The sequence below is a fragment of the Platichthys flesus genome, chromosome 16 (assembly GCF_949316205.1).
Source record: "Platichthys flesus chromosome 16, fPlaFle2.1, whole genome shotgun sequence".
NCBI lineage: Eukaryota > Metazoa > Chordata > Actinopteri > Pleuronectiformes > Pleuronectidae > Platichthys > Platichthys flesus.
The window spans coordinates 15,565,033-15,823,535 of record NC_084960.1 but is presented as its reverse complement, the minus strand read 5'-3'; the positions used below and the strand labels follow the sequence as shown (position 1 = coordinate 15,823,535).

The window sequence follows — 258,503 nt, the reverse complement described above, 5'->3', positions numbered from 1 at the left end:
TTTGGGGAACTGCTGAGAGAACTTCACGATCACAGTTGATTTTTTTTATTATGGTTAATGTAGGACCCGGTGTTTGTTTTTAGTATAGAGTTTGAGCCATACTCCACCTGCTGGCCCCTTTGCATTCATTTGAACCTAAGGAAATCAGATCGGCTGATTCAGTCATTTATTTTATCAAGAGCATTCCTGATTTTACTTGAATTCAAATCTTCTTTAAAATGCCTAACTTGATGAAGTTCAATCTTGAATTAGTGGAGAGTTCATTTAATCTCCCGTAAGTGGACTTATATTGATTTCCTGGAGATTTATTCTTACCTTAATTGTAGAGTTAATCCTTTACTAACCGAAACCCTTACCCTCATCTTAACCTTATCATTTCTTCAGCCAAAAATTCATTAAAGTACATTACTTTATAACAATGTGAATGTTCAAACAAATTTCGGTCCCCAGAACATGAGTACTACCTGGACCACACACACACACACACACAGTAAATAAACAGATACACTAGATGCAGTTTTTAAAAATATAGACTTCAGTTTATTGCACAATCGTTGCTGGAGGAGTGTGAGAGCCTGTCTGTTACACAGGACACTAATGACGGACAGACGGGTGAACTGTAGGAAAGGGATAAACTGTGCGTCTGTGTTCGTGCACATTAATTTGCAAGCACAGATACTGAGTTACGAGGCGCTGAGGGGACGCAGTCAGCATCCCGTCAGTGCAACGGGAGAAATGAACCGGACAACATACAGATTTCATGCTTGAATGGGCCTGTACACACGTGTACACACATGGTCTGGAAATGTAAATGAAGAACGCTGCAGGATGACTGCAAACCAGCAGTGACAGTTTAACCTCCTGCCACTTGGGTTCATTTGGCTGCAGTATGGCTACAGTAATGCCTGCATCAGTGCACAGGAAGCTCCACTAGGTGGAGCCTCACTGACTCCTTTTGTCATTTCAAAAATGCCATGACAGCAGATATGAAGAAACGATAACAGACAGACCCTCCAGAAAGCTCCCTTCATCCTAAAGGAAAGGGCTCGTCTCATTAGCTGTACATATAGACCAGTGTCATGATTAGGATCCACAGAATAACAGTAATCATAATAATCAGTAGATAACAATACAGGTAATCCATTATAAACAGGTCGCTAACAGGCTATCCGGCACCTGTGTTATATTAAAAAGTCAGAATTTAGTTTTATTACATCATGTCATTTTTTTTCATTTAACATACAGACAAAAGGACAAAGACCAATTTTTCTGGCCAGGCTCCACTACTGTAACATGGTTTTCAGAGATTTCCTCCGTTTCACCTTCTGTCCAACCTGTTACCAGCTGCTCATTATGTGAACAGTCTGGAAAAAGAAGGCAGATGGAGGTAGACTGAAGTCTCGCAGCCATATTTCAGGCAGCGGAGGTCCGGCCTGTGATGTTACAGCTACCGTTGTGGCACCCTGAGAAGTGGGAGACCCAGGATGTTGGAGCGACACCCTCCATGAGAGCGGATCAGAGAGCTGCTCTGAACAGACGCAGATTGACTTCACTGTTACGTATCCTTCGGCTGATAATGCATAGATAGACCAGTGGCAGTCACGAGGTATTCACAAGCCCGCCAAGATTCCCCCCGCGATGGTCGTAATGTCTCACCCACGTGTCTGAAAGAGCGCTCGCGTTTAAATGATCAAAAGCATTCTTAGTTAGGGTCACAAAAGGTCAAACCAGTCTCCATCAGCGGTTCTTTCTGTAGTCTTCTCACTTGTCTTTCCTTAACGTATTGTGTATGTATCAAAAAGGAATAAAGGTATAGTTTCTGCCCTGTATGTATATATAATCTACATACGCATATTTACATTATTTATATGGACTTTAAATAGGATTGAGAATAGTTTACTTTGATTCAAAGCCCTTTTGAGAACGATCAACAGTGCAGTTTATTTGATCGTGATCTAATGCCGCCGATCCGCTCAGTTCAATCACCTTCCTTTAGTTACACCCCCCACCCCCCCCTCAATAACCACAAAGTCATTCCATTAAGCGAATGAACAGCCTGTGGATGGCTGCAATGAACAAACCACTAGGGGACACTATGATACATCACTTTCTGCTTCACAGCAGCTTTCATGCAGTTTTTGTCAGTTTCATTCAGTGGCCAGAAATACATTGATTTCAGATTTTACATTGTAGCACGGTCATGGGCAGGAGTTAATCAGTGTGACAGAGTGAGACTTAGGAGACGCACAGTTTCTGACTCTTAATCAAGGCGAGGGCAGGGGCGGGGGTGCAGTCTGAGGGCTAATGTACGTGATGAAGACTGAGGGAAATCCTTCCTCCTCTATGAGTCATTGTTACCACAGGAAGCAGAGGACGTGCTACACCTCAGTTGATGCTAATTTGGCAAGAGTGGGTGTGACGGGATTGGCAACAAGTCAGTGGGCGGCTGCGACTGTTGGCATGGGAGACAAGTGCAATGTCATTAAAAGGGGTCTGACACTAGAAAAGAAATCAGGCTTCAGCCACTAGTCTTCAGCATGTATATAAAGATGGACGACGTACACATCTTGATCTCCCCCTGGTGGCTGGCTTAAGATGGTTTCAATTATTGAAAATGGTTCTGATCACACAGATGCATGTTGAGCTGTTCTTGATTCTGATCAGTTAGGTTTAAGTTACTTATCCGATGCAGTAAATACACATCAGGGTTGGTTAGGGTTAGAGTGTGTATCAGCTGGACCTTGATACCACACCACCCCATGGCCAGTACAGCACAAACCCTGGCTCCATATGATGTAAAAATCACAAGAGGGAGGCACCTGTGTGTAGGATATTTAGATCAACTTGTGTACACTGGAAGGAGGCTGAGACGCGTCGTCCATCTAAGGAACTGAGCAACAGTTACACAAGAGTAGTGCCTGAAATAAAATAATAATAATTAAGACAAAGCAATCATGAACTCTTCCACAGTAACATACACATGATAAGAGGGTGTAGGGGTTCATTCCTGGTCAGTCAGGTCGGCTTAATGAAATACTCCACCACTTTAAAAACAATCAGTAGCATCTGAACCTCGGTTCGGGTTTAAAAAAAGTGCAACAACACAAATCCAGTTGCAGAGCAAAAGCAGTGCATTCAAACAAAGAAAGTAGAAAGCGGAAAAAATAATCAACCCCTGTAAACATTCAATATCTAGAGTCTGTGTTAAAGTAAACATCCAAATACAGTAGAGCTGTGTTCAGTCAAGCCTTAATGCATATTAAAAATGCCAGATGCCTAGAGACAGGTCTATTCCTAAAGTATTACTGTGGCCCAGGAGTTCAAAATCCATAGTGTGAGGAGCTAATCCTCAGGATTTGCACAAAAGATATTCTCTGACCTCTACTCTGATCTGTCAGTCTGTGATCCTGCACAGCAACAGCACTTTTCAAACAGCTGTCAGACACACGCTGTATCAGTGAACAATCACGACTCAATAGACAACACAAATAAATAGCACATATTCCTTAACTCCAGTATTGTGCATATTGTGTCAATAGGTTGACTTTTGCTGGAGTTTTACAATTTACAAACATTTCATATTTACTTTTAATGCATTAAAGTTGCTGTAAAAGTTGCCAATCGTTATGAGGAAACCCCTCAACTTTCAGTGCACGCTGCTGCCATGTGTACATTAACATTTAATGTACACACAGTAACATTTTCAGTGTTAAACATTAAGAGTGTCATCTTTGGATACTATTCTGACATAATATATTGTAACTTTAAATTTTTTACATAAAATGGGTTTTCTACAAACACATGAGAATATAAGTCTTTTAAATAAAAAACGAAATAGTGGTGAAGAATCTTCCTCACAATCCAAGGCTTTCATAGATAAACAACAATTAATAAATAGGACATGGAGTACCATGAACAGGACGTTTGGCAAACGCTAATGCGCCTGAACAACACCGTTTGTAAACGTGTATAATTAATGTCCTGATGATAAATGCCTGAATTTGATTGGCACTTCAAATTCGGGTGCAAACGTACCAGATAGCACTGACCGATCGATTCTTATGTGAGGCCCAGGACATCGGCAGGAAGTACACTCAATGCCAAAAGGCCGTCCCTCTCAGGAATGAACCCCCTCACCTCATCGTCATCTCATCGTGTGACAGAGAGGACAAATCAAAACGAATGAGGCAGCGGCAGACAACAAGGGAGCACATACATAAACAGTCAAATTCAGTCAGATGGACAAAGTGATAAGTCTATGAGTGCTTTGTGCAGCATCTCCATTTTGTGTAGTGTGTGTATAAAAACATAGGCATGGGGGAGTATCCGTTGTGTGGGTTAAAGTATGCATGTACTGCATAGGTAGCAACAGGGACAGCTGAGAGGACTCAAATGCGTGATACCATTTAGCCACAGACTGTCAATCAATCACATCAACGTACGCTCAAGTAAATCTTGTACTATTAAGTAAAGGCAGACTTGTTACCTTTGACCAGGGCCTTTACTTAAGACTATGTAGTGTTCAATACTCATTTAATACATACTGTTTGAAATGTTTGTGTGTGAGGTTGTCTGCGCTTGTGCGCCCATGTTTGTGGCAAGTGACAGACAAAATGCTTGTGCGTGTTGCTTGCCATATTTCTGCCTGCATTCGCACACAATACTGAGATGGACGAAGATATGAACATTCTGAGTTTGAGCGCATGAGATGAACACGTGCACAGGCTAGGGATGCACGAAATAAATCGGACCGATAATTGGAATTTGGTCCGATAAACAGAGTCGTCATATACCTGTGCCTGTCTGTGATGTGTTCAAGTTGGAACTGAAAATTGTGTTGTTGGTGTGAGTTTTTCACAATTTCTGAGAGCGACTGTATGATGGCAGTTTGCAACAAATGTGCAAAGGTTTCGAGAGGTGGAAACATTTAAATGCTATTTATCTCATAAGTCACCTTAAAGTCAGTCATCACGACGACGATGTAAGGCGAGAATACGGGGTGCTTACAAACTCTTAAACTTAAAGCTGCTGGCGGCTCAGTATTTTATCTGAATTACTATTTTAATACATTGACATGTCTTATTTGAGATGTCAAAATATTGAATTTAAATTCCTTTGAAGGAGAAATGTTTAGGTTTTCTGATGTACTTCACTTAAAAAACTAAACAACCACTCAGAACTGGGTGAGAACAGTTTTTGTTGTGTTAACACTGGAATATTAATTCAGCCATATATTCTTACTATATTTTGCAATATTACCCTCAGGTGTGCATTAACTACAGACTATGAACTTCTTTTTAAGAAACATGAAATTATTATCAGTATCGGCCATGTGAAGCATATAATTATCGCTTATCTATATCGTGCATCCCTAGCACAGGCGACACATCGTCTCACCTCGCAGCATCAGTTCCCCCAGATCCCCTCCCGCTTCCCTTACCCCCCCAAGCCCTCCCCCCCTGAGGTCCTATAATCTTAAATCCTGGCGTTCCTTGCTCGGGGGCGGGGGCCGCGGGTAGGGTCAGTCTGAGGGACAGTTGTAAGTGTTGATCCACAGCAGGTCATCCAGCACGCCCCAGTGCAGGGAAAGGATGGAGCCCACCACCAGAACATGCATGATCTGGTGGCTGTTGCACCAGTAGTCAAAGAGGCCCGGGCTGAAGCGCTCCGGGATGCGGGTGATGTTGATGATCCCGCCCAGGACAGCCAGGACGTCCATCATGAGGAAGTGGCGTAACGATGTGGGGCTACCGCCACCCAGGCCCACCCAGCGGAGCAGGAAGAAGGAGAAGCGAAACAGTGCCTGCCAGGCAAAAGAGCGCAGCCGGCAAACGCTGCTCCGAGCCGTCACGGCGCAGTAGATGGCGTGGCTGGAAAGCAGGATGTAGACTACCAGGGTAACGGTGCGGATGAACGGGTAGCACAGCAGTGTGCTGTAGACAATGGGCAGAGCCCCTGAGACAAGAAAACACACACATGAAAGTCATCACACACACAGCGAGGACTTAACTCAACAGCAACACAAATGCCTGATGCACAAAAGAGGTCAAACTGTCTGGATCTGGACACACTGCAGCTTTCAGATCTTTTGATGTGCAGCCATGTCCTAAATGGTCTTTTCATGGGAAAGCTCCTTCCCAGTCTCCTGAAAAACTTCACTACATCCACAGGCAGGGTGCTTTAACACTGGCAGAGAGCTTTTGATTTGCTAAAATGTATCAAATGGATTCATCTTCTTGATTTATTCAGCAGTCTTTTCATGACTAACTACTTTGTACTGATCATTTAAGACATTCTTATAAAATTTGCCAAGTATCTTCTCAAGCCAACTTCTCATGTAGGAGTTAATAATTTAATGATTTACTTCAGATTTACATATTTTGGGGGAATAGCAAATGATTTGAAAGCCAACTAATAAGAGAGAAGTAGTACACTTACTGAATCTGTGCTGCCCTCTAGTGGGTTTATGCTTCACAACCATGCCAACGCAAAAGATTCATGTAAATTTCCCGGCAGTGACGGTTACATTATATGAAACGAACATATCTCAAAATAAATGAGGCTTAATAGAGTCTCTTTGGCTGAAAGTATAATTGATGCGACTCCAGCCCACAATTTTTCATAACTGTTGCATCTGTTTTACATTAATGTTGCCTTGAAGGAAAAGTTAGCATTTAAGTTAAATTATCATACTGAAATACCAGAGATATAATCTCACGTCACAATATTAATAATTACTGTATTATTTGTATAGTGTGGAGAGTTAGCTAATCGATAAAGCTTGTACATAGTAGACATTCGTAAATGCAAAATAATCCCCTTGTCTTGGTAATACAGGCAGCAAGGAGAGATCAATAATCATTTCAGAACTTGGATCATTGCTTGCATTGGCCATATGACTTAACAAAGCAGTAAGCAGTCAGATGTGTTATGACAAATCAATTTTGGTACACTTCCAAGCATATAAGCAATACTGCCGTTGTAAATCACTCCCAATCAATAAAGAAATATTGCCTTCATAAAGTTAACAGACGGAACAGCAGCCGACTATGACCGGAGATGACAAACGGTAAAGAAATCTGCTGAGCTTCCGAGGAGGAAACTCACCGAGCGTGTTGATCATGCCGATTCCACACACATCGAGTTTGAGGAGGGTGTGGTAGACGGGCTCCCCTCCCTCGTGGTTCATGAAAAGGTGGTAGAGCACAGAACCCAGCTGGGGTGACAGGCAGGCCAGGAAGTGCACCACGCCCAACCATGTGACGCTGATCTGAGACCAGGGGATGTTGAGAGGCAGCAGCACCAGAAAGCAAAGCAACGGAATGCCTGAGGGACAGAATGGTGAAGACACAGCACAGGTTATTACCAAAGCCTTCATATAAAAATGGACGCAGGCTCTGCATCCACAAGGTGAGGCCAATGAAAAGAGATCAGTTTCTTTAGAAGTCTACAAGGATGTAAGATTGGGCATTTTCACATATTTCCCTGAAAATAATTTCTGGATCTTGATGAGAAAATCAGGCATTTCAAGAGGACTGTGATCTATGAGTGTTTTATTTGGTGCAGCTTAATTTAATTTAAGGAAACTGTAGGCACTCGGCCGAGGTATTCCAGTTAAACTTTACATCCGGTGTAACTACAGATGAAGCTCATGGTTTGCACCTCAAAACACCTGAAACTAAATATATTAAAGGGATCATAAGGCCTGCACTTAAAGGTTCAGTGTTTAGAATTTAGTTACATCTAGTGGCCGAGTTACATGTTGCAGCTGTACCTCACCCTCCCCTTCCAAACACAAAGGAGAACATGTGGCGACCTTCAGTTGTCTTTAAAAACTCAAAAGGTGTTTAGTTTGTCCAGTCTGGGCTACTGTAAAAAACATGGCGGCCTCCGTAGAGAGGGCTCGCTCCCAATGTTAATATAAAGTATTTAAATATAAAAGTCCTCTCTAGGGTAAAGAAAACCACAATTCGTAGAATTTAGATTAAACACACTAGTGAAAACACCATATCACATTTTTGCCAATAGTCCCCTTTCACCTGAATCTTACACACTGGACCTTTAACATATGTAGTTTATTTTTTTGCAATGTATCCTGTGTGTTATTACACACTTCTTACAATAAAAACTGTACAACAACTTCTGAAGGATTGATCTTGTTGGAGGTTTCTTCTTGGGGGCATTGACAAGAAACCACAGCCTGAGGGTAACGTGCATGCTGGTATGAAGACCATCGGCTTGAGCCCGATTAAATAAGAAGGAAACTATGACACAAGCAAATTAAGGTGTCATGTTTATTTTGATAGATGATCTGTGTCTCTCCGAACCTGTGGACATTGTATTTTTAAAAACTGCAGAAGCATGAGAAGGTGTGAAGAGGCTTCGTGCTGAGTGTGTGCAGACACCAGCAAGAATAATGCACAGGAGTGCAGAGAAATGCGACATGATTGGTCCAAACGTATCAGTGTAACCCTGAAAGAAAGACAAGGTTCACACTAAGCTCATGTTCCGATGCAGCAAAGGGCCCATACTGCTGATGGCGACAAAGCTCCAATTTGAGCTTCTCTATTCTGCAAGAGGGGTGTGTGTGTGTGTGTGTGTGTGTGTGTGTGTGTGTGTGTGTGTGTGTGTGTGTGTGTGTGTGTGTGTGTGTGAGTGTATGTGTGTGTGTGTGTGTATGTGTGTGTGTGTGTGTGTGGGGGGGGGTGGATGGGGGGGTTGTCACTGCTACACGAGCAGAATCCAGACCTTGAAATTTGATCCACATACAGTTGTTAGTTACGATCATTTTTCACTCTGCCACACACATATCCCCGCTGCCTTCCACCTATTTCCGCCCACTCTGCCCTTCCCAATGTCGAGGCGTTTGTCCTCGCCAGTTGGTACAGGCGACGGCATCTACTGTAACACATCTATTTTAAGTGTGTTATCTGCGCTCCTCCCCCCACTCGTCCTGAGCCGACCGGCTGGAGAGGACCTCCTCCAGAGGCCCACAGCATGGACGTGTTGAAGCAGCTGAGGGCTGCCGTTCTCAGGTGCAAAACAGAACAGCTCATTAATCTTAGCTGAATTGTTCTTACACAATGAAAACTAATGTATTTCAGAATTTGTTGAAAATTTGACAAAAGCTTGGTGGATTAAACATCACTGTAATAGGAAATGATGTTAATGGTGCATTTTACGTCACTGGAGTGAGGATAGAGACTTACAGCGCTAGTTCCCCGATGATCACTGCCATGCTTTATTCTGTGAAGAACAATGAAACAAGGACCTTCACCTCCAGGAAGTGGCCAGACTCTTAGTAATCAGCGAGCACTACAGGGTGTGTCTGGGTGGAGGTATAAGAGGGCAAAAGGAAACAGGCCTGGCTACTGTGTGCCACACTCTTGGAAGTCTAATCATGTCAAGTCCGAAGGGCGGCGTGCAGATCGCTAACAAACTGACACGTCAGTTTCACCTCTGACTGCTCAGACTGACACATTACTGCAATTAAATTAGGATTGCTCCAACCTATTAAAAGAATGGCAGGTTGTGTAACTGTTACATTTTGGACCAGATTAAAAAAAGCACACAAACCAAATGAGTCAGTTGTTGGTTGAGAAACAAAAGCTGTTAATTTTCTAAAATGAACACTTTTGCACACATAATATAAAATCTATAATGGCGTTAATCTAAAAAGTGCTTCTACGTTTCCTTAATCACCAGAAATGACTTTCTAAGAAAAGTGTGAGAGACTGACTTTGACCTTTTATTTTATAAAAAGCAAAAAAATCCTGTACAGTTTATATATATATACATAAATAATAAGCAATGAAATATATAAATACTACAGATGTGTCAATGTGGAAGTTACATTTTAATTATTTATTATTTCTACGGCTGAGGAGGCTGGAGAAATTTTTTACTATATGACTGAGCTGAGATGATTATTAAACTGATCAGTTAAATTTTGTTTTACATAATTTAAAGCAAAACATGAAGGGGAATAAAAGGTCAAATATTCACACAGTTTTTCATGTGAGATGACTTCCTTTGGGTTTTGGAAAACCAAATGACTGATTAATCTAAAAAACTATTTGCACATTGAGTGATCGTGAAAATAATTACAGCCTTATCATGTATATCCTGTTCAGTCTTTAAAAGTGCGGAGTATTTTATCATTTTACCACACGTTTATTTTGTTTGTAAACTCATAATCAGACAGGTCTCTTAAATAGTGTCAAGTTGTCAAAGATTGTCAGTGAAAGTTTTAAGTTCAGTAATAGGTAAAATGTTTTTCTTTGCGTTGATGTGCAGTAAAATTACATGGAAATATAATAAATGTATACAGGTATTGATGTGAAGAATATGTTCATTATCGATTGATGTCTTAGTTGCTTGATGATAAATAACATGTCTCTGAATGTCAATATTTGTCCAAACTGAAATAAAAGAAGCGAAGAAGAAAATAAAAAAGCAGCACCATTAAAATTAATATTCCATGATCTAAATAGTTTTGGATGCATTTTGCGGTAACTGATTAATTGATTAATCATCTAATATTGCAGCTCTGGTCAAGTACAGTACAGCACAGGAGTATACACCTTTCACTAAAATCCAAAGCCCACATGCAAAACATGTTATCACTCTCAGATTCCCTGGAGGACCTGTAACACTTGGATATATGAAGGTAATTTGAGTTTTCTGATGCTTTTGACTGTTCAATAATCCAAAACAATCCCCATACTTTCTCTGCTGACCGACGTATAACACGCATATGTGGTCAACCCGCAAGGATGAAACTCATGTGGACACTTTGCAGGATGTGCAGGCTTTCAGTGCAGAGTCCTGGCATCCTTCCTCCTGCAGCCAGAGGAAGGATGGCTGCAGGAGGAGAGGAAGAGAGGAGGAGAGGAGGGCTTCACACTCAAAGTCATCCCGAAAATCTCACCTGCTGACTAAGCATCCCCAGCGCACTGGCTGATCTTTCCTCTGTTGCATCTGTTCTCTTACTCACCGTGAGTGTAGATGTTTCCCAGCTCGTTGTGCAGGTAGAACAGGCTCCGGATGCAGTCCTGCACGGAGGAGATAGGCCGGTACCCCGTCAGGACGTATCTGTTGAACTGAAGATGCGGAGGTGAACTCGCCCAGTCTAGCAGCCTGGGTCCGTTCAAAAAAGCCATAGCAAACAGGGCGGTTAAAATGACGCCGCCGAACAAGTAGAAAACGGACTGTATACCTATGTACACGTTGAGCAGGACTATTGCCACGAAAACCTTGTGGGATACCATTGGTGTTGCTGTGTGTTGGGTCTCTTTAAAATGTGCTGTTATCCGCCTAGCTTGGCGCTAGCGGGCTCCCGTCAAGTCTCTCGGCTACCCGGCGGCGGTGTGTCCGCGCCGCCGCTGTTTGCTCTGAACCGCCGGTACCTGTGCGAGTGTCATCCGCGGGGCTGGAGACAGACACGGGCAGCCACGTACATGGTGCAGCCTCGGCACGCTCATCACATTTGGCATTAAAAAAAACTAAAAGTCAGCGTGGCACCTTCAGGAGATACAGGAGGTTCTTCGTCATGTTAAAGCCGCTTCCTCGACGGTTAGCATTCTGCAGCGGCAACAGCAGCAGCAGCGGCGGCAGGGCAGGCTCGAACGCGTTCCGGGCAGGGATGCTGTGTGAGCCGCTGGTCCATCCGCCTCCAGAGGATGCTAGCTTGGTCCTAGCGGTCACACTTGCCGTGGAGCACTAGCAGGTCACACCGGAGTTACTTTAATGAATGCTCGCGTGAGCCCGGGTCCGCTCAGTGGGATGGTGACTAGCTTTCATACAGCTATTTAAAAAAAAAAAAACCTGATGAGCTCCGTGATTGTGCCGCGGCGATTTGGGGAATGACCGCGGGGCTATCGAGCCAGAAAGCCGGCTACCGACGTCCTGTGAGAGGGGCCGAACGGGCGGATGTTTGAGCCGACTGACCCTGAGCACACGCGGTTAAATCCGTACAGATTGAATTCAGTTCCTCTAACAGCAGTTTGATGAGATTAGGTGCCGCCATTATTCCAGTGTGTCTGTGTCCCTCGCAGAGCGGAGTGCTCCCGGCGGCCTCAGCTCTCCCGCACCGCTCCACACCACAAGTTCTCTGCATCCATTAAGTACACACTTCCGGTCAGCACTTCAAAATAAAGCCCGAAACAGTGAACCTGAACTACTTGGAGGTTAGATTCTGGTTCCCATAACCCATTCTCTTGTTTTTACACATATTAGTTAAAGCCTCAACCACTTTTCAAAAGCCCTTTCAGACACTCAAGGTCTTTAGTTAATCATGACGCACGCCAATGTTTCACGTGAAAAATATGAATTGCAACTGCTCGACAAAAGTTACTTTTCTGGGTCATGTCATCACAGTAGAGGGCAAATCCCTCTCAATCAAACATATTGAAACTCGACCGACACAGAAGAACAAAGACTTGACTAAGACTATGCACCTCCGAGTTCCCTATGAGCAAAGAGAAACACACAGATAATGTAGATATCAGGTCCTCACCCCTGTGGGTGAGGCCATCCATGTTGGTTTTCTATCTGAGACAAATCCCTACTGCTTTTCATGATTCATGTTACAAGTGTGATTTTTAGTAATCAGACTGAATTCTTATAATTCAAATAATTGTGTTTCTGACATTCTAAATGAGATACAGGAATGTTACCCATTTTTGTGACTAATTATATATAATACTTTGCAATGAATTCAAATATTTAAGTCCCAGTTTAAGTATATGTTTGAGCATAGCTATTGTTTAATCAATTTTAGTGCTCCTATTTTATGTGATATTAAACTTTTCTTATCCCAAGGGAGTGAAGGTCTAAAATGCTCAGGTAGTAAATGTCCCTATAATTTTGTAATTATACAATATAATTGTTTGGAATTTAACAATTCAATTAGAGAAGCAGTTTACTGAGCTGGTAACCTATATCCTGTGTCATATTTTTATATTTCTAAATCAAATTCAAATATGAGTAATGTTCATTGCTCTTTGGAAAGGTGAACTAGTATGATTATGTTATAATATTCGTTTTATATCAGTGTCCTAAAATGGTTATGACAGTATATCACCCAACAAAATTTGCAATCAAGACAGGTCAACCATAATATTGTTTATAGTGCACTAAGTTAGAGGTGTCCTTGCACTGTTACACATATCCAATCAAAATTGGTGAGAAATGTAATCTTGTTTATCTGAATTGATTAATAATAAACAGTTTTTTTTGTTCACTGAGAACAAATTTGCAGTGACTGAGAAACAATTTCCACACAGTAATGCCTTGTAATTCAAATTTGTATTTATTTGATTCATTTATCTTTAGAATTGGAAAATAAAGACAAACCTAAGAATTTAAGTTGAGATTTTCACCCTTAGATATAATATGCAACTTTTATGCCCCTTCAACATTACACAAAATCTGAATCAGTGCTAGCAACAGTAATTCTTTTATTTTAAACTGTTAGTCAGACTAAATCATTTTAAAATAGGACATTTGACCTTTGTGATGCATTGTACCTCTTCAGCTGACCTGAAATGTTTATTTTGGGTGGAACATTTGATTTTCACCATGTTCATGATGTCCCTGATTGAATCTTTGTGAATATCTGGGTCTGATGTTTATTATGATGTTTTGTATATACATAAACAATTTTTGCATCATACCACACTATATGTTATCTCTGCTTATGCATACCATTTCTGCTTTTGTAGCTGCTAAGATGACATCAGGGCCACCAATCTGAAACTGTGCTTGTCTTCCCCCACCTCAAAGAAACCTTCATCCTGTGTCTGGGTTTTATCTACTGGGATTTTATTATTTACTCAGTTCACACAGATAGTCCACATACATACACTCACACATAGGTCAACTCTTCACACACACTCATCTCTTCACCGCATTTGAAAAAAAAACGCAACTGTTTCTTTGTCCTTACCTCTACAGAATGCTCTTCGCATGCTGTCTGACCTTCCTTGCAAGGAATAAAGTATACTTAAAAGACTATGATTCTCAGATCTCTTTATTTCAAAAGTCTCACCAGGTCAAATTTCCATCACAATATCAGTTTAAGTTTCAGGAAACTAAAAGTATTCACCGAGGAGGTTTATCAGGTTTCACACAACATAACTTACAGGTCCAGTTTGTAAGATTTAGGTGAAAGGGGATATATTGACAGAATTTTAATCAAAAATAATCATAGGGATGTTTTCACGAGTGTGTTTCATAGAAATTATCCAAATTGTTGTTTTATTTACCCTTGAATGGCCCTTTATATTGAAATAATTTCAATATAAAGGGCCACCATGTTTCTTGTAGTTGCCCGGACTAAACAAACTAAACACCCTTTGAGTTTTTATGAAAACATAAGGTTACCAGAGATTCTGTTTCATGTTTGGAAGGGGAGGATGAGGCTAGGGGTAAGAAGCTGCTACATGACACTTCACCACTTTATGTCACTAAACTCTTCACACTACAACTCACAAAGCTTAGAGAATTAGTCACCATTAACAGCTGACGCCCTCTATTCTCCACGTCCTGCCTTTTGTATTACTATGCACATAACCAGTACTACCTCATTGGAAAAATGTACCTGGCATCATCCAACCCATTCTTTCAAAGCACATAAAAAACATTTTCTTTTAGCGAGTACATTTTATTTTGTAGATGCACCCTCTCCACTTCTGGTCTTATTGTGGTTGACTGACCATTGACCGACTTGGTTGTGTAAATGCCAACACTGATTTAGAATTTATCATCTGAAAATTATGATTATTGAATGTTATTTGTTTTAGTTTTCGCTAAGGAAAAATATTTTAATTGCAGCAACAACATTTCTCCTTTCCTACTGTAGTAATATCATAGATTAAAAAAATAGGTCAGTCCTAATGTTTTATCCACTGGTCCAAAACTCTTACACCAAAGAAAGAAAATAGTATTTATAATTCTGATTTATGATAAGATTTTTATGATAAGCTAGGCATTGATGTTCGAGGGAATAGTTTGTGGATGTTAATGAAAATAAATCACATTGAGGAGACGGATTGGATTTAAATGGTGGTTTCATGGGGGTTGTAGGATTTTTTCGCCCAGTACACAGTAACACATTTTGCCACGGATTAAGATGGCAGGCCGGATGTCTAACGGCCATTGTTGTTTCCTCAACTTAAATTGATTTGTGTAAAGTGTTTCATGTCCGTATTTTGGCCTCACAATATATTGGCGACCTTTCCTGGGTGTACCCCACCTCTCCCCCTGGATGGATGGATGGATGGCCCAGGAAAATAGAATTGTACACCTTAGCAAAAGCAGCGTAACGGCTTAATAAACAACAGGACAGAGTCAAAAGACATCAGAGTCCTATTAAAGGGCTTTTAACACGATTGTGGACCAAAATCACATTTTGAAGATAGGTGGGAAGTGTGTTGCGTTTATAAAAAAAGTGTGACTCATGCAGTGAGCCACTTGTCGGCCATCTCCTGTCCCTCCCTCAGTGCAAGCATCAGTCCTGTGTAAATCTGATTTAGTCATAGTCATATTTCATTGTTCTGTGGAAATTGATCCCCAGTGTGTCACACTCTCCAGTTCTCACCGTCCTCGGCCACAGCCCACCACCACTTCAGAGAAATGATAGGTTTGTGGTCTTTGGTTCGTTAGTGACTGGAAAGCCAGCCTTTACTTTCATGTTGTCACGATCAGTTTGAGTTTGTCAGCTCCTCCCACTCAACAATGCTTCTGCTCAACATTGAGGAAGCTGTCCAACCACTGCTCCCCCCTCTGTTCTCTTGTAGACCACCGTCACCTCGCTCCCCTCACACCCCCCCCCCCATTGCTTTTTCTAAACCTACAAAGTCAAAGCTCTGATATTTTTGCACGCAGTCAGTTTATTCCGCATTAACATGCAAGACGGAGGTGAGTCTGTGCTGAACTGTTTATGTTAAGATATTCTTGGATTTTTGACTTGGTTTTGCTGGGGCCTGTTTAATATCATGTTAAGTTATTAAGTCCATTACTGTGTAGATAAATGTTATAAATAGAGATGTAAGAGGAACATTTTTCTGAATATGGCTGTCCACATATAGACGCATCAACTTATTATAGTGAGTAGATTGAACTTTATTCAACTTAGTACATTTTTCTATACAGAGCTCATAAAGCAACATTGTATCTTCTGTAAAGTCACAGTTTTTTTCAAATAAGTTTTCTTTAGGTGATGTTTGTGATTGTCATTGGTTTCGGTTCTTGGGAACACGGAGGCGATTTGGCTCAAACCGGAGTTTGGTTTCTGAGAAAATAGGACATTTTAGGATCTTTCATTTGGTGAATATCCAAATAAATATCTGGATGTGGTAAATCTAAATGTGGTAATAGGTGGGCTGTTTGGCTGTAAATGCACCTAATGTGATATTTTTCTTACTATAAATAATTCAAAATTTTAACCTTGAACCAGCGATGCTTTACTTGATGGTTTAATTTGTTATATGCATTTCCATCCTCATGAGTCTTTTGCAAATCTCCATAGGAAGCCATATTTCATCAAACCAGACCCAAGTGACACCAATTTGGTCCTAGAATGTGACCTTGAGTATCGCCACAAGTTAAGGAATCAAAGCGAAATACGGAGCTCCAATTTGAAACCGAAACTGATTTGTTGTGCAGATAAGACTCTAACCAAGACACAGACCTGAATATGAAAAACCTGATTGAGATGGTTCAACAGGGGTCTTTCTTTGTGTTGTTTGCATGCTCTCCCTAAGTCTGTGTAGGTTTCCTCAGGCAGTCTCCCATAGTCAGAAGACATACAGACTTGGGGTTAGATTAATTGGAGACTCTAAATTGTCCATACGTTTTTCATGTCCGTATTTTGGCCCTGGCGACCTTTCCTGGATGTACCCCACCTCTCCCCCTGGATGGATGGATGACCCAGGAGAATAGAATTGTACACCTTAGCAAAAGCAGCGTAACGGCTTAATAAACAACACGACAGAGTCAAAAGATGTCAGAGTTCTATTGCAGGGCTTTTAACACAATTGTGGATCAAAATCACAGTTTTAAGATAGGTGGGAAGTGTGTGGCTTTTAAAAAAAAGTGTGACTCATGCAGTGAGCCACTTTTCGGTATGTTAAACTGCTTTAGTGTTTTCAGGGTAACGCCATCTACCATCACAGCAACATGTTTCTGTTGAACATCCTCATCTGTGCCAGCTGCATTCTGTCCTTCCCTCAACGCACGCATCAGTCATGCACCGATGGGAAACCCAGGCAGTGCGAAGAGGCTGAGTTCATGCCGGGTACCACTTTGGCCGGGGAAGGCTTCGACATCACCAAACTGCAGCGCATGGGGGCCTTTGTGATCGACATGAATCAGTGGAAACGCAAAGACAAAACATGCACGCTGTGTAGCAACCCCTACCTGGAGAACAAACAGCAAAAGCTCCCCCTGTCTGTGGTGGACTGGAGGGCAACACACTCCTGCAGCAGTAAAGTGGCCAGTCAACTCCACGACTCCAGTGAGTCTCTGGTCAGTTCTAGCTCTGCTTCTATTGAAAACAACTGGAAGACCGACCTAGATGTTGATACTGGCAAAAGAGGTGGGTCACTGATGTTGGCCGGTGCCCATTCTAAACTGGCTGAGTATTCCAACGAAAAGACCAAGGACGACAAGTTCAGCTTCGCAAGTCAAGGCATATCCTGTGACTATTACAGGTAAGAAGACAAGAAATCGGCTTGAGCTTTTGTCCACACACTCCTTAAATAAATAAAACACTCTTATTCTCTGTTTTCATTCTTGTCTGTGTTTCCCTCTTGTCTGGTTTCTCACTGGGAACAGCTACAGAGTCAGCGGCCATCCCAAACTGCACAGAGAGTTTAAAATAGCATTGAAACAGCTTCCCAAAGTCTACAGCCCTGAATCCAAGCGACGATTTTACAGCCTGATTGACAACTTCGGCACACATTACATCACTAAGGTGAAGGAGACCCCAACAAGCTATTTTATACAAAAACTACACTTTAATAACACATTTATCATGTAATTCCAGGTAAAGTTGGGGGGAAGTGTTAAATCTGTGACCAGCATCAGGCAGTGCCAGGTCAGCTTGCAGGGCCTCAGCACAGAAGAGGTGGAGACGTGCCTGGAGGTCGAGGCTTCTGTCAACATTGCTGTGGCTGCGGCTAAAGCTCAAAGTAAATTCTGCAATAAGGACGCTAACAAGATGGAGAGTAAATCATCCTTCTCCAGCCTCTTCAGTGACAGGTAGGGACATTATGTATTCAATTAATTTTTTTTTTTTTTCATTTGCATCTTTCAACTCATATTTTCCATTCATCTGTTGAAACTACACTTCCCTTTGCAGGTTCACAGAAATAAAGGGAGGCCATACCACAGAGCCGGATCTTCTCTATTCTGCTGACAATGATCCATCCGCCTATAAGGAATGGCTAACCACACTGCCACAGAATCCAGACATCGTCTCATATTCCCTGAAGTCGCTTCACGAGTTGCTGCCTGTTAACGCACCCATCCGGAAGAACCTGCGCTCAGCCATCAGCCATTACATCCTGGAGAAAGGCCTGTTTAGGAACTGCAGTGAAAGCTGTCAGGCCGGGATCAAGAGCGACTCGAGAGATCCATGTGTCTGCCAGTGCCACAACGATCCTGCTGTAAACCGAGACTGCTGCCCAGTCCGTAAGGGCATGGCACAGGTAACCGTCACTGTACAGCGGGCCACTGGTCTTTGGGGTGACCACACAACTTCCACAGATGGTTACGTGAAGGTGTCCTTCGACGGGAGGTTCCTGCAGCAGTCTCCTGTCATTTGGAACAACAACGACCCCCACTGGGCCATGGTGATCTCCCTGGGCTCTCAGGATTTGTCCTCACTCCCTAAGGTGAGATTTGAAGTGTGGGACCGGGACAGTCAGTGGGACGATGACCTGTTGGGAGCATGTGAGAAAGTTCTGTCTGCTGGTGTCAAGGAGGAGGTGTGCAAACTGCAGCACGGCTGGCTGTACTACAAATGGGAGGTGAAATGTGCCCCGAGCCTTGGTGGAACTACATGCACTGAGTATAAGGCTTCACCAATGAGTCCAAGCCTGAAGAAGCTGTATGTGTCCCGTCATGCCCACCCCCTTCCAAAGGCCCTGCTGTTAGAGATGGGTGTGTTTGTGGACAAATCGAGCTCCCAGGGGAACCAGAGTCTTCCAGCTGAGAGTCACATGTTTGACGTGGTGTAATCTGAGGCCAACACAGCGGCTGCAATTCAATTGTGAAAAACGTTCCTAATATTATGTCCAATTTGGTTCAGTATATTCTATATTTAAGCCTTTGACTAGCAGTTTCCATGCAAGCATTGTAAATGAAGCATTATAGATAATTGAAATTGAATGTTTTAAATGTATAAAACAATAAATACAAAAATAAAAGCTGTGGGAGACAAGATCTTTTTATTCCTTATGAATATATGTATTTGTAATACATTGTGCCCATTTCATCAAAGACAAACTGGTCTGATACATATTTTGTGTAATGAATCTTTAGCACAAACATTTATTAGATGAGCTGGACTGTTTTATGCATTAATCACACTGTCACTTTGTTTATCTTGACATGATCATTATTTATCCACAATAAAGCCATTTTCTCTGATCTGCTTGTGGTATTTCATGTCTCATCTTCTTACTTTAAGTTTCAATTTGAACGCTGGTGTTTCGTTTATCTCAGACAGCGCTGCCCAACATGAGAAAGGAAGTGGTAAAGCTTCCTGTGTGCAAATGAGGCTTCGCTGATGCGACTAAAGAGGAACAAAGTGTTCAGGTAAACAGGTCAAGTGTTGTGACTCAGAAGCTTCAAATCAGCATCCCTGGACATATAATTTATTGGAATAAAACATTCATCTTAACCATTATCTCAAAACATTGCCACAAATTTAATGTTTATGTTCACCACCATATTTTTCATCATTGAAAGAATGAGACTGGTGGGGCACTGAAGGCTCTGGACCAGGGAGACAAACAGACGCTGGTAACAAATGTCCCCTTACAGAGAAAAGACGAGAAGAATAAAACAAGGACATAACTGACAACAGGACAGGACAAAATGGACCGAAACACACACACAAAAGGCTTTTAGAACAGATTACAGTGAACACATCAGGGAAATTATCCACTTGAAGAGGTTTCGGGTCATTTGAATTAGCCTGGATGAAAAGGGGAGACAAGGAGGGCAGATACATAATTAGGAAAAGATTGGATGGTGATGAACACAAAACCATAAAAAGCACACAATGTCCTTCTTTAACAAATAGGTGAGTTTCATATTCTATCTAAAATTCTCACCTTTGTATCCATTTCCAAGGGCACCGTTAACTCCACCATATTTGCCAGCCTGCTCTCCTGTAAGCAGATCAAATCTATGTTACAAATGTGCCAAAGAAACGAGGCTTGACAGTTTGACTTACACCCAATTTCCTCCTTTTCTATTATTGGACGACTCATCCAACTCAGTGTGCATGTTCCATACCCTTGAGTGCAAAATAATCCATAATGCATGCAGCTTTAGTTTTCATGTGCAAGCAATTCATATTAAATGTTCACAGTATGTAACAAGGACAATTGTGAGTTCCATTTCCCAAAATAGCTGTGCTTCATTTGTTTTACTCAGGAAAACTGTGCATGTGCGTAAGAAATCACACACGTATTCAGATACACCCACACAATAACCAGACAGGATAAATGGATATGAAAATGTGGTTGATGACTAATATAAAGACAAGGTCGGGGGGGTTTCTTGCTCACCCATCGCATCTTGAGTCGCTCCCAGCTGTGCACCATAACCTGATCAAACACATGCAAGAAATACCAAGTGTTAAGACCAGGACAAACACACTAAATATTTTGTTATGCTTAGGGACTGATTTGACTGATTTTAGGAAATGCTTATTTTGGTCATGCTTATTTTGTGTGTGTGTGTGTGTGTGTGTATTATGATGTTGAGGGGATCTAAGGTCAAGGTTAAGATAAGGGATAGAGTTTGGCAAGTAGTACAAGATTATGATGGGATTAAGGGCCTTTCACCTCCACCTTGTTTGCTTCAAACCCTATTTTCAGTTTAGTTTGAACCAAAGTAGGTGTGAAAGGTTCCGAGAACTATTATCTCGAACAACGGACCGTCCCTGGATCCAACAAGACATTCAGATGTGTGAAAATCTTTTTTGGATAGTTTGGACGAGAAAGTTGAGACAGCATTAAACAATAAAAGACGACTTTTTGTAATTGTCAATACACAATCATCACACACATGCCAATCTACAAACCAATCGATGTGAAGAATAGGGAGACACAGCCCATGGAGGTGATGACAACAGAACATATATCATACAGAATTCACAAAGGCATAAATTTACGTGACTGTTTTTCTTTGGGGCAAAAGAGTGCATGAAAACTCACCTGTCTGCTGAGCTCTGTATCCTGCAGAAGCTCCTGAAACAAAACCCATATGAAAATACTTTAACTTCCGAGTGATTACTTGACTTTAACAGACAGAAATACTGGACAGACAGGTGATAGGATACCGTTTCACCTAAATTTGACCTCTGTCCCGTTATTCCTCAAATTCTTCTTGTTCATAGAGAATCTCGTATCTCTACCAGAACACATGACTACTTATAAAATCTGTGTTAAATGACTCCGGTGGCTTTTTGTTTTAAGTTCATAACTCAATATTTTCTCTGTGTCTGTTTACACTCGTCTGCTGAGAGCTTTCACTTCTTTGTGCAACATGAAAACTAAGGCAACATACCGCACTACTTTTTCCATTACACCGTTATTCACACGTAATTGCTCACACATAAAGTCTTTCTCACCATATTTGTTAGAGGTTTTAGCACCTTCAGCGCTGAGGCTGAGCGCCTGAGCGCCGTACGGATAGCCCCCTTCACCTAAGAGAAAAAAAGGTCTGTTAAAACATTGAGCTCATGGTTAACTAACAGGATGGGGGGTGAGGTGTGAAAAAAGTGGAGGGTTGTGACTTTTTTATAACTGTTGCAGCTGCTGGTTTTATTTTTCTTATCTCTCACAACATCATGAGGCCTTTGACACTGTGACTGGCCGTGCAACTAAAATGACTGGACTTTATTTCACCAATCATATCTCATGTAACTTAACACTCTATCAAATACTGATGGTGGTTAGTTGGTCTTTTGATTTCCTGCCAGCCAATCCAAAAGTAGCATTTTCATTAAATGTGGTGGAGCTTCTCATAATGTGCGTCAGTGTGATTATACTTAACGTAAGGTGTAACACAAATGTACTCCCCTACCTTCCAGTCCAGTTGGAATCACTGGAGCGCTCCCATAAGGAACCTGAGCGGCTCCTGCTCCTGCGGAAAAGTAAAATCACCTGGTCAAATTGACTCTTTCACCCTGACATGTGCTCGGAGGATCAACCAAGCCCGGCTGCCTGACTCATGCATGGAAACAGCTTCCAACTAATAGTGTGACACACGGATAAAGTCATGTCAGAACTGCCCACCATATTTGCCACTAGTTGATTCTAACCCTGCACCAAGAGCTCCTGAAAGACGGCAAGAGAGAGGGGGAAGTCGTAAAGTAATAAGCAGTGCATTAAGTGAGATCACTTGAAAACTACTGACTGGATTTCCACGAAACTTGGTGAAAGGATGTGGTATGGGTCAGGAGAGATTTTTTTTTCTTCTTCTGCCTAACATTGTGAGATCAGACGTTTTCTCACAGTTTCATTGACAATTTATGGGTCTTGATGAAATGTTTATGGGACTGATATTCAGGAGGGTGTGACATTCTGGATTGAGTACATTTTAATTTGGTTTCATAATGGTAATTCTCTCTGTTCCATAGTTGTTATTTGATTCTGTAAAAACATGGTGAAATGTTGTAGTAGACAGCCAAAGCTGTGATAGGTCAAGCATGAATATCAAGGACCTTGATACCTAAACTCCAAATGAAATCAGATGAACAACATGACAACCATGTCCAAGATATTTTGGCTTAATTTGGTAAAAGTGTGTTGTTGACAGATCAGGGTAGTTTGGATTGCCAGGATTTCCACGTGTTGGTTTATGTGCGTTCATATGATGCTGCCCCATTCTTAAATCTCTTACCATATCCTCCCTGGGCCTGCCCGGCGTAGCCTCCCGTGCTGAGGGCTGAAAGAACAAACATGTAGGTCACACTCTGCTGCTTCATTAACCGGATCACAGCAGAACTGCGTGAATAAGCATCTAGAGGAGCAGGAAGTTAGAAACTATGGTGGTCAGCTTTTGAAAATAAGAGACAACAGCTGCACCCAGTGGAGGAACCACCAAACTGGACATGTTAAGCACAGCAGGGGTCGCTCCCCTCGTGGCCTCTTATTTTAAGCCGGTTAAGCATCTACGGGTTAATGCCATCCCCTGTTATGGGTGTGAGCTGGTTATAACTGGTTATAACCATTACCTTTATTCTTCCCTGCTTTGTTCTCAGCCCCATCAGCTAAGTGTGCTGGGTAACCGAGCCCTGAAACATAGTTCTAATTACATTAATAACACTATAACAATGTCTGTGAGCCTTTGACTCTTTAAGTACACTCAGATCCTCCTCTCCTCCACATTTTTTTCCCCCGATGCTACTCACCAGCTCCGTAACCGTCGCTGTAACCATTCCCGTAACCTGCTGAGACGAAGGACAGTGAGTCAAGTATATATTGACAATGACAGCCGAAATTTTAGGCTTATATTTTCACTTCACATTGAAGAGACAGGGATTTCTAAATCACGCCCACTACCTGCAGCCAAAGCCTTTGCAGCGTCTCCACCTACAAAGAGAACAGAACAAAAACAACCATTGAACACCAAGGATCAGCGTGTCTCAACAGAAAATCATTGCTCCTGTCGTGAGGGCCTCGATGCAGAATTAAGAATGATCTTTGGCCGCCCACATTTCAAGGTTAATGTTTCGGTTCGCTGATTTAAACTGTGTTGCACAGGATTTGAATTTGTGTAACTGACGAGTTGCCACTTACCGTAGCCATTTCCAACAGCACCCAGCAGCCCGGTGGCACCGTCACCATAGCCTGTGATTAAACACATTTAGAATGAGAATAATGTAAGGGACAGACATTTATTACACTTCTTTGACAAAAAGCATCATTATTTATCCAAAGGCAAATATGAAACACGGCTATTTCCTTGTACTGACTTGCATGCAAAAAGGAGATTTACAGGAAAAAGTTTGGGAGTACTTCTCTTTTGTCAGCAAGTTATTCACAAGAAAGTGAAGGACAATAGTGAAGCAGCTTGTTGTGTGACATTTACAGCAAGGAGAAGAAAACATGTGAAGGACCAAAAAGTGATCGAATTAAAGTAAAGTAATGGTGCATTCAGACAACACATGAAGCAAACTTTTTGTGCAACAAGATTACATACAGAGTCAATCGCTTCATTGCACACACACATACGCAAATGTGAGGCAAATAGCTTGGGTCAAAGTTGACCTAAGTTGAACTCTACGCAAAGCCACGCTGCGATTTGCCTCACACCAGGAAGGAAAATTTGTAAACGTCTCCTGGCTTGCACAGATCGGAAGAGAACGGGAGGTGAAGGATCACCACTGAAACATTTGCTTATGTGTGACTGGGCCCTGATCCTGCAGCCAAATTCATACAAGTACACAACATGAGAGTTGGCTTCACATTTGAGGTGAACATGGAATAAGAGCTTATTTTTGTATGTGTGATACATGATCTATGTGCGTTGTTCTTTGTTTTCAGACAAGCATATTTGAACAGCATAGGGTCAGTGAAAGGAGGCGCTCAAAAGAATAGTTTGGGATTCAGGGCTATAAATGTGTTTGCTTTCATGCCAGGAGTTGAATAAAGAAATTGAAAACATTAGCCTAGGTTGGTGTCGACTAAGAAAGCAAATAAAGATGTTTCTAAAAATGTTTAACGATTCCTTTAAGGATTCAAGAGCTGCAGCAAAGACGGAAGAAGAACAGGCTGAAGAAGGGAAGGATGCAAATCGACAGATGGAAGAATTTTCCTCCGCCTCCCTGGTAGACTTGCCTGGAACACCTTGAGGATACCCGCCCTGTCCGAGTGCAGCGGCAGCGGCAGCTAAGATGTGTTTCACAGACAGTTGAGAGTTAGGACACGGTGCAAATGGAAAAAATGAGCACACAAATCCCTCAGTCACAACAAAGGAAAGGAGGATGAAAATGGAAAATGTGCGTGTTTATCACCATGTTTGCCAGCCGCACCACCCAGGTATGCTCCCTGCCCCAAACCTGCGGACAGTGCGTTGGAAATCTTTACCACAGGTGGTGTAAATATACAACAACATCTCAGTCTGCTAAAAAAAAGACTGGTAACTTTTCTTGACGTGTCAGTGCCCAACGCTACCTGCTCCGTAGCCTCCAGCACCCAAGCTTGCTCCCAGGTAGTTTCCCGCTCCACCCGTATAACCTGTGGAGAAAGTTCACACAAGTCACCTGTCAGTTAACGAGGCCCAGAGGGATATGATGTCCAACAGTTTAAAGAAACACTAGTTTATTACTATATTTATGCTGAAACACAGTAATTATGGTCTAAAACAGAGCTCTGCTAGTCACTCCCAGATAACAGCTTAGGGTTTTGTTATGTATATTGATAACTTCTATATATTTGAGGTTATACACTTTCTTCATTCCTTTATCCTGTGGTTTGATTATTTTGCCTTATTCTCATTAAAGTTGCTCTATGAATACATTTTGATTATCATCACAATTATACAATGTTGATCATCACGCAGTGAGGCTTTGGTTGAGAGTCACTTGATATGATATGCAGAGGTTGCCTTAAATGAGACTTAGACATGTGACAGCAGGACAAAGAGACACACTGTACATTTCAATGCTTCTGCAGCCTCTTCACTGGGCACTGACTCAAGTGGACTAAATATTAAAATGCATCAGATATTGTGGACCTTCAAAATAAGATATCATGACAACCTGAAACACACTCCCTGAATCTGAGGCGAACCAGACAATGAGATGCAGAAGTATTGTTGGATGTGTTCACTCTTCTTCTGCAATTTCTGCATTAGATCCAGCAAACCCAAACCAAATGTATGCCAACGATAGTAAAACCAACCATCTGGGAATTTGTAATAACAGACCACTCTTGTGATGAATAAGATCTTGTATCATACAGGATCTTTAGCAGACAGGTATGAAAATATTAGCAATTAGTTGAATTTTTCCAACAGAAATCACAAAATCAGCTCATATCTTCCAGCAGCTGATTTTGTATGATAAGAAACCACATTCATTCTGTCACCAAGCAGCATTCACATTTGACTACAGAAAGAGATAATGCAGCGTGAACACTGACACTCAACAATTCAATCAATGAAGTGGGTATGCCAAGGGTCTGTTGGAGACTTAAACCTCTCAATCATTAATGCTGAATGACTACTATGAGTCTCTGTCCATGTAAAAGCGAAATTGCGCCAGGGACTCCCTTCCAGGCACCAAGCAGTACACATCCAGGCAACAGTTTGACAATTTATAGGACGTCCACTTGCTAGGAAAACAGAAGGAGACACGCAAACACACCTGAAGGTACAAATACCACACCAATGTCAAAGGGTTTCACTTTCATGTGACTCATATCCACATAAATATCCAGATAAAGTTCATATTGCCTCATTTACACTTAACTCATTTTAAACAACCATTAGATGGATAGGATGCGTTTGCCTTGGATAATGACTGAACTAAGGTTAAGAGCCAGAGTGTTTGTTATAGATCATGTGAAAGCTTCCTGGTTGCATTTACACTTTGTTATTTCCACAACCTGGTCGCGATCTGGTCTGCCCAATTTGAGCTATTTACTGGTTATAACTTAATAAAAACAAGGCCAGCACGTCAGAAGGGTAATCTGAAAATAGATTTGTCTAGACGGCTGAAAAAGATGACTGTACTAAATTAATCTAAAGGGGGGAAAAATCCGGGAATGCTAGTTCATAGCTTCACCTTCCTTAATGATGAACAGAACCGCTTTGGTTTTCTACAGCAACAGTTCCACAGATTCTAAGCCCTTTTATGTCTTGAGCCAAAGATGTCTGACACCATCTGCCCATCCACTGTAGCAGATCAATAGTTTCCAGTTCACTGACCCTTTGGATGAGAGAGTATATTACCTGTGAGATCTTGAGGCAGTGGATAGCCTTTCTCTCTCTCTGCTTGTTGATCTGCATGTCCGAGATGTTTGTTGCCTTTACCAAAGTGAAGCTGGGGCAAAAAACCTTGAGTCCTTTCTGATCCCAACATCTCACGGAGATTGATATCTGATACCTCGGAGAGATCACGAGTGGATCCACAGTTTGTGGGTCGCTGATTTTGTTGAATCAATAAATCGTAGTCTCTGGCACTCTGTGCCTGAGAGGAGATGGGGTTTCTGGTGTTGTCTTGATTCAGAGGCAGCTGCTGTCTTACTCCTCCAGCTGCCAGTGTGTCTCCATGGCCTGTGGTGATCTTTCTTTTCAAGACTGTAGGCTCATGACTGTCTCTTCCTTGTGCTTGTGAAGCAGCAAGACCAAGATTTTTACTCGGTTTATCAAAAGGGTTCGTAGATCCAAGATTTGATGACTTTACTAACGGTTCGAGGCTGTGGACTCCAGCCAGTAACTCAGGTGCAGTAGGACCAAGAATACCGTCCCCTCCAATTGGTGTTTCAGGAACAAAACCTTTGTCTCCTTTCCCCTTCAAGAGAACAAGTACTCTGCCCTTTTCCCTCTTCAGATCTTGAAGAGCTTGGCCCAGACTGGCCAGCTCTGGTCCCCCCAAATCTGCTGCAGACACACCTGGCAGAGAAATATCATGCATTCGTGACTTCTTCGTGGCTCAGAGAGAACAGTGTTTGTTTGAGGGTCAACAGCACACTGTAGTGGCCAGTGGCAGAAATGTGTTTTGATTCAAAGTCTACTTTGAACTCAATTCAATGCAATTTAACACATCATCCATTGAGGAATCATCACTCAAATTGAGTTGAGACTGAATCGAAAAAAAACAGAGTCCATTATGGCTGAAATGAGTCCAGATAAAGAAGGACAAAATCGTCAGCATAATGTGGAACTGAGACGGAAAGAAGACAAGACGCAACTGAAGCCTCGGAAGTACAAATATTGTTCTTCTCATTGCATCGGTGCAAGGGCTTCAACACATACAACATGACATCACAACAAAGGGTTGCCACCTCAAACAGTTAAAATGCCATAAAAAACACCACTAGACAAAAACACCGCCGGACACACAACATCAGTGTGCAACAGAAACAAAGCTTTTATAAACACTGATGGGACATAAAAGCAGAAAACTGCAGTGGAACACAGCAAATGTTTTAACAGGCCAAAACATTTGACGATAGACTGAAATAATTCTAGTTTTCACAACAAAGGTTCACTCGGTTTTTGAAACTATGGAGATATTGAATTCAAATTATAATCAGTGACTGTGAACCAGAACCAGAACAGGAATCAGATATTCCATACACTCCAATAAAAGGTCTTTGAATGGATCAAAATGCATCTTTCACAATGATCACAGGATCATCTTAGTCTTACATCAGGTTATAAGTGTGCTTCATAGACTCTATATAAAGATGGATGACATGGCCCCTCCCCAAAAGTGAAGCCAAATAATTTCGATCACCCCCTGGTGGCTGGCTGCAGTATAGGACAACAACCCTACCATCTTTATATATAGTCTATTGTGTGCATGTATTCGATAGAGCCGGTTTTCCAGTTGCCCCATTCGGTTTGTGTAAACCACAGCTCTAAGTGCACCGCAATCATTCAGGCTGATAGACTCAGACTGGACCTGTGGCAGTAGGAGCTGCAGAACTCATGCAACATGCAACACGTTCTGTATGAAACACTCACATCAGCATATGAATCTTCAATGTCACAGACAGGTTACAGATAAGTGGACACAGATTAAAGAAACAAAAACACCACAGGTGGCTGTGGTAGAGGCTTTACCGGGTATTTGTTCCTCAGCCCTCGATCCAGTGGGATAACCAAGTCCAATTCCTAATGACAGCAGACAAGGGGACTGTCACTGATTTCACTGACAAACTCAGGACGACACTGTGATCACATTCACTGACAGTCTCTAGACTTAGAAAGGTTTAAAAAGCTGAGCATTTCTGTAACAGTGATAAAATAAGAGGCATCCATCTCATTGGAACAAGACAAGGCTTTATAATAAATAAGCATTTTTTTATATAGCTTTTACACAAATGATAAATTATTTCATTTTAAAAGTCTGCTTTGTGAAACATGATTAACATATTTATCCATGAAACAGCATTAGTGTTAGTTAGTGTGGGTGATAGGACACAAGAGAGTGTCATCCATAATGCATTCAAACTGAATGAGTGCTAATCAGTCTGCAGCAATCTCTACTTCCTCTATTTGCAAGTGGCTGTAACTGCAAGCTTTCAACAATTCTTTTAAAAAAAACTTGTTTGAAAAATTTTCTAAAGTTGCATTTTGGATGTATTTCCTAAGCCTATCATGTTTTTTTCAGAATATCTGGTTTCATTTGATAACTTTCAGTGTATTTTCTATCTGACGCACAAAGGATGTGACATTGATTATATTATATGCAAACATTCTAGTAATATTAAGGTTAGATATATCTCCCAAAAACAACTCTTGATTTAAATACATAATATAAATGTAACCTTAATACTAAATAAATTATAATTGACAATTCGAATAAAAACAATAAGCATAAATGTTGCACTGCTGCATTCAATATAATATCGCACGTGGCATTTTATAGAACTTCTCTCAGCATCACAGCTCCAGTGTCTCTGCACAAATCTGAACTGAACTGAAGAATTCATGTTTAATTCAGGATTCATCACATACCTGGTCGGGCTCCAGGATAGCCCATGCCAGCCATAGCCCCATATCCTGGCAAGAAAAACAAAGAGCCGAGTTCAGAGGACGTGGAGCGAATCTTTAAATCAGACAAACACACTTGATCACCCAGAAGCCCTGGATGTTTCCCTGTTTTACGAGGACACATCTTTTATGCAGTCTGCCCCAGACGTCGTGTTCAGTGCCACTCAGCTGAGATTTATCAAACAAACAAGCAGAGCGAATACAGAGGGTGTAATTCTCTGTGTAGACCCTTATCTGGGAAAACGCTGCACAGAAATCACAAAACAAACTGTGGGATCACTCACCTGGCGGAGTGCCGACGCCAGCACCATAACCTGCAAAGTCAGAAACACAAAGAGTTCATTTCTATTTACAAAGATTTCTACGACTGACGACCTACTTAACTTTTTTTGCTATATTCTGCTTTTTCCTCTAAAACATTAAAGATCACACAGTGACCTTACTTTTTGACAATTTCATGCTTTAGTGTTTAAAAGTAAATCACTGCAGTAAATCCTTTTGCTTTTAATGAAATAATACAATTTGTGGTTTTATTTCACCTTTTAAGATTTACTTCTTCAGCTAGGACCTCATTGCTTTAAAGAAGAAGATAAGGACGATGACAGATTTAAGGGCATTTGGGCAGTCATATTTTTTTTATAAAGCCTACAGTGAGTGTTTAGTGTTTATTAACTTTTAGTATCTATAAAACTTCCATCTATCCATCTGTCTATTTTCTTCAGAAGGGTGTGCCAGCCACCCCTCTCCCCCGGTATGCTATCCAGCCGCTTCTAGGAATCCCGAGCAGTTCCCTGGCCAGTTGGGATATCTAATCCCCCCCACTGACTTCTGGTTCTACCCCTGGGTGTCCTCCAAGTTGCGTGTGCCTAGAAAACCTCTAATGGAGGGTGTCCAAAAAAGCCTCCCTTAGAAGTAACCTGAACGAGTGCAACAAGCACAACAACTCAGGTGTCGTCTTTTAAACATTATTCTTACCTCGTTTGCCTCCCTGGCCCAAGCCCAGTCCCAGTCCGTTAAGTCCAGTCCCCATTCCCATTCCTGTGCCCAGGCTGGCACCTGCAATCACAAGAAACATACACAATAAACCACATGGAACTCATACACAACAGAAGTCTAAATCATTTATAATAAAGTGATAGTAGGGTGCTTTATAATCTGAGGTACCATAGGCTCCCTGGGCTCCATATCCACCTTGCCTCAGGCCTGCTCTTCCTCCTAATCCAAGAGATCTGTAACCCCCTGGGAAAATCACGACAAAGAAAACGATGCTGTTGAACAGCAGAATCTGGCAACATGTATCATCATTACGAATTAGGACAAGATGAATCTCTGCAGCAGAACAGGATGGAGGAGCCCCAGCGAGGAGTTTTTCACTTTGCAAAACACCTCAAATACAAAAGGACAAAATGACTTCATATGCTTCTGTTTCTGTTTTGCTTCTCAGCGCCATTGGTCACACGGGTTAACTGATGAAACTTACCGAGACCGAGCTGAGCCCCAGGATAACGGCCAACTAATGTTTGAAGAAAAGAGAAAATACAAAAATGACTGATTTGATGTAAAAGGAATGTGCGGGGATGCAGAGTGCAAAAAGTTTGACGTACTTCCAGCCTTCATCGCTTTGTTGCCATAACGATTCCCCATAGCTCCAAGGGCTCCTGAAACTGAAGCTCCAAATATTCAATATATTATTAAAATATGAAATGATCACATGACCGACTCGTGTGATGTATGTAAATAAAACAATAAGCTTCAAAGTATTGAAAATAATTAATAATTCAACTTAACATTATGAGATTTTATTCCATAATTAATGTTCATAATAACATTATATTTATCTTTTTAACTTTTTCATCAGAACACTTAAGGTCCAGTTATATGTCAATATATAAGAAAATAAAAAGTGGCATGACAGTATTGTTGGAAGTCAAAAGAGGTAATTACAATTGTTTTATGGTATTATGTTTTAATGACACATCTATGTATTTCTTCAGATCAATAATCATAATAAATAATAAAAACAATGCATGTTGAGAATACAACTGACCTGCTGGTCTAAGTGCAACACCAACACCTGAATAAAAAACAAAACACAGACATGGGTAATGCACACATGAGCTGCTTTCACGTGGAAATGAAAATGATTATTCTCTTATTTGAATTTACAGAACTTATACATTTTTCAGTTAAAATTTGAGTTAATTAATTAAGTCAAAGACCTTTGACTTGAGTTTAATTAGCAGCTAAACTCATGAAATACACTGTGATTAAGGGTAAAAAAAAAAATTAAGTTGTCATAGCATGAACATGCTTGAAGAAGTAAAATAAAAAAACAAGCATGTGACGTACCTCTGGCTGGCAGCACTCTGCCAAAGGATACACTCTGAGGTCTAACTCCTGAAAAAATAAAAATACATTAACATTGTACCATCAAAGTTGGTTGAAATATTCTCTTTAAATTCATTGACACAGCCAAACCTTTTTTATAGCTGACTGATACATTTATTTAGAAAGCAAAAAATGGAAAATACTGACTCATTGTGTAAAAGCAATGCGCATGTGTGCACAAAACTGTAAATAGAGAAAAAATACTGAAGACTGAAATGGAAACTCTTCTTAGTACTTTGATTTGTGCAGTTAGATTACAATGATATATGCCAGGCAGACAGACAGACAGACAGACAGACAGACAGACAGACAGGCAGGCAGGCAGACAGGCAGGCAGGCAGGCAGGCAGGCAGGCAGGCAGGCAGGCAGGCAGACAGACAGACAGACAGACAGACAGACAGACAGACAGGCAGGCAGGCAGGCAGGCAGAGATCCTTTGAGGGAAAATAAAAAATTTGAACGACTGTGTGGAGCCTTTGAGTTCTTCTTACGATTGGTCGTCACATTTATTTTCCCACCTCTGAATCATAAAGATCTAATGAAAGGGTGGCCAATGAATTAGAGGAGATGAAGCGTGGGGACTTGGCGCAGGAATCATTGATGTCACAGAGTCCAGCACTTTTCTCTGCCTCCATCTCACACAAGTGATATTTAACAAGGGAGTGAGAGGGAGTCATTGAAGACACTGACCCAACAGAACTGTGACTGTATGAAATCATATTTCCATTATATGTTACAAACAACATATTAGAATGAATAGAGACATTACTTTTTACACTTTTGCATCAATATTGTACTTTTAGTCAAATAGTTTAGTATGTATAATTTGTTTTAATTAAACGTCCAAATTGCACGTTTTATTATTATTTATTTAAGAAAAAATCGCACTGACTGAAACGCATGTACCTACCACTGAGAACATATAATTAACTTTCTGAAGGATTAGGGCAGAAAAATTATACCAACCATTTTGACCTTACCAAGATAATAAATTAATGACTTAACATATAATTACAGTCTGGCTGCAAAAATATGTTCTTGGCTAATTATACATTTGTACATTGCCATAACTTTATATAGTCTGTAAAAAAATATGGTAAGAAACTGATAAGCCAGGCAATGTAGATTTGGGTTTGCGACTGTAATTATGTGTTTATTCATTTCCTTATATATTCTGCTACGGTCAAAATTATTTGAATTTTTTTCAGCAACTTTTCCACATGCAAACTCCATCAAAAACGTTATTAGATGCCAGTAGAAGATATTTTTCAACAATAGCAAAGAAAGGCAAATATATTGTATTATAACACCATATTCTAGACAAAAACTGAAGAGAATAGATCATAAAATCGTGATTTTCTTCAGGATATGACTGTGGAAGAGTGTTGAAATACCATTTTTACTTACCGCCTTGCAGAGTTTGCTGAGCCAACCAGAGAACCAGCGACGTTTGGAGCAGAGCTCGAAACAGCATGATGGAGGAGAGCGGAGATAAAAAACTTAGCAGCTAAGAGAGCAGAGGAACCAGGTGACACACCGAGAGACGACCTGAAGGATGGGTATTTAACACAGGACAGCCCCTAATGCCTTTTATATGATTTTCTCTCTGATACACTCCCACTGACACACACACACACAAACATCGGCCTGATTGTGCCAATTCTGGTCCGTTTACATTAGCTGAGAAACCACACACGCACTTACATACGCACTTACACACACGCACTTACACTTTTACACACACACACACACACACAGATACAAACACACACACACACACACACACGCACACACACGCACACACACACACACACACACACACACACACACACACACACACACACAGGAACTGAAATTTATTATTTTCTCCGGCACCTGAAAATTCACACCCTCTGTTAGTTTGGCATATAGCACTTGGAGAACTGGAGATATCAGATGGATTTCAGGTCAATGAATATGTATCAGTCTTTCCATGACTGATTTACTGGATATAGATGGAATTCTTTCTTTCATCATTCATTCATCAAGATTCCTCGAGTTGACTATTAAAGCAAAAAAAACTAAAACAATTCAAAGCAAGCCCTTAATGTAACTTTCTCATTTTTCTGCCACTTGTTACCCGAAAGGAACTCAATGATCCATTCAACAATTCATTTGTCAACTGGCTTCATAATGTATTTGTGTGGTGAAATGCAGTGTTGCGTGCTCCGGGAGACTAATCAGACAGTAGAGTACATCCCTCTGCCATGGCCCAACAAGTCCATTGAATTCAAGGCTGGGGTATGTCGGGGATTGAACCACCAACCTCCCTCTTTACCTCCTTAGCCACAGCCGCACAAGTACCGTAGCTCTCTGTGGGGCCCTATGATTTAGCAGAACTGTTCATAGACCAGTCGATGATGACCCATATTAGGATATTTCCATAGCACCTCAGCCGAGGAGCTCCAAACACACACAACAGTGTTTTCTCCTAATTATACAGCTCTTAGGATGGAAACGCACCATGAACAGTGGTACTTTTTTAAAGCCAGAAGACCGTCTCTACACACACGTAGACATAAAAAAGCCTCACAAACACTCTCATAAAGCAAATACACAGCAAAATTAAATAAGGATTTTTTTTTTAATGACGAATGGGTTGAACTCAAACAAACTCGCCTGCGACGACACCTGTTTAACAACAGACATGTTTTGTTGGGTTTTTGGGTGAATACTAAGCCTCTCGAAAACAGGTAGGGGAAATAATTAGTAAGAATGTGTTTATGTAGCGCAAATATCCAGTTGAGGAAAACATGCTCCTGAAATTGCAGAGTAAATATTAGATCATTATGGTGTTTATAAGTATGTTGAGGGACATCAGAGTAAGGCCTCAATTTAAACACCATTATTTTCTAGCAACGCTCATTGTAATCTCACTTTAAACATGGTGGGTGTAAACCCTCACAGGGCTCTTCGGGGAAATCAGAGTGTGTCACTACAGTCTGCTGAGAGTGTGTACGAGACCCAGCGGCCCATGGTGGCATCAACACTGAGCTGCGGGACCTTCATATCATATAGTGTGGGAGGTCCGTTGTTCAACAGCTCTTTCTCGGTGTAATGTTTAAGTTTACTTCTTAAACTCGAGAACTTAATGCAAGAATCACATACGACGGTTGTTTTCACGCCACCTGGGGAGAACTGAAGTCACATGTGCAGACCACCGCATCGTCTTCCCTGGTGGTACCGAGCACAAGACAATAACATCACCCTGAACATCTGACTCATGACTCCCTCACCCATGATTCACCTCTAAACATTTATCCGTCCGCATGTTTGAGATGTCTTTCTAAAAGAAAACAGATCCATAAGGAGATGGTCGATTTTTCAAGACGAGATGTCAAAGCTTTGAGAAGGAGAGCAGATGGTTGTAAGACAGAGGTGCAGACAGCGTTGGCTCATTAACTGGAAAACAGATGAACATCTGGATGACAGTTTTCACTGTGGGCCCAAATGTATAGGGATTACAATCTGTGTGTCCTGTCCTCATGTGTCCTTTAAGGTTGAAAGAGGAGGAAAGCTGTCCTGTACTGGCACAGGCTGGTTACTGCTAGAGGGTTTAAGATAGAGCCAGGATTATGTTAACATATGCTGAGTTATCCTGTTGGTAAACATACAGATGTGACTACATATGGCTTATGGTATATAATGACTCGATTACCAGCTAAAACAGCACTCAATGAGCCCCCTATGAAACCACATTTCATACTTACCTGTCCCCTGAACACCAAGTTCCATGAATTAAACTCAGAGAAACCAGCTAAATATAAAAAATGGCCCTATCTCGCAATGTTAAAGTAAAGCTAAGATCCTCCTCCTGACCTGGATCCGCACCAAAATGTAATAGACTCTTTCCTGACCTGTTCCCCATCGTTCTACCAAGTTTGGTGAAAATGTGCTCAGTATTGCTAACCAACAAACAGACACGGATGAAAACAAAAGCTCCTTGGCAGAGGTAATAATTACAGTTTGTGCCACAATGTCAGCTTTGATGATTAACATCACGACTGCCCAGACCCTCTTATAAGTGTGTCTCAAATACAATCACTGGCAAATTGACCCAAGCTATTTGCACATGGATATATTTGCAATTTAGGCTCCAAGGACAAACAATTACATAGGCGTACCTTTAATCAGGCAATTTAGATGCAATTATGAGGGAGACTATGAGGTAAAGTGGGGGCGCTGATTGGATGGGTTAGCTCCTATAAAGCTATATAGCGAATAAAAGTGATCATTTTCTTTTCTGGTATATATTGGGGTTAACTATTTTATCGTCAACCAATACTATATTGAGCCAAGCTTTATATTTATAGAATATTACCTTAGAGTAATGGTGCCACATGAATATTTTTTCTTTTCTTTTAGTGACTATTTCCTACACTTGCTCCTCAGTGAGGTGAGTTTTCATCTGTTCTTACTTTAAATTACCCAGTTAGATGTCATATACAGCTGAATACAGCTCACCGGTTGCTGTTGAAATAGACTCCAATGTTCCATTTTCCTAAAATAAACCAAAATGTTCCCCAGAGAGTTTGAAACCACAAATAGGAAAATAAACACGGACTGGGCAGTGTGCACAGGAACACAGTCTCTAATAAAGTACCTGCATCTTAACTTCCTTAATTACATTAGTGATTAACCTCTGTGAAGCACAGGTGTAAATATAAATATAAATGGTTTCCACGCTTTGCATCATGTGATTCCCATCAGGAGGTTGGTCCCTGGTCATTTGTTTTGTTTGTTTTTGCAGCATCAGTGTTTATGCAGGTTTAATGCTGTTGTAAGAGACTGTGGGCCACCTCCTGGTTAATGTTTAGCCTTCAGGTCCATGTAGCATTTCCAAAACGCTATAGAGCGATCATGCAGGAAAAAGCATTGTGCAGGTGTTAGGTGTTAGTGCAACCGCTGGAGTCTAACATTGTATGTGTGTGTGTGAGTGTGTGTGAGTGTGTTTGTTGTGTTGTGTTTTGATGAAAAGACCATGGACGTCTTTGTAGATGTGTAGATCTGTGTTATTTTTTGGAAGAGGCGAATATTACAATTATTTGGTCAATCATTTTTATAAGTTGGCTCATGTTACACAAATGAAATGACAGAAATATCTACATATTGAGAGGTGAAAGTGGGACACATCATTATAAGGTGGGGTCTAAAGCGTTCCACATATTGATTATTGAGGCCAAAACATGTCACATATAACAATTTCCACTAATCTTGTTTAATTATGCCACTACATTCAAAGGAGGTTTTCCTCTGTGTTTGTTTGCTTTATGATAGTTAGCACAATTACACAAAAACCAATCGACAGATTACCATGAAACTCTGTAAAAAGATGAGGTAAAGGTCAGAGCATAGCAGATCAGAGGGCCGATCCCGAAATATTAGTTTAGTTATACATTGTGAGATGGGGCGTATTTCAAACTTTTTCATTGATTTCTCCAATTATAGTTCATGAAACTTAATGTTGAGGGGACAAATATTGTTAAGTGTGGGCAATTTGGAGCAGATCTAGTAGAAATCTGTATTTAGTAATAATAATAATTTTGGAGCCAAAAATAATTTTGGTTTTAAAGAAACCATGAAAGCGACTCATTCAGGAAGTCAGTTGGCTTTTACCCATTTTCAAAGTAATTTCAAAATAGTAAGTTAAAACTGTCCTTTTGTCAAAAGAAGCCGATGAGTGTCATGCAGGTGGAAGATGTTACAAGAGGAAACCGGCCTTAGGATCATTCAAACTCATGAATGATTCTAAAATAACTTCTGATTTAAATTATTTTAATAAATTAATCTATTATTTTGGTTCCAGTTAAACATTGTGTTGTGAAAAAAAAAACATGACTCTGCTCTCTGAAGGCAAAGTAAAAAAATACACACACGTCGACTGTAATCCCAGCAATTTCAAAGCGCCAAAAGAACGGTTGCCATGACGCCGCCGTCCAAAACCAGTAGAAATTCAACAAAGCGCTAAGATGTGAGCTCTTCTGATGTGAACGCAGGAATATGGTGAGGTGCCCAGAGAAGTGTGAGCTGCACAGTCTTACTGGGGAGAGACGGGACAGACTGTTGCGACTGGCACAGGCTGCTTTCACCCCCGTCCAACATCACACACACTTACTGCATTGCACACAGTCAACAGTTGTCTCTCTCATGGCGTCAGTTGTATACAGACAGGGTATTGTGGGTGTTAAGGGTTGCTGCAGAGAGAAACCTCACATGAACCCAGTTTTAAAGTCTTACTTTTATCAATTAATGCATTTAAATAACTTTTTTTCTGGTAGAAAAATTATGCATATAAGTAGAAATAGTCAGGAAAGCAAACCATCATACTTCTGAAAAAAATAAACCTGTTTTTATGTTGTGATTGCTTTTTATTTGCACACCCCTACGTGTGTCTGCACTCTGCTGTGTTGAGTCTACCCAGTTTCCTCCGGCTGCTGTGTGCGTGTAAACTCACCCACTGATGGAAGTGCTGCTCATCATCCGGCTCAGGTGGAAAACCTGTTGAATCCGTTCGTTCTGCACGAGGCCGCCCGCCATCCTGGCAACAAAAGAGCTGCTGATCTCAACACTGGAGAGAAAGTCAGCTCAGGACGAAGGTGTGAACACTGGAGGGGTCATGAAAAGCAGAGGAAAGCTGTACATCATCAATTTACATTTCACAGTTATAAGGAGACTAGTAGAGTTAAAAAGAAATGGCGCCGGGTAGCACTGTGGCCTGACAGCAAGAAGGCTGGGTTCAAGCATACACTGATACGAATGCGGACATCTTGCACATTCGGAGCCAGAGACTGTGCAGCCTGTGGAGTTCGCATGTTTTGTGCTCTTGGGTATACTTCAACGACGGCAACCCTCAAAGGATAAGTGACATGAATAAAACAGGAATCTCAGTTTGTTCCCTTCTAGCTCACATCATAGTGTTCCCATTTTCAAAATAACCAGATTCACTATCCTATATTGCAGCACAAACATAAATTATTACACGTGAGAAAATCTGCTGAAATGGTCTGAGGGCCTGAGGTTTCAGCCTCAGCAGCTCCAGCAGCACACCTGCTGCACATGCACATTGGACCTCTGTCTGTCTGCCAGTGCACGTCTGTGCACAGAGCCATCAAAGAGAGATGGTGTTTCACATCTGCCCACAATAACACAAGTGCTAGACATCCAGACTGGCAGCTTGCATGACTGGCTGACACAACTTCTGGCCCTGGCTCCTGTTTGCATTGCAGCCTGAATCAGTACAGACAGAACGATAGACAGACGGACGGACTGACGGACAGACACAGACAGAGGCAATTCTAAAAGTGTGAAGATCACACAAACACAAAAGAGGCCCCCATTCATCTCACTTATTTCTATAATAATGGTATGAAATCAACCAAAATCTCAATGCATTATACAAATAAACATTAAAGTTAAAAAGGGTCACTGATCCCAATGTTACTGCACCTTCTTATGTATTTGCAGTAACATCATTGAGAGCTGTCCGATTACAGCCCTTTTTGGAATACCTAGTGAGGGTTTGAACATTACTACGCCCCAAGCTCAGTCTATAGCCTTCGCCTCTCTTTTAGCTCGGAAGCTTATTCTCCCCAATTGGAAGTCTGAAAAGCCCCCCCTTCTTCGTAATCTGGATCAGAGACGTACTACCCTTTATGCCGCTGGAGAAGCTCAGATATAAAAGAAAGTTACATCAAACATTTAGACACTTGGTCCCCTTTCATATAATTCACTCTCACTCTGTCATTCTGAGAATTATAGTAAACTTGTTCCCTCTCAAGTATCTGCCCCGTCCAGTTTATATGTCAGAACTGGGAATGGGTGATGCTTTTATAACTCAGGATGTTTAGACTGGAATAAGTTTGTTGCCCGTGTGATATTGTTATATGAGCCTGTGTTTTGTTTACTTTCATTAGTGAAGGTGTGCATTTGTTCCCACCTAATTATGTATTTTTACATGTGGGTGTATTTATATTTTTTATGCATGTACCTACTGTGTTTGTCTGATTATTGAGTAGTTCCAGCTGTAACAGTGAATCCAGCCCCTTTGACGTATCATGGCCTTGACTCCTCCAACTCTCAGGATCACTGGGAAGGCAATGCTTACCAGGGCTGGTCTTGGTTGTTCCTGGGGGTACTCCTCGGGAAGCCAGAGAGGCAGTGTTTATCACGGCTGGCTCTGGTTTTCTTCCCACACTGCCAAAGATTCCCAGTTAAGGACTTTTTGACCTTTAACTTTTAGCTTCACTGCGTTAAGCCCTTTCTCCGAAACCGACAGAAGGATGAACCCAATGCTCCAACCCCTACTGACCCTTGAGCAGTGAGTGAGTACGACCCAGCTTTTCTATCCAACTCGACAAACTGAACCTAACCAGTTAACCCTACACCTAAACTTAACCAGTTGACCCTACGCCTAATCCTAACCAGTTGATCCTTAACCAAACCGTGAATCCTTTTCTAAATTATCTTAGAATTAGATTACAATAAAACTTAGTGGAACACACCCTGGGGTCTGATCAACCCTGGCGGGGCTGTCTAGGGTGTCTAGTGACAATGGCCGAAACACCCAATGATTCTGGGCTCCACCACTGATGATGTGTTCCATAAAATTAGGAAATTAAAAAAGTGTCTATAGATATAATAGTCCAACCAACTGCGTCAAAATTAAACAACCAATAAATTCAAACAACGGAATGAAAAGCGAAAAATCCTTCAACATCAACACAGGTAACAAAAACGGAAGCTCGTACAGTGAAATATTACAAATGTCTGCCAAACTTAAACCCGCTTTTTAAAACAAAAAACGTACTCAGGCAAAGGGGATAGATGAAGAATTGAGAGTAACGATTGACATGCGTGAGCCAGTGCATTGCCTTTGGCTCCCTAGTCCAAACTGTCCAGTCGTCGGAGGAAGCACGGGCAGTCATCGAGATAACTCTTTAAAACCTAACACCAAGAGTAGGACATTTTTTGGCATTTTGCCTCAATGAAAAGTACCTAGAAGTGTCCGGCTCATTCTGATTGGTCGGGACATTTCTAGGCCTTTTGTTACTATGATAAGTTCCTAGAAGTGTACCAAGTATCGCATTTCCATAACCACTAGTGTGGAAAATTTCTAGGCCTTTTGCTTTCATGTAAAGTGCCTTAAAATGTCCCACATATTGTACTTTCCTAACACAGAGAGTGGGTAATTTCTATTCATTTTGCCTCAATGATAAGTGCCTAGAAGTGTCTGGCTCATTCTGATTGGTTGGGACATTTCTAGGCTTTTTGCCTCAATTATAAGTGCCTAGAAGTGTCCTGCTCATTCTGATTGGTCGGGACATTTCTAGGCATTTCTCTACTATGATAAGTACCTAAAAGTGTCCGGCTCATTCTGATTGGTTGGGACATTTCTAGGCCTTTTGTTACTATGATAAGTTCCTAGAAGTGTCCCAAGTATTGCACTTCGGTAACCACTACTGTGGGACATTTTGCTTTAATGTAAAGAACCTCCAAGTGTCTCACGTATTGTACTTCCCTAACACCAAGAGTTGGACATTTGTAGGCATTTGGCCTCAATGATAAGTGCCTAGAAGTGTCTGGCTCGTTCTGATTGGTCGGGACATTTCTAGACATTTTGCTACTATAAGTGCCTAGAAGTGTCCCAAGTATTGCACTTCCGTAACCACTACTGTGGGACATTTTGCTTTAATGTAAAGAACCTCAAAGTGCACCCCTGGAATTTGGGGTTCATCTACTGAAACTCTGGTTTATTATTGTTGATTTTAATATCACAGAAACTATTACATGAATTGACCAGCTCCGTGTCCTTGTTAACCAACACCCTTGATCTATACTCCACGCTACGCCTTCACGGCACGTGGAGGGAACATGTGCAGGGGGACGTCCATATTTTATAGTTATATTTAACTTAGTTTTATTGTGTTTGTATGTGTTATTTTGTTGTTTGTTCAAAAGTGTTTTAACCCTTGACTTGTTTTAATAATATTTTTTCAATGATAAATGCCTAGAAGTGTCCGGCTCATTCTGAATGGTTGGGACATTTCTAGGCATTTTGCCTCAATGATAAGTACCTAAAAGTGTCCGGCTCATTCTGATTGGTTGGGACATTTCTAGGCATTTATCTACTCTGATAAGTGCCTAGAAATGTCCGGCTCATTCTGATTGGCTGGGACATTTCTAGGCATTTTGCTACTATGATAAGTGCCTAGAAGTGTCCGGCTCATTCTGATTGGTCGGGACATTTCTAGACATTTCTCTACTATGATAAGTGCCTAGAAGTGTCTGGCTCATTCTGATTGGTCGGGACATTTCTAGGCATTTTGCCTCAATGATAAGTGCCTAGAAGTGTCCCAAGTATTGCACTTCCTTAACCACTACTTTGGGACATTTTGCTTTAATGTAAAGAACCTCCAAGTGTCTAACGTATTGTACTTCCCTAACACCAAGAGTGGGACATTTGTAGGCATTTGGCCTCAATGATAACTGACTAGAAGTGTCCGGCTCATTCTGATTGGCTGGGACATTTCTAGGCATTTTGCTACTATGATAAGTACCTAAAAGTGTCTGGCTCATTCTGAATGGTTGGGACATTTCTAGTATTTTATCTACTCTGATAAGTGCCTAGAAGTGTCCGGCTCATTCTGATTGGCTGGGACATTTCTAGGCATTTTGCCTCAATGATAAGTGCCTAAAAGTGTCCGGCGCATTCTGATTGGTCGGGACATTTCTAGGCATTTTGCCTCAATGATAAGTGCCTAGAAGTGTCTGGATCATTCGGATTGGTTTGTACATTTCTAGGCATTTTTGCTTATTTATTTTAAATTTATTACCGTTGTATTTGCCTTCTTCTGGGTGTCGGGGGTTGTATTTCTGCTGAAAAGGGTTACTTCAGCAGTGAAAATGATATACTTCCAAGGAGCAGGTAGCCCTCAATCTGCAGAAGGGAGTCCTGATCTAAATTACCTCAAAGCGGCATTGAGACTGTTTACTCACAGCAACACTGCCCCATCTGGTGGGCAGCTTATATTCAAATAAAACTGCTTGTTTCCCTGTTGTCACAGTTTTTACTATTTTTCCAGTTATGAAAGGTGGTAACTCTGATTACCAAACACCTTTTTTTACTTCAGTAAATGTACAAATAATTTGAGCACCACATTTAGTTTTTAATTGAGTATAAGCATTTACTGTTAAACTAAAGTATTAGTTTTAAAAGTAAAAGCATTTCCTGAGTGTAACCTATTCCCAATCTATGATGCCGTTGCTGCAGGAGGCTGGGTCTAATGTAACCTGCTTGGTCTGATTGGAACCATCTCGTTATTGATTACTTTGAAATATATTCAAACAACTATACAGATATTTTCTGATACATGTAGTAAAAGTAAAAATAATCTAAAAATAATTCTACTTATGTACACACACATGAGAAATTTACTTAAGTACAGTAATTAAGTAAATGTGACTCATTACATCCCACCACTGTCACCAACTAAGAAGCATGAAACTGATCGTACTTTAATCATAAATAAGGGACTGTCACCTTTTTAAATCTATCAAATATAATGCATGTTGTTTTAGAGACTGACTGATGTGATTTTTTAAGGGCTGATACTGATAGTGACAGTAGGGAGTAAAAATTGCATACAGATATATCAGCCAATATATATATATATATTTTAATTGGCAATAATTCCTAAAATGTTGTTATCAAACCCTTATATTTGAGGCTTAATAGTTTACAGTTTAAAGCTCAACTTTATTATGAGTGACTATAAACTATTTACAACCAAATATATAATATATACTGTAAGATAAACATAATGGTCTTTATTTATATTGTGCTATTATAGTCTCGATGACCACTCAAAGCGCATTAATGTACAGTTTTCCCCCATTCATACAGTGTATCTATGCACAGCATTTATCTTGCCAAAGGACACTTTGGCAAGCAGATGGGGAAGACTGGGATTGAACCGTTAGAGGGAGCCCGCTCTACCCCCTCAGCCACAGCTAAACAGAAAACATAAATGTCAGTGAAAGGCTCATATTTCACAATCTTATCAGCCAGTGTACTGTTTTGACCCTTAGGGACACCATATATCAGTTTGATGTTTGACTAATAAATTCAAAAATGCAAGACAAAAAACAACATCATTGCATCTGTGCCCCACAACTGAGCCAAGTGCCGCTGCTGCTCCATAACTGAAACCAAAAGTGACTTCAGACTCACTGACCGTGCCAGACAGACCTGTAAGGCGATCTGTTCATGAACGTGGGACATTAACAGGGTTTTATCAGCCCTCTGTCTTTTCTTTATTCTCTGTAAAAGCATGCTCCACGTCCTCCACAGCACCAGCACACCTCTTCCTCCTCTTCGTCACACATCAGCCTGCCTGTTGCACTTGCCCAAATATAAACTGTGTCTTGGCGCAGGGACAGATTGAAATGGGGAGGAGTTTGACACAGTGAGTTCAGCTCAGGACAGACTGAAGGACAAACAAGCGTGAAAGGTGGATTGGACGGGCAAACAGGAGGAGATTAAAAAACTGGGATTATTACCTGCTTTGAGTAAAGTAAGACTTTATTGTGTTTGAGTTTGAGAAGAGTTATAACAACTCTTGATACACAGCAACACCAGTATGCCTCACCCTAACCCTTAGATAGAGATATTGTTCAACTCGTGCATGCAACTTCCTTATACGTGACATTTCAGCTGTTGTTTTGGGCTCAGAGTAAAAGCTCATAATGGCTCCGGTTATATTAAAAACACATAAGCATGAACTTAGTTTTCTTATACATTAAAGTGTATTTTCACTATCCTGGTTTGATATTTTACACACATCTACACCTCAAAGAGCATATGTTTAATGTGTCCTCTACAGATGTCTGTGTCTCCAGTCGCCATGGTGGCTCGTCGCACGCTGGCTGCAGCGTCACATTCAAGCCATGAGGGAAAAGGTCAGTGTGTCTTCACCGACTTGCTCGATCAAATGCAACCAAAATGGGAGAAAGCCTCCAGATCCAGAGCTGCTAGTTGCAGCAGCTGCACCGAGTCTTGTTTACTGTAGTCGTTGCCTTAAGTGACATGTCTGCAGAGTTGGCAGCCAGCCTGCACAATCCTGCACTTTGGCACCAACCTGTTTTATTACCGATATAGATTTTATGAGGACACAGCCACTTTAAAAAAAAAATTGTATTGTTCCAGTAGATATTGTCAGGCTGTGTTCTGTGCTTCAGCCTTGTTCTTTCACTTTTCTTTTTTTTTAACAGCAAAGACCTGGAAGATCATGAGCTTCGTGCTGGCCATACCTGGTGTTGCCGTGTGCTGGCTCAACGCCTACATGAAGGGCCAGGCTCACTCACATGAGCAGGCCGAATTTGTGCCGTATACCCACTTGCGTATCCGCACCAAGGTGAGTCTCGGCCTTCCATCGCACTCTCACATTTTCAGCATGATTTACTCCCGGTAACAAGGAAATGATCTCTCCCCTTTAGAAATTTCCCTGGGGCGATGGAAACCACTCTCTGTTCCACAACCCTCACACTAATGCCCTGCCTGACGGCTTCGAGAGCACCCATCACTGAGGAGCAGCCACGTCCTGCTGCACGCTTAAACTCCAGCCTGCAGTGCACTCGGCTTAATTCTCCAGATCAGGGGTCCAAGCAGTGCTGCCGTCAAGCAGTACACCCATACAGGAATAAAAGTACTTTGTGCTATGTCATAATGAGTCCATTTTCATTATTTTAATTGAGAGTATTACTCAAATTAATTAACACTTAAGTGGTTTTAAATTAGTTTCTGGGATGATAGTAGTTTGACATCTCATTATTCAGGCAATGTTCAACTATTTCAGCCGTTATATTTGACTGCTGTTTCATTGTGCCCTTTTTGAATCTATCACTAGAGATTGGATAAATTCAAACATTTTCACATGAAGCATTTATGGGCTTTAAAGCAACAGGTTGCTTTAAGTATAACAAATTCCCATGAAAATACAAAAACCAACAAACAAATAGTCCTACAAAGGGAGCATTGACAACTAGTCGTTTAAGTAGTTGTCAATTAGTCCCACAAAGTAATCGATTGGTCCATTTATCAAGAGAGATAACTTCCAACCCTTGTCAATGTGTGAGAGGGTGACATGACGTTCAGAGAAGTCTCTAATTATCGTCTTTCGAGTCCACTCTGTTGGGGCTGACAGCGTTAGCAGTAAGCTGTGTAGCTTTAGATGGTGAAGCACAGCACTGGTATTGTTGTTGAACTTTAGGGCAGCCTTACACATATTTCATTTGCTCTGGTAAAGTATGTCCACAGTGTTGATTTTAGTCGAGGATCTGAATCTCAAACCATACTTTTTTCGAGCTCTGGTTCTGGTCTGCTGTTTTTAGTGCCAGGACTACTGTTAAGAGTCACAAATGAGAACTGACATGTCCCAAAAGAAAATAGCGCTGCATATCTGCTGTAGTTGATTTATTACTGCACAGTGCTTAACCCACAGATGAAAGATGAGTCTACAACCATGAAGTGTCAACTAGTCTTTGAAACCTCTACCTGCTAACATTTCCTTCTGTTACACGGTTGTGCTGATAGGCATGATCATCTCTTACGCTAAATTTAAAGTTTATCTTTAGTTTATTTAGAGTCAATCCCAAAGTCCAATGTTTGCAAATGACTTACATTGTTTTGTGTTCAAATGCATTATTTGGACATTATATTATACATATTTTCCTCCTCCAAGGAGATAGTTACCTCTGTTTATTAGTCAGCAAAATTTAGCAAAAACTACTGGCCAGATCGCCATGAAACCTATTGGAAGAACATGGGATGACATTTTAATAGGTTATCCCAATATCTCCCAGAAAAGAAAATGTATTGCACCCCAGTACTTACAAGAAACCATTTTACCTCAGTCTTCTTCATGAATGCTTCTAAATTAACTGACTCATAGATATATATTGAATATTTAAAACATTTAGAAACAAAATAGACCTTTTCTTTGAAAACATTTGATCTTATCTGGCCTGTAGCACATGTGTTTTAATGGCTCAGGCCACATGTAAATATATTCATTTGCAAATTACATGGGTCAATTTGCACATATATATCTGCACGTGAGGCATGAAATGGACATTATTAATATTAAGGATCGAAGCTGACATTGTGGCACACACACACACAATTATTACCTACACCAAAAGGTTATGTCTTTGTCTGCGTTGGACTGTGCAAAAAATATTGGACAGATTACCACAACACTTTTTGGAAGGACACAGTATGGGTCAGCAAAGAAAACATTAAATTGTATGGTTTTGAGGTCCAGATCAGGAGGTGCATCCAGGAATTACATCTCACTTTATTTAACATAGCAAGAATTGAGTATTTCTTCAACATTGTCGATTTTAAGAATAATTCATCTGGATCTGGATAAAGTTAAATGTGGTTGGTTTCTTAAGGGGACTGTTGGGCCTTTGTGGATGTATGCCAAGTTAAAACCAACAACTCTCATGACCGACTGACGTCACTGAAGACATGTCTTCAGCTTACTGCCGCCATTCAGCACCCACACACTCAAACAATAAGAAACTGAGAGCAAAGGGATGTTCCACCAATATATTCAGAGGCATACATTTCTATGCAGCAGGTTTAAACCTATACACTGTATATCTGCTTTTTCCATATAATCTCTATGTACAAAATAAACAACTGGCTCCTTATCAACCCTGATAATTCCAGTACTTCCAGCTAAATGACATTTATCAGATGCATTGTAGTCATGTGCTTTGACTTTTTCCAAAACAAAAAAATTAAATTAAAAATAATCACAATACAAATGTCATTAGAAGTTAATCTGTCAACGGAAAATTATAACAAAATGGTGTCATGCTGGCACAGGCTATACTTTATACCATTTATACAGTAAAAATATGAAAATAAATCAAGAGTCAGTTCTTTTAGTAGCATGTTCATCAGATTATGACCTGCACGTCCTATGATGTTATTTCTTAAATTTGATATAATGATAACTTAAAAATAAGTTTATTTCAAGCCCCATTATATCTGTGGCCTAAGAACTTCCTGCTCAACTCAGAGCCGCTGTGGCCAAACTTAGTAAATCCTGTTTCAGAGTCTCTGCACAGCCCCTCTCTCTGGCGAGTCTGCGAAGGCAATCAGCAGCGAAGGAGGAGGTGGAGAAGGGTCGAGGACAGTCCTGACCACCCAGCAACAGAGACAAACAGGCCCGACCCAGCGCTGGGTAACTGTAGCGCTGGGAAAACCAGTACACCTGCAGGAGGAGAGAAGCCAGAGCCCCGCCTCCTGAATCAGCGTCTGACTCCTGAGCTGCTGATTTCAGAAGCTGGGCCGACCTTTCATTTGGGTTCTTTGGTTTTAACCTTGACTCTGCTGATTTAAATGATTTGTCCATAATTGTCCCACAGCTTGATTTGGAACCTGAACTCACACTTTTGACTGTCTTGGAACTTGAACCGTGTCCTCTTTTAACTGCTCCAACAAATGAGGCTTTTTTATTGTGCGTTTGCTGTGGGGAACTGTTCGCTTTCATTGCCTGTCCTGGTAAATCTTCGGTTTGCATCTCAAACCCGGAGAGTTCTAGCTCAGACGTTTGATGAGCCAGTTTCTCCTCGGCGGACTCATGGCATTCTTGATCCATTTTAACTGCTGCTCTTTCAGGATTGTCTTCTGTAGGAGGAGCCGGATCAGCTCTGGTTGAAGCAGCCTTGGTGGAGCAGGACAGAAGACACGACTCACAGAGATCCTCCAAATCTCTCTGCAGCTCCGTCACCAAAAATCGACAAGCTCCAATCATCATCTCACCTAAAGGTGTTTCCTGGAAGTCTTCTGCTGACTGGCCTCTGCTCCTCAGTCCCTCAAGGACCAGTGAGTCAAAAATCTGACACTGTCTGCCGCTCTCTCCTTCATCACCTTCCCTGGTTGATTCTCTGTCCTTGGTGAGACGACATCCATGTAGGTAATGCAGCACTGGTAGTAGCATGCCCGTGCTGACGTCTTTGATGCGGATGGGATCTCCTCCATTACCCTGAGCTTCTCCAAATCCACCTCTCAACAGAGCCCTAAAGTACTCAGAGCCCACCCTTTCTTTCCCCTCCACCCCAGCCACAGCCTCCCTATTGGCTGGGACCTGAGTCCCATCGTCCAGTAGCAAGAGCAGGTCAAAATTTGAGAGACTGTAAGGACATTTGTCAGTTAGCCGAGGCTTTTTTGAGGGAGGTGGTAAAACTCTGCCCGTTTTACTGACCGAGTGTGTTGCGGCTGGATTTAGATGTTTTTTGTCCATTTCAGTTTTCATGTTACTAGTCAGTGCAGACAGGCATTCACTCAGGAGAGAAAAGTACAGTGATTGAACCTGAGAGGTCTGACCTGCATGGGGTGAATTAAACAAGTCAGATAGCAACTTTCCAAATTCAGCAGGGTTGCCTTCATCCAAATCCTCTTCATCATCACATCCAAGTGGCTGCAGAGCCAAGAGCAGCCCACCACTGTCCAAAAGAAGTTTCTTCAACAGGGACTTGTTGCTGTTGAAGAGAAAGACAGTCCATTAAGTTCAGGTACAAACCTTTCTGTGGTTTTCTACGGTTGGCAAGTGTCATCAAACTAAAGCAGTCACTAGTTAATGTCTTTGCAAAAATGTTTTCTCAGGATATGAACTTAATTTAAAATAATATATATAAAATATGGATAAAAAAAAGGAATGTAAATATTTCAGATTTAAAAATCTTATGATTACAAACCACTCATCCTCTCCTCACCTGCTGATAAATGGCAGAGACAGTGCACAGTTCATCTTGTCCGAATCGGAGCCTGACATCATCACATGTGCAAGAACCCCAGAGCCAAAGCCAGACTCACACTGCACACGCAGATTGGTGAGAAGTGCAACACCTACACAGACATTTAGAAAACTGTTAGAAACTGCTCATGTATAAACTGAAAATGTCCAGCTGCTCGCTTACAAGCAACATAAACCTCACTGTTAGCCTACAGTTAGCTACAAGCTTACATATTGAATAAAATGCCTGAAGTCTAAAGCTCAACGTTCGAAAGCGTTGCTGTATTTCACACAAAAGGATTACTAATCCCAACCCTACCATTCACCTGTTTATTCAAACAGTTAGTTGTTATTGTCATGAAGGCTACGCCACTTATGTTGAGTCGCCGCCATCACTCCTGCAGAATGCTGCTCGCCTGCTTAGTCAGAGTTTAATGATATTCAACATATTGTGCATCCAAATTGCACCTAAATCGACACTGCACTTCCTTGGGTCCTTAAAGATACAAATGCCAAGTCAAGATTTGAATTTGGGATAAAAGTGAGCTCTCACTCAAGCACAGCAGGAACCCTGAGTTGTGATATTATGGTTATTGCATTGGAATAGGAACCTTTTCTACAAAGCTGTCCCAACTTTTAACAAATTGAATCATTCACTCAACCCTTGTTAAGATATTCATCTTACCTAGTTGTTTAACTTTGTTTTTTACGCGGCTCGTCTGCCTCTCTTCCCCTTCGAGCCCTCCCTCTCTCTGACAGAGATGGTGGTAAATCAATCCCACTGATCCTGTTCGGACCAACGCCTGCAGACAGTTCGGGTTGCAGCTCAGTCTGCAAAGCATACGGAAGCACCTGCTGCTGGGGTCCTGGTGCTGGGTGAGGTAGTAGAGCAGGCCAGACATGATGCCTGAGCTGACTAGAGCGAGACTTGGATCCGTGGCGTGGGAGAAGCACGACAGCAGCAGCAGGATGGGCGACTCAGTGGTCCAGGGTTCAGGGTGGTAAGGGTGGTGGTACGCCATGGGGCGGGGAGCCGAGGGAGGGGTGTCAGAAGTGACCTTAGTCGCAGAAGCTGACGATTGAGCCCGCTGCCTCCTTCTGTGAGGGGATGAGAACTTGGATGGGGCGGAGGTTTGAGGGGATGAGGAAGGTGGGATCGGAACATTGCCCCATTCCCCATCAGCACCAGAGGAATCCAACAGGTCACCCTCAGAGGAGATCAGTCCCTCAGACACCAACCAGGATCTGGGGAGAAAGCAACGGGGAGCACAATAAAGATGTGGAAGAATAACAGAGAAAAGTAAAGATAGTACAATCATTCACAGGAAAAATACAAAAAGAAAGCAGCGTGTTTTGTTTCCATACGTGAGGCTTTGAAAGCTTGAGGAACCGGCCTCCTCCTTCTTGCAGCTCTCAGGAGCAGGAAAGTCGAAAGAGTCAAAGCCTGCTGTGGGCAGGAGCTCAGTGGGAGACATGTTTGACGTTGTGCTCACATCCATTTTCTCAGCACATTGTTCCTCTCCTCTGGTGAGCTGTACTAGTCTTGCTATAAGCAGAGGGACCAGCCCTAACTCTTGCAACTGCTCCATGGCAGATTCATCGAAAACAAAGTCTACACAAGCCAGAATGATGAGCCAGGAAAGAGGATGATTCTGATGGGCGGACAAAAAGCTAGTCAACACCTCCAGTCCACCGCTCTCCTTAACCTTGGCCCGGTTGACCGCCTCCTTGCAGCACAAGCACAGAGCCTTGAGGAAGACTCCTGACTTCAGCGGGTCCTTTTTGACTTCTTCTGTGAACTTCTGAATGACGCCCAGTGACCCCACCAGAGGACGCAGGCAGCCTTGGGAGCACATGTTGGCCAAAGTTTTCAGGGCCAACTCCTCAAAAGGTTTCCCAGCCTCCCCTAATGCCATGACGCCAAGTTGAGCGATGACCCCAGAGCGGGACACCTCCCTGGCACATTCAATGCCACAGCCCCGGGTCAGCTCGTGTAGGGTCTTTAGTGCCACCCGCCTCAGCCCCTCGGGATATTCTGGAGCGATGAGAGGAGCCAGAGCCGATAAGGTCCCTTGGGTGAGCAAAGACAGGCGGTTCGAGGGAGAATCCGAGAGGTAGCCAAGGGCCCGAGCAGCCGACTGAGCACACTCCAGTTTAGGACAGGGTTCTTTCGGTGGAGCAGCAGTCGGGGAGGACGGGGCAGAGGAAAGAGACACACAGAGGAGGAGAAGAGGAATACCACCTGTAGGGAAAAATTATGTTTTATTATATGACTATGGTCATTTCAGTAAACATTTCCAATGTCAAAAAAGGGTGACATCAGGGACTCCTGAGACTTAAATCTTATCACGAGATAATAACATATTTGGATGGAGTGTACATATGTTATTTACATCCACTGAACATTTATGGTCAGTGCCTGTGAGAAATGAAGATGGACACATTTCCAAATGTCTTGTCAACCATCTGCCCAAAAGCCCAAATAATTCTAAGTTTATTTCGATTATCAAAATGGTAATAGTCATTTTAATCAACTCGATTACATTACTTCATACAGGATTATTCTTTCACGCTAACAGGTATGTACAATAACAGTATTGTAGCACTGACTTCTAATCTACTGCTACAGCGAAAACACAATTATCACTCAAGTAGCATTCATGGTAGCTGCATCGTTTGATAAATGCTCAACTGTCGGCTGAAACCGGTGCAAGGAGACACACTGACAATTTAACCCTTACCAGATGAGTGGATGAGTGCACAGCTTTGTGGATCCATGGCCAAGTTCCCCAAAGATCGGGCTGCTCGGTTCTGGATGGTCTCCTGGGTCACATTTCTCTTCAGGATCCCCACTGACAGAATCAAGGAATATTTATTTAACTTTCAGAAAACTACCATCGCTTTATGTCTGAAACACTAAAGCCTGACCAATTTATTGATTGGCCGATATAAAAAGGGTGACGTGAGCCTTTCACAGACAAGGCATTTATGTTTACATTTTACCATAACAATGATGTTTATTTAAAGTTCTGGATATTTGACTGCATTTAGTTTTCTTTTTAAATCATGGTTCTATATAATCAAGTTTACAGTTAAAATGTCAAATATTAAGCTGCAATTACATTTCTTTGTCAAAAAGGTTTGATAAATATATTTTAGGAACAGGACTCAAGAGACATGAGAATGTGTAAAAGCACTCACCAACGGTATTTATTCCATCAAGTTTACGCACCTAAAATAGAAGAGAAACATTTTAATAAGATTTAATTTGAATTACTGCTTTGGTCAAAACAGCTTTAAAGAGTAAATATTTGTTTAGCTCCACCTCTATACGTGTCTTCAGATCGGTGCAGCAGTTTGCCAGGATGCTCAGGGCCAGGTCCAGAGTTTTCCTGGAGCACTCTGGCTCTTTGAGGAGGTCCAACAGGGGAGGGAGACCCCCTTGAGTCCGGAATCTGGAGATGCCAGCGTCACCCTTGATGTGCTGCATGCGGATGGCGACCAGGGCTCTCCACTGAGACGTTCTGTACCTCTTGTCCGGTTCCTTGCCACCACCTGAGTCTGTCTTGCCACTCCCGGGATGGTCAGCCCCCGGGCGAGGTTTGAAGAGGTGAGCCAAGCACCAGGACAGGGAGGACTCTGGGGACGATGATGATGATGATGATGATGATGCATGACCTTCTCTGGAGGCTGCTCGAGACTGTTTGCCTCCACCTTGCACCGATGCTGCAGCCATGGTCCCTCTGAAAGTCAAGAAACAGCTTCATTTAGTTTCTTCAAAGGAGTAAAACACTTTGAGGTGTCAGTGAGGGCCTCCAGTCAAACATTTACAGATAACATGTTTATAAAATAACCCTCAGAAATACGTAGCAAATTAGCCAAGTGTTGAAATATGTTCGTTTTACTGCGAGTTCATTCTTATTTGTAAAAAAAAAAAAAAAAAAAAAAAGTTTAAGACAAATACACAATCAGCTGTGGTCAGAAAACTACAGATACCAGCATGAAGAAGTAAAGTTGTACCACCTGACGCCGCGGCTGCTGTCGGGAGATGGAGTTCCAGCCGCTTCGGTCCACTCCCTACAAAACAGGCCTACATGGTGAGGAGGCCGAACGAGCGTTATTCTGCGTGCTGGCCGTGTATTGTCTCAATGTACCATCTTTTTGCACAACACCTGACGACCCTGAACTCTACTGCGTCAATGATTTGTCACCACTGGCCGCACAATCTTTGTGATACAGAATGCAATCGCCCGCGTTAGCCGCTAACGCCATCTTTAGCCAAACAACTAAACAGGGGCGGTTGAGAGAGTGAGCAGGGAGCGAGGAGGTGGGGCGGAAAGCGAGGTCGTGGGACTTGTAGTTCGACGCGTCGCTGCTCGTCAGGGACCAGGGACGAGTTTCCACTCGTGAGAAAACTACATTCCCAGCGGAAGCGAGCATTGGTGGTTTACGTGGAGTAACTCTGAGCGTTTAGGGATTGTAGTTGAATTGGTCGACCCCGATACAGAGACGACTTCGCGCTTCAGTAAAAACAGACTACACGGACCATGATGCAAAGCGACGTTGTTATTCTCATCGTTTTACTCAATGCGAGGAATTGCAGCGGTGCCTCCGAGGGGTTGTTAAACTCCACGATAGAAAAATAAACAACTTTAACGGTGATGGTTTTCGCTTTAACGACATGGAGGTGATCGAGACCATCGTGATACAGAGCGCTGGCCAGGAGGGCAAGGAGGCGGTGGAGTCTAGCGTGGACGGAGATAAAACTAAAGCAGGTTCGTGTTCGCAGCTTGAAGTTAAACAGTGATCGCCTGAAGCGAGGAGGGCCCGATGAGTGCGCTGTCTGTGCTCAGTGTGGAGTCATCAACCATGATTCACACCAAGCAGGTCACATAAATCAGAGTTAGACATCCTCCGGTGACATGCAGCTGTCATAAGTATTTGTTTTATCATCACATCACGACTTAGCGTTTCTTACTGTCTTGGACGCTGCAATGCTAACGTGAGGTAAACATTTGGGGAGTCTATGTTTAGATATATTTTGTAAAGTTGACACCACCAAAAGTGGATCAGCGATCGCTCATGAGTGGGAATCTGGAACGCTGCACTCATTTTCATATCTATGCTGAAACTAAACCCCTGAACCAACACGTTGTGTGTTTTCCAGAGACGTCCCCCATCCTCTCCTGTCCCTCCATGTCCCCATACATGGCTGCTTCAGTCTCACACACACACTGCTGAGACAGAAATGCCTGGTAAAAGAGAGATCTGTTACTGTGTGAAGTAGAGGACTTCTCCACTGATGCCTGTGTTTCGTATTGCTCGAGACCACAGGGCTTCTCAGACATGGTTAACGTTCAAATGGCTCAGAACAACTGTGGTCTTAGAAGACATGAAGCCCTCTACTTCACACATTTCTGTTGAACAGTGTTATCTTGGCCCCGCCTCCAAACACTACATTCTAATGTCATGTTTTGAATTTGCTGGGAGAGACACTTCACCCAAAACTTACGAGTAAAGTTACACTTAACAAAGTGTGTAAATGTTTAGTACAGGTTCATAATTATATACCTATCATGACGTGATTCACCTTTGTTTTCCTGTGCAGAATTTATTTGGACAATGCAGGCCACATGGCACCTCATCAACACCCGACTGGAAATGGATCAGGATTTTGACCAGCCAGTGTGTAAGAAAAAGAAACTCTGGGAGATGGTGGCGGAAAAGGTGAATGCCAAACTGAGGGAGTCGGAGGTCACGGACGTCACCGTGAAGGCGTACGAGTGTGATCTCAAATGGAGAAACATGCTGGCCACCTACAGGAAGAACGCGGAGCGAGCCAAGAGGCTCGGGGAGGCCAGGGTCCACTGGGAGTTCTTCAAGGCCATGCATGAGGTACTGGGCAAGAGAAGGGAGGAGGTGGAAGCCCAGCGCAGGGCAAATCTCAGCGGGTCCAAGGTAGGAAGGGTCATAGCCAGCAAGAAGTTTATCCCTATCCTCCCCACACCTGCTGCAACAGCAACAGCAACAGCCACACCCTGCCCTGCCCGGCCTCCACAGGACGTCCTGCAGCTGTACATGGAGCTGCAGGAGAGGAAGATGAACATGTGGGCCCAGCAGAAAGCCTTGGAGGAGAGGAAGATAGAGGCCATCAACAACCTGGCCCAGGCCATCTCCAACCTGGCTCAGCAGAACAGCACACAGCTGTCGAAGGACGGACATTTGGTCTGAAGAAACGAGACGTGGATCCGAATTTCTTACCAAAAACTTTTGTGAAACTGTTCAGAGAAAACTTTGTATTATACGTTTTTAGAAATTGTACCATGTTTGCACATTTGTTCTGTTACAGTTTATACAGTAGTTTGGCTAGTGTTCCTTTTTGTATAGCTGAACATGATTCAAAGAAAACTGTTTGGGATGGGAGGTTGGCTGATCATAGAGATATCTGTTAGTGAGGAGGATAACTTTGAATAGCATCCCCTGTGCGACTGGGAGCCTGTGAAATCTATGATGGACAGAGGGGATCTGGTCAGAGGAGCAGGTGAGGAACTGAATATTAGAACAAAGGCCCATGTTCATTACAGAAGTTTGTATCAGTCCTAAACTCTGCTTGGACAGATCAGATTACATTTGTATTTTCTCTTTGTAAAATGAGGTGAAACTCATGTGAAGGTGAAACTCCATCCCTCTGTACCACTTATCCTTTTAAGGGTTGCTGGTGGCTGGAGCTAATTCCAGCTGACATTGGGCAAGAGGCGGGGTTCATCCTGGACAGGTTGCCAGCGTATCACAGGGTTAACAAACATATACAAACAACCATTCATACTCACATTCAGACAGATTACTAGTCTCCAAATCAACCTCTACTCTGCGTGTCTTTGTCTGTGAGGGGGAAATCAGACACGGGGAGAACATGCTCACACCACACAACAGACCATGGTCACGCCAAGATTCAAACAAAGAAGCCCCTGTTTCCTGGAAAAATGTATTTCTGTCTGTGTAGTCAGACCCAGACAAAGATTTTTGTTAAAATAAAACTTTATTTTACAGGAGAGTGAACCCTTGTTTTCTTAAGCTGCTTTCAGACATGCACTGAAGAACTCCACAGTTTCTTGATTTTCTCTGGAGTGAAATGTGTGAACTCAAATGTAAAAAAGAAACAGGCGTTAAAGCGGTCACATATATACGTAGAAGAAGTATATTGTCGTGATAAGAGATGATGCCATGTCGAGGTGCTGTAAACAAAATCACATGATCTACGCAGCAGGGATAATACGTCCCTTCCTTCACCCGGCTGACCACCTCTCGCCTGAGTATTGTTGATGGTTTGTTGCTGTTGTGAACGGATCTCTGCAGAAAACCTCCCTCTGTGTTGTGCATGTGTGAAAGGCAAACCCTGTATCCAATTCTCCGGATTTTACCCAGAGGACATGTCTGAAAATGACCTTACAGATGTCATCAAGGTTCAAAGCTTTTCAACAACAAATCTGAAATGGCATCACGTCTGCGTACGCCCTCATCATCCACGTCCCCCTCCCCCTCTTGGGTTATGGTTTCCTCTCTCTCCACTTCTCCTTGAACCACCCATCCCATGTCCAAAAACGCATTGTGCAACACACAGGCGGTCAGAACAACAGCTCTGGCTCGATTGTAGCTCCCAATATCCAAATACCTTAGCCTCTGAAATCTGGCTCTCAGATTGGCAACTGCCTGATCCAGAATGTGAAAGTGCTCCTCCAGTGTTTTGTTGAAGAGCTCCTCTCTCGCACCTTGACTTGTGACATATGGAGTTAATATGTGAGCGGTGAGTGGGTAGCCAGCTCTGGCTACAAGGCAGGAGCCCGGAGGCATCAGTTCAGGATGCTGTTTCAGTTTGTCTCTGAGAGCACTGCCTCTGTCAACGTCTGATCCCTTGCTGATTCTGCAATGGAGGAACCGACCTCTGCGGTCACACAAAAGCTCAAGGTTTAACCAGGAGTCTGGATGGGCCTCCTCCTTCATCCGCTTCACCTCAGGCACTGTGCTCTCCACATCATGTTTCCCTATAGGCAGGCGGATAGGGATGCGAGTGTGTCCCAACACTCCCAGGACCTGAGGAACACTTTGCTCTCCGTCTTCTTGCCCCTTCCCTTGACTGGAAATTGGGAAAAGGGTGTCCACCGCCTCCTCGCCTGGAGAATAGAGAGAAGAATACCACAACCATGTCATTTTCTGCTATCAAGTACAACATTGTACAGATCATCCCCCCCCCCCCCCCCCTGCTGTCATTAACCCACCAACTGGCCATCTGATTTGCATCTCCTTCAGCGTGTTGACACGCTCACAGAAGGAAAAGAAGATCTTGTGGATGTTTCCCTTCTCCACGAGGAAGCGGCGGGACACTGAGCCGTAGCTCACGCGCTCCGAGAGCAGGGTGAGGGACAGAAGGATAGTGTGGGACAGAGAGACGCGAGCCCGACCCACCAAACGAGCCTGTGATTTGGAGCTGTGGAGCAGGTCTTTGATGTACTAATGAAAAAGAAAAATATCCTGTTACAGTAGCCAACATCGGCAGATATACAGCCAATAATGTGCACTGTACACACTGTTATAACCTGGAAATCTTTTTTTTTTGGGGGGGGGGGGGGGTAGGTAGTGTATGTGCAAACAAGTGGAGCCAAGCTCTCTTTGACAGATTGTTGTTTAAAGTGTCCTAAATATGATGGAGGACATCATGATCACCTTCACTGCTGCACTGTCCACAGACTCCAGTCGTCCCTGGGGCTCTGCTGGTGTCTCCTCCACCTGGGGACCGCATGCTGTCGCCGCTGGCTGTAAGACCTGGGGCCCCACATGTGGTTGAGTCTGCATTAAGTGGACGTACACAGCCGGGGGAGGCTGAGCTCTGAGCTCGGACAACAACTCAGCCTCCAGGATCTCCTCCACCGCCAGGTCCAGCCGCTGCTCCAGCTCGGCCGCAGAGAGAGGCTGCCACTCCCGCCCCACCATGTCCAGCACGGCTCTCCCCGCCGATAAGACACACTCACTGGCGTCCATTAGTACCGAGCAATCCTTTAAACCACTTCCCCCGAGTCTGCATAAGGACACGGGGCATCTGCTTTGTCGTTTGTCGCAAAAACACGAGGTGTGTACAGTTGTTGTTGTTAGCACATAGCTAAGTTAGCTAACGAGCTAACGTATGCTGCGTTTGTGTGCCGTCTGAGTTCAAGGAAAGTTGATGTGCGGTGCATTTAGGAACCGTGGGCATTTATAATTCAACGTTTGTAAAACGGAATCGTCCGAAAACGTTATGTCTTATACACATTGTCACTTTAGATATATTATATACACGTATATTCAAGTGTTTTTAACGGCAACATTTCATTTAATAATCAATAAGTCAACCAACAAAATATTATTATTTATCACACTTTTTGGATGATCAGTTTGCTTTGGAGCCGTTTTTAGTTTTCCTTTTCGACTTCTCTTTTAATCCTTTACAGTGTGTCTTTAAAGTCTTAAAATTCCTTGAGAAGCCCCATACAAATCAAATGTATTAATTATTATAGGTGGACAAAAACATACATTTGATATCTGGGATATTGTACTAGGCATTTATGTTTTTTATTTACCAAACTATTAATTAAGAAACAACCAAATGAGTCATTTACGGTGCCATCTTTGTGCATAGTCTATTAGTGGTTCCCCAAATATAAATTGATAGAAATTTGGTAGAACTTGTCTTCAATCTAAATATTTGCACACTGCAAAGCATACTATGATTGGCAAGGTGTCTATTTATTTTAAACATATCGAACTAGCTTAAACGTGTGCACTAAATGTATTACATATAGCAGTAACTTTATTTCAGCAGTTACACACAACATATATTTACCATGGACTTCACAATCAAAAAAAACACCACAGTGCACAATGGTGAAAAACTGTTGTTTTAATGTTAAATCAGTTACAAGTGCAACTCTGATCATGTCCCACTGTTTAACAGCCTCAATTTGCAAATGCTGATCTTTTTGATATTTCATTCAACATCCCAGAGTCAGTGTTTTTTTTGTTTTTTTAATTGTAGTTTTCCAGATGACTCGCATGACCATTTTTTATACACTTGATTTTTGTTTGTTGTGCATAATAGTCCATTTTGTTTTCTCACTTACTGTTGTGTAGTTTGGGATTAATGGTGTATGACACAACACAAGTTGCAGCATAAACAAAAAATAAAAGGGCAGTGATTCTGGTGAAAAAAGAGGGTGACGTGTACAGCCCACTACTTACAGACACAGTTCCATAACTCATCACACAACTTTCTGTTGGACTGAAAATATTTCATGTTTACTGTAATCAATTAGGCCCAATGATTGAAGCCAACAAAATCTAATCTACTCAATTTCATGGGCTACAATCAACACTGGTTAGGAAAGTTGGTTAGATCCAACCTTTGTCAATTATAGAAATTAATCAATAATCAATATTTTTGCTGTTATGTCTGTGGCACACTTCCTTTAAAACACCAGGTTCATACAAGCATTACATATGTCGTAGATACTCATGACTGAGCCCATTATGTCTCTATGAGCAGTCGCAGGATGAAAACTACAATTACTGATAGATAAAGTACGAAGAAATCCAGATCCCCTGCTGACAAGTGAATCCAGTTAATATCCGAATCATATTGTTCAACAGGTCTTGAAATACAGATAGTAACTTAGAAATTCACAAACCCTAGCTGTTGTCTCAACACATATCCAGGCCAAAGACCAAAAACATGTCAAATTCTAGTCATAGTTTAATAAAGAAACACAAAAACATAAAAGGCTAAAAATGTCAAACCTTATCAACTCCCACGTTTAAGCCAGCAAATAAAAAACAAGTAAGGCAGCATCAACCTTACCCCAAATAAAGACTAGAATTCATTAAATACGAGGTACGATTCTTAATGTTCAGCCTTGACCAATTCTGTGGATGACTGACAGTGTCATGACAAGTCCCTCAGGTATCTCTGAAGGGCCTTGTGTGAAAGTATCAATTTAGCATGCGCTCCGATTTCAGGAAACAAATGAACCACTTTGAAGCACCAACCCCCACATTTACAACAAGGGGAATCAGTGATTGTATTTGTTTGTGCCCAGCTGAAGACAGGTGAGGTCAAATTCACCCTGCTGAGGCATTGCTTCCCCAAAATTCAGCCCCTTACTCCCCCTGTGCATCCGCCCTCTGACCCCCTGTGCGTCCCTCTGCTTTACCACCCCTCCCTTCACTGTACAGCCTGCTCATTGGCTGTGCTGCCAGAGTCCTGGGGCTTCATGACGTCAGGGAGCTCAGGGGGAGTGGAGAAGGACTCGATCCTCAGCTGCTCGAATGAATCATCTGGGAGAACGACAGAGAGGGGTGACGTGACAGCAGTGAGGAGGGAGAGAAGAGACACCAGGTGGAAACCAAATCAGATCGCAGCAGAAAATTGAAGCTCGAAACACCGTGGCATGAAATAAACAATGATTAATTGGTGCAATGGCTACAACACTGACTGAAAATGGTCTAACATAGGGATTGGTTAAAGGGTGAACTACTTACCACCCAGACGGAAAGCTAACCCCACTGTGGCTGGGGCCTGAGGTCGGGCCGTTTGATTTGTGAAGCCACAATTTCCAAGAGTTTGACCATCGTTAAGCAGCACGTCATCCTGGTGAAGAAAATAAACAAAGTAAAGCAGAGCCGGTTGTTCATTAACTACCTTTAACCTTCAGAAATGATGCTGGTAATTGCAACATCAAGATGTATATCATGATATAATCTAATACATTTTCTCTAATTTCATAGGAAACGTTTTAAGCAATAAGATTATTAAACAGGCATGTTCTCACGTATTTAATCCTGAGAATTTAACAGAAAATGAATACACTAAATCACAATGAAGAAAGATAGATATATTCCGATAATGACGTGAGGCATTAGATACTGCCAAAAAAGGCTGATTCGGGCCTTGGTGAGTATGTACATACTGACCTTATGCCACACCTTTTAAGTATATTGGTTTTATAAAGATAAAACCAATATACTTAAAAAATTACTTCTTCTGCGCCACTCCAAAACCGCAGTTGCTATGTACTGCTACTGACGAGTACCGTATTTAGAGCAGCTTGTAGAAAAAGTGATTTTGGTTATGTAAGCTAAAATGTCAACAATTTGACAATAATGGAAAGTCCCACTAGTAAAACAGAAACTGCAAGACTTCACCCTCATGCTATTTATAAGAAGTGATTGTTGTGTAATCCTAAATTCACTTATTTGTTTTGTCGTTCAGTTATGACTGTCAAACCAGGTAATAAAATCAGTTCTATGGCATCTTTGCTCTGTATGTAATTGCTTTTCAAAGGTTTTACCCTGAGCCTGGTCATAAAACAATGATATAAATCATAATTTCTGTATAGGTTAAGCAGCATACAGCTGTTAAAATACATTATTCAGGTACTGGTTGGGGATGGGATGGCCGAAACACAAAGTACAGGTTTTAGTATCAGTGTCAGGGAGGGAAGAATATACCGGAAATTCTCTAATGAGAAACAGCAGGTTAAAATACAATATTACCAAACAGCAGTCAAGCTCCTTGATTCATAACACTGCACACATATGTCTGACATAACCAGAGGTACTAAAGACAACTAACAAAAGAGGTAGAGTTCTGTAAAAAACAGTCTTAAACCTTATAAAACCTTCAATCTCAAACCAAAAATTATTAATTCAACTGTCAGCATAGCTTGAAAAACAACTGAAACAATCAACCAAGTATCATTCACTGTTATTGTTAAAGACTGCTGATTTTACATTAAATCACTACGACAAATCAGATTAATACTTGAAACAACTTGAATAACTGGAGATGTAATTTTTTTTATAAACAACCTTCCCTCTCAACTGAACAGATGTTTCGGGTACATTTATTTCACCTTATAAAGCCTCTGATCTTCAGGGGGCCTCTTTAAAATCCCTTCCACAATGCGCTTCAGTTCATAGACTGTGGTAGACTCTTTGGCATCAGTGAAGATGGTCGCCTTGTGACGTCGGATCATGAGAAACACATCCTGAGGTGAGATCAGGAGACAGATGAAAAGAGTGGAATTCAGAGTCAGTATACACCCAAGCACATTCACATAAGCAAAACAAAACTTTCTCAAAGATGATGACGACTGTGGAATAACTTATTTATGACCCGTTCAGACGTGGTATTAACATCCGCCCTGACTGATCTGATCACAATTGATCTACTACTCAGATGACTTCCTCTGACCCGCAACCATTTGACAACGATTCAAAGCTATTTTTACCCTTCCCTTTGTCCATACGTTGATATCGCCATGTAATCATGTATACTTTTTCTTTTTATGTTTAAAATCTTACACATACACCCGCTCAGACCTGATATTTATAGTCACTCTTAAGACCTGTGATCCTACCCTCAGGACAATTATATATATATATCACTGAGTTTGTAAATTTGAGTTTTCAGAGACTAAGGAAGATAACCACTATCTACTATTCATCCCAGCACAACGTCTGCCTTCATCGGATATAAGGTTTATTAACAAATAATGGTGAAAATCATGGGAGTGGTGTCAGACTTGATGTGTGGTGGTGCTGATCTCGAGGAAAGCTGCTCAGTACACTCGCCACTGAGCCAGCAAACCAGAGAGGGATCCCAAGAACCCAGATCGTTAATCCGTTTGATGGAACCCAAGATAACGTTTGTAAACTAGTAAAACTAGATAGTTGATAACTTGGAGGTCCGTGTATCAGCCAGGTGTGACAGAGTGACGCTGCGTGGCAGATGGTGAATCTGACACTGACAGCAGCTTTAGTGAGTTGGTAAAGATACAGTTCAGCTCTGCTCCATAACGTTACTACTATCTCTACACCCCTGGCGTTTAAAGACCACCGGTGCTGCTGCAGCTGCTAGCTGACGCCATGGCGAGGTAGCCTAGCTGCAGCGATTAGCCTACTGCTAGCTACTGTCGCTTCCTCAATAAACAGGACATGATAACTTTAGTTAGTTTAAAAACACCCCCGAAAGTTTAACCACCACATCTAACTCCAAAACACTACCTTATATTATAACGTAGCATTTGTTTCGTAGATAATACCGCTAGCCGAGCTACAGCAGCTAATGACAACTTTAGTTAGCTCCCTAGCGGCTAGTTAGCCATTTAAAAAAAACTAAAAAGTTTGATGCTTGAGCTGTCATTCTTCAAAATGACTTTATCTCGACCCTCTCCGGTATACGTACGAAAGACCCGAGCATTGTCCTGTCGCGTTCTGTTTGCGTGAACTGACGTGTTTACATTATCCAGTGCAGGTCTGCTAGCCTCCGTTAGCAGAGGTTAGCTAAACAAAGGCAGCAGCTCTTGGACGGTGGCTTTTAGTGACAGGGATCGTTCGGTCACTGGCGGCCCAGGTTTGAAGCCACAGCGAAGGACATGACGGCGGATTAAAGTCGGTCTGACGAGTCAACAGGCCGCTACATTAGGAGATGTTTCTGTTTTCCTTACTCACCATTTCTTGCGGCTGGCTGCACACAGGGAAAAAAACGCCTCCACTGCAGCGACAACAGCTCACAGCGGCATCGGGCTTCAGACACAGACAGCTGCGGGTCCAGCACCAGCCGGCAGGGGGCGAGGGAGGGCCTCGTCCAGGAGTCAATAATGCATGAGGTTTTCTGTGGTGTGGTTAAAAAATAAGAAAAACCTGTTGCAGTCTGCTGTCGCAGAATGAGTATTCACATGGTTTTAGTTTATATTTGACTTTTTTTTTTTAGCTTATGGAACAGTTCTAATTAGAATATTAAAACAGTCCCCTTATGGAATTGGGGATATTGATAACCTTTTTAGATGATCACATTTGATGACTAGAAAATGTAAGCTTTTTACTAAGGATGGCTTTAATAATTAAAAACCAAGGTCCATATGAAACCTTCTCTGTATTTGAAGTACATCTAGTTGACTTTTATAAATTATGAGGTTTTGACCCACAACTCAAAATAAGAAAGTAATTGTTGAAGTGCTGCGGTTTCTCATGAGCTTGATTCGTCCCTCAGTCGTACAGGAGGAGGAAATACTTCCTCCTCCCTAGGGAAACAAACAAGTGTTTTTGTGTGAGAGGACTTTTCTTCTCCTCTCAGCCTGACAGCAGCTGTCACCACAGAGAGTGGGACAGCTGAGCTAACATCAGCGCGACAGACACACACGTATCAGGCGAGGTGTCACAGGACACCTAAACATTCAATTTCAAATAATTATTAATGTGCTTAAATTGAAGTTGTCGATTTACCGAGTTAAGCTCTCGTTGAGATGCCGTAGATTTACTGCAGTACTTCTATCTCATGGACACCACATGCAGGTGCAGATCATACCAACGCATTCAGACTTTAAGGAAACGAAAAATGTACCTTCTGACAGAACAGTTCATCTTGAATTTACACATGAATTTTATTGTCTCACTCCTTTTGTTCAGAAAGGAAAGTTTATTGATATGTTTTTTTCTATTTTATAGACAAAAACTTCAAAAACTAATTCCTGCACAACTGCTTGAAATTTGACATTTCTAATCTCTGGACTGACTCTGCCTTAAAATGACCATTCATGAAAACAGGAGGCCAGCTCACAAGACACATCCTAATGTAAAAATAAATGCTGTAACTATCAGCCTCCAATATCTCAAGCTCATACTTACTGTCCATCACTTTTATCCACTTTGAGTCATAATAGAAATCCATGGTCGCCTGTTCTTGGTAACAAACTGCCTGCTGTTCTAATTCTACTAGATTTTGTACATTTACAGTTTATGGTTGTACAATAAAATCCATGCATCCATCACATATACTGGTTATTCTTGGAGTGATCATGGGGGAGCTGGAGTCGATCCAAGCTGACGTTAGGTGAGAGCCGGGGTGCACCCTGGAAAGGTCACCAGCGATCACAGGGCAACATACAGAGACAAACAACCATTCACTCTCACGTTAACACCTTGTTTTTAGGTCTCTAATCTACCTAACCTCCATCTGTATGTCTTTGGACTGTGGGAGGAAGCCAGAGTACCCAAAGACACAGAGAAAACATGGTGACTCTACAAAGAAAGGCCCCAGCCAAGACCTGACCAAAAAAAAAACACATCCAAATCTGAAAATGGCTTTCTTTTTTGGACTTAACGCTGCTTAAACCCGGACATATATTGGACTTAACAGGTTGAGAATATAGGCATTTGCAGCTTCATATCCAGGATATGTCCTTGTCAGCAATGTCCGTGTCCAGGTTTTAAAAAACAGGATTCCAGAGTTCCTAAATTGGAGCCATGAAGTGAAGTACAATGAAGCTGCAGCGCGAAGATCCTCGACATAGTCAGATTACTTCCTTGGCCCACAAAATATTCCTCCTCCATGTTTGTCATACGTCCGATTGGGTCTCCACTCTCATTGACCTGCAAAATAATAATAGTTTTCAAGACCTGTTTGTATTTCTCAAACTTCCCAGAGATTATCTTCAAATTTCCCCTTCTGGAAAACACCTCTTTAAAAAAAGACATTACCCAACCTCCTCCACCCGAGGGAAGTAAGTATTATGTTGAAATATGGTTTGTTCTTGTTCTTGTTTGTTTTTAATCTATTCAACTCACCCATCTATCTCACCACGAAAGCACTCTCTCGGATCTTGGAATAAGCAAACTGTGGAACAGCGAGGCAAGAAGACAAAATTCATTTAGCAGTTTCTATAAGATGACATCTCCTCAAAACTGAAAACATTAAAAACCAAAACTTACATCCAGTCCTCTCGGGGATCGGACAGGCTGCAGTCCTCTACAGCAGAGCATAGAAAAGGGCCTCTGCTTGGTCAGTGGATGCTCTTTGAAACACAGACTGAAAACCTTGGCGGGCAGGTAGACATCCCAGTCGGCTGCATGCTCTTCTATCAGATCACTGATCATCCTGTGGGGAGGCAGCGACAAGAAAAATTAAAGCGTTGACTTGAAAACATAATGAGAGACACACTCCGAGAGAGTTCTCAAAAACATCAAAAGCAATCGAAATAAAAACTGAGCAGAATACACTTCACAGAGGAGCGACAGTATCAGTAATGTAACTCTGTAACTCCGGGCCCATTTCTTGATCCTTCTTTGCTGTAATTTAATTTTCCTGTGTCTAACTGAATATTTAGTCAATTTAAACTGGGAGATTCATCAATGCAAAATTAATTTAGCCACAGGATGAGAAATATTGCCCTGAGTTTTCACATTTGTAACTGTGACATGTAATTTCCTTAAAAGTACAATATGTAACTTTGGCCACTAGGGGTCTCTCAATGCAAACAATAATAAAATACACAGTTTAGTGATTCATCAAATCAAGTTCTCTGTACTTTATTTAAGTTTTATTCACATTTTGCCGCAAACTGCAGTAAATAATCATTTGACCAATACAAAGAGTGGAACAGCTGACTGGCTGATTGACGAGCACCGTGTTTTTCCTTTGACCAAAATGAAACATCCAGTTACCTCGATAACTTGGGAATTTCTCTGGGTTTGAACATAGTGGAGCATTGAACTCACACCATACTATTCTGTTTACACTGTATATATTATGTCTGTTCTATTTTCATGTTTATATTCCATATTAACTTATTTATTACAGATGTCTATTTTTTGAACGTCCTCTTTGATGATTCAACACAGCACATTTCCAAATTGTGGGAGTAATAAATGATTATTATATCTTATCTTGTTGGAATTAATGTAGTACAATAGTTACCAAAAATAAATAGCATAGGTCTTGTTTTTTGGGGGCATTTTAATAAATCATTCCTATACGTTACATCTTTAAGTTAAATGAGATAATAAAATAAGTAATACAAATTGTTCACTCAACAGTTATTATAAAGTCTTGTTCATGCAATTTGTTCTGATTGAAAATCTAAAGTGCAGTCACATAAGTTTCAGTGAGGTTGTTCTTATTTATATTTTCAATGGAGTCTATCTAACTTGTTTAATGATAAATGCCCTAAAGAAACAAAACACTTATTGTAAGAGGGAAGTTTCAAATGGTTATCAATTTTTATGATGTTACGCAGGGGTGTACTGAATATTATAGTACATTATAAAACAGACCTGTTAATCAGCTGCTGTGTGATCAGATCTGCGGTGCCTGTCTGCTGATGATAGACGACAAGAGCGACGCTGACGTTCAGCTGATCTTTCAGTTCTCTGTTGATCTGGCAGGAGGACACATTCACACACACACACACACACATCTACGTCAGACACTGGCAGTTCAGGACACAATATAGTCACAGGATTTTACTTAAGACTCCCCCACCTCTCCTCTACAGTTAATTTTCTGCAATTATGATTGGTCTGTGAGGCCAGTTCAGGAACAAGCACACAGCACACTCTCTTGCCAATGTCGAAAAGATAGGCACACAGATAGATTCGGTAAGGAGAATGACAGAGTCAATAAAGTGGTGGCACTCCCGATGTTCATTTATTAGGTTCCTCATTTTGACAATTTCTGATTAAGTGACAACATTCAAAGTCGTTGGAAATCACCTGAAGATTTCTTTGTTTGTTTGGTCTCCAAACATATGCTTCTGCTTTCTTTTCCTCGTTGCCACACTTCCTATTAGCTTTGTGACAAAACAAGCAGAAACACCCCGGAGCTTACATGACTATTTGTCTTTTCAAATAGCTTACGGTCTTTATCTCATGTTTTCATTTAGCCATACAACCCCTGTTGTTGTCGGCGCAGAGAAATGGAACCCCGTCATTTATTTCCACCAAGAAAAATTGAAAATGATTTAGTCGGCATTCAACAATGGTAGAGATTGGAAAGATTGTTGATTTTACAACATCGGAGCGACATCTTCAGCCATATTGTGCGACAGCAGACTTGGTCTTGTGAGGATGATAGACCACTAAAAGATGAAATTATGATTCCAAAACCATCACTAACAGAGTCTGGCTGACATGAGACATATATGATAAATTGATTTTCAGGCACTTCAATGATGACAAATATATTTATATATATATTTGGTAGTCTCCAGGAAATATTTTGATGTTGATGTGAAATATTTTTCTCCTCTTCTGATATGTGTGGTTCAGTCAGTCTTACACTCACTTTGTGGACTATGTCATGAGGAAGCCTGGAGAGGATTCTGAGTGGGAATCCAAAGTGGTTGACGATGTCCACGATGTGCTTTGCGACATGCGGAGGGAGGCACGACTGCATTGGCACAGCTTCCACCCACTTGGAGTAGTAATCCGTCACAGTCACGATGTATTTGTGTCCGTTCAGTGTTTGGGGCAGGGGTCCTCTGACATCAAGGCCAAGCCACTGCCACGGCTCTTTCACCTGGAATCAAACATCATGATGTCATACCACGTCAAGCCCTATGAGACAAATTAAGATTCTTGAATACTGGCTGTAAAAACAACATTTGGTGATTGATTGATAGCATCATACAAATGAGAACCCCGGCTGATTATATTTAACTAAGCTGAGCTGGAATACTTTCATTTAGGCAATAGACATACAGTACCTCGATCACATTTTCAGGATCTTTACATTCTGCCTGGGGAAAAAAATACAGAAAACCATTTGATTAAAATACATTGTAGGAAGTAGTCATTTGAAAGTTTTAAGTAAATTACTTACACTGAAATTATCATCTGGAGCCCATTGGATATCCTGTTGGTGATGAATGGACAATATAGATACAAAATATTGCATTTGTAAACATCTGACAACAGAAAGTTCATTGATTTGTCCAAAGTCAATTAGCAAATAATACACTTATCTGAATTATACTAAATTTCATATCTGCACTCATAGGTCTTACCCGTGGGACGCAGTAATCTCCATGGAAGAAATGGGGAAATGACTCAATCTTCATCAGCCCTTCATCTACTATAATCCTCCACTTGTCAGATTTGATTGAGTCTTTGTCTCTAACCATAGAAACAGAAATGTTCAACACATTAAAGAGGAAACAATTATTGCAGAACTGCCTGTAAAATTGAATAATTGTCTTATTAGTTATTTTGATGTTATAAAACCTGGCTAAACTTAATTTCTGGATATTTTTGTTAATTTGGCCCAAAAAGACAAGACAAAAGACAAGACAAAAGAGTAGAACATATTTTACCTAATCCTCTAAAAGTAAATATGTATTATTGTGTTCTGTGTAAACATATCATTTCATTTTATAAAGTGTAAGGCAGAAGATTCACTGGCTTTAAGAACCAGCACCATTTTTTATTGTACTGTGGTTCCAGCTCTAGTATGTTCATTTTCCACGTTATATTTGTATTAGCTTCAGTACATTTACCTTCCATAGTGTGTTTGCTTGTATCTTATCTGGCAACCTGAGGTACCCAACTGCTATTGGCTCAAACAGGCTAAAACAAAAAAGATTTAAGCAATAAAAAGGAAATCGACTTACTACCTGCAGCATTGCTGTCGCAGCAGCCAGTATTTCAACTTAACATGTTACCTTGATTTCTGATGGTGTGTCATGGTCATATTAGGATCATTTACAACAAATTGCTCGATAGAGAACCTTTAAGTATTGCTTTGTCTAATCTGTTGTGGTTTAAATAGAACATTTGACATAATGCACATAAAGAAAGTGAAACAGTGGAGGGGTAAAGCAAAGCGTCTGTGTTGATAAATAACATACCCCACAGGCTCTTCCTCTGCTGGTCTGCTCTCTGTGTTCTCGATATTTCTCTTTGTTGTGGCAGGGGTGGTCGCTTGAGACTGACCAGGATCCGATTGTGAGGCCAATGTCTGGGTTCAAAAGACAAGGAAACAACACCGTGAATGTTCGGGAGTCGCCATTAATAAAGCAAGTGAAGAATGGCTCAAATAAAGACAGCACTTTTCTTGCTGTCATTGAAACAAGATTTTAGTACGATCCATTTGAGCAAAAGCTGCTTTATTTTGAGAAGAAATTAACCAACATGCTTAAAACAAAACAAAAAATCTAAAATCTCACCTTGTTTCTCTTACTTCTGGGTTTGATGGAAGCCTACACCAGGGAGAAAGTTGAATATTATTTGTACTTATTACACACAGATGAAGATGTATTGGTGTTTAGAACTTTACAGTTAGAAAAGAGATGACCTCTGAGAAGTTTAGTCCTGAAACTATTTTTCCCACACAAAGGATCAGTTGATTTGTATTTCTAACTGGTTCCACTGACACAGAGTAGGTTAATACAAACCTTCCTTGTCTGTGTCTTGTCAGGGGATGAAAATATAGTGGGAACTGCAACGTCTTTGAGTTTCACACTTTTGCCTGTTCTGTCGATGTACTGCTCCTCAAAATGATTGATGCACAGCACAGAGAAGCGGGAGGGAGTCCAGTCCTTCCACTTCATGTTGACGAGCCATTTTTTCAGTTTCCGGGGATTGTAAATAGGAAACCTGTTGTAACACACAACTCATTGAAACAAAGCTGCAGCCATTTCCTTAACAAGATCACCTGATGTTTTCACCTCAGTCGCTTTCTGTGTTGGTTTGTTTCCAGATATGTTTGTTTTCTTTTCACTTTCTTTGACATTGAAATAGTTTTTCATAATTTTCACTGTGTTTTCCTAAGGAGCAATTGATGGATCTTAATAAAAAACCTGACATATTTAAGTCACTGATATCCAGGAGCGTGTGAAATGTTGTGCAACTTGATTGAACACACAGTGAGGCCGGGTGTGTTTAATGTCAAACAAATAGCAGATTCAATGTCAACAGGTGTTAAACCACAGTTTAAAGTGTTGTTGATTTGTGGACCTGAGTTAGCTGTTCACTCTGGAATATAAACACATCTTATGTTTGTACAGTGACGAATGAGCTTTATTAGGGCCCGAGCACCGAATGGTGAGAGGCCCTATTGAATCTGTAAGGATTTTTATTATTAGGGCCCGAGCACCGAATGGTGAGAGGCCCTATTGAATCTGTAAGGATTTTTATTATTAGGGCCCGAGCACCGAATGGTGAGAGGCCCTATTGAATCTGTAAGGATTTTTATTAGGGCCCGAGCACCGAATGGTGAGAGGCCCTATTGAATCTGTAAGGATTTTTATTATTAGGGCCCGAGCACCGAATGGTGAGAGGCCCTATTGAATCTGTAAGGATTTTTATTATTATTATTATTATTATTATTATTATTATTATTATTATTATTATTATTATTTCCCTTTGGGGGGCTTTTTCAGGGTCTAGACATGCTCAAAAAGTTATGAAACTTTGCAGGAAATTCAAGGTCTGCGGATATTTTAGTATTCTGGAGTAATTGGAATTGGGCGTGGCAAAATGGCTCTACAGCGCCCCCTGGAACCAGCCCCTAGGTTTCCACATAACGGATTTTCATCAAAATCTGGATATAGGTGTATCGTGACCAGTCATGAAAAAAAGTCTCATGGAGCATTATGAAAAACGCAACAGGAAGTCCGCCATTTTGCTTTTAGTGGCCATTTTGGCAATATCCCACATTTTTACTTTTACTTACTTGTCCCAGGGCTTTCATCAGATCAACTTCAAATTCAGATGAGTGTCATCACAACAAGATGGAGATAAAAAATGATTGAGGGATTTTTTTTTTATCACACCGTGTGACCGTGGCATGGCGTTAAAAATTGGTTACACGCCATCAAAACACGGGCATCTGTATCTCGGACATACATGTTCCAATCAAGTCCAAACTAGACATGTAAGACAATAGTCCCCGCCTGATGACATCTATGCATAAATTATGACTTAAAACCGCAGCGCCCCCTGGTGGCAACAGGAAATGTCTTGTTTTTGGCTTGTCTTACACTTGGATGAATTTCTCCTCATCCACTGACCTCAACCATGTCAAACTGTATCAAATGGGTCCCAAGACATTGACAATGAAGACATAAGATTACCGTGACTTTTCGTCAAACGCCATATGAATGGCGTGGCATTAAAGTTCATCAACTCGCCGTGAAACACGAAATTGCTGTAACTTCAGTGTTCATGATTCTATCTCTCTCAAACTACATGTGTGTAACAACAGCCCCCCCCTGAAGATATTCATATGGTTTTAAGAAATGGGCGTGGCAAAAAAACTGACCAGCGCCCCCTATAGGGCAACCCCGGCACTACGATGGCCGACATTTATACAAATCTATCGGGACATGTGTCGTTTTATAACAAACAAAAAAATATCTTGGATAGGTATGCTTGACCAAACAGGGAGGCCGCCATTTTGGATTAAGTGGCCATTTTTTTTCCATATTCCACATTTTTACTTGATGCACTTGTCCCAGGGCTTTCATCAGATTAACTTCAAATTAAGATCAGTGCCATCACAACAAGATGGAGATAAAAAGTGATTAAGAGATTGACCTTTCGTCACACTGTGTGACCGTGGCGTGGCGTCTTGAGTTTGATTAAACGCCATCAAAACACGAGGTTCTGTATCTCGGACATACATTGTCCAATCGAGTCCAAACTAGACATGTAAGACAAGGGTGCCATCCTGATGACATCTACACAGAAATTATGACTTGAAATTACAGCGCCCCCTGGTGGCTACACGAAGTGACATGTTTTATACTTTGATGAACTGCTCCTGGCTGATTTACAATATACAGCTCAAATCAGATCAGTCAAGTCATTAGATCATGGTCAGAATTGTGACGTTTCCTCAAACCGTGTAAACATTGATGTGCGGCGAAGGATTTTCCTTCGCCAAAGGACACGATGTTATCATAACTCCACTGTGCATTGTCCTATCACTACAAAACTTCTGTCACATGGTCAGAGTCCAAGCCTGAACAGCTCTATGTGTCAATATTTCCTCAGTGTCATAGCGCCACCTAATGATTCGCCAGGAAACAGGAAGTACTTTGTTAATCCACTCTGCATTATCCAACCGGCTCCAAACTACTGACCTATGATCACAATCCTGAATAGAACAGCTCCATATATGAATATTAGTTCAGGATCATAGCGCCACCTATTGATCAGTGTGAAAATTAAGTTGCGGAAACATTGTCCAATTGACACAAAATTTCTCACGCTACATCAGACTGCCTACTTGAACAGATCTATATGTCTGTGCGTAATAATAGTGATGGCGCCACCTACTGGCAAACCTACTGCCGCAGAGCGCAAAACGCATGCAACGTGGAGAAGTGCATGCTCGATCGATGATGTGTGCTTGGTCATCGATCGCTCTCTCCACCGACCGCAACAGGCTTCAACGTGCGGGTGCTCGGGCCCGCAAGTGCTACAACGTAGCCCTAGTTAGGGCCCGAGCACCGAATGGTGAGAGGCCCTATTGAATCTGTAAGGATTTTTATTATTATTATTATTATTATTATTATTATTAGGGCCCGAGCACCGAATGGTGAGAGGCCCTATTGAATCTGTAAGGATTTTTATTATTATTATTATTAGGGCCCGAGCACCGAATGGTGAGAGGCCCTATTGAATCTGTAAGGATTTTTATTAGGGCCCGAGCACCGAATGGTGAGAGGCCCTATTGAATCTGTAAGGATTTTTATTATTATTATTATTATTATTATTATTATTATTATTTCCCTTTGGGGGGCTTTTTCAGGGTCTAGACATGCTCAAAAAGTTATGAAACTTTGCAGGAAATTCAAGGTCTGCGGATATTTTAGTATTCTGGAGTAATTGGAATTGGGCGTGGCAAAATGGCTCTACAGCGCCCCCTGGAACCAGCCCCTAGGTTTCCACATAACGGATTTTCATCAAAATCTGGATATAGGTGTATCGTGACCAGTCATGAAAAAAAGTCTCATGGAGCATTATGAAAAACGCAACAGGAAGTCCGCCATTTTGCTTTTAGTGGCCATTTTGGCAATATCCCACATTTTTACTTTTACGTACTTGTCCCAGGGCTTTCATCAGATCAACTTGAAATTCAGATGAGTGTCATCACAACAAGATGGAGATAAAAAATGATTGAGGGATTTTTTTTTTATCACACCGTGTGACCGTGGCATGGCGTTAAAAATTGGTTACACGCCATCAAAACACGGGCATCTGTATCTCGGACATACATGTTCCAATCAAGTCCAAACTAGACATGTAAGACAATAGTCCCCGCCTGATGACATCTATGCATAAATGATGACTTAAAACGACAGCGCCCCCTGGTGGCAACAGGAAATGTCTTGTTTTTTGCTTGTCTTACACTTGGATGAATTTCTCCTCATCCACTGACCTCAACCATGTCAAACTGTATCAAATGGGTCCCAAGACATTGACAATGAAGACATAAGATTACCGTGACTTTTCGTCAAACGCCATGTGAATGGCGTGGCATTAAAGTTCATCAACTCGCCGTGAAACACGAAATTGCTGTAACTTCAGTGTTCATGATTCTATCTCTCTCAAACTACATGTGTGTAACAACAGCCCCCCCCTGAAGATATTCATATGGTTTAAGAAATGGGCGTGGCAAAAAAACTGACCAGCGCCCCCTATAGGGCAACCCCGGCACTACGATGGCCGACATTTATGCAAATCTATCGGGACATGTGTCGTTTCATAACAAACAAAAAAATATCTTGGATAGGTATGCTTGAGCAAACAGGGAGGCCGCCATTTTGGATTAAGTGGCCATTTTTTTTCCATATTCCACATTTTTACTTGATGCACTTGTCCCAGGGCTTTCATCAGATTAACTTCAAATTAAGATCAGTGCCATCACAACAAGATGGAGATAAAAAGTGATTAAGAGATTGACCTTTCGTCACACCGTGTGACCGTGGTGTGGCTTCTTGAGTTTGATTAAACGCCATCAAAACACGAGGTTCTGTATCTCGGACATACATTGTCCAATCGAGTCCAAACTAGACATGTAAGACAAGGGTGCCATCCTGATGACATCTACACAGAAATTATGACTTGAAATTACAGCGCCCCCTGGTGGCTACAGGAAGTGACATGTTTTATACTTTGATGAACTGCTCCTGGCTGATTTACAATATACAGCTCAAATCAGATCAGTCAAGTCATTAGATCATGGTCAGAATTGTGACGTTTCCTCAAACCGTGTAAACATTGATGTGCGGCGAAGGATTTTCCTTCGCCAAAGGACACGATGTTATCATAACTCCACTGTGCATTGTCCTATCACTACAAAACTTCTGTCACATGGTCAGAGTCCAAGCCTGAACAGCTCTATGTGTCAATATTTCCTCAGTGTTATAGCGCCACCTACTGATTCGCCAGGAAACAGGAAGTACTTTGTTAATCCACTCTGCATTATCCAACCGGCTCCAAACTACTGACCTATGATCACAATCCTGAATAGAACAGCTCCATATATGAATATTAGTTCAGGATCATAGCGCCACCTATTGATCAGTGTGAAAATTAAGTTGCGGAAACATTGTCCAATTGACACAAAATTTCTCACGCTACATCAGAGCGCCTACTTGAACAGATCTATATGTCTGTGCGTAATAAAAGTGATGGCGCCACCTACTGGCAAACCTACTGCCGCAGAGCGCAAAACGCATGCAACGTGGAGAAGTGCATGCTCGATCGATGATGTGCGCTTGGTCATCGATCGCTCTCTCCACCGACCGCAACAGGCTTCAACGTGCGGGTGCTCGGGCCCGCAAGTGCTACAACGTAGCCCTAGTTATTATTATTAGGGCCCGAGCACCGAAATCGGTGGGAGGCCCTATTGAAATTGAAATGATTATTATTATTATTATTATTATTTTTCTTAGCTTAAATGAATTGGCTTTTTGAGGGCTTTAATGTGCTCAAAAAGTTGTAGGAGTTTGCAGTAAATTCGAAGGCGGCGTAAAATTACGTATTCTGGAGTATTTTGAAAAGGGCGTGGCAAAATGGCTCAAGAGCGCCACCTACGGAAAAGCCCCTCATTTAGCATTCACCGATCCTCAAAAAAAACAAAGATTATTGTGTATCATGACTAGATGCACAAAAAAGTCCATCAGTGCATTATGAATAACGCAACAGGAAGCCCGCCAGTTTGACTTTAGTGGCCATTTTGGTCATATTCCATATTTTTTCTTTGATGTACTTGTCGTACAGCTTTCATCAGATCAACTTCAAATTTAGACGATCGTCATCACAACAAATTGGAGATCTAAAGTTATTGAAGGATTACGTTTTAGCAAAACCGTCTGACCGTGGTGTGGCGTTAAAGTTTGATTAAACGCCATCAAAACACGGGCTTCTATATCTCAGACTTATTTTGTCCTATCGAGTCCAAACTACACACATAAGACAAGAGTAGAGATATGAAGACATCTATACAGAAATCGTGACTTAAAGTGACAGCGCCCCCTGGTGACAGCAGGAAAAGTCTTGTTTTTGTCACGTTTTATGTTTTTATATACTAGTCGTACAGCTTTTATCAAATCAACTTAATATTTAGACGACTGTCATCACAACAAAATGAAGATCTAAAGTTATTGAAAGATCGACTTTTCGTCAAACCGTGTGATTGTGGCGTGGCGCTAAAGTTTGATGAGACTTCGGTGAAACGCACTAAAACACGAGCTTCTGTATCTTGGACATATTTTGTCTAATCAAGTCCAAACTAGACACATAAGACAATAGTTGCGATATGAAGACATCTATACAGAAATCGTGACTTAAAATGACAGAGCCCCCTGGTGGCAGCAGGAAATGTATAGCTGACACTCTGATGTATTCCTGCTCATCCAATATGCAAAACCATGTCAAACTTTGTTTAATGGGTCTCAAGACATTGATAATGTAGCCATAAGATTATTGTGACTTTTTATCATGCGGTTTATTAATGGCATGGCTTGAAAGTTCATCAGCTCGTCGGAGAGAGTCCCATTGAATCCCATGTTAAAATGCCCAATTTTAGAGTAGAATTAAACCTGTTTACAGCATTATTCAAACTTTGGTTTTAGTCTCAATCGCTATGTTCTTCCTTCATTAAAACTCTGAGGGGGTGAACTTTTTCGTAACTACCTCTATATCGCTATAATAAGCGATATAGTGGTTTGAAATTTACGTGACGTCACAGTGAGCTGCGCCCTCCCTTCTCCTTACTTTTTCCTGTGTCATTGAACACAACTCGAGACTTTCGAAACCTCCCACTCAGTATCGGATGAATAACACAGTTTGATGTTTTGCTTGTTCTGCTGACGGACACGTTAAAGACGTCTGCGCTCCCGTTTCTGTGGTAAGTCAAGCTCAGTATTTTATTTAGATGTGTAGAAGTGATTCGCAGGGTGTTTTAGTACCATGCATTCGAGCTAACGTCCGTTAGCATGGAGGCTAAATACGAACTCCGATCTGGGGCATTAACTCCTGTTTAATGCGAACGGCACTATTACCGACACACACCGATATGAACCGACATGAGTAGGTCCGCCCAGCAGTGGCATGCGTTAGTTTATGAGGTTAAATCTGAGACAGGAGACTGTGTGTGTCCGGTGAATTAGCTCCATCAGGATATCTATTGCTATAAAATGGTTTCACTCGCCAAGGCATTTGACTTGACAATGTTACACAGTTAGTTATTCTACTGAAACAGACTTACAGTGATCAATTGAAACGTGCGTATTTAAAGTCACATCTGTATTTTAAGAGCAGATGTTTAAAGGGGAATTCAACTTCCAAAGCTCTTTATTCAGAGTATTGTTATGATGTCTTACAGAGAAAGCTAAACGTTCTGCTGCCTGCACTGTTTACATTGTAATCTCAGGCAGATTTCACTGAATTGTTCTGTTAAATATAAATAAATTATAGCCTTGTATCTTTATTAGAACAGACAGTGTAATAGAGAATTTGATGCTGATGTACACTAACTATTTCCTAAGCTGAAATGATTATGATCTGTTTAACTTTGAAGTAATACACTTCCTTTTTTACCATTTAAAGTGTGTTAAGGACTTAACCTGGCACATGTATGACTTTACACATTTGTATATTTATGTTGAAATTTTCTCTAGCATGTCCAGCATGAGGCAACTGGAATTCAACCACATTGAACACCGACTTCAGGTACAGACCTCTTTTCATTAATTACAAACAACCATGGCAAAGTACTGCACATAATACATTGTGTATTAAATAATATATGCAATACTTTGAATGTGAAATAACTCCATACTGTACATTCATTGTCATGGTAGTGCACGTTTTAATCCAAAAGCATATTCAAATACACAGTTGAATATCCACAGAAAATAAGATTACACACTTTGTTCATATGTAACTCTTCCTCTACAATAATGACGATCACTTTCATGTTTCCTATCATTTTATTAGGGACAGACGAGCCTGAAGGACACAGCTGTGATGACCATGTTCTGTCTCTTATGGCAAAGCAGAAATATAAAACACTGGGTTCTTATCTAAAGTGTATCAAATCAGATCTCCACCATGTTGCTGCTGAGGACATCAGGTGCTGCAGTTCTTCATCTATGAAGAGAAAAAACGCACTGTTAAAGAATGTTTTGTGTTGTGTATAAAGCACAACAGATTTCTGATAGAACTGTTGTACTGTGGTCTTGGTTTATATCCTCATGGTGAAATGTACATATTTTAAGTCCCTTCTGATAAAAGTGCTGAAAGAAATACAACATTGTACAAATACATAAAATGTCTTTCTACCTCATCAGTACTATTCAAGGTGATAATCTCCCACAGACCTATTGATAACAGTCCAAATCAAGTCTTTCCACTTCTCTCAGTGTGAAAACATAATTCTATAATTAATTTGAGAACTGTTTACAACACTGATGTGTGGAGATTAAAATCATACCTAAACTGTCTAATTCACTGTAAAACTCCATGACATTCGCAGGCCATCTGTAGTTAAGGGAGCAACGCATGGAATGATGTGTAGATTACTAGTTTGATGATGCATGAGGAGAGGCGGTGGTCGAGTGGCAGAAACTTGGACTATGGGCAGAGAAGGTCTCTGGTTCGTCTTTGGTTCGACTCCATGGAGAGACAACAAAAGTCGAACCTGGATTGATCTGTCCAAAAATCCAAGAGTCTCCCTACCCTCTCTAGTGCCCATGAGCAAGGCACCTCACTCCCCCAACATCTGCTCCCCCGAGCGCCGTACATGGTCGCTCACTGCTCTGTGTGTCCTGCACCAGATGGGTAAAAAGCAGCGATTAAATTTCCCTACCTGCATGAGTGTGCCTTTGCATGTCTGTGCATACACACACCGATATGAACCGACATGAGTAGGTCCGCCCAGCAGTGGCATGCGTTAGTTTATGAGGTTAAATCTGAGACAGGAGACTGTGTGTGTCCGGTGAATTAGCTCCATCAGGATATCTATTGCTATAAAATGGTTTCACTCGCCAAGGCATTTGACTTGACAATGTTACACAGTTAGTTATTCTACTGAAACAGACTTACAGTGATCAATTGAAACGTGCGTATTTAAAGTCACATCTGTATTTTAAGAGCAGATGTTTAAAGGGGAATTCAACTTCCAAAGCTCTTTATTCAGAGTATTGTTATGATGTCTTACAGAGAAAGCTAAACGTTCTGCTGCCTGCACTGTTTACATTGTAATCTCAGGCAGATTTCACTGAATTGTTCTGTTAAATATAAATAAATTATAGCCTTGTATCTTTATTAGAACAGACAGTGTAATAGAGAATTTGATGCTGATGTACACTAACTATTTCCTAAGCTGAAATGATTATGATCTGTTTAACTTTGAAGTAATACACTTCCTTTTTTACCATTTAAAGTGTGTTAAGGACTTAACCTGGCACATGTATGACTTTACACATTTGTATATTTATGTTGAAATTTTCTCTAGCATGTCCAGCATGAGGCAACTGGAATTCAACCACATTGAACACCGACTTCAGGTACAGACCTCTTTTCATTAATTACAAACAACCATGGCAAAGTACTGCACATAATACATTGTGTATTAAATAATATATGCAATACTTTGAATGTGAAATAACTCCATACTGTACATTCATTGTCATGGTAGTGCACGTTTTAATCCAAAAGCATATTCAAATACACAGTTGAATATCCACAGAAAATAAGATTACACACTTTGTTCATATGTAACTCTTCCTCTACAATAATGACGATCACTTTCATGTTTCCTATCATTTTATTAGGGACAGACGAGCCTGAAGGACACAGCTGTGATGACCATGTTCTGTCTCTTATGGCAAAGCAGAAATATAAAACACTGGGTTCTTATCTAAAGTGTATCAAATCAGATCTCCACCATGTTGCTGCTGAGGACATCAGGTGCTGCAGTTCTTCATCTATGAAGAGAAAAAACGCACTGTTAAAGAATGTTTTGTGTTGTGTATAAAGCACAACAGATTTCTGATAGAACTGTTGTACTGTGGTCTTGGTTTATATCCTCATGGTGAAATGTACATATTTTAAGTCCCTTCTGATAAAAGTGCTGAAAGAAATACAACATTGTACAAATACATAAAATGTCTTTCTACCTCATCAGTACTATTCAAGGTGATAATCTCCCACAGACCTATTGATAACAGTCCAAATCAAGTCTTTCCACTTCTCTCAGTGTGAAAACATAATTCTATAATTAATTTGAGAACTGTTTACAACACTGATGTGTGGAGATTAAAATCATACCTAAACTGTCTAATTCACTGTAAAACTCCATGACATTCGCAGGCCATCTGTAGTTAAGGGAGCAACGCATGGAATGATGTGTAGATTACTAGTTTGATGATGCATGAGGAGAGGCGGTGGTCGAGTGGCAGAAACTTGGACTATGGGCAGAGAAGGTCTCTGGTTCGTCTTTGGTTCGACTCCATGGAGAGACAACAAAAGTCGAACCTGGATTGATCTGTCCAAAAATCCAAGAGTCTCCCTACCCTCTCTAGTGCCCATGAGCAAGGCACCTCACTCCCCCAACATCTGCTCCCCCGAGCGCCGTACATGGTCGCTCACTGCTCTGTGTGTCCTGCACCAGATGGGTAAAAAGCAGCGATTAAATTTCCCTACCTGCATGAGTGTGCCTTTGCATGTCTGTGCATGTGTTTGGGATGAATAAATGGATTTTAATCTTAATCTTTTAATCTTAATCAGTTGTCTTCCAGTTGACCAGCATGAAGCTGCAGATCTCCACCATGTTGCTGCTGGGGACATCAGGAGCTGCATTAATGAGGAGCAGAAGCGTACTGTTATGAATGTTTTGTGTTGTTTATGAAGCACTACTTATTTCAGCTAGAACCGATGTACTAGGGTCTGGGTTTGTATCCTAATGGTTAAATGCACATACTTTAAATCGCTTTTGATAAAACGTGACAAAGAAATACAACATTGTACACATAGATAAAATGTCTTTCTACCTCATCTGTAATATTCAAGGTGATGATCTCCCACAGAGCTGTTGATAACAGTCCACATCAAGTCTCTCCACTTCCCTCAGTGTGAAAACATAATTATATAATTAATTGGAGAAGTGTTTACAACACTGATGTGTGGACATTATAATGTTATCACTACTGTCTAATTCACTCTACAACTCCATGACAGACTAAATAAACAATGTGAAAATAGTAATGGCGGATATACCATCCTGTATCAGAATATTGGTGAAACAGTTACTATCACATGAAATGTAAACGTGTAGCGTATTGATAGTAACTCATTAAAAAAAATAATGTCAAAACCAAAACAAGACTGTCGAGTTATCTTGCTTCAATCTGTTCATTAGACGTGATAAATAAACGGTAACTTTTATAACAATTACATATTACAAAAAACTTGAGGCATGTAAGCATATGATGATAGATAAAGCAATAGGTTATGTTGGATAGTTTCAAGGTTACTTACCTCTAGTTCAGCACCAGCGGCTGGCCAGAAGAAGTGGAGCGATCTTCCTTGCCGCACAGGGCAAACGCAGGCAATGTGGAGACGAGCGCTTGGTCATCGAACGTTCTCTCTTCCCCGACCGCAACAGACTTGAAATTGCCTGTGCTCGGGCCCGTTAGTGCTACAACGTAGCCCTAGTTATTATTATTTCCCTTTGGGGGGCTTTTTCAGGGTCTAGACATGCTCAAAAAGTTATGAAACTTTGCAGGAAATTCAAGGTCTGCGGATATTTTAGTATTCTGGAGTAATTGGAATTGGGCGTGGCAAAATGGCTCTACAGCGCCCCCTGGAACCAGCCCCTAGGTTTCCACATAACGGATTTTCATCAAAATCTGGATATAGGTGTATCGTGACCAGTCATGAAAAAAAGTCTCATGGAGCATTATGAAAAACGCAACAGGAAGTCCGCCATTTTGCTTTTAGTGGCCATTTTGGCAATATCCCACATTTTTACTTTTACGTACTTGTCCCAGGGCTTTCATCAGATCAACTTCAAATTCAGATGAGTGTCATCACAACAAGATGGAGATAAAAAATGATTGAGGGATTTTTTTTTTATCACACCGTGTGACCGTGGCATGGCGTTAAAAATTGGTTACACGCCATCAAAACACGGGCATCTGTATCTCGGACATACATGTTCCAATCAAGTCCAAACTAGACATGTAAGACAATAGTCCCCGCCTGATGATATCTATGCATAAATGATGACTTAAAACCGCAGCGCCCCCTGGTGGCAACAGGAAATGTCTTGTTTTTTGCTTGTCTTACACTTGGATGAATTTCTCCTCATCCACTGACCTCAACCATGTCAAACTGTATCAAATGGGTCCCAAGACATTGACAATGAAGACATAAGATTACCGTGACTTTTCGTCAAACGCCATATGAATGGCGTGGCATTAAAGTTCATCAACTCGCCGTGAAACACGAAATTGCTGTAACTTCAGTGTTCATGATTCTATCTCTCTCAAACTACATGTGTGTAACAACAGCCCCCCCCTGAAGATATTCATATGGTTTTAAGAAATGGGCGTGGCAAAAAAACTGACCAGCGCCCCCTATAGGGCAACCCCGGCACTACGATGGCCGACATTTATGCAAATCTATCGGGACATGTGTCGTTTCATAACAAACAAAAAAATATCTTGGATAGGTATGCTTGACCAAACAGGGAGGCCGCCATTTTGGATTAAGTGGCCATTTTTTTTCCATATTCCACATTTTTACTTGATGCACTTGTCCCAGGGCTTTCATCAGATTAACTTCAAATTAAGATCAGTGCCATCACAACAAGATGGAGATAAAAAGTGATTAAGAGATTGACCTTTCGTCACACCGTGTGACCGTGGCGTGGCGTCTTGAGTTTGATTAAACGCCATCAAAACACGAGGTTCTGTATCTCGGACATACATTGTCCAATCGAGTCCAAACTAGACATGTAAGACAAGGGTGCCATCCTGATGACATCTACACAGAAATTATGACTTGAAATTACAGCGCCCCCTGGTGGCTACAGGAAGTGACAATTTGTATACTTTGATGAACTGCTCCTGGCTGATTTACAATATACAGCTCAAATCAGATCAGTCAAGTCATTAGATCATGGTCAGAATTGTGACGTTTCCTCAAACCGTGTAAACATTGATGTGCGGCGAAGGATTTTCCTTCGCCAAAGGACACGATGTTATCATAACTCCACTGTGCATTGTCCTATCACTACAAAACTTCTGTCACATGGTCAGAGTCCAAGCCTGAACAGCTCTATGTGTCAATATTTCCTCAGTGTCATAGCGCCACCTACTGATTCGCCAGGAAACAGGAAGTACTTTGTTAATCCACTCTGCATTATCCAACCGGCTCCAAACTACTGACCTATGATCACAATCCTGAATAGAACAGCTCCATATATGAATATTAGTTCAGGATCATAGCGCCACCTATTGATCAGTGTGAAAATTAAGTTGCGGAAACATTGTCCAATTGACACAAAATTTCTCACGCTACATCAGAGCGCCTACTTGAACAGATCTATATGTCTGTGCGTAATAATAGTGATGGCGCCACCTACTGGCAAACCTACTGCCGCAGAGCGCAAAACGCATGCAACGTGGAGAAGTGCATGCTCGAGCGATGATGTGCGCTTGGTCATCGATCGCTCTCTCCACCGACCGCAACAGGCTTCAACGTGCGGGTGCTCGGGCCCGCAAGTGCTACAACGTAGCCCTAGTTAGGGCCCGAGCACCGAATGGTGAGAGGCCCTATTGAATCTGTAAGGATTTTTATTATTATTATTATTATTATTATTATTTCCCTTTGGGGGGCTTTTTCAGGGTCTAGACATGCTCAAAAAGTTATGAAACTTTGCAGGAAATTCAAGGTCTGCGGATATTTTAGTATTCTGGAGTAATTGGAATTGGGCGTGGCAAAATGGCTCTACAGCGCCCCCTGGAACCAGCCCCTAGGTTTCCACATAACGGATTTTCATCAAAATCTGGATATAGGTGTATCGTGACCAGTCATGAAAAAAAGTCTCATGGAGCATTATGAAAAACGCAACAGGAAGTCCGCCATTTTGCTTTTAGTGGCCATTTTGGCAATATCCCACATTTTTACTTTTACGTACTTGTCCCAGGGCTTTCATCAGATCAACTTCAAATTCAGATGAGTGTCATCACAACAAGATGGAGATAAAAAATGATTGAGGGATTTTTTTTTTATCACACCGTGTGACCGTGGCATGGCGTTACAAATTGGTTACACGCCATCAAAACACGGGCATCTGTATCTCGGACATACATGTTCCAATCAAGTCCAAACTAGACATGGAAGACAATAGTCCCCGCCTGATGACATCTATGCATAAATGATGACTTAAAACCGCAGCGCCCCCTGGTGGCAACAGGAAATGTCTTGTTTTTTGCTTGTCTTACACTTGGATGAATTTCTCCTCATCCACTGACCTCAACCATGTCAAACTGTATCAAATGGGTCCCAAGACATTGACAATGAAGACATAAGATTACCGTGACTTTTCGTCAAACGCCATATGAATGGCGTGGCATTAAAGTTCATCAACTCGCCGTGAAACACGAAATTGCTGTAACTTCAGTGTTCATGATTCTATCTCTCTCAAACTACATGTGTGTAACAACAGCCCCCCCCTGAAGATATTCATATGGTTTTAAGAAATGGGCGTGGCAAAAAAACTGACCAGCGCCCCCTATAGGGCAACCCCGGCACTACGATGGCCGACATTTATACAAATCTATCGGGACATGTGTCGTTTCATAACAAACAAAAAAATATCTTGGATAGGTATGCTTGACCAAACAGGGAGGCCGCCATTTTGGATTAAGTGGCCATTTTTTTTCCATATTCCACATTTTTACTTGATGCACTTGTCCCAGGGCTTTCATCAGATTAACTTCAAATTAAGATCAGTGCCATCACAACAAGATGGAGATAAAAAGTGATTAAGAGATTGACCTTTCGTCACACTTTTTGACCGTGGCGTGGCGTCTTGAGTTTGATTAAACGCCATCAAAACACGAGGTTCTGTATCTCGGACATACATTGTCCTATCGAGTCCAAACTAGACATGTAAGACAAGGGTGCCATCCTGATGACATCTACACAGAAATTATGACTTGAAATTACAGCGCCCCCTGGTGGCTACAGGAAGTGACATGTTTTATACTTTGATGAACTGCTCCTGGCTGATTTACAATATACAGCTCAAATCAGATCAGTCAAGTCATTAGATCATGGTCAGAATTGTGACGTTTCCTCAAACTGTGTAAACATTGATGTGCGGCGAAGGATTTTCCTTCGCCAAAGGACACGATGTTATCATAACTCCACTGTGCATTGTCCTATCACTACAAAACTTCTGTCACATGGTCAGAGTCCAAGCCTGAACAGCTCTATGTGTCAATATTTCCTCAGTGTCATAGCGCCACCTACTGATTCGCCAGGAAACAGGAAGTACTTTGTTAATCCACTCTGCATTATCCAACCGGCTCCAAACTACTGACCTATGATCACAATACTGATCTGAACAGCTCCACATATGATTATTAGTTCAGGGTCATAGCGCCACCTACTGATCAGTGTGAAAATTAAGTTGTGTTAACATTGTCCAATTGACACAAAATTGCTCACGCTACATCAGAGCGCCTACATGAACAGATCTATATGTCTGTGCGTAATAATAGTGATGGCGCCACCTACTGGCAAACCTACTGCCGCAGAGCGCAAAACGCATGCAACGTGGAGAAGTGCACGCTCGATCGATGATGTGCGCTTGGTCATCGATCGCTCTCTCCACCAACCGCAACAGGCTTCAACGTGCGGGTGCTCGGGCCCGCAAGTGCTACAACGTAGCCCTAGTTATTATTATTTCCCTTTGGGGGGCTTTTTCAGGGTCTAGACATGCTCAAAAAGTTATGAAACTTTGCAGGAAATTCAAGGTCTGCGGATATTTTAGTATTCTGGAGTAATTGGAATTGGGCGTGGCAAAATGGCTCTACAGCGCCCCCTGGAACCAGCCCCTAGGTTTCCACATAACGGATTTTCATCAAAATCTGGATATAGGTGTATCGTGACCAGTCATGAAAAAAAGTCTCATGGAGCATTATGAAAAACGCAACAGGAAGTCCGCCATTTTGCTTTTAGTGGCCATTTTGGCAATATCCCACATTTTTACTTTTACGTACTTGTCCCAGGGCTTTCATCAGATCAACTTCAAATTCAGATGAGTGTCATCACAACAAGATGGAGATAAAAAATGATTGAGGGATTTTTTTTTTATCACACCGTGTGACCGTGGCATGGCGTTAAAAATTGGTTACACGCCATCAAAACACGGGCATCTGTATCTCGGACATACATGTTCCAATCAGGTCCAAACTAGACATGTAAGACAATAGTCCCCGCCTGATGACATCTATGCATAAATGAGGACTTAAAACCGCAGCGCCCCCTGGTGGCAACAGGAAATGTCTTGTTTTTTGCTTGTCTTACACTTGGATGAATTTCTCCTCATCCACTGACCTCAACCATGTCAAACTGTATCAAATGGGTCCCAAGACATTGACAATGAAGACATAAGATTACCGTGACTTTTCGTCAAACGCCATATAAATGGCGTGGCATTAAAGTTCATCAACTCGCCGTGAAACACGAAATTGCTGTAACTTCAGTGTTCATGATTCTATCTCTCTCAAACTACATGTGTGTAACAACAGCCCCCCCCTGAAGATATTCATATGGTTTTAAGAAATGGGCGTGGCAAAAAAACTGACCAGCGCCCCCTATAGGGCAACCCCGGCACTACGATGGCCGACATTTATACAAATCTATCGGGACATGTGTCGTTTCATAACAAACAAAAAAATATCTTGGATAGGTATGCTTGACCAAACAGGGAGGCCGCCATTTTGGATTAAGTGGCCATTTTTTTCCATATTCCACATTTTTACTTGATGCACTTGTCCCAGGGCTTTCATCAGATTAACTTCAAATTAAGATCAGTGCCATCACAACAAGATGGAGATAAAAAGTGATTAAGAGATTGACCTTTCGTCACACCGTGTGACCGTGGCGTGGCGTCTTGAGTTTGATTAAACGCCATCAAAACACGAGGTTCTGTATCTCGGACATACATTGTCCAATCGAGTCCAAACTAGACATGTAAGACAAGGGTGCCATCCTGATGACATCTACACAGAAATTATGACTTGAAATTACAGCGCCCCCTGGTGGCTACAGGAAGTGACATGTTTTATACTTTGATGAACTTCTCCTGGCTGATTTACAATATACAGCTCAAATCAGATCAGTCAAGTCTTTAGATCATGGTCAGAATTGTGACGTTTCCTCAAACCGTGTAAACATTGATGTGCGGCGAAGGATTTTCCTTCGCCAAAGGACACGATGTTATCATAACTCCACTGTGCATTGTCCTATCACTACAAAACTTCTGTCACATGGTCAGAGTCCAAGCCTGAACAGCTCTATGTGTCAATATTTCCTCAGTGTCATAGCGCCACCTACTGATTCACCAGGAAACAGGAACTTTGTTAATCCACTCTGCATTATCCAACCGGCTCCAAACTACTGACCTATGATCACAATCCTGAATAGAACAGCTCCATATATGAATATTAGTTCAGGATCATAGCGCCACCTATTGATCAGTGTGAAAATTAAGTTGCGGAAACATTGTCCAATTGACACAAAATTGCTCACGCTACATCAGAGCGCCTACATGAACAGATATATATGTCTGTGCGTAATAATAGTGGTGGCGACCACCTACTGGCAAACCTACTGCCGCAGAGCGCAAAACGCATGCAACGTGGAGAAGTGCATGCTCGATCGATGATGTGCGCTTGGTCATCGATCGCTCTCTCTACCGACCGCAACAGGATTCAACGTGCGGGTGCTCGGGCCCGCAAGTGCTACAACGTAGCCCTAGTTATTATTATTATTATTATTAGGGCCCGAGCACCGAATGGTGAGAGGCCCTATTGAATCTGTAAGGATTTTTATTATTATTATTATTATTAGGGCCCGAGCACCGAATGGTGAGAGGCCCTATTGAATCTGTAAGGATTTTTATTATTATTATTATTATTATTATTATTATTATTATTATTTCCCTTTGGGGGGCTTTTTCAGGGTCTAGACATGCTCAAAAAGTTATGAAACTTTGCAGGAAATTCAAGGTCTGCGGATATTTTAGTATTCTGGAGTAATTGGAATTGGGCGTGGCAAAATGGCTCTACAGCGCCCCCTGGAACCAGCCCCTAGGTTTCCACATAACGGATTTTCATCAAAATCTGGATATAGGTGTATCGTGACCAGTCATGAAAAAAAGTCTCATGGAGCATTATGAAAAACGCAACAGGAAGTCCGCCATTTTGCTTTTAGTGGCCATTTTGGCAATATCCCACATTTTTACTTTTACGTACTTGTCCCAGGGCTTTCATCAGATCAACATCAAATTCAGATGAGTATCATCACAACAAGATGGAGATAAAAAATGATTGAGGGATTTTTTTTTTATCACACCGTGTGACCGTGGCATGGCGTTAAAAATTGGTTACACGCCATCAAAACACGGGCATCTGTATCTCGGACATACATGTTCCAATCAAGTCCAAACTAGACATGTCAGACAATAGTCCCCGCCTGATGACATCTATGCATAAATGATGACTTAAAACCGCAGCGCCCCCTGGTGGCAACAGGAAATGTCTTGTTTTTTGCTTGTCTTACACTTGGATGAATTTCTCCTCATCCACTGACCTCAACCATGTCAAACTGTATCAAATGGGTCCCAAGACATTGACAATGAAGACATAAGATTAGCGTGACTTTTCGTCAAACGCCATATGAATGGCGTGGCATTAAAGTTCATCAACTCGCCGTGAAACACGAAATTGCTGTAACTTCAGTGTTCATGATTCTATCTCTCTCAAACTACATGTGTGTAACAACAGCCCCCCCCCTGAAGATATTCATATGGTTTTAAGAAATGGGCGTGGCAAAAAAACTGACCAGCGCCCCCTATAGGGCAACCCCGGCACTACGATGGCCGACATTTATACAAATCTATCGGGACATGTGTCGTTTCATAACAAACAAAAAAATATCTTGGATAGGTATGATTGACCAAACAGGGAGGCCGCCATTTTGGATTAAGTGGCCATTTTTTTCCCATATTCCACATTTTTACTTGATGCACTTGTCCCAGGGCTTTCATCAGATTAACTTCAAATTAAGATCAGTGCCATCACAACAAGATGGAGATAAAAAGTGATTAAGAGATTGACCTTTCGTCACACCGTGTGACCGTGGCGTGGCGTCTTGAGTTTGATTAAACGCCATCAAAACACGAGGTTCTGTATCTCGGACATACATTGTCCAATCGAGTCCAAACTAGACATGTAAGACAAGGGTGCCATCCTGATGACATCTACACAGAAATTATGACTTGAAATTACAGCGCCCCCTGGTGGCTACAGGAAGTGACATGTTTTATACTTTGATGAACTGCTCCTGGCTGATTTACAATATACAGCTCAAATCAGATCAGTCAAGTCATTAGATCATGGTCAGAATTGTGACGTTTCCTCAAACCGTGTAAACATTGATGTGCGGCGAAGGATTTTCCTTCGCCAAAGGACACGATGTTATCATAACTCCACTGTGCATTGTCCTATCACTACAAAACTTCTGTCACATGGTCAGAGTCCAAGCCTGAACAGCTCTATGTGTCAATATTTCCTCAGTGTCATAGCGCCACCTACTGATTCGCCAGGAAACAGGAAGTACTTTGTTAATCCACTCTGCATTATCCAACCGCCTCCAAACTACTGACCTATGATCACAATACTGATCTGAACAGCTCCACATATGAATATTAGTTCAGGGTCATAGCGCCACCTACTGATCAGTGTGAAAATTAAGTTGTGTTAACATTGTCCAATTGACACAAAATTGCTCACGCTACATCAGAGCGCCTACATGAACAGATCTATATGTCTGTGCGTAATAATAGTGATGGCGCCACCTACTGGCAAACCTACTGCCGCAGAGCGCAAAACGCATGCAACGTGGAGAAGTGCATGCTCGATCGATGATGTGCGCTTGGTCATCGATCGCTCTCTCCACCGACCGCAACAGGCTTCAACGTGCGGGTGCTCGGGCCCGCAAGTGCTACAACGTAGCCCTAGTTATTATTATTATTATTATTATTATTTCCCTTTGGGGGGCTTTTTCAGGGTCTAGACATGCTCAAAAAGTTATGAAACTTTGCAGGAAATTCAAGGTCTGCGGATATTTTAGTATTCTGGAGTAATTGGAATTGGGCGTGGCAAAATGGCTCTACAGCGCCCCCTGGAACCAGCCCCTAGGTTTCCACATAACGGATTTTCATCAAAATCTGGATATAGGTGTATCGTGACCAGTCATGAAAAAAAGTCTCATGGAGCATTATGAAAAACGCAACAGGAAGTCCGCCATTTTGCTTTTAGTGGCCATTTTGGCAATATCCCACATTTTTACTTTTACGTACTTGTCCCAGGGCTTTCATCAGATCAACTTCAAATTCAGATGAGTGTCATCACAACAAGATGGAGATAAAAAATGATTGAGGGATTTTTTTTTTATCACACCGTGTGACCGTGGCATGGCGTTAAAAATTGGTTACACGCCATCAAAACACGGGCATCTGTATCTCGGACATACATGTTCCAATCAAGTCCAAACTAGACATGTAAGACAATAGTCCCCGCCTGATGACATCTATGCATAAATGATGACTTAAAACCGCAGCGCCCCCTGGTGGCAACAGGAAATGTCTTGTTTTTTGCTTGTCTTACACTTGGATGAATTTCTCCTCATCCACTGACCTCAACCATGTCAAACTGTATCAAATGGGTCCCAAGACATTGACAATGAAGACATAAGATTACCGTGACTTTTCGTCAAACGCCATATGAATGGCGTGGCATTAAAGTTCATCAACTCGCCGTGAAACACGAAATTGCTGTAACTTCAGTGTTAATGATTCTATCTCTCTCAAACTACATGTGTGTAACAACAGCCCCCCCCTGAAGATATTCATATGGTTTTAAGAAATGGGCGTGGCAAAAAAACTGACCAGCGCCCCCTATAGGGCAACCCCGGCACTACGATGGCCGACATTTATACAAATCTATCGGGACATGTGTCGTTTCATAACAAACAAAAAAATATCTTGGATAGGTATGCTTGACCAAACAGGGAGGCCGCCATTTTGGATTAAGTGGCCATTTTTTTTCCATATTCCACATTTTTACTTGATGCACTTGTCCCAGGGCTTTCATCAGATTAACTTCAAATTAAGATCAGTGCCATCACAACAAGATGGAGATAAAAAGTGATTAAGAGATTGACCTTTCGTCACACCGTGTGACCGTGGCGTGGCGTCTTGAGTTTGATTAAACGCCATCAAAACACGAGGTTCTGTATCTCGGACATACATTGTCCAATCGAGTCCAAACTAGACATGTAAGACAAGGGTGCCATCGTGATGACATCTACACAGAAATTATGACTTGAAATTACAGCGCCCCCTGGTGGCTACAGGAAGTGACATGTTTTATACTTTGATGAACTGCTCCTGGCTGATTTACAATATACAGCTCAAATCAGATCAGTCAAGTCATTAGATCATGGTCAGAATTGTGACGTTTCCTCAAACCGTGTAAACATTGATGTGCGGCGAAGGATTTTCCTTCGCCAAAGGACACGATGTTATCATAACTCCACTGTGCATTGTCCTATCACTACAAAACTTCTGTCACATGGTCAGAGTCCAAGCCTGAACAGCTCTATGTGTCAATATTTCCTCAGTGTCATAGCGCCACCTACTGATTCGCCAGGAAACAGGAAGTACTTTGTTAATCCACTCTGCATTATCCAACCGGCTCCAAACTACTGACCTATGATCACAATCCTGAATAGAACAGCTCCATATATGAATATTAGTTCAGGATCATAGCGCCACCTATTGATCAGTGTGAAAATTAAGTTGCGGAAACATTGTCCAATTGACACAAAATTGCTCACGCTACATCAGAGCGCCTACATGAACAGATATATATGTCTGTGCGTAATAATAGTGATGGCGCCACCTACTGGCAAACCTACTGCCGCAGAGCGCAAAACGCATGCAACGTGGAGAAGTACATGCTCGATCGATGATGTGCGCTTGGTCATCGATCGCTCTCTCCACCGACCGCAACAGGCTTCAACGTGCGGGTGCTCGGGCCCGCAAGTGCTACAACGTAGCCCTAGTTATTATTAGGGCCCGAGCACCGAATGGTGAGAGGCCCTATTGAATCTGTAAGGATTTTTATTATTATTAGGGCCCGAGCACCGAAATCGGTGAGAGGACCTATTGAAATTGAAAAGATTATTATTATTATTATTTTTCTTCGCTCAGTGAATTGGCTTTTTGAGGGCTTTAACGTGCTCAAAAAGTTTCTAAAGTGTACAGTAAATTACAAATGTGTGCAAGTTTACGTATTCTGGAGTATTTTGAAAAGGGCGTGGCAAAATGGCTCAAGAGCGCCACCTACGGAAAAGCCCCTCATTTAGCATTCACCGATCCTCAAAAAAAACAAAGATTATTGTGTATCATGACTAGATGCACAAAAAAGTCCATCAGTGCATTATGAATAACGCAACAGGAAGCCCGCCAGTTTGACTTTAGTGGCCATTTTGGTCATATTCCATATTTTTTCTTTGATGTACTTGTCGTACAGCTTTCATCAGATCAACTTCAAATTTAGACGATCGTCATCACAACAAATTGGAGATCTAAAGTTATTGAAGGATTACGTTTTAGCAAAACCGTCTGACCGTGGTGTGGCGTTAAAGTTTGATGAAACGCCATCAAAACACAAGCTTCCATATTTCAGACATATTTTGTCCAATTGAGTCCAAACTAGACACATTCGACAAGAGTCGCCACCAGAAGACATGGGTGCAGAAATTGTGACTTACAATCACAGCGCCCCCTGGTGGTAACGCGAAATGTCTTATTTTGGTACGTGTTATGTTTTTATGTACTACTCAGACAGCTTTCATCAGATCAACTTAAAAATTAGATGAGACTCTACAAAACAAGATGAAGATCTAAAGTTATCAGAATTTAAACTTTTCATCATACCGTGTGACCGTGGTGAGGTCTCAAAGTTCGACTAAACGCCAATATAAGCGAGCTTCTGTAACTTAGACATATTTTGTCCAATCGACTCCAAACTACACATATAAGACAAGAGTCGCGACCGGAAGACATCTACCTAGAAATCATGACTTAAAAGGAAAGCGCCCCCTGGTGGCATCAGGAAATGTCTTGTTTTGGTCATCTTACTCTTTGATGTATTTCCCTCCAGCCACTTTACTAAACCATGTCAAACTGTGTCAAATTGGTCTCAAGATATTGATAATGTAGGCATAACATTATTGTGACTTTTCATCATGCAGATTGTTAATGGCGTGGCATCAAAGTTCATCAGCTCATCATGACCTATGAAACCCATTTTAACAGAGTTACCCTGAACGCAGCATGAGACCGCTTTCGGTTTGTTACGTCTCACACTTGGATGTATTTCTCCTCATTCACTTTGCTAAACCATGTCAAACTGTGTCACATGGGTCTCAATATATTGATAATGTAGGCATAACATTGCTGTGAGTTTTCATCATGCGGATTATTCATAGCTTTGCAGCAGACTTCTTCAACTCGCCATGACAAACGAAGCTGCATTTAACACAGCTGCAAGTGAACGCCTCATGAGACGTTACGTCGTCACAAGCTGCGGAGCTGTGTATCACGAAGAACCGGAGAACGGTTGGCGAGTCTGGATGAGAGGACGGCGGCGGAGTCACTGTGGACGTTGTTCGCTCAGCAGGTTAGAGTGTGGGACTCAAAGCTTTTTTCCCCCGTCCGTCGTGTCTTTTCCTGTGTGAACTCTGCCGCTCTCAACAGCAGCACTGGCTATGAGCTAGCTCCTGCTACCTCCAACGAAGCATCTCTCAACTGCTACGTAAGTTAAACGGACACTTCTGACTGACTGTGATGATAAGCAAAAGAGACACTGTGGATGTGTGATGTGTTGTACTGCATTTGTTTGATCTGTTTACTAATACTAGCTCTAATAAATACTGTATAAATTATATTTTGCTCCTGAATTGAACTGTGTTAAAGGGGTTCACATGGAAAATATATGTTCAATTATGTAAAGGGTGATTTTTGTTACTATTATACTAATGGAGATTTAGCACTTGCTACACATTGTAAGAGCAGCTGTTCAAAGGAGCACTACGTCTTTTAAGGCTCTTTATTCAGAGTCACGGTGTTGATGTCCTGTCACGTGTTACAGTGAAAAATAACCGTGTCTCCCACCTTCAGTATTTAAATCGTTAATCTCAGACAGACTTCACTGAATTCTTTTGTTAAATATGAGTAAGTCATAGCCTTGTAACTTTACTAGAACAGACAGTGTCATACAGAGTTGTGGGTTTATATGCACTACCTATTTCCTAATCTGAAATGATTATGCTCTGATTAACTTTGAACTAATATTTTATTTTTACCATTTAAAAGTCTGTTAATTACTTAACCTGGCCCATGTATGACTTTACATATCTGTGTATTGGTTTCATGTTCCTCTAGAAGGTCCAACTTGACACACAACTTGAATCCAACCAGACTGAACACTGACTCCAGGTACAGACCTGATTTCATTACTTAAAAACAATCAAAGTATTGCACATAATACATAATGTATTAAATTATAATGCAATACTTTTAATGTGAAATAGCTCCATTAAAAACATTCATTGTCATGGTAGTGCACGTTTTAATCCAAAAGCATATTCAAATACACAGTTGAATATCCACAGAAAATAAGATTACACACTTTGTTCATATGTAACTCTTCCTCTACAATAATGACGATCACTTTCATGTTTCCTATCATTTTATTAGGGACAGAGGAGCCTGAAGGACACAGCTGTGATGACCATGTTCTGTCTCTTATGGCAAAGCAGAAATATAAAACACTGGGTTCTTATCTAAAGTGTATCAAATCAGATCTCCACCATGTTGCTGCTGAGGACATCAGGTGCTGCAGTTCTTCATCTATGAAGAGAAAAAACGCACTGTTAAAGAATGTTTTGTGTTGTGTATAAAGCACAACAGATTTCAGATAGAACTGTTGTACTGTGGTCTTGGTTTATATCCTCATGGTGAAATGTACATATTTTAAGTCCCTTCTGATAAAAGTGCTGAAAGAAATACAACATTGTACAAATACATAAAATGTCTTTCTACCTCATCAGTACTATTCAAGGTGATAATCTCCCACAGACCTATTGATAACAGTCCAAATCAAGTATTTCCACTTCTCTCAGTGTGAAAACATAATTCTATAATTAATTTGAGAACTGTTTACAACACTGATGTGTGGAGATTAAAATCATACCTAAACTGTCTAATTCACTGTAAAACTCCATGACATTCGCAGGCCATCTGTAGTTAAGGGAGCAACGCATGGAGTGATGTGTAGATTACTAGTTTGATGATGCATGAGGAGAGGCGGTGGTCGAGTGGCAGAAACTTGGACTATGGGCAGAGAAGGTCTCTGGTTCGTCTTTGGTTCGACTCCATGGAGAGACAACAAAAGTCGAACCTGGATTGATCTGTCCAAAAATCCAAGAGTCTCCCTACCCTCTCTAGTGCCCATGAGCAAGGCACCTCACTCCCCCAACATCTGCTCCCCCGAGCGCCGTACATGGTCGCTCACTGCTCTGTGTGTCCTGCACCAGATGGGTAAAAAGCAGCGATTAAATTTCCCTACCTGCATGAGTGTGCCTTTGCATGTCTGTGCATGTGTTTGGGATGAATAAATGGATTTTAATCTTAATCTTTTAATCTTAATCAGTTGTCTTCCAGTTGACCAGCATGAAGCTGCAGATCTCCACCATGTTGCTGCTGGGGACATCAGGAGCTGCATTAATGAGGAGCAGAAGCGTACTGTTATGAATGTTTTGTGTTGTTTATGAAGCACTACTTATTTCAGCTAGAACCGATGTACTAGGGTCTGGGTTTGTATCCTAATGGTTAAATGCACATACTTTAAATCGATTTTGATAAAACGTGACAAAGAAATACAACATTGTACACATAGATAAAATGTCTTTCTACCTCATCTGTAATATTCAAGGTGATGATCTCCCACAGAGCTGTTGATAACAGTCCACATCAAGTCTCTCCACTTCCCTCAGTGTGAAAACATAATTATATAATTAATTGGAGAAGTGTTTACAACACTGATGTGTGGACATTATAATGTTATCACTACTGTCTAATTCACTCTACAACTCCATGACAGACTAAATAAACAATGTGAAAATAGTAATGGCGGATATACCATCCTGTATCAGAATATTGGTGAAACAGTTACTATCACATGAAACGTACACGTGTAGCGTATTGATAGTAACTCATTAAAAAAAATAATGTCACAACCAAAACAAGACTGTCGAGTTATCTTGCTTCAATCTGTTCATTAGAAGTGATAAATAAACGGTAACTTTTATAACAATTACATATTACAAAAAACTTGAGGCATGTAAGCATATGATGATAGATAAAGCAATAGGTTATGTTGGATAGTTTCAAGGTTACTTACCTCTAGTTCAGCACCAGCGGCTGGCCAGAAGAAGTGGAGCGATCTTCCTTGCCGCACAGGGCAAACGCAGGCAATGTGGAGACGAGCGCTTGGTCATCGAACGTTCTCTCTTCCCCGACCGCAACAGACTTGAAATTGCCTGTGCTCGGGCCCGTTAGTGCTACAACGTAGCCCTAGTTATTAGGGCCCGAGCACCGAAATCGGTGAGAGGACCTATTGAAATTGAAAAGATTATTATTATTATTATTTTTCTTCGCTCAGTGAATTGGCTTTTTGAGGGCTTTAACGTGCTCAAAAAGTTTCTAAAGTGTACAGTAAATTACAAATGTGCGCAAGTTTACGTTTTCTGAAGTATTTTGAAAAGGGCGTGGCAAAATGGCTCAAGAGCGCCACCTACGGAAAAGCCCCTCATTTAGCATTCACCGATCCTCAAAAAAAACATAGACTATTGTGTCTCATGACAAGATGCACAAAAAAGTCCATCAGTGCATTATGAATAACGCAGCAGGAAGCCCGCCAGTTTGACTTTAGTGGCCATTTCGGTCATATTCCATATTTTTTCTTTGATGTACTTGTCGTACAGCTTTCATCAGATCAACTTCAAATTTAGACGATCGTCATCACAACAAATTGGAGATCTAAAGTTATTGAAGGATTACGTTTTAGCAAAACCGTCTGACCGTGGTGTGGCGTTAAAGTTTGATGAAACGCCATCAAAACACAAGCTTCCATATTTCAGACATATTTTGTCCAATTGAGTCCAAACTAGACACATACGACAAGAATCGCGACCAGAAGACATCGGTGCAGAAATTGTGACTTACAATCACAGCGCCCCCTGGGGGCAACAGGAAATGTCTTGTTTTTAAGACGTGTTATGTTTTTATGTACTACTCGGAGAGCTTTCATCAGATCAACTTAAAAATTAGATGAGACTCTACAAAACAAGATGAAGATCTAAAGTTATCAATATTTAAACTTTTCATCACACCGTGTGACCGTGGTGAGGTCTCAAAGTTCGACTAAACGCCAATATAAGCAAGCTTCTGTAACTTAGACATATTTTGTCCAATCGACTCCAAACTACACATATAAGACAAGAGTCGCGACCGGAAGACATCTACCTAGAAATCATGACTTAAAAGGAAAGCGCCCCCTGGTGGCATCAGGAAATGTCTTGTTTTTGTACATCGTGCGCTTTGATTTATTTGTCGGAGAGCTTTCATCACATCAATTTAAAATTTAGACGGGTGGCATCACAACAAGATGGAGATCTAAAGTTATCAAAGAAACAACTTTTCGACACACCGTCTGACTGTGGCGGGGCGTCAAATCAGCTCACCATGACACACGAAACCGCTTAAAGGGGACATATTCGCTTTAAAGGGGACATATTATTTCCATTTCAACACAGTTGATATGGTTCCTTGGGGTCTTAATGAAATGTCTGTAAAATATTTTGGTAAAAATACCCCAAGGATAATTTAAAACAGCACCTTTTTACTCTGTCTAAAACAGACCTCCTCAGATCAACCTGCCCCCATCTTACCCCACCCCCTTTCACCCCTCTCATCCCTCCCCCTTCTCACCCCTCCCCCCTCTCATGGAGGTGTAGGACATGTGCTTGAATGTGTTCTCACTACAGAATGCATTCAACATCTATAGGGCAGATTATGGGCCTCGTGAAAATTTACGTAATCTGGGGTATTTGGAAATGGGTGTGGCAAAATGGCTCAACAGCGCCACCAACGGTGCTTTCCCTCATTTACGGAGAAACACCTCATTTAGCATTCACTGATCCGCACGAAATTGAAGACAGTTGTGTATCATCACCAGATGCACAAAAAACGCGCGCGGAGCAATATGAAAAACGCAACAGGAAGCACGCCATTTTCGATTTCGTGGCCATTTTGGTCATATTCCATAATCTTTTACTTTGATATACTTCTCGTACAGCTTTCATCACATCAACTGAAAATTTAGACGAGCGTCATCACAACAAGATGGAGATCTAAAGTTATCAAAGAAACAACTTTTCGTCACACTGTCTGACTGTGGCGTGGCGTCACATCAGCTCGCCATGACACACGAAAAACGCTTTAACTTCCGTGTTCATGGGTCCATCTCCCTCAAACTACATGTGTGTATCATCAGCCCCCCTCCCTTGAAGATATTCAGATGGTTTTAAAGAATGGGCGTGGCAAAATGGCTCAACAGCGCAACCAACGGAGCTTCCCCTCATTTATGGAGAAACACCTCATTTAGAATTCACTGATCCTCACGAAATTGAAGACAGTTGTGTATCATCACCAGATGCACAAAAAACGCGCTCGGAGCAATTTGAAAAACGCAACAGGAACCCCGCCATTTTCTATTTGGACCATATTCCATGTTTTTTATTTTCAAGTACTTCTTGGAGAGCTTTCATCAGATCAACTGAAAATTTAGACGAGTGTCATCACAACAAGATGGAGATCTAAAGTTATTGAAAGATCAATTTTTCGCCACACCGTGTGACCGTGGCGAGGCGTCAAAATGTGACTAAACGCCATCAAAACACAAGCTTCTGTATCTTGGACATATTTGGTCCAATCGAGTTCAAACTACACATGTAAGACAAGAAGCGCGACCTGATGACATCAACAAAGACACCATGACTTAAAATCATAGCGCCACCTGCTGGCTACAGGAAGTGAAGCGTTTATATCGCAGCAGTGTGCAAATGCATGCAACGCTGAGACGAGCGCTTGGTCATCGAACGTTCTCTCTTCCCCGACCGCAACAGACTTGAAATTGCCTGTGCTCGGGCCCGTTAGTGCTACAACGTAGCCCTAGTTATTATTATTTCCCTTTGGGGGGCTTTTTCAGGGTCTAGACATGCTCAAAAAGTTATGAAACTTTGCAGGAAATTCAAGGTCTGCGGATATTTTAGTATTCTGGAGTAATTGGAATTGGGCGTGGCAAAATGGCTCTACAGCGCCCCCTGGAACCAGCCCCTAGGTTTCCACATAACGGATTTTCATCCAAATCTGGATATAGCTGTATCGTGACCAGTCATGAAAAAAAGTCTCATGGAGCATTATGAAAAACGCAACAGGAAGTCCGCCATTTTGCTTTTAGTGGCCATTTTGGCAATATCCCACATTTTTACTTTTACGTACTTGTCCCAGGGCTTTCATCAGATCAACTTCAAATTCAGATGAGTGTCATCACAACAAGATGGAGATAAAAAATGATTGAGGGATTTTTTTTTTATCACACCGTGTGACCGTGGCATGGCGTTAAAAATTGGTTACACGCCATCAAAACATGGGCATCTGTATCTCGGACATACATGTTCCAATCAAGTCCAAACTAGACATGTAAGACAATAGTCCCCGCCTGATGACATCTATGCATAAATGATGACTTAAAACCGCAGCGCCCCCTGGTGGCAACAGGAAATGTCTTGTTTTTTGCTTGTCTTACACTTGGATGAATTTCTCCTCATCCACTGACCTCAACCATGTCAAACTGTATCAAATGGGTCCCAAGACATTGACAATGAAGACATAAGATTACCGTGACTTTTCGTCAAACGCCATATGAATGGCGTGGCATTAAAGTTCATCAACTCGCCGTGAAACACGAAATTGCTGTAACTTCAGTGTTCATGATTCTATCTCTCTCAAACTACATGTGTGTAACAACAGCCCCCCCCTGAAGATATTCATATGGTTTTAAGAAATGGGCGTGGCAAAAAAACTGACCAGCGCCCCCTATAGGGCAACCCCGGCACTACGATGGCCGACATTTATACAAATCTATCGGGACATGTGTCGTTTCATAACAAACAAAAAAATATCTTGGATAGGTATGCTTGACCAAACAGGGAGGCCGCCATTTTGGATTAAGTGGCCATTTTTTTTCCATATTCCACATTTTTACTTGATGCACTTGTCCCAGGGCTTTCATCAGATTAACTTCAAATTAAGATCAGTGCCATCACAACAAGATGGAGATAAAAAGTGATTAAGAGATTGACCTTTCGTCACACCGTGTGACCGTGGCGTGGCGTCTTGAGTTTGATTAAACGCCATCAAAACACGAGGTTCTGTATCTCGGACATACATTGTCCAATCGAGTCCAAACTAGACATGTAAGACAAGGGTGCCATCCTGATGACATCTACACAGAAATTATGACTTGAAATTACAGCGCCCCCTGGTGGCAACATGAAGTGACATGTTTTATACTTTGATGAACTGCTCCTGGCTGCTTTAAGATATACAGCTCAAATGAACTCAGTCAAGTCATTGAATCAAGGTCAGAATTGTGACATTTCCTCAAACCGTGTAAACATTGATGTTTGGCGAAGGATCATCCTTCGCCAAAGGACACGATGTTATCATAACTCCACTGTGCATTGTCCTATCACTACAAAACTTCTGTCACATGGTCAGAGTCCAAGCCTGAACAGCTCTATGTGTCAATATTTCCTCAGTGTCATAGCGCCACCTACTGATTCACCAGGAAACAGGAAGTACTTTGTTAATCCACTCTGCATTATCCAACCGGCTCCAAACTACTGACCTATGATCACAATACTGATCTGAACAGCTCCACATATAAATATTAGTTCAGGGTCATAGCGCCACCTACTGATCAGTGTGAAAATTAACTTGTGTTAACATTGTCCAATTGACACAAAATTGCTCACGCTACATCAGAGCGCCTACATGAACAGATATATATGTCTGTGCGTAATAATAGTGATGGCGCCACCTACTGGCAAACCTACTGCCGCAGAGCGCAAAACGCATGCAACGTGGAGAAGTGCATGCTCGATCGATGATGTGCGCTTGGTCATTGATCGCTCTCTCCACCGACCGCAACAGGCTTCAACGTGCGGGTGCTCGGGCCCGCAAGTGCTACAACGTAGCCCTAGTTATTAGGGCCCGAGCACCGAATGGTGAGAGGCCCTATTGAATCTGTAAGGATTTTTATTATTATTAGGGCCCGAGCACCGAATGGTGAGAGGCCCTATTGAATCTGTAAGGATTTTTATTATTATTATTATTATTATTATTATTTCCCTTTGGGGGGCTTTTTCAGGGTCTAGACATGCTCAAAAAGTTATGAAACTTTGCAGGAAATTCAAGGTCTGCGGATATTTTAGTATTCTGGAGTAATTGGAATTGGGCGTGGCAAAATGGCTCTACAGCGCCCCCTGGAACCAGCCCCTAGGTTTCCACATAACGGATTTTCATCAAAATCTGGATATAGGTGTATCGTGACCAGTCATGAAAAAAAGTCTCATGGAGCATTATGAAAAACGCAACAGGAAGTCCGCCATTTTGCTTTTAGTGGCCATTTTGGCAATATCCCACATTTTTACTTTTACGTACTTGTCCCAGGGCTTTCATCAGATCAACTTCAAATTCAGATGAGTGTCATCACAACAAGATGGAGATAAAAAATGATTGAGGGATTTTTTTTTTATCACACCGTGTGACCGTGGCATGGCGTTAAAAATTGGTTACACGCCATCAAAACACGGGCATCTGTATCTCGGACATACATGTTCCAATCAAGTCCAAACTAGACATGTAAGACAATAGTCCCCGCCTGATGACATCTATGCATAAATGATGACTTAAAACCGCAGCGCCCCCTGGTGGCAACAGGAAATGTCTTGTTTTTTGCTTGTCTTACACTTGGATGAATTTCTCCTCATCCACTGACCTCAACCATGTCAAACTGTATCAAATGGGTCCCAAGACATTGACAATGAAGACATAAGATTACCGTGACTTTTCGTCAAACGCCATATGAATGGCGTGGCATTAAAGTTCATCAACTCGCCGTGAAACACGAAATTGCTGTAACTTCAGTGTTCATGATTCTATCTCTCTCAAACTACATGTGTGTAACAACAGCCCCCCCCTGAAGATATTCATATGGTTTTAAGAAATGGGCGTGGCAAAAAAACTGACCAGCGCCCCCTATAGGGCAACCCCGGCACTACGATGGCCGACATTTATACAAATCTATCGGGACATGTGTCGTTTCATAACAAACAAAAAAATATCTTGGATAGGTATGCTTGACCAAACAGGGAGGCCGCCATTTTGGATTAAGTGGCCATTTTTTTTCCATATTCCACATTTTTACTTGATGCACTTGTCCCAGGGCTTTCATCAGATTAACTTCAAATTAAGATCAGTGCCATCACAACAAGATGGAGATAAAAAGTGATTAAGAGATTGACCTTTCGTCACACCGTGTGACCGTGGCGTGGCGTCTTGAGTTTGATTAAACGCCATCAAAACACGAGGTTCTGTATCTCGGACATACATTGTCCAATCGAGTCCAAACTAGACATTTAAGACAAGGGTGCCATCCTGATGACATATACACAGAAATTATGACTTGAAATTACAGCGCCCCCTGGTGGCTACAGGAAGTGACATGTTTTATACTTTGATGAACTGCTCCTGGCTGATTTACAATATACAGCTCAAATCAGATCAGTCAAGTCATTAGATCATGGTCAGAATTGTGACGTTTCCTCAAACCGTGTAAACATTGATGTGCGGCGAAGGATTTTCCTTCGCCAAAGGACACGATGTTATCATAACTCCACTGTGCATTGTCCTATCACTACAAAACTTCTGTCACATGGTCAGAGTCCAAGCCTGAACAGCTCTATGTGTCAATATTTCCTCAGTGTCATAGCGCCACCTACTGATTCGCCAGGAAACAGGAAGTACTTTGTTAATCCACTCTGCATTATCCAACCGGCTCCAAACTACTGACCTATGATCACAATCCTGGATAGAACAGCTCCATATATGAATATTAGTTCAGGGTCATAGCGCCACCTACTGATCAGTGTGAAAATTAAGTTGTGTTAACATTGTCCAATTGACACAAAATTGCTCACGCTACATCAGAGCGCCTACATGAACAGATATATATGTCTGTGCTTAATAATAGTGATGGCGCCACCTACTGGCAAACCTACTGCCGCAGAGCGCAAAACGCATGCAACGTGGAGAAGTGCATGCTCGATCAATGATGTGCGCTTGGTCATCGATCGCTCTCTCCACCGACCGCAACAGGCTTCAACGTGCGGGTGCTCGGGCCCGCAAGTGCTACAACGTAGCCCTAGTTATTATTAGGGCCCGAGCACCGAATGGTGAGAGGCCCTATTGAATCTGTAAGGATTTTTATTATTATTAGGGCCCGAGCACCGAATGGTGAGAGGCCCTATTGAATCTGTAAGGATTTTTATTATTATTATTATTATTATTAGGGCCCGAGCACCGAATGGTGAGAGGCCCTATTGAATCTGTAAGGATTTTTATTATTATTATTATTATTATTATTATTATTATTTCCCTTTGGGGGGCTTTTTCAGGGTCTAGACATGCTCAAAAAGTTATGAAACTTTGCAGGAAATTCAAGGTCTGCGGATATTTTAGTATTCTGGAGTAATTGGAATTGGGCGTGGCAAAATGGCTCTACAGCGCCCCCTGGAACCAGCCCCTAGGTTTCCACATAACGGATTTTCATCAAAATCTGGATATAGGTGTATCGTGACCAGTCATGAAAAAAAGTCTCATGGAGCATTATGAAAAACGCAACAGGATGTCCGCCATTTTGCTTTTAGTGGCCATTTTGGCAATATCCCACATTTTTACTTTTACGTACTTGTCCCAGGGCTTTCATCAGATCAACTTCAAATTCAGATGAGTGTCATCACAACAAGATGGAGATAAAAAATGATTGAGAGATTTTTTTTTTATCACACCGTGTGACCGTGGCATGGCGTTAAAAATTGGTTACACGCCATCAAAACACGGGCATCTGTATCTCGGACATACATGTTCCAATCAAGTCCAAACTAGACATGTAAGACAATAGTCCCCGCCTGATGACATCTATGCATAAATGATGACTTAAAACCGCAGCGCCCCCTGGTGGCAACAGGAAATGTCTTGTTTTTTGCTTGTCTTACACTTGGATGAATTTCTCCTCATCCACTGACCTCAACCATGTCAAACTGTATCAAATGGGTCCCAAGACATTGACAATGAAGACATAAGATTACCGTGACTTTTCGTCAAACGCCATATGAATGGCGTGGCATTAAAGTTCATCAACTCGCCGTGAAACACAAAATTGCTGTAACTTCAGTGTTCATGATTCTATCTCTCTCAAACTACATGTGTGTAACAACAGCCCCCCCCTGAAGATATTCATATGGTTTTAAGAAATGGGCGTGGCAAAAAAACTGACCAGCGCCCCCTATAGGGCAACCCCGGCACTACGATGGCCGACATTTATACAAATCTATCGGGACATGTGTCGTTTCATAACAAACAAAAAAATATCTTGGATAGGTATGCTTGACCAAACAGGGAGGCCGCCATTTTGGATTAAGTGGCCATTTTTTTCCCATATTCCACATTTTTACTTGATGCACTTGTCCCAGGGCTTTCATCAGATTAACTTCAAATTAAGATCAGTGCCATCACAACAAGATGGAGATAAAAAGTGATTAAGAGATTGACCTTTCGTCACACCGTGTGACCGTGGCGTGGCGTCTTGAGTTTGATTAAACGCCATCAAAACACGAGGTTCTGTATCTCGGACATACATTGTCCAATCGAGTCCAAACTAGACATGTAAGACAAGGGTGCCATCCTGATGACATCTACACAGAAATTATGACTTGAAATTACAGCGCCCCCTGGTGGCTACAGGAAGTGACATGTTTTATACTTTGATGAACTGCTCCTGGCTGATTTACAATATACAGCTCAAATCAGATCAGTCAAGTCATTAGATCATGGTCAGAATTGTGACGTTTCCTCAAACCGTGTAAACATTGATGTGCGGCGAAGGATTTTCCTTTGCCAAAGGACACGATGTTATCATAACTCCACTGTGCATTGTCCTATCACTACAGAACTTCTGTCACATGGCCAGAGTCCAAGCCTGAACAGCTCTATGTGTCAATATTTCCTCAGTGTCATAGCGCCACCTACTGATTCGCCAGGAAACAGGAAGTACTTTGTTAATCCACTCTGCATTATCCAACCGGCTCCAAACTACTGACCTATGATCACAATACTGATCTGAACAGCTCCACATATAAATATTAGTTCAGGGTCATAGCGCCACCTACTGATCAGTGTGAAAATTAAGTTGTGTTAACATTGTCCAATTGACACAAAATTGCTCACGCTACATCAGAGCGCCTACATAAACAGATATATATGTCTGTGCGTAATAATAGTGATGGCGCCCCCTACTGGCAAACCTACTGCTGCAGAGTGCACAACGCATGCAACGTTTAGAAGTGCATGCTCGATCGATGATGTGCGCTTGGTCATCGATCGCTCTCTCCACCGACCGCAACAGGCTTCAACGTGCGGGTGCTCGGGCCCGCAAGTGCTACAACGTAGCCCTAGTTATTATTATTTCCCTTTGGGGGGCTTTTTCAGGGTCTAGACATGCTCAAAAAGTTATGAAACTTTGCAGGAAATTCAAGGTCTGCGGATATTTTAGTATTCTGGAGTAATTGGAATTGGGCGTGGCAAAATGGCTCTACAGCGCCCCCTGGAACCAGCCCCTAGGTTTCCACATAACGGATTTTCATCACAATCTGGATATAGGTGTATTGTGACCAGTCATGAAAAAAAGTCTCATGGAGCATTATGAAAAACGCAACAGGAAGTCCGCCATTTTGCTTTTAGTGGCCATTTTGGCAATATCCCACATTTTTACTTTTACGTACTTGTCCCAGGGCTTTCATCAGATCAACTTCAAATTCAGATGAGTGTCATCAGAACAAGATGGAGATAAAAAATGATTGAGGGATTTTTTTTTTATCACACCGTGTGACCGTGGCATGGCGTTAAAAATTGGTTACACGCCATCAAAACACGGGCATCTGTATCTCGGACATACATGTTCCAATCAAGTCCAAACTAGACATGTAAGACAATAGTCCCCGCCTGATGACATCTATGCATAAATGATGACTTAAAACCGCAGCGCCCCCTGGTGGCAACAGGAAATGTCTTGTTTTTTGCTTGTCTTACACTTGGATGAATTTCTCCTCATCCACTGACCTCAACCATGTCAAACTGTATCAAATGGGTCCCAAGACATTGACAATGAAGACATAAGATTACCGTGACTTTTCGTCAAACGCCATATGAATGGCGTGGCATTAAAGTTCATCAACTCGCCGTGAAACACGAAATTGCTGTAACTTCAGTGTTCATGATTCTATCTCTCTCAAACTACATGTGTGTAACAACAGCCCCCCCCCGAAGATATTCATATGGTTTTAAGAAATGGGCGTGGCAAAAAAACTGACCAGCGCCCCCTATAGGGCAACCCCGGCACTACGATGGCCGACATTTATACAAATCTATCGGGACATGTGTCGTTTCATAACAAACAAAAAAATATCTTGGATAGGTATGCTTGACCAAACAGGGAGGCCGCCATTTTGGATTAAGTGGCCATTTTTTTTCCATATTCCACATTTTTACTTGATGCACTTGTCCCAGGGCTTTCATCAGATTAACTTCAAATTAAGATCAGTGCCATCACAACAAGATGGAGATAAAAAGTGATTAAGAGATTGACCTTTCGTCACACCGTGTGACCGTGGCGTGGCGTCTTGAGTTTGATTAAACGCCATCAAAACACGACGTTCTGTATCTCGGACATACATTGTCCAATCGAGTCCAAACTAGACATGTAAGACAAGGGTGCCATCCTGATGACATCTACACAGAAATTTTGACTTGAAATTACAGCGCCCCCTGGTGGCTACAGGAAGTGACATGTTTTATACTTTGATGAACTGCTCCTGGCTGATTTACAATATACAGCTCAAATCAGATCAGTCAAGTCATTAGATCATGGTCAGAATTGTGACGTTTCCTCAAACCGTGTAAACATTGATGTGCGGCGAAGGATTTTCCTTCGCCAAAGGACACGATGTTATCATAACTCCACTGTGCATTGTCCTATCACTACAAAACTTCTGTCACATGGTCAGAGTCCAAGCCTGAACAGCTCTATGTGTCAATATTTCCTCAGTATCATAGCGCCACCTACTGATTCGCCAGGAAACAGGAAGTACTTTGTTAATCCACTCTGCATTATCCAACCGGCTCCAAACTACTGACCTATGATCACAATCCTGAATAGAACAGCTCCATATATGAATATTAGTTCAGGATCATAGCGCCACCTATTGATCAGTGTGAAAATTAAGTTGCGGAAACATTGTCCAATTGACACAAAATTTCTCACGCTACATCAGAGCGCCTACATGAACAGATATATATGTCTGTGCGTAATAATAGTGATGGCGCCACCTACTGGCAAACCTACTGCCGCAGAGCGCAAAATGCATGCAACGTGGAGAAGTGCATGCTCGATCGATGATGTGCGCTTGGTCATCGATCGCTCTCTCCACCGACCGCAACAGGCTTCAACGTGCGGGTGCTCGGGCCCGCAAGTGCTACAACGTAGCCCTAGTTATTAGGGCCCGAGCACCGAAATCGGTGAGAGGACCTATTGAAATTGAAAAGATTATTATTAGGGCCCGAGCACCGAAATCGGTGAGAGGACCTATTGAAATTGAAAAGATTATTATTATTATTATTTTTCTTCGCTCAGTGAATTGGCTTTTTGAGGGCTTTAACATGCTCAAAAAGTTTCTAAAGTGTACAGTAAATTACAAATGTGCGCAAGTTTACGTTTTCTGAAGTATTTTGAAAAGGGCGTGGCAAAATGGCTCAAGAGCGCCACCTACGGAAAAGCCCCTCATTTAGCATTCACCGATCCTCAAAAAAAACATAGACTATTGTGTCTCATGACAAGATGCACAAAAAAGTCCATCAGTGCATTATGAATAACGCAGCAGGAAGCCCGCCAGTTTGACTTTAGTGGCCATTTCGGTCATATTCCATATTTTTTCTTTGATGTACTTGTCGTACAGCTTTCATCAGATCAACTTCAAATTTAGACGATCGTCATCACAACAAATTGGAGATCTAAAGTTATTGAAGGATTACGTTTTAGCAAAACCGTCTGACCGTGGTGTGGCGTTAGAGTTTGATGAAACGCCATCAAAACACAAGCTTCCATATTTCAGACATATTTTGTCCAATTGAGTCCAAACTAGACACATACGACAAGAATCGCGACCAGAAGACATCGGTGCAGAAATTGTGACTTACAATCACAGCGCCCCCTGGGGGCAACAGGAAATGTCTTGTTTTTAAGACGTGTTATGTTTTTATGTACTACTCGAAGAGCTTTCATCAGATCAACTTAAAAATTAGATGAGACTCTACAAAACAAGATGAAGATCTAAAGTTATCAATATTTAAACTTTTCATCACACCGTGTGACCGTGGTGAGGTCTCAAAGTTCGACTAAACGCCAATATAAGCAAGCTTCTGTAACTTAGACATATTTTGTCCAATCGGCTCCAAACTACACATATAAGACAAGAGTCGCGACCGGAAGACATCTACCTAGAAATCATGACTTAAAAGGAAAGCGCCCCCTGGTGGCATCAGGAAATGTCTTGTTTTGGTCATCTTACTCTTTGATGTATTTCCCTCCAGCCACTTTACTAAACCATGTCAAACTGTGTCAAATTGGTCTCAAGATATTGATAATGTAGGCATAACATTATTGTGACTTTTCATCATGCAGATTGTTAATGGCGTGGCATCAAAGTTCATCAGCTCATCATGACCTATGAAACCCATTTTAACAGAGTTACCCTGAACGCAGCATGAGACCGCTTTCGGTTTGTTACGTCTCACACTTGGATGTATTTCTCCTCATTCACTTTGCTAAACCATGTCAAACTGTGTCACATGGGTCTCAATATATTGATAATGTAGGCATAACATTGCTGTGAGTTTTCATCATGCGGATTATTCATAGCTTTGCAGCAGACTTCTTCAACTCGCCATGACAAACGAAGCTGCATTTAACACAGCTGCAAGTGAACGCCTCATGAGTTACGTCGTCACAAGCTGCGGAGCTGTGTATCACGAAGAACCGGAGAACGGTTGGCGAGTCTGGATGAGAGGACGGCGGCGGAGTCACTGTGGACGTTGTTCGCTCAGCAGGTTAGAGTGTGGGACTCAAAGCTTTTTTCCCCCGTCCGTCGTGTCTTTTCCTGTGTGAACTCTGCCGCTCTCAACAGCAGCACTGGCTATGAGCTAGCTCCTGCTACCTCCAACGAAGCATCTCTCAACTGCTACGTAAGTTAAACGGACACTTCTGACTGACTGTGATGATAAGCAAAAGAGACACTGTGGATGTGTGATGTGTTGTACTGCATTTGTTTGATCTGTTTACTAATACTAGCTCTAATAAATACTGTATAAATTATATTTTGCTCCTGAATTGAACTGTGTTAAAGGGGTTCACATGGAAAATATATGTTCAATTATGTAAAGGGTGATTTTTGTTACTATTATACTAATGGAGATTTAGCACTTGCTACACATTGTAAGAGCAGCTGTTCAAAGGAGCACTACGTCTTTTAAGGCTCTTTATTCAGAGTAACGGTGTTGATGTCCTGTCACGTGTTACAGTGAAAAATAACCGTGTCTCCCACCTTCAGTATTTAAATCGTTAATCTCAGACAGACTTCACTGAATTCTTTTGTTAAATATGAGTAAGTCATAGCCTTGTAACTTTACTAGAACAGACAGTGTCATACAGAGTTGTGGGTTTATATGCACTACCTATTTCCTAATCTGAAATGATTATGCTCTGATTAACTTTGAACTAATATTTTATTTTTACCATTTAAAAGTCTGTTAATTACTTAACCTGGCCCATGTATGACTTTACATATCTGTGTATTGGTTTCATGTTCCTCTAGAAGGTCCAACTTGACACACAACTTGAATCCAACCAGACTGAACACTGACTCCAGGTACAGACCTGATTTCATTACTTAAAAACAATCAAAGTATTGCACATAATACATAATGTATTAAATTATAATGCAATACTTTTAATGTGAAATAGCTCCATTAAAAACATTCATTGTCATGGTAGTGCACGTTTTAATCCAAAAGCATATTCAAATACACAGTTGAATATCCACAGAAAATAAGATTACACACTTTGTTCATATGTAACTCTTCCTCTACAATAATGACGATCACTTTCATGTTTCCTATCATTTTATTAGGGACAGACGAGCCTGAAGGACACAGCTGTGATGACCATGTTCTGTCTCTTATGGCAAAGCAGAAATATAAAACACTGGGTTCTTATCTAAAGTGTATCAAATCAGATCTCCACCATGTTGCTGCTGAGGACATCAGGTGCTGCAGTTCTTCATCTATGAAGAGAAAAAACGCACTGTTAAAGAATGTTTTGTGTTGTGTATAAAGCACAACAGATTTCAGATAGAACTGTTGTACTGTGGTCTTGGTTTATATCCTCATGGTGAAATGTACATATTTTAAGTCCCTTCTGATAAAAGTGCTGAAAGAAATACAACATTGTACAAATACATAAAATGTCTTTCTACCTCATCAGTACTATTCAAGGTGATAATCTCCCACAGACCTATTGATAACAGTCCAAATCAAGTCTTTCCACTTCTCTCAGTGTGAAAACATAATTCTATAATTAATTTGAGAACTGTTTACAACACTGATGTGTGGAGATTAAAATCATACCTAAACTGTCTAATTCACTGTAAAACTCCATGACATTCGCAGGCCATCTGTAGTTAAGGGAGCAACGCATGGAGTGATGTGTAGATTACTAGTTTGATGATGCATGAGGAGAGGCGGTGGTCGAGTGGCAGAAACTTGGACTATGGGCAGAGAAGGTCTCTGGTTCGTCTTTGGTTCGACTCCATGGAGAGACAACAAAAGTCGAACCTGGATTGATCTGTCCAAAAATCCAAGAGTCTCCCTACCCTCTCTAGTGCCCATGAGCAAGGCACCTCACTCCCCCAACATCTGCTCCCCCGAGCGCCGTACATGGTCGCTCACTGCTCTGTGTGTCCTGCACCAGATGGGTAAAAAGCAGCGATTAAATTTCCCTACCTGCATGAGTGTGCCTTTGCATGTCTGTGCATGTGTTTGGGATGAATAAATGGATTTTAATCTTAATCTTTTAATCTTAATCAGTTGTCTTCCAGTTGACCAGCATGAAGCTGCAGATCTCCACCATGTTGCTGCTGGGGACATCAGGAGCTGCATTAATGAGGAGCAGAAGCGTACTGTTATGAATGTTTTGTGTTGTTTATGAAGCACTACTTATTTCAGCTAGAACCGATGTACTAGGGTCTGGGTTTGTATCCTAATGGTTAAATGCACATACTTTAAATCGCTTTTGATAAAACGTGACAAAGAAATACAACATTGTACACATAGATAAAATGTCTTTCTACCTCATCTGTAATATTCAAGGTGATGATCTCCCACAGAGCTGTTGATAACAGTCCACATCAAGTCTCTCCACTTCCCTCAGTGTGAAAACATAATTATATAATTAATTGGAGAAGTGTTTACAACACTGATGTGTGGACATTATAATGTTATCACTACTGTCTAATTCACTCTACAACTCCATGACAGACTAAATAAACGATGTGAAAATAGTAATGGCGGATATACCATCCTGTATCAGAATATTGGTGAAACAGTTACTATCACATGAAACGTACACGTGTAGCGTATTGATAGTAACTCATTAAAAAAAATAATGTCACAACCAAAACAAGACTGTCGAGTTATCTTGCTTCAATCTGTTCATTAGACGTGATAAATAAACGGTAACTTTTATAACAATTACATATTACAAAAAACTTGAGGCATGTAAGCATATGATGATAGATAAAGCAATAGGTTATGTTGGATAGTTTCAAGGTTACTTACCTCTAGTTCAGCACCAGCGGCTGGCCAGAAGAAGTGGAGCGATCTTCCTTGCCGCACAGGGCAAACGCAGGCAATGTGGAGACGAGCGCTTGGTCATCGAACGTTCTCTCTTCCCCGACCGCAACAGACTTGAAATTGCCTGTGCTCGGGCCCGTTAGTGCTACAACGTAGCCCTAGTTATTATTATTTTTCTTCGCTCAGTGAATTGGCTTTTTGAGGGCTTTAACGTGCTCAAAAAGTTTCTAAAGTGTACTGTAAATTACAAATGTGCGCAAGTTTACGTTTTCTGAAGTATTTCGAAAAGGGCGTGGAAAAATGGCTCAAGAGCGCCACCTACGGAAAAGCCCCTCATTTAGCATTCACCGATCCTCAAAAAAAACATAGACTATTGTGTATCATGAGTAGATGCACAAAAAAGTCCATCAGTGCATTATGAATAACGCAACAGGAAGCCCGCCAGTTTGACTTTAGTGGCCATTTTGGTCATATTCCATATTTTTTCTTTGATGTACTTGTCGTACAGCTTTCATCAGATCAACTTCAAATTTAGACGATCGTCATCACAACAAAGTGGAGATCTAAAGTTATTGAAGGATTACGTTTTAGCAAAACCGTCTGACCGTGGTGTGGCGTTAAAGTTTGATGAAACGCCATCAAAACACAAGCTTCCATATTTCAGACATATTTTGTCCAATTGAGTCCAAACTAGACACATACGACAAGAATCGCGACCAGAAGACATCGGTGCAGAAATTGTGACTTACAATCACAGCGCCCCCTGGGGGCAACAGGAAATGTCTTGTTTTTAAGACGTGTTATGTTTTTATGTACTACTCGGAGAGCTTTCATCAGATCAACTTAAAAATTAGATGAGACTCTACAAAACAAGATGAAGATCTAAAGTTATCAATATTTAAACTTTTCATCACACCGTGTGACCGTGGTGAGGTCTCAAAGTTCGACTAAACGCCAATATAAGCAAGCTTCTGTAACTTAGACATATTTTGTCCAATCGACTCCAAACTACACATATAAGACAAGAGTCGCGACCGGAAGACATCTACCTAGAAATCATGACTTAAAAGGAAAGCGCCCCCTGGTGGCATCAGGAAATGTCTTGTTTTTGTACATCGTGCGCTTTGATTTATTTGTCGGAGAGCTTTCATCACATCAATTTAAAATTTAGACGGGTGGCATCACAACAAGATGGAGATCTAAAATTATCAAAGAAACAACTTTTCGACACACCGTCTGACTGTGGCGGGGCGTCAAATCAGCTCACCATGACACACGAAACCGCTTAAAGGGGACATATTCGCTTTAAAGGGGACATATTATTTCCATTTCAACACAGTTGATATGGTTCCTTGGGGTCTTAATGAAATGTCTGTAAAATATTTTGGTAAAAATACCCCAAGGATAATTTAAAACAGCACCTTTTTACTCTGTCTAAAACAGACCTCCTCAGATCAACCCGCCCCCATCTTACCCCACCCCCTTTCACCCCTCTCATCCCTCCCCCTTCTCACCCCTCCCCCCTCTCATGGAGGTGTAGGACATGTGCTTGAATGTGTTCTCACTACAGAATGCATTCAACATCTATAGGGCAGATTATGGGCCTCGTGAAAATTTACGTAATCTGGGGTATTTGGAAATGGGTGTGGCAAAATGGCTCAACAGCGCCACCAACGGTGCTTTCCCTCATTTACGGAGAAACACCTCATTTAGCATTCACTGATCCGCACGAAATTGAAGACAGTTGTGTATCATCACCAGATGCACAAAAAACGCGCTCGGAGCAATATGAAAAACGCAACAGGAAGCACGCCATTTTCGATTTCGTGGCCATTTTGGTCATATTCCATAATCTTTTACTTTGATATACTTCTCGTACAGCTTTCATCACATCAACTGAAAATTTAGACGAGCGTCATCACAACAAGATGGAGATCTAAAGTTATCAAAGAAACAACTTTTCGTCACACTGTCTGACTGTGGCGGGGCGTCACATCAGCTCGCCATGACACACAAAAACGCTTTAACTTCCGTGTTCATGGGTCCATCTCCCTCAAACTACATGTGTGTATCATCAGCCCCCCTCCCTTGAAGATATTCAGATGGTTTTAAAGAATGGGCGTGGCAAAATGGCTCAACAGCGCAACCAACGGAGCTTCCCCTCATTTATGGAGAAACACCTCATTTAGAATTCACTGATCCTCACGAAATTGAAGACAGTTGTGTATCATCACCAGATGCACAAAAAACGCGCCGGAGCAATTTGAAAAACGCAACAGGAACCCCGCCATTTTCTATTTGGACCATATTCCATGTTTTTTATTTTCAAGTACTTCTTGGAGAGCTTTCATCAGATCAACTGAAAATTTAGACGAGTGTCATCACAACAAGATGGAGATCTAAAGTTATTGAAAGATCAATTTTTCGCCACACCGTGTGACCGTGGCGAGGCGTCAAAATGTGACTAAACGCCATCAAAACACAAGCTTCTGTATCTTGGACATATTTGGTCCAATCGAGTTCAAACTACACATGTAAGACAAGAAGCGCGACCTGATGACATCAACAAAGACACCATGACTTAAAATCATAGCGCCACCTGCTGGCTACAGGAAGTGAAGCGTTTATATCGCAGCAGTGCGCAAATGCATGCAACGCTGAGACGAGCGCTTGGTCATCGAACGTTCTCTCTTCCCCGACCGCAACAGACTTGAAATTGCCTGTGCTCGGGCCCGTTAGTGCTACAACGTAGCCCTAGTTAGGGCCCGAGCACCGAAATCGGTGAGAGGACCTATTGAAATTGAAAAGATTATTATTATTATTATTTTTCTTCGCTCAGTGAATTGGCTTTTTGAGGGCTTTAACGTGCTCAAAAAGTTTCTAAAGTGTACAGTAAATTACAAATGTGTGCAAGTTTACGTATTCTGGAGTATTTTGAAAAGGGCGTGGCAAAATGGCTCAAGAGCGCCACCTACGGAAAAGCCCCTCATTTAGCATTCACCGATCCTCAAAAAAAACAAAGATTATTGTGTATCATGACTAGATGCACAAAAAAGTCCATCAGTGCATTATGAATAACGCAACAGGAAGCCCGCCAGTTTGACTTTAGTGGCCATTTTGGTCATATTCCATATTTTTTCTTTGATGTACTTGTCGTACAGCTTTCATCAGATCAACTTCAAATTTAGACGATCGTCATCACAACAAATTGGAGATCTAAAGTTATTGAAGGATTACGTTTTAGCAAAACCGTCTGACCGTGGTGTGGCGTTAAAGTTTGATGAAACGCCATCAAAACACAAGCTTCCATATTTCAGACATATTTTGTCCAATTGAGTCCAAACTAGACACATTCGACAAGAGTCGCCACCAGAAGACATGGGTGCAGAAATTGTGACTTACAATCACAGCGCCCCCTGGTGGTAACGCGAAATGTCTTATTTTGGTACGTGTTATGTTTTTATGTACTACTCAGACAGCTTTCATCAGATCAACTTAAAAATTAGATGAGACTCTACAAAACAAGATGAAGATCTAAAGTTATCAGAATTTAAACTTTTCATCATACCGTGTGACCGTGGTGAGGTCTCAAAGTTCGACTAAACGCCAATATAAGCGAGCTTCTGTAACTTAGACATATTTTGTCCAATCGACTCCAAACTACACATATAAGACAAGAGTCGCGACCGGAAGACATCTACCTAGAAATCATGACTTAAAAGGAAAGCGCCCCCTGGTGGCATCAGGAAATGTCTTGTTTTGGTCATCTTACTCTTTGATGTATTTCCCTCCAGCCACTTTACTAAACCATGTCAAACTGTGTCAAATTGGTCTCAAGATATTGATAATGTAGGCATAACATTATTGTGACTTTTCATCATGCAGATTGTTAATGGCGTGGCATCAAAGTTCATCAGCTCATCATGACCTATGAAACCCATTTTAACAGAGTTACCCTGAACGCAGCATGAGACCGCTTTCGGTTTGTTACGTCTCACACTTGGATGTATTTCTCCTCATTCACTTTGCTAAACCATGTCAAACTGTGTCACATGGGTCTCAATATATTGATAATGTAGGCATAACATTGCTGTGAGTTTTCATCATGCGGATTATTCATAGCTTTGCAGCAGACTTCTTCAACTCGCCATGACAAACGAAGCTGCATTTAACACAGCTGCAAGTGAACGCCTCATGAGTTACGTCGTCACAAGCTGCGGAGCTGTGTATCACGAAGAACCGGAGAACGGTTGGCGAGTCTGGATGAGAGGACGGCGGCGGAGTCACTGTGGACGTTGTTCGCTCAGCAGGTTAGAGTGTGGGACTCAAAGCTTTTTTCCCCCGTCCGTCGTGTCTTTTCCTGTGTGAACTCTGCCGCTCTCAACAGCAGCACTGGCTATGAGCTAGCTCCTGCTACCTCCAACGAAGCATCTCTCAACTGCTACGTAAGTTAAACGGACACTTCTGACTGACTGTGATGATAAGCAAAAGAGACACTGTGGATGTGTGATGTGTTGTACTGCATTTGTTTGATCTGTTTACTAATACTAGCTCTAATAAATACTGTATAAATTATATTTTGCTCCTGAATTGAACTGTGTTAAAGGGGTTCACATGGAAAATATATGTTCAATTATGTAAAGGGTGATTTTTGTTACTATTATACTAATGGAGATTTAGCACTTGCTACACATTGTAAGAGCAGCTGTTCAAAGGAGCACTACGTCTTTTAAGGCTCTTTATTCAGAGTCACGGTGTTGATGTCCTGTCACGTGTTACAGTGAAAAATAACCGTGTCTCCCACCTTCAGTATTTAAATCGTTAATCTCAGACAGACTTCACTGAATTCTTTTGTTAAATATGAGTAAGTCATAGCCTTGTAACTTTACTAGAACAGACAGTGTCATACAGAGTTGTGGGTTTATATGCACTACCTATTTCCTAATCTGAAATGATTATGCTCTGATTAACTTTGAACTAATATTTTATTTTTACCATTTAAAAGTCTGTTAATTACTTAACCTGGCCCATGTATGACTTTACATATCTGTGTATTGGTTTCATGTTCCTCTAGAAGGTCCAACTTGACACACAACTTGAATCCAACCAGACTGAACACTGACTCCAGGTACAGACCTGATTTCATTACTTAAAAACAATCAAAGTATTGCACATAATACATAATGTATTAAATTATAATGCAATACTTTTAATGTGAAATAGCTCCATTAAAAACATTCATTGTCATGGTAGTGCACGTTTTAATCCAAAAGCATATTCAAATACACAGTTGAATATCCACAGAAAATAAGATTACACACTTTGTTCATATGTAACTCTTCCTCTACAATAATGACGATCACTTTCATGTTTCCTATCATTTTATTAGGGACAGACGAGCCTGAAGGACACAGCTGTGATGACCATGTTCTGTCTCTTATGGCAAAGAAGAAATATAAAACACTGGGTTCTTATCTAAAGTGTATCAAATCAGATCTCCACCATGATGCTGCTGAGGACATCAGGTGCTGCAGTTCTTCATCTATGAAGAGAAAAAACGCACTGTTAAAGAATGTTTTGTGTTGTGTATAAAGCACAACAGATTTCAGATAGAACTGTTGTACTGTGGTCTTGGTTTATATCCTCATGGTGAAATGTACATATTTTAAGTCCCTTCTGATAAAAGTGCTGAAAGAAATACAACATTGTACAAATACATAAAATGTCTTTCTACCTCATCAGTACTATTCAAGGTGATAATCTCCCACAGACCTATTGATAACAGTCCAAATCAAGTATTTCCACTTCTCTCAGTGTGAAAACATAATTCTATAATTAATTTGAGAACTGTTTACAACACTGATGTGTGGAGATTAAAATCATACCTAAACTGTCTAATTCACTGTAAAACTCCATGACATTCGCAGGCCATCTGTAGTTAAGGGAGCAACGCATGGAGTGATGTGTAGATTACTAGTTTGATGATGCATGAGGAGAGGCGGTGGTCGAGTGGCAGAAACTTGGACTATGGGCAGAGAAGGTCTCTGGTTCGTCTTTGGTTCGACTCCATGGAGAGACAACAAAAGTCGAACCTGGATTGATCTGTCCAAAAATCCAAGAGTCTCCCTACCCTCTCTAGTGCCCATGAGCAAGGCACCTCACTCCCCCAACATCTGCTCCCCCGAGCGCCGTACATGGTCGCTCACTGCTCTGTGTGTCCTGCACCAGATGGGTAAAAAGCAGCGATTAAATTTCCCTACCTGCATGAGTGTGCCTTTGCATGTCTGTGCATGTGTTTGGGATGAATAAATGGATTTTAATCTTAATCTTTTAATCTTAATCAGTTGTCTTCCAGTTGACCAGCATGAAGCTGCAGATCTCCACCATGTTGCTGCTGGGGACATCAGGAGCTGCATTAATGAGGAGCAGAAGCGTACTGTTATGAATGTTTTGTGTTGTTTATGAAGCACTACTTATTTCAGCTAGAACCGATGTACTAGGGTCTGGGTTTGTATCCTAATGGTTAAATGCACATACTTTAAATCGCTTTTGATAAAACGTGACAAAGAAATACAACATTGTACACATAGATAAAATGTCTTTCTACCTCATCTGTAATATTCAAGGTGATGATCTCCCACAGAGCTGTTGATAACAGTCCACATCAAGTCTCTCCACTTCCCTCAGTGTGAAAACATAATTATATAATTAATTGGAGAAGTGTTTACAACACTGATGTGTGGACATTATAATGTTATCACTACTGTCTAATTCACTCTACAACTCCATGACAGACTAAATAAACAATGTGAAAATAGTAATGGCGGATATACCATCCTGTATCAGAATATTGGTGAAACAGTTACTATCACATGAAACGTACACGTGTAGCGTATTGATAGTAACTCATTAAAAAAAATAATGTCACAACCAAAACAAGACTGTCGAGTTATCTTGCTTCAATCTGTTCATTAGACGTGATAAATAAACGGTAACTTTTATAACAATTACATATTACAAAAAACTTGAGGCATGTAAGCATATGATGATAGATAAAGCAATAGGTTATGTTGGATAGTTTCAAGGTTACTTACCTCTAGTTCAGCACCAGCGGCTGGCCAGAAGAAGTGGAGCGATCTTCCTTGCCGCACAGGGCAAACGCAGGCAATGTGGAGACGAGCGCTTGGTCATCGAACGTTCTCTCTTCCCCGACCGCAACAGACTTGAAATTGCCTGTGCTCGGGCCCGTTAGTGCTACAACGTAGCCCTAGTTATTATTATTTCCCTTTGGGGGGCTTTTTCAGGGTCTAGACATGCTCAAAAAGTTATGAAACTTTGCAGGAAATTCAAGGTCTGCGGATATTTTAGTATTCTGGAGAAATTGGAATTGGGCGTGGCAAAATGGCTCTACAGCGCCCCCTGGAACCAGCCCCTAGGTTTCCACATAACGGATTTTCATCAAAATCTGGATATAGGTGTATCGTGACCAGTCATGAAAAAAAGTCTCATGGAGCATTATGAAAAACGCAACAGGAAGTCCGCCATTTTGCTTTTAGTGGCCATTTTGGCAATATCCCACATTTTTACTTTTACGTACTTGTCCCAGGGCTTTCATCAGATCAACTTCAAATTCAGATGAGTGTCATCACAAAAAGATGGAGATAAAAAGTGATTGAGGGATTTTTTTTTTATCACACCGTGTGACCGTGGCATGGCGTTAAAAATTGGTTACACGCCATCAAAACACGGGCATCTGTATCTCGGACATACATGTTCCAATCAAGTCCAAACTAGACATGTAAGACAAAACTCCCCGCCTGATGACATCTATGCATAAATGATGACTTAAAACCGCAGCGCCCCCTGGTGGCAACAGGAAATGTCTTGTTTTTTGCTTGTCTTACACTTGGATGAATTTCTCCTCATCCACTGACCTCAACCATGTCAAACTGTATCAAATGGGTCCCAAGACATTGACAATGAAGACATAAGATTACCGTGACTTTTCGTCAAACGCCATATGAATGGCGTGGCATTAAAGTTCATCAACTCGCCGTGAAACACGAAATTGCTGTAACTTCAGTGTTCATGATTCTATCTCTCTCAAACTACATGTGTGTAACAACAGCCCCCCCCTGAAGATATTCATATGGTTTTAAGAAATGGGCGTGGCAAAAAAACTGACCAGCGCCCCCTATAGGGCAACCCCGGCACTACGATGGCCGACATTTATACAAATCTATCGGGACATGTGTCGTTTCATAACAAACAAAAAAATATCTTGGATAGGTATGCTTGACCAAACAGGGAGGCCGCCATTTTGGATTAAGTGGCCATTTTTTTTCCATATTCCACATTTTTACTTGATGCACTTGTCCCAGGGCTTTCATCAGATTAACTTCAAATTAAGATCAGTGCCATCACAACAAGATGGAGATAAAAAGTGATTAAGAGAATGACCTTTCGTCACACCGTGTGACCGTGGCGTGGCGTCTTGAGTTTGATTAAACGCCATCAAAACACGAGGTTCTGTATCTCGGACATACATTGTCCAATCGAGTCCAAACTAGACATGTAAGACAAGGGTGCCATCCTGATGACATCTACACAGAAATTATGACTTGAAATTACAGCGCCCCCTGGTGGCTACAGGAAGTGAGATGTTTTATACTTTGATGAACTGCTCCTGGCTGATTTACAATATACAGCTCAAATCAGATCAGTCAAGTCATTAGATCATGGTCAGAATTGTGACGTTTCCTCAAACCGTGTAAACATTGATGTGCGGCGAAGGATTTTCCTTCGCCAAAGGACACGATGTTATCATAACTCCACTGTGCATTGTCCTATCACTACAAAACTTCTGTCACATGGTCAGAGTCCAAGCCTGAACAGCTCTATGTGTCAATATTTCCTCAGTGTCATAGCGCCACCTACTGATTCGCCAGGAAACAGGAAGTACTTTGTTAATCCACTCTGCATTATCCAACCGGCTCCAAACTACTGACCTATGATCACAATCCTGGATAGAACAGCTCCATATATGAATATTAGTTCAGGGTCATAGCGCCACCTACTGATCAGTGTGAAAATTAAGTTGTGTTAACATTGTCCAATTGACACAAAATTGCTCACGCTACATCAGAGCGCCTACATGAACAGATATATATGTCTGTGCTTAATAATAGTGATGGCGCCACCTACTGGCAAACCTACTGCCGCAGAGCGCAAAACGCATGCAACGTGGAGAAGTGCATGCTCGATCAATGATGTGCGCTTGGTCATCGATCGCTCTCTCCACCGACCGCAACAGGCTTCAACGTGCGGGTGCTCGGGCCCGCAAGTGCTACAACGTAGCCCTAGTTATTAGGGCCCGAGCACCGAATGGTGAGAGGCCCTATTGAATCTGTAAGGATTTTTATTATTAGGGCCCGAGCACCGAATGGTGAGAGGCCCTATTGAATCTGTAAGGATTTTTATTAGGGCCCGAGCACCGAATGGTGAGAGGCCCTATTGAATCTGTAAGGATTTTTATTATTATTAGGGCCCGAGCACCGAATGGTGAGAGGCCCTATTGAATCTGTAAGGATTTTTATTATTATTATTATTATTATTATTATTATTATTATTATTTCCCTTTGGGGGGCTTTTTCAGGGTCTAGACATGCTCAAAAAGTTATGAAACTTTGCAGGAAATTCAAGGTCTGCGGATATTTTAGTATTCTGGAGTAATTGGAATTGGGCGTGGCAAAATGGCTCTACAGCGCCCCCTGGAACCAGCCCCTAGGTTTCCACATAACGGATTTTCATCAAAATCTGGATATAGGTGTATCGTGACCAGTCATGAAAAAAAGTCTCATGGAGCATTATGAAAAACGCAACAGGAAGTCCGCCATTTTGCTTTTAGTGGCCATTTTGGCAATATCCCACATTTTTACTTTTACGTACTTGTCCCAGGGCTTTCATCAGATCAACTTCAAATTCAGATGAGTGTCATCACAACAAGATGGAGATAAAAAATGATTGAGGGATTTTTTTTTTATCACACCGTGTGACCGTGGCATGGCGTTAAAAATTGGTTACACGCCATCAAAACACGGGCATCTGTATCTCGGACATACATGTTCCAATCAAGTCCAAACTAGACATGTAAGACAATAGTCCCCGCCTGATGACATCTATGCATAAATGATGACTTAAAACCGCAGCGCCCCCTGGTGGCAACAGGAAATGTCTTGTTTTTTGCTTGTCTTACACTTGGATGAATTTCTCCTCATCCACTGACCTCAACCATGTCAAACTGTATCAAATGGGTCCCAAGACATTGACAATGAAGACATAAGATTACCGTGACTTTTCGTCAAACGCCATATGAATGGCGTGGCATTAAAGTTCATCAACTCGCCGTGAAACACGAAATTGCTGTAACTTCAGTGTTCATGATTCTATCTCTCTCAAACTACATGTGTGTGACAACAGCCCCCCCCTGAAGATATTCATATGGTTTTAAGAAATGGGCGTGGCAAAAAAACTGACCAGCGCCCCCTATAGGGCAACCCCGGCACTACGATGGCCGACATTTATACAAATCTATCGGGACATGTGTCGTTTCATAACAAACAAAAAAATATCTTGGATAGGTATGCTTGACCAAACAGGGAGGCCGCCATTTTGGATTAAGTGGCCATTTTTTTTCCATATTCCACATTTTTACTTGATGCACTTGTCCCAGGGCTTTCATCAGATTAACTTCAAATTAAGATCAGTGCCATCACAACAAGATGGAGATAAAAAGTGATTAAGAGATTGACCTTTCGTCACACCGTGTGACCGTGGCGTGGCGTCTTGAGTTTGATTAAACGCCATCAAAACACGAGGTTCTGTATCTCGGACATACATTGTCCAATCGAGTCCAAACTAGACATGTAAGACAAGGGTGCCATCCTGATGACATCTACACAGAAATTATGACTTGAAATTACAGCGCCCCCTGGTGGCTACAGGAAGTGACATGTTTTATACTTTGATGAACTGCTCCTGGCTGATTTACAATATACAGCTCAAATCAGATCAGTCAAGTCATTAGATCATGGTCAGAATTGTGACGTTTCCTCAAACCGTGTAAACATTGATGTGCGGCGAAGGATTTTCCTTCGCCAAAGGACACGATGTTATCATAACTCCACTGTGCATTGTCCTATCACTACAAAACTTCTGTCACATGGTCAGAGTACAAGCCTGAACAGCTCTATGTGTCAATATTTCCTCAGTGTCATAGCGCCACCTACTGATTCGCCAGGAAGCAGGAAGTACTTTGTTAATCCACTCTGCATTATCCAACCGGCTCCAAACTACTGACCTATGATCACAATCCTGAATAGAACAGCTCCATATATGAATATTAGTTCAGGATCATAGCGCCACCTATTGATCAGTGTGAAAATTAAGTTGCGGAAACATTGTCCAATTGACACAAAATTTCTCACGCTACATCAGAGCGCCTACTTGAACAGATCTATATGTCTGTGCGTTATAATAGTGATGGCGCCACCTACTGGCAAACCTACTGCCGCAGAGCGCAAAACGCATGCAACGTGGAGAAGTGCATGCTCGATCGATGATGTGCGCTTGGTCATCGATCGCTCTCTCCACCGACCGCAACAGGCTTCAACGTGCGGGTGCTCGGGCCCGCAAGTGCTACAACGTAGCCCTAGTTATTATTATTTCCCTTTGGGGGGCTTTTTCAGGGTCTAGACATGCTCAAAAAGTTATGAAACTTTGCAGGAAATTCAAGGTCTGCGGATATTTTAGTATTCTGGAGTAATTGGAATTGGGCGTGGCAAAATGGCTCTACAGCGCCCCCTGGAACCAGCCCCTAGGTTTCCACATAACGGATTTTCATCAAAATCTGGATATAGGTGTATCGTGACCAGTCATGAAAAAAAGTCTCATGGAGCATTATGAAAAACGCAACAGGAAGTCCGCCATTTTGCTTTTAGTGGCCATTTTGGCAATATCCCACATTTTTACTTTTACGTACTTGTCCCAGGGCTTTCATCAGATCAACTTCAAATTCAGATGAGTGTCATCACAACAAGATGGAGATAAAAAATGATTGAGGGATTTTTTTTTTATCACACCGTGTGACCGTGGCATGGCGTTAAAAATTGGTTACACGCCATCAAAACACGGGCATCTGTATCTCGGACATACATGTTCCAATCAAGTCCAAACTAGACATGTAAGACAATAGTCCCCGCCTGATGACATCTATGCATAAATGATGACTTAAAACCGCAGCGCCCCCTGGTGGCAACAGGAAATGTCTTGTTTTTTGCTTGTCTTACACTTGGATGAATTTCTCCTCATCCACTGACCTCAACCATGTCAAACTGTATCAAATGGGTCCCAAGACATTGACAATGAAGACATAAGATTACCGTGACTTTTCGTCAAACGCCATATGAATGGCGTGGCATTAAAGTTCATCAACTCGCCGTGAAACACGAAATTGCTGTAACTTCAGTGTTAATGATTCTATCTCTCTCAAACTACATGTGTGTAACAACAGCCCCCCCCTGAAGATATTCATATGGTTTTAAGAAATGGGCGTGGCAAAAAAACTGACCAGCGCCCCCTATAGGGCAACCCCGGCACTACGATGGCCGACATTTATACAAATCTATCGGGACATGTGTCGTTTCATAACAAACAAAAAAATATCTTGGATAGGTATGCTTGACCAAACAGGGAGGCCGCCATTTTGGATTAAGTGGCCATTTTTTTTCCATATTCCACATTTTTACTTGATGCACTTGTCCCAGGGCTTTCATCAGATTAACTTCAAATTAAGATCAGTGCCATCACAACAAGATGGAGATAAAAAGTGATTAAGAGATTGACCTTTCGTCACACCGTGTGACCGTGGCGTGGCGTCTTGAGTTTGATTAAACGCCATCAAAACACGAGGTTCTGTATCTCGGACATACATTGTCCAATCGAGTCCAAACTAGACATGTAAGACAAGGGTGCCATCGTGATGACATCTACACAGAAATTATGACTTGAAATTACAGCGCCCCCTGGTGGCTACAGGAAGTGACATGTTTTATACTTTGATGAACTGCTCCTGGCTGATTTACAATATACAGCTCAAATCAGATCAGTCAAGTCATTAGATCATGGTCAGAATTGTGACGTTTCCTCAAACCGTGTAAACATTGATGTGCGGCGAAGGATTTTCCTTCGCCAAAGGACACGATGTTATCATAACTCCACTGTGCATTGTCCTATCACTACAAAACTTCTGTCACATGGTCAGAGTCCAAGCCTGAACAGCTCTATGTGTCAATATTTCCTCAGTGTCATAGCGCCACCTACTGATTCGCCAGGAAACAGGAAGTACTTTGTTAATCCACTCTGCATTATCCAACCGGCTCCAAACTACTGACCTATGATCACAATCCTGAATAGAACAGCTCCATATATGAATATTAGTTCAGGATCATAGCGCCACCTATTGATCAGTGTGAAAATTAAGTTGCGGAAACATTGTCCAATTGACACAAAATTGCTCACGCTACATCAGAGCGCCTACATGAACAGATATATATGTCTGTGCGTAATAATAGTGATGGCGCCACCTACTGGCAAACCTACTGCCGCAGAGCGCAAAACGCATGCAACGTGGAGAAGTACATGCTCGATCGATGATGTGCGCTTGGTCATCGATCGCTCTCTCCACCGACCGCAACAGGCTTCAACGTGCGGGTGCTCGGGCCCGCAAGTGCTACAACGTAGCCCTAGTTATTATTAGGGCCCGAGCACCGAATGGTGAGAGGCCCTATTGAATCTGTAAGGATTTTTATTATTAGGGCCCGAGCACCGAATGGTGAGAGGCCCTATTGAATCTGTAAGGATTTTTATTAGGGCCCGAGCACCGAATGGTGAGAGGCCCTATTGAATCTGTAAGGATTTTTATTATTATTATTATTATTATTATTATTATTATTATTATTTCCCTTTGGGGGGCTTTTTCAGGGTCTAGACATGCTCAAAAAGTTATGAAACTTTGCAGGAAATTCAAGGTCTGCGGATATTTTAGTATTCTGGAGTAATTGGAATTGGGCGTGGCAAAATGGCTCTACAGCGCCCCCTGGAACCAGCCCCTAGGTTTCCACATAACGGATTTTCATCAAAATCTGGATATAGGTGTATCGTGACCAGTCATGAAAAAAAGTCTCATGGAGCATTATGAAAAACGCAACAGGAAGTCCGCCATTTTGCTTTTAGTGGCCATTTTGGCAATATCCCACATTTTTACTTTTACGTACTTGTCCCAGGGCTTTCATCAGATCAACTTCAAATTCAGATGAGTGTCATCAGAACAAGATGGAGATAAAAAATGATTGAGGGATTTTTTTTTTATCATACCGTGTGACCGTGGCATGGCGTTAAAAATTGGTTACACGCCATCAAAACACGGGCATCTGTATCTCGGACATACATGTCCGAGAGCCTGATTTGCTTGTGGCTTTTCACATCTCTGTGTGAAGTTGAGGAATCCTGGGAGACTGAGTTCCCTGTGCTCTGTTTTTTTCCAGAACAATGGAACATGTGGTTTCAGGCTTTTGACTACAAATATAGGCCGAAGAGAAGGCCTTTGGTTTTACAAAGACACTGTCCCAACAGCGCCATCTACTGATCAAGTCTGTCTCTCTATCTAAAACCAGCCAGTCTCTCTCTCTGTCTCTCTCTCTCTGTGTCTCTCTCTCTCTCTCTAACTGGAAGTTTCTCTCTCTCTCTCTCAAATTGACACATATTATTTAATTTAATATTCCTCACTCCTTCACCCTGTAAACTGCTGCTATCCCTTCATTTAAATTTAAATTGTTGTTACATGTTATATGCTACTAGGTTACTATTGTTACGGTTTGGTGGAGGAGATGGACCCAGGATGCAGAGGTTATAACAAAAACGGGATTTAATATACAAAAAAACTAACATTAACACTCACAGGTAAACTCTGGTGACAAGGCGCACAGAAAACAAGGAAGCAGGAGAAGCTGGTCGAGACAGCATGAACAAACAAACCTAAAGAAGACTACGTGTAGAACGAGTAGCACAACAACGAGTAGAAGATAACGAGTACGAACCGACAGGGGACGAAGGGAAACACAGAGGCTTAAATACAGAGGAAAGGAAGGGGCAATTACGCACAGGTGAAACACATGAGGACTGAGAAGACAATCACCGAAAGGAAGTGACACACCCGGGAAGCTGGAAACACACAAGGAAGGAGAGACTACAAAATAAAACAGGAAACAGAACACACAAGGAGAAACAGGAGTGCACACATGAAAACAGAGATCTAACAGTTAGCAGAAAACACTACAACTATGATATATGTTATATTTTACTATGTTATATGATATATGTTATATGATATATGTTATATGTTATTTTTTACTATTTTATATGTTATATGTTACTATGTTATATGTTATATGTTATATGTTATTTTTTTTATCTTGTAATGCCAATCTACTGCATAGATGTTGCCTGCAAGGAAGAATTTGATTTGATTCTGCTCCAGTTCGACCTCGTCTGGACAAAAATAAAAACATGATCTATAGAAACTGTGAAGCAGTTTCAGAGATGAAATGAACAGGACACTTGGTTTCCAACAAACAGCTTCTCAGGTTTATTCAACAGATTGGTAACATCTTGCTGCTCAGATGTTCACATGATCCCACATCAAGACGACCACGATCCTTACTCATCGTCGTCGTCGCTATCGCTATCACGGTAGAAGTTGCCATCGAGGTCGAAGGTGCCATCGTAGGGATGGTGTTCGTTTTGTTGTCGTCGTATTTCTTTCCATCCCCTCTCGATCTCGATTTCATTTAGCGTGTCGGTGGCGGCGGCGGCGAATTCGATGGCTTTGCCGGCGGTGGCGGTGGCGGCGGCAGCGGCAGCTTCGGCGGCGGTGTTGGCTTCAGCAGCGGTGGTGGCGGCGGCGGCGGTGGCTTCTGCGGCGGCGTTGGCTTCGGCGGAGACAGCGGCGGCGTCAGCGGCGGCGAAGGCGGTGTCTTCAGCGGCGGTGGCGGCGGCGGCGGCAGCTACGGCGAGGGCGTTGGCTTCAGCGGCGGTGGTGGCGGCGGCGGCAGTGGCTGCGGCGGCGTCATGGGTGGCTTCGGTGGCGGCGATGGCTCTCTCCATGTTGATGTCAGTGATTCTGCAGAGAGTACTGGTATTATTATAATTATTATGATATTATTTATCACAACATGTACTGGTCCGTCACTTTCACCGAACCCAGTGATGACAGTGTTCAGTATCCCCCCCACACAACATAATATCAAATGACAACTTCTTCTTTCAAACTAAAATCATTTGTTCTTCTGACTCTCAAACTCTGTTTCCTTCAACCAGCAGGTGTCACCAGATCATCAGGAAGTTTCCATGAGGCCTTTTTAGGTTTAGGGCTGAAAACAGGAAGTGCTCATGTAAAACATTATGTTAATAAAGATGGTCCACGTGGCCATCTTGTGATCAACAGGGTCAAACAGGGACTCCATCAGTTTTTATATCATTCAAACCAAGCTGATCAGAAACATGAGCAGTGGAACTGGCCGATGATACTGAGGCAGACAGACTTTAAATGCTTCTGATGTTTCCACAGTGATGAACTAAAGATCACTTCTTCTTCTTCTGTGCATATAAAAGTTTTCCAGCCCTGACTTAATTAAAAAGTTGTTTCCAATGATTTAACAGAGCTCAGACTTTTGCAGGTTTAAGCCTGAACACATGAATCTGTTTCTTCCACTGAAGGTTTCAGAACAAACTTTCCATCAGACGAACACGGATGAAGATCTTCATCTTTTACCACTGGCTGTAAAACAAATGGCCCCTCTGGGATAATACAGATATCCTTCCTTCCTTCCCAAGATATTTACAGTAAACCAGATTTGTAGGAGAAACAAAGTGAGTGTTCACGTACCTGAGTGTTCGACAGTGAAAAGTGGGTGAGTCCTGATGAAAACTTTTAGGGAGCAGCTCTTATTTATTCACTTCGAGTTTGTGACGCAGCAGGTTGTCGGCTCCGACTGGTTCACAACAAAAGGAAGGTGTGGTGACCATCCAGGCGAGTTGAACGTGTTTTGTTACATATTTTAAATGGATGTCTCCTGCGTCATTAAATTAAATTAATCTAAAGTAGAGGAGAGGGATCCAGGAGGAGGAGCAACGAGGAGAGGGAAAGGCAAAGGCTGCAAATGAGGAGAGAGTCTGCAGCAGCACAGAGGAGGAGGACACCCCCATGTGGCCATTAGAGAGTAAAGGCCTCTGTATGCTTCTCCGAGTCCGTCGCGGAAGGACGGACGGACGGATCGGACGGACCCTTTTTGATTTATAGTTCTACGAGCCTTTTTGTTCCGAAAACAATTCACCGCCAGAACAGTAGATGGCGTAACGGAAGTCGAGCTTAGAGAAGCCCACCTCATGAGGTATATAGAAGAAGTCCACGCTGGTTTATTTACGTCCCCCCGGCTCCTCACACACAGTGAACGATGACAACAGAAAAAGGATGTTGATGACGCGACAGTTTTGCTGAATAAAGTGACACCCAGCGGGTCAAAATGCTTTTGTTATCGTGTCTTAGCGCAGCGGTTCCCCGGTCTTGTTTCCAAACTGCGTTGCTAATTCAACAGCCTCAACAGCTTGAAGCTACACGGAGGCAGCTGTCTCCCCCCCCCAGCTCCCACACACAGTCAGCACGGACACCCGATACTAGCTACTACCAAGTGTTTGCTTCTAACCTGACGGTGTTTGAGAAACAGTGTCATGAGCCGTGGGATTAAAGTCAGCGGGTTTTTGCGCTGTTCCAACCGCAGTTAGCATGGTGGCTAGCCCGCTAGCCCCGTTATCAAAGTTCGTTATAACCGTATGTGACCGTACACACATGCTGTAAGTGCTCTAACCAGCCACCGTCAGCCGGAAAACGCCGCTGGCTTAACACACTTGTCACATTAATCATAGAGTCGTAGTTGTGATTTAGGTTTATTGTGATGTAGGGAATGGAACAGGAAGTTTGAGGTCCGGAAATAATGATGTCCCGAAATGCTGGCGTTAGCTGACCAATCACAGCCAAGTGCTATCCGTGGGCTGTCCGCCATTTCGACGTGTAGTTAGTGTCACAGTCTGCTGGTATTTTTCCACTCACCTGTCTCTGCTCCACTCGGCCAGTCAGCCACACCTCCTCATCAGGCCAACTCTCCACACCTGTGACAGCCCTGGCTGCATTTAAGCCTGCTCCTGTCTCTGCTTCAGTGCCAGATTTTCTTGTGTGATGCCTGACTTTCAGCGTGTTTTCCCTGGACTGATCACCTGTTGTCGATCCCCGACCTGCCTGCCTCGTCTCTGCCCTGGATATTACCTCAGCTTTCTGTCTTCGACCACGAGTTTCACCTGTTCCCTCCGGGTTACGCTCCTGCTCGGCTCTGTGGCTACGCAGCTCACCACTGGACCTGTCTGCCAGCTAGGTAACCCATCAGCTGTTGACTTTACCTTCAGTCAGCGACACCAGGCTCGCTCCTGCTCAGATCCCGCAGATGATCACTGTGAGCAAAGACTTTTCACCCTGCCACTGTTTGAACTGTTAAAGACTGCAGTGAACAATAAAGGTCATTACCGACTGGTATTTCGTCTGCCTGTGCTGCTTTTGGGTCCTCACCATATCCGTGACAGTTAGAAAAATGAGAGCTGCACGAAAAGCTCTGCGAGGAGCCGCGGAGAGGCACGCAGAGGGCGTTCCACATTGGAGAGGGCGGTCTTATCTGTCCATGTTCGTCATAACGGAGAAGCATACATTGGCCTTTAGGTTTACAAAGCGAGGGGCGGGGCCGGACCCAGCGTCTCCACGGCCCCGGGCCCCGGACGACAGAGTTTAACCTGAAACCACATCTGTCCACAGCAGAGCTTCAGTCCCTGGTCATTCTGCTGAGCTCCAGTAAACCCAGTGAAGTATTTCATCATTGTTACTGATTTATGGAGAAGAGACTAAATGAGTTGGTCCTTCTTCTCACTCCAGATTCCAACGTTTCCAGAGCTGATGTGTTTTCAAACGAGGATGTAGCTTCAGTTCTGAATGTAATAATAATATCACTACTACTAACACCAGTACCCCATCAATAACCATAACAATCCCTTTTGAGAGTTAATAACTAAATTCAGCTTTAAACTGAATCTAAACTTTCAGTGTGAGTTTGTTCTCAGATTGAACTCTGGACACAAATGTTCTGGAGTTTGTCTTTTCACAAAAGAAGAAGTCGGTTCTCTGATCAGAGCGACAGTGAAAAGAGAACCGCTCATTTTATAGAAGGGCTCACAGGCTAAAGCGAAAAAGTGAATGGAGATCATCTGCCCTATACACCAAACTCCTGGTCAAATTTAATTTAGCTGATGGTTTTATCCAAAGCGACTTATGGTAAGAATTCAATATTTTAGCTGTTGTGTGGGACTGACTGTACTATTGCAATAAAGGCAGGAGGGGGGGCCTTGAGCAGGTTGGGCCAGATATAAGGCCTATAAAAAAATGATTTATAAATAACCCTTGCTGCATAGTGTTAACAATGAATCTTATAATGGCTCTGAATTCTAACTTTTGGTATTAAACCATTATTCCCTTAAATTCATTCACATCATATATATTTCATGCAGCTGTCTGATAAGTTCTGGAGGTCGGACAGAGGGACTTTGTTGACATTGTTTTGTTTTGTTGTTTTGGTTTCGAGGATCCTAATGTTTACATCAACAGGACATTGTTTGGATATAGCAGGAACATCATATTCCTTTCTCCAATGGCCCACATGGCATCAGCTGTGTCAAGGCCTTTCATGAAGAGAACATTTTGATTAGCAACTATCAGAGTAGAAGTGGCTTCTTGTCACTTCCTGGATTCCTTGACAAGAGGCGGGGGACTACAGCTATGGACCAATAAGGGAGACCCAAATTGATTTGCGGTGACTCCCCTTCAATCTTTCATAACCAATCATATTAAATCTACTCTTATAATTATATCAAACCCCTTTTGTTCGGGGCCATTATTAACTACCTATTGCTAACTGATTTAGCCTAGGCTGTGATAATTGTCCATGGCTATGTTGTTCATTGCGTCTCTATAAACACTTGAATTGGATCAGACCGGCTCTTCTCATATTTAGGATAAACCAACACGCTTCACACTTACAATAGGTGCATTCAACCCCGATGGTACAATTTCTTATAAAAATGAAGCAAAACCACAAAGTGCTATAAGTAAGTGCCATTTAAGTGCTACTAAATTGTTAGTTTAAAATTATTAATATATATATTTTTTTATATTGAAAAGTTCGGCGGGCCGGATGAAAAAGCCCGCGGGCCGTACTTTGCCCATGTCTGGTTTAGAGGCTTGGTAACATGGTGCCAAGAGAACAACCTGTCCTTCAACGTCTTCAAGACCAAGGAGATGATCATCGGCTGTGACCATCGACGGCAGCAGTGTGAGAATTCATCAAGGACCACAGTCACCCAGGGTGTGGTCCTTGATGAATTCTCACACTGCTGCTGTCTGGCAGACGTTTCCGGAGCATCCGAGCACGGACCACCAGAGTCACAAACAGCTTGTCCCCCAGGCCGTAAGGCTTCTGAACCAGCAACACTGACCCTCTGAACAGTCCCCATCACCATATACATTCTGCTCCCCCACTCATACAATTACACTCATTAATTACTTACTACACATATATGCATATTATTTAATTTAATATTTCTCACTCCTTCACCCTGTAAACTGCTGCTATCCCTTCATTTAAATTTAAATTGTTGTACTATGTTAAATGTTAAATGTTACTAGGTTATATGTTATATGTTATATGTTACATGTTATATGTTACTATGTTATATGTTACTATGTTATATGTTACATGTTATACGTTACTATGTTATATGTTATATGTTATTTTTTTTATCTTGTAATGCCCTATTAGTGCGTAGATGTTGCCTGCCGGGTCATAAGAATTTCACTGCTCTGATGACCCTAAGTTATTTCTTGCATGTGACAATAAACTTTGATCTGATTTGATTTGATTAGGGCCCGAGCACCGAATGGTGAGAGGCCCTATTGAATCTGTAAGGATTTTTATTATTATTATTATTATTATTAGGGCCCGAGCACCGAATGGTGAGAGGCCCTATTGAATCTGTAAGGATTTTTATTATTAGGGCCCGAGCACCGAATGGTGAGAGGCCCTATTGAATCTGTAAGGATTTTTATTATTATTATTATTAGGGCCCGAGCACCGAATGGTGAGAGGCCCTATTGAATCTGTAAGGATTTTTATTATTATTAGGGCCCGAGCACCGAATGGTGAGAGGCCCTATTGAATCTGTAAGGATTTTTATTATTAGGGCCCGAGCACCGAATGGTGAGAGGCCCTATTGAATCTGTAAGGATTTTTATTAGGGCCCGAGCACCGAATGGTGAGAGGCCCTATTGAATCTGTAAGGATTTTTATTATTATTATTATTATTATTATTATTATTATTATTTCCCTTTGGGGGACTTTTTCAGGGTCTAGACATGCTCAAAAAGTTATGAAACTTTGCAGGAAATTCAAGGTCTGCGGATATTTTAGTATTCTGGAGTAATTGGAATTGGGCGTGGCAAAATGGCTCTACAGCGCCCCCTGGAACCAGCCCCTAGGTTTCCACATAACGGATTTTCATCAAAATCTGGATATAGGTGTATCGTGACCAGTCATGATAAAAAGTCTCATGGAGCATTATGAAAAACGCAACAGGAAGTCCGCCATTTTGCTTTTAGTGGCCATTTTGGCAATATCCCACATTTTTACTTTTACGTACTTGTCCCAGGGCTTTCATCAGATCAACTTCAAATTCAGATGAGTGTCATCACAACAAGATGGAGATAAAAAATGATTGAGGGATTTTTTTTTTATCACACCGTGTGACCGTGGCATGGCGTTAAAAATTGGTTACACGCCATCAAAACACAGGCATCTGTATCTCGGACATACATGTTCTAATCAAGTCCAAACTAGACATGTAAGACAATAGTCCCCGCCTGATGACATCTATGCATAAATGATGACTTAAAACCGCAGCGCCCCCTGGTGGCAACAGGAAATGTCTTGTTTTTTGCTTGTCTTACACTTGGATGAATTTCTCCTCATCCACTGACCTCAACCATGTCAAACTGTATCAAATGGGTCCCAAGACATTGACAATGAAGACATAAGATTACCGTGACTTTTCGTCAAACGCCATATGAATGGCGTGGCATTAAAGTTCATCAACTCGCCGTGAAACACGAAATTGCTGTAACTTCAGTGTTCATGATTCTATCTCTCTCAAACTACATGTGTGTAACAACAGCCCCCCCCTGAAGATATTCATATGGTTTTAAGAAATGGGCGTGGCAAAAAAACTGACCGGCGCCCCCTATAGGGCAACCCCGGCACTACGATGGCCGACATTTATACAAATCTATCGGGACATGTGTCGTTTCATAACAAACAAAAAAATATCTTGGATAGGTATGCTTGACCAAACAGGGAGGCCGCCATTTTGGATTAAGTGGCCATTTTTTTTCCATATTCCACATTTTTACTTGATGCACTTGTCCCAGGGCTTTCATCAGATTAACTTCAAATTAAGATCAGTGCCATCACAACAAGATGGAGATAAAAAGTGATTAAGAGATTGACCTTTCGTCACACCGTGTGACCGTGGCGTGGCGTCTTGAGTGTGATTAAACGCCATCAAAACACGAGGTTCTGTATCTCGGACATACATTGTCCAATCGAGTCCAAACTAGACATGTAAGACAAGGGTGCCATCCTGATGACATCTACACAGAAATTATGACTTGAAATTACAGCGCCCCCTGGTGGCTACAGGAAGTGACATGTTTTATACTTTGATGAACTGCTCCTGGCTGATTTACAATATACAGCTCAAATCAGATCAGTCAAGTCATTAGATCATGGTCAGAATTGTGACGTTTCCTCAAACCGTGTAAACATTGATGTGCGGCGAAGGATTTTCCTTCGCCAAAGGACACGATGTTATCATAACTCCACTGTGCATTGTCCTATCACTACAAAACTTCTGTCACATGGTCAGAGTCCAAGCCTGAACAGCTCTATGTGTCAATATTTCCTCAGTGTCATAGCGCCACCTACTGATTCGCCAGGAAACAGGAAGTACTTTGTTAATCCACTCTGCATTATCCAACCGGCTCCAAACTACTGACCTATGATCACAATCCTGAATAGAACAGCTCCATATATGAATATTAGTTCAGGATCATAGCGCCACCTATTGATCAGTGTGAAAATTAAGTTGCGGAAACATTGTCCAATTGACACAAAATTTCTCACGCTACATCAGAGCGCCTACTTGAACAGATCTATATGTCTGTGCGTAATAATAGTGATGGCGCCACCTACTGGCAAACCTACTGCCGCAGAGCGCAAAACGCATGCAACGTGGAGAAGTGCATGCTCGATCGATGATGTGCGCTTGGTCATCGATCGCTCTCTCCACCGACCGCAACAGGCTTCAACGTGCGGGTGCTCGGGCCCGCAAGTGCTACAACGTAGCCCTAGTTATTATTATTATTATTAGGGCCCGAGCACCGAATGGTGAGAGGCCCTATTGAATCTGTAAGGATTTTTATTATTATTATTATTATTATTATTTCCCTTTGGGGGGCTTTTTCAGGGTCTAGACATGCTCAAAAAGTTATGAAACTTTGCAGGAAATTCAAGGTCTGCGGATATTTTAGTATTCTGGAGTAATTGGAATTGGGCGTGGCAAAATGGCTCTACAGCGCCCCCTGGAACCAGCCCCTAGGTTTCCACATAACGGATTTTCATCAAAATCTGGATATAGGTGTATCGTGACCAGTCATGAAAAAAAGTCTCATGGAGCATTATGAAAAACGCAACAGGAAGTCCGCCATTTTGCTTTTAGTGGCCATTTTGGCAATATCCCACATTTTTACTTTTACGTACTTGTCCCAGGGCTTTCATCAGATCAACTTCAAATTCAGATGAGTGTCATCACAACAAGATGGAGATAAAAAATGATTGAGGGATTTTTTTTTTATCACACCGTGTGACCGTGGCATGGCGTTAAAAATTGGTTACACGCCATCAAAACACGGGCATCTGTATCTCGGACATACATGTTCCAATCAAGTCCAAACTAGACATGTAAGACAATAGTCCCCGCCTGATGACATCTATGCATAAATGATGACTTAAAACCGCAGCGCCCCCTGGTGGCAACAGGAAATGTCTTGTTTTTTGCTTGTCTTACACTTGGATGAATTTCTCCTCATCCACTGACCTCAACCATGTCAAACTGTATCAAATGGGTCCCAAGACATTGACAATGAAGACATAAGATTACCGTGACTTTTCGTCAAACGCCATATGAATGGCGTGGCATTAAAGTTCATCAACTCGCCGTGAAACACGAAATTGCTGTAACTTCAGTGTTCATGATTCTATCTCTCTCAAACTACATGTGTGTAACAACAGCCCCCCCCTGAAGATATTCATATGGTTTCAAGAAATGGGCGTGGCAAAAAAACTGACCAGCGCCCCCTATAGGGCAACCCCGGCACTACGATGGCCGACATTTATACAAATCTATCGGGACATGTGTCGTTTCATAACAAACAAAAAAATATCTTGGATAGGTATGCTTGACCAAACAGGGAGGCCGCCATTTTGGATTAAGTGGCCATTTTTTTCCCATATTCCACATTTTTACTTGATGCACTTGTCCCAGGGCTTTCATCAGATTAACTTCAAATTAAGATCAGTGCCATCACAACAAGATGGAGATAAAAAGTGATTAAGAGATTGACCTTTCGTCACACCGTGTGACCGTGGCGTGGCGTCTTGAGTTTGATTAAACGCCATCAAAACACGAGGTTCTGTATCTCGGACATACATTGTCCAATCGAGTCCAAACTAGACATGTTAGACAAGGGTGCCATCCTGATGACATCTACACAGAAATTATGACTTGAAATTACAGCGCCCCCTGGTGGCTACAGGAAGTGACATGTTTTATACTTTGATGAACTGCTCCTGGCTGATTTACAATATACAGCTCAAATCAGATCAGTCAAGTCATTAGATCATGGTCAGCATTGTGACGTTTCCTCAAACCGTGTAAACATTGATGTGCGGCGAAGGATTTTCCTTCGCCAAAGGACACGATGTTATCATAACTCCACTGTGCATTGTCCTATCACTACAAAACTTCTGTCACATGGTCAGAGTCCAAGCCTGAACAGCTCTATGTGTCAATATTTCCTCAGTGTCATAGCGCCACCTACTGATTCGCCAGGAAACAGGAAGTACTTTGTTAATCCACTCTGCATTATCCAACCGGCTCCAAACTACTGACCTATGATCACAATCCTGAATAGAACAGCTCCATATATGAATATTAGTTCAGGATCATAGCGCCACCTATTGATCAGTGTGAAAACTAAGTTGCGGAAACATTGTCCAATTGACACAAAATTTCTCACGCTACATCAGAGCGCCTACTTGAACAGATCTATATGTCTGTGCGTAATAATAGTGATGGCGCCACCTACTGGCAAACCTACTGCCGCAGAGCGCAAAACGCATGCAACGTGGAGAAGTGCATGCTCGATCGATGATGTGCGCTTGGTCATCGATCGCTCTCTCCACCGACCGCAACAGGCTTCAACGTGCGGGTGCTCGGGCCCGCAAGTGCTACAACGTAGCCCTAGTTATTATTATTATTATTATTATTTCCCTTTGGGGGGCTTTTTCAGGGTCTAGACATGCTCAAAAAGTTATGAAACTTTGCAGGAAATTCAAGGTCTGCGGATATTTTAGTATTCTGGAGTAATTGGAATTGGGCGTGGCAAAATGGCTCTACAGCGCCCCCTGGAACCAGCCCCTAGGTTTCCACATAACGGATTTTCATCAAAATCTGGATATAGGTGTATCGTGACCAGTCATGAAAAAAAGTCTCATGGAGCATTATGAAAAACGCAACAGGAAGTCCGCCATTTTGCTTTTAGTGGCCATTTTGGCAATATCCCACATTTTTACTTTTACGTACTTGTCCCAGGGCTTTCATCAGATCAACTTCAAATTCAGATGAGTGTCATCACAACAAGATGGAGATAAAAAATGATTGAGGGATTTTTTTTTTATCACACCGTGTGACCGTGGCATGGCGTTAAAAATTGGTTACACGCCATCAAAACACGGGCATCTGTATCTCGGACATACATGTTCCAATCAAGTCCAAACTAGACATGTAAGACAAAAGTCCCCGCCTGATGACATATATGCATAAATGATGACTTAAAACCGCAGCGCCCCCTGGTGGCAACAGGAAATGTCTTGTTTTTTGCTTGTCTTACACTTGGATGAATTTCTCCTCATCCACTGACCTCAACCATGTCAAACTGTATCAAATGGGTCCCAAGACATTGACAATGAAGACATAAGATTACCGTGACTTTTCGTCAAACGCCATATGAATGGCGTGGCATTAAAGTTCATCAACTCGCCGTGAAACACGAAATTGCTGTAACTTCAGTGTTCATGATTCTATCTCTCTCAAACTACATGTGTGTAACAACAGCCCCCCCCTGAAGATATTCATATGGTTTTAAGAAATGGGCGTGGCAAAAAAACTGACCAGCGCCCCCTATAGGGCAACCCCGGCACTACGATGGCCGACATTTTTACAAATCTATCGGGACATGTGTCGTTTCATAACAAACAAAAAAATATCTTGGATAGGTATGCTTGACCAAACAGGGAGGCCGCCATTTTGGATTAAGTGGCCATTTTTTTTCCATATTCCACATTTTTACTTGATGCACTTGTCCCAGGGCTTTCATCAGATTAACTTCAAATTCAGATCAGTGCCATCACAACAAGATGGAGATAAAAAGTGATTAAGAGATTGACCTTTCGTCACACCGTGTGACCGTGGCGTGGCGTCTTGAGTTTGATTAAACGCCATCAAAACACGAGGTTCTGTATCTCGGACATACATTGTCCAATCGAGTCCAAACTAGACATGTAAGACAAGGGTGCCATCCTGATGACATCTACACAGAAATTATGACTTGAAATTACAGCGCCCCCTGGTGGCTACAGGAAGTGACATGTTTTATACTTTGATGAACTGCTCCTGGCTGATTTACAATGTACAGCTCAAATCAGATCAGTCAAGTCATTAGATCATGGTCAGAATTGTGACGTTTTCTCAAACCGTGTAAACATTGATGTGCGGCGAAGGATTTTCCTTCGCCAAAGGACACGATGTTATCATAACTCCACTGTGCATTGTCCTATCACTACAAAACTTCTGTCACATGGTCAGAGTCCAAGCCTGAACAGCTCTATGTGTCAATATTTCCTCAGTGTCATAGCGCCACCTACTGATTCGCCAGGAAACAGGAAGTACTTTGTTAATCCACTCTGCATTATCCAACCGGCTCCAAACTACTGACCTATGATCACAATCCTGAATAGAACAGCTCCATATATGAATATTAGTTCAGGATCATAGCGCCACCTATTGATCAGTGTGAAAATTAAGTTGTGTTAACATTGTCCAATTGACACAAAATTTCTCACGCTACATCAGAGCGCCTACTTGAACAGATCTATATGTCTGTGCGTAATAATAGTGATGGCGCCACCTACTGGCAAACCTACTGCCGCAGAGCGCAAAACGCATGCAACGTGGAGAAGTGCATGCTCGATCGATGATGTGCGCTTGGTCATCGATCGCTCTCTCCACCGACCGCAACAGGCTTCAACGTGCGGGTGCTCGGGCCCGCAAGTGCTACAACGTAGCCCTAGTTATTATTATTAGGGCCCGAGCACCGAATGGTGAGAGGCCCTATTGAATCTGTAAGGATTTTTATTATTATTATTATTATTATTATTATTATTATTATTATTTCCCTTTGGGGGGCTTTTTCAGGGTCTAGACATGCTCAAAAAGTTATGAAACTTTGCAGGAAATTCAAGGTCTGCGGATATTTTAGTATTCTGGAGTAATTGGAATTGGGCGTGGCAAAATGGCTCTACAGCGCCCCCTGGAACCAGCCCCTAGGTTTCCACATAACGGATTTTCATCAAAATCTGGATATAGGTGTATCGTGACCAGTCATGAAAAAAAGTCTCATGGAGCATTATGAAAAACGCAACAGGAAGTCAGCCATTTTGCTTTTAGTGGCCATTTTGGCAATATCCCACATTTTTACTTTCACGTACTTGTCCCAGGGCTTTCATCAGATCAACTTCAAATTCAGATGAGTGTCATCACAACAAGATGGAGATAAAAAATGATTGAGGGATTTTTTTTTTATCACACCGTGTGACCGTGGCATGGCGTTAAAAATTGGTTACACGCCATCAAAACACGGGCATCTGTATCTCGGACATACATGTTCCAATCAAGTCCAAACTAGACATGTAAGACAATAGTCCCCGCCTGATGACATCTATGCATAAATGATGACTTAAAACCGCAGCGCCCCCTGGTGGCAACAGGAAATGTCTTGTTTTTTGCTTGTCTTACACTTGGATGAATTTCTCCTCATCCACTGACCTCAACCATGTCAAACTGTATCAAATGGGTCCCAAGACATTGACAATGAAGACATAAGATTACCGTGACTTTTCGTCAAACGCCATATGAATGGCGTGGCATTAAAGTTCATCAACTCGCCGTGAAACACGAAATTGCTGTAACTTCAGTGTTCATGCTTCTATCTCTCTCAAACTACATGTGTGAAACAACAGCCCCCCCCTGAAGATATTCATATGGTTTTAAGAAATGGGCGTGGCAAAAAAACTGACCAGCGCCCCCTATAGGGCAACCCCGGCACTACGATGGCCGACATTTATACAAATCTATCGGGACATGTGTCGTTTCATAACAAACAAAAAAATATCTTGGATAGGTATGCTTGACCAAACAGGGAGGCCGCCATTTTGGATTAAGTGGCCATTTTTTTTCCATATTCCACATTTTTACTTGATGCACTTGTCCCAGGGCTTTCATCAGATTAACTTCAAATTAAGATCAGTGCCATCACAACAAGATGGAGATAAAAAGTGATTAAGAGATTGACCTTTCGTCACACCGTGTGACCGTGGCGTGGCGTCTTGAGTTTGATTAAACGCCATCAAAACACGAGGTTCTGTATCTCGGACATACATTGTCCAATCGAGTCCAAACTAGACATGTAAGACAAGGGTGCCATCCTGATGATATCTACACAGAAATTATGACTTGAAATTACAGCGCCCCCTGGTGGCTACAGGAAGTGACTTGTTTTATACTTTGATGAACTGCTCCTGGCTGATTTACAATATACAGCTCAAATCAGATCAGTCAAGTGATTAGATCATGGTCAGAATTGTGACCTTTCCTCAAACCGTGTAAACATTGATGTTTGGCGAAGGATCATCCTTCGCCAAAGGACACGATGTTTTCATAATTACACTGTGCATTGTCCTATCACTACCAAACTTCTGTCACATGATAAGAGTACAAGCCTGAACAGCTCTATGTGTCAATATTTCCTCAGTGTCATAGCGCCACCTACTGATTCACCAGGAAACAGGAAGTACTTTGTTAATCCACTCTGCATTATCCAACCGGCTCCAAACTACTGACCTATGATCACAATACTGATCTGAACAGCTCCATATATAAATATTAGTTCAGGGTCATAGCGCCACCTACTGATCAGTGTGAAAATTAAGTTGTGTTAACATTGTCCAATTGACACAAAATTGCTCACGCTACATCAGAGCGCCTACATGAACAGATATATATGTCTGTGCGTAATAATAGTGATGGCGCCACCTACTGGCAAACCTACTGCCGCAGAGCGCAAAACGCATGCAACGTGGAGAAGTGCATGCTCGATCGATGATGTGCACTTGGTCATCGATCGTTCTCTCCACCGACCGCAACAGGCTTCAACGTGCGGGTGCTCGGGCCCGCAAGTGCTACAACGTAGCCCTAGTTATTAGGGCCCGAGCACCGAAATCGGTGGGAGGCCCTATTGAAATTGAAATGATTATTATTATTATTATTATTATTTTTCTTAGCTTAAATGAATTGGCTTTTTGAGGGCTTTAATGTGCTCAAAAAGTTGTAGGAGTTTGCAGTAAATTCGAAGGCGGCGTAAAATTACGTATTCTGGAGTATTTTGAAAAGGGCGTGGCAAAATGGCTCAAGAGCGCCACCTACGGAAAAGCCCCTCATTTAGCATTCACCGATCCTCAAAAAAAACAAAGATTATTGTGTATCATGACTAGATGCACAAAAAAGTCCATCAGTGCATTATGAATAACGCAACAGGAAGCCCGCCAGTTTGACTTTAGTGGCCATTTTGGTCATATTCCATATTTTTTCTTTGATGTACTTGTCGTACAGCTTTCATCAGATCAACTTCAAATTTAGACGATCGTCATCACAACAAATTGGAGATCTAAAGTTATTGAAGGATTACGTTTTAGCAAAACCGTCTGACCGTGGTGTGGCGTTAAAGTTTGATGAAACGCCATCAAAACACAAGCTTCCATATTTCAGACATATTTTGTCCAATTGAGTCCAAACTAGACACATTCGACAAGAGTCGCCACCAGAAGACATGGGTGCAGAAATTGTGACTTACAATCACAGCGCCCCCTGGTGGTAACGCGAAATGTCTTATTTTGGTACGTGTTATGTTTTTATGTACTACTCAGACAGCTTTCATCAGATCAACTTAAAAATTAGATGAGACTCTACAAAACAAGATGAAGATCTAAAGTTATCAGAATTTAAACTTTTCATCATACCGTGTGACCGTGGTGAGGTCTCAAAGTTCGACTAAACGCCAATATAAGCGAGCTTCTGTAACTTAGACATATTTTGTCCAATCGACTCCAAACTACACATATAAGACAAGAGTCGCGACCGGAAGACATCTACCTAGAAATCATGACTTAAAAGGAAAGCGCCCCCTGGTGGCATCAGGAAATGTCTTGTTTTGGTCATCTTACTCTTTGATGTATTTCCCTCCAGCCACTTTACTAAACCATGTCAAACTGTGTCAAATTGGTCTCAAGATATTGATAATGTAGGCATAACATTATTGTGACTTTTCATCATGCAGATTGTTAATGGTGTGGCATCAAAGTTCATCAGCTCATCATGACCTATGAAACCCATTTTAACAGAGTTACCCTGAACGCAGCATGAGACCGCTTTCGGTTTGTTACGTCTCACACTTGGATGTATTTCTCCTCATTCACTTTGCTAAACCATGTCAAACTGTGTCACATGGGTCTCAATATATTGATAATGTAGGCATAACATTGCTGTGAGTTTTCATCATGCGGATTATTCATAGCTTTGCAGCAGACTTCTTCAACTCGCCATGACAAACGAAGCTGCATTTAACACAGCTGCAAGTGAACGCCTCATGAGTTACGTCGTCACAAGCTGCGGAGCTGTGTATCACGAAGAACCGGAGAACGGTTGGCGAGTCTGGATGAGAGGACGGCGGCGGAGTCACTGTGGACGTTGTTCGCTCAGCAGGTTAGAGTGTGGGACTCAAAGCTTTTTTCCCCCGTCCGTCGTGTCTTTTCCTGTGTGAACTCTGCCGCTCTCAACAGCAGCACTGGCTATGAGCTAGCTCCTGCTACCTCCAACGAAGCATCTCTCAACTGCTACGTAAGTTAAACGGACACTTCTGACTGACTGTGATGATAAGCAAAAGAGACACTGTGGATGTGTGATGTGTTGTACTGCATTTGTTTGATCTGTTTACTAATACTAGCTCTAATAAATACTGTATAAATTATATTTTGCTCCTGAATTGAACTGTGTTAAAGGGGTTCACATGGAAAATATATGTTCAATTATGTAAAGGGTGATTTTTGTTACTAATATACTAATGGAGATTTAGCACTTGCTACACATTGTAAGAGCAGCTGTTCAAAGGAGCACTACGTCTTTTAAGGCTCTTTATTCAGAGTCACGGTGTTGATGTCCTGTCACGTGTTACAGTGAAAAATAACCGTGTCTCCCACCTTCAGTATTTAAATCGTTAATCTCAGACAGACTTCACTGAATTCTTTTGTTAAATATGAGTAAGTCATAGCCTTGTAACTTTACTAGAACAGACAGTGTCATACAGAGTTGTGGGTTTATATGCACTACCTATTTCCTAATCTGAAATGATTATGCTCTGATTAACTTTGAACTAATATTTTATTTTTACCATTTAAAAGTCTGTTAATTACTTAACCTGGCCCATGTATGACTTTACATATCTGTGTATTGGTTTCATGTTCCTCTAGAAGGTCCAACTTGACACACAACTTGAATCCAACCAGACTGAACACTGACTCCAGGTACAGACCTGATTTCATTACTTAAAAACAATCAAAGTATTGCACATAATACATAATGTATTAAATTATAATGCAATACTTTTAATGTGAAATAGCTCCATTAAAAACATTCATTGTCATGGTAGTGCACGTTTTAATCCAAAAGCATATTCAAATACACAGTTGAATATCCACAGAAAATAAGATTACACACTTTGTTCATATGTAACTCTTCCTCTACAATAATGACGATCACTTTCATGTTTCCTATCATTTTATTAGGGACAGACGAGCCTGAAGGACACAGCTGTGATGACCATGTTCTGTCTCTTATGGCAAAGCAGAAATATAAAACACTGGGTTCTTATCTAAAGTGTATCAAATCAGATCTCCACCATGTTGCTGCTGAGGACATCAGGTGCTGCAGTTCTTCATCTATGAAGAGAAAAAACGCACTGTTAAAGAATGTTTTGTGTTGTGTATAAAGCACAACAGATTTCAGATAGAACTGTTGTACTGTGGTCTTGGTTTATATCCTCATGGTGAAATGTACATATTTTAAGTCCCTTCTGATAAAAGTGCTGAAAGAAATACAACATTGTACAAATACATAAAATGTCTTTCTACCTCATCAGTACTATTCAAGGTGATAATCTCCCACAGACCTATTGATAACAGTCCAAACCAAGTCTTTCCACTTCTCTCAGTGTGAAAACATAATTCTATAATTAATTTGAGAACTGTTTACAACACTGATGTGTGGAGATTAAAATCATACCTAAACTGTCTAATTCACTGTAAAACTCCATGACATTCGCAGGCCATCTGTAGTTAAGGGAGCAACGCATGGAGTGATGTGTAGATTACTAGTTTGATGATGCATGAGGAGAGGCGGTGGTCGAGTGGCAGAAACTTGGACTATGGGCAGAGAAGGTCTCTGGTTCGTCTTTGGTTCGACTCCATGGAGAGACAACAAAAGTCGCACCTGGATTGATCTGTCCAAAAATCCAAGAGTCTCCCTACCCTCTCTAGTGCCCATGAGCAAGGCACCTCACTCCCCCAACATCTGCTCCCCCGAGTGCCGTACATGGTCGCTCACTGCTCTGTGTGTCCTGCACCAGATGGGTAAAAAGCAGCGATTAAATGTCCCTACCTGCATGAGTGTGCCTTTGCATGTCTGTGCATGTGTTTTGGATGAATACATGGATTTTAATCTTAATCTTTTAATCTTAATCAGTTGTCTTCCAGTTGACCAGCATGAAGCTGCAGATCTCCACCATGTTGCTGCTGGGGACATCAGGAGCTGCATTAATGAGGAGCAGAAGCGTACTGTTATGAATGTTTTGTGTTGTTTATGAAGCACTACTTATTTCAGCTAGAACCGATGTACTAGGGTCTGGGTTTGTATCCTAATGGTTAAATGCACATACTTTAAATCGCTTTTGATAAAACGTGACAAAGAAATACAACATTGTACACATAGATAAAATGTCTTTCTACCTCATCTGTAATATTCAAGGTGATGATCTCCCACAGAGCTGTTGATAACAGTCCACATCAAGTCTCTCCACTTCCCTCAGTGTGAAAACATAATTATATAATTATTTGGAGAAGTGTTTACAACACTGATGTGTGGACATTATAATGTTATCACTACTGTCTAATTCACTCTACAACTCCATGACAGACTAAATAAACGATGTGAAAATAGTAATGGCGGATATACCATCCTGTATCAGAATATTGGTGAAACAGTTACTATCACATGAAACGTACACGTGTAGCGTATTGATAGTAACTCATTAAAAAAAATAATGTCACAACCAAAACAAGACTGTCGAGTTATCTTGCTTCAATCTGTTCATTAGACGTGATAAATAAACGGTAACTTTTATAACAATTACATATTACAAAAAACTTGAGGCATGTAAGCATATGATGATAGATAAAGCAATATGTTATGTTGGATAGTTTCAAGGTTACTTACCTCTAGTTCAGCACCAGCGGCTGGCCAGAAGAAGTGGAGCGATCTTCCTTGCCGCACAGGGCAAACGCAGGCAATGTGGAGACGAGCGCTTGGTCATCGAACGTTCTCTCTTCCCCGACCGCAACAGACTTGAAATTGCCTGTGCTCGGGCCCGTTAGTGCTACAACGTAGCCCTAGTTAGGGCCCGAGCACCGAATGGTGAGAGGCCCTATTGAATCTGTAAGGATTTTTATTATTATTATTATTATTATTATTATTTCCCTTTGGGGGGCTTTTTGAGGGTCTAGACATGCTCAAAAAGTTATGAAACTTTGCAGGAAATTCAAGGTCTGCGGATATTTTAGTATTCTGGAGTAATTGGAATTGGGCGTGGCAAAATGGCTCTACAGCGCCCCCTGGAACCAGCCCCTAGGTTTCCACATAACGGATTTTCATCAAAATCTGGATATAGGTGTATCGTGACCAGTCATGAAAAAAAGTCTCATGGAGCATTATGAAAAACGCAACAGGAAGTCCGCCATTTTGCTTTTAGTGGCCATTTTGGCAATATCCCACATTTTTACTTTTACGTACTTGTCCCAGGGCTTTCATCAGATCAACTTCAAATTCAGATGAGTGTCATCACAACAAGATGGAGATAAAAAATGATTGAGGGATTTTTTTTTTATCACACCGTGTGACCGTGGCATGGCGTTAAAAATTGGTTACACGCCATCAAAACACGGGCATCTGTATCTCGGACATACATGTTCCAATCAAGTCCAAACTAGACATGTAAGACAATAGTCCCCGCCTGATGACATCTATGCATAAATGATGACTTAAAACCGCAGCGCCCCCTTGTGGCAACAGGAAATGTCTTGTTTTTTGCTTGTCTTACACTTGGATGAATCTCTCCTCATCCACTGACCTCAACCATGTCAAACTGTATCAAATGGGTCCCAAACCATTGACAATGAAGACATAAGATTACCGTGACTTTTCGTCAAACGCCATATGAATGGCGTGGCATTAAAGTTCATCAACTCGCCGTGAAACACGAAATTGCTGTAACTTCAGTGTTCATGATTCTATCTCTCTCAAACTACATGTGTGTAACAACAGCCCCCCCCTGAAGATATTCATATGGTTTTAAGAAATGGGCGTGGCAAAAAAACTGACCAGCGCCCCCTATAGGGCAACCCCGGCACTACGATGGCCGACATTTATACAAATCTATCGGGACATGTGTCGTTTCATAACAAACAAAAAAATATCTTGGATAGGTATGCTTGACCAAACAGGGAGGCCGCCATTTTGGATTAAGTGGCCATTTTTTTTCCATATTCCACATTTTTACTTGATGCACTTGTCCCAGGGCTTTCATCAGATTAACTTCAAATTAAGATCAGTGCCATCACAACAAGATGGAGATAAAAAGTGATTAAGAGATTGACCTTTCGTCACACCGTGTGACCGTGGCGTGGCGTCTTGAGTTTGATTAAACGCCATCAAAACACAAGGTTCTGTATCTCGGACATACATTGTCCAATCGAGTCCAAACTAGACATGTAAGACAAGGGTGCCATCCTGATGACATCTACACAGAAATTATGACTTGAAATTACAGTGCCCCCTGGTGGCTACAGGAAGTGACATGTTTTATACTTTGATGAACTGCTCCTGGCTGATTTACAATATACAGCTCAAATCAGATCAGTCAAGTCATAAGATCATGGTCAGAATTGTGACGTTTCCTCAAACCGTGTAAACATTGATGTGCGGCCAAGGATTTTCCTTCGCCAAAGGACACGATGTTATCATAACTCCACTGTGCATTGTCCTATCACTACAAACTTCTGTCACATGGTCAGAGTCCAAGCCTGAACAGCTCTATGTGTCAATATTTCCTCAGTGTCATAGCGCCACCTACTGATTCGCCAGGAAACAGGAAGTACTTTGTTAATCCACTCTGCATTATCCAACCGGCTCCAAACTACTGAACTATGATCACAATCCTGAATAGAACAGCTCCATATATGAATATTAGTTCAGGATCATAGCGCCACCTATTGATCAGTGTGAAAATTAAGTTGCGGAAACATTGTCCAATTGACACAAAATTTCTCACGCTACATCAGAGCGCCTACTTGAACAGATCTATATGACTGTGCGTAATAATAGTGATGGCGCCACCTACTGGCAAACCTACTGCCGCAGAGCGCAAAACGCATGCAACGTGGAGAAGTGCATGCTCGATCGATGATGTGCGCTTGGTCATCGATCGCTCTCTCCACCGACCGCAACAGGCTTCAACGTGCGGGTGCTCGGGCCCGCAAGTGCTACAACGTAGCCCTAGTTATTATTATTTCCCTTTGGGGGGCTTTTTCAGGGTCTAGACATGCTCAAAAAGTTATGAAACTTTGCAGGAAATTCAAGGTCTGCGGATATTTTAGTATTCTGGAGTAATTGGAATTGGGCGTGGCAAAATGGCTCTACAGCGCCCCCTGGAACCAGCCCCTAGGTTTCCACATAACGGATTTTCATCAAAATCTGGATATAGGTGTATCGTGACCAGTCATGAAAAAAAGTCTCATGGAGCATTATGAAAAACGCAACAGGAAGTCCGCCATTTTGCTTTTAGTGGCCATTTTGGCAATATCCCACATTTTTACTTTTACGTACTTGTCCCAGGGCTTTCATCAGATCAACTTCAAATTCAGATGAGTGTCATCACAACAAGATGGAGATAAAAAATGATTGAGGGATTTTTTTTTTATCACACCGTGTGACCGTGGCATGGCGTTAAAAATTGGTTACACGCCATCAAAACACGGGCATCTGTATCTCGGACATACATGTTCCAATCAAGTCCAAACTAGACATGTAAGACAATAGTCCCCGCCTGATGACATCTATGCATAAATGATGACTTAAAACCGCAGCGCCCCCTGGTGGCAACAGGAAATGTCTTGTTTTTTGCTTGTCTTACACTTGGATGAATTTCTCCTCATCCACTGACCTCAACCATGTCAAACTGTATCAAATGGGTCCCAAGACATTGACAATGAAGACATAAGATTACCGTGACTTTTCGTCAAACGCCATATGAATGGCGTGGCATTAAAGTTCATCAACTCGCCGTGAAACACGAAATTGCTGTAACTTCAGTGTTCATGATTCTATCTCTCTCAAACTACATGTGTGTAACAACAGCCCCCCCCTGAAGATATTCATATGGTTTTAAGAAATGGGCGTGGCAAAAAAACTGACCAGCGCCCCCTATAGGGCAACCCCGGCACTACGATGGCCGACATTTATACAAATCTATCGGGACATGTGTCGTTTCATAACAAACAAAAAAATATCTTGGATAGGTATGCTTGACCAAACAGGGAGGCCGCCATTTTGGATTAAGTGGCCATTTTTTTTCCATATTCCACATTTTTACTTGATGCACTTGTCCCAGGGCTTTCATCAGATTAACTTCAAATTAAGATCAGTGCCATCACAACAAGATGGAGATAAAAAGTGATTAAGAGATTGACCTTTCGTCACACCGTGTGACCGTGGCGTGGCGTCTTGAGTTTGATTAAACGCCATCAAAACACGAGGTTCTGTATCTCGGACATACATTGTCCAATCGAGTCCAAACTAGACATGTAAGACAAGGGTGCCATCCTGATGACATCTACACAGAAATTATGACTTGAAATTACAGCGCCCCCTGGTGGCTACAGGAAGTGACATGTTTTATACTTTGATGAACTGCTCCTGTGTGATTTACAATATACAGCTCAAATCAGATCAGTCAAGTCATTAGATCATGGTCAGAATTGTGACGTTTCCTCAAACCGTGTAAACATTGATGTGCGGCGAAGGATTTTCCTTCGCCAAAGGACACGATGTTATCATAACTCCACTGTGCATTGTCCTATCACTACAAAACTTCTGTCACATGGTCAGAGTCCAAGCCTGAACAGCTCTATGTGTCAATATTTCCTCAGTGTCATAGCGCCACCTACTGATTCGCCAGGAAACAGGAAGTACTTTGTAAATCCACTCTGCATTATCCAACCGGCTCCAAACTACTGACCTATGATCACAATACTGATCTGAACAGCTCCACATATAAATATTAGTTCAGGGTCATAGCGCCACCTACTGATCAGTGTGAAAATTAAGTTGCGGAAACATTGTCCAATTGACACAAAATTTCTCACGCTACATCAGAGCGCCTACTTGAACAGATCTATATGTCTGTGCGTAATAATAGTGATGGCGCCACCTACTGGCAAACCTACTGCCGCAGAGCGCAAAACGCATGCAACGTGGAGAAGTGCATGCTCGATCGATGATGTGCGCTTGGTCATCGATCGCTCTCTCCACCGACCGCAACAGGCTTCAACGTGCGGGTGCTCGGGCCCGCAAGTGCTACAACGTAGCCCTAGTTATTAGGGCCCGAGCACCGAAATCGGTGGGAGGCCCTATTGAAATTGAAATGATTATTATTATTATTATTATTATTTTTCTTAGCTTAAATGAATTGGCTTTTTGAGGGCTTTAATGTGCTCAAAAAGTTGTAGGAGTTTGCAGTAAATTCGAAGGCGGCGTAAAATTACGTATTCTGGAGTATTTTGAAAAGGGCGTGGCAAAATGGCTCAAGAGCGCCACCTACGGAAAAGCCCCTCATTTAGCATTCACCGATCCTCAAAAAAAACAAAGATTATTGTGTATCATGACTAGATGCACAAAAAAGTCCATCAGTGCATTATGAATAACGCAACAGGAAGCCCGCCAGTTTGACTTTAGTGGCCATTTTGGTCATATTCCATATTTTTTCTTTGATGTACTTGTCGTACAGCTTTCATCAGATCAACTTCAAATTTAGACGATCGTCATCACAACAAATTGGAGATCTAAAGTTATTGAAGGATTACGTTTTAGCAAAACCGTCTGACCGTGGTGTGGCGTTAAAGTTTGATGAAACGCCATCAAAACACAAGCTTCCATATTTCAGACATATTTTGTCCAATTGAGTCCAAACTAGACACATTCGACAAGAGTCGCCACCAGAAGACATGGGTGCAGAAATTGTGACTTACAATCACAGCGCCCCCTGGTGGTAACGCGAAATGTCTTATTTTGGTACGTGTTATGTTTTTATGTACTACTCAGACAGCTTTCATCAGATCAACTTAAAAATTAGATGAGACTCTACAAAACAAGATGAAGATCTAAAGTTATCAGAATTTAAACTTTTCATCATACCGTGTGACCGTGGTGAGGTCTCAAAGTTCGACTAAACGCCAATATAAGCGAGCTTCTGTAACTTAGACATATTTTGTCCAATCGACTCCAAACTACACATATAAGACAAGAGTCGCGACCGGAAGACATCTACCTAGAAATCATGACTTAAAAGGAAAGCGCCCCCTGGTGGCATCAGGAAATGTCTTGTTTTGGTCATCTTACTCTTTGATGTATTTCCCTCCAGCCACTTTACTAAACCATGTCAAACTGTGTCAAATTGGTCTCAAGATATTGATAATGTAGGCATAACATTATTGTGACTTTTCATCATGCAGATTGTTAATGGTGTGGCATCAAAGTTCATCAGCTCATCATGACCTATGAAACCCATTTTAACAGAGTTACCCTGAACGCAGCATGAGACCGCTTTCGGTTTGTTACGTCTCACACTTGGATGTATTTCTCCTCATTCACTTTGCTAAACCATGTCAAACTGTGTCACATGGGTCTCAATATATTGATAATGTAGGCATAACATTGCTGTGAGTTTTCATCATGCGGATTATTCATAGCTTTGCAGCAGACTTCTTCAACTCGCCATGACAAACGAAGCTGCATTTAACACAGCTGCAAGTGAACGCCTCATGAGTTACGTCGTCACAAGCTGCGGAGCTGTGTATCACGAAGAACCGGAGAACGGTTGGCGAGTCTGGATGAGAGGACGGCGGCGGAGTCACTGTGGACGTTGTTCGCTCAGCAGGTTAGAGTGTGGGACTCAAAGCTTTTTTCCCCCGTCCGTCGTGTCTTTTCCTGTGTGAACTCTGCCGCTCTCAACAGCAGCACTGGCTATGAGCTAGCTCCTGCTACCTCCAACGAAGCATCTCTCAACTGCTACGTAAGTTAAACGGACACTTCTGACTGACTGTGATGATAAGCAAAAGAGACACTGTGGATGTGTGATGTGTTGTACTGCATTTGTTTGATCTGTTTACTAATACTAGCTCTAATAAATACTGTATAAATTATATTTTGCTCCTGAATTGAACTGTGTTAAAGGGGTTCACATGGAAAATATATGTTCAATTATGTAAAGGGTGATTTTTGTTACTAATATACTAATGGAGATTTAGCACTTGCTACACATTGTAAGAGCAGCTGTTCAAAGGAGCACTACGTCTTTTAAGGCTCTTTATTCAGAGTCACGGTGTTGATGTCCTGTCACGTGTTACAGTGAAAAATAACCGTGTCTCCCACCTTCAGTATTTAAATCGTTAATCTCAGACAGACTTCACTGAATTCTTTTGTTAAATATGAGTAAGTCATAGCCTTGTAACTTTACTAGAACAGACAGTGTCATACAGAGTTGTGGGTTTATATGCACTACCTATTTCCTAATCTGAAATGATTATGCTCTGATTAACTTTGAACTAATATTTTATTTTTACCATTTAAAAGTCTGTTAATTACTTAACCTGGCCCATGTATGACTTTACATATCTGTGTATTGGTTTCATGTTCCTCTAGAAGGTCCAACTTGACACACAACTTGAATCCAACCAGACTGAACACTGACTCCAGGTACAGACCTGATTTCATTACTTAAAAACAATCAAAGTATTGCACATAATACATAATGTATTAAATTATAATGCAATACTTTTAATGTGAAATAGCTCCATTAAAAACATTCATTGTCATGGTAGTGCACGTTTTAATCCAAAAGCATATTCAAATACACAGTTGAATATCCACAGAAAATAAGATTACACACTTTGTTCATATGTAACTCTTCCTCTACAATAATGACGATCACTTTCATGTTTCCTATCATTTTATTAGGGACAGACGAGCCTGAAGGACACAGCTGTGATGACCATGTTCTGTCTCTTATGGCAAAGCAGAAATATAAAACACTGGGTTCTTATCTAAAGTGTATCAAATCAGATCTCCACCATGTTGCTGCTGAGGACATCAGGTGCTGCAGTTCTTCATCTATGAAGAGAAAAAACGCACTGTTAAAGAATGTTTTGTGTTGTGTATAAAGCACAACAGATTTCAGATAGAACTGTTGTACTGTGGTCTTGGTTTATATCCTCATGGTGAAATGTACATATTTTAAGTCCCTTCTGATAAAAGTGCTGAAAGAAATACAACATTGTACAAATACATAAAATGTCTTTCTACCTCATCAGTACTATTCAAGGTGATAATCTCCCACAGACCTATTGATAACAGTCCAAACCAAGTCTTTCCACTTCTCTCAGTGTGAAAACATAATTCTATAATTAATTTGAGAACTGTTTACAACACTGATGTGTGGAGATTAAAATCATACCTAAACTGTCTAATTCACTGTAAAACTCCATGACATTCGCAGGCCATCTGTAGTTAAGGGAGCAACGCATGGAGTGATGTGTAGATTACTAGTTTGATGATGCATGAGGAGAGGCGGTGGTCGAGTGGCAGAAACTTGGACTATGGGCAGAGAAGGTCTCTGGTTCGTCTTTGGTTCGACTCCATGGAGAGACAACAAAAGTCGCACCTGGATTGATCTGTCCAAAAATCCAAGAGTCTCCCTACCCTCTCTAGTGCCCATGAGCAAGGCACCTCACTCCCCCAACATCTGCTCCCCCGAGTGCCGTACATGGTCGCTCACTGCTCTGTGTGTCCTGCACCAGATGGGTAAAAAGCAGCGATTAAATGTCCCTACCTGCATGAGTGTGCCTTTGCATGTCTGTGCATGTGTTTTGGATGAATACATGGATTTTAATCTTAATCTTTTAATCTTAATCAGTTGTCTTCCAGTTGACCAGCATGAAGCTGCAGATCTCCACCATGTTGCTGCTGGGGACATCAGGAGCTGCATTAATGAGGAGCAGAAGCGTACTGTTATGAATGTTTTGTGTTGTTTATGAAGCACTACTTATTTCAGCTAGAACCGATGTACTAGGGTCTGGGTTTGTATCCTAATGGTTAAATGCACATACTTTAAATCGCTTTTGATAAAACGTGACAAAGAAATACAACATTGTACACATAGATAAAATGTCTTTCTACCTCATCTGTAATATTCAAGGTGATGATCTCCCACAGAGCTGTTGATAACAGTCCACATCAAGTCTCTCCACTTCCCTCAGTGTGAAAACATAATTATATAATTATTTGGAGAAGTGTTTACAACACTGATGTGTGGACATTATAATGTTATCACTACTGTCTAATTCACTCTACAACTCCATGACAGACTAAATAAACGATGTGAAAATAGTAATGGCGGATATACCATCCTGTATCAGAATATTGGTGAAACAGTTACTATCACATGAAACGTACACGTGTAGCGTATTGATAGTAACTCATTAAAAAAAATAATGTCACAACCAAAACAAGACTGTCGAGTTATCTTGCTTCAATCTGTTCATTAGACGTGATAAATAAACGGTAACTTTTATAACAATTACATATTACAAAAAACTTGAGGCATGTAAGCATATGATGATAGATAAAGCAATATGTTATGTTGGATAGTTTCAAGGTTACTTACCTCTAGTTCAGCACCAGCGGCTGGCCAGAAGAAGTGGAGCGATCTTCCTTGCCGCACAGGGCAAACGCAGGCAATGTGGAGACGAGCGCTTGGTCATCGAACGTTCTCTCTTCCCCGACCGCAACAGACTTGAAATTGCCTGTGCTCGGGCCCGTTAGTGCTACAACGTAGCCCTAGTTAGGGCCCGAGCACCGAATGGTGAGAGGCCCTATTGAATCTGTAAGGATTTTTATTATTATTATTATTATTATTATTATTTCCCTTTGGGGGGCTTTTTGAGGGTCTAGACATGCTCAAAAAGTTATGAAACTTTGCAGGAAATTCAAGGTCTGCGGATATTTTAGTATTCTGGAGTAATTGGAATTGGGCGTGGCAAAATGGCTCTACAGCGCCCCCTGGAACCAGCCCCTAGGTTTCCACATAACGGATTTTCATCAAAATCTGGATATAGGTGTATCGTGACCAGTCATGAAAAAAAGTCTCATGGAGCATTATGAAAAACGCAACAGGAAGTCCGCCATTTTGCTTTTAGTGGCCATTTTGGCAATATCCCACATTTTTACTTTTACGTACTTGTCCCAGGGCTTTCATCAGATCAACTTCAAATTCAGATGAGTGTCATCACAACAAGATGGAGATAAAAAATGATTGAGGGATTTTTTTTTTATCACACCGTGTGACCGTGGCATGGCGTTAAAAATTGGTTACACGCCATCAAAACACGGGCATCTGTATCTCGGACATACATGTTCCAATCAAGTCCAAACTAGACATGTAAGACAATAGTCCCCGCCTGATGACATCTATGCATAAATGATGACTTAAAACCGCAGCGCCCCCTTGTGGCAACAGGAAATGTCTTGTTTTTTGCTTGTCTTACACTTGGATGAATCTCTCCTCATCCACTGACCTCAACCATGTCAAACTGTATCAAATGGGTCCCAAACCATTGACAATGAAGACATAAGATTACCGTGACTTTTCGTCAAACGCCATATGAATGGCGTGGCATTAAAGTTCATCAACTCGCCGTGAAACACGAAATTGCTGTAACTTCAGTGTTCATGATTCTATCTCTCTCAAACTACATGTGTGTAACAACAGCCCCCCCCTGAAGATATTCATATGGTTTTAAGAAATGGGCGTGGCAAAAAAACTGACCAGCGCCCCCTATAGGGCAACCCCGGCACTACGATGGCCGACATTTATACAAATCTATCGGGACATGTGTCGTTTCATAACAAACAAAAAAATATCTTGGATAGGTATGCTTGACCAAACAGGGAGGCCGCCATTTTGGATTAAGTGGCCATTTTTTTTCCATATTCCACATTTTTACTTGATGCACTTGTCCCAGGGCTTTCATCAGATTAACTTCAAATTAAGATCAGTGCCATCACAACAAGATGGAGATAAAAAGTGATTAAGAGATTGACCTTTCGTCACACCGTGTGACCGTGGCGTGGCGTCTTGAGTTTGATTAAACGCCATCAAAACACAAGGTTCTGTATCTCGGACATACATTGTCCAATCGAGTCCAAACTAGACATGTAAGACAAGGGTGCCATCCTGATGACATCTACACAGAAATTATGACTTGAAATTACAGTGCCCCCTGGTGGCTACAGGAAGTGACATGTTTTATACTTTGATGAACTGCTCCTGGCTGATTTACAATATACAGCTCAAATCAGATCAGTCAAGTCATAAGATCATGGTCAGAATTGTGACGTTTCCTCAAACCGTGTAAACATTGATGTGCGGCCAAGGATTTTCCTTCGCCAAAGGACACGATGTTATCATAACTCCACTGTGCATTGTCCTATCACTACAAACTTCTGTCACATGGTCAGAGTCCAAGCCTGAACAGCTCTATGTGTCAATATTTCCTCAGTGTCATAGCGCCACCTACTGATTCGCCAGGAAACAGGAAGTACTTTGTTAATCCACTCTGCATTATCCAACCGGCTCCAAACTACTGAACTATGATCACAATCCTGAATAGAACAGCTCCATATATGAATATTAGTTCAGGATCATAGCGCCACCTATTGATCAGTGTGAAAATTAAGTTGCGGAAACATTGTCCAATTGACACAAAATTTCTCACGCTACATCAGAGCGCCTACTTGAACAGATCTATATGACTGTGCGTAATAATAGTGATGGCGCCACCTACTGGCAAACCTACTGCCGCAGAGCGCAAAACGCATGCAACGTGGAGAAGTGCATGCTCGATCGATGATGTGCGCTTGGTCATCGATCGCTCTCTCCACCGACCGCAACAGGCTTCAACGTGCGGGTGCTCGGGCCCGCAAGTGCTACAACGTAGCCCTAGTTATTATTATTTCCCTTTGGGGGGCTTTTTCAGGGTCTAGACATGCTCAAAAAGTTATGAAACTTTGCAGGAAATTCAAGGTCTGCGGATATTTTAGTATTCTGGAGTAATTGGAATTGGGCGTGGCAAAATGGCTCTACAGCGCCCCCTGGAACCAGCCCCTAGGTTTCCACATAACGGATTTTCATCAAAATCTGGATATAGGTGTATCGTGACCAGTCATGAAAAAAAGTCTCATGGAGCATTATGAAAAACGCAACAGGAAGTCCGCCATTTTGCTTTTAGTGGCCATTTTGGCAATATCCCACATTTTTACTTTTACGTACTTGTCCCAGGGCTTTCATCAGATCAACTTCAAATTCAGATGAGTGTCATCACAACAAGATGGAGATAAAAAATGATTGAGGGATTTTTTTTTTATCACACCGTGTGACCGTGGCATGGCGTTAAAAATTGGTTACACGCCATCAAAACACGGGCATCTGTATCTCGGACATACATGTTCCAATCAAGTCCAAACTAGACATGTAAGACAATAGTCCCCGCCTGATGACATCTATGCATAAATGATGACTTAAAACCGCAGCGCCCCCTGGTGGCAACAGGAAATGTCTTGTTTTTTGCTTGTCTTACACTTGGATGAATTTCTCCTCATCCACTGACCTCAACCATGTCAAACTGTATCAAATGGGTCCCAAGACATTGACAATGAAGACATAAGATTACCGTGACTTTTCGTCAAACGCCATATGAATGGCGTGGCATTAAAGTTCATCAACTCGCCGTGAAACACGAAATTGCTGTAACTTCAGTGTTCATGATTCTATCTCTCTCAAACTACATGTGTGTAACAACAGCCCCCCCCTGAAGATATTCATATGGTTTTAAGAAATGGGCGTGGCAAAAAAACTGACCAGCGCCCCCTATAGGGCAACCCCGGCACTACGATGGCCGACATTTATACAAATCTATCGGGACATGTGTCGTTTCATAACAAACAAAAAAATATCTTGGATAGGTATGCTTGACCAAACAGGGAGGCCGCCATTTTGGATTAAGTGGCCATTTTTTTTCCATATTCCACATTTTTACTTGATGCACTTGTCCCAGGGCTTTCATCAGATTAACTTCAAATTAAGATCAGTGCCATCACAACAAGATGGAGATAAAAAGTGATTAAGAGATTGACCTTTCGTCACACCGTGTGACCGTGGCGTGGCGTCTTGAGTTTGATTAAACGCCATCAAAACACGAGGTTCTGTATCTCGGACATACATTGTCCAATCGAGTCCAAACTAGACATGTAAGACAAGGGTGCCATCCTGATGACATCTACACAGAAATTATGACTTGAAATTACAGCGCCCCCTGGTGGCTACAGGAAGTGACATGTTTTATACTTTGATGAACTGCTCCTGTGTGATTTACAATATACAGCTCAAATCAGATCAGTCAAGTCATTAGATCATGGTCAGAATTGTGACGTTTCCTCAAACCGTGTAAACATTGATGTGCGGCGAAGGATTTTCCTTCGCCAAAGGACACGATGTTATCATAACTCCACTGTGCATTGTCCTATCACTACAAAACTTCTGTCACATGGTCAGAGTCCAAGCCTGAACAGCTCTATGTGTCAATATTTCCTCAGTGTCATAGCGCCACCTACTGATTCGCCAGGAAACAGGAAGTACTTTGTAAATCCACTCTGCATTATCCAACCGGCTCCAAACTACTGACCTATGATCACAATACTGATCTGAACAGCTCCACATATAAATATTAGTTCAGGGTCATAGCGCCACCTACTGATCAGTGTGAAAATTAAGTTGCGGAAACATTGTCCAATTGACACAAAATTTCTCACGCTACATCAGAGCGCCTACTTGAACAGATCTATATGTCTGTGCGTAATAATAGTGATGGCGCCACCTACTGGCAAACCTACTGCCGCAGAGCGCAAAACGCATGCAACGTGGAGAAGTGCATGCTCGATCGATGATGTGCGCTTGGTCATCGATCGCTCTCTCCACCGACCGCAACAGGCTTCAACGTGCGGGTGCTCGGGCCCGCAAGTGCTACAACGTAGCCCTAGTTATTATTATTATTATTATTATTTCCCTTTGGGGGGCTTTTTCAGGGTCTAGACATGCTCAAAAAGTTATGAAACTTTGCAGGAAATTCAAGGTCTGCGGATATTTTAGTATTCTGGAGTAATTGGAATTGGGCGTGGCAAAATGGCTCTACAGCGCCCCCTGGAACCAGCCCCTAGGTTTCCACATAACGGATTTTCATCAAAATCTGGATATAGGTGTATCGTGACCAGTCATGAAAAAAAGTCTCATGGAGCATTGTGAAAAACGCAACAGGAAGTCCGCCATTTTGCTTTTAGTGGCCATTTTGGCAATATCCCACATTTTTACTTTTACGTACTTGTCCCAGGGCTTTCATCAGATCAACTTCAAATTCAGATGAGTGTCATCACAACAAGATGGAGATAAAAAATGATTGAGGGATTTTTTTTTTATCACACCGTGTGACCGTGGCATGGCGTTAAAAATTGGTTACACGCCATCAAAACACGGGCATCTGTATCTCGGACATACATGTTCCAATCAAGTCCAAACTAGACATGTAAGACAAAAGTCCCCGCCTGATGACATCTATGCATAAATGATGACTTAAAACCGCAGCGCCCCCTGGTGGCAACAGGAAATGTCTTGTTTTTTTGCTTGTCTTACACTTGGATGAATTTCTCCTCATCCACTGACCTCAACCATGTCAAACTGTATCAAATGGGTCCCAAGACATTGACAATGAAGACATAAGATTACCGTGACTTTTCGTCAAACGCCATATGAATGGCGTGGCATTAAAGTTCATCAACTCGCCGTGAAACACGAAATTGCTGTAACTTCAGTGTTCATGATTCTATCTCTCTCAAACTACATGTGTGTAACAACAGCCCCCCCCTGAAGATATTCATATGGTTTTAAGAAATGGGCGTGGCAAAGAAACTGACCAGCGCCCCCTATAGGGCAACCCCGGCACTACGATGGCCGACATTTATACAAATCTATCGGGACATGTGTCGTTTCATAACAAACAAAGAAATATCTTGGATAGGTATGCTTGACCAAACAGGGAGGCCGCCATTTTGGATTAAGTGGCCATTTTTTTTCCATATTCCACATTTTTACTTGATGCACTTGTCCCAGGGCTTTCATCAGATTAACTTCAAATTAAGATCAGTGCCATCACAACAAGATGGAGATAAAAAGTGATTAAGAGATTGACCTTTCGTCACACCGTGTGACCGTGGCGTGGCGTCTTGAGTTTGATTAAACGCCATCAAAACACGAGGTTCTGTATCTCGGACATACATTGTCAAATCGAGTCCAAACTAGACATGTAAGACAAGGGTGCCATCCTGATGACATCTACACAGAAATTATGACTTGAAATTACAGCGCCCCCTGGTGGATACAGGAAGTGACATGTTTTATACTTTGATGAACTGCTCCTGTGTGATTTACAATATACAGCTCAAATCAGATCAGTCAAGTCATTAGATCATGGTCAGAATTGTGACGTTTCCTCAAACCGTGTAAACATTGATGTGCGGCGAAGGATTTTCCTTCGCCAAAGGACACGATGTTATCATAACTCCACTGTGTATTGTCCTATCACTACAAAACTTCTGTCACATGGTCAGAGTCCAAGCCTGAACAGCTCTATGTGTCAATATTTCCTCAGTGTCATAGCGCCACCTACTGATTCGCCAGGAAACAGGAAGTACTTTGTTAATCCACTCTGCATTATCCAACCGACTCCAAACTACTGACCTATGATCACAATCCTGAATAGAACAGCTCCATATATGAATATTAGTTCCGGATCATAGCGCCACCTATTGATCAGTGTGAAAATTAAGTTGCGGAAACATTGTCCAATTGACACAAAATTTCTCACGCTACATCAGAGTGCCTACTTGAACAGATCTATATGTCTGTGCGTAATAATAGTGATGGCGCCACCTACTGGCAAACCTACTGCCGCAGAGCGCAAAACGCATGCAACGTGGAGAAGTGCATGCTCGATCGATGATGTGCGCTTGGTCATCGATCGCTCTCTCCACCGACCGCAACAGGCTTCAACGTGCGGGTGCTCGGGCCCGCAAGTGCTACAACGTAGCCCTAGTTATTAGGGCCCGAGCACCGAATGGTGAGAGGCCCTATTGAATCTGTAAGGATTTTTATTATTATTATTATTATTATTATTATTATTATTATTATTATTATTTCCCTTTGGGGGGCTTTTTCAGGGTCTAGACATGCTCAAAAAGTTATGAAACTTTGCAGGAAATTCAAGGTCTGCGGATATTTTAGTATTCTGGAGTAATTGGAATTGGGCGTGGCAAAATGGCTCTACAGCGCCCCCTGGAACCAGCCCCTAGGTTTCCACATAACGGATTTTCATCAAAATCTGGATATAGGTGTATCGTGACCAGTCATGAAAAAAAGTCTCATGGAGCATTATGAAAAACACAACAGGAAGTCCGCCATTTTGCTTTTAGTGGCCATTTTGGCAATATCCCACATTTTTACTTTTACGTACTTGTCCCAGGGCTTTCATCAGATCAACTTCAAATTCAGATGAGTGTCATCACAACAAGATGGAGATAAAAAATGATTGAGGGATTTTTTTTTTATCACACCGTGTGACCGTGGCATGGCGTTAAAAATTGGTTACACGCCATCAAAACACGGGCATCTGTATCTCGGACATACATGTTCCAATCAAGTCCAAACTAGACATGTAAGACAATAGTCCCCGCCTGATGACATCTATGCATAAATGATGACTTAAAACCGCAGCGCCCCCTGGTGGCAACAGGAAATGTCTTGTTTTTTGCTTGTCTTACACTTGGATGAATTTCTCCTCATCCACTGACCTCAACCATGTCAAACTGTATCAAATGGGTCCCAAGACATTGACAATGAAGACATAAGATTACCGTGACTTTTCGTCAAACGCCATATGAATGGCGTGGCATTAAAGTTCATCAACTCGCCGTGAAACACGAAATTGCTGTAACTTCAGTGTTCATGATTCTATCTCTCTCAAACTACATGTGTGTAACAACAGCCCCCCCCTGAAGATATTCATATGGTTTTAAGAAATGGGCGTGGCAAAAAAACTGACCAGCGCCCCCTATAGGGCAACCCCGGCACTACGATGGCCGACATTTATACAAATCTATCGGGACATGTGTCGTTTCATAACAAACAAAAAAATATCTTGGATAGGTATGCTTGACCAAACAGGGAGGCCGCCATTTTGGATTAAGTGGCCATTTTTTTTCCATATTCCACATTTTTACTTGATGCACTTGTCCCAGGGCTTTCATCAGATTAACTTCAAATTAAGATCAGTGCCATCACAACAAGATGGAGATAAAAAGTGATTAAGAGATTGACCTTTCGTCACACCGTGTGACCGTGGCGTGGCGTCTTGAGTTTGATTAAACGCCATCAAAACACGAGGTTCTGTATCTCGGACATACATTGTCCAATTGAGTCCAAACTAGACATGTAAGACAAGGGTGCCATCCTGATGACATCTACACAGAAATTATGACTTGAAATTACAGCGCCCCCTGGTGGCTACAGGAAGTGACATGTTTTATACTTTGATGAACTGCTCCTGGCTGATTTACAATATACAGCTCAAATCACATCAGTCAAGTCATTAGATCATGGTCAGAATTGTGACGTTTCCTCAAACCGTGTAAACATTGATGTGCGGCGAAGGATTTTCCTTCGCCAAAGGACACGATGTTATCATAACTCCACTGTGCATTGTCCTATCACTACAAAACTTCTGTCACATGGTCAGAGTCCAAGCCTGAACAGCTCTATGTGTCAATATTTCCTCAGTGTCATAGCGCCACCTACTGATTCGCCAGGAAACAGGAAGTACTTTGTTAATCCACTCTGCATTATCCAACCGGCTCCAAACTACTGACCTATGATCACAATCCTGAATAGAACAGCTCCATATATGAATATTAGTTCAGGATCATAGCGCCACCTATTGATCAGTGTGAAAATTAAGTTGCGGAAACATTGTCCAATTGACACAAAATTTCTCACGCTACATCAGAGCGCCTACATGAACAGATATATATGTCTGTGCGTAATAATAGTGATGGCGCCACCTACTGGCAAACCTACTGCCGCAGAGCGCAAAACGCATGCAACGTGGAGAAGTGCATGCTCGATCGATGATGTGCGCTTGCTCATCGATCGCTCTCTCCACCGACCGCAACAGGCTTCAACGTGCGGGTGCTCGGGCCCGCAAGTGCTACAACGTAGCCCTAGTTAGGGCCCGAGCACCGAAATCGGTGGGAGGCCCTATTGAAATTGAAATGATTATTATTATTATTATTATTATTTTTCTTAGCTTAAATGAATTGGCTTTTTGAGGGCTTTAATGTGCTCAAAAAGTTGTAGGAGTTTGCAGTAAATTCGAAGGCGGCGTAAAATTACGTATTCTGGAGTATTTTGAAAAGGGCGTGGCAAAATGGCTCAAGAGCGCCACCTACGGAAAAGCCCCTCATTTAGCATTCACCGATCCTCAAAAAAAACAAAGATTATTGTGTATCATGACTAGATGCACAAAAAAGTCCATCAGTGCATTATGAATAACGCAACAGGAAGCCCGCCAGTTTGACTTTAGTGGCCATTTTGGTCATATTCCATATTTTTTCTTTGATGTACTTGTCGTACAGCTTTCATCAGATCAACTTCAAATTTAGACGATCGTCATCACAACAAATTGGAGATCTAAAGTTATTGAAGGATTACGTTTTAGCAAAACCGTCTGACCGTGGTGTGGCGTTAAAGTTTGATGAAACGCCATCAAAACACAAGCTTCCATATTTCAGACATATTTTGTCCAATTGAGTCCAAACTAGACACATTCGACAAGAGTCGCCACCAGAAGACATGGGTGCAGAAATTGTGACTTACAATCACAGCGCCCCCTGGTGGTAACGCGAAATGTCTTATTTTGGTACGTGTTATGTTTTTATGTACTACTCAGACAGCTTTCATCAGATCAACTTAAAAATTAGATGAGACTCTACAAAACAAGATGAAGATCTAAAGTTATCAGAATTTAAACTTTTCATCATACCGTGTGACCGTGGTGAGGTCTCAAAGTTCGACTAAACGCCAATATAAGCGAGCTTCTGTAACTTAGACATATTTTGTCCAATCGACTCCAAACTACACATATAAGACAAGAGTCGCGACCGGAAGACATCTACCTAGAAATCATGACTTAAAAGGAAAGCGCCCCCTGGTGGCATCAGGAAATGTCTTGTTTTGGTCATCTTACTCTTTGATGTATTTCCCTCCAGCCACTTTACTAAACCATGTCAAACTGTGTCAAATTGGTCTCAAGATATTGATAATGTAGGCATAACATTATTGTGACTTTTCATCATGCAGATTGTTAATGGCGTGGCATCAAAGTTCATCAGCTCACCATGACCTATGAAACCCATTTTAACAGAGTTACCCTGAACGCAGCATGAGACCGCTTTCGGTTTGTTACGTCTCACACTTGGATGTATTTCTCCTCATTCACTTTGCTAAACCATGTCAAACTGTGTCACATGGGTCTCAATATATTGATAATGTAGGCATAACATTGCTGTGAGTTTTCATCATGCGGATTATTCATAGCTTTGCAGCAGACTTCTTCAACTCGCCATGACAAACGAAGCTGCATTTAACACAGCTGCAAGTGAACGCCTCATGAGTTACGTCGTCACAAGCTGCGGAGCTGTGTATCACGAAGAACCGGAGAACGGTTGGCGAGTCTGGATGAGAGGACGGCGGCGGAGTAACTGTGGACGTTGTTCGCTCAGCAGGTTAGAGTGTGGGACTCAAAGGTTTTTGTCCCCTCTCCCGTTGTGTCTTTTCCTGTGTGAACTCTGCCGCTCTCAACAGCAGCACTGGCTATGAGCTAGCTCCTGCTAGCTCCGACGAAGCATCTCTCAACTGCTACGTAAGTTAAACGGACACTTCTGACTGACTGTGATGATAAGCAAAAGAGACACTGTGGATGTGTGATGTGTTGTACTGCATTTGTTTGATCTGTTTACTAATACTAGCTCTAATAAATACTGTATAAATTATATTTTGCTCCTGAATTGAACTGTGTTAAAGGGGTTCACATGGAAAATATATGTTCAATTATGTAAAGGGTGATTTTTGTTACTATTATACTAATGGAGATTTAGCACTTGCTACACATTGTAAGAGCAGCTGTTCAAAGGAGCACTACGTCTTTTAAGGCTCTTTATTCAGAGTCACGGTGTTGATGTCCTGTCACGTGTTACAGTGAAAAATAACCGTGTCTCCCACCTTCAGTATTTAAATCGTTAATCTCAGACAGACTTCACTGAATTCTTTTGTTAAATATGAGTAAGTCATAGCCTTGTACCTTTACTACAACAGACAGTGTCATACAGAGTTGTGGGCTTATATGCACTACCTATTTCCTAATCTGAAATGATTATGCTCTGATTAACTTTGAACTAATATTTTATTTTTACCATTTAAAAGTCTGTTAATTACTTAACCTGGCCCATGTATGACTTTACATATCTGTGTATTGGTTTCATGTTCCTCTAGAAGGTCCAACTTGACACACAACTTGAATCCAACCAGACTGAACACTGACTCCAGGTACAGACCTGATTTCATTACTTAAAAACAATCAAAGTATTGCACATAATACATAATGTATTAAATTATAATGCAATACTTTTAATGTGAAATAGCTCCATTAAAAACATTCATTGTCATGGTAGTGCACGTTTTAATCCAAAAGCATATTCAAATACACAGTTGAATATCCACAGAAAATAAGATTACACACTTTGTTCATATGTAACTCTTCCTCTACAATAATGACGATCACTTTCATGTTTCCTATCATTTTATTAGGGACAGACGAGCCTGAAGGACACAGCTGTGATGACCATGTTCTGTCTCTTATGGCAAAGCAGAAATATAAAACACTGGGTTCTTATCTAAAGTGTATCAAATCAGATCTCCACCATGTTGCTGCTGAGGACATCAGGTGCTGCAGTTCTTCATCTATGAAGAGAAAAAACGCACTGTTAAAGAATGTTTTGTGTTGTGTATAAAGCACAACAGATTTCAGATAGAACTGTTGTACTGTGGTCTTGGTTTATATCCTCATGGTGAAATGTACATATTTTAAGTCCCTTCTGATAAAAGTGCTGAAAGAAATACAACATTGTACAAATACATAAAATGTCTTTCTACCTCATCAGTACTATTCAAGGTGATAATCTCCCACAGACCTATTGATAACAGTCCAAATCAAGTCTTTCCACTTCTCTCAGTGTGAAAACATAATTCTATAATTAATTTGAGAACTGTTTACAACACTGATGTGTGGAGATTAAAATCATACCTAAACTGTCTAATTCACTGTAAAACTCCATGACATTCGCAGGCCATCTGTAGTTAAGGGAGCAACGCATGGAGTGATGTGTAGATTACTAGTTTGATGATGCATGAGGAGAGGCGGTGGTCGAGTGGCAGAAACTTGGACTATGGGCAGAGAAGGTCTCTGGTTCGTCTTTGGTTCGACTCCATGGAGAGACAACAAAAGTCGAACCTGGATTGATCTGTCCAAAAATCCAAGAGTCTCCCTACCCTCTCTAGTGCCCATGAGCAAGGCACCTCACTCCCCCAACATCTGCTCCCCCGAGCGCCGTACATGGTCGCTCACTGCTCTGTGTGTCCTGCACCAGATGGGTAAAAAGCAGCGATTAAATTTCCCTACCTGCATGAGTGTGCCTTTGCATGTCTGTGCATGTGTTTGGGATGAATAAATGGATTTTAATCTTAATCTTTTAATCTTAATCAGTTGTCTTCCAGTTGACCAGCATGAAGCTGCAGATCTCCACCATGTTGCTGCTGGGGACATCAGGAGCTGCATTAATGAGGAGCAGAAGCGTACTGTTATGAATGTTTTGTGTTGTTTATGAAGCACTACTTATTTCAGCTAGAACCGATGTACTAGGGTCTGGGTTTGTATCCTAATGGTTAAATGCACATACTTTAAATCGCTTTTGATAAAACGTGACAAAGAAATACAACATTGTACACATAGATAAAATGTCTTTCTACCTCATCTGTAATATTCAAGGTGATGATCTCCCACAGAGCTGTTGATAACAGTCCACATCAAGTCTCTCCACTTCCCTCAGTGTGAAAACATAATTATATAATTAATTGGAGAAGTGTTTACAACACTGATGTGTGGACATTATAATCTTATCACTACTGTCTAGTTCACTCTACAACTCCATGACAGACTAAATAAACGATGTGAAAATAGTAATGGCGGATGTACCATCCTGTATCAGAATATTGGTGAAACAGTTACTATCACATGAAACGTACACGTGTAGCGTATTGATAGTAACTCATTAAAAAAAATAATGTCACAACCAAAACAAGACTGTGGAGTTATCTTGCTTCAATCTGTTCATTAGACGTGATAAATAAACGGTAACTTTTATAACAATTACATATTACAAAAAACTTGAGGCATGTAAGCATATGATGATAGATAAAGCAATAGGTTATGTTGGATAGTTTCAAGGTTACTTACCTCTAGTTCAGCACCAGCGGCTGGCCAGAAGAAGTGGAGCTATCTTCCTTGCCGCACAGGGCAAACGCAGGCAATGTGGAGACGAGCGCTTGGTCATCGAACGTTCTCTCTTCCCCGACCGCAACAGACTTGAAATTGCCTGTGCTCGGGCCCGTTAGTGCTACAACGTAGCCCTAGTTATTATTATTTCCCTTTGGGGGGCTTTTTCAGGGTCTAGACATGCTCAAAAAGTTATGAAACTTTGCAGGAAATTCAAGGTCTGCGGATATTTTAGTATTCTGGAGTAATTGGAATTGGGCGTGGCAAAATGGCTCTACAGCGCCCCCTGGAACCAGCCCCTAGGTTTCCACATAACGGATTTTCATCAAAATCTGGATATAGGTGTATCGTGACCAGTCATGAAAAAAAGTCTCATGGAGCATTATGAAAAACGCAACAGGAAGTCCGCCATTTTGCTTTTAGTGGCCATTTTGGCAATATCCCACATTTTTACTTTTACGTACTTGTCCCAGGGCTTTCATCAGATCAACTTCAAATTCAGATGAGTGTCATCACAACAAGATGGAGATAAAAAATGATTGAGGGATTTTTTTTTTATCACACCGTGTGACCGTGGCATGGCGTTAAAAATTGGTTACACGCCATCAAAACACGGGCATCTGTATCTCGGACATACATGTTCCAATCAAGTCCAAACTAGACATGTAAGACAATAGTCCCCGCCTGATGACATCTATGCATAAATGATGACTTAAAACCGCAGCGCCCCCTGGTGGCAACAGGAAATGTCTTGTTTTTTGCTTGTCTTACACTTGGATGAATTTCTCCTCATCCACTGACCTCAACCATGTCAAACTGTATCAAATGGGTCCCAAGACATTGACAATGAAGACATAAGATTACCGTGACTTTTCGTCAAACGCCATATGAATGGCGTGGCATTAAAGTTCATCAACTCGCCGTGAAACACGAAATTGCTGTAACTTCAGTGTTCATGATTCTATCTCTCTCAAACTACATGTGTGTAACAACAGCCCCCCCCTGAAGATATTCATATGGTTTTAAGAAATGGGCGTGGCAAAAAAACTGACCAGCGCCCCCTATAGGGCAACCCCGGCACTACGATGGCCGACATTTATACAAATCTATCGGGACATGTGTCGTTTCATAACAAACAAAAAAATATCTTGGATAGGTATGCTTGACCAAACAGGGAGGCCGCCATTTTGGATTAAGTGGCCATTTTTTTTCCATATTCCACATTTTTACTTGATGCACTTGTCCCAGGGCTTTCATCAGATTAACTTCAAATTAAGATCAGTGCCATCACAACAAGATGGAGATAAAAAGTGATTAAGAGATTGACCTTTCGTCACACCGTGTGACCGTGGCGTGGCGTCTTGAGTTTGATTAAACGCCATCAAAACACGAGGTTCTGTATCTCGGACATACATTGTCCAATCGAGTCCAAACTAGACATGTAAGACAAGGGTGCCATCCTGATGACATCTACACAGAAATTATGACTTGAAATTACAGCGCCCCCTGGTGGCTACAGGAAGTGACATGTTTTATACTTTGATGAACTGCTCCTGTGTGATTTACAATATACAGCTCAAATCAGATCAGTCAAGTCATTAGATCATGGTCAGAATTGTGACGTTTCCTCAAACCGTGTAAACATTGATGTGCGGCGAAGGATTTTCCTTCGCCAAAGGACACGATGTTATCATAACTCCACTGTGCATTGTCCTATCACTACAAAACTTCTGTCACATGGTCAGAGTCCAAGCCTGAACAGCTCTATGTGTCAATATTTCCTCAGTGTCATAGCGCCACCTACTGATTCGCCAGGAAACAGGAAGTACTTTGTAAATCCACTCTGCATTATCCAACCGGCTCCAAACTACTGACCTATGATCACAATACTGATCTGAACAGCTCCACATATAAATATTAGTTCAGGGTCATAGCGCCACCTACTGATCAGTGTGAAAATTAAGTTGCGGAAACATTGTCCAATTGACACAAAATTTCTCACGCTACATCAGAGCGCCTACTTGAACAGATCTATATGTCTGTGCGTAATAATAGTGATGGCGCCACCTACTGGCAAACCTACTGCCGCAGAGCGCAAAACGCATGCAACGTGGAGAAGTGCATGCTCGATCGATGATGTGCGCTTGGTCATCGATCGCTCTCTCCACCGACCGCAACAGGCTTCAACGTGCGGGTGCTCGGGCCCGCAAGTGCTACAACGTAGCCCTAGTTAAGCTTTGCATCCAAATTCTTTGTGTCTGAAAGTCCAGTTCAAATATTACACTTCTTTTTTCAGTAAATAGAGATTGTAGATGTCCCTCCATTATATTGCGATTTTTGAGGATCCAACCATGTTGGTTTTCTAGTTGATCAAGTCTAATGAAAACAACAGAGTAAAGTAAAGTAAACACAACACAGCGCCTGCAGGTGTGCGGCTTGTCCTCCATTACCCAGACTGCACAAGTCAAGTCAACTACAGATTACATTAGAACATTTTATAATACTTAATAAAATCCGTAGTGACTGTAAATACAACTTAAAGAGGAGCTGAATCACACTTCCAACCAACCTTATTGCTGCTAGCTTAACATTCACCTCACTATGCTAGCTTGCTACCTCCTGGTTTATGGCAAAAAATGGTGACTAAATTGAAAACTTACTTAAAAAACTTTACATCTGATTCACTGGAGCTTTCGCAGTTGTAGGCACATTTATATCTCCCCATTTTAAACCAGTTCTCCAGCGAAAGGACTGATTTAGTTGTTGGAGTTTGAAAGAGCGATGAAATTTACAAAAAGTGTGTACACATCCGATTGAAACTTTCAAAATAAAAGCCTCGCGACAAATTATAAATTTCGGTTTACGTTTGAAAACACGTGGTGTATCTACGAAGATAAATGTATTTAGCAGAATATACAATTATCTTTTAATTCTAGTATCAACCCTTGACATTCAACTTCACCCATCACCAAATATCTCATATACTGTTTAAGCCAAACGTTTTTCCGCTCTTACCCTTCAGAATGCTGCTAACTTTTCAACCACTTTGCTTTTGTTCTTCTTCATGATGTGTTGGTTGGTTATAGAAGGCTCAATATCGCCCCCTTTCCCTGGCGGATGCAATGGTTTTTGTTTTGTTTTGACTTTTCAATAAATCATTAAAATAATAACATTTGCGCTCTCATTGTACAATTTTCTGATTTTAATTGATCAATAACAAAATAAAAATATCCATGTACAAAATGTATATTTTCATCTAAATGTATCATCCACACTGACAGATTGAAACGTATTGAATCAAACAGGATGAACTTAAAAAAATAATTGTTGGATAAATGTGATATAAACAGTGAGGATGGCCTGCAGACGCCTCGCAGCTCAGCTGCTCTTAGATTTCCACTGGACCCTCCACTCATCCCAGTCCAGCAGAGTTCGTTTTGTGTCCCATCCTGCAGCTTCTACACCTGGAAAATATTTGAGCAAAATCATGATTCATTATTCTTGATAAAAAAACATTAATATACAAGATCAAGCAGACAATGGGTGACTTAAAACTGTTTTGTGTAGACTCACCTTTGAGAAACGGATGAAAAATAGTGTCCATCAGCTTGTGACTCTCATGCACCATCTCCCAGTGACCTTTCGAAAAAATAAACACAATTTTGCAGTGTTTATCCATTGGTTACCTTGAAGAATCTCTATTAATGTAAATTAATTACAGAATTAGCCTTAAAGACTCACTTTGCTGTTGTTGTGCAGCAAGTTCTGTGGAAGCTAGAGGGCTCAACTTGCTACTGATCCACACAGCCTGACACACGGCTCTGATTTCATCATGCACCGATGCTTCTGGTCCCAAACAAACACACACGCACCCTGCGAAAGGACGACAGGTGACTTAAAAAACATTCAAAGTTGTTAACATGACTCTTGAACACACTGTTTCTCTGTGAGGGAAGAAGTCATCTCAGGCCGACGTACCGTTTCTCACCCCTAAGAGGTAATGCATGTTGTTTTGCGTCAGAGCCATCTGAAGATCCTCTGGGCTAAAGAATAAGAAGATAAAATGTATCTGTACACTTTTTCTGAGTGTACTTTTTTGTCATATAAGAACTGATAGATGAAACTACCTTTGCCCAATCTCCTGCAGCCTCACTCCAAGTCTAATTGGCACCGTTTTGCTAAACTCTGTGTGGGAAAAAACACATTTTATAATTTTCAATGTGCTTAATCAACATATTAAAACTTCATTATGAAATGTGGGATAATTTCTTTTACCAAAGAACACTGGCTCTCTCTGATTGGCCTCTAGTGGACTCAGGACTCTTCTGTCTTTCAGGTACTGCTGCAACACGATCGAAAGCCGTGCCTCATTGAAGGTTTCCATGACAACCGAACGCACAGCCTTGTAATTGGCAAAAAGGTGGAGGATGGTGAAGAGGAAGAAGAGGCTGAGAGTCAGTCTGAGGGGGCAGATGGAGGAAATGAGAAAGGAGTTAGACGACATAAAAGAGGCAACAGACTCCAAATATAATTAAAATGTCTTTGGGATTTCAAGTTCAAATAAATTTGCACATACAATGGATTATCAGTGACGAGGGGAATGAGCATCAAGCTGATCAGCAGTCCTGCCAGGTTCACTAACGTCTCCTGTGGAAAATTTAAACAGCTTCTGATGAGCTCTAATTATTTTAGGTAAAAGCTCAGTAAAACCTGCAGTTTGGAAACAGCTGAACTTCAGGCTTTTTAAAACAACATTTTTACATGAACATAAATCAATACATTTTTGGTTTCTGGTCCAGGGTTATCAAACAGAACAGAGCCCTCGTAAATGTTATTCATAACACCAGTGTTTCTTCTTCTATGGCATGTCTAGTGTGATAGAGGCCTATTGCACTCCATTATTCATAATGAAATATGACATAGAACACACAGTGTATATGGTATCTGGTAATTTAGTGCTGTTTATATGATATATCTACATTTTGAGTAGAACACGGAACACGATTTAGGCCATTGTACTGTCACTGTTTACTGTGGACGGCTCAATGACAAATAGACATAGAGACAAAAACTTTTGAAAAAAAAGTACCTGACTACCATCTTTGGCAGAGATGTCAGCCATGTTGTCTCTGCGAGCCTGATGAACCGTCAGAGCAGCTCTGGTCGCTCCACCTGCAACTCCAACAATGGACTGGAGAAGACAAACACATATAAGCTCAGTTGAGCCAATCTTGAGCAGAAACACAATAATTATATAAATAAAAAAAACACCACAAAGAGCATCATAGTTTGTGTAGATGTAAAATTTAACTTTGGACTATTCAGATTTAAACTTCATGTTAACTTCTTCAGCTTCAGAAATAGTATTCTTGAGTTTTTCAATCACGGATGAGCAAATTAATTACATCTTACCTTGAATATCCCAGCGATGCACACAATCGAGGTGAAAAAAACAGGAAAGTATGGAGCCAATATCTCCATGAACATGGCACTGTCGTTGAGCACATCAGCAAAAAGCCTGGAAAGACGATGACAGCAGAGGATTCGTGACATCAAGTGGGTTTTAGGATAATGTTTAGACTCAATAAGTCTTCAAGATAAAATGTCTGTACATCATCGAGACAGTACCTCCATTTTTTGGCCTCAGAGTCCAGTTTACTCCTGTAACAGAAACAAAGAAGTTCCAACAGGAAACAATGAGACACTTGTCAAGCTTTTACTTGAATAGAGCAAAAACATGATCGTACCCTTTCTGCCAGGCGAAGAGGATTCTTCCCAGCATGCCCGTCCCATCTGCAGGGGAGAACATAATTTCACATGATGCTCTGAAGAAGTCTGTCACTTTATAAGTTGATTACCTACGACCAAGAGTTTTTTTTTTCCACGTATGTCCGTTGGTTTCCTTATGTTTGTCAGAAGGATTACAGATTTCCAACACATTTGGTGTTAGGAGAGAACACGAGTCAAGAAAGAACCTATTAAGGTTCAAGTTTTTTTTAAATGTCCACTTCTTTCCCAGGAAATGATTCATGGATCTTAATTGATATAAATCCAACATATCTTGAGGACTGATATCTATGAGTTTGCAACTCGGTGTGGCTCCAAGTAAAAATCAGCAGATTTAATGTGGTTTCAAATGGGGGTCAGCTAATTTTTCGTCACTGTACGGTAACGAGTTTTAGCGCAGATATGGACATGGGGCAGATCCAGGATTCTTTGTTTCATCACTTTCTTTAATGTTGCGAGACAGGGGCCCTCGGTGGAGATGTGCATTCAGCTGGGTGACGTTCTAATGGTATTTTGTTGTTGTTTTCTAAAGGGATCACCTCTCAATAACCAGGTGACGGTGGCTGCAGCCACTGTGGCCTCGTGGTTTCCAACACCGACCCCTCGGAGAGACGCCTGAGTGGCCAGGGTCCCAGACAGGGAGCTGGCGAAAGCCTGAGGGGGGAGAGGAGAGAGTGGGTGGAGAGAGTTTCAGTCTGGTTGGGGGGTGATGCAGATGATGGAGATGATGATCTCAGTGGTTCTTCAGAGGTACCTGCACTGTGTCCCAGAACTGGTACTGCAGGTAGTCATCACTGACACTCTCTGGGTAGCCTTGAGGCAGAAACACACTCTGAAACCCAAGGATGTAAATGTGAGCAACGGGCTGAACAGTCAGTATTGCTACGTGGACATGCTGTAGATCTGTCTTACTTTGAACACTCCAACAATAGAGTTTCTTCTTGAAGCACCTTCACGTCCTTCTCTCCTCCTCTCTACCACTCCATCTTTCACTAAGTACATCCATGAGCCTGCGCTGCCATATCTCTCTGTGGCCAGAGGCAGCTCGTTGTCCTTCTCCATCCCGGCTGCGGCGAGCGGAGCAGACGGAATGTGAACACACTAACAAACACTGGGAAACGTAAAGCTATCGTTCATTTGACTGTGAACAATGTTTATCGCAGCCAGTCGACGTGTCGCGTTTCCTGTGAGCTGCTTCCGTGTTTTCTTCCGCCTTCAGAGTTTGGCGATCGCTCATTGGTGGAGAGAGTTGAAGGCGCCGCTTGAGTCAACACAGATTAAATATTAAATCTATTATTATTTCTGACAACTAAATGTGCAGCTGCATCTCAACTCCAGTCAAACAGAGATATGAAATAATAATACAAAATCATAATCCAAATTTGACATAAAATTTTAAAACAGACAATGAAGATATTTGATGAAGAAAGTGATCGAACTACATATAGAACGAAAAGAGGTGAAGAGAGATGAAGAAAAATATTAATATATATTACACATGTAATGTATAATATGACATATTAAAAGATAAAAAAATATAAGGAAAAAGGTAAAACATTTACATATCCTGGCACTTGTTAATTAAGTATTTACACTTAATTCAGCATTTATTTATGTTAATTTCTTCTGGCTCAATTATTATGAAAAAACTAAGAAGGCTGTTTTTTTGGTCTCTATAGCTTTGAAGGAGTGTCACCTCGTTAGTGATGCAAGACAAGGACAAGGGGAGGTGTGGTAGTACACCATCTCACAGCAAGAAGCTTCTATCCTGGTTTGTCCAGGGCCTTCCTGTGTTGGGTGCATGTTGCTCACATGTTTGTGGAGGTTATCTCCAGGTACCTTGGAGTCCAAAGACATGCAAGAAGTGGATATGTGCATGGATTTGTCTCTAAATGCCGGCCCTGCGATAAGCTTGTGACCCATCCAGGGTGTGTCCTGCCTCTCGCCCAATGCCAGCTGGGATTGTGTCCAGCCCCTTCCACCACCCTGTGATAATAATCGGTATATAATGGAAGTCAAGGCTAGTTTGCTGTCACGCGACTCAAACATAATAAAAAAGGATTTCAGCCGCAGTGGTAGCTGCAGGTAACAAAAACTATATGGACCAAACTGAAATGGTCTTTCTGGTTCCTGGGTGTCAATAGGAGCTGATAGGATGAAACACCACAGAAGAATCCTCCCAGCTGTGCATGAGGTGGTACAGGGAACACTGGGTGACGTCAGCCCTGAACAAAAATGTGGTCAGGTATTCATCACTCACAGAGCCAAGTTGTCAAGTTAGCACTCTGTCCCTTATCTCTGGCTATCAAAACCAAGGCCAGGCAGGGGACTATAAAAGCTTCAGCACAAGAAGAGACCCTGTCCGACCCCTTTGGTTAGATACAAGAATTTAAAAGATGGAGGGATTCTTTCTGTTGTAATGAGCACAAACAGAGAGTGAACAGTGTCTTGTTCACGACTCCAGCATGGACACAGCACAGTGGAGTCTGTGGCGGTTTCACCCCAAGGCCAGACGAGTGGAGTCACGCCTTTCCCCGGGTCCTGAGGAATGTGCTAAGAAAAAATGTGTCTAACAGCGAGCGAAAGAGAGAGAGGAAGTTTAAACTCAAGGAACAGATTATAATATATCTGTGTGAACAAAGGGTTTGACTAACGTGTGTGGGAGGGCTAGATTCTGAGATAAAAAAAAAAGAAAAATAGGCGTGGAGGTTTCACACAGTTTCACCCCCCCAGCTCTCATTCCTGTCATTCAACAACTTATATGGCTCAGGGACAGGTCGGCGTCTCACTCCTACTACAGTGACAGGGTCATGTTTGGCTGAGCACATGTGGAATTCTTAACTGGAACTTTTTAAAGAAGGAAAGAAAAGAAAACCCTCCTGTGGCAGGTGTGACCTCAAACCAGGGAGAAGAGGACCAAACACCTGTCAACATCATTCTGAGTAAAATACTGGATAAACCGAGGAGACGCTTGTGGACTGAGACTGAGGAGTGGTTTCAGAGCGCTGCCTTTTAAAACTGGATCAGGTTAGCTATTTAAAGTTTAAAATATGGGCTATGAATGATGTTTAATAGCATTATAACAACTGGTCAGGTTGTCTTTGTTTAAATCATTTTTGTCTCAGAGAACCAGCTTTTGAATGGTTGAAGTCTGAGGCTTTTGAGTTGTGCACTTTTAAAGAACAGAAACTTCAGTCAACTGTGAATCTGAAGGCACAAACCAGAAGTTTCACAACACAGACGATTCACAGCAGTGTGCAACACGCTGCGGTTCACGCTGTGACAAACACTACAAGAATGACAGTGTGGTCTGATCAAAGAGACATAAGTTTAATTAGAATTTAACGTTTTAATTTCTCAATGAAAGCTTTTCAATTAGACGGGAGGTTTCGGTGTGAAGACACAAGGTCCTCAGGCTGTTTTTGTTTAGTTTTTTTTGTGATGAACAGGGGACGCTTTAAACTGTGGATGTTCAGGGTGCTTTCTGCTTCCTGTCGGTAACACCCCCTTCCACGGAAACTGCAATTCAGATTTTTTCCGAGAGGATGTGTTTAGACTTGTTTGAAACCGTTTCATTCGGTGGAGTGAAAATCAAATGGCAACCGAAAACAAAAGTAAACCATACCAGATGATTGTTTGGGATTTTTTTTTTTTCACCAGCCTGTTTTAAAAAGAAACCCAAGCAGCAGCCAGGAAAGGGTAATAAAAGTTATCACAGGAGTCAGATTAGAGATCATTTTTAACCCCTTAAAATTACCCATACTCCGTTTGTGCCTTGTTGGGGCTCAGACAGGTGATATCTCTGTGTGGGAGTTTTGTTACTTTATGTACAGTCTAAACTAAATAAAAATTAAACCAGTGTGGAGTCATACTAGTGTAATAAAGCAGTATTCTGTCATAGTGACATCATTGATCAGGTCACTAATTTCTGAATGTAAGCAGCAATATAAATAGATCAAACACGATCCATGAGCCCGGTGAGTCATAATACACGTGAGGTCATCGGCATTGTTCTGAAAATAAGTGGAACGCTAGATTCATTTTTACCTGCAATAAAATAAACACTTACCTATGGACGGCTTGTCCTCAGATAAACTATGAAACGTATCTTAAGTTAATTGAGAAGTTAAGACAATAAGGCATCACTCAGGTGAAACTTTATAAACATGCAGTTATGTTTTCAGAGATGATCAAATCACCTCAGACGTCTGTGAGAATGGAAGAGGAACCACTGAACACCACGCCAGGTTCGGCTGATGGTATCCCAGAGGGGAGCAGAAGTCCAGGAGGCGCGGCGTCCTGCTGGGAGGACAAGTACCACAGGAAACTGGCCATCTGCAGCATCATCTGTGGGTTCTCCTGCATCGGGATCAATGCTTTGATACATTCAGTCAAGGTGCGTTGTTGTCTCACTCGTCTTTCCCTCTCTCCCTAAAACTGCACAGTCCTTATGTTGTGAGAAGGACAGTTAGAAATGTTGTCAGTTAATGTCATGCAGCCAGGCTAGCTCTCACCACCTCTGCAGAAACAGCTCATGCACTCTCAATGGTGAATACAATGTTCTCTGGATGAGGTTTAAGTCTTTTATGCCCTCATGTGGACTTGAAGGGTTTTTACTTCCTCCTGCACACATTGTCTGCAGAGGTCAAATAAGGCGCCCACTTCTGATTGTGAGAGACATTCTGAGGACCACCTTTTCAAATAAATTAAGATAAAGAAAATCAACCAGGTTATAAACATTTGTATTGCCAAAGTAAATACTTTGCTTAATCCTATTAAGATGCTTCTGGGATATAAATTGATGAAGTTGTGGTTGGGGAGCGTCTGAGAGGCAGAGCTTGGTCTTGATCTTGGCTAAATTAAAAAAACTTAGACCATAACGTGAAATGATGTGTCAATATAAATAATCTGTAGGTTGTGTCTATTAAGTTATCAATGTATTTCTTAGCTATATGACATACTTTCCATATTTTATCATGGGGCTATGATATGATACATACATATATAGTTTAGGTCTATCATTTATTTGACGTCTAGTCCTATAAAAGGCAGAGATACCTTGAAAGTGCATCTTTGAGCTACAGTGTGCATGACTTTATTTTACTTCTTGATGACATCACTTGTATGGAATCATGATAATAATATCGTTGCCTGACCCATATCTGCTCTGTATTGATTTTTGACAAATGGATATGGTTATGCGTTTGTCCCTGCATATCCTTTACATATAAAGCTGCTGGTGTCAAATAAGGAATTCATGATTCAATGTTTTTTTTAGCCTAAATTAAAGATGTAAGCAACATGTTTGTTCGGGGAACGATTTATCAGAGATTTCCTTATGGAGATGGGGGTCTGAAGGAGTATAGGTAGAAACTAATGTTAACAGAACAGATCCACTTATGTCCACAAAACCACAGAACTTGACTTGGAACCTTTTTTATTCCACTTGTTGTCTTTACTTCTACAGGCGGAGAAAACAGAGGATCAAAGGGAAAAAGCAATGGCGAGAAAATACGGCATCATATCCATCGTAGTGTGGGTTTGCTTTTTGGCCTTAATCCCCGTGCTGCTGGCGCTGATCTCATATCTTCTCACTCTGAAAGACTGATCGACTCGGGATGGACGCTAAATGGCGGCGTGGCTGTTTCGGACTATAGAAGATTACAGAGACAGTTGACTGTACAGAGGTGCTCATGCAGGGAGACGTGAAGAAACTGGTGTTTACATGAAACACAAAAATAACCACTGCTGTAGCTTTTCTTGTTGTTGTCCCAGTTTCCGTCTCACTGCTTCCTCTTAAACATCCTCATATTTTACACACAGGGACACCACTCAAGAAAATAGTGTTAAAAACCATCTCTTCTTACACACTGACATATTTATTCAATATTTAGACCACTCTAAATGACAATAGAAAAGTCAACATTGCTGATAGTTTGAGACATGAAACAACTTGATACATACAGTATAACAAACATTACAATTCCTCATTAGCGACCCAACCTTTAATATTTTAAATGCAATTACAATTGAACGCTCATTACAAACCTACGTATGGAGGGAGGATTGGGTCTGTTCTAGAAGGCAGAGACCCTGGCAGTGCTTCGTCAGAACATAAGAGGAGACCCTGCTCTTGTTGCACCAACATTATCTTGGCATTATTGCATCGTAAGCGTATTAACTTTATTAATATTGAATGTATCAATATGCTGTACCATATACAAACATGTAACAATTTTATAATAAAAATGACCAACGTAAGTGCTGTTGATTTGCTTGAAACACCTTGACGTGCCTTCCTAAAAAAAAGACACATTTGCAAAAACCTATGCCTACAAAACATCTATTTCAACAAAATCTTACAGTTAAGGCAACTTCATTTTAATTTGGCAGGAGAAAATTAAACATATAGGCAATTTGTCAAGAAGTTACATTTGCAATACAAATATAGACACCAGAAAACCATCCAGAGAGAGCCACAGGTAAAAAAAAAGACAATCAGCAGTGGAATCTGGACACTTCCACTTTTGTCTATAAATCTTCTCTGGGGTTTGTTTCATGTTACATTTTATACCATAAATTTACAAACGCAAATAATTGTATAATTAAACAGGGTCCTGAGCAGGATGAAAACGATTTGTTTTTAATTTGTATTCAGACTGTACAGAAACGTAGTTCTAAAATTGGTTAAAAACAAATCTCTTGCTGGCATGTTTCAAAGTTATATTCAGCATTTAATTTAAAAAATAGCTGCCTTTATAAATAACTTACAACTATTCTGCAACACCACTTCTTTACCACCCTGCTCCCTTAGAACCAGACAGCGTTACAGAAATATGATGAGGGAGGGAGGTTTTGTAAATTTGTGATGCGCTTGGAGAAAGTCTGAGAAAATAATGCTGCGTTACCGTACAAGTGCTTACATCGAGAATATCGCTGAGCCAAAGTGGCGAACTGGGAAAATGGACAGACGGAGTTTGAGTGCTATAATAATGATAAAGCGGCTTATTGTATAATACGTTTAACTGGTATGTTGATACTTTGGGGATGGAATACATTTATGGTGCTATGACGGATTGTTCTTCAAATTGCAGGCTACATCCTAAAGAATGAAAAATGCCATTTTATCAGTAGTAACATTTAACCACAACAGTTAAACATAATTGTGCTGAAAGACTCGCATGTGAATCTCCATGTTGAAAATACATAAGAAAAAGGTCTTATGAACAGCACAGTTTTGACTTTTTAAAAGATGTATCGCCATTTAAAAAAAAGGTACTCAGTCAGGTGTCACTCTCTCATCATCGTGTATCAACCACAAATTCAGCTGATCCAGCTTGCCACAGAGTAGTGAGTCCACGTCCTGCACACTGAGTGAGGGTTCGTCTTTTGTGAAGGCCCCTCGTCTCGTCCGGGAAGAGGAACTCGTGGCCTTTCCGACACCAACTAGCGGCCTCTTTGGTTTTCTGGCTTCCCCGACCTCCAGGAACTCTAAAAAGCGTTTGAAACGTCTCTGGCCAAACCAGGACTCTGAGCCATTCCGGCGATTGAGAGGTACCTCGAATATGGTCTCCAGCCGGCTGAAAGACGTGGGACATATTCCATTCAGTGATTGAGTCCAGCGGGTTAAGGGACACAAATGACTAATAATGATGAATGAATGACATTTAGTCAGTCTGGGGACAAGTAATACTGCAGAGATTCCTTAATTCCTGTTAGTTTATCACAAAAGGTATATAGCTTTCTTACATTTGATGCAACAACTGTGTACCTGTATAAAAGATTAGAATCGATACCATCACTTAGGTGCTGTTGTTTAGCAAAACTGCTCAGCAGGTCAGACTGGTTGTAGACATAATGTCCCCCAGCTGTGAATGTGTGTAACTGCACAGACTTGCATTCTTCCCAGAATAAATCAATTTGAAATAACTGTATGTATAATTAGACCATTTGTCTTTAATTCATTCATACGTTTTACTATGGGGCTACTAGTTTTATTGTTCTTTGAAACTTGTAGACAGTAAGGCTGCACCCAGACCCTTTGATCAATATGTCATACATATGCATTTTGTTTAATTAAGTTATTATTCAATTCATTTAAACACACTAAATGTCTGACTCATTATTGTGAAGGCAAATAATGGTGTATTTTTTTTGAAGATTCAACTTTAGGTGTAGAAACCCAGCATAGATGAAGTGGGTGAAATGTCGGTGAAGCTGCATTTCAACTGCATCTATTTTGGTTAAAGACTTGACCTCTAAAAAAGCAGTATGTGTCATCTATGTGCATCATTCAACCTGCACTTGTCTAATGCTAAACTTACCTTTCGGGGGGTTTGCTGAAATTCTTATTGGTGTAAATTTCTTCCAAGCTGAATTCTTTCTTTTTCAGCCTGTAATAGAATGAAAATGGAAATCCATCAGACTGAGTATTGATCAGAGAGTATTCAATGGAAAACAGACATGTATTGATACTGACATTCATTTTAAAGGGTAGGTCAGAGAGCGATACATTAGAATGTGTCCTACTTTCATGTGTTAATTGCCAATATGAAGCAGAGGAGAGACTCCTGTGTGACCATCTCAGGCTAAATTCATGCAAAATAACAAATGTTAACATTTGACCAGTGCAGATTTTGAGTAGGACCTAGTGTTTGTTCATGAGTAAAACAAGCTAGGTAAACGTTGCCTAAGATTTCCTGTGATGTTCATACATGCGAGTTCTGACAATTTATCTTGCTTCTCCAGAATTTGTTATGTTAGCTTGTTTAAAGATGTATCTGTATCTGAACTTGCTCTTTGAACTTGCTGGGGCAGGGAGGTGTTTAACAGAAACCGACATCAACTTTATTTTTGGAATTGACAATGAGCATGTCGACCCTTTTGTAAGGAGAAGCGGATCAATAAAGGAAACACAAACAGATTTAGAGCAACTGAAATTAGTATTAGAGGAGAGATCTTTACTGGACCAAAGGAATATATAAGTAGAGGAAAGTTGGGAATACGCAGATAAAAATAAGGATGTAGGATGATGATGATGATGATGATGACTTACCAATGTTTCACACAGAAAAAGTTTCTGAGTGGAACTTGTAATTTTGTTATTACTTTGTCAGACATTGTCCTAAAGTTAAAGAATGAGGCTGGTGCACAAATATGGAGTACATACCTGATGGCTTTGGGTAGGCCCATGGGTGTCAGGTTGTTCTGAGGTTTGGGTAACGTTTTCCGAATTCTGATGGATGAAACCTTCCCTCGTTCCTCTCGCTTTTGAACCACCTGTGATATATGATAAATGAATAGAGTTAATAAGGAAAGAACAAAATAAAAAACATCCTTGTTGACAAATTTACTGTGAAATAAGTTTGACACCTACAGTTAGACAGTGGGCCAGGATATTTGTAAAAAATAAAATGTACGATAGAAGCCTTCACAGAAGCCTCTTAGTTACATCCAGATTTGTTCGTTAACAGAAACATAATATAATGTTTCTGTTATCGAACAAATCTGGATTCATTTATCTTATCTCCAATCAATAACTAATCAAGATTACTGATATTTCATCCAACCTCATCTTATAAATATTTCACCAAATGTTGTTTTGACAATTCAAATTTTACAATTTAGTTCAGGATTTGATATGAATTTGGTTGGTTGATAATAAAGAACAACCAGTGGGAAGAATAATTGTCTCAAACTACCGATCAACAAGTTATTAAATCTGCAAACAAACGTTTACAGACCGATGAATAAAGAAATCCTCAGGGATTCAATGTTGGCACACCAGTCATGTGAGAATTCCATTCACTAATGTAAATAAGTACCTTGATCTCAGAATCAGAAAAAGCCTTTTCCTCTCTTAACCCAACATCTTCATAATCGTGACTGGATGAACTTGTGTCTTCACCATCGTCCTCCTCCTCACTCTGTTGTCTCCTCTCAGTCTCACGCTCCAGAGGATTTCTACTGCAAATAAAACCAGAGACAATTTGAGTGCACCTGAAAATAATTTGCAGTATCATAAAATATCTAGTTTTTAGAGATTTAAAAAGGTATGTTACCTGATACAAGAATCCAAGTTAGCAAGAGAGGAGACGCTTCTTTGAAGGGATCCTGGAAGGTGCCTTGAGAAGGAGCTCACTGGGGATTTCAGCAGAGAGGAGATGGGAGAGGAAATGTGACAGGAAGTGCTGGGGCTGGCAGCAGCTCCTCTGCTGCAAACTTTCCTGGAGAGGAAGGCCAGTGGACTTGAGAGGAAACAAGACGCAAGCGCAGAGAGGGATGTGCTGGGAGAATGTGTGGCACTATAAAAGGGGTTGCCGCCGTCACACGGGGCAGACCTTCTGGATGGGTACACTTCCTTTCGAAGACACAAGGGAGCGATCTCCCTCTCCACCTCTATGCTGCAGACGGTGTGTCGGCGAGCTCGTCGAAGGAACTTGTTGGCGTGAGGGACGTGAGGGGTAAGGGCAGACTGGTGCTGATTGGAAGAGTGAGTTCTGCTCTGATGTGGAGAATGCACAGAAGTCGTCCAGGGCGTGTCAAAGGGGTGGAGGGAGAGGATCTCTGGGCACGAGTAGCTGCGCAATAGGCCCCTTGTGAGTTCGACTTCTGCCGAGCGAGAACCCCCTGTGACCAGATCTGTATCCTCCATCGTGATCGAGTTAGTCATCTCTTCACCTTTATGTGTCCTACTTCGCAAAACTCTGCACCTTCTCCTCTGGTTATCTGCTCTCCTTGACTGACTGTTAACTCTTCTTGTACTTGACCTTAATCTTGAGACACTGCAGTGATTACTGGCTTCAGTGTCAGAGGGCAAAACCTCATCAGCCACAGGACAAGTACTCTTTGCACGGCCATCTATGAAATCCTTAACTTCATTATTTAAGTGTACAAAACAATGAGACTGAGCTGGGGAAGAATCGGGTTCGTGATTACTTTCAAAAGGTGTCATTTCAAAATACACTGGGTCCATTGTGCTTTTACCTCTGCCGTCTTTAGCCTGGCAGTCTTTGGTTATCAAATGAAGGTCATCGATACAATGCTTTGACTTGGTCTCACCTGACCCAGAAGATTTAACAGCACCTCTAAAAGCCTTTTTGGGTCTTTTACTCTGACGGTTCTGTCCTGTTTTCAAGTTCTCCTCCCCCTTAGTGGGCGGAGAGGTTTTCGAATGTGTGGGTGTGAGTTCAAAGGGCAAAGCTGATTGTATTGACAAGTTAGAGACCAAATTGCTGTCTGACTCTGTCGTTGAACTAGCCTGGATTGGCGATTTACGTTTTAGTGGTTTCTTGGTTGTGTTCTTGCACTTGCTCATGCTCTGAAGCTGCTTTTTATCAGGATGGATGAAAATGTCGGAAAGCGACTCCGGCTGCACTTGTCTGGTAGAGGTGATTGCCACCATGGTTTCCAGATCCATACTGTCAGTGTTCACGTCAGGTTTACCAAAACCTGACCTTGTTTTAAGTCTTTTGCATGAACTAGGCTTTGTCTTGTTGCTGCCGTCTTTGATGTGATTCTCTGACACACCACTGCTTTTATCCAGTGAGCAAACCAATGTAACATCAGGGACATTTTCAGTCTGTGTGTTAGACATGGCTTCATTTATTGCAGGAAGCATTTCTTCTCCAACCTTTCCTTTCCTATTCCTATTTGCTCTTGTTGATGCAGCCTGTCTTTTCCTAAGAGGCTTTAGTGTTTCTTCCGCGTCTACAGTGGTATTCGTTAACACAACTTCCTTCCTTGGTGGTCTAAGCCCTCTTAATATTCCACTCTCTGCAGCCACCTGTAATGGCTCTTGATTCTTTATAGCCTCTGAACATTTATAATCTCTCAGTTTTTTCCTCTTCACTGTTTCTTGAAAAACTTTCTGTCCCCTCTTTGACCGGCCAACACCTGCAGCTGAATCAGTGTCAGGGTTTATCAGATTTTCCAGCTGCCGAGTTTCTAACGTGGATTTCAGTGTCCTTCCAGCAGCACCGTCATGTAAGTTATTCAAGAGGCTTTGTCTCTCCGAGCTGCAACTTTCAATGTTCATGATATTAGCATCAGGCTGAGGACTGTACGTGTCAAGCTGACGAACGGAAGAAGAGGACAACTGAGTAAAGTCGGCTTTGTATGATTGGACCGAACTCCTTTGAGAAAAAGGCTCATCACAGACCTGTTCTTTGTTGACTTCCCATATAAAAGGCTTGGAGATAACTTTCTTCGATTCAGATCTAGTTCCTGCTCGTTTTCTGGCCAGTGGTTTTGGACGGACAGCCTGCTTCTCTTGCTCCTCCACTACGCCGGATGTCTTCAAACTGGATTCATGCGAGGCACTTAAAGTGAGGGAGGCCTGCGACAGTGTGGACGACCTGCCTGCTGACCCAACAGATTCTGAAACCTGTTTTGAGATGCTGCAGGGTCCAGGAATGTCTTCCAAAGGCACAGAATCAGGGAAGTTTTTTTCTGTAAGAGTTATTGCACATTTATCTGCCTCTTCAGAGACGTTGATGTCAAACGCTAGTTTTCTTGAATAATTAAGGGCGCTGCTGGTCGCATTTCGTGCACCGTCTTCATCACTTGGCCTCTGTTGATGAACTTCAGCCTCCTGATTCCCAGTGTCACCTTGTCCTACTGTCTGAAACATGTTGCTCAGCTCATCATTGGATGTTCCTTCTGGTCCGTGGTCCATGGACAGTGGGGGACTATTAGCTCTGAAGAGTTTAACAGGACTCATGACGATCTCTGTGAAACTGGCCATCTTGGACTTGAGTGACTGAAACAACGGCCCGATGACCCATCTCTTTGGGGCAGAGGCATCTTCAAGTGTGTGTTCAACAGCCAAGCCCCGGCATAAACCTATGTCAGATTGAGAGGCATCAAGAGTCTGTGTGGTGTTGACAGCCGCCTGCTCGACGACGTTTTCTGCAGCAGAGACTTTTGGTTCATTCGAGGAATTTTTCTGGTCCTTTTGTCTACAATGAAAATGGAGAAGGGGAAGAATATTGTCATTATATCAAATAGAAACAATTACAACTGTCACAGATACGATACGCAGGTTAATATATGTGCCGTGACAGATGACTGATAATATACCAGTTTGAATTATTAAAGTGCATCTGACTGTTTGGAAAAGACTAGGAGCAAGCAGGAAATACCTCCTTCCATATTGTTGTAAGATGAGATTTATTTTGTACAGTAACTTATTTGTTCTCCGGTTTATTGAGAGAATTGGTGTAATTTATTTAATGGAAAAAGGAGTAGATACAATATATATAACCTGTAATGTAATCTGCTCCTTTCAAGAGATCCGGAACAATATAATATGGTTCCCCTTGCATGTGATATCAAACATGATCTAGACATTTGTGTTCAGTGTCCGTTGTCCTACCGTCAAAGTGGACACTGAGGGAGACAAAGTAACACCCTATGTTTTTACTTTACCCACGATCTAGAAGTATTTGAATTCAATAGAGTTGAGTTTATAGTTGAGGCTAAGATAAGTGAAAGTTACACACATTGCGTGGGTTTGAATTCAATGCAATTCAAATCACTATATTTATCCATTAGAAACTTCATTTGTTTTCATGCACCACTGCATATTAAACTAATATATCTCAACAACATACAAGCCACAGCAAACCACATACAGCATCAACAGCAGTGAGTGCAGCTTATAATAATAATATCACAACTGTTAAATCAATAAACAATAAATAGTGATGAAATGAATAGATCAACCATTGTTGAGTCTGATGAATGTTAGCTCAAAACTAGTCTTACACTACGCGGCGTCTTCATCTGACATTTAATCTCCAAGTTTGAAAGACGACGTGAGTCAGTGACCGATCAGCACATTGAACATTTTCTTCTGCTCCCTGTGTCAATGTCTCTGATTGGAGTGCTGCTTGTGAACACTTCTTATTAAAAAAATCAAAAAAATATCCAGACCTTTTAAATAAACGTAATAGTGAGCAGTTTCTCCACATAAATAAAAGATTTGCCGTCACACACTTACGAGTTTTGGTGCTCTGCTGCTAGAGTAGAATCAAATCCATCCTGCAAAATAAACAAACATTTCAGCTGTTGTTAAAGAAACATCAGCTGTTTGGTAAAGACATCCATACCATCTGAGCTGCTGATCCAACCTATAAGAAAACACTAAAATGCAGTTGTCTAGGAACAAGCATTATATACTCATTTTCCAAACCTTGTTCATAAGAATTTAGGAAAGCAACTCAAATTCATGTTTACTGTGAATTTGTTAAAATATGTCTGACTTTCAGTTTTTGGATTCTAGCAAATTTCACTTTTATTCCAACGATTTTTCAGTATTTTCCAAGTTTTAGAGAAACCTCCATTCAGATGAGTTTGCTGCTCATTTCAGTCAATGTACTCAATTATCAATTTACTAATTTGTGTAGGTTCTGGTACATAAAACTATTATAGCTATTGTTTTGTCCGACAAGGACAGAGGAGACAATGGAGATATATTTTCTGTAAGAACTACAGTCCGTGCGTTAGTGGGTCACATTAAGATACTTGATTGCTTGTTTGTGTCAGATGCAGCAGAGCGTGAAGGAGGATTAAAGTCACTCAATTAACCCTCACACCCTGCTCACTGTACTGGTCTCCAGTGTTGCCATACACAGGCCTATGGTAAAGCTGCTGCACAAACAGATTAGACACTGTCAGCTTTATAACACCAGAAAAAAACTCCATCAATGTCTGCTAATAGTCAGTAAGTAGGAGATTGAGAACCTAACAGCGATACAGCAAGGGTCAGGGTGAGAGCAGGGCATGATTAAACTGACCTTGTTTTCTGAAATTTCCACTATCAGCTGCGTGGACTGGGACACTTGCACCTGCAAATCAGAGAGATGCACAGGCAAAGCATGAGCAGTGACTATTCGTTACTCAAGAAAGTCTAAAAAAAAATTTGTTGTAAGTAAAACCTTTACCATGCTTTCACTCTCTCTTTGTTTCTTGCTGGGGGACGGACTCTGTCTAGATGTTGGCGGAGTCGCTCCACCATCTGTGGTGCTCGGTTTTTTAGGCGTTTCAGCTCTGACCCCCTGAAAACGACCACTGCTCCTGTCTCCAGATATTCCATCATTGGTGCAGCTGAAGAGATTTTTGAAAATCAGTTAGCCAACATGGAGCATTTCTTGTTTCATATACAGTGAAGAGAAAAAAGTGCAGTAAGTGTCAGGGATGCATGATGCATCAGTCACAGAAAAACTGTGTCAATATATCTATCTTGTGCAATATAATCATCTCACATTCCAAGACCACCATTTTTCTGACATCTAAATCTGCACCATGCATAGCAGCATACTAGAAAGGAAGAAAGCAGACAAAAAACGCATTTACGATTAAATATATTATGTAAAACTACATCCAGACAACATTTTTGTTTGAAACCAGTATTTTCAAACTTAAACTGTAGTGGTCTACACCAGAGTTTATGCTCACTTTTAACCCCATAATACTAACACAACTGAAAACACATATCCCATAATCACTCAAATACATTGGCTTGCATTTGCCACTGTAAACAGGAAGACAAGCGCAGGGCATGGGAATCGTTGCAGATAGCTTGAATTATAGCCCGTGTGCTATGCATGTAACTAGTTGTATCATTTTAAAGTGGTTTGCAAAAGACAAATGGGTCAGCAACGGTTGTAATTCATTATCTATGTTGCATTGTACACTGGTAGGTGAGGCTAATGCCAGTTGTTTTCTTCTGGAAAGAGTCATGTGATAGGAGCCTTATGATTCAGTAAAGGCTGCATCTTGACCAAAAAGAGCCCATCAGCAAGTGGTTGTGCGTGACTAATTTCCTCCAGACTAAAAATTGCAGCCCCTGAGTTTCCATCTAAAATGGGTCCAGCAGTATGTCCAAACTTCTATGTTTTAGCAACTCTAAAGCTCTGTAGTAGTGTGGACACCAGGCCTATCTGTAGCAAAGATTATGTGTTTTTTAAATGAAAACGTACAAGTTTGCGTGTAGCCAAATATTTGTACTGTAAACGTTCCATTATGTGTCCTACTCACAGGTGTTTTCTAGTCCTAACCACATACGTCCATAAATCAATTAAGTGCCAAAAAGCAAGAAGGGTAAAAGAAATACACAGACAGCAAAAGAAAGCAGAAGGTGCCGGGACAACTATACCTGGGAGTGAAGGAGGAAAGGGGGAGGAGAGGTGGTGGAGGTTCACTGTGGGGAGGTGCACTACAGAAAGGGTTTGGGGGAATGGTATCTTCATCCATTGGACAAGCTATCTGAGGGAGCAAGTCATTGGAATAAGTCAACATTCCCGTGCCTTCGCCCTCTCTCTTTCTCCGGTTTTCCCTGCAAATAACAATGGAAAAAAAAAACGTGCAAGGTATCATATCAATATAAAAACACTTCAGAATAGGTCTTAAAAATGAGGCTTCACTTACTTTAGGGCCTTTGGGATGGATGTTTATTCTAGAATGAAGAATAAAACAGGATGTCTTTATAGTTACTTTTCAACATTCACATGGAAATTAACCACAGGGATACAACTAATGAATATTTGTCATTGATGTTAAAATCTTGATTCAAAATTGAGAGGCTGGAAATAAAAAAACTAATGCAGACATTACAGGTAATGTAAAGTTTTGTGAACAAGTTGAGGACATATGTCCAAAAATGATATACACATTCAGTCAATATCGAACATTATCACAATAATGTGCCATTACTCTTTCAGTAAGAGATTTTTGCTCCTGAGTGAAGGTAGTGGTTTTAAACTCTTCTTTCTGACAAACACTTGATAACAACAATTCAATATACAAATCTGAGGAGTATCAGTTATGAGTTATACATCCTCACTGTGCTACACAATGCATAAGCAACATGTCTACAAGTATATATTGAATCTTTGTTACATTGATACTGAGGAAAATCCTATTGTGTTAGTTAATAATATCATTTTCAACCCTAAGTGTTACAAAGGCTGTAAAAACAGAGAAGTAAGAATAAAATAAACATTTAGTGGACAACACAACTGTTAAAGGCTATTAATGGCACCATTTTTGGTGAATTTAATTCGATTTGATTAAGGTACCTGCACATTTCATTTAATGAGGCTCATTGTGTTTCGTAAAGTTAATATCAGGTTTTATGTCATTATTATTTCTCAAACAACGTCATTTTCTGAATTGTTATCACACCGATCAAATTACCTTTACGCGAATTCGAGAATCCGGTATAGACTGAGATATGCAACTTATAATCAATATCAAAACAATAATGAGCTCAGGAGGCAACAGCATGAGACGCATGTTTTGGATTGAAGCACCGACTCAGTCATTGTCTTCAGCCTCGGTTCACTGGAGAAAAGTTGGCTACATCTATTAGCCTTGCTCGCTAAGCTGATGTGTTGTGTCACATTAGTCACACACATCTGGTTCAAGCTCATTCCAATCATGTGAGCGAATGCTTTCAAACGAAGTGGCGGTTTGACCCATGCGGAGCGGGGTCTACTTGCTGGAGTAGACACCGTTTCACATTCAAAGTTTTAGAAATGAGAGAGCACGTTAGCAATATGAAATGTAACTGTTCGCTGCACAGAGGATTCAATAAAGGAAATAGCACGAGCCGTTTATTTGGTTTAGCTAGCAGAGCTTCAGTGTGACGCCCCGTCTACATCGCATGGTTTGGCTAACGTCGATATTCACCGTCCCTGTACGTACACTATCAGAGCCAGGTAGTAGCCGTAGCCGGGAGCTGTCATTCCTCCGAGCGTTCAAACGCATTTCAGCAGAGAACGGGTCTAATCTCCGCCCGTGGCTATATCACGCACATCTTTTAAATGTGACTCATAGTGAACAACTCACCGGGGCCGCTGAGCTGGACCGCGGGGTCGATTCTCACCGTAAACGAGACATGTCGGTCGGCGCCCTGCAGCGACGCTGATGAATCCGATCTGCGAATCCAAAGACCACTCTCATGCAGCAACCAATCACAACACGAAGCCCGCTTTCCGCCGGCGAAATTTGACGAATCAGAGAGGACACCGAGGCGTCGTAGGCGGAGGCCGACCAATAGGAGCCAAAAACATAGACGACGGTAAGAAATGTCGTCTTGTATTATGTCCCCGGCTGACCCATTATTTTAAGACCTACATTTGATCAAGTGAGGGAAATGAGAGAGTCGGACTCCAGGTTGGACTCCTCAGGTGCCCTGGACCCCCAGGAGCCCCCCAACACCCCAGGTTGATCATCACACTCTTCATAATTTGATGAGTTTAACATTTGTACAATAAATCATGAACGATTATCCTACCTCTTGTGCCAAAATCAGTTACTGTTGAATTTTTTATATCCAATTGCATCATTTTTGTGCGCATTTATGTCAAGTAACAAACATCTAGGTAGAATTATTCCATTAGTTATGTAAGACTGCAACCATCATATATAATCATTATCCATATGTCTGAATATTCTTTTTATCTAGTAAAGATGTTCAGGCGATACAATTTCAGTCAAGAATGGGATAATACTTAAGTGATCAGTTGTGATGTCTGATTATCAATCAAAAACCAAAAATGTTGAGCCTACCGTCACAGAAAGTCCAGAAGCCACTAAATATTTACATTAAAGATACGTATGATCTGGACAGTTGTTTTACTGTGAACTGTACTGTCAGTATTCAGCATCTTATTGAAATACTGATGTATCAGTGTTACATGCAAAGAAGTTATAATCTAATAACTAAGTGGTATCTGAAGATGTGAGAATTTTACTCTGCGGAAAACATTCATTCATTATTAAGGTATCACAAATAAAAAGTAGCTGAATTGTGAGGTTTATATACAGTAGAAGCATATTTTCCTTGTACCAGGGTACGTATCATAAATACAAAATAATTATATCAGAATCGTTCAAATATAAACGTATAAACTCTTAGAATTTAAAAGAAAGAAATTGAATGGCAGATAGCAACACTTCAGACAGGAATCATTTATTTAAAAACGACATAAAGTGGCTCCAGTTAAAATGACACATCTGACACCAAAGCCCTGGATGAAAGATCAGCGAAGGAGAATCCGGCAAAACATAACAAAACATTCAAAACAAAACAAATGGGCACGGTTGTGCTTGATGTTGAGTCGTGAATCATGTATAGAGCTCAAAGTCCAGTCTCTTGGAGTTGTACCACTGAGATCCCTCCTGGTCGATCTTCCTACAGTAAACGCCGCTGCTGAAATAGCTTTCATCCACCCAATCCTACAAAACAGACAATAAGAAGATTAAAACCCTCCTAGTCAGATTGAGGTTAAAGGTAGAGCCAGACTGCAACCCAATAATCCAGTAATCTCACATAATGGGATTCACTCATATGTTTGAAAGTACATTATTTTGCAGGAGAAAAAAAACTAAATATATGTAAATACCTACGTTAATTGGATCTCAAAAGGTTTTTGCTGGTTCTTAAGAATACTTTACCACAGATCTATAGCCCTTAATTAAATCAAATATTTAAACCTTTTAAAATGTCACATTTTTCCTGTTTTTTTATCTGAACTCTTTACAGAATTACAATCCACTGTTTTCTAACCTCCTTTTTTTCTTTTGTAGTATACGTTTGAGATAATAGGCCAAGCCTAGAAAAATACTGCAAATGTTTTTCCAACAAACATATTTCGTTTTGAGGAAACAATGTGCTCAAGTTCAACAAGTGCCCCAATCAAGTATATGCAAACAATTTAGGTACACATATTGAATTTGCATCTATTTTAACTTTGCTTTTGTTGAACAATATTGTCCCACAAGCAAACTCTTGGTTGGTATTCATAACCATCAGGCTAAGATTCTGACCAAGTCAACTGGACAGAGACCAATACATTTTTACTTGATTAGTCCAATACCTTTGGCATCTTATTCCCTGGACTGCTACTAGCAGCCATTTCCCTCAGACTAATGGAAATCATTGGACCACCAACAATGGTCCAATGGGTTGTCTAAATATATACTAGAAGCAAAATAATAAAAATATATATATTAGTACAAGTGTCTTTATCCTTATGACTTTTGGCCCAGAGAGTATCTTTGCTTTTTGATTGTGAAAGTAAAATATTATAAATCACTTTTTTCACAAAGGAAAGATAAGAGTTTTTTCTTTCTTCGTATCCAAACTTAAGAAAAAATTGTAGTGTAGGAAAATACCTGCATCTGCTGACTGGTGAAGGGGCCATAGACTTCTGAATCATCCGTATTCTCCCATTTGTACTCCCACATCACTTCACCAGTCACTGAAGGAGGACAAAATGCATTTTAAACAAAACAAGCGTATTCACAGCAGCGAAGAGAATCCTCCTCAAGTAACACTGGTTTACCTGTTCTATTTTCTTCCTCCTCTTTGTGCCCTGACTTGCTGTCATGTGACTCGTCAAATTTATCTGCAAACATGTCAAGGTCATCTTCTTCTTCACCATCGCCGCTGGATTTCTGCCCCACAGCTGGTTTCTTACCAACCATGCTTTTCATCAAATAGGCCAGTTTTTCATATGTTTGCTGATAGATTTCAAACATCCCAGATCCCACCAGTCTGTCGGCTAATGATGTGAGCTTATCAAGCTTTTCTGCATCCCTCTTAGTGTCCTCTGTGGGTTCACTCTCTTCTCTCAGCTTTCCCTTCTTCCGTCCTTTAAGGCCTCCTAACCGACGAAGCGCCGTGGCAACTGTCTCCCCGGGTTTCACCAATTCGAGCACAGCTTCTGTGAGCTGCTGCTGAGTGAAGGATGCCAGGGGGTCCTCAGCCTGCTCCATCTCCTCCTCCTCCTCATCTTCCACGTTTTCTTTGTCAGCTTGCTGGTCCTCTCTCTTTTTCTCCTCCTCTGCCTCATCCTCGTCACCAACCCTGCGTTTGCGTTTGGCTGAAAGACCTTTCTTCTTTTGCTTGAAAGGTTGTTCTTTTATTCTCACCTGGAGAAGGTAACAGATATTATTGCACATTGCTTTGGAAGTTTTCAAACATAATGATATTGTGCCCAACATGTCCTTACCCAGTCAATGTTGTCAAGCCAATTGTCTCTAATCTGTTCTTCCTTTTTGACGAAATAGTTTCCCTCTGAGTCAAAGTGTCCTTCCTGCATCTCTTCATCCAGGTTGAAAGGTGTGATAGAAACACCCTCGTCAAAGTCAATGGTTGCTCCCTCTTGCCCTGAAAACAAAGATAATTTAGGTAAATGACACCAACTCTCCACACGTCGCTTTATAGTTACAGCCGGAATAATTAACTGGACATACCATCCACATCATCGCTGGCCAGAATGTCATATTTGCTGCTGCTTTTGACTTCGCCTTCATCCTCTTCATCGCTATCAAGGGAATGTTTACCCTTGAATCTGGAGCCTGGTCCAGCGACGACCTCACAGCTCTTTTTCAGCAGGAAAAGAAAGAAAACAAATATGACATGTTACAATCTGATGATATTTTTTTTATCTTGACTGATTTGAAGAGGTCACGTGGATCAATGCGACCATCACAAACCAACAGAATGATAGCCTTCTAGATAGCTGTGCCAGGCTGGATTATAACACTTATCGAAAAACACTTGTGGATTAGATGTGGAGCTGGTATAGAGACAGGGATGGACATAACTTGTGAGCCAGTGGTTTGGCTCTGCACACTCAGACGTTTCTCAAAAGAACACTATCTTTAAACTGAGTTAGGCACCAGTCAGCACTACTGGAAGCAATAGAACAGTTTTATCAAAACCCTAAGGATATAGTGTGATTGATTTAGATTCTTTGGATTAAAAACACTTAAATTAATATGATAGAATATTGTGTTTTAAATTAGGGTAAACACATCTGTACATCAGCTGGTTTATTCTGGATACCCATGACACACCATTTCAAAAGGAATTAGTCAGAGTTAACGTCATGGATTGAGGCGGGTGGCAAAATCCTTGTGATTTCTACAAGGCATGCGAGTAGAGCACATTATTAACCATGAGTTAATGATGGATATGATGTGATGCATTTACCCTAATGACCTAATCTTTCTTTAAATCATGATTTTACATACACTGTTGTGTAACCAATCTTCAGAAGTATATTCTTGGGTTCACAGAGGAAGTTCACTTAGGATTTCTCATGATTAAGGTGCGTTCTGGACTTGTAGCTGTCAAAAGTACCGGGCTATGCAACGTTTATTGTCTGTGAACTTCCCTACAGCATTTAACAGCCATGTTCAATTGTTAGTTAACTAATCAGATATACAGATCAAACTCAATAACGTAGCTTAGTTTCCCTACAGACTAACAGAATTCGGTGAAACAATTTGCAGGATATAAGGATGTTAATAAGCCCAGTTCATTCTGCTTGGCATTTAAAACACATTCAAACACAACAACGTCACAATTGCGTCTCCTCTCTGATCAATAACCTGATCGGGAGGCAGTTACCTTTTTGTTTGGGAGATCTTCCTCCAGCTCTATCTCTCCGTCCCCGTCCTCAAACCGAACTTTCCTCTTCGGCATGATGCTACAGGAGACAAGACAACGACTTATTTACTCTTATAGCGTAGTGTAGCGTGAGCTGCAGCGTCAGTGCCTAGCTTAATCTGTAAAGTTCCCACACACGTTTATTCTGACGTCGTGAATATGAGCGGTAAACAGTGACTTTGGTATGTTGCTAAAATATTAGCATACAACAGCGCATGCAGAGCGAACGCCGCATTTATGACGGTGTAACACGTTTAAACATGTATTGTCAAACTCTTAGACCTAACATGGGTAAATATCAAACAAGCAACGTGAATGAAATGATATTAAGCAGTGAAATGTGCCAGAACCTGTTCAAAACAATTCAGGCCAGCCCTCGATTCAGTTTCTTCTTCGCTTGTGTTGTTCTTCTTCTTCGCTTCCGGTAAACGCCAGTAATGCTTGCCAAACAGCGACATGGAGTTTTACTGCCTCCATCTGGTGAGGAGTTAAATGGAAGTGCCTACAGGCTTCTACTGAAATGCTTAAATTGAGAATATAAAAAGACTGTAACCGATAATTTTTTTCAAATAGGTAAAATGCCAAGCATAAATTTCATATGAATAATTATAATAATAATACATGCTTTATATATACATAAAACCACCATACAATGTTAATACAAGTAAAAATAAAACATATATTTACAAAACTGAGATTAAAACATTACAGCAGAAAAGTGCAGAGGAAAAGTACACATTTGAAACTGTTTAAAAGAATGCAATTAAGGGTTTGCAACTATTCGTTATTTTGATTGTAAAGTAATTCTCTTTGTTAATCAGTAAAAAGTTGTAAGTCTCATTTGTGTGTGATGTGTCCTTGACTCCTTTTCTGTTTGGGTATAGTAAACTTGTTGTTTCATATCTTGAATTTGATACCTTAACAGATATTAAGGTGTCATATAAACATATATATTCTGGTCTTTGTAGTCCAGGGCATATCAGTTTTTTGTTTGTTTTGATAAACCTCATATTCAGAGTGCAGGAATTCAAAACCTTCTCCTCCCTGGATATATTAGTTTGGTTTTAGCATCTGATTCACACTTTGGGGATGCGCTGTATGAGAAGGGCCCCACAGTCATGTAAGCAAAGGCCTGATGAGTCTTAACACTGTGGACTCTTTTAGATGTCAAATTCCTTGAGGTCCACTAGGATGAGAAGGATAAAAAAGCTGCCTGAGAATAGAGTCAACAAGTTAGGGCACATTTTAAAGAGGCCATTTTCAAAATTTCTATTTTATTTAATTTATTATTGACACCAATATTTTTCTTGTTTAATTTTGATACCAAATATTCATCATATAAGCCTGATGAAGCTATGTACATTTCATCTCTGAGTTCAAACACCACTCTGAGTCATGCCACATGAAGAAGTGCTCAGGTGACACTGCAATTGTGGGACAGACAGGAAGGAGAGTACAGGATCCTGGAGGAGGTCGTACCATCTACAGTTGAACACCTCCAACACCAAAGGAATGGTTGTGGGCTTCCGAAGGGCCAGGCCACATCTGCAGCCAGTCCACATCGAGGGCGCTGATGTTGAATCGGTCAGTACCTACAAATACCTCGGACTGCAGCAAACACAGACACCCTCCAAAGATAGGGGCAGAGCCGGCTCTATTTCCTGAGGAGGCTGGGGTCCTTTAACATCTGCAGGAAAGTGCAGCTGAAATCAGTTGTTGGGAGGAACCTTTTTTAATGCTGCTGTGTGCTGGGAAGGCAGCATGAAGAAGAGAGATGCTACCAGGCTGGACAGACTGGTGAGTAGAGCCTGGCTCTGGGGTGGGACCCCTCCCATCACTGGCAGATATAAGAAGCCTAAACAACCTGCTGGACATTGTGGACTCACCATCCCCTGCACAGCACTGACTAGGCAGAGGAGCACATTCAGTGGCAGTGGGTGGTTACGTTTGTTACCTTATTCTGCTTCTCTCACCTCCATTTTTCAATCATCTAATACTTCAAATTGCTGTATTGTCAATATCTCCATTTGCACACGGTATTTCTGGTGGCTAGACCAGCATCTCACTGCAGATTAAGTGTGCTTATTCTTGTACATTTTATTATTCTTATGCTTTTGTGTTTGGCTGTTTTGTGTGCTACTGGATGTCTTAATTTGCCTCGGGATCAATAAAGTATCTACCTATCGATCTGAAGAAGGGACTCGTGCTCACAAAATCCAAGAATAAATATAAAACAGATCTGAAACCGAGAAAAGTCTCACAAATGCAGAAGCGAGAGACCTCAAACATGCAGCATCTCACTTCCAGGTTGCAGGTTGGGTTCAGCTGCGTGTGGCCTCTTCAGCTCAAGGTCGACTGCGGCACAGAGGAGAGAGCGCACAGTGTAATGTGTCAGGATTTTGTTACCAGGAAGTGGGTCGAGTTATTTATATTTCAACAGTCGCCCTCTCGTACCCAAGGGAGAAGTGTTAGTAACCTGAGACGATATATTCAAGCATCGTCTGGATCAGGTCGTATCGAAGGGAGAGAAAACAATCAAGTCCACGTTCAGGAACGATGAGGACGAGAAGAGAAAATCTGCAAATGAAAGTCATGTAAAGAATGTGAGGAAGAATAAGCATGTGAAGGATTCAACATACGTGAGGTAAGTCTTCTGTCTATCTATCTATCTCTCTATCTATCTATCTATCTATCTATCTATCTATCTATCTATCTAGCTATCTATCTATCTATCTAGCTTTCTATCTATCATCTATCTATCTATCTATCTATCTATCTATCTATCTATCTATCTATCTATCTATCTATCTATCTATCTGTCTCAGTGTCAACCTATCTCTAATTTATAATTAAAATTATTATAAATTCAACAGAGAAGATACATGTCAACGTGTTACTATATGAAATTAGACTGATGATTTATATCAAAGTGCTCGTTGCAACTTGTTTTATAACAGTCAGTATTTTTCATACATTGTGACATTGTGATTACTTTTCAAAATACAGCTGCAAAGTACTTTACATGGTCAAAAAAGGATAAAACTACATGTGTAGGTAAAAAAGATCCATAAGCTTCTCTTCAAATATATGTATCAAGAAGTTTTTACATCAAAGTAAACTTTGTGACTTTCCTAACACTGAAAACTCTTGTTCAATGTGAAAAAGTCCAAATCAAAAGAATATATCATGGAAGTTAATGAAAATAAGATGGTATTTAGTTATTTTACCGGCAAACTGTAAATATCCTGTAAATGTAAACCCAGTGTCTCATCTATAGGTGTTGAGATGAAGCTCCATGAGAAGATTTTGACCCATTATCTATCGTGCACGTCTCCTGTAGATAAAGAAGGATATCTCTACAAAAAGGTGTGAGAATAAAACACAGACAAATTGAAATGGCTGAATCCCTCCACACGGTGTAAAAAAAAGTGTAATAATCCTATTTTACTTTGACACACGTCTTTATAGAAAGAGCGCAATGCCAGCTACCAGCGGCGGTGGTTCGTCCTGAAAGCAAACCTGCTCTTCTACCAGGAGCGTCCGGCTGACCGGCACCTGCTGGGGGTCGTCGTGCTGGAGGGGTGCGCGGTGAGACGCTCCGAGAGTGATGGACAGTTTGCCTTTTCCCTGGTGTTTGAAGGGCCCGGACTGAAAACGTACAGATTTGCAGCAGTGGATCGTCAGAGTCATGAGAGCTGGGTGAAAGCCCTGCTGTCGGCCAGTCACTGTTACCTGTCCCTGCTGGTGAGAGACCTGAGCAGCCAGTATGAAGGTGAGATAGAAGAGGTTGAGGCCTTTTCTGTTTACTGAGCCAAAGACATATTTATACAGATGCAACTTTATGTCCATTCTCATGAACTTGTTTTCTCAAGACCAGCTTGAGGTAATTTCTTGAAATTTGGTTTAAATGTTCGGTTAGATTCAAAGATGAACGGATTCGAATTTTATGTTCAAATGTCAAGGTTGCTTTGACCTTATAAAACAGGTTGTTTTCTTGGGAACGCAAAGGCCCTGAAACACTTTGATAAAATAGCATTGATAGAGGAACTGATACGATTTCGTAGTCAAACGTATGTGAGTACGATACCTAAAGAAAGACAATAGGGAGTTTCACTACATCTGCACAAACATTCACATATAGACTCAAGGATGATATGATTAGAGTTGGGAGGTCACAATGGCTTCACATAACATGTTCTTGAACAGGATATCTCAAGTCCGCTTTCAGGAAATGTCTTAGGATTGTGACCAGTTGTCTCATGGACCCAACGATCAATTGATTCATTTCAGTGATCGGAGGTCAACATGTCAGAGTGACCTCAAATAGAAACAAATATGTCAAGTGACACTGCACTGGTTGGAAGAGGCATCATTATTGATTCTAGTTTGTTCCTGATACCATCTCATTGGCTGTATTTGCTCATTCTGTCTTAAACTGCTTTCTAAAATGGTTTAAAAACCTATTTATATCACTCCCTGTTTTCTATCTGCAGAGGCTAAACAGCAGCAATGCTCCGGTGAACCCCATCTCCGCTCCTCTGCTCTAAAACCGTCCAGTACCAGCTTCCTCTTCCCTGTGCAGGGGCCGACAGCAGCAGTGAGAGAGGGCCGAAGCTTCAGTGCCAGCAGTGTTTCACAAACACCTTCAATACCCAACCCAAAAGTGGCAGCTAAAAAGTCCCCGAAACCTTGGTCCAGGAGAAACGCTCTCGTCACGCCGCTCAATGGGCCGGCGCCTTGCCATGGTGAATGGCCTTTGGTGGGTCTTGATCCACTCGAGGACTTCAGCAAACTTCACGACTATTATGGCCAAGAGGTGAGGAAAGCAAGAGAGGAATGGCTGAGGAGTCGACAGGCCGCCGGAGAGGATGGAGATCTCATCGACCTGGAGTCAAAAAGTAGAAGTGACAGTGAAGAAACTCTGAGAGGAACTGAGATGTTTATCAAAGACGAACTGAAACCTCCAACTTCGAGTCCGAGTCTCCACAGACACCTGTAGATATGCTCAGTCTCACGTTTCCCTTCTAAGACAGATTCATTATAATTTGTGTGAGCAATGATGAAGCCCTAGAGTCCATGGGATTAACTAAGAAACAAACAGAAACATCTAAAGACACATTCTCCTCACAGCAGTTTGACTTATCACAGTTGGAAAAGTTACTCAAAACATTATTATTATTGTCTGTTCTCATAAAGTGTCAGCTTTTAACCAAGACCAGGATCTGAAAGTGAAACATTTACAACAACAGTTAAATACTCACAAATGATACACTTCATTTCATCCATGTATTATGGGACCGTTTAATAGTGTTGAATAATTTCATAGCATGAAACAATACAATTTGTATTTGAATCTCTCAACTAACTGAACAGGGTCTAAGATATTGATACACAATTTTTATCTCTAACAAAAAAAAGTATTCGTCTACTTCTGCTGTTTGAGTATTAACCTTGTTAAAGGCAGAGTGACGCCAAATACAAATACATAAATGTACTCTGGAAGTTTTTTTTCATCTCATATAAAGTGAAAATACAGTAAAAGCTGGGATGTTACTTTCCACCTCACTGAGCTTTGCTAGTGTGACATGATAGAGTCAGTGGAGGAATGCGACCAGCAGATGGCGCCGCAGATTCACTGAGCTGTCACTGTAGTGAGAGTTTAATCCCTTGTGATTGATTTAGAAATTATGGACATTCGTTTTCAGGTGTTTGTTTATAGGTATTTATAGGCAGTAATATTCAATAGACAGAAAGAGTTGTTTTGGAAAATTGTGTGCCTTTAAATTAAGTTATCCACTAATTTCCTGGGCTCATTACAGCACGTGTCATTTCTCTTAAATCCACTGTTAACAGGACAAAGCAACATTCTCAGTAACATGCACATAGTAGGGTGTTGTTTTGATGCATAGTTGTTTTTCACTAAGCTGTTTATTCGGCTGCCGTTCCTCTTTCAAGTTCAATCCCACCACATTGAAAAAACAGTCCGAGCTGATAAGTGACTTGAAGATTTACTGTGGGCCCATTGTTGGGACACCTTCCTGGAGGGACTCAAATAACAAAACATATAACGTTACAACAGGAACTCTGAGGTCCTCCGGCATAGGTCAAGCTGAGAGCTTCTCCACATTCCAGCCCTAGAGACAGACATACCGATCATGTAAAAAATGATAGATGGCTGCAAAGTAGCATGGCAGGAGGTTTTGCATTACAGCCAGGGCCCCCTTGCAATGTACACACATCTGTATGGGAACACTTCCCCTGCATAGCAGCCTGTTAAGACATCGTAAAAAGAGACCATTCTTATAAGTGTTTAACACGACTGGTACGTCTGGAACGTAGACAAGCTCTCAGCCTCACCTATGAGGACTTCATACTTGGGACGTGGGAAGGCACTAAATCTTACGTACATTAGGAAACCTTGAAGTACGAAGTGACTCCCGACTGTGTTCAATAAGAGTAAGTAGGAGATTCAAGTGAAACTGTTCCCCAATTCAAACTGTTCCCTTAAATTCAATCAGGCTGCATCTAATTCGATTTTATTGGCTATTTTATTCTATTTTTCATACTTTCACAGGTTCTCCTGTCTACCTCATTTAGATTATCTGCTTCTGTGACAAGTAAGTTAAGTTTATTTTATCTTATCATCTTAATAAATGTAATATTAAGTAGCAATTATTTCTCTTATTTATTTTTAATTCAAGGCTGATTTCCAAAGCACAATCATTAACATTCCTTTACAACAAGCATTTGATCTGTAATTAATCAATTAATAGGTCAACCTTTGTTTGTATAGCTCATATTCACAAATGAAAGGGCTTTACAATCTGTACAAGGCGGGACACTCTCAGACCTTAACCCTCGACCAGTGTAAAATACTTAAAATATAAATCTAAAAAGGAAATTAGAAGAAAAATGAGGCTGAATGTATCAAAAATATCATGTGGGCATATTTTTATGCTTAAACACAAAACAAAAAGTCATTATTATTAGTCATTATTAAACTTGATTATTATCAAGTTTTTGAAAATATAAAAAAGTGTAACAGAGAGTAAAATGGCCTCTGATCGCAAGGAATATGTCAAACCAGAAAAACTGCTGAATCTGTTTTATATTATCCTTGTATTCTAAATTAGTTATGTGTTGAACTAATTTCAAACCCAGCACACACACATATGCCTTAACATTCTTAAAATATCTTAAGTATTAAGGGATTGTCTATTTAAAAAAAGCTTAATGTGGTTTGTTAAAAGTCCCGTTCAGTTGTTTAAACTCCACAAAAGCTTTCACACATTCCTTCTGAGTTACACTGCCATATGAAAAGTTTTAAAGTGTGAAAGTAAGAGTGAAAATTACGTGTCAAACTTGTGCTGTGACACATGCCGCTCCTACAACAAGGTGGTGAACCAGAGGTCAAAGGTCAACAGGGAACTCAAGGGCCGGACCGACAGCTCTCGCCCGGCGCTGGATGTCCCGAGCAAGAAAAACAAATGACCGTCTGATCCGGATGATCGCAGGTGGAGTGGAAACCGGCAGGGAGCAGAGAGCCGTGACTCATCGCTGAGTGGAAACAAAAACAGCCACGAGTCGAGAGCAAAAATAAATTCAGCCAGCAGATGAGATTTACAAAGTTGTTAATGAAATGAGCACAGATTATCTCCGAGGTAAATTTGGACATAAAAACCTGACAAAACAAATGAAGGGAAGCATTTTGCTGCCGGGGCCTCGGCGCGTTGGCAGACTGTCAAGTTTATTTAGCTATTTCGGTCACCCTCAGCTGTCCCTTTTATGTTCTCCGGGGGAATGTCTGCTGCCATCACTCTGCCCAGTAATCCACATATATTCACGGGGGGGCGGGGGGGACATGAGGGCCAGACGTGCGGGAGGGGAGTCCAGGGCAGATAGGTGGGAAAGTGTTCAGGACCGAGGTTCGATCAGCAGACACACACCTTTGTAGAGGTGAGAGAGCAGGAGTGAAGACAGAGGTTAACGGTGCGCCCACTTGTCATGTCGTCGGCTGGTTAACGCAGACAACACACAACGCACACACCACAAACAAACTGAAAGAAGTCAACATTTGTATAAAGCAACACGGTACTAAATAGCCACGCACTAGTTGGATCAGGTTGCTTGCTTGAATAAAATGCACAGCTCCAACAAACATACACACATTTCTCCTTTTAAACTTCTCACAAACTGTTTAGTTATTTATAGTTAAAATCTTGAAATATTTCATGAGAACACGGCCCCTCAGATGTATCTTGTTAACCAAAGCCCAAGATGATTTACTCATATATAAAATGATTTCATTCATCAGCCTGATTTAATAGAGAACAGGTATTCTCACGTATAGATAGAGAGATAGATAGATAGATAGATAGATAGATAGATAGATAGATAGATAGATAGATAGATAGATAGATAGATAGATAGATAGATAGATAGATAGATAGATAGATAGATGAAGTAAAAACAACAACTAGATAAAAGTATTTTGTTGTTGAACTTTGCTTTTTCTTTTTTTCCAACCCTGTCAATCATCTCAGGACCCCTCAAATGTATTATTTATGTGTCACAAGACCCCGGCCCTGTGGTTGGAAAGCACTGGACTAAATTACTTCACAGTCCCACAGTTGAGTCAGCACCTGGGTTTCTTATTTAGTTTAGTTTATTTTGCTTCTCAGTTTAAAATAATGGCCAACAAAGTCGCAGACTGTAATGATGGCAAAACAAAACAAAACAAGGATGACGATGATAAAAGACGAGCAGAAGAAGAACTTTCTGTCTGTTAACAGATGCAATACAGGACTGTGTCTGTGTGATCTAAAGAGTATTATCGATGGTTTCTTGAGAGCTAACTTTAGAACTTTTTTAATCAGTCACAACTACAATTTCTTTTTTGTAATTAAATAACTTCCCAGATGATGCCCTTAATCTTTAATTCACCATGAGAGAGTTGGCCAAGAAGAGGTATAAATATATTTATCAGATATGTGTCCTTAATAGTCAACAGGAAAAACAGCACGTAATACAAACATGTGTGTATTTATACTGAGTTTATATGTGTATATATATGCACTCAAACACATATATACATGTATATATATAAATATATATATATTTAAAATAAAATCATTTGAGATAACTTTTCTTATTTTACCCACGTGCATTTTGCTTCGGTGTATTTGACCATTGTTGGCTTTCAAATGCAAATAAACAAACAATAAGGAACATGTCTTCCTCCGTGTTGTGTGAACAGATATTTTTAATTCATCCAATGAATGAACCAGACATTTAATGCTACCGCAGCGTACATATCTGTCCTCACTGGGGACCTTCTCTCATTCCAACTTCTGTGGGAAAATCCCAAATTTAAACTTTGCATCGTTGCTTTGTCACCACTCTAAATAAGATGGCCGAGCCGTGCACATAAAGGGTAAAAGCTGGATCAGTTGCTGAGGATATAGATTGCCTGTATCTCAGTCTGTGATATCACATCGGACATCACAAACCAAAAATAAAGCTGCTGTAGATCTGCTCAAGCAGATGGAGGTGGATGGACGGAGGGTGGAGAGACACTGTCCGGCGGTCCAACGAGCATCTATGTCCCGAATGTCCTTATTAGTCCACGTGGGACCGCGAACCTGCGGCATGGTCCCTCAGCTATCAGGTTTACTTAATTCCAAGACTCCTGGGTCTATTTCTGATCTCCTGTAAGGTGATACACCATCCCGCCATTCTGTCTCCTCCATTTTTGCCCATCAGTTCATCCTTGACATCCTCCCACTCGCTCTCTTTCTCTCTCTCCCACACACAGCCTCTCTCTCTTTTTTATCCCAATCCAAACTTGAGGCTGTGGCTAAAGTTAGATTGGCCTGGGCAGGGGTATATAAACCTCAGGGGATGTTTGTATGATGCGGCTTCACCCTGTCTTCTCTTTCTTGATCATCTAAACCTCCACTCAATCCGTCTAAAGATGGTGAGTACCACGGTTCCTTCATCTCTGCACGCCGCTGTTGGATTATATCTACGGGGGAATCCCACCAGCACTACGGATTAACTTTGCTTTCTGATGCAAAGCTAAAAGATAATCGTAACAAAAACTCGTGTCATCACTTTTTGGGGAGATTTTACATTTTTTGATAACAGCGGTCTTTGGGTGATGCAGTTGGTTTCTATAATGTGCTGTTTTACATGATGCACTCAAAAGTTTACCAACTTAAGGAGAAGGATGCATAGACCTCATAGTCATGTGTGCTAGCGAGATCGTAAAGGTCTTTACTAACGTGGGGACTGTATTTGAACTTGCGGTGGTTTTAAACCTGAGGGCCGGGAACTTTACTTGGGATCCCATTTTAAATCTGAGGGTTCTTGAGATGATTGATCGGACTATAATGTTCTGTTCCAAAAAACATGTTAATTTAAACTCCAATGTTTCCTCTAATCTTTGTTTTTAGTTTGAGCCTTCTAGACTTTATATATAAACATATATTGCAATAGATACATGAAAATTTCTATTTTCTGCTGGATATATGCAAGTGGAAACTGCTCAGGTTGGGGACCACTGCACCGTGCAACACTAACATGCATGATTGTAGTGGAAGATTTAATTTCCCATGTGTTTCTCCCCCAGCCACCAAAGAAGGCCAAGAGGAGGCAGGCAGCAGGAGACAGTGGTTCCTCCAATGTGTTCTCCATGTTTGAGCAGAGCCAGATTCAGGAGTACAAGGAGGTGAGGTTTGACACTCCATCTCTAAAGGAAGCTCCTGTTTTCCACCTGGGAGCGTGACTCGCGGCAGCCTCAGCTGGGATCGCACATCTGTGTCGCCTCTGCTTATCTGGTGAAAGATTCCCAGTTAAACTTGTTGCGATTGCAGTTTCATTTCTTCGAGAGTGTGACCAAAATTAGAGTTTGGGCGAGCAGCTCTCGGATCCATTTTCACAGCAGTTGGCGTTCTTTGCTCGTCCCCTCCCTCTGCTCCCTTCCCAATTTAATCAGGGCGAGAATGTCATTAGGGGGAGCTCTGAAGTTTCTGACGCCATCCGAAGCTCTCCAAATTTCGTTCACCTCCGACCTCCCTGCAGCCGCACAGCTGTCACTCAGACCTCTCCCTCAGTTTGCTGTTAAAGGCTGAGCGGCTTCGTACAGTAGAAAACTGGACGGCAGACATGTCATAATGCCAAAAAAAGGATATATATTCTTATTGCACATTTAATCTTTGAGCTTTTCTCAGACACCCTTGAGTATCTTCCATTTCCGAATCCCTGCAGAGCCAAATGCAGCAGGAGCAAGTGTAAAAGCGAGGTGTTAAGGGACATGTGCTGGAGTTGAGGGAGGTCAGGAGGATGGGAATTAATAAGGACGTGCTGCTAAGAGATTGGATTTTGATGGCGTCCGTGTTTTCAGCCTGTTGCCAAGGGATATGTGCTGCGACTGGAGGAAACATTCCTCCTGTGATAAGTGATACAGGCTTCCTGAGTGCCACCAAGGGAATGTAAGACACGATGATCAGGCTGATCCTAGCACGATGCAAAGGATGGAAAAATAGTAGCTAGATTTGGGGGTGGGGGGTGGTGTTGATGGGGAGGGGGGGGGGGTGTATCTGTCAAAGCAAAAGAAGCTTGTATGAGAGAGCGAGAGAGAGAGAGAGCGTGTGTGTGTGTGTGTGTGTGTGTAAGAGGGGGAGAGACAGAGGGTGGGGTGGGGGGGTTACGAGAAAGGTTGGTTCAAGTCCAAGACCGAGTTATCTTAAGTTTCATAGACGTTGCAGAGAGTGAGCAGATCAGACAGCTGTTCCCTGAATGATACTTTCCCAAATTAACATGTAAGAAAAGACTGAGGGGGGGGGGGGTCCCTTTTAGCACCCCCCCCTGCCCCCCCTTAATGCCACCATGGTCAGGTCTGACTCTCCACACTAAGTTTAGAGAGAATCTCCAGCTGCCACTCTAATACACCAAGTGATAATGGAGGGGTCCCTGAGAGTGTGAAGAAGTCTCAGCCTGTCAGTTGTCCCCTCCTCATCAACTCTGCTTCTCTTTTTTCTTCTTTGCTCTCCAGGCCTTCACAATCATTGACCAGAACAGAGATGGCATCATCAGCAAAGACGACCTGAGGGACGTGCTGGCCTCTCTGGGTGAGTTCATCTAATCTGCGCTGTTAAAGGGGTGCATGAAGAACGTACGTGGGTTTTCACGTGCTCCCTTCCTAATATGATCCATTGTGTCTGTGGCGTGCAGGTCAGTTGAACACGAAGAATGAGGAGCTGGAGGCCATGATCAAGGAGGCCAGCGGCCCAATCAACTTCACCGTCTTCCTCACCATGTTCGGAGAGAAGCTGAAGGGTGAGCGACACATTTGAACGGTCACTCTCCTGTTCTTGTGCATTTCCATTTCTTCAGACTTCTGCTCCATTACTTTTCTGAAGAGAGTACTTACCCCTCTTAACACTCAACACACATGTGGTCAGCTTATAACACATTATATGATGCGTGGTTAGAGAGTATCTACTCAGTACTATATCTAAAGTAGAGCCCCAGCTCTAACAAATACGTGTTTTTGTTGTAACAATATATGAATCACAATTTACAATTAATTCAATAATACAGTAATCATAGTAAGAAATTCTTTATATTCAACACTTTGTTGTTCATACCTGTACTTTACTAAGTGAGATTTCAAATGATGGACTCCCTCCATCTCAGTCAGTAGATTTAACCTCTTCCTTGTGTCCCCTTCAGGTGCTGACCCCGAGGACGTTATCCTTACCGCTTTCAAGGTCCTGGACCCCGAGGCTACTGGATCCATCAAGAAGGAATTGTGAGCATTATTTTTATTTACAAATGTTATTAAAATAATTTTACTATTCATGTTCTAATAGGAATTATTTGAATTCATGACCTAAACTCTGCCTCTCTGTCGTCTCCAGCCTCGAGGAGCTCCTGACCACTCAGTGTGACAGGTTCACCAAGGATGAGGTAAATCCACCTTCCTCTTAGAGTTTACAAAAGTGGTGCTTTTGTGTCCTTGTGTCATGCTGAATTTACAACCCTACTTTCCCCCTTCAGATTAAGAACATGTGGGCCGCCTTCCCCCCCGATGTTGCCGGCAACGTAGACTACAAGAACATCTGCTACGTCATCACACACGGAGAAGAGAAGGAGGAGTAAAGAGAAAGCTAGAAGACAAGAAAGAAAACAATCCCTTTGCTATTCTGCCTTCTCTTCCCTTTCCTTTCTTCCTCCTCCTGCCTGCTCACCCTCTGTGTTAACCCATGTGCTCAGCCACTCATGTTCAAACCAAAGACTTGTCATAAGGACACATGAGAGGCTTGATGCCCATGGGCTGTCTATGTGTGCTTATGGGGAATAGGGATGATTTTCAATAAAATGATCCTAAAACAAAAAAATTCCATCCACAAGCCTCTCTTATACACCTTTCCTTTCCTGGCCAACAATCTTCTGCCGTCTCACCTCTACACCTTGGTCTGCACCGTCACTTCAGCCTCTGAGGTGCTAGTGTGAATGAAACGTGTCCCTCTGCCTCCCTCAGACTCTGAGAGGGGAACGGGTTTTATAGCTGAGAGGTGCTACACAAAGTCGAGGGCTTCATTCCAAATTTTGAAGAGGTCCTCCTGGGTAGAAGAGGTGGGGGGAGGGAGAGCGTTGGCAGGTCAGAGAGGGAAAAAAGTTGCCTCCTTAAAGTGACGACAACTTTTCTTTTTCTTGAGAAAGTGTTTAAAAATTACAGAGGGAGGGGAGAGAAAGGGACGAAAGAAAACATTCAAGTCTTCGATTTCTTTCTCCCCCGCTCCTTCCTGCAACTATGAAATCACCTTCATTTTGCCATAAGCTGTCTCCACTACAGTGCCTGGAATCTTCCACACCTTTCCTCTGTAACAAATAAAAGGGAAAAAAACTGTGAATAAAATCTCTTTCTTTTTGTACAATAGTGTCTCTGTTCAGTGGCTCTGTGGGACAAGGTTAGAGGGAGAACTTGAGTGATACATGACAAAACCCCCTCAGGAGCTAACATCTTGTGACATCTAGTGGAGATCATTTACAGACATGGGCCTGTAAGGAGCACCCATTGGTGACGAGGGGCAGGAGCAGGGTAGGAAAGGCAGACGGTTGCCAGGGCCCATGAGCTAAGAGGGGGCCCTTCCCGAGAGCAGCTGATGATGGCGTTAGTCCACTGCAACAACAATTCTTTGACCCACGCCATAAGTTAGCTACAGGAGACTGCAACGACTGGGACATAGTGACATCTAGTGGAGATCCTTTAAATTGCAGGTGACAGGGCGTTGCAACAGATTTGGCAAAACATGTATTTACCAGGGGCCCTGAGTTGAGAGACAGATCGTCCCGAGAGCAGCTGATGATGACGTTAGTCCAGTAACAGCTTTGTGACAACCCCTACAGCTGGTAGCCGGAGACTGCAACGATAGTGACATCTAGTGGCGACGCCTTATACCTGCAGGAGCCTGTCAAGTGCACCCATAGGTGACGAGGGGCGTTGCAACAGTGTTGGCGAGGCCCCTCATTGCCAGGGGCCCCTGAGCTGATGGAGATCCCCTGAAAACAGCGGATTACACAATCTAATTTGTGAAAGCCCTCAAATTGGCAAGAGGAGGGTGAAAGGACATGAACCCCCACGGCACTAACTTTCTGCTTGGTTGAAGAGTAGAACATCTATATGTGTGTGTTTATGACACATTAATGGTAAAGTCAAGACCAAAGCAGCTGTTACAGCAGTAGCAATAGCTATGTTGTATCTGTGGCCCAAAAATCCATGTTTCTGTAGAGTATAACCAGCAGTCATAGGATCAATAGTCACAGAGCTTGAGGCTGAACATGTTCATCCTCCACAAGCACAGACAGAAACTCAATGATGATTTAATATATTATGGTTTATTACTCATCACAAATGTCATTATCATCAATTAAATACATCAGTTGCAGATCTGAAGGAATGAATTCAATTAGCTATGATTTTATTTCACTTTCGCCAGAGAGTGACATGTAAACTTAAAAACACGACGACACGGGGAGAAAAACAAAACAGCTGAAATGCTTCTTTCAATATTTGCATTGGTTGGTTAATTCCTAATCAAATGTAATCAAGGATGACGATTTCAGGGTCAAGGAGACCTGATGGAAATGGATTTGATTGATTTGTCCTCAATAATGCAGAGCCAAGTGCCGATTCCACGAGGAGGAAATCACAGGATCGCAAGAGACTAATTTGATCAGTGCGACGCCTCGAGCCCTCTGAACACAGAGAAAGGACGCGGTCGTTAAAAGACGAGCTGCGAGGATGTATTGCTCTAGAAATATTGAACTCCACGGGCCTGAACGTGTGCTAATAAAAACACCTAGTGAGGAATAAAATCCATTTTTCCATGGCGTCCATCTGCTTATCTGAATCAGACGGGAAATCAGTGCTGCTGTCGCTACACGCTATCAACAGACATGATGGAGTACGGTTTGCATAGATGTGTTCAGGTTATCCTCTCTAACACTACACTAATCTGTGCCTATAAATGCACTGGCGTCAAAAAGAAAAAGAAAAGAGGAGGGTGTGTGTGATATTAATATCTTCACATGAAAGCCGCGTGCTGACCTGAAGTGAAAAACAGTGGAGGACATGTTGGCGACAAGTACACAAAAGTCCCTCTAATCCTTTACTACGAAAACAGCACAGTTAAAGAGCATCAATGTGTTGCTTTTTTTTGCCATCAAATGGTTTAACAATAACTAGCTGGCACTGTTCTTCATATACTGATGGGGCTCAGTGCCGTTTCATGAATGCATAAATATGTTACAGTACAGGACACTGAGTGTAAATAGGTTAGGGGTTTAGTCCATACGTCATTATGTATGTTACAACACAACGCGGTGAGACAGACATACTTAAGATCTCCAATTAAAGAACGATTCAAAGCTCAAAAATCATCTCGGAGTATATTTTACATTAAGACCTTCAACTCCCAAATGTTCTGTCTGTGTCACTCGTTTCATCATTTGTTCGACCGGAGGCCCCATATTTTTGCCCTCCCCCCGTTTGTTTTAATACTACAATTCAGTAAACCAGAGACTTGTACAGCTAAGTTGACTGAACCAACAGTAAACAATAGCAAAAAGACATGCATTGAAATGGTTGTGTAGAAAGCGGAGGACTCAACGTGCAAATAAGGGAAAGGGGAGTTGAAAAACAAACACTTTAAATGATCCTCCTGCAACTACACCGTGTAGTCCCCTATTGTTCCAGTCATCCAGGTGTCTCTTACACGCATAGAAAAATACTCAGATCCAAAATAATAATAATAATAATTCATAATATACTATATTTGATTAAATTAACCACTTTATACATAAATACATCATAGCCCGAAGGTCAAAGGTCAGAGGTTAATGCTACATTGGCACACCTGGCAGTTCCAGTCAAGTGGCTTCCTATAGGTCCTCGAGGCACAGATTTCAAACTGTGAAACTGGCCCGTGGAGACTCTTCTACCTCACTACGGTAACGGAGTGGATAACTTAAGTGGTGCTTTGTGACCAAATCACAAGTGCAAAAATCATCCTTCATTCTCTTAAAACACTCAAAATCACATTCTAATGATGAGTTGATGAACTTGAGTTCTTATCCCCATTCTGAAATTTGGCTAAAATAAATGCATATACGATTGTTTGTTGAAGCAAAATAATACTAATTTCAAAGACATGGCCGAGTGTTTGAAGTTTTTCCTTTTGATAAGCGTTGAACCTGCTTTTTCGCTAAGATTCAGAAACTCAGACAGGAGAAATGTTAACCGGGGACTTGGAATAAAATCGATGAATCTCCCTGTGTGTTTTGTCATAGACAAAAGCAAACAAAAAATGTAATATTAAAAATGGCCACCAATACCTGGTGTCTGGTTGTACTTTTAAACTTTCTCCCTCTTTTTCTCTCTGTCAGATTGAATCCAGATGGGAGGGAAGAACCACACAGAAGATTCAATGATGACAAAAAAAAAGCAGGCAAAGGGAGACTGAAAAAAGGGAGGCCACACAAAGAACAGTAACACTTTTCACTATACTACTAAGGCACACACTCACTCACAACATTTAACATGACAATAAATACATCCTCAACAACATAACTAGCATGTTTTTTTTCAGTGCCTGCATTTGAGACGACTTCAAAAGGGTTTTCATCTTCTTCTTTTTCCCAGTCAGCAGATAACCTGTCCACAGATGAGAACAGACGGGTGTACGGAGTGCTAACAACATCCTAGGTACTGTAGGTAGACTTGTTATTTACATACTCTATGGCACCAATAACGATTTCTGCAAACATTAAACAAACCCTCGAGTCGATGTTTCTCAAACCACTGCCATCAGTCGGATTAAAAGAAAAATTGAAATGAAAATAATTTAAAAAAAACTAAGAGAAAATGGCCGATCCTTTGAACAATGATTCAGACTCACAGCCCGTGCTCCAGTTGAAAAAGGATATTTGTCCCATCTTCATAAAAATCGATGAAAAAGAAAACATTGAGTGAGGGGGCAAAGGCTCCCCGAGGTGCTATTAAAACCATGATCCAGTTTTCTCCCCCATAGTCCTGCGACTACATTAAGTCTGAAATGATGCTTTGTACAGGAAGCTATCCCATTTTTGTTAATCTATCAATCGGTTTCTGGGGAGGGGTCTTTGTTGCCCTGACCTCTCTTTTTGTTCTGTGTCCCTTTTCATAATCCTGGAATGACGGGGGGGGGAAACTAGGCCGAATCTTTCGCTGCTGTGGCTCCATTTTTGTCTTCAGCCTCTCCTCCTCCTTTGTCCTTTTTCTTTCCTCCTTTCTTTTTCTCTTTTTCTAGCCTCTCCTTCTCCCTCTTCAGCCTCTCTTTTTCAGCCTTATCCTTTTCCTTCTTTTCCTTCATTTTTTTCTTCTCATCTTCCTTTTCCTTTTTCTTGGTGTTTTCTTTGCTTTTCTTCTTCTTCTTTCCTTCTTCCTCTCCGGTTGTGGCGTCAGCCACTGCCACCGCTTCTTTTTTTGACTCTGGACATAGGGCCAGAGGGGAGTTGTTTGCAGTAGGTGAAGGGATAGTTGGAGTTATTTGCTCTGAGACTACCTTCGGGGAGGGGGATAGAGTGTCGGGTGGAGGTGGTGTTGTGCTCTGTACTGGGGCTGAAGCTGCAGGTTGGCCTTGTGCTAAGGAGCCTTCTGCGGGCTGAGCAGGCTCACGTGATGGGCCAGCCGCACTCACGACCAAGGGGCTCTGAATGGTGGGTGGAATTGCCCTCTGACCTGCCCCCGGGGGAATGGGGGGTTTGTGGTTGGGGCCTCGACCCGGGATTGATGTTACTACAGGTGGCGACTGAGGCGGCAGGCCGTCCATTCCTGAGGGCCCTGAGAAGGAGCCCTTCTTGCTTTGGGATAGGAAAGGAGCCCGAGACCTGCGGAAGCCCGGCAGTGAGAGGAGGCTGGATGAGGCCCTGAGTGGTCCTGGTGGAGGGATCGAGCTTCCAAGGAAAGAGAAGCTGCCACCGGAGCTGATGGAGGCAGCGCGTCGTTTGAACTCATAGATGGCTCTCGTACCATGGAGCCGGCGGCCCGGCTGGTGTGTCAGCTCCCCCCTGGACTCCCTCCACTTCCTCACCTGGATGCTGCACTCCCTCTCGATGAGCGCCTCCGTCACTGGGAGTATAACAATCTGGACACATCAGACAAGAATGACACAGACAGAGGAACCAAAGATTACTATACCGGGCACTACGGGGCAAAGTGACTCATAACTCATCAGTCTGAGTAAAAACAGAAGCAGATTTAAATCCTATGTGTGTCTGTGCAGGAAAACTCACCTCCTGTACTATTATTTCCTCTCTGACACTTTCGGGAGAAATGTTTCTCAGGCGCTCCATTGTTTCATACATGCCCTGCAGCTCTCGAAGTTTATCCACTGAGCCAAGCATTTGTTTCAGTAGCACCAGGCCCACCCGAAACACTATTTTCACTCCTGCAAAAACAGACCTCAGTTAGCTTTCTGACAAACTACAGAGCAAAAATTATCAATACTTAACTACTGTACTTAATATATACATATATACACTGAAGCTTAGATGAACATTTCGAGATGTAAAAAACGAGGGATACCTATGAACCACTTAATTATGAAAGATACCTTCACAGAAGAACATGTCCCATACACGCAGGACACAGGACCATGGCAAAGTGCGTGAGAAGATGCACATGAACCACTCAGTCATGTAGAGGATTGGGTCAATCTTGAACTTCTTGAGGTGACGGTACGCCATCGGACATGTGCGTCGTAGCAGAGAGAAGAAGATCTCGCCATCCAGCTGGATCGCTTCCTAAGAGGAATTTAAAAAAAGACAGATCAATAAAGCGAAAATAACTGACATGAAGTTCTGAATAAAAAAAAAGATTTGTTCATTCACTCACCAGCCCCGCGCTGTAGTAGCCAGGGAGATATTTCTCACATATCTGTACGAGGCACCAAAACGCTTGCTGAGAAACAAGTGAAAGTGAAGAGTTAACGTTTGCAAATAAAAGCACATGAGGATTAAATGTTTAAATGTTTAAATGAACACAGAGTGTAGAAGCACCACTGCCATATCAATTCCTGCTTCTATTTCCTGCTTCTTTTAAAAATAGAACAATACGCACATTAGTCATTAACTAAATATTCTCTCCTTCTTCCCGTGTTTGTTGTGAGCAGGAAACAAATATGACAACTAACAGACACAGGTCTTTTTCTCACATTTACGGTAGTCTTATTTTAACCTGCTCTGCTTTTTCTGTATTTACGATAGTAAATACTGGCGGCACACGAAAGAGTTCACTTCACTGAACAAGAGAAAGTGGGAACTGAAAAGCAGTTAAGTTTTTAATGTTCGTTTAGATTGATTCTATGTGAAATGAAGTTATATATTAAGAAAAAATAAACAAAAGGGGGAAACTCAAACTACATCTTTTTAATTATTTTTTCAAAAATGAAGCATTTTATTTTAAGATGATTTTTACAGAAGCTCTATATTTTTTATTCAAACCTTATTTTACTTAACACAAGAAAATAATATTAATTTAATTATAAGAGTACATTTAAGTGTGAAAGTTTATAATAAACACTGTTGAATGGCTATTGAATTATACTTATTTTATTTGTTTGTTTTTTTATTCATGCAGACATTGATCCAACTACAAGGTTTTGAAAGACTGTTAAACGCGAATTTACACAGTGTTCTGATATTCCTCCAGAAAGTTACTTGAATTTTACTTTGGTTTTCATGTATTTTGTTGATGAACAGCTTAATGTAGATTGATATATTCCTTTTGCTTGAATGTAACAAGCTCTTGCACTCATTTCATTTTGGAGCGATATGGGACTTTAAAAGGCAGATTAGCAGTTCAGACTGGGCTATTTTTTTATGTGGAATAATGCCTGGAAGTGCATATTTTGTTAAATAGAATAATAAATAAGATAAATAAATATAAATGACACAAGTTTCTAAATTTTTTATAAATCCATTATTATTTAAATATATTAATAAAAAATAATCGTTAGATGAATCGATAAAAGAATAATGTAGCCCTAATATTTGACACTTACAGATAAACACAATTTGTCTAGACCCAAAAATATTTATACAGTTACACATTTGTTTTTTTCAGTTTTCGTTTTTACTAACTCCTCTCTTTTCACATTTAATCGTTAGTATTTTATTTCAATCTTTGTTAGTGCTTTACTATTTCATCTATAACATTTCATCCTTCTTTGTTCAACTACATTTGGTGTTTCCTCATTTGTTCTTCACTTCCTGTTCTCATTGTTCTGGTCTGTGCTAGAATAGGAGTGGGTGGAAGAGTGGGTGGAGGGTTGGGGATTGTTTTTAAACTGTAATGCAGCTCTTGTTACATTGTTTGCATGAAAAGCTAAACAAATACAGTCTGACTCATTCAAATTAACTAACTGCTACTTGAGGATCATGTTAGTCAGCAGTATCACCAGACCATGGTCTGTTATCTGCTACCATTTCTAAATTAGTAGGTAACCTCAATGGAATAATTCTGCCTCATTCAAAATCATACTTCGGTATACTACATATTTTACAGTTTTTGTGAGGCATGCTCATGTTTGTAGTCCCTTTGTAGTGGAGTAACATGTCAATGAAGATATTAAACTGTTTTTCTTCCTACATTTTAGTCCAATTGTGGTAACAGAATAATAACACAAGTATTTCTGAAGCTTTGAAAGTAATCAGTCTGTTCATTACATTGGTAATAAGCATGACATTAATGCTGACGAAACCCTTTCTGTATCCCATAGACTTAGTGACAATGTGTCCCCCAACGGCTTACCCCCCCTTACCTCAGCAGGCATGTGCATGAGCAGCACTGCGGCGACGGGAGCCTGGGCCTGGCAGTATCCCTCATCAGGCCGATAGATGGTGTAGGCTTTTAGGATGCGGTACAGGTCCTGTTGGCTGCATGAACAAAGACTTTATTATCCAGTGGTCAAATCTACTAAAACACTAGAAATCCAGGAGAATCAAACTCACAGAAATCTGGTTAAAACAAAAAATATAAAACAAAATGATAGAACATTTCAATCACTTCCTGAAGAAAATAAGACTGTTGGTTTACAAATAATTGCTGGTGCTGCTATTTTCATCCTATTAATATTTAAACCATAGTTGTACAGTTTAATCTGTTACTCGAAAAACCCAATTTCCAATGGTAATCATGTATTCTTACTGACAGACATGTCCTAGATACAGTTCTCAGGCCAATATAGATCACTTCGTGACATTGACCTGATATAGATCCACCAGCCACAAGCAGATAAGCCAAGCTTGTCTACACAAATATTAGTGGCTTATATACAGTGTGCAGGAGTGAAAAAGACTAAAAGGTTTTGGTTTTTTTACCCATGGCCCCCCCGAGCAGCAAACATCTCATGGAAGGGGAACTGTCTGTGGAGATCCTTCTCTATAATGTCCAACCATTTAGCCTCCCCCTGTTCTCTCTCCAGCTCCTGCAGTGACATAAAAAAGAATACACATGTTTTAGATTAATTCTCATTATCTTTTGGAATACTTAAATAGATGAATTAGCCATTGAAGTGCGTGAATATGACCGCAACTGAGAGACAATGAAACAAAAACTAAAAAAGATAGGCGCAAACTTTATCCTCAAACAACATAAACAATACTAATCTGACGGCTTGGACTCAGACCCAACTAAGGCCAGACCCCGCTCTACTGTGGACATGGGGGCAGAGCTCTGACAGGCAGGATTACCGGTCATGATAAGAGGCTTACAGCTCACTAGGTGTGCGCCTGCGCCCCTTTAGCACCCCAGGAGCTGAAATTGGCCTACTCAGCCACATTTCCCCTGACAGTGAACCCCACTTTGAGCAAGTTCCTCAGTCCAACTAGCAGCTTTGCCACAGCTCTAAAATGTTCTCAAACTAAAGCTTTCTGTGGGGGAGCAAGGGAAGTGCAAGAATTAAGGGAGCATATTCGAAGAGTAAAAATAATTTAGGTGTCCGGTGACTGGGAATAAAAGTATTTTCCAATTATTGTTCAGATAATGCCCAAAGCCACATATAATGTAACTGTACACATGTCTTTTAATATATACCTTCTGTTTTACCCTCTTCATTAAATATATAAATTGTCATTAAACAAATAAATATGAAGACAGTGATACCTCAAATTTCCCGGGGTTGGCGTCTAAGAGATCCTGGCTATTAGACAGCAGCTGCCAAGCTTTGGATCTGAGAGAGGATGGAATGCCCTTCCTGCAGCGCAACTTCACCTATAACACGCAAACAGATACACAGGGAATTAGCTTTGAAATAATGTAAAGTATAAAAGTAAACAAGTACAAAATCAAGTACATTTAAAAACACTGAAACACTGCCAATGGTTTGTGATTCAAATTTCTAATTTTAGATAAATCCCACGAGACAAACATCTGACAGGCTGCCATGCGTACCTTCTGGAAGCGATGTTTGGTCCACTTATCCCAGTTGTTGAACATATCAATCCATTTCATCTCCCTCTGTCTGGCAACTTCGACTCTGAGTTCCTTTTCACTGCAATAGTGAGTAATATAAAATGACACCATCGTTGACAGAACTGGGCTTTGGACTTTTTCTTTTTAATATTCCTAAAAATAGCAAGGCTGTATTCAAGTACCATCAACCATCTCATGTCACAAATGGATTACCGCACATTATCTCTAACATTCATTTGCACATCCTTAGCCAAACCGCGCAGTTACAAGACATCCTTAACATTGACCAAAATGCACTGCCGCTACTGATGGTAGATCAATAGACTTTTAATTATTTAACAGTTGGAGAGCAATTAGCTTGTCAGAAGTAGAAGCACATCTGATTTATTTATTTTTAAATAGAGGAAGACAGCAGATGGGTGTGAGGGGGTGATGGCACCGAGTCACACAGTCAGTACATATTGAGTCACAAAAAAAAAAACGCTCTAAGCATTATCTGAGTCAGACCAAGGGGAAATAAAAGATAGTCAGATACGTTTAGAGCCGCAGACGGGAGAGGAAGACAGGAAAGCAAGGGCGAGACCAAAAGGAGATGATGTCTTTGGGGTGAATTGATGACAGAGTGACTAAGATTTTAGGACAAGGCAAAGTGGTCAATTGAAAGAATATAATTCAGGCAGGATTTACATACAGTACATCTGTGTAAACTAATTCTCAGGTCATAAGTCCAAGTTCTGTAATATTGTAAACATAAAATATGTGTCTCATTTCCCTCCTTCATAGAACCGTACTGAATATGCATTTCTGATTTTATAATATCTTACGATTTTGTCATTAAATATAATCAAACAGAACTTAAAGAAGACATAATCAATATTCTGCAAATTAGCCAGGAGTGACCTTGATGTGTGAAGTTAATGTCCTAATACATACCTGCATTCACTGTACTGATTGCCACCCAGGAAGCCATATTTATCAGTGCGCTTGACCGTCAGGCCGTTGATCTCCGAGTCTGAGCCAATAGAGCTCCCATCCTCTCCCAACCCAGACAGGGATTCCAACGTCCCTGACATAAGGCTAGCCGACTCCAGGTAGCTGAGGGTATCAGGGGCTGGGCGGGGCTTGGGGTTGTACATCGGGAGGGCACAGGCTGGCTCATGGATCAATGGGACAGTGGGGCTGGGGTGTTCGCCCCCGGCCTGGGTGCTAGGCTGCTCTGCTTTCTCTGCTTCCTTGGGGGCGTCGGGCTTTGGGGACAGAGGGGGAGGTTGACTTTGGGGGTTTTGTGTTTGTTGAAGTGGCTGAGGATTCTCCTCTTCGGCTGTTGCTGTCACTGTTGGTGATGCTGTACTGGTGGATGCTGGAGGAGCAGGTGTGGGATTGGAATCTGCAGTGGTTTGGGGTCGGTCTGCTGAAAAGTGACCACCATCCAAGACGGGATTTGGTGCATGGGTGACATGCACATTTGGATAAAGGTTAGGAGCGGGATTAAGATCAGGAGAGGGGGATGCCTGTTGTTCTTCACTCTGAGCTGAGGGCTGAACCGATAGTGCTGGTGTCTCTGTTGCAGTATTCACAATCTCTGCAGCAATGTGGTCACTAGACAGAGACTCCTGCTTAACGTTAGGAGCTCCAGGTTCTACATTTCTCCCTGTTGATTCCTCATTCCGAAGAACCTCAGGTATCAATGATGGGATGGTCTCGTCAGTGGTTTTGAGATGACTCAAGGGTGGTAGGGGATTCTCGGGTGAACTCCCCGACAGTGCTGTAGAAGTGTTTCCAGTAAGAGTGTTGTCATTGTAGAGGGCAGACTTTGGTTTAGACTCCAGAGCAGAGTTGTTGGGAACAGGGAGAGAGGATGCAGAGGATGGAGGGATGGAGGGAGCTGCATGCGGGTCACCCAGCGCAGATGGTGATGGGGATAAGGTGGAGAGTTCAGCCATGGTTCCACCCTTATCTCTTCTTTACAAATAGAGAGAAAATTATGGAGGACAGTTATTCTTTTGCCAAAGGGAAACTATCCATCATGTTATAACTTCAGCAATAAACCATCTCTCCAACCTCTACAGAGATGATAGAAGTACACAGTATGATGCTGAAAACTGCAAAGGTTAACATTTGACATAAATTGAGGGAGATAACAAATTATAACTGTTAAAAAAATTGAATGAAAAGAAAAGATGGAGAAGCAGTTAGAGAAGAGAACTATTTAAAGATCATAAAACTATGATTCTTACAATTCATGGGAAATTATGTGCAGATAAATACATTCTTATGTGGAAATACATATCTATATATATTTATATATATATAGTTTTATAAATATATATATATATAGACAGAGAAATAGAGATTTTGCAAATAACAATAATACTACAAAAACATTTAATGTGTCAACCTGTCCTATTTACCCACTTATACAGAAGCGAATTCCACAAGGTTAATCTATTTTTGCAAGATGAAATGTTATTTATTATTATTAAAGAAAAGCACGTGAAAGCATCTGTCAGCAGACTCCACATTAAAAAGGAAAAGACACAACAATATTCCGCTTTATCGAAATAATTCTTTACTGTGAGCAAAGCAGTATATAATATAATTTGAGTTTATCAACAAAGCACCATGGAGAACCATGCTGGTGCTGTGTTTTGCTGATGTAGCAAGGCGCCGTCTACAGCGTTGCTCTCAGACATGCTAGCGATGATCACAACGGCCACTTTATTCTCACAGCCTCTGGAGGCCTCGCTCGGAGCAGCTTCGCTCTTTAGCACACACTCTCGAGAGACGGTTTACTAACAGCTAATGGTCACCAGCCTCCCTCCCTCCCTCTCTCTCTGTCTGTCTGTCTGTCTGTCTGTCTACCAGGCCCAGGCCGAGCAGCTTCCACGGCCTGGTCCATCCCGCTGCACCCGTCAACTGCAACTTCCAACTCGTCTGGCTCAACTCACCGGCGTGTCACTGCGATCCGTCCGCCTGGACAGCCAGGGGGTTCCTATCCGCACGCCCCCCCCGCCACAGCTCCGGCTCCGAAACTTCCTCCGTGAAACGACAACACGAATGACTGGGGCAGGAACCGCTGGACGGGCGTGAGGACCAGGGAGAGCAGAAGTCCGGTGTCAGGCGAGCTAGCTAGCTAGCCTGCTAAGTAACCACCTAGCCAGGTTAGCTTATTTAGCCTGCTGTAACTGTTAGCATTAGCTCTGGTAGTGTTCTGTTTGTTAGTCTAGCTAGCCACGCTCAACTGTGCCCGTTACTTCAGTCAGACGTGTAGACTCGCAGAAACCTCCAGATTCAAACAAGCCTGTAAAGTCACAGTTTTCATCCTGTAGCGAAAAGGCGTCTCGCTGATGGATAGATCAAAGCACAGCGACTAGCGAACACCCAGCAGTGCCAGCACCAGCCGCCTGCATTTCCTACTGACAGCTACGTGCGTGCTCTCGCCAGTGGGGTCGGAGACGCGCACGCATCCGCACAGGAGCCTCCCTTCCACAGCAGGGAAACACGGATGACTCTCATTCACGATATTATATTTTTCAAAAATTACAATCATTTACCACTTTTCGGTTGTCATTAAATTTGTAACCATTAATTTATTATAAACTTAAATCTTTCACAGAGAAATTACAAAATCTTAACTTACTTACGATTAAAAAGTCTGGGGGTAAATCGATACATATACTAACATATGATAGAAAACATATTTGTTATGTTACAATGGTATTTCGCCTCGATGGTTTCTAGTTGCACCAGTAGATGACGCAATTCCCTTTCATAACATGCAGTCCGTTTATGATTTAGCCATGTGGTGATTCACCATAACACAGCTGACACACAAACGTTTTAACTTCTATCTCAGTGGAGACTCTCATTGGAATAGTGCATTCCATAGCCCCTTGGAACACACGGAAGCCCCCAGGCATGCACGCACACGGGTTTGCACAACTATTTATGCTGGAAAAGGTCTTAGGGAGGTAATGAAAGACATTAGGATAGACATACACACACACACAAGCACACACATTTGTACTTCTATGTTAGTGAGGACACTTATTGGCATGTTGCATTCCCCAGCCCGTTACCTTAACCTTAACTAGCCAAACTAAATGCCTAGCCCTAAAGCCAGTTTTAAGCCTCAAATAGCCCTTTGAAGAAGAACCACCAAAATGTCCTCACTTTCCAAAAATGTCTCTAATGGGGCCTACGCTTAAAATTGTTCTCACCAAGATATAAACACAGGAACACACAGGTTTGCACAACTATTTATGCTGGAAAAGGTCTCAGAGAGGTCATGAAAGAAATGAGTAAGGACACTAGCACTCGCGCACACACACACTGTTCTTATATCACTATCGGGACACTTACAGCTGAATGAATAAATAACCAAACCCAACTCCCTTATCACCTAAACCCAAGTGTCAACTCTAATAGCTCAAGGAGCGAAGATGAGCCTAAAAACTGAGACCTCATGCTCAAATTGGTCAGCATAAAGAGGTAAAGATTAGTACACAAACACACCTTTTCATTGGGCACACACTGAGAAATGCATACTGAGGACAGCGGTGCCTCAGGAGGAAGGTAGGCTCTGCATTCCAAAGTGCCCTTGAGCAAGACACTGAACCCCAGGTTGCACCAGACCGCTCTGCTCACAGTGTGAATGGTGTGAGAAAGAAAAAGTGCTGCATATAGAAGCGCTGTATGAATGTGTGTGTGCATGGGTGAACGTGGCTTGTCCTGTAAAAAGAGTTTTGAAAAGCCCTATACAAATACTTGGTTTACCACTCCTGCAGGCCTGTGTTTGAATAATCCGCAACAATTTCTACACTTCCAAAGACCCACACTTCAGAATGTTTTGTTTTCGTTCAGGGAGGCCATCAGAGGTTCAGTTGGGGATTGTGAGTCATTTTTTATGGTTTCCCTTTCATTCCAGCAGGCGTGGAACTGTCATGAGGATTGCCATGGAAAACCACAGAAATGGGGGACACCCCTTGCATACTGGAACACGTCAAGTTATCCTGCAAAGGCAACTCCCATATACTCAGAAAAACAATACATGTTGTCTAGCTGGTTGTTATGGAGTATGAAGGTATGTTTCCAGAGGGAGGCACCCCTACATATAAAAAAAGATCGTCATATCCAAGGAAACCCAGACGTAGTTAACTCAAAGTGAAGAAATAGTGAGGGCATTTGACATTAAGAGTAATGTCTGCAGAGGGACCAACTTTCACAATGGCACATCAAAATAAAAACATGTGAATGAAATCACGGACAAACAAAAATAATCTTTATTTAAAATTATTCTATTAAACAGGATTCTGTTTCTGTCATTTAAACGGTAAATGTTCTTAAAGTATGCAGTGTACAACATTTATATCAATAAAATATATTACCATATACATGTAATTTATTGCTTTTAAATATATCACGGTTACAATGCTGATGTAAAACATTAACAACATAAATGTTAATAAATGAACAAATAATTAAACTATATTTTCTGTATAACTAAGCTATAAATGCTGGACACACATGAATGCAGTAATAAAGGTTTTGCACCAATCTGACTATTGCCTTTACAGACAAAATCAGTGTCATATATTAAATTAACTCATTAAAAAAAAAAAGGCACCTTTCTACAGTTTAATGTGCAACATTGGCTTTTTCCTTAATAACACCCTTTAACGTCTCCTTTTATTTCTGTTCTGAAATGTGCAACTATGTGCACATTTCAGGAAGATTGGAAGCTGTATTAGTTAGTGGTACACAATGCCCTCTTTGGGAGATTGCAGACCAAGATAGCTGTTGTCAATCAATAACATATCATTAAAGATCTTTCTGATCTGAAATTGAATAATTCATAGTATAAGATGTCCCTCTTGTATGGTCATCAATAGCAGGGTGCTCCTTTTTCATGCGGCATACATGTGATGTATTGTGATTCTACATATCAGCTTCTGATGCGTGTTGCAGTAGTCACATTATGATTTTTTTAGGTGATCCAGAGGGAATGTATCAACCCAACTCTGTGTGCGGGTTTGACACTGATCCCAGTCGTACAGGGGGCGATACTGGAAGTAACGTAGGGCTTTGTCTGTGAGCACCGTGAAGGAGGTAGAAGCTACGGCCCACGTGTAACTGTTCAGCAGCGGTGTGAAGTTATAAACGGGGCTCAGTATCCAACGGAGCAAGTCGTTCATCAGGGCCATGAACCAGACCACCGTGAACGGAATGCGGACTTTTCGGAAGTTAAACTTGGAGAGGAAGAGCATGTTGAAGTTCTCGTAGCTCTTGTAGGGTGAGTCATCGTAGCAGAAGAATGCCTCACCTCCGACCGTCTGCGGGCGCTCCCTCAGGGCTCGGGCTGCCAGCACATGCATCCAGGCCACGTTGCCTAGCACCACATACAAATGGATAAATACCAGATTGAATCATCAAAGAAGTAAACTTTTAACTTGACAAATAACAACAAAGATTAGAGAAGGACCCTAGTTGCTTCATATCTATGACAACATTACACAGATATATTCCCATCTGGGCATCGATCTATCTATTTTTAGGGTCTTGTTTATTGTTGTATTTGAGCAGATGCTTCACCTCCTAACAGAGATCTACAGAGTGTAATGTACTGACAGTGTAATACATGTAGGAGTCAAACTATAGAACTGAATGTATACTACATGTACAACTACAGGTTGGCCCTTACATCTGTATGTTTTGAGGCTGCTTAAAATATCAACCACTGATACATGTTGGCTGATACTCAGGGTCAAATGCAATAATGGGGATGATGAGATTCAGTCATGATACCATGACAGAACTCTGAGAGCTCACACCTCTATCCGAATCATCAACACTGACACAAGCATGTTGAGTCTGAACCAAAATAGCATTATCTCTTCTGCCAGTATTCAGTGTGTTCATTTTGCGTCACGCCCAGATGACTGGATGATACTGTTCACGTAGACTTGTTATCACAACAAGGAATCTGGATCTGGCTCCTCTGACTGTGCATTCTCTTTCATGTTATACCATCTTTATTTATTTTGATGTCATCATACTTTTACCTCACTGGCTGGTTGTTGTTGATGCCTCAACTTGAGAGACCATCAGGTTTCTAATGTTTAATTTCATCTGAACTGCTCGTTAAAAGATTTCCGGTGACTTGCAGAGGAAGTGGCTGCATGTACTTCTGCTTTTAGTTCATGTCCTGAACATAAGTCGTGTGAGGCAGTTATCAGTTTCTCCTCTGCTGAGTGGTACTACATGCTTTCAGAACTATCAATAGATCACAAGTTGGTTTGACTTGTAACACCACGCTCAAGAGTTTCTCAGACACGTCTCTAAAGCTGGGGTTATATATATCAATAAGTTTAGACTCACCTGCGTAAACTCGCCCATGTTCAGTACTGTCTGGGATTCCCCCGATAATGAAGCCACCACATTTAATTCCCTGTTTGTAGAAGTCCTTTATCAGCTCATGCCCTTCGCCATAGATCCCCGTCGGCCTAAGGGAGCACGTGTGTAAAAACTTTCCACCTTTCAGCTGGAAAGAAAGCAAAGCTAGAAGTCAGTGTTAGGAATCGGATGGGGAGGTAAACAGAACATGTACAAAAACATGTACACAATGTTTTCTTCAAACTGTAATAAATTACCTCTGTGCCATTAGCTGCAAGCACAATTTTCTCAGCCTTTGACTTGGACTTGGGGTAGGTCATAGCGTGGCTCACATTGTAAGGTGTATCTTCATTGCCCCTGAGAAAAAGAAAAAGTAAAACATTCAAAGGAAGTATGCAGGTGTTTTTTTGAGTTTGTCCTCTATGCGAGAGAAATGTGAGATCAAGGGTGATGAAGGAAATAGATAGACTGAATCTGGTCTGTGCCACGTCTCCTCTTGCAGCTTTCCACTCAGTCTTTCCAGCAAGAGCAGACAAGGGTTAGTTCTTTTCCTCCGACACAGCCTCATGATGTAATCAGGGAAAGAATGTGAAAATTGCTCTGGAGGTAAAGCTGTGTAAGTGCAAACACACACGTACTCACACACTTACAAACAAACAAACACACACATTTTCACACACCGTCAGAAACAATGCCATGATCCCTGCACATGACAGGTGGAAGTTTTTCAGCCTCCTACTTTAAGCATTGATATGTAATGACTGCTGATCATTTTAGTCAAACATATTTGTGTTTAAGATCTTTCCAGACAGCCATTAACCAGTTGATACTGTGTGTTGCCATCTCTGTCTTCACCCTATCAAATGTCCTCTCTACCGGCGTCATACTTTCCATGATGGTACGCTCCGGCCAGGAGAAAGAGAGGATTCAAGAAGGTGAACAAAGAAGCACAAGACAAAGAGCCAAAGCAAAACCAAATGGAAAAACAATGAAAAAAAAGGATGACATTTCTTTAGGGCTACCTGATAAAGTGGTCTCCATTGACGTTGGGACCAATAACTTCCATGCTGCTGGTGTAGACCAGACACTGAATGTCACACTCCACACAGGCATTGATGACATTCTCCGTTCCTGAGAAGAGAGATGGAGGATACTCAATTTGGAAAAACAAGACTTGAATATCATTGGGTAACATAAGCAAAGTCAATACGTTTCTAATCTTCCAAATTCTTGGGATAGACCTTGGCACAGTCCCGTTATCTTACATACACACATTATATATATAGTTTCAGAAAAGCGGCTCAAGCCATTGAGACATAGACATGTTAGCAGTGGTGTGTGAGGTGGTGCTTTTCGTTGATTTAACTGCTAATATCTGCGTGCTAACATCTTGACAATGTCAATGCTAACTTTTGGATTAAAGAAAGAATGATGTTCAGCATGTTTGACAAGATCAGATTGTAACCTCCACCAAGGAGGCTATGTCTTCACCACTTTCCATTTGATCGTTGGTTTGTTTGTAAGCAAGATTATACAAAGGCGGACAACTATGAAACTTGGAAGGACGCAGTACGTTTCTGGTGAGAACCAGTTCAATATTGGTGTGAAGATTTTATTTATTTTCTTCCCTTTTCTTTAAGAGGGATGAGATGGACTGTTAGTGGCATAAAACTCAAGACATATGCCCTGAATCAGAACACTATTTAAATACCCTAATCTGTTAATATGAGCAATATCCTGAGTTTGGATCTTACATGGAGATTCACATCAATAAAAAAACACATTTATAGTTTTAATAAAAGCATCTGACATCCTGCTGAAAATGAGATTCATTATGTATTTCCTTAGAAACACAGGTCAAAGCCAGGGAATTCCAACAAATAAACAAAAGAATTTCCTGATAGGATAAGGGTGGAAATATTTTCTGTTTCAGTCATTGCTAAGTTCCATTTTACTTCCAAATCCCACAAATGAAGCAATTCAACTATTGAGTGTTGTCTGAGCATCCAGAGCCTGAAACATCTTATTCCTTTCATTGTTTGAGAAAAACCACACCAATGAAACACCGAATTATACAGTACAACAAGTTTCATCCACATGAAATCATCCAAGACAATATAATACACCACCCTGCTTCCCCAAATATTCCCGAGAGCCAAACAAAAGTCCCTAACAAAAGACCATTGTCCTTTTTTTATAAGATCTGATACAAACGAAACACCCAGCTGTTTGAGGAAATCACCGAGCCTTTTCAAACAATTAAACTTTTATTTGAAATGTTTTTGAAAACTGTGTCTCGAAGCAATAAATTGATGATGATTGAGATGTAGGAGATCACTGGGAGACTAACCTAGAGTTGAAATCTTTCCGGATACCTATACCTTGATTTATTGGCTGATCACCAACACCAGAGCTTTAAAAAAAATAGCAGCTTTTATTATGTGGGTAATGTGTGTAATATGCCACTGACCCTGTATGGAAGTGACCATAGCCATCATTGTTGTTTGGCATATTACTAGTGTTAAATTGGAAACAAAAACTATCCAAGTTCAGGTGAGTGTTTATGCCAAATGCGAAAGAATTCCTTCACAGCGTTCCAGAGACATCACTTTCACAAGATAAGAAAAATAAGCTTTTTGAGGCCACCGTGAACTTGATCTTCGACCTTTATCAACCAAAATCTAATCTGATCATCCTTGTGTCGAAGTGAATATTTGTAATATATTGGAAGTAATTTCCTCAAGGCATTCTTGAAGGACAGGGTTTTATCCGAGTGAAACTAATATACTTTGAACACATGGTTTTTAGTACTTAAACTCTTGTTTTTGCTGCAGTCCGATGTGATATTTATGGCAAATGATTCACAGCCTCATTAAACTACCTCAGGATTTTGTTTGTTTTGTCTGGCAACCAGACATCAATGAGTCAAAACAAAACATCAGGACACACACACGCACACGCACACACGCACACACACACACACGCACACGGCTTAAAAATAATCTTCATTTCAGTTATATTTTCGGGCACTCAGTAAACCTGCCATCTACCCAGTTTTAAATATCCAGATTAGAACCACACCACAAAGGAGCAGTTACAGTAAAAGGATATGACACTTTTTTTCCCACAAGTCCTTGAAAAATCATCGAGGGTGTGGATTTCCTCTGAATTTATCCACGCTTTCCACAGAAACAAACAAAAAAACCCACAAACCCAGCCTCCCTTTCATCATCTTGTCTCACCTGTGAGATTGACAGCATAGATTAAGGTCGCTGGGACTTTGTGCCAGACATCCACGATACTGGCCATGTGGATGACGACGTCCACTCCCCGCGAGGCCTCCAACACGTTGCTGTAGTCTGTGATATCCCCCTGGATGACCGTCACCTGTGTCCGCTCTGAGGGAAAAACAGGAAGACACAACTTCAAAATGTGGCACTGTATGTGACCCAGCATCATTACGGATTCCCTAAAAGCTCTACAAAGCATTTCCATACAAATGTCCCTCAGTAGAGTGCAGTGTTCCACCCAGGCCCAACAGTCCCCTTATATTCAATAAACTCTTGATACCCTACAGAATTCTCTGCAGGTTTTTAATTCCATTTGTCATGCAGCAGCTGAAAAAACATTACTACTCCTCCAAAAATATTTTAAATCTGTAAAATCAATGTTTTTCTTTTATTTATAAGGATTTTCTACACACTCATGGATATTAATCCCCTAAATTTGTCTGGTTTTATTAATCAAGAACCATTAACTATTCTCTAACAAATTAGTAGAAATGTCAATTACGTTACTATTTGGATCTGCAGCAAATTTGTCAAGGTCCTTTGGACACATGTTAAAACTATTGAGGATATCTATTAACTAATGATTCCCAACCAAGTCCATAGTATTATGAAACTTACAAATCTCCATTGTGGTTAAAGTTGTAAGAGCTCACCCTTTTTTCAACAGTGATACTATTTTAAGTCGCTGTGTAAAACTGGAAATATTACTACTATTACATAATACAAATCATATAACTACTATAACATGTGATGCTTTTTCTGGACATTGTATTGGGAAACCATTACTGAGATACCTAATTAATCTTGTGCATAAAACATAATGTGTCTTCTTACATCAATCACATATTAACTTGTGTGCACAAGATAATAACGTATGTGTATTAAGACTTATGTCAATCAAGGAGCTTCGTACACCTTATAAAAGCAAATAGCCAAGAAGTTAGTGAATTTCAGAATCCCCCTCAATGTCAGAGAGATACACTCCCTCCCTGGTAGACACAATACTGCGAAGTCCTGTCCTGCCGTCCCTGACGCCACTTAAACATATCAGATTTCATGGTGTCTTGTTATCGCACATGGAGGTCATGTACCTGAGGTTTATCTGAGCTCTCATTCACTGTCCTTGAAATGCTGAACGATAACAAATAGGTCTGTCATGCAAAGCAGCTTTTCAGGGTCAGACGTCTCCGGAACTTTGCAACTTTGGAAACATTTACTAAGGATAGAATGGAAGATGTTTTCCTCCAGCTGGAAACATAAACCATATAAAAGCACACGTTTAGTCTTGTCACCTTCCTGTTGGACGCCTCTAATGGGTGTCACTGAGAATGAACTTTAGCTGATCTGTCACCGGATCAAAGTGCACTGCGTCTACAACAGAGCCCTGCACTCTGACAATGAATGTTGGAAGCTGAACGAAGCCAGTTCCACTGAGGGATGAGGCGTCTCTTGTTTTTCGAGACACAGACTTCACACGAACGCCGTTGTTGAATGTAATTTACTGTATCTATGTAACTTAATACACACTTTTGACACCAGGAGTAACACATTACTTAGCATTTATTTAATTTATTGACTTTTCTCAGCAAATAAAGAAAGAACAGTCACAAATGGAAGTTCAACCACATCAACTCACAACTCTGGTTCCAGCACACGCCCATGACATCATTCAACATATCTCCTCTTACAAAATGATCCGGGGGTGACAACATTGACAAAGTCTATACATATAGACGTATAGACTGAAAGGACAGCTGCCTGAGGAAGTGCCTCAGGAAACGTATGGCAGTTGACTCTCCAGGACATGCAATGTTCAGATGTTATCTTAGCAGCGTATAACTGTGTGACAGCAAAGCATGTGAGGGAAATGAATATCATGCCCTGTTGTTGTTTTTACTAAACCACCCATACCTGTTTCAGGACTTGACAAGTTATTTAAAATTCACATTAATTATCTCATGTTCAAGCTGATGGTAAGAGACCCAAATCGTGTTTTAAACAGAAACACAAGAAACCCGACTCCTTTTTTACCTGAGCTCAGTCCGTTCAAACTGGGATCCACGTGTTTGTCGAACACCCGCACCTCGCGCAGGTCGTCCTCCTTCTCCAGCAAAACCCTCAGCATGTGCCGGCCGAGGAACCCGCACCCTCCGGTGATGAGGTAGACGAGAGGCCGCTGAGTGTCGGACATCGTGCCGCTGAGTTGTGGAGCAGAGTCGGTGTCAGCTGCTGCTTCTCTGGGGCTTTGCAGTCTGTGAGCCGTGTACCGCTCGGCTGTCAATTCTGACCGGTTTAGACCGGACGCGGAAGCGCTGCACCCGCCCCCTTACAGAAGTGAACTGTTCGTATAGGCTGCGATTTTAAACGATACAAATGACATATTGTTTATGATATAAATGATCGAATATGCATCTCATACTTTGGATTTCCCTTCTGTTGTCCTGGAGTTTCAATTTCCCCGATTTTTCCAATTATACAATTTCCCAACTGCCCATCCCATGTCGTGAACAGGGCTGTAACTGGGCGTGAGAGAAAACAAATGCTTCTCTTACATTCATCACTTTTCCTGCCAGAGTAAAGTCTAAAGAAAATGTTGACATCAAAGTCATACTGAAATGGAGACATTTTCTTAATTTAACATTGTGAGATTAAAGTCGAAATAAAATATATCAAAAGAGAATTTGTCATATTAAGACATTTTTGTAAAAATTGTTTTGATATTAAGTCAAAAATAATTATGTCTGAGAATGAAGTGATATCTTTCCCGACCTGGCAACCCAACATTCTTCGTTTTGATGGATTTTAGCTGATCTTTAAACTTAGTGATTCATTATTCATTGAGCCCCTGTGTTTTCGTAAATTCCCACTGATAACTGTCAAGCTGTTAACTGTGAAATATAACATTGTTGTGAAGAAATAAACAAATCATTTGACATGGTTCCAACATCACCTATAGGGACTTCAGGGGGTCTGTGGTGTGTATCCACGGTCCCCAGTCTTGCAATTCATCTTTTTTGTGTTTGACAGGAAGTCACCTGAGTTTGAGCAGGAACATCAAAAAGGAAAACACCCCTCTGAACATCTGTGAAGGAACTGAGAGGGTGACTACAGAAAAAGCACATCTATGTTCATCCAAGAACATGCAACTCAGTGTTAAATAATCTTTCACACAACTTTCTATAAAACATTTTTTTCTCAAAACCTGCATCTCTCCCTTTGTGTTTGATTGCAGTGAAGTTTAGATCTTCTGGATGCATATACGTGGTGTCTGTTCTTAGTGTGACTGAATGTGCCTTATCCACTAGATCAGTGTTGATCGATGTGAGCTTCCATTCATACTCACATAGCAGTGAATCAGCATTACTTAATTGAATGTGTAAATCTGTGGTGGATCCAGATCCACTGTTCGGACCACTATGACTCCTGATGGGGTGTGCAACATCATATTAATTGGACAACATGACGATAGCAAAAAAATTAACACTTGAATTTTTAGAAATGCCTCATATTATACTATATTAAAATATCACCTCATATTAAGGGAGTCATGAATTTTCACCCAAGGTGCTTCCTGAATCCAACACAGATCTAACAACTCATTCGCCCATTTTAGGATGTGTGTCAAACATATCACCGTTGATGACTGTTGATGTGATGCTCCTAAAACTATAAGGAATATGATCTCTTTCCCTAGCACTGTGAGTCTGTGCGTTGGCCTATGAACATGTACATCTCATTGATATTTAATACATGCTCCTATCAGTTGTTTGTCTTTCTTTTCTAAAAAAAATACAAAAAAAAAAAAATGTACTTCTCTGATAAATGTTTGTGTTGGTGTGGTGCATTCACCCTCTTGATGTGTGATGTGTTCCTCACGGCCTCATTCTGTGTTCAAAGTTGCTGGTTCCTCCCTCTCCTCCATCCCCGCCTCTGTTCAATCAGCTTTGTAAAGTTGTTGTTTCTTCGGACAATTTTTTTTGTTTTGCCCAATATCCCTTCTCTCCACAGAGAAAACAAATGTCCCAATCATCATTCCACATGCGTCTCCCATCCTTCCTTGAAATCCTCTTCTTTTGAATCAGCGATGTACCTGTGAACATTGTCAGCTAGACTTTAGGCAGATCAGTCTCTCTTTTCTTTTTCTTCTTCGCATGAACTGCATGTGTTTTTATAAAGCTCTACCTGAGTCTTGACACTTGATGCCTGTACGTTTTAACAGGCTGAACAACATCAGGTCACTTCAACAATCCGCGATGTGGGCTGGATCCAGTTATCTACGTCAATTTAATAAGGGGCTTTCTGCAGAAAGGATCAACACAGGGAAACCACAAGGATCTCAGAGTGAAGATGAAGAACAGTCAGATGCGCAAATATTATATCGCAGGCTTTAGGGCTGTTTCCATAGGTGGGGGAAGGAGAGGAATCTAAATCTTAACAGCTGATTCACATGTGTTTCCTAAGGTGATAAGAAGACATACACTCCTTCCTGTGATGGGTAATTCAGTCGCACAAGGCTCTGGCAGTTCTCATGTCATTAACAGTTCAGACCATAAAACAGCTCAGGTCATAAGGTCATTAGACAGGGATACATTGGATTTAAAAAATATTATATCAAATGAACAATATAATAAATGGCAATAATAATGAGCAAATCTGTCATTTATTGTCTGCTGATTTTCACTATGAACATCCAATATACCTTCATTTGACTGGCTTTATTTTACTTGTGTTGTGGGATTTTGAATGGAGGCCAAATTTTGACTTAACAAACCTACACTGTCTTTCGGAGGAAAACTATTCAAAGTCCCATCCCTGTGCGTAGGTAAATGTCAGAACCACTTAAATTGGACTCAGTCAAAACTTTGTAATTTTAAAAGGTTTGGTTGAAGAATAGAACAACTGAATGTGTGTGGTGTGTCTGAGACGATGGTGGAGGTTTGCACTTTACACCTTTTCTATTATTTATATGGATGCAGACTTACTCAACTATACTTAATAGTTTGACATGTTATGTGGCCAATAGGCTGTTTGCCTGAAAAACAGAAAAGTTGGAGGCTAAAGAATCTCTAAAAGTTGTAATCCCAATTTACCCAGATTTAGGTGACATCATGGGAACACTATCAATGACACCTCTAACAAGAAGGAAACTGTGGTGTTAGTTACAGAACACTGGTTTGTACCGTCATCACACGCCAACAGGCAATATCCTTCCATTTCCAGTATAAAGCCGCCTTCCTCCTACCCAGAGGAAGATGATGAATAACATTTCCTGCATATAAGTAATGTGTCTTTCGCAGTTTAAATTCTGATAAGGTGTGCATCAGTTTTTTTTTGTATCCTAATAGAATAACAGCACAATGGCTTGGCGGAGACTGGAGATTTTGTAACTCGGGCCACCATCATCTGATGAAATCAGAGTTTGCAAATGCTTCCTCTGACGCTCTTAAAAAAAGTTGCAGGTGCAGAGACTTCCACAACTTCCTGTTGACTCTACCAGCTAGGTATACACTGTACACTGTGTAGCTGGTATCCAGCATGTAATCCATCGCTTGGCAGACAGCATCCCTGAGACTCACGCTAAATCATTGTTGACATTACCTTAAACCTCTACCTCTAACAGCAGGACACTGAAAAACATTTTAGAAAAAAAAGCAGGTTTCATTTATTTAAAAAATATTTTAATGCACCATTAATAAAGGGTCCAACGCATTAATACAAGAGAAATATTGCAAATAATATTAAAATAATCATCAAATTAAAAGGAAAAACGATACAAAATAAATGAATGGAAGGTATGAACATATTTCTTCCTCATGTAGAGAGGAAATGGAACAACATATTTACAGCTTGGAATCAGTGTGTTTCTACGAGAAACAAACACCTCTACAATATTTACAAGATCTCATTGGATTTTTTTTCCTCTCGTCTTTTCATCCTGTAGTAAAGAGAGTTGGTTTGTACTGAAAGGCTTCCTTAACAACAAGAAATATCTTACACATTTTCCTGTTTGGGCGGGAACAAAACAAAGAGTTTTCTGCTAGTTAAGAGTTAAACTTTGGACGGCCATATCCATTTGAAAAACAAGAGACGCAACAAGGGGGCCAGAGACCTCAGTCGGCCTGCAGCATATCACAAACTTGCTGAGGCTCATTTTTCCTACAGGCACAGTTTGCAGCTACCACCAGTCTACACTGCAAACAGACGGTAAACGGGACATTTGTTTGCCGACAAAGCTCTTCAGTTGGAGGTTTTTTTGATACTACACTCAAAGAAAAGAGTGACTAATGAATTCTGGAAAGGGGGGGAAAAAAGAAACTAAACCTCTAAAGTGACCTGACCTAAAATGTGCCTTTTAAAAACATCTGTCGCACACACAGTGACTCAAGTCAAACAGCAGAAAATGTTTATACCCTCTTGAAATAAAAACAGCTGCTGGTTAAAAGAGAACAGAAGGATGCAATGGAACAAACGGGTCAAAACAGACAGACAGACAGACAGAAAGAAAGACAGACAAAGATCCTACAAAACAAATACTTAACTCCGGGAAGAACCAGAAAAAAATAAAAAAATAAAAACAGGCCAATTTTGGTTGCGCTGATCCTGACGAAATTCAGCAGCGGTGTAAAAAATAACACACTTTGAGCTTGAACTTAACTCACATATGTTCACGTCGGGTTAAAAACAGTTGAAAGGACTTTACTCTCCAGATAGGAGGTTGTGGCAAACCAGGAGAGTAACGCACAGTGAAGAAGGGAAGCAACAGTTTTATAGGGCTGGTGAATCACAAGCCACTGGGTTCAGTGGTTGGGTGAAGCTTATTTCACTGTAAGATACTTACAGCCAATGCAACTAAATAACAAGACCATTAATAACAATAATATTATCATGATATCGTGAAATAAAACAAGAAAAAGCTTTGAAAAACAAATCTTCACACTTGGAAATCTTGCATAACTGAAGACCAAATCGATTGAAGTTTGTCGTCTGAAAAACCCTGAATTCGTTGGATATTCCTGTGCGTCTGTATGCGGATCTGAGGGAGTGGCGGGTCAGTGGGTGCAGGGAGGGATTTGACACTGGAAGCGTGATCCCAGGCTGTAGAATACGTGAGCTGACGTAGTCGTAAAATACTGGTATTTTTTTTTCTTCAGTTTTCATTGTCTTCCTGCAATCCGGCTTCCTGGACATTGGCATGGAAATAAAAAGGCCCTTCGGGCCTGGCTGCAGGGATATTACCCAATCAAGTCAAACAATACTGCCACAGAAGAACTCATGCTGAAGCAGAGGCCCTCTCGAATTATTTTCACATGCCAGGTTGCACAACCCTGCCACACACTGGTCTGTGAATCTGCCAAGTGAATTTAAAATATACGTGAAAAGTGCAAGTGTGTGCGTCTCTGTTTCCTGGGTATTGTGAGGGCCGCTGCAAGGCCATCCGGAGGAGCGTCTGGGGACATCTGAGGGTGGCTTTTTTTTCTATGCACAGTCTGCGGGGGGCTGACCATGGGGAGGGTGGGTTTCCATGTTTAGCTGGCCATTGGCGAGTGAGGGAGAGAAATGTGTCCACTAGTTGAGTGTCCCACGGCAGTTCTCTGTTCCACACAGGCAAGGGATCTTGTTGTCCTCCAGGGGGAATTTGTAGTCGTAGGTGATTTCTTCGTTGACGGCGATGGCCTGCTTCGAGTAGATCACAATCTTTTTCTGAGACTCTATTGTGATGACCTTGGCGTAGCAGCTTGGCTACAAGAGCAAAAGACGAGATACGGATCAGCCACAGCTCTACACATAAAACACAATAAATCTAAAACGTGAGTAAGGATGTTCAGACTCACAGTGCAGCAGTGATTGATGAATCGTGCCAGGTTGCCACACTTGGTGGCGTCTATAATTGTGTCGTGGTCCACTCTGAACAAGTAGCTGCTCCCGATGCCCTGCTGTGCGTACCGCTTCTCTCTATTGTCAGCAACCATCTGGACACACAAGAATTTGTTCACTGATCCTATTTCCAATCTGAGTAACATTGCACTAACAAAGCTTGACACTATAATGCATTAATAATAATAATTCAATATTATTGTTAATGTAAAACATTAGGGGAGGTTGTACCTGTCGGATGTTCTGACCCACATACTCGATGACCATCTCATCAGCAGCAATGGGCTCCATGGCGAACAGGCCCCACTCATGGATCCTGCTGCGTCCGAAACGAAGTCTCTTTTTGCGGAACTGCATGGGAAGAAAAACAGAGCCACTGTAACAATGGTCTTGGCAGTTTTATAAGATTCATAAAGGAAGAGCTTTCAGATAATCTGATAATTTCGGAGTTCCAGACAGACATGTGAGAATCTTCACTGAGCACGATTGTAGCATATCAATCAGAGAAAAAAACACTGATATATAGCAAGAGAGCCCATGTTTTTTACTCAAACCAAAAGGTTGGTTCCTCTAAAGAATAAAAAAAAAAGGATTTGGTTTATAATTTAAGCAAACTTTACATCCTTCTGAATAACAAAGTCAGTGTAATCATATATTTTACAGTACAAGTAAGCAGAAAAGGCTACTTTGAGTATCCAGGCTTTGGTAATCCACAGTTTGCAAGAATGTCAGTATTTATCACAGTTCCAGTGCCAAACAGCAAACACCCAAATATCCATTTTCAGGGTGGTTTTATCTTCCATGAAGATTACCTCACTGTTTCTGGAGTGCACAGTTGCCAAAGCTAGAAGTTTTTTTCACATGCTCTCAGTTTTTATGTTTGTCAGTGTCTTGTTTGAACCATAATTTCAGTTAAGTACTTTAAGTAGGTTGTAGCTCTGCTCTGTGTAAACACTATTTATATCGTGACAGTTAGTGCTAATAATAACGTTTGAACAGATTGAAAGTTGAGAGAAACATTTTAAGTGGCAGCCAAATGCAGGGACATTAACTTTCTTTCTCTGAGGCATCTTTTTAGTGACTTAAGTTAATTCCAAAGCTGTGGGAAGATTTCTTCTTTCTAAAAGGGTTTATTAGGAAAATATTGAATATAAAGATAATTATTGTATACAATTTAAAGGGTTATGTGTAAAGAATAATGGCTGACTATAATGCACAACAATTTCAAACACTGTATGAGGTGCACGTGACGGTGTTCATGAGGAAACGCAGATGTACCTTTAGCTGGTTGAGCTTCAGCAGGTCAGAGTCCATGACAGCTGTGGTGCCGATGGCTGTGAGGAGGCGTCGCTGCTCCGAGCGTCTCTCTGACAGCACCCGGTTAACACCCTGAAGGGAAACAAGACAAGGAAGAGACTTACAAATGAGCCTATGACCCATTATCAAGTTATCAACTGGCCTTGGACTGGAGGAGAATGAACCAACATAGCACTGAACAGCCACTCTGTGTGGGTCAGGGTTATTTTGAAACCAGTGGCAGACAATTCAGTCATGACTGAGTAGACAGAGGAAGAACGGAGTGAAGTTTCTCTTCTGTTTCTGCTATTATTATAGACTAAATTTATGTACAATAGACACTAACTATAAATGCAGAATACGAACACAGATTTCTTTGTCAGTCTATATATCAGCAAGTATTTCAAAGTTTTTACATATCAAACCTCCATACATATCAAAAAAGTGTAAAAACCTCTCGAAATCAACATTCAATGGACAAAAAGGAAGATTAGTTAAAGCAATGAGTTGAATCAATCCACTGTTCAATCAACAGATGTTAACGTGAACGCCCCCTGGTTCAAAGTCTGTGTGATGCCCCATTGAGCTGATGTGTAAAAAGAGCAGCTCACTGTCAGAATTCACAGTGAGCAAGTTTGTTGATGACAATTCTTTTCTGCCTCCTGCACACTTGACTCAGGCGCCACTGTCCGAGTAACACCATAACTTTAAATCAACATCAAAAATCTAAGTCACCGATTATAACAAATATTGTGTGATTACCTTGACTATGGACACACATGTTTTTTTTCCATGACGACAGTGAGACACAGCACAAAGCCAGAATGGAAAGCACATAAGGGTCAGATGCAGTCCTGCATAGCAACCAAACGCATTTCACCCAAATATCAGTTCCTAGTTTTCCTAACAGCACATCTGGCAGTGTGTGAAACAAACTTGAGTTGTATGTAAAATCCATAATGAATAATTTATGTGGGTCATTGACGTGACACCTGTGCTTTCTATCCGACTGCCTTTTCCTTCTGTAAAAAAAAAGGTTTAAATACATTAAGAAATACCATGTAGTACATCTCCCGTATACGTTAACACTTTAAATTTGCAAAAACCATTAGTTTCAATGTTGTCACAGCTGGTATGTAGTAGTTCCACATTTGGATATCATGTGGTATGACCTCAAAAAAACTGTAAATTTTGAGTTATTTCTAAAAATATATATTTTGATTATAAATTTCATAGTGACCTTTTGTGCTGACCTAGTCTGTTTTTTTTAACTGGTACAGTATGCTTAAATTAATGTTTTTTTTTAGAACAAAGAACTAAATGCCCAACTGAATGAATAGTGGCCTGATTGCCTAAACTAAGGAACTGCTAACTTGATGTCATCAAAAGATACTGACCTTTGGCTTAGAAACCCTAACACAAACCAGAGGGAGAGGAAGGAGCTAACTGTATAAAGGGAAACTACAGCTTTCCAGGATGTCTGGGTCAGAATAATTTCCTTTGCTTATTTTAAACTGTGCTGTGCATCATTGAAATGCATCAGCAGGAACTAATAGCGTCAAGGCTCAGAAAGATTTAGCTTGTCCTTGGCACAGACCCCACTTAACGGTTTTCAGATAAAGTCAAGGTGACAGGTATGGTTTTACCAATGGTTTGGACATGAGAGATAGAAAATATGTTTATATGCACTAGCTCTCATGCAAGTAAAACCGACAAGGTTTGAAAAATTGTTTCTCGACCACTCAACATCTGTCCGATATATGTCTAGAAAATTAGTTACATCCATCAGTTCAAGTCAACTTCAATACACAAGTAATTGCACACCACCTGATTTCAGCTTTTCTCGTTAAATTTAGCCAAACAGGGTTAAGCTTTTAGTTTTCAATGATATGTGACATTTAGTTTCCTTACACCATTTTTTTGCTGAGATGCTTCACAAAAACCGGACCTGAGACTATCATGTCCTTCCCAAATTAAGATAATGCATAAACTATGGATTTTTTCCCTATCTTCATTCAATAGCATGGTTTTTCAGTTTGAGAGCAGGGCTTATGATTTCATTTTCAGATATTGGAATCCTCTCACTCACCCTGCTATTATATCATAATAACAGTAAATTCAAAGTGACCTTTGACTCCCCCAAATCTATTGGTTCAGTGTTAAATTCAACTATGGCAAATATGAAGCATTTACTGTATGTGTTTCTGAGATATTGTCTTCAAAAAACTGGGAGAGACTAAGCGGAAAACATCATTCCTCCAACCACAGCTGTCGCCAATGTGGCAGCATTATGAGCTTCAACCAATACTTACTGTTTCATATCATTTGTGTGAATCCTTTGGACTCGTCGAGACTATTAGCAAAGATATAAATCTTTGTGCTGATCCACTATTTAGAAAAACCACATCACATCCAACAACCTCCATTTGGAAATCCTTATTTACCACCTTGAATCCAAAATTACAAGTTATCTGAGCCAAATGACTGAGGACCTACTCTGAAACTCCAATGGGCTATTATCAAGCGCCAAGTTCCCCATCTGTAATTATCATACTAAGCAACCACCGGATCTCCAAAAGCTGGTTTACAGAGCCAGCTTGGGCCGAAGAGTAGAACTCTTCCAACCGCGTGGGCTTGAATCCTGTGTGGAATTTATTGTGAACTCTGACTCATTTCCACAGATTCATTGCAAAAGGACGATTTCAGTTTTGAAATCTTCCTTCAAAACTGACTCTGTAAGGATAACTTATTAAACATATGCTTGACTCAGGCTATAAAATTACAGGTTAACCTTCAGGCTGTATTTTATTGAACCCTCTTCCAAGTCAATGTACCGACTGAGCCAGTGCTTCCAGTGTTATCAAGATTAATGCTGACCATTATCTTAAGAATGTCCAAAGCTCAGTCTGATGCTGAATGAAAAATCCCTGGTATGAGACAGACTGCCCAACTCACAAAAAGAGACAGTATTTATTTCCACATGGAAAGTCTGGCAGAATTTTGGGAAGTATTAAGATTTATTTTACTTAGTTTCTCAATTAGATTAAATCCATATGATAGATATAAAAGAGTCAATTTAAAATGAATTTGTTAAAATCTGCTATACATTTCAATTGAACAGAAACCTGGTGCGGATAAATACAAATGGTTAAATACTGTAGAGAGGAGGACAATGAAATTGGGCAGAGGCCTACCATGTTGTCAACGTTCTCCACTTCCCGTATGACCTGCTCAGGCAGATCCAGGTCCAGATACACGTCCTTCTCCTTGCGGCTGATGGCGTAGTAGCCCTCGCTCCTGGCACAACCAGTTACGTGCTCACGAAGCTGACCATCCGGGGTCTTCTTCTTACGCCGAGGGTTCGGCAAATTGGTTAGTGCAGCTCAAGGTCAAGGGCATTACAAGGTTACCACACAATGTAAATGTAGACTTTACAAACTTTCTCAATTTAACAACCCAGAGGTGTATTTTAATGCAAAAAGTAGTCATTGAAAAGGATATTGGTGTGGCCGACCCAGTGAGTATCATTGAGCCAGTCAGAGCTGTGGTCGTCCTGGAGGAGCTTCTCATAAGTCTTCTTCAGCAACATCAGGTCTTCACCATCCAGCCCAGAGTTCCAGATGTCATACAGGATAGTCATCTGCTCAAACTCACTGCGGTTGTCAAACTTCATGGCTAGGGTCTCAGGGGCTGGATCAGGTTTCGGCCATCGCTGGGGCGTCGTTATGCCCGCCTCCTGCAGAAAGAGGCGTTCGCTCTTCCTCACCTCTTCAACCACATCGTCCTCTGTGTCTGTGCTGGACAGCTCCCCGGACTCAAGCTCCTCCACGTCCACATCTTCCTCAGAGTCCTGAGCAGAGGAAGAGTAATATTAATGAGGGGACCACAACTATCATCCAGTGCATATCCGTGTTCGCATATAATCTCTTTTCCACCTGGTCCAAACTAAAGCAACCAAAAAACTCTCACTGGCCTTGCAGTTACCGCTCAGTTGAAGATGACACATGACAGATAACATCTACTGTTTCAGTCACTAACAATAGTAGATATTAATATTGTAAAGTAGGTTCATTTCAATTTCACAGACTTGCCTACACATGTATGTGTATATGATGGATAATTACACATGTCTAAAGTTCATGAGAAACAAGCACAATCCTCAATCTGCTATCTCAATTGATGCCTAAGGAACGATAGAAAATAATCGATCAAAAAACAGACCCTGACAGACATTCATCATTGATTCAATCTCTATCCTTCTCTTGTCCGCTTGAGTGTTGAAGGTATGTGAGGGTTGTACACCCGGCCTGGACAGACCATCACATGGCCAGCATACATACACAACCAACCATTTGTACTCACATTCACATCGACAGTCAATTTAGACTTTAGAGTCTCCAATCAACGTAACTCAATATGCAGGACTGTGGGAGAGTCTGAGTATGCAGTGAAGACCAATGGCAACCGGGGGAGAACACGCAAACTCTACAGAAAACTACCTTAGCTGAGCCTGGAGTGGCAACATTGCTAAACAGCAGGCCACTGTGCTAGCTTGCAGACAGCTTTAAGTTTTAGAATCTTAATATCCATTGTACCTTTTAAACTTTTAAAAATCAAATCTAAACATATTGTAGTTATGCAGCATGTTAGTATTTCCACTGAGTAAGCCAAATGATTTATTTGAAGATATTAGAGCCTTGGGATGGACATCATTAAGAGTTTAATAGTACTGTTATTGTTACTTCTCATCGATCAGTTACTTTCGCAAAACAAATGTTAAATCAATTAATAGAGTCTCAGTACTTATCTCTGTATGGACATCTGCGCATGCACAAGACAAATCTAGAGAATAAATAATTTCCTTAACTGAGGATTAACCCCCAAAAACTTTTAAAACGTTCTAAAGTCTGAAACGCCACACGCTATTGTAGCATGTTGTTGGACACACGATTAAAACATGCAGAAACATTTATAGGAATGAACCTGAATAAACCAAATTCCCACACACCTCTAGCTTCCGCTTCTTCATTTTCTTGCCCGGGTGCTCCTGTTTTTTTGAATGATGAACATCCAGGTTTTCTTTGTCTTTTCTTCTTCTCTTTTTGCTCTCCTCCTTTTCATGTTCTAAACCCTTACCGACCATGCTCTTCTTCTTTGATGATGGAGATGCAGCTGCAGCTTGGCTAACATCCTCAGAATCAAAAGGCACTCCAGTTGCAGACAAGTGTTCTCCTGTATCTCCCCTTGATGGTAGCGCTTCTCCAATGACCTCTTCAGGAGCCTCAAGCACCGCAGAAATGGTGTTGAGGTCTGCTGGGAGCAAGACAGAAGAGTCTTGTCTGGTGGAAGTCCTTTTGGTGCTGGGTGGTGCTGTGAGAACAGGGGGTTTGCAGTAGTTGTGCTCCGTGAGGACAATTACACCTTCTGGGTTCATAACCAGTGCCAGTGACTCTGGGGAGAAGAGATCCTCTTCCATCTTCTGCTCCTCTGCCTCGTCAGACGTCTCTGTCTCCTCTGAGTCCCCAGCATCAGGGTCCATTTTCAAGGCTACATCAGCCAACACAGACAGATCAGTGGCTGAAGCTGAAGCCAGCTGCAGGAGGCTTGATGCCCCAAGCTGCTCTCTGAGTCTCAACTTCTGCTCACTTTCCTCCTCATTCTCATCTTCCTCTCTGAGGGAGTGACAGGATGAAGCAGACAAGCTGGGTGTCCGAGCTCTGCCTCTGGACCGCTTATTAACAGTAGGCAGTGGAGGAGCCTCCTCAAAGGCCATCCTGCACATAGACGAGTGATCCAGTGGCAGGTTCTGCACAGTGCGGCACACCATAAGAGGAGATGCGGGAGATTTGGGGGAGTCTTTGCCTGCACCCCGTTTACCAGGGGATTTGACAGGGGTGGTCTGGGGAGAAACAGGGGGTCCCTTTTTGGATTCATCAGAGTCTTGAGTTCGTCCAGGTGGGGGCACAATGAGGGCGTTGCCTGCACCTGGTTTCGAGGCGAAGGGGAGAAGCTGGATGCCTTTGGAGGGACGAGTTGAGGTGGTTGCAGCAGCAGACACGTGTAAGTCTGGGGCTCTCCCAGGAGAAAGGAGGGGAGACTCACCGGCCATTTGTGAGGGAGATGGAGAAAATGTTGCAGTTGGCAGCTGAATCTTGCTGTCGTTCTCGTCTGTGGAGAACGAGACTGTTTTCCTGCGTTTCTTGAGAGGGGGCAGAAGAACAACAGGGGACGAAGGACGCGGGTATGGTGGTGATGGAGGCCGTTTGGTAGTTGCTGCTGTTGTGTCTGTCTTGCTGTTCTTGGCTTCACCTGAGAGAAACATTTAAAGACAAGAGAAATATTAAAAACAAAACACTGTTAAAAAAAAATGTTGTTTCCAAGAAGAAGCTAGGGAGGTTATGTATTCGCCTCGGTTTGTTCCCTTGTTTTTGTGTTTGTTATTTACCGGGATTACACAAGAACTACTGGATGGATTACCACAAAACTTGTTGGAAGAGAACAGTATGGGGCAGGGAAGAACTCATTCAATTTTGCAGATCCAGGAATTTGTTTCAGTTACTTTATCATTGTGCACTCTTTGACATTTCCGCCGATTTCTCAAAATAAAATTAATGGACCTTGTTTAAAAAAAAATGTATAGGCCCGATATTGAAGAGTTTGTGCAATTTGGTACAGATCAAAACATAAATCTTGATCAAGTGAATTTAAGTGTGGTTTCATAATAGGACTGTTTGCATTGAGGGAGGTATGCACACTATTGAGTTCCTTTCGTGTATGTTGATGAGCAGTTCTGACAAACCTGTTTTTACTTCTGCCTTTGAAACTGCAGCTGCGTTATTTTGCCTGAGGAAAAGTTGGGAAAAAATTATTGTAAACAGCAATAACAAAATCATGAAAAGTAAAACTTTGAAATAAGTGATACTGGCAAATAAAAGATTTCTTAGGCTGCTTTATACCTGTAATCTTCTTTCTCGGTTGTGCTGTCTATGGTTGACTCATCCATGGTGTCTGGTCCTTCACTATCCGGCCGCTCTCCTTCCTCATCCTCAGACGAAGATGAGGATGCAGAAGAGGAAGACCCATCAGAGGACGAGGAGAGGCTCTCATCATCACTGTCAGCGCTAAGGCCATCATCTAAAGATAAATAAATAGGGAATTTGGTTTGAGATAACCAACACAGCTGATTAAAACATAATAATGAGATTACTGGTTGTGGTTTACCATCAGAATCCTTGTCGCTTCCCTCTTCTTCCTCATCCTCCTGCACGTAGAAGAAAGGTTGTAAATACAACATTAAAATAATACAGTGAAATGCTGCCATCTAGCGAACAGAGATCGGAAGTAAGATGATTCAAATCAAATTGAATACATTTTATTTTTGTAGACTATATTTTGTTTCTGTTTGCTTTAAAAACAAAAACAGATTGAATAACCCCCCCCCCCCTCACCTTTTCTGTTGAGGAGCCATCCGACGTCTCCTCTCCCTCGCTGTCAAGCTCCCATGGTTTACGATTCCTTGGCTTCGTTTTCCTCCTCTTGTTGTCCCTTTCAGCTGCATGCCTGTCCGCCTCTGGCATTCTCCCATCAGCAGCTGGAAACAACAGTATCAGAGTTATATGCGGCAGGCATATTAGTCTTAACATTCTTTTAAAACTTTCAACGTCAGCTCAGCAAACCTTCGTCGTCCTCGTCTGGTGGGGTCGAAGGTCGTGGCCTTTTCATGTCTCCTTCTTCAAGCTCCTGAGGTTCTTTCCTCTTCACCTGCACATTTGGTTACAAACAATATTCAAGGTTTCCATAGATAACTTAGACTGTTGCCCCTGCAGCTAACATTACAGATAAAAGTGGTTTAGAAGCTGAAATTTTCTTTATTTGACCACTACAATACAGCCCTCTGTTGACAATGCTTAAACTGACAGGTATCTTGTGTTTTTTGCTTCTTCCACTCAGGGAACTGTGCCTCTGTATGGTGATCAAATTTCTCCAAGGCATTTTAGTTCTCTTACATCTTTATTTTTATCTATAATAATATCATCTATTACTCTATGAACCTTCATAAGTCGAGCCATCAAGAAAGACCCTCTGGGCTTAGAGAAACAATTGAATTTGTGACAGTTTCACTTACTGTTGCTATGATGCTATTCTTACCCATAGCAAAATGCTGCAGACCAATGATCTGCTTATAATAAGGCATGGCCTTATTTATGACAGGTGAATACTGGCTGTCAGGCGAGTGACTTAAATAAGCAAGGAATCAGTCGAGGAAATCCACCGCGGTGTTGATCGCATGCTTCAATGAGGGAGATACAACTCGGAGGTACAAAGATGTCATCTTCGTAGGAATAGTGCCATAACTTAAATTTGTTATTTCTTTATTTTACATGACATCCCTACTTATGTTTTTACATGTTTCTCATTAATTAAACTTTCTGGATATTTCCAAGTTTACTTGAAAACTTTAGAGATTTTTAATGTGCTTTTAGACTTTTGGACATCTCTGGAGATGCATTCATTTATCAACTCAATGTGTGCGCTGTCAAACATGCAGATAAAGCCCTTGTGTATTTGTTTTTACCTTGAAGGAAGGCAGTCGTAGTGCTCCTCTGAGAGAAAAGCCCTCCACGCCACCACTCTTTGCCCAATCCACAAGAGACGTGAGAGGCTCCCTTGGACGGTTGACCTTTTCCTCTTTTTTCTCATCATCCCGTAAGGCAGACACCCCCCTGACCATCGTCTGGAAAGGCTGGAGAGGGAAAACATTTACAATTCAAACTCATTTATAAGAGATGTGATCTTTGTTTTTCATTTCAAAGTAATAGCGACGATAACTACAGATGACAGCAGCTTGAGTGCTTACTACTGAGAAAGATAAAAGCTATTTGAAAGGATTAGGGTAGTCATCCTTACCTTTGCCTTGGTCTCTTTCCTCTCCCACCACTCATCAAAGGTGGCAAAGGCAACATTCTCCACCATCTTGCGGTTCAGGTCTCTCTGCATAATGTTTTTCATTTCCTGGATCAGAGTGGCCAGGACCATCTGCACCGTGGCCTCATGTGGATTCTCAGCCAGCATGGGCATCTCCTCCCCTGGAGCCCTGTACTCGTCTCCATCCCCGGGCAGCATGGTGCCATATTCAGGTGGGGGCATGTAAGTCGGGTAGTGTGTTGGCAAGACATGTGGCGGCCAGCCTGTATGGGGAGGTTGGATGCCATGGTGTGAATGGGGTGGTATCTGAGTACTGTGAGGGTCAGGGTAGGGGTAGGGCATATGAGGGGGCATGTAGCGGTGGTCCTGGTCATAATGAGCACCCGCCCCGCTACCCTCTTGGTCCATGTATGGGTGGTGTGAGTGTGGTGGGGGCATAGAGTGGAGGTGGTAGGAACTGTAGTCAGCAGTGGCTGCCTCGCCAGGGCCCGGAGTGCCGTTGGATGACGACATGCGTAGCTGATGTAGGCGACTTAACATGTGGGTCTGCATTTGGAAAGACATAGGAGCTCCACCGCTGTACTGATTCATCAGCTCCATGGAGGTGGCATAGTCATACATGTGATGGGGCATGGGAGGGGGATACTCAGAGTGCAGCTCCATATGGGGAAGGGGAGGGATCCCTGGGAGAGGTGGGGGCTGGAGGGAATAACCAGGAGGTGGAGGAGGAGGCAAATGAGCATGGTAGGAGGTAATGGATGGGTGCATGGAGGTACCAAAGTGCTGTGCCGAGTCAGAGATGGTTGGGGATGAAGATGAGGGGTCAGCTGTTTGTGAAGGCATGGCAGCCTGGGACGAAGAGGGTGAGGAACCTGAGGTGACCAAGTGCTGGTGTGAGGTCACCGTTGTGATGGTTGACTCCGTTTCCTCCTCATCTGATATCTCCATGTCTTCCCCTGAGGAGGGAGGGGAGGACTGAAAGAAAACAGAGTGTCCTGTTTTAAGTTTGGAAATCACCCATGTTTTTATGGACCACGTTGAGGACTTTTAAATATATCTCAATGCCACAAAAAAGGTGTGTATTTGGCGAAGATGAAGTATAAATGCCTTAACCACCAATACAAAACACAACGTGCACATTGTTTTTGTATACTGCCAATCTTAACATTCTTTCTAACATTTTTTTTACAGTTATTTTCATTTACAAAAAAGCTTTTTCATTCTTATCATGCATGGAACAAGATTGAGTTTAGTTACATTTTTTGTTGCATTCAACAAAACGATGAGTTTCCCTCGAATGTTATAGCCCCACAGCAAAATAAATAATCAGCAGCCAACAAGTACCTATACATGTATATATGACAAGAATTATGGTAGGTATTATCAGTTATAACAATGGTTAACACAAATGCTGAGGAAGGCTATATGTGTCTTTTTGACAGTTTCAAAATTTCAGTTCTTGAGTTCTTGAGATGTTCATTTTGTGGACTTGCGCCACTGGCTTGTAGCACCCTCTAGAGTAGTGTGATTCTTTACTAGCTCTATGCAAGACTTGTTTATGTCTACACACAACTTCAGCACTACTCACAACCATATACAAACAAAATACATTTTATTTGTCAGCACAAAAAAGGCAGTCTCAATGCTTTTGAACTCTGAGGTTTCATTATGTGCTGCTGATCTTACCTGACTCTGTCCGTTAAAAGGTGGTGTGTGTGCTCCTGTTGTGCCTGGTTTATCAGCATATCCAGCTATTGAAGACTCCACGTGCAAAGCTCCAGACCCAGCGAGGCCAACCTGGGTCTGGTGCTCCTCTGGTGGCGGGATGTGCGGAGAATAGGTGGAAGAGGATGGTGTGTTTGCATTAAGTACAGTGGGACTTTTTCTACCCTCTCCTCCCTTTCCCCGTTTCCTCCCTCTGTCTCTTTCCCCTCTCCTCCGTTGGTCCTTCTCTCCATTGTCTCCCACCTGATTACCACCTGTGTGCTCCCCTGTTAAATCACCTGACCCACCTCTTCGCTCTCCTCGGTCCCCACGTGAGCCCCTCTGCTTGTCCTCTTTCCTATCATCTTCATCTTCCTCATCAGAGGCAAGGAAGGAAAATTTAGCCTTCTGTTCCTTTAGGAGCATCTCAATACGAGAGTCAAGGCTGCTGCTATGGTAAGCGAAGGGTAAACTCTCATTGGTGGAATCTGGTTCTGGTGAAGAGGAGTCACGTTGGGGAGGGTGTGGGGAGCTGGAGGAAGAGGGTAGGCGATGAGGGAGTGAGGTGGAGGAAGGAGAGGCAGAGGAGGAAGTAATGGAGGGGTGAGGCGGTGAGGAAGGTGGCGGTGTCTTCGGCGGTGCCGGTGGGGTGCTGGGACGGCGTTTGGGCTTTGTCCACTGCTCTTCGCGGGCTGGACTATCCTGGCTGAAGTCCATTGTTCCAAGTGTCTCAGCTACAGCCGCTGCAATAACAGAAGCTGGTGGGAGGGGCGGTGGGGGCGGTGGTGCTGGAGGCAGAGCACTGTGGTGACCAGCATGATAGTCTTTGTCAGCACCTACGGAAGGCGGCACGCCCCTCTCTGCAAGGCTAGGGCAACCTTGAAGGGTGGCAACGTCCAATCCCTGAGGAGTGGCTGGGGCAGGCTCTTTGGAGGAGTATGCAGAGTAAGATGAGGGTGGGGGAGACATACTGTTAGAGGAAGAGCGGTAGGAGCTGGAGTTGTATCTGGGGTCAGAGCTGTTTGAAAAGTCACCGTCTCTTTCTCGATCTCTGTCCCGGTCGTGGCTGCTCCTTCGGCGGCTGCTGCTACCATGGTGGTTGTGAGAATGGTGATGATTGCGGTGTCTCTGGTGGCTATGGTCCCCTGACCGAGAGCCCAGGCTGTCTCGCCGGGGCCCCCTGTCATCCCTGCGTTCTGAGTGGTGACTGGAGTGATGCGTATGGTACTTTGAGGAAGAGTTTGTGTCCTGCTGGTTGCTATAAGATGACCTTCTGGAACCAATACCCCCTGCACCGTAGCGCCCGCCTGAGTCTCTTTCTCTGTCCCTGTCTGACATTGCGGGCTGATCATATTGGGTGGCAAGGGGTGGTGGAGGCATTGAGGTGTGGGGTGCCATGTTTTGCCCAGGCCCTCCAATATTTGGGTATGGGGGAAAGCACGGTGGCTCATTGGGACGGTAAGATGTGGTTGGGGGGTACATAGGGCGACCTCGATGATACACTGAAGGCTCCTGTGCTTCCTCAGAATAGCGGGACACTTTGTATCCTCCGACAGTAGATGAGACTGCAGAAGACGAGGAGGAGGAAGGTAACATGTCCTGGGGAGGGTAGCCACTGCCCAAAGTGCCAGTGTTGAAACCAGTATGCCTGCAAGATACAAACATGGGAGATTTTAAAATTAGGATTTTGTGGATCTAAAAATGATTAATATCGACAAATATGTTACTACAGAGTCAACTACTACTCTTAACCAATCTACCAATACCACCACTACCAGTTGAGCAGATTGATCAATGGAACAAATCCCTGTTTAACTTTTTCGTGCTGTTAAAACAGCAATATTCTAGGTTGCATTTACATAACTTTAAGTTCAGGACACAGTGTGCAAAATACTGTAATATTATAGTGACAAACATTGGTGCACTGTCCAATCATACTGATGATGCATCAGCTCTCTTAACATGAGCTTATTTTATTTGAATACAAGACAAATATTTGCCAGTTGTATGTAAATTAGCAGATAAGATTTGAAAAGTTGTACTAACATTTTTTAAGTGATTTAATCTTAATGGCAGTTATTAATACATCACAGATATAACACATATGATTTGATAAAGAATGCCTTGAGGCCTCATAATGTATAGATGATGTTCGAGTGCCTCAGCTTTGACTGAGGGATCTAAATTCACCTCAAGATATCAACACCACTGACACAGTGATAACATTCTGACATGCAACTGTTTATCTGCTAAAAATCAACAACTAACCTGGCACCGGCGTAACCAGAGTCTTGTGAGAAAGGAGTCCCAGATCTGGAGCTGTAAGGTGTTCCTCCACCACTCTGAGTCGAAGCAGAGGATGCTGGGGTGAAGGGCCCTGCCATGGTGGAGGGGGGCGTGTCCAGGCGCTGATCACTGAAGACAGTTTCCGCAGGGCAAGGGGTAACACTTCCTGACGTGAGAGCCTGGACCCCTGCTGCCAAAACAGCAATCTCACTAGAGAGCCTCCGCCTGGTTTCCGATGACTGTGCACAGAAAGTAAGAATATCTTAGAATTGATCGTGAATGTGTGGAACTAATAATAATGCTGATGAAACACTCAAATTACTCTTAATATGCACTCACATATTTGATGATAAAAAAACGAATTGAGATGAAAATTTAAAAGTACCGTGTCAGGCTGTGGCTGAGGCTGTGGCTGTGTTGGGGCCGGGGGCTGGAGCCTCTCTGTCAAAGCCTTGCCTCCCAGGGGCACTGTCTGAGGTGTGTAGGACCCATTCACCATCAGGTCATAGTACTTTTGCCTTTGCTGTCCTGGATAAGACACAAGATTCAGAGAAAGATAAATACAAACTTAGTAAGGAGCTCATTACACATATAAACTGCATCTACCTATAATTTCAAGCCAAATACCATTAGGGTTAACTAATGGTATTTAACTTTTGTATTATGTGCAGATAAAGACCAAGACAATGAATTCCATCTACAAATGTATGTATGTATGCATGCATGTGGTTGTGCAGCCTCAGAGGGGTAAACAGGGTGCATTGTAGTTCACTGTGCAGTTAACTAGTTTCTCACCCTTTATATCCAGTTGCGCATGAATGATGTTACCCATCACAGAGGTGTTGTGAAGTTGCTTGACGGTGTCCTTGGCTCCTCTCGTGCTGGTGAACAACACTCTGGCCAGGCCCAAGTGCTTCCTGGTCTTTGGGTGAAACAGGATCTCCATCTCCTCCACTTCACCAAACTTGGCACACATGTCAGCCAAGAAGGGCTCCTTGATGTTGTCATTGAGTCTAGCAAAGGTCACCTCCTTGAGGGGTATGGGACCCACATAGAACTCATCAAGCTATGAGTACAAAAAAGACAGGATCGGGGTAAAGATTGTGAATCAAGTCAAGAATTAAGAAACTGGGATGAGTGAACTGAACGTTGACTTGCTTTTCTCACCTTAAACTTGGGCACTGGCAGGGACATTTCTGTATATCTGGACCATAACCTCCGGGGTCGAGGATCACGCAATTCACCCACAGGAGAAAATCCAGAGTCCTGGGAATAATGTGCAGATTACAGTTTGACGATGCAGGCACAGCATGGTTATTATAGAGGATATACAACTGGAAATCAACTCACCGGCACACTGAAATGCACTCCATCGTATCTGTAGATTTTCTGTGTGACACGCCTGATAGCGGGGTCCTGGACGAGTTTGTAGCTCTTCCACTGCAAGCTGACAGCGTTTTGTGTTTCTGCCCCACAGCCTGGATCCATCCTACAACTGAGAGCCAAAGGGAAACCATGACTTTACACAGTACTGCAGCCACAGACTGGGAACAATAACCACAGCAGAACCACCACATTAGCCTGAGTGAAGCGTTCACAAATGAGATGCTTAATGATGATACACTGATCTGAAATGCTGCGGTAACTATAGAGAAAGTAAATGGAGCCACTGGCAGTAGGCACTTCGTAAAGTAACGTAACACAACAATGACCTGCGTCACATTTACTTAGCCGGATATCACCTGCTCCGACTAGAATCTCCTGATGAACATATTCTACGCAGAATAACATTTCAATTTAACAGAATAACAACCCATGGCCATGATGCCGCGCGCTGTCAAAACAATGACCAGCGTTACGTCACTAGGCAGTTAGTTCAGTTAGCAACCTGCTGCTAGCACATGCTAACATGCACCAACAAAATGCAAAGAAGCCCTTCGCCCACGTCTATAAACATTTCACGTAAAATGCACGTTACCCCCGGTTCCGAGTTACTCCGCAAGAGTAGCACGATCGTTAGCTGCTGCGTTAGATACCGTTAAAAGCTGTTAAATTACTTATACCAAATCTCGCTTTAGCCCGAGCAAGTTAACCCTTCCGAATGCTAATGCTAACTAGCACGAGCGTCCATAGTCAAAACTGTGATCTTGTTGACCCCCCCGTCCACATCGGCAGCATTTAATAAGCAGCATTAATGTGAAGCATCTCTCTACGCGGCTCTGGGGACTTGGTTTGCCCCCGTTCCGCCTGAATTCAGACCCCACATACTGCCCGCTCATCCGAAAGTGGCAACCCGCCGCTACAGTGTAGGCAGCCGCGGCCAGGCCCGCGAGACGAACAAGAAAAACACTGAGATCCTAACAGAAACGGGACATCTCCGGTCCCGCGTCAAAACAAAACCAACCAGCTTAAACGATGCCGCTAACATTCCGGTAGTTAGAAAAGACAGCAGCGCGCCTCTCCGAGCCTCGAAGCCATTGTTTTCGCGTTAAAACCAAAATACTGATGAGAGAGCGGCCATCGCGTAACCAACCTGAAAGCCTCGCCTGTTCTCCATCAGTGTACGTGAATGCAACCTTGGATTTCTCCCAGGCACTTTCCTCAAGTCCTGTAACTTGTGGGGAAAAAAAATTATGCAGCAACACAAAACGCTGGGTAAATGTTTTAAAAAATATAAATATATTAAATATGGGGGAAATTAACTATGTTATTTTTATGGCGGGATTTTTATACTTGAAAAGAATATGATCGAATCTGCTCATAGGAACTCAAGCTAAGGGAAATAACTACGCCGCCCCCTACAGGCTGAGTCGTGCCAGGTCGCAAAATAATGTTGTTCCGATTACTGATCCAATAGTTGTTACATTTTGTATTGTTATTAATATCTAATATACAACGCAGATAACAATAAATACAGTTATTTATTATATAATTAACATTTTATCTATAGCCTTTGATAATAAAACCGACTGCACATGGTTATTACAACAGTGGAAGAAGTATTGAGAATCTTTAGGTAAAAGTAGCAGTACCACAGTGTAAAAATCCTCCATTACAAGTAGATCACTGCAGTAGCCAAGTCAAAACTATTGTCTACAAAATGTAATTAAAGTATCAAAACTAAAAGTGCTGATTACAAAAACGGTCATTGTCAGTATTTTTATTATTGTTGTATTAATATTACTGAAGCATAAACATGTAAAGATTATTTTTATTTATTTTTATTTCTATATGTGAAGTCAGCAAAGCATCACATGATCACATAAAGCGAACTAGAAAGGCACTGAGTAAATACACGAGATCTGGATTTTCATAAAGAACTATTCATTGAGATATCGTTGAAACTTCTTTTTATTTTTACACAGCCTAGCTCACAATGTTAAACAAGTAAAAAAAACTGGATCCACACCAAGATTTAATGGTAGGTTTAAAAATATTTTGCGTCAATGAGAAACAAACATCTAAATTGTTCGAAGTTAAACAGCACAGTTTATACTACTTAACAGTTTAAATTGTTTTTGTTTTTTTACCATGAACTCTGATAACGCTTACTAAAATTAATGACAGGCAAGCCAGAATAGCTTGTGAAATAAAAACCTGAGCAAGAAGGCAGAAAGAAATTAAGTACTACGCATTTTTATTATTATTTGGATAATTTTGAAGATGTAGTTTGATGGGCTGCAGGTGGTGCTGGGCCCTGTTTCACCTTGTGGATCTGAACCTGTGTCCTGAGGGTATTATTGAGAAGTGGCAGTTGGGTGAATGCACAATCTCCTGTGCTA

The 258,503-nt window shown here is 41.6% G+C and overlaps 19 protein-coding genes and 4 long non-coding RNA genes across 26 annotated transcripts; 10 read left to right on the top strand and 13 right to left on the bottom strand.

Moving 5' to 3' along the window:
* Positions 1-5,500: 5,500 nt before the first annotated feature.
* paqr4a (progestin and adipoQ receptor family member IVa) lies at positions 5,501-12,023 on the bottom strand. The gene is made up of 3 exons (XM_062409004.1): positions 10,997-12,023; positions 7,108-7,326; positions 5,501-5,955 (listed from the first exon to the last, which is right to left on the bottom strand). Exons 1-3 carry the CDS (start codon positions 11,268-11,270, stop codon positions 5,522-5,524), a joined length of 927 nt encoding a protein of 308 aa, XP_062264988.1. The 5' UTR covers positions 11,271-12,023; the 3' UTR covers positions 5,501-5,521.
* A 3,831-nt stretch (positions 12,024-15,854) lies between these two features.
* On the top strand, positions 15,855-19,656 carry LOC133971331 (perforin-1-like). Its single transcript, XM_062408632.1, has 5 exons — positions 15,855-15,921; positions 17,155-17,714; positions 17,839-17,977; positions 18,050-18,264; positions 18,365-19,656. The coding sequence occupies exons 2-5, from the start codon at positions 17,182-17,184 to the stop codon at positions 19,242-19,244; spliced, it is 1,767 nt and encodes a 588-aa protein (XP_062264616.1). The 5' UTR covers positions 15,855-15,921; positions 17,155-17,181; the 3' UTR covers positions 19,245-19,656.
* On the bottom strand, positions 19,648-38,937 carry LOC133970980 (fibroin heavy chain). The gene is given in 26 exon segments (XM_062408146.1): positions 19,648-20,206; positions 20,346-20,402; positions 20,805-20,843; positions 21,456-21,488; positions 21,872-21,946; positions 22,327-22,386; positions 23,146-23,190; positions 23,480-23,539; positions 23,657-23,695; positions 23,808-23,837; positions 24,045-24,095; positions 25,086-25,136; positions 25,262-25,306; positions 25,422-25,484; positions 27,202-27,864; positions 29,041-29,091; positions 29,938-29,982; positions 30,258-30,287; positions 30,949-31,029; positions 31,138-31,212; positions 31,454-31,486; positions 31,578-31,637; positions 32,021-32,047; positions 32,323-32,370; positions 33,769-33,909; positions 38,859-38,937. Coding segments are annotated over 26 exon segments (1,986 nt in total). The 3' UTR covers positions 19,648-20,201.
* A 5,878-nt stretch (positions 38,938-44,815) lies between these two features.
* On the top strand, positions 44,816-46,124 carry LOC133971446 (cytochrome c oxidase subunit 6A, mitochondrial). Its single transcript, XM_062408798.1, has 4 exons — positions 44,816-44,972; positions 45,282-45,357; positions 45,670-45,812; positions 45,895-46,124. Exons 2-4 carry the CDS (start codon positions 45,282-45,284, stop codon positions 45,982-45,984), a joined length of 309 nt encoding a protein of 102 aa, XP_062264782.1. The 5' UTR covers positions 44,816-44,972; the 3' UTR covers positions 45,985-46,124.
* A 1,872-nt stretch (positions 46,125-47,996) lies between these two features.
* armc5 (armadillo repeat containing 5) lies at positions 47,997-54,481 on the bottom strand. The gene is made up of 8 exons (XM_062407319.1): positions 54,231-54,481; positions 53,533-53,950; positions 53,409-53,439; positions 52,949-53,059; positions 51,573-52,449; positions 50,893-51,452; positions 50,188-50,320; positions 47,997-49,953 (listed from the first exon to the last, which is right to left on the bottom strand). The coding sequence occupies exons 2-8, from the start codon at positions 53,941-53,943 to the stop codon at positions 48,480-48,482; spliced, it is 3,597 nt and encodes a 1,198-aa protein (XP_062263303.1). The 5' UTR covers positions 53,944-53,950; positions 54,231-54,481; the 3' UTR covers positions 47,997-48,479.
* si:dkey-66i24.7 (uncharacterized) lies at positions 54,236-57,259 on the top strand. 3 transcript variants are annotated; one of them, XM_062407322.1, is made up of 2 exons: positions 54,236-54,304; positions 55,816-57,259. In XM_062407322.1, exons 1-2 carry the CDS (start codon positions 54,256-54,258, stop codon positions 56,436-56,438), a joined length of 672 nt encoding a protein of 223 aa, XP_062263306.1. In that variant the 5' UTR covers positions 54,236-54,255; the 3' UTR covers positions 56,439-57,259. The 3 variants fall into 3 exon arrangements, with proteins under 3 accessions (XP_062263306.1, XP_062263305.1, XP_062263307.1); XM_062407321.1 differs by lacking the exon at positions 54,236-54,304 and adding an exon at positions 54,616-54,982; XM_062407323.1 differs by lacking the exon at positions 54,236-54,304 and adding an exon at positions 55,055-55,214.
* On the bottom strand, positions 57,228-59,434 carry LOC133970491 (uncharacterized). Its single transcript, XM_062407320.1, has 3 exons — positions 58,929-59,434; positions 58,484-58,715; positions 57,228-58,378 (listed from the first exon to the last, which is right to left on the bottom strand). The coding sequence occupies exons 1-3, from the start codon at positions 59,241-59,243 to the stop codon at positions 57,666-57,668; spliced, it is 1,260 nt and encodes a 419-aa protein (XP_062263304.1). The 5' UTR covers positions 59,244-59,434; the 3' UTR covers positions 57,228-57,665.
* A 686-nt stretch (positions 59,435-60,120) lies between these two features.
* Positions 60,121-64,901, bottom strand: elob (elongin B). Its single transcript, XM_062407325.1, has 4 exons — positions 64,746-64,901; positions 63,146-63,280; positions 61,773-61,881; positions 60,121-61,568 (listed from the first exon to the last, which is right to left on the bottom strand). Exons 1-4 carry the CDS (start codon positions 64,746-64,748, stop codon positions 61,456-61,458), a joined length of 360 nt encoding a protein of 119 aa, XP_062263309.1. The 5' UTR covers positions 64,749-64,901; the 3' UTR covers positions 60,121-61,455.
* A 757-nt stretch (positions 64,902-65,658) lies between these two features.
* zgc:153292 (uncharacterized protein LOC100003014 homolog) lies at positions 65,659-173,822 on the bottom strand. 2 transcript variants are annotated; one of them, XM_062408263.1, is made up of 12 exons: positions 173,694-173,822; positions 71,462-71,663; positions 71,234-71,266; positions 70,916-71,025; positions 70,076-70,184; positions 69,892-69,924; positions 69,776-69,808; positions 69,355-69,588; positions 68,346-68,449; positions 67,005-67,170; positions 66,861-66,909; positions 65,659-66,665 (listed from the first exon to the last, which is right to left on the bottom strand). In XM_062408263.1, the coding sequence occupies exons 2-11, from the start codon at positions 71,615-71,617 to the stop codon at positions 66,865-66,867; spliced, it is 1,023 nt and encodes a 340-aa protein (XP_062264247.1). In that variant the 5' UTR covers positions 71,618-71,663; positions 173,694-173,822; the 3' UTR covers positions 65,659-66,665; positions 66,861-66,864. The 2 variants fall into 2 exon arrangements, with proteins under 2 accessions (XP_062264247.1, XP_062264245.1); XM_062408261.1 differs by lacking the exon at positions 173,694-173,822 and adding an exon at positions 173,339-173,490.
* Positions 112,143-114,145, top strand: LOC133970486 (uncharacterized). The gene is made up of 3 exons (XR_009924310.1): positions 112,143-112,343; positions 112,605-112,740; positions 113,560-114,145. It is a non-coding gene; the product is annotated as an uncharacterized LOC133970486 (long non-coding RNA).
* LOC133971072 (ice-structuring protein 4-like) lies at positions 130,013-131,468 on the bottom strand. The gene is made up of 2 exons (XM_062408264.1): positions 131,327-131,468; positions 130,013-130,561 (listed from the first exon to the last, which is right to left on the bottom strand). The coding sequence occupies exon 2, from the start codon at positions 130,543-130,545 to the stop codon at positions 130,099-130,101; it is 447 nt and encodes a 148-aa protein (XP_062264248.1). The 5' UTR covers positions 130,546-130,561; positions 131,327-131,468; the 3' UTR covers positions 130,013-130,098.
* On the top strand, positions 146,634-148,636 carry LOC133971239 (uncharacterized). Its single transcript, XR_009924364.1, has 3 exons — positions 146,634-146,834; positions 147,096-147,231; positions 148,051-148,636. It is a non-coding gene; the product is annotated as an uncharacterized LOC133971239 (long non-coding RNA).
* LOC133971238 (uncharacterized) lies at positions 155,410-157,412 on the top strand. Its single transcript, XR_009924363.1, has 3 exons — positions 155,410-155,610; positions 155,872-156,007; positions 156,827-157,412. It is a non-coding gene; the product is annotated as an uncharacterized LOC133971238 (long non-coding RNA).
* On the top strand, positions 168,476-170,248 carry LOC133971228 (uncharacterized). The gene is made up of 3 exons (XR_009924362.1): positions 168,476-168,673; positions 168,935-169,070; positions 169,890-170,248. It is a non-coding gene; the product is annotated as an uncharacterized LOC133971228 (long non-coding RNA).
* An 86-nt stretch (positions 173,823-173,908) lies between the features above and the next one.
* Positions 173,909-177,681, bottom strand: rusf1 (RUS family member 1). The gene is made up of 14 exons (XM_062408260.1): positions 177,378-177,681; positions 177,220-177,297; positions 177,005-177,119; positions 176,426-176,471; positions 176,307-176,339; positions 176,091-176,196; positions 175,768-175,869; positions 175,255-175,325; positions 174,954-175,138; positions 174,806-174,863; positions 174,657-174,721; positions 174,420-174,551; positions 174,252-174,317; positions 173,909-174,142 (listed from the first exon to the last, which is right to left on the bottom strand). Exons 1-14 carry the CDS (start codon positions 177,525-177,527, stop codon positions 174,057-174,059), a joined length of 1,293 nt encoding a protein of 430 aa, XP_062264244.1. The 5' UTR covers positions 177,528-177,681; the 3' UTR covers positions 173,909-174,056.
* Positions 177,682-179,154: 1,473 nt separating this feature from the next.
* Positions 179,155-182,726, top strand: LOC133971207 (transmembrane protein 265-like). Its single transcript, XM_062408473.1, has 3 exons — positions 179,155-179,492; positions 180,650-180,861; positions 181,933-182,726. Exons 2-3 carry the CDS (start codon positions 180,652-180,654, stop codon positions 182,071-182,073), a joined length of 351 nt encoding a protein of 116 aa, XP_062264457.1. The 5' UTR covers positions 179,155-179,492; positions 180,650-180,651; the 3' UTR covers positions 182,074-182,726.
* Positions 182,324-194,403, bottom strand: prr14 (proline rich 14). The gene is made up of 11 exons (XM_062408472.1): positions 194,319-194,403; positions 192,897-192,924; positions 192,625-192,804; positions 191,411-191,573; positions 191,264-191,314; positions 190,468-190,508; positions 186,527-189,424; positions 186,290-186,431; positions 185,635-185,744; positions 184,790-184,858; positions 182,324-184,045 (listed from the first exon to the last, which is right to left on the bottom strand). Exons 3-11 carry the CDS (start codon positions 192,765-192,767, stop codon positions 183,745-183,747), a joined length of 3,918 nt encoding a protein of 1,305 aa, XP_062264456.1. The 5' UTR covers positions 192,768-192,804; positions 192,897-192,924; positions 194,319-194,403; the 3' UTR covers positions 182,324-183,744.
* A 1,025-nt stretch (positions 194,404-195,428) lies between these two features.
* Positions 195,429-199,418, bottom strand: cd2bp2 (CD2 (cytoplasmic tail) binding protein 2). The gene is made up of 7 exons (XM_062408738.1): positions 199,284-199,418; positions 198,895-198,973; positions 197,733-197,862; positions 197,489-197,646; positions 196,820-197,408; positions 196,650-196,735; positions 195,429-195,710 (listed from the first exon to the last, which is right to left on the bottom strand). Exons 2-7 carry the CDS (start codon positions 198,967-198,969, stop codon positions 195,600-195,602), a joined length of 1,149 nt encoding a protein of 382 aa, XP_062264722.1. The 5' UTR covers positions 198,970-198,973; positions 199,284-199,418; the 3' UTR covers positions 195,429-195,599.
* Positions 199,419-201,271: 1,853 nt separating this feature from the next.
* pheta2 (PH domain containing endocytic trafficking adaptor 2) lies at positions 201,272-205,543 on the top strand. Its single transcript, XM_062407212.1, has 4 exons — positions 201,272-201,577; positions 202,211-202,299; positions 202,402-202,705; positions 203,427-205,543. The coding sequence occupies exons 2-4, from the start codon at positions 202,219-202,221 to the stop codon at positions 203,930-203,932; spliced, it is 891 nt and encodes a 296-aa protein (XP_062263196.1). The 5' UTR covers positions 201,272-201,577; positions 202,211-202,218; the 3' UTR covers positions 203,933-205,543.
* A 3,213-nt stretch (positions 205,544-208,756) lies between these two features.
* mylpfa (myosin light chain, phosphorylatable, fast skeletal muscle a) lies at positions 208,757-212,876 on the top strand. Its single transcript, XM_062407202.1, has 7 exons — positions 208,757-208,909; positions 209,564-209,662; positions 210,989-211,064; positions 211,168-211,272; positions 211,669-211,747; positions 211,857-211,905; positions 211,996-212,876. The coding sequence occupies exons 1-7, from the start codon at positions 208,907-208,909 to the stop codon at positions 212,095-212,097; spliced, it is 513 nt and encodes a 170-aa protein (XP_062263186.1). The 5' UTR covers positions 208,757-208,906; the 3' UTR covers positions 212,098-212,876.
* Positions 212,877-213,817: 941 nt separating this feature from the next.
* LOC133970398 (TBC1 domain family member 10B-like) lies at positions 213,818-225,363 on the bottom strand. The gene is made up of 10 exons (XM_062407200.1): positions 224,902-225,363; positions 222,887-223,915; positions 221,933-222,032; positions 221,645-221,752; positions 220,861-220,967; positions 220,302-220,416; positions 218,375-218,440; positions 218,094-218,283; positions 217,774-217,928; positions 213,818-217,625 (listed from the first exon to the last, which is right to left on the bottom strand). The coding sequence occupies exons 2-10, from the start codon at positions 223,894-223,896 to the stop codon at positions 216,690-216,692; spliced, it is 2,787 nt and encodes a 928-aa protein (XP_062263184.1). The 5' UTR covers positions 223,897-223,915; positions 224,902-225,363; the 3' UTR covers positions 213,818-216,689.
* A 1,849-nt stretch (positions 225,364-227,212) lies between these two features.
* Positions 227,213-234,932, bottom strand: hsd3b7 (hydroxy-delta-5-steroid dehydrogenase, 3 beta- and steroid delta-isomerase). Its single transcript, XM_062407201.1, has 6 exons — positions 234,667-234,932; positions 232,588-232,743; positions 230,368-230,476; positions 229,603-229,702; positions 229,331-229,493; positions 227,213-228,341 (listed from the first exon to the last, which is right to left on the bottom strand). The coding sequence occupies exons 1-6, from the start codon at positions 234,824-234,826 to the stop codon at positions 227,929-227,931; spliced, it is 1,101 nt and encodes a 366-aa protein (XP_062263185.1). The 5' UTR covers positions 234,827-234,932; the 3' UTR covers positions 227,213-227,928.
* Positions 234,933-238,272: 3,340 nt separating this feature from the next.
* Positions 238,273-257,219, bottom strand: setd1a (SET domain containing 1A, histone lysine methyltransferase). Its single transcript, XM_062407594.1, has 20 exons — positions 256,072-257,219; positions 255,889-255,987; positions 255,517-255,787; positions 255,107-255,249; positions 254,704-254,960; positions 252,418-254,083; positions 250,714-251,706; positions 250,382-250,549; positions 249,483-249,567; positions 249,255-249,397; positions 249,028-249,067; positions 248,763-248,940; positions 248,606-248,649; positions 246,815-248,115; positions 245,308-245,656; positions 245,001-245,182; positions 241,789-241,899; positions 240,742-240,861; positions 240,468-240,605; positions 238,273-240,375 (listed from the first exon to the last, which is right to left on the bottom strand). Exons 1-20 carry the CDS (start codon positions 256,207-256,209, stop codon positions 240,202-240,204), a joined length of 6,600 nt encoding a protein of 2,199 aa, XP_062263578.1. The 5' UTR covers positions 256,210-257,219; the 3' UTR covers positions 238,273-240,201.
* Between the last annotated feature and the right edge of the window lie 1,284 nt (positions 257,220-258,503).

Excerpts from the sequence above, each read along its gene's own strand:
- elob (XM_062407325.1), bottom strand. Across the intron at positions 61,882-63,145 it reads AAGATCAGAGGCTTTATAAG|GATGACGTGCTGCTTAACGA; the intron begins GTGAAATAAATG and ends TTTCTTCACCAG. Across the intron at positions 61,569-61,772 it reads GTTAGCTTTCCGTCTGGGTG|ATGATTCATTCGAGCAGCTG; the intron begins GTAAGTAGTTCA and ends TCGTTCTCCCAG.
- prr14 (XM_062408472.1), bottom strand. The coding sequence starts at position 192,767 with ATGTTGACTTATTCCAATGACTTGCTCCCTCAGATAGCTTGTCCAATG. Across the intron at positions 190,509-191,263 it reads TGGAAATTTCAGAAAACAAG|GATGGATTTGATTCTACTCT; the intron begins GTCAGTTTAATC and ends TTTATTTTGCAG. Across the intron at positions 189,425-190,467 it reads GCAGCAGAGCACCAAAACTC|ACAAAAGGACCAGAAAAATT; the intron begins GTAAGTGTGTGA and ends TTTTCATTGTAG.
- pheta2 (XM_062407212.1), top strand. The coding sequence starts at position 202,219 with ATGAAGCTCCATGAGAAGATTTTGACCCATTATCTATCGTGCACGTCT. Across the intron at positions 202,300-202,401 it reads AAGGATATCTCTACAAAAAG|AAAGAGCGCAATGCCAGCTA; the intron begins GTGTGAGAATAA and ends ACGTCTTTATAG. Across the intron at positions 202,706-203,426 it reads CCTGAGCAGCCAGTATGAAG|AGGCTAAACAGCAGCAATGC; the intron begins GTGAGATAGAAG and ends TTCTATCTGCAG.
- hsd3b7 (XM_062407201.1), bottom strand. The coding sequence starts at position 234,826 with ATGTCCGACACTCAGCGGCCTCTCGTCTACCTCATCACCGGAGGGTGC. Across the intron at positions 229,703-230,367 it reads AATGGAGACCACTTTATCAG|GGGCAATGAAGATACACCTT; the intron begins GTAGCCCTAAAG and ends TCTTTTTCTCAG. Across the intron at positions 228,342-229,330 it reads ACATGGGCGAGTTTACGCAG|GCAACGTGGCCTGGATGCAT; the intron begins GTGAGTCTAAAC and ends ATGTGGTGCTAG.
- LOC133971207 (XM_062408473.1), top strand. The coding sequence starts at position 180,652 with ATGATCAAATCACCTCAGACGTCTGTGAGAATGGAAGAGGAACCACTG. Across the intron at positions 180,862-181,932 it reads CTTTGATACATTCAGTCAAG|GCGGAGAAAACAGAGGATCA; the intron begins GTGCGTTGTTGT and ends TTACTTCTACAG.
- rusf1 (XM_062408260.1), bottom strand. The coding sequence starts at position 177,527 with ATGGAGAAGGACAACGAGCTGCCTCTGGCCACAGAGAGATATGGCAGC. Across the intron at positions 174,864-174,953 it reads GAGAGAGCCAGTGTTCTTTG|AGTTTAGCAAAACGGTGCCA; the intron begins GTAAAAGAAATT and ends TTTCCCACACAG. Across the intron at positions 174,722-174,805 it reads CTGCAGGAGATTGGGCAAAG|CCCAGAGGATCTTCAGATGG; the intron begins GTAGTTTCATCT and ends CTTATTCTTTAG.
- zgc:153292 (XM_062408261.1), bottom strand. The coding sequence starts at position 173,403 with ATGGGGAGATATAAATGTGCCTACAACTGCGAAAGCTCCAGTGAATCA. Across the intron at positions 71,664-173,338 it reads TCAGATGTAAAGTTTTTTAA|GTTTCCTATTTACAATCCCC; the intron begins GTAAGTTTTCAA and ends GTGTTACAACAG. Across the intron at positions 68,450-69,354 it reads CTCATGACATAGTCCACAAA|ATCAACAGAGAACTGAAAGA; the intron begins GTGAGTGTAAGA and ends TCCTCCTGCCAG.
- mylpfa (XM_062407202.1), top strand. Across the intron at positions 209,663-210,988 it reads AGATTCAGGAGTACAAGGAG|GCCTTCACAATCATTGACCA; the intron begins GTGAGGTTTGAC and ends TTTGCTCTCCAG. Across the intron at positions 211,273-211,668 it reads GTTCGGAGAGAAGCTGAAGG|GTGCTGACCCCGAGGACGTT; the intron begins GTGAGCGACACA and ends TGTCCCCTTCAG.
- LOC133971331 (XM_062408632.1), top strand. The coding sequence starts at position 17,182 with ATGTTTCTGTTGAACATCCTCATCTGTGCCAGCTGCATTCTGTCCTTC. Across the intron at positions 17,978-18,049 it reads GCACACATTACATCACTAAG|GTAAAGTTGGGGGGAAGTGT; the intron begins GTGAAGGAGACC and ends ATGTAATTCCAG. Across the intron at positions 18,265-18,364 it reads TCCAGCCTCTTCAGTGACAG|GTTCACAGAAATAAAGGGAG; the intron begins GTAGGGACATTA and ends TTCCCTTTGCAG.
- paqr4a (XM_062409004.1), bottom strand. The coding sequence starts at position 11,270 with ATGGTATCCCACAAGGTTTTCGTGGCAATAGTCCTGCTCAACGTGTAC. Across the intron at positions 7,327-10,996 it reads GGGAAACATCTACACTCACG|GCATTCCGTTGCTTTGCTTT; the intron begins GTGAGTAAGAGA and ends TCTGTCCCTCAG. Across the intron at positions 5,956-7,107 it reads CGGCATGATCAACACGCTCG|GGGCTCTGCCCATTGTCTAC; the intron begins GTGAGTTTCCTC and ends TTCTTGTCTCAG.
- LOC133970491 (XM_062407320.1), bottom strand. The coding sequence starts at position 59,243 with ATGGACGCCAGTGAGTGTGTCTTATCGGCGGGGAGAGCCGTGCTGGAC. Across the intron at positions 58,716-58,928 it reads TGGACAGTGCAGCAGTGAAG|TACATCAAAGACCTGCTCCA; the intron begins GTGATCATGATG and ends CTTTTTCATTAG. Across the intron at positions 58,379-58,483 it reads GCAAATCAGATGGCCAGTTG|GCGAGGAGGCGGTGGACACC; the intron begins GTGGGTTAATGA and ends TCTATTCTCCAG.
- armc5 (XM_062407319.1), bottom strand. The coding sequence starts at position 53,943 with ATGGCTGCAGCATCGGTGCAAGGTGGAGGCAAACAGTCTCGAGCAGCC. Across the intron at positions 53,060-53,408 it reads TGATGGAATAAATACCGTTG|TGGGGATCCTGAAGAGAAAT; the intron begins GTGAGTGCTTTT and ends TGATTCTGTCAG. Across the intron at positions 52,450-52,948 it reads TGCACTCATCCACTCATCTG|GTGGTATTCCTCTTCTCCTC; the intron begins GTAAGGGTTAAA and ends TTTTCCCTACAG.
- cd2bp2 (XM_062408738.1), bottom strand. The coding sequence starts at position 198,969 with ATGCCGAAGAGGAAAGTTCGGTTTGAGGACGGGGACGGAGAGATAGAG. Across the intron at positions 197,863-198,894 it reads AAGATCTCCCAAACAAAAAG|AGCTGTGAGGTCGTCGCTGG; the intron begins GTAACTGCCTCC and ends CTGCTGAAAAAG. Across the intron at positions 195,711-196,649 it reads TCACCAGTCAGCAGATGCAG|GATTGGGTGGATGAAAGCTA; the intron begins GTATTTTCCTAC and ends TCTGTTTTGTAG.
- LOC133971072 (XM_062408264.1), bottom strand. The coding sequence starts at position 130,545 with ATGGAGAGAGCCATCGCCGCCACCGAAGCCACCCATGACGCCGCCGCA.
- si:dkey-66i24.7 (XM_062407321.1), top strand. The coding sequence starts at position 54,889 with ATGGAGGTGATCGAGACCATCGTGATACAGAGCGCTGGCCAGGAGGGC. Across the intron at positions 54,983-55,815 it reads CGGAGATAAAACTAAAGCAG|AATTTATTTGGACAATGCAG; the intron begins GTTCGTGTTCGC and ends TTTCCTGTGCAG.
- LOC133970398 (XM_062407200.1), bottom strand. The coding sequence starts at position 223,896 with ATGGCTGAACTCTCCACCTTATCCCCATCACCATCTGCGCTGGGTGAC. Across the intron at positions 218,441-220,301 it reads TCATGCACATGCCTGCTGAG|CAAGCGTTTTGGTGCCTCGT; the intron begins GTAAGGGGGGGT and ends CTTGTTTCTCAG. Across the intron at positions 217,929-218,093 it reads GGACATGTTCTTCTGTGAAG|GAGTGAAAATAGTGTTTCGG; the intron begins GTATCTTTCATA and ends CTGTTTTTGCAG.
- setd1a (XM_062407594.1), bottom strand. The coding sequence starts at position 256,209 with ATGGATCCAGGCTGTGGGGCAGAAACACAAAACGCTGTCAGCTTGCAG. Across the intron at positions 254,084-254,703 it reads TCTGGTTACGCCGGTGCCAG|GCATACTGGTTTCAACACTG; the intron begins GTTAGTTGTTGA and ends TGTATCTTGCAG. Across the intron at positions 249,398-249,482 it reads ACCAGACGAGGACGACGAAG|CTGCTGATGGGAGAATGCCA; the intron begins GTTTGCTGAGCT and ends TGTTGTTTCCAG.
- LOC133971446 (XM_062408798.1), top strand. The coding sequence starts at position 45,282 with ATGTCTGTGTCTCCAGTCGCCATGGTGGCTCGTCGCACGCTGGCTGCA. Across the intron at positions 45,358-45,669 it reads TTCAAGCCATGAGGGAAAAG|CAAAGACCTGGAAGATCATG; the intron begins GTCAGTGTGTCT and ends TTTTTTTAACAG. Across the intron at positions 45,813-45,894 it reads ACTTGCGTATCCGCACCAAG|AAATTTCCCTGGGGCGATGG; the intron begins GTGAGTCTCGGC and ends TCTCCCCTTTAG.